Raw genomic sequence first — 241,138 nt, forward strand, 5'->3', positions numbered from 1 at the left:
TTGCTTAACTCAGACACTCGGAAAGTAAATGATCCTGAAATGACTCGGCTCCTTTCGCTTCTCTTCGGTGGGAACCTGTGATTCTGGGGGTGGAGTCACTGAATGAACTCATTTAGTGTTACAGCCGCTGTAGGAGTTCAAGGTTAAGGAGTCAAGAGTCACTGATTCCATATGAACATGAAACACTTTGTTTTGACCCTGGAGTTTAACTACTAATAACATACAACCCAGAGTTACATACACAGACTGTGACTCTGTTAGAGTAAAATTAACTCTGCTTTTGCATAAAGTCTGCTAACACCAAAACATTTAACACTTTTGAATTTGCTGCGTACCAAACCTCATTAGGCGGATATTCGTAATAACTGGCTACGGCCATTTCCTGATAATCAGGTGGAACTCTGATTTGTTCATTTAAATTGAAATAGTCAATTTTAATAATAACCCTTGTTAATAATTATTCATGGTAAAAACCAATGTGTTTTTCGACTAAGCACAGTAAAAGACTTGTGACCGGAGTTTTATTCTGTCTCTGCTTAATTACGGATGCATTTTTAGTCAAGTAGCTAGACTAATTTCTTTTCTATATTATTCAACATCAGCAACCACTGCCTTTAATGACAGTCTGCTAAAGGTGATAATTCATCAGGCATTAACATAAAGCAGTAGGTTTGTGCCATGTTGAGTTCTGTTTCAACATTTAGCACCACATCTCTGGTGTGCTAAATGTTGAAATTTCATCATTTACAGAAGAACTGTTTGAAACAATCAGCTTTTATTCAAACCACACACTCAACAATTAATACACCATTATAACTCGACCAACAACAACAAAAAAGTCCCTGCAGCCAATCTGGAACTAAATAGCAATAAATGTGAGCCAATGCCTCGGCAAGTATGTGCAAGGACAAATAAACCGTGTGACATAAATTTCCTACAGACGTTTTGGCATTCAATGCCCTCTTTTATGGCTTGAAAGTGAGAGGCCAGTTGCTATCAGACTATTGGGCTTTATTACAGTGGATATAATAGAGCTGGCTGGAGTTTTATATGTCTCTGTCTCGCTGAGCGCCATCACAGCACTCCATTCTCCAGCACTGTGACTGTTGCAGCAGGTTTTTGTGATAGCCTATTGTGCAGACTCTCCAAAACCCTTCACCTTAGCTGCCTCTTCTCTGTGTTTGCTGATGTCTAGAGATATCCCCACAGCTACACACACATGTCCACACACACACACACATAAACACATATAAACACACAACTCTTGTCTGTGTCTGAATAAAAAGCTATATCTATCCAAGCCAGGCCAAGGCTATCTCTTGCCACTTTTTTGGCCTTTGGTAAATGATTTGTGAAAACAGCAGCTTACACAGAGATAAGGCATATTCAAAGACTGCCATGATTACATTTCAGATCAACTAAAGGAATCATAAAGGCTTTAAAACACACTTACTAAATCTAACTTCAACATTCTCACAAGATACTCTTTAGCGACTTGAAATCCAACTTGCTTCTTAAATTTTCTTTTGCAAGAGGAATTCTATCTTGTGGTCTAATCAGGTGCAGCCAAATTCTCTTTTAGAGAGAAAAAGCTTTCTGATATCAAACCCTGTAAACAAACTTGAATGTTCAGTTTTTGTTTTATCATGATTTTTTTAAGAATGTTTTTTTTTTAATAGTTGCCAGACAGGAATTGGGGAGAGATAAGGAGGAAGATGTGCAGCAAAAGTCTCAAGCTAGGAATCAGACCCAGGATGGATGTCACTCTGCCGCCATGCCACGCCTATGCCTGAGTCAAAAAAGAGATTATTAGTTTTCTTCTTTATTTTAAGTAAATGAAATGTTTTGAGTAAGACTGACTTAACATTGTCATCTTAAGCACAGTTAATGAATTCAATTAAAAATAAATGAGGTGGTTAGACATAAATTGAGTTGGTTAAACTTAATACATTAAGCTGGATAAACTTAACTGAATAACTTGTTACTTGTTGAAGCAATTTGATTAAGTTGATTCAACTAATTTCTTTTTACAGTGTACTGTACCGGCTTTACTTGGAACAGATCAAACTTTTCATTTATTCCACAAACATTCAAGTCCCTGCATTTGTGAAAAGTATGTGGTGTAAATGAGGGAGTGCCTCGTTGATCTGTGTGTACTTCAGATTTAATCTTAAATCTTGTGCTGCAGCTTTGGGTGACTTCAGCAGTGTCTGATATCTGCCTGTATTAGTTTTCTACAACAAATCAATTTCCCCAAGGCGACAAATAAAGTATTTATCTATGTTTTTCCAACATTCTCTATTATTTTCTCATCAGGCACTATTGGGCCTCCAGCGCCTCTGGATCTTCCTGGCCCCATCATGTGGCTGCATGGCCGTGGCTCTGAGCTCAGCTCCTAATCACCTCTTCAGCAGAACAATATTTAAGACCTGAGAAGATCCATCTTTAACACCATTTGGTCACCATACTTGGTCAATTATTATGTTCTTAATTGAAAGTTTAATCTCTGCACTCTGCACTTTGAATATTTTCACTTTCAAATTCAGAGGGATTTGGGAAGCTAATTAACTTTACCGTAAAACAAACAAACAAGAATCCTTTTTTTTTCTTCAAGTATTTTAGAAATTAAAGTGTCATTGTTACGATATGCACATGATTTAAAAAAGATGGACTACTGTGCTTTCATTCTGTGTACCAAAAGCTTTTAATAATTCTCATAGTGTGGCCCGGTTTCATCAGTAGTAACCAGGTCAAACGCCACCGCCATCTTGCGATGCAATCAAGTTAAATCTGGACTGAAACCCTCACAACTTCCTCTGCTTTCTCATACTCAGCCTCAGCTGTTTTAACTTGAGCGATTTATTTGCAGTTTTGGAGGAAGAAGCCAGAAGGAGTGATGAAGCAACAGTTGGCATCAAGAGCTGATTGCAGGCAACTACTCTCATGAAGTCATTCCAAAATTATTTAACTAGGACCCCAAGTCGATGCATTGGTTTGGAAAGGATCAAGACATTACTCTTACTTATATCACTAAGTTTTCTACAGACAGCAAGATGGTATTTTTAAGTTTGTGTGTTTTCTGTGCAATAGAGTCATTGTTACACATTCTTTTTCCTTCACTGTTCCCCTCGTATTGTGCTTTTACATGAAACGAAGAAACAAAAAAAAAATATGCCGAGACAGTTGATGCACCAAGATGGCCTGATGACCGCAGCAGCTGGAGGTGAAATGATAGCCCACTGTCAGCCTGTAGTGGAGTGCGCTTTGAGTACCTGTTTACACCTCGCAGTCGAGCCATCATGGGACTAGTCAACATGAACGTGCACACAAAAAAAATCCAAGGCTCAATAAGCACAGACAATCATTCCCTCCCCATGGCTCTCGCTGCCACACAAACACTCTTGCAGTCTGAGTTCAGTCAATGTGGGCATGCCTTCGCCTTAATGCTGATGACACCGTTTCCATTCCTGTGGATGTAGGGCTCTGTGGCAGTGGCGATATGGATTCTTATAGCTGACACACTCAATCAACCAGCAACTTGCTTCCAGCCACATAGCTTTGTTTATGTGGAAAACCATATCAAACTGAATTACTGCAGAAAGGTAGCTAAATCAAATATGTGGTGTTGCAAAGAAAAAAAAACACATCAAGTTTTCCATTTTAGAGACATTTGCCCTTGACTCATTTTCTAAAAGCATTAATACAGACCGCTTTATGATGCAGTAGCCATGCCAGAGACATCCAGATCCCTGCTCCTCTGAGGTGAAAGAGATGGAAGTAGATATACTAACCATTAAGAGATCTCATTTTAGTCTGAAACACAATAAAAATATTAATTGAATAGCAATATTAATTGTTGTCAGCTAGGAAAGCTACATGTAGCTCATAGCTGCATTTAGCTTTGTGGAATAGGCTTTAATAAAACTGGAACATTTTAGAAAGTTTTAAGGCTGTTTTAAATCACCAATGAAAAGAAGAAAAAATACCAATAAAAGAGACCAACTAAACCTATTGTTCAGTTCAGTTGCTTCATTGACTCCTGAGGGGGAAATTTGTATTGCACCCAGGCTTTGCAAACATACAAAATGACATAAAAGTACATTGATAATGTTAAAAACAGACAGAGCACACAAGGATCAATTCATAAATAATCATTCTAGTTCATTTAGTTCCTGTGTCTTCTCATCTGCCCCTGATTGTTCCCAGCTGTGTTCCCTGTCAGATCCGAGTCGTGTGTCATTGCTATCAGTTGTCGTGTCGTAGTCTTGTTCAGATCCAGGGCTGCCGTTGTCTGAGTTCCTTGCCCTTTTGCTCACCTGTGCTGCCTGGACATCTGTACACTTCATTTTCTTCATTAAAACCAACATTTTTCACTTCAGCCTGGGTTCCACTCCATCCAGCCTCTCTATTAAAATCTACAACTTATGACAAAAACAGAATTAACTCTCAGATTTAAGGATCTGATTCTTGTGGGTGCAAAGGAGTTCTTCTTCTTGTCTTTCTATTTCTAGATAGGTTGTATGGTGTTTTTTTCTACTCTACTGTTTGCATCCCGCTATTCATTTTAGTTGCTCTTATTTTGTACTAAACACTTTTTGCCATGACAACTTAACTCGCCTACTTTCTCTCCCACTCATGCCAATTAAGTGCTAAGTCTGTAATAAAAATATTAGGACCAAATATGTGATTAATGTGATTAGTTGGAATGTATTTCTTAGAACATCTATGTTTGTAAAGTGTTAAAAGGTTAAAGTTTTAAAATTTAAAACAAGTTCAATGAAATTTCAACAGTTAATTTCTCTAGATGTTAGTGTGAATGCATGCCAAATGACAGTCTTTGGAAAGCAGGTGATGTCCAGCTCTTTAAAGCTCAACCAGATAATGAGCTGATCGCATGAGGAGCAAACAATCAGGCTGCAGGAGATCAACAAAAAGAAGGAAACAGTCTTCAAGGAGTCTGAGATGAACCAGTTTTTAAGCTCAGTGGTGTGGTTGAGTGTACAGATTTATTAAACACTTGTGATAGCAATCAAACAGTATCTTGCTCTATTGTCCACTTTCATCAGATTGAGTGGGCACGGCGAGGTGACGGAGGTCTGAGGGGAGACGAGTGGTTCAGCAGCAACAGCTCCCTAATCAGGCGCCTGGCTCCCGTAATTACCTGCTACCGTCCACCAGCCCTGACCGTCCTCTGGCGGCAGACACCCCGCTTCATTTTAATACACACAGCGTGCAATTGGCAGAGCAAATAGAACCTGCTGTTTGTTTCCTGCTCCACTGCTGTCTTCATCCAGACATACATGCTTGCCTTTATTGCCCCACTTTCACACTGCAACACACTTCCTCTCTACTTTGGTCAAGTAGAAAATTCTCTGTGACTGATGGGAAAGTACAATCATACAGCAAGCAGGAAACAGCAGATGGGTCTTTAAAAAGTTGAGCTCAGCAAATCAATAGGTGATTAATTTAATTATGAATGTCTTTTATACATATGGTGTCACAGAGTGAGAGATTTGTCAATTGCTTTTCTAGGTTCTACATTTCTATATTGTTAGGAGCTTTGCTAGATCACAGCAAATGCTTTGCAACACACCAGTGACCTTTTTTTTATTTACTGGTAACCACTGATGGTTTTTGTATGAAAACCATCTTCAATGGTCAGTTATCATTTCAATTCTGTTGTCTTGGTGATACAATCTGGTTGTAATTTGCAAAGGGAATTCATATAAAATCAATCAGACAAAAAATTAAAGGCACATTCAGCCATGCACCCAGCACAGTCTAATTTATCCTAGTTCTATGCAATTCAAATGAGTTTTTGTATTTTAATTGCTTTACTGGTTCTGAGCCTCAATTGGTTTCTCCAAATGGTTGAAGCTCACTCATGATTTTGAGTAATTATCAAGCTTTTATGTATTATTTTGGATTTTTTTTTTTACTTTTTCAACTGTTTCTGTGAGAACTTCCTTGATTTTTCTTAGACAAATCATACAGTGAAAAACACTTTTTTTCAGAGTTCCACCAGTATTGGAGCCTCATGTGGAATATGATTATATTTACATATTCAAGCAACTCTATACTTCAACAAAACAACATCAGACACGCGGTAAACTCTGTTGGGACTGTAGTGAGGTGGAGCTACTGCTGTTCAGAGGGAACCTTCAGGTGTGATACGGGGCAGAACCTGTGCGGTCGACTGAAGGGGACATCACATTATTCAGGAGTGAAAAAATATTGCTGAATCGATATGTAGGATGCTTTTTACCAAATAAAGTTTGTTCAACTATTAGTTCAATGATGCGTACACTTGTCCCACCAAGTTATGCAGCTTTAATGTTTCACATTGTTTGACCAGATTGGTTTGTTGTCAGTTAGATTGTACAGTATGAATGTCCAATGGGTTTATTCTTGGTGTTTTACAAACCCAGCATTTGAACAGAGTGTGCAGACATTTGAGATCTATTGTACTTTAGGCTTTCATTCTACTGGATGACAGTATAACACCCAGTTCATGTACTATCTGTAGGCTACTGACATCATTACAGTTTTTTAGGTTGGCCCTTTCATATGAATTCAGTTAAAACTGGCATTTTTTGATGTGTTTTACCAACATTGCTTATTTTGTAGAGGGAAATATTTTGAGCATGTTGGATGAAATACAAAGCTCCTTAAAACAAAAAATAAAGGAGTATTCATATAAATGGTTCTTGAAAACTTGGCATCATGTTTTCATTAAGATGTTATGGATATCCACCCATCCATTATTTACACACTTATCCCTCGTGGGATCGCGAGGGTTACTGGTGCCTATCTCCATCCTGGACATGTCGCTAGTCCATCGCAAGGCAACAACGTAGCATGCACACACCGAGGGAGAATTTACAGAGATCAGTTAACCTGACAGTCATGTTTTTGGACTGTGGCAGGAAGCTGGAGTAGCCAGAGAACCCACAGGGAGAACGTGCAAACTCCATGCAGAAAGACCCTGGGCCGGGAATCAAACACAGAAGCTAACGGTCCTATCAATTGCACTACTGTGCAGCTCTAGTTAAACAAATGTTAAGCATAATTAGCAATGATTAACAGAATTCTTATTATTTAAATTTTACCAGAAATCAGTTGTTAACATTCATTTGATGAGCCAGTAAAAAAAGAAAATAAATACCTAACTGAAAGAGTCAGAGCCATTTGAACTCAAATGTTTCTAGTCACTTTTATTTTTGTTGGAACTGAGGAAGCTGATATTTTTGCATTATTTTTCAAGTGCACAATACTGTTTTCACATCATGGGTTTTCATTCAGCACTAAAGCCAGTATTTGGTGACTACCACTCAGCAGAAGAGTTCACACAGTGATCTTTGGCTTTGGGTTCTAAAGGACTGATCCATTCTAACTCTGTCTCTTCTTTTTCACTCATCACAGCAAATGTACCATTACAGAAAGAAAGGAAGCCATTGAGCTCCAACAACAGCTGCAAAAATGACTTCTCATTCCTCAAAAGATCTTTGCAGTACTCCCTAAAATTACACAAGGTCTGACAATTTGCCAGGTTCGTAATTCATCTTTACTGAAAATCAGAGATGAACAATTTTCATCTCTTAAATCTCTCCCTGAAAGAATAGCCTATTTCTTTCCAGGGAGGAAGAGGAACATTCAGGCAATTGAAATGCTCCTTCTTCAAGGTGCAAATGTAGACAGTATCGATGTGAAAACTTTACAAGCAGCAGAATCACATTTTTAAAGGGTAATGAGTTAAAATCAGATTATATGGGTAAGGGCAAGTTTCTCTTTCAGTGCAAACTACAAATATAGGATAATTGTATTTAATTTCTGCAACATTACAAAATGCAAAAGTATTGGCATTTTTATGTGTTCTGCTTAAATGGTATATGATGTATATTTGGGTAGTGGTTTAAAAATGTCAGCGGATTGGAACGGTCAGTATTTGCTGGGAGTTCTGAAGGTAAGCAATACTGACCTCCAGCTTCTCACTGTAGCCAAATGTCACTTTTAATGTCCAAGTAGTTCGTTTTGTATCGTTTTGTCTTTTTCTCTTTTTTTTTAATCTATGCTGTTTGTGTAAACAAAAGTGATAACTGCGTTAACGAGACTTATGTTGACGCGGAGTGTTTACTGTGAATTCTGAAGACAAAGCCGCTGCACTATTGACTGATCCAAATAAACGGTCTGAACCACGATCTCAGTATCTCAGTACTACCTTTTTTTTTCTTTTCTTTGTTGGATAAGTTGATGTTGATGTTCTAGAATTACGTTAACATTCTAACTTGTGCATCGTGACCCTGCTCTGTGAATTGAGGAGGGAAAATATTGCTACTGCACGTCTCACAGTGAGCAGGCATCCCTCGCCCCATTCACACATCACCAGCTATAGATAAATGGTCACTTAGAGCAAAACATGCAGATAATATTGAACTTCATAAAATATATTATTAGGAAATAATGTTAACTTAGAATATACTTTAGCATATGGAGTTGAATTATATTTGTTACCTACACAAATAAAGCTGTAGCTAGCTGCTGAAAGCACAGAAGAACACCATGTGGTGATTCATATCAGAAGGGACAATGTGAATTGCAGAATATTCCAGAATGAATCACAAAGGCTGGTTTTTATCTGCCTTTATGGTTCCTGCTCCCCTGCTCTTGGAATTGCTCTCTACAGCAACACTCCGCTCGTTTCCATCCCCAGATGTAACATGTAAGGTAATCAGTATTGAGAAAGCAATTTTCCTCATAGATTTAAGTCCATTAATGGAGACTTTAACCAATGTTGTATTTTAGTTTATGGTCAAAAACTGGAGGCAAGTTGTAGCTTGCATGAGTAAGTTTCATAATGTCACCATCTGACTCCATGGTGACATGTGTGAAACGTCAGTTGTGTATGTCACTCCAGATGTCTTTGTTCATCACCTGATCACAGGTTTATTCTGTTGGGCTTACTATGTATTGCTTAATATGCAAATTATGTCATCTGAACATAGTTATTTACAAAATGATAATTATGCTAAATACTAAAACTTCATTGCTATGATAGTTAGGTGATGCACCGTCCACTTACTCTGATTTTACCTTGGCTACCCAGGATAAACTGCAAAGCAGTGAAAAAAAATAGGTTCAAAGATTTACATTTTATCTTTTAAATCTCAAAGAATTCTTTTCCTATGACACCAAATATTACTGATGTATTGTTGATATGATTGATGATATCAAACCACTCTTACACATGATTTATCTTCTTTGCTTGCAGAAATGTTTATCTAAGCATATGTACATTCACTTATTTAGAATATCATGAATACAATTTTTATTAATATTGAAAATGTACTTTACCTACCAGGAAAATTCTTTGGATAAAACAATCTATAAAAACATATTTCTGATTTTAAAAAAAACTTTATTTTGTTCCTAAAATTGAGTTCTTTGTGGTATTTTCATTTTAGATCACTTGCAAGAAAAAATATAACTAGTTGTCAATATCAGGTTGGCTCCCAGTTTTCTTCAGAAAACATGTGGCAGTAGTGCTCCATCTTTAAGATTGAACATGGCTGCAGTTTCACTTAGGTTCAGGTTTTATCACATAGTCATTACTCAGGAAATAAAAATCCTCCTTTGACAGGAAATGTTTATAAGCCAAATTAATACAGGTTTGGCTTATTCACAAAAGCAAAATTATCTCTAAAATTACAAGACAGATACACGTTCTGTGAGGACTTGGGAGAACACACTGTCATCTGGTCCAACATAAAGAAACTTGTTACTGCTAAATCAATATTTCCTATTGTCAACAAAACTGACGCTGTAAGGGGAATACTAACACAACTGCTTGTTTTAACAAATAATCCACAAACTATGAATTGCCTATTCCAGCCGTCTAAACACTGAAATGCATGATGTGGAATAAGAAAAGGTGAATGAAGCAGGGATGTAGAAAATATGCATATTTTCTTTCTTTCCATTTTTGACAGATTTGTTTCTTAATATTTACAGTCTTAGTTAAATGGAACAAAACAAACAAAATATGATTGAGCAGAGGCTAATAGTTCAACCAGCCAGCTGTGTTGCTTCCAAATGTGGATGTTGACTTGTTATAAAAGTACAAACTGCCTGCAGTGCAATCACATCTCCATCTAGTGGCACTTTCTAAGAACTTCATCTCAAACACAGTGTGACAAAAGAAACTGTCTCAGTTAAATTGGTTTGGCTTCTCATTTACTGACATGTAGGCAGAGCTCAGATCAGACTTTAAGTTATAGAACACATCTTCCTCTAAAACAAATATATGGTTTCCTTCAAGTTCCATTTAACTTTTAAGAACGCATGGTGGCACTTAGCTTTAATTCTACAAGACCAACACATTGTCAATACAACATTAAAAACAGTAGCACACTATTGGTGCAAACCAATAAAAAAAAAGAAAACATTTTCATTTCTGTTTGGAAAAAAACGACATACATGATGAAAGATGATGCAAAGCAGTTGTTCTAAAAAGCTTAGTTTTATCTATGTGTATATATGTGATGTACTTATACAAAATGTGAAGTCATGTAATGAAAAAGATTTTATGTCTTATTTATGTTCACAATTGTTATTGTATTAATTCATAGTAAAATAAATATTTGCTGTCAAGGTTAATGCCCACCCATAAGAAAATCAGACAAATCAAACATGTAAATAAAATCTAGGTTTTTATTGTCAAAAAACATTTTTGAAACGTTTTGAAGGAAAGTGACAATAATGCACCACTTTAATATTTAGCATTCCATTCTGGTAGAATGCAAATGAAAAATATCATTTATGACTGACTCATAAAAACAAATGCCTCAATCAGAATCAGAAGAGCACTGAGATAATCTAAATCACAGCGTTCATAAGGTAAAAATAAATTCTATAAATGTAGATACTTTTATCCCAAAGTATTTAAAATTGCAGTTGCCTCAAATCAGGAATTTTTACAGACTGCAGAAGAAGAATAATTAAAGAATAGAGACAAAAATAAAAGAGGAAATTATTAAAAACACCAATCAGCAGAATTTTTTTTAATTAAAGTAAGTTTGCATGATAGGAGTACTCCAGTTCCCTTTGTTTCCAGTCTGACCTGTGAAATCCGCTGGAGGGTCCAGTCAGCTGAGCATTTTATTCAGACACATGCTTGCTGTCTGGGAGCCTCCACATGGTGATAGGCAGATCCTGCCTATAGCCCCTTATAGCTCTCACCCCCACCGGCTCCCTCTCAGCTGTGTCCCAGTCTGGGGTTGCTGTCGCTGCCGCCGCCGCTGCAGTGAGAAGGAATTTACATTTTAATAGGCAGAGCTGTTCACTGTCTCTGAATCAGGCAAACAGCAGGACACGCACCCAGCTACACAAGTTCCAATGAGCCTTCCTGACTATTTCTGAGCCTTGGAAAATTATATTTTTAGCCATTGGACTTTATCTTTCCTATATTGCAATAGGTACAAAAATATTTCTACATACAAATTGCATACAAAATAAAACTTGTTTGAAATCAAATGTGACAACGATGCCATCTTAGATCAGGAGAACGAATGCTCTCTTTGACCTGCGAGGCTCAAAGCGGATAGAAAGGCCAAATGACAGAGAGAGGGCGGCTGCGGCGGGACAAAGGCCCAGAAGCTGGCCTTTGTGACCACAGAGCATGACTGTTCCATCACAGCTATCATTAGGCACCAAACAAAGGCATACGAAGAGCAGAGAAAAGAGGCAGAGGGGAAGGATGGGTCTGAGTCAGTTTTGTTCTCTGACAGGGTTGCTTGAGAAAATGTCGGTCCTGAAGGACACAGAGGTTGACCTGAGTGGAGCTCAGATACTGAAGGGGTTAAGGGCCAGTGTTTCACACATTCAGATATTTCTATCTACAGCACAAAGTAATTCCATCACATTTACCTGTGACAGTAAAGATTGGTAAAATACTTAAACAATGAACTAATTATTGAAACGGTAAAAAACATTCAGTCTATCTGGTCTTCTGCTTATCCATGGTCGGTGTCTACAGGAGATTAAGGTGGAAACTCTGATGTCCCTCAGGTCTGGGACAATGTTTGGCTTGTTCTGGAAGATCCCAAGGCACTGCAAGGCAAGAGATGGGCTCCTGATAACGCTCAGGAAAGAAGTGGCATCCTGATTAGTTTCTAGAATTTCCTCACTTTCAATGTGGAGGATCAATGGCTTTACTGCTAGCTTCCCCCAGAAGAGGAGCTGGAGTTCCTCTCTCCATGTCTAGAGGGTCCAGCATGGTCAGACAGAGGTCAGTCAGCGTGTGGAAGGTCAGCTGCTGCTGGAGTTGTGTTGATGGCAGAGAAACTAACCAACCTTACAGGGAAACATCTCATTTCTGGAGTAGTACCTGGTCCAAAAACCAAGACAGGTAAATGAAAGAAGACCTGTAATGAAAGTCAAGCTAAAAAGAAAGAATTAGACTGAGCCTGAAATAAAACGAGGGTAAAAATCATAGCTGTGCTTCATAGGTGGAGAGAGATAAGAGTTCTCAAAGGATTCAAAACCGATCCCGTTAGCCACATCTCTGTTTGATTTGCTTTATTTTTAATAAAATAAATAAATAAATGATATGGTTACAGTATCAGCGGTGAGGGCGGAAATCTAATATTTTTTTGTGGCTTTATGAAGCACTGTAAGAAAATTGTAGCAGATAATGAATCGTTTTAGCATTACTCGCTAACTCAAAAAACGAAATATTACAAAAATGTTTACAACATTTGCGCGTGAGCAAATGTAAGCATAAAAATCAGCAGGGCTCAGGATAACAAGTACATTTTTGTATCAAACATTTACTTCTATTACATTTACTTCTATTGCTACTTGTTGCCTTCCCAGTAAAAACCGGAAATGACAGACCGTGACGTCTTCTGCGCTCTTCCTCAGCGTCACACTAGCTGGGGAGTTAAATAGTTATATCTAATCAAAACGTTTGCCACAAAGAGTAGAAATGAAGCAAACATCCTCTTCCTCACACTTTCCTGTCTTTACTATTTAGTATAATTTGTTAAAACAAATGAAAAAAGAAATGCATTTGGGATGACTTCCGGTTTGGGACGCCAACAAGATGGCACCTTAAGTTAACTGCTCCCGATCAACACTCAATGGAAACCCCACAAAAAAATGTAAGTGCAAAACATTAACAGGAATGTAATGAAAGGTCGGAGAAGAGCAAGAAGACAGAATAATATCAAAGAGTTTACGGAAACATCATGGAACGATGACAGGTCTGAGACCGAGAGCAGCAAGCGAGACCATGCAGAGGAGGAACCGGCACCTCGAAGGATATTCTGGAGGAAATCAAATTGTTCAGGACTGAATTTTAAATGGACTTTGCTTCATTCATATAAAGAGGGAAATGAAAGAAAAAATAATCGGTTGTAAAAAAAAAAAAAACAAGGTTAAATATTAATAAGTAACATTTCACTAACAATGCATGGATTGTTATGCTGTTTTTTTTTTAATGTCTTCCTTTTAGGAGAGGGCTCCATTTTCCCATTGCCAACCATTACCAGTAGTCATTGATTTTTTTTTTCCATCACATTTTTGTTATTCTGCAAGGTGAGACATTTGAGCTCCAGGCATGCAATCAAGTCTGGGACCCCTCCTTAATCTAATTAATAACCATTGAGCATGCTAACAACAATCAACACTAATTAAAATTTGTGCTTGTTGACAAGGGGTACAGAAGAGGGGGGTTGTGTGTGAGAGATTGGAGGGCATTAATCAGAGCCTCTGTTCATCATAAGTTAACAAAGTGCTCCAAGCCATTCTTTAAATTCAGATGCTCCCATGACTGTGACACAGGCTCCTGGCAGGAGGCATGATGGGTCTCAACTCCACAGAGTTTAGATGCTCTATGGCAGCGGTCCCCAACCGCCGGGCCGCGGACTGGTACCAGTTCCTGGACCAATTGGTACCGGGCCACGCAAGAAATAATGAAATATTTCTGTTTTATGTATTAAAAGTCTAGAAGATCTTTTATTTTGAAAATCCTTCATCTGGATTCTCTCGGTTAGAAAAAAATGGTGGAAACATGTTTTTGGCTTCAATGACGGTATAAGTAAGTTCAGTTTGGAAATGAAAAAAAATCGGGGTTTTTTCACTTTTGCTGTGCTACCTTTAACTTCTCCTCAAGCCAGTGCAAAAAAACAGAGAGAGGACGGCTGGGCAGAGCTGGTGCTAATGGAGATGAATCTCACTGGGGGATGTTGGATATTCCACCCATACCTGTCAAGTCTCTGGTTTTGGCTTGGAAAATACAGTTTTTCAGCCCCATTTCCTGCCGTGCTACTATATTATTATTTTCCTTAAATATCCCATATTATGCCCCCCAGCCCTCCCTCACGCGCTGACCTTTTGCTACCCGGACGGACGACGACATCTCTCGTATTTTCAAATGCAAAACTTGACAGGTATGATTCTACCAGATGTATCACACACATCATGTCTATCATTATTGGTGGATTAGACCTACTGCGCACCTGGTTCTGTACATGTCGATCACCTGGGGGAACCAATCAGATGACAAGGGGGTCCAGTGCCCCTCCAACCCCCAGCCTCCCGTTGCTTCTATCCACCTCACCCGTCTGCCTCTGTTCGTCACAGTTTTTCGGCCCCTCACCCGCCTCCAGCCCTTTCCCATGCAGGGTATCACTTCATTCCTCCTGTCTTCCTCTTTTATTTCATAACTCATCCATCTTCTGCTATTGCCTCTACTCTTTCTCCTTTTCAATTCACTGTCCTCTACATTCCATCTGGTGGATCATAATAAGAATCAGGTCCCTGAGGTCTTATTCCCACATCTCTTTCTCCCCAGGTCTACATCAACAAGTGTCCCACATCATCATCGCCTCATGTGGTTCTTCTCCAGATGTCTCCCTTCAATGAACCCTTGAACTCACCTCATTCTGGTAAAGCTCTGTCCGGTGAAATCCACTTTAAGCGGGTTCTGATGGTCTTAACTTCCTATTTTAAATTCACAGTATGTGTTTCCATGTGTTTGGAGTTTTGCTCTTTGTAACAGCATCTTTTTTCTGGTATTTTAATAAACCTATACAAACCTATAAGATCCAAACCTGAGGCCACATTCAATTAATATGTGCAACAAGCACCATCGTATGTTCCCATTGAGCTGTGTAGAACTGATGACCCACAAACATGACATTTTTCTGTTCAGATAATTAGCTACAGTATTTGTATCATTTCTACCTGATTAATGGCCTTTATAGTGCTAATGTCTCTGGCATGATGCTGTTTTACACTCTTTGCTCAGCAAGCAGCATTTTCTCATTAGACTAAAGTGAACAGCAAAAGTGCTCATTTATGTAATTGATATGATTGAACATATTTTATATGAGGTGTTTCATCTGCTGGGGGTTAGCTCTGTCTTAGCAATTGTTTCATATTGTTCCCTCACACAGTGGGTAACACGCAGGATAATTAAAACACCTTCAAAACCAAATGAGAAGCTAGAGGAGAATTTCAACAATTATGATCTGCAAACTGTCAGCTGTACAGCAGCACCAGAACACTGGAAATCACTTTTTCTACAGCAGAGAAGAACTTTGTTCTGTGACCTGAATATGGCAGCTAAACTTGGTGGTTTTTACTTCTTAAATCTTTCTGACATAAATCAAATCAATTCATCTCAGTCAAACCAGATGCTTGATAGACAAAACAAGACACACACACAATAACCCAAATATGCCCCCCCCCCCATAACTCCTCACTAGAGGTGAGGAGTTACTGTGTATTGCTTAATTTACACATTGAGCAATACACAGTAAGACATCTATCTCTCCGTCCATCTAAAGGATCCAGTACTGCATCTGAGTAAAAGATTATTCCTGACTTTGTTAAGATGTGCTTATTTTGTTCCAATAGAACAACATGCACATCGTTTCTCCAGCATCTAAATCAATCTGCATGGCTTTGCGGGTCCAACAGCTGCCTAATTGATGCCTTAATCCACTCTGTAAGTACTGCAGCACTTTGGAGCGCGCCCAAAGCAAACGCAGCACAACGGTGACCAAAGAGCTGCTTCTCAAACAGAACAGAGAGAATCTGACAGAACATCTATGAACTATAGATCAAGTCAGACCTGTATTCACTTCTGTGCTGCTGACCTCTGGCATAAAACAACAGCTTTCTCAGCATTGACCCTGTGAGTCATGTTACTGTGGCACACACACTATTCCACATTTAAAGATTTTTCAGTGTTTTTCTAAGTAGTAAGAGAACAGACTTAATTTATTATCATTCCACTTTTGTTTTCTTTTGTTTTTTTGAGGCGGGGTGTTGGGGGGGGGGTTGATTACTACACTGGGTTACAAAAAATAATTTTTATTTTATTTTATTTTAAACATTTCACATGTATTTTTTTTTCCAAGTGTGAACCAGAAGAGAGTCTCTGCTTAGTTTTTCTGTCAGTTCACTTCCTTTGATCTTTCTCTCCTTTTTCACAGAAGTAAGTCTGTTGGAGGGGAACATGTGGGAACATATGGGAACATATGGGAACATGTGGGAACACGTGGGAACACTGTGTCCCCGATTTAAATGATTGGAAATGTTTGCGTTTTTCACCTTCTCACTTACCTGAACTGTGTTTCACAACATAATTTGACTGTCACAATCTAATTGGAAACTATAAATGATAAAATTAAATGAAAAAAAGAGCTTTTCCTCAGAAAATATTTGTGGATTAAGTTATTGAACAATGTCTTTATTGCTGGAGAAGAACAGAACGGATCTAAATGTTTAGTAGGAATATGAGTTGCAATAACACTTCATTTCACTTTTGGATCAATAAAGTATTTCTGAATTTGAATTGATCTGAATTGAATCTCCTATTAGGTTCTTTATGCGCATCGGTCCAAGTACATGTTGCTGCTGTGCTTTTTTTTCTTGTGATAAGGGTTTGATTTGATTCTCCTAGACTGGATAAGTTAGACTAAAGAAAAGCTGCCTGATGCTGTTTCTATAGATACGATACCTGCTCTGAAACTTTCATTTAAAAATACAGAATCTGACAGAAATAACCGATGAACTCATCTTGTAGTCTGGAGCTGCGTGTTTTGCTTGCACTGCATCAGTCCTGGATGAATCTGCCATGTCTGTCCACAAGTGAATTGAAATCTGTGTTTACTGAACCAAAACAATGTCAACAGAGACAAAAAAGACGTCCAAATGAGTTCTACTATTCAAAGGAACTAAGTTACAGTGCATTATTATCATGGTAAGTTATCAAATGACGTAATCTCTTTAAGATGGCTGACAGTAAGGATAAAAAAAGAGATCATTTTGTCTTTAATTTAAATTCATTCTAAACATCCACCTGTTGAGAGCAGCATTTGAACCATAATGATACACTGACCAACATGTTTGATGTAGATTGAAAATGTAGTATTTGTTACGGGTATTTGAGTTCGACACCAGGTCAAACTCACAAAACTCTTAAAAGGTCCCCAACAGATCAAGCTTATAGTCAGATCGATATCCAGATTATCCAGAACCGTTTCTGTAGTTTTGCTGAAGTTGAATTGAATTCCAGTTGTTTTCACTGGGCAGCTGCTGCCAGTATCTTCATCTTCACTTTCAGTAGATTCTGTAGAGTTAGCACTGCTGTCTTGAACCAGTTTCTGATTGACCAGTTCTTCCTGTGTATGTTTGAATTTTCTCCACCCTCTCCCCACATGCAGGTTGTTGGTCATTCTGAATTACCCTCTTATGTGAGTGTGTGCATGTCCTGTGTTAATATGTTAATCCTGTCGATATGTCCAAGGTGTACCACACTTTCCACCTAATGCCATCTGAGGATGGCACCGGCCCCTTGTGACCTGTAATAGAGGTGTGGGAAATGGATGGAAGAGTGAAGGGTTTGAAAAAAATAATAATTATAGCACTGCATCAGCCAGCAAGCTCTCATGGAAAAAACACAGAATAACGCTTCTGAGCTGCTGAAGGTTATACAAAATAAAACACATACACACACAACCCACAAAATGTGTTTCAGTAAGCAAAAATACCAATGTTTCTGCACCTTGTGACGCTGGAGAAGATTGACATGAAACATAAAATGCAGGCCTCATCATGTGAACTGGCAGACTGCGGGAGAAGCATCACCAAGGAGGACAGAGGGGACAGAAACATGGTGGAAGGCAGACAGAGATACGGATCGACTGCAGCACTGTGTTTCCTGCCAACACTACTGAGCAGAGAAATGTCCTACTGGGTAATTACATGAGCATCTTTAACACACACCGGCACACACTCACAACACTGACCTGGCTTTTGTGCCTCCCTGTGTTAATAAGTGTTCATAATGAACACAATCCATAGGTCCGCTGGGTTCAGGTCCTCTACAACCTTGCTGTGAGCTACAGCAGCCAGACAGCAGCATGAGGAGACACCATGCTGCAGTGCTGTTACGCTACTGCCCTCATGTGGACATCATGGGCATTAATACACTCTCACAAATCCTATTTCAATAAACTGCTGAGTAAACAATAATATAAACATGGTGAGCTCCAGAAAAGTCCAACGACATTCAGTAATTCAATTTAACAGCAACATTTCACAATAAATGTCGTCTTAAGGCACTTTCAAACATTTCCATTCAGTCACCAACATTCTAATTGATCCCAGTTATCAAACAGTACATTAAACTCACTACATCACTCAAATCTATCAGAAACCCAGCAGATTGAATCAAGTAATTGATAAATATAAAATGCATTTTATGCACTGTGTATATTTGTGATGGAACGTTCAGGTAAAGTGGAGTTCAGTTGACATGTGAAGGCTGTGAAGCTCACTGACTCTGATGGGCCTTCAAGTTGAATTTGTCTCCGATATCTGTTGTTATTGTGGCACTTAGCAAATGGAAATATTTTTGGTAATTCTAACTCTCCTAAAACAGGAGTAGTTTGGTCTGATTTGACTTTTTTTATTAAGTGTAGGTAAACTTCTGGTTTCGGCTGTATTTCTAAAATTATTTTTAGCTTATTTATTAGCCATCTTGTGTTGTTAGAGTCTCTATGCTTCACATGTATCAGAGTCATATTCAAGATTTTGCTTCACACAGAGTGTTTAGGTAGAAAGACAAAATATGTGAGAGTTCAGTTTATTTCTTTTTAATTATACTAAACATGTGAAACAAATCAAAGATTGGGTTGCAGGAGTTGAATTGAACATCTGACCCAAAGTGTTGCTCAAAGTTCTAGAAGATGCATCTCCAGACACACCAGGGCCTCATGTATAAAGAAAAAAATGTGCACTGCCATATTTTACACACAAGTCAACATGTATAAAAATGAACGTGGTCTGAAATGATCACCAAATCTCACCTGAATACACAGAAACCTGACTCATTGAATACAAAAAGCATCAAACCCGATGCTTATGAATTTAATCTTTTATTGTTTAAAATTAAACAGTGAAACTGAACCACATACATCCTCATACAATTAGGTAACACATACACACACAAAATTAATAAATATAATAAAGCTAAAATGTTGTGAAAATTACAGTTGGACGTAAACAGGACATTTTCTTGGTTTTCGTCCCATCGGTCAACCTGCAGTTGAGCCATTCCAGCTTTGTGAATAGAAAGCATCTCCTTTCTGTAAAGGTGCAATTTATATGAGCAGAACTGACTGATAAATGTAGTAGCATGTTGGCCTGGTCCAACACATGATTCCTCTATTAGGAATAAGCTTCCACATTCCCCACTCAACACAAATAGTCTGTGGGTCAGACCATTTTTTTTATCCATTTCAGGGTGGCAAAGTCTATCGATATTTTTTGAACAGATGCATGTCTCTATTTTGGTATAATAGCTCTTCCAAAATGGTAACTGAGTCATAGTTATCAGCTCATGAAATAAACAACCCTTTGGACAAAATGCTGTTTTTTGAGACTGGTGTATGTCTGGTTTAGAGTCATGGTATGGGAATTTGTCAAAAGGTCTACAATATAATGTTTGGCATCATCTTAAAGGGAACACTCTTGGCTTTTATTTAGACCAGGTTTTGAGTCTCTCTGACTAACACAGAGGTCACCAGAGCTCGTTAAACCAAAAATAATACACATTGTTCTACACTTTTTGACCAAACTAAATACATTTCTTTTATCCCAGTGGTTTCCAGGGACATTAGTGACACAAGAGTTAACAGCTAAAATACTCAACAGACTCTAAGGAGTCAGAATGTAAGATATGCTTATACTGTCTGTCTATGGGAGGCAATTATGAGCTGTAATTTGAAGTTACAGACTTGGGCTATAACCATAAGTGGTTCCTTGGTGTGTGGGGGGGGGGGGTTATGGGGGAGGGGTTCATGGAATGAGAAATTTTGGCCTCTGGCCCATGAACTGAAAGCCCTCTCTAAATCTGTCTTTAAATGCCATCTGAACAACTATTTCCACATGAATTAATCAACACATTCCATCATTTTATGCTCCAAATGTTTTGTTTTGTTTTCTATTTGTTTTGTTACATTGGTTTTATTTTTAGTGAGGTGACCTTGTGTGCCCTGGAAATAGATTTTTTTTTATATATATGTAGTAATTATTATTAGATGCTACTAGAAGCAGGAATCGTTACCATGGTTATTTGAACGCGGTGTCAGTCTTATACTAATTTACACATGTACAGTTAGGGCCAGAAATATTTGGACAGTGACACAGGTTTTGTTATTTTAGCTGTTGACAAAAATATGTTCAGAAATACAATTTATATATAATATGGGCTGAAAGTGCACACTCCCAGCTGCAATATGAGAGTTTCCACATCCAAATCGGAGAAAGGGTTTAGGAATCATAGCTCTGTAATGCAGAGCCTCCTCTTTTTCAAGGGACCAAAAGTAATTGGACAATGGACTCTAAAGGCTGCAAGTAACTCAAAAGGCCTTTCCCTCATTAACCTGTAATCAAGTAAGTAGTTAAAAGGTCTGGGGTTGTTTCCAGGTGTGTGGTTTTGCATTTGGAAGCTGTTGCTGTGACCAGACAACATGCGGTCAAAGGAGCTCTCAATTGAGGTGAAGCAGAACATCCTGAGGCTGAAAAAAAAGGAAAAAATCCATCAGAGAGATAGCAGACATGCTTGGAGTAGCAAAATCAACAGTCGGGTACATTCTGAGGAAAAAGAATTGACTGGTGAGCTTGGGAACTCAAAAAGGCCTGGGCGTCCACGGAAGACAACGGTGGTGGATGATCGTCGCATACTTTCTTTGGTGAAGAAGGACCCGTTCACAACATCAACTGAGGTCCAGAACACTCTCAGAGAAGTAGGTGTATCTGTCTCTAAGTCAACAGTAAAGAGAAGACTCCATGAAAGCAAATACAAAGGGTTCACATGTAGATGCAAACCATTCATCAATTCCAAAAATAGACAGGCCAGAGTTAAATTTGCCCAAAAACACCTCAAGAAGCCAGCCCAGTTCTGGAAAAGTATTCTATGGACAGATGAGACAAAGATCAACCTGTACCAGAATGATGGGAAGAAAAAAGTTTGGAGAAGAAAGGGAACGGCACATGATCCACGGCACACCACATCCTCTGTAAAACATGGTGGAGGCAACGTGATGGCATGGGCATGCATGGCTATCAATGGCACTGAGTCACTTGTGTTTATTGATGACATAACAGCAGACAAGAGTAGCCGGATGAATTCTGAAGTGTACCGGGATATACTGTCAGCCCAGATTCAGCCAAATGCTGCAAAGTTGATCGGACGGCGCTTCACAGTACAGATGGATAATGACCCCAAGCATACAGCCAAAGCTACCCAGGAGTTCATGAGAGCAAAAAGGTGGAATATTCTGCAATGGCCAAGTCAATCACCAGATCTTAACCCAATTGAGCATGCATTTCACTTGCTCAAATCCAGACTTCAGACGGAAAGACCCACTAACAAGCAAGACCTGAAGGCTGCGGCTGTAAAGGCCTGGCAAAGCATTAAGAAGGAGGAAACCCAGCGTTTGGTGATGTCCATGGGTTCCAGACTTAAGGCAGTGATTGCCTCCAAAGGATTCGCAACAAAATATTGAGAAAAAACTTCTTTGTTTCGATTATGTTTATATGTCCAATTACTTTTGAGCTCCTAAAATGTGGAGTGTTTGTAAACAAATGTGTACAATTCCTACATTTTCTATCAGATATTTTTGTTCAACCCTTTAAATTAAACGTTACAATCTGCACTTGAATTTTGTTGTAGCGGTTTCATTTCAAATCCAATGCGGTGGCATGCAGAGCCCAACTCACAAATATTGTGTTACTGTCCAAATATTTCTGGCCCTAACTGTATTTATGACAGGCGGTCCAATCAGGATCAGCAGCTGCGCTTTATTTCACACAAATTGGGATTTGTTTGCAGCTGTATGCGTAAGAACCGCACTTTTCAAAATTTCTTTCTACAACAACTTTGAGCAGGAAAGCTGTGCATTCTTGAATACAGGAGGGCCTTGATGCTGCAGGGGGATTCCTATCATCAAATCCAGAAAAGGTAAAACGGTGAGGTTGAAGAACCACATCTCCCACAGTGCATTCAAAAAATATTGTTTATCTACAGAAGTCATCATAGGTTCTCTTATTTGCTCACTGATAAACTGCAGACTTCATACATGACATCAGGCAACAACATTCAAGGGATCCTCGGCTTCATTAAAGCAAAGGAAAGAAGTGCATGACAATTCAGACACAAGTTGGACTTTATAAGAGTTGTGAACGGCTCTACGGCAGTCTCTGGTGCTTCAAGCCATGCCTGTTAACCTCTCACTTACTTCCCAAAGCTTCTTTGCCAGGCCATCATCTCTCCCGTTAGCTCCAACTTGTTGCAGCGCACAGTTGGAGAAGTATCTGCCACTGAGTGGCTCAATGCCTTCCTGGAGGGCGCAGTGCAGGGTGGTCTGACATCCTCCGCTGGGGTCCAGGAGGAACAGCTTGGCTAAGGGCATCATGAGGAGCTGCAGCCACTGGCTCAGACTACGGCACAGTTCTGTGTAGATTACTCCTGCAGTTATCCAAAAAACACAGAAAGCTTCACTGTAAACAGCCTTATGGAACATTTAAAGAACTAATGACACCATAAAACTCAAGCAAACCTTTACAGAAGCAGCAATAGATGCAACTACTGACCTGGGTGAAGGGTGTAACAGGTAACATCAGTGCCTTCCAGCCGGTTGGCCAACTCCCTGGTGAAGAGCACATTGCAGAGTTTGCTGTTACAGTAGGCCTGAAGGCTGGACCAGGCAGACTGGGGGGGCACCGCGTCTGTCTGTGGAGCCAGCAGCTGGAAGTCAATGCTCCCCAAGCGGTGCAGGAGAGCAGACACAGTGATGACTCGACTGGGGCCGCAGCGCCTGAGCCGCTCCAGCAGGAGGTTGGTCAGCAGGAAGTGACCCAGGTGGTTGACCCCAAAGGCCAGGTCGAAGCCCTCCTCAGAGTAACCAGGACCCAGAACACCTGAAACACGGAACCAATCACCAGTTATTTTTAGCTTCTTTTATTTCTGTTTTCATGCAACACACAGTATAAAAGTACTAACTGGGAAGCAACTGGTTGGTCAAACCTCACCTGCATTGTTGATGAGGATGTCCAGTCTAGGTTCAGTCTTAAGAAAGGTTTCAGCAAAACTGCGAACTGACTTTAAACTTGCCAGATCAAGCTGCATGAACACCACTTGGGGGTTCCCACTCTCCTGAAGCAAAAAGCATTGGTGAGTACAGCTGCAGCAGGAGTAAAATAAAACGGTATTCACATATTCATGATGTGCTTTCATTAAATTAATAAATGTAATTCCATTACTGAAAAATTAACTATATACAAGGTGAGTCTCTCTAACCTGAGGATGTGAACCTGAACTGGGTTGATTCTGTGCCTTCAAATAATTGAACAATGCTGCTGTAGAAGATTCATAACTTATAACTCATAATTCTGAAACAGGAACAGGTCTGAAACAACAGCCTGTGTGCTGCACTCAAGAGAGAGATTCATTTGATGCATCAAAGAGTGATGTCATCACTGCTGATGTCATTGTTACATTCCAATAGTGCATTCACATCAAACACGTTTTGAGCATCAGGAGAGTCTGCTTTGTATTAAAAGTCTATGTGGAGTGTTGGATGCGCTAGATGTGTCAAAGCGCGCTGCAACAGCCCTCGACGTGCCTCGACATCGACTTTGAATGCAAACTAGACGAACCTTGTCGCTCAAAACGCATTTGGTGTGAACACACCATTATATGTCCAGTGTCACATGAGGTTAGGGTGAGGATCCAAAGTGGCATCCAAAGTTTTCCATTCAATTTTATGCTGTCATGCCGGAACTTACTGCTAAGTGGCAGGGAAAGCAAACATTGCCTCTTCAATATTATTACCCTGAATGGGCCATTTGGGATCATACAGTGCCATTTGGGTGCACTTGCTATTCATGCAAATTCCACTGGATGGAGCTCCTGTATTACAATGTGAACCATGGTAAATCTTCATTTTAAGACCAGAGCATGCCATGAGAGCTCATTGTGTGCCATGGGGGTATCAAGTGGGTATTATAGGTATTTACTAAGTGTTTCAGTAGTGGTAGTCCATTGTAAGTGTGTGTGGGGGTCCAGTCTGGGTCCATGGTCCTGGCTGGTCCTGGAGAACCAGGGGTTGTTCCAGGCAAGGTCCATGCGGGCTTTGGGTGCCTGATTCCCGGGTACAGTACTTTGATGGGTTTCCCCTGGTTCCGGAGCTCCAGGACCAGAGTCTGTTCAAGTCAGAGTCCTGGGTCCTGTTTGGTCCTTGAGCTTCAAGGGGGTGGTCAGTCAACCTCCATGCAGGTTTTGGGTGCACTAAACCTGGGTAAAAAAGCAGGCTGGTTGCCTGGAGGCCCAGTGTAGTGTGTCAGTCTAAGTCCATCTAGGCTTATTCACAGATGATCCTACTTGGCATTTCATTGTTCTGCCGTTCCTGCATTCTTGAACTCCAAGCTGAACCCATAGCCATTGTACGACTAGAGCCACCATGGTTAATTAAGGGTCTCCATGCTGAACCCTTGTTTTCCGACATAGTTGGGTATGGCAGGAACCAGGGGTGCAGCAGGCATATATTCAGTGGCAGAAAATAATACTTTGACCACGCGAGCCATTCCCTGCCATTCGAGAGTACCAGTAAATCCTCCCTGGTGTCAGGGGTGCATTGGAGGAGGTTCTGTCTGGTGCTGTCTATCCACTAGGCTACTGGATCCCTGCTTAAAGCAGCTGCCCTCTGGGAGCATCTGGTTGATGCTCCCATGGCTGAGCCATGGAGACCCCTGGTTGATTGTTGGTCTCTCTTACCTCAGACCTCCCTGGTTGATTAAAGGTCTGTCTTTCCTTGGTCTCCTCTGTTTGTCGGGAGTCTTCTGTTTGCAGGGGGGCCTCTGGTTGGATGGAGACTCTAGGATGGTTGTTTTCCAAAGCAAGTTTCAACTTCACCTTCAAGTCTGCAACCTGACCCTGCAGAGATTTCACTGTTTCCTCCTGTGCTTTGAATTTGGAAGCTTCCTCAGAGTGACTTTTGAGCTGCTCCTCATATTTAAGTCTCACTCTGTATTCTTCAACCATTACTTCTACCAGACCTTTGTTGCGGGAGGCATATTTTTCAGCCTCCCTCTTGAAGTACTCCAGCTGTTGAAGAATGTTCTTGTCGGCTGTAACTTTGGAAGAGCAAGAAATCTTTGACACATCTTTAATCTCTGGCACGTTTCTTCCATGTTGACGTTTGACTTGCATGTGACGTTCTTCTTCTAACATTTTTTTGCAGTTTCTGAATCTCCTGCTGCTGTGATTTGACTTTAGCCTGATATGCAATCCTTTGGTCTCTTTCCTCATGGAGATCAAAAATCTTACTCTCCAGTCCTTTTTTAAGATCGTCTACCTGCTTTGTGAGATCAATGATGTGTTGGTTAGCTCTTCTCTTCCACGACTTCCACTGAGGGGGTCATCTTGAAGCCAGCAGAGGGATTTGTTTCCTGCTTGACTTCCAGTGATGTTGGACTCTCAAAGTTGCTGGAAGGACTTGATTCCCCCTGGATCTCTGCCGATTCATCTTCCGACTCAATGGGACTGTGCAGTGGTTTTTATCCTCAAAAGGGAAAACCACTGCATCGTAGTCGACTTGGATGTTGAGGTTCATCAGCTGGAAAAGCTTCATGTTCACAAGCAATCTGTTGTTGCTTCATGTCTATATTCTGGTAAATTCCTGCTTCTCTGAAAGGCGTGTAATATCTGGAATCGATATTCTGCTTGTTTTGAACGTGCTCTGAAGAGTGATCTGTCACGATAGAACTGTGGAACAGGTCTGAGAAAACTGCCTGTGAGTTACATTCAAGAGAGAGATTCCTTTGTGGTATCATAGAGTGATGTCATCACTGCTGATGTCATTGATGCCATTGGAACTGAACATTCTATACACCTTGTTCCTGGGAGGCTTCCAGGGAAAACGATTATGGGTTTTACTTCCGGCGCCCACCAGAAAGTATTTCATTGTAATTTGTTAGGTTTTTGGTTAATCTATATTTATGGTAGAAGTTACATCTCTCTTTTCGCTTATTGAACAATATTGAGTAAAACTTGTTTATGGACACGCCATCTGTAATCAGAGAGATGCTTAGTACAGATATGATTAATTTTGTAACTGACAGGGTCCCAATTTTTTTTACCATGATACGGTATGGTTGGGGTGGAGCTTCTGGCATCAATAGCCCATAAATTGGGGTACAAGAAGCGTTACTGGCTGCAACAACGAGCAAGTCACGTTTTCTGTTGAAGTAGTGAGACGCAATGTTAAGCGTCAGGTTCAATACCACCTGTCCAGTGAGAGTCTAGTTGGTGGTGGAAATGCTCGCCTGAATACTCCGGATCATAAAACAGAGTACCGACCCCACCAACCTATGCTGTGTGCCACTCAGTGGAAATGAACTATTACATTCTGTGAAGTAAAAGCCCTGGCATGAAACAAATCCAGTTTTGGATAGCTGATCTCTGAATGGTCGGGTCTCTGTGTGTTGAACTGATTGGGTCTTACTGAGCGGATATCAAACGCTGCAGCCTCAGCCTTCTCCTTGTTGCGACAGGCCAGAATCACGCGAGCTCCTCTCTTTGCCAGTTCCAGAGCGGTACTTTTCCCAATGCCAGTGTTGCTTCCTAGACAGCAAAACCAATTCACAATTCAACATCTGATACAGCAGTCTTTCATCAGACTGCTAACCATCCATAACATACTCACATTTATTGCACAATTTAAATGAAAAAGTCCTGAAATTGATCCATTAATATTACAACCTTGATTCAGTATGGGGAGTAGTAATACTCCTGTAGCTACTATGAACTGTTATCTCACGAAAATATTCTCTTTTTGTGAGATTCTTTGACAAGAATTGATGATTAAAAAGTGTTTTATTATCAACAGATCCTTTCTAAAACTAATTCCATTAGCAGGGATTTACCAGTTATTTTGGTTTGTTCATGGTTCAAATATGTCAGAGTGGAGTCCAAACAGAGATCAGAACTACAATAGCTGCTAGTCAACCCACCTCTCCATCATTTCCTGCCTCTCAGGTCTGATTATTTCATGCCCAACTTTTTCAAGTTTTACTAACCTGCTGCAGGGTGTTTGGTAAATCCAACTCACAGATTCTTCTTAAACTGCCTAGTGGATGTTTTCTACCCACACTGAGTATTTTGCGGTCTATTTCTCCTTGTCTAAATCTATACATAAATATTTACAGACACAGGGCTGCTTACAGGTATGAACGTGAAGGGAGGAAATGGTTTCAACACTTCCAATGGAGAAACTGACCTCATGTCACCAAAATGAAATAAACGAGGAGCAGGAAGGTTAGCTAGAATCTCGGGACATAAGGATTTTACCAGAAGTCGTTACACTTTCATAGAAAAATACACTTTATATTAAAATGACAGAGCTGTATGTCATACCAGACCTTCAGCAGCAGGCTGTTTTTCAAAGTGAATCAAGCAAGACAAAAAAAATATCTACAGAGCATTTAATGAAAAACTTTTTATTTGCCTTATTTTTTTTAATATTATTATTTCATAATATATTTTATGCTCATGCTCCCTCAAAGTCTCATAAATAAGAAAGTGTTTTATCACTGATAAATGTTGCTCTATGGGACAATGTCATTCATATATCTTTAAACTCCCCCTATTGCCAAACTATTTTACTTTTTGTCAAGCAGACTCACAGCTCAGGTTCAAATGTAAAACTGAATTGCTTTGATTTGATCATTAATGCCCCAGGTTTGACCCTACATGAGATGGCCTATTTCCATCTGATTCTGCTCCTAAATATGCAACAAAAACTGAGTTCTTGCACATAATTATATCGCTACTTCCTGTTGTATAATGTGTTGCACTCTAATCCCATTACTGGACCAGCGTTTTAAAATGACAGATTGATAAATCACATAAAATGCAAGTGACCTCCAGTAGGAATGAAATCACAGCATGACCTACAGTGGACCATGTGTAGAATGGAAGTGACTTTAAATGTTCAATTTAAATGACTTTAAGTCGATTGTCAAAACGGAAGAGAAAAAGACCAAAACGGAAGAGGAGTTTCTTCTCCTGAAGCCGACAGAACCGGAGATGGACTGAAGTTTCTTGTTTTGTTCTTTTTCAGGAGTTTTTTGTTTGTTTGTTGCCTGTGGTTTAAACAAACAATGGAGTTCGTTTACCTGTTACAACAACAGTCTTCCCCTTCAGCCGAGCGGGACTCAAACATCTCGTTCCTTTGAACAGACCGTAGAAAAGCAGAAGATAGAGCCAAACAGCCGCGGCTACCAGGTACAAATACATTCTGCTGCCTGAGTCTGAGCTGGCCTCGGTCTTCTTCTCCACACATTTGACTCAGGTCTTATGGCTGTTGGGCAAATTACTGCCATCTTGTGGCCAACTAGTGTACCACTTTGCCAAGCGCTCCATGCAGTCCAGGAGTTTTTTGGTTCTCCTGAAGAGTTTAGAGCTTCCAACTATGAGACCGGCGGTGTTTTGTTCCAATCCCTGCAACAAAGAGATGCAGCTCTTTTTATTCATGAAAATGTTCATTTTAGCGACTAAATGGTCATATGTTATAGAATTGTATTCAGAAAATCTGAATACCATAATAAACTTTTATTTATTATGATTTTAATGAGCAAGTTTTACAGATAAATAAAACTCACAATTAAGTGTCTCAGATAATTAGAATAAAAAAACAATAAAAAAATTGTATTTTAAAGTGAAATGTCAGGCTTCTGAAAAATATACTATACTTTAGTCTGTACTACTGGTAGAGCTCAGTTTTACTTTAATTATTGTATCAGTGGGGATGGAGCCAATCAGCCTGTGGTTCTGGTAAGGAGTAATGGAATCCCAGGTTTTCCATACTGACTCCACTGTCAGTCCATAAATGGATTTTATCATCCTGAGCAGCAGGATGTTTCATGCAAAAGGAACCTCAACCAAACAGTGCATAGATAATTAGCATGTGTTTCATAAACCTGATATTCCCATTTAAAATAAGTAATGTTTTTCTGATCATATATAACATTCGAATTTTATGAGACACTGAACTTGGGGGGTTTCGATAGCTGCAGAACATGACCATCAAAATGACAACAAATAAAGACTTAAAATATTCACTCTTTGTGTACGTTTCACTTTCTGAAATGAGTGACAAAAGGTCAAATTGTTTGAAATGTTCTTTGAAAATGTTTTTCTTTTTCTAGTTTAGATTTTCTGAACTTGATATAATGTCATTCCAGTCCTGAAGTTGGTACTGACAAATATTTCACCTCAGACCCGGACTGGTTCCTGTGAGTAAAACCTCACTAGAAAGCTATGGTCATTTAAATGAAGCTGTTTAACAAGCCCCAGTGTTATTAGTCTATAATGTAATTAAACAAATGATGACCAAATAGGCATTTGCACTTGGTGAACAAAGGTTTCACTGACTGATGCTGGAATGACTAAACATTTAAAACACTGGGAGGGACCATAGTGAGGGGGGAGAGTTTATTCTAGATTTGCTTTTAAACCTGTCTTTACAAAACAATAGATACTTTGTGAAACGTCCCACTGCCACCATGAAACATTGCACAATACTGGTTTTTATTGTTTTTAAGTGGCGTTTATGGCCGTTAATGCAGCATCGTCTGTTTTGAGGGCTTGCAAACACATTCCTACTGGGAATAGCAGCTTAGTCAGAACCAAACCTTCAGGTTCCACTGGTCTGTTAGTGGAAGACAAGGTGTGTGAGCCAACCTCAGTTCTATCTGATCTCGTCATTCCTGACAGAGTTTCACATAAAAACAAAGTACAGTTCTGTTCATTTGCCCATAATGCTATCATTTCCAGTATGTGTGAGCCACCTGAACCTTACGCTGGCACATCCCAGTGTGTTGTCCTCCCATCAAATGTGGATCCACTGTCTGAGGAATGAGGAGCTTCAGTTAGGGTTAAATGGTTCCACACAGATTCACTGTTAAAAGCAGGTTGAAGAGTTAAGTAATCTCTATTATTGATAAAAACAGAATCTTAAACAATCAGGGACTTTTTATGTCATTTGAAATGTCTGCTAAGGCGTTTGTCTCTTATGTCATCCAGGTGAGAAGCTGACAGTTGGGTCCTGGCACCCCACCCATCCTGTTACCCCACCAAACCTGTGAAACCAGAAACCACTCCAGAGACATCTCCCCACTGGTTATTTTCCATCAATGTTTTTCTTTTTCCTTCTTTAAAGACATTTTGAACTCATGAGTAAGAAAATCTTCATTAGTCATTAATAAAACAGATGCAATGCATGTGAACACAAACAGGTTAGACTTATGGGTATGAGTAATCTGTACACATTACACATCTAACCGAGTTACAGAAGAAGAAAGTTTAATCAATCAGTTCACATCCGAAACACATCTGAGCTCTAGAGAAAACTGTTGCATTCAGGCGGTTCAGAAAGACTCTCCAGATTTCCATTACTATACATTTGGTCATGCATTATAATACTTGCCAACATTTCAGCTTTCATCCACTTGATCAGTTTTAGCCCCAGTTTTCAGTCAGTTAAATCAAACGAGGCCGTCAAGTCACACCTAACACCAGCTAGCAGAAAACACAAGTCCTTGTCGTGGTTTAAACTGAAACTTCTCCTTCTGCCTCAGACAAGACCACACAATCTCTCACTGATCTCCCACAGCTTCTTTGCAGCAGCATCATCCCTGGCTTTAGCAAACAGATCTCTAACGGTGCAGTTGGAGAAGTAGCGTCCACTGAGGGGCTCGATGCCCTCCTGCAGGGCACAGTGGAGGGTGGTCTGGCATCCCTGAACGGTGTTCTTGAAGAAGAAGGCGGTGATGGGTTTGAGGACGATTTGTAGGAATAAGCCAGTGTTCCTACCAAGCTCTGAGCTGATGGCTCCTGTAACACAAAGTAGATAAGGTGAAACGATAACTGATGCTTGTCATGCCTGGTTGGTCACCTGTTACACAAATACAGCAGATGAGTGTGTCCCTCCCTGAAATCTTTGTTGTTCTAACATTTGTAATCTTAATTCAATGAGCATTGAACCTTGCAAACCCATAAAAGTGTATGTGTCAGAAAATTCTTCATCTGTTTCACTCCTCAACCTGACTGTTTAACTGAATGCAAGCAACATTTGTTCTGCTTCCAGAAAATAAGATGTCTGTGAATACTATAGCATGATTAACTGAGCCTGTCTTTATATCCATGAACATTCATTTTAGTAACTTAGACAAAAACTCTTTGATGCATGAAGGAGTTTGGGTCAGTAACTTGAAAGTGACCAAAACAGATCAAAGTTAGCTCTAGTATTCTTAACAGTTTCACTTTAAAACTCTGTGGTCTTTGTTACAGCAGTGGCTCCACTCAGTTTGGCGATGCCGCTGCACTCTTCCCTACAGGTTACTCCTTGATTCATCTGAACGACATCCACTGGACTTCACTCTGTCCAAACATGAATCGCGCTCCGTTACTGACCTGGGTGGAGAGTGTAGCAGGTGACCTGAGTTCCTCGCAGCCTCTTGGCTAGCTCATGGTTGAAGAGAACGTTGCACAGTTTGCTGTCGCAGTAGATCTGGAAAAGTCGTATGAAGGACGTCCCCAAGCCCAGAGCTTTGTGACTGTTCAGGCAGTCGAAATCTATTTTTCCAAAGTTGTGCGCCATGGACGACACATTGATTATCCTGCTGGGGCCACATTCCTTCAGCCGGTCCAACAACAAGTTGGTCAGCAAGAAGTGACCCAGATGGTTGACACCGAACATCAATCCAAATCCATCTTCTGTTTGACCCTGCAGGCAAATACCTGGGGCCAAATACAATGAGAGCATTCATCAGTAAAGACGTGGAGTTGAAAAGAGGTTACCTCATCTGACCTTTCTCCGGGCTGTCAACATATCTGCTATTTTAGGTTTTTATCATTTTGACAATTGAGAACAAAACAAGCAAACATAGCAGATGGGAAGCGAATGATCTTGATATTATGGATGATAATGTGCATGGTATGTAGTTGAGCAATCCTACCTGCGTTATTGATCAGAATGTCCAGTCTCGGTTCAGACTTCAGAAATGACTCTGCAAAACTGCGAATAGACTTGAGACTTCCCAGATCCAGCTGCATAAAAACCACCTGGCTACTTCCACTCTCCTGCACCAGGTGAGAACCAGAGAGCCGTCAGTCTGCCTGCTCCAGACTGACAGCTAGTCTGCGACAGGCTGATTTTCCACAAAATCGCTCCATTTATCACAAATAAAAACATCTCTATTTATTTGTCAGTACCATAAGATCCTGCCACTGTTCCTGGACAAGAAAGAAACAGATGACTATGAACTCCTCACCCGCCTGATCTCTTCCAGAGCAGCGTCTGCTCTCTGCTTAGAGCGGCAGGCCAGGATCACTCTGGCTCCTCTCCTCGCCAGGTCTATGGCCGTGGTCTTCCCTATGCCAGTGTTGCTTCCTAAAGATGAGAAACAGCGTGTCAGGCAAAGGCAGGGCAGGAGAGAAGAGCAGTAGAAAAGAAAAAGTTGAATTACCAGTGACAATCACAGTTTTCCCATGAAGCTTTGCTTTGCTCGTGCATCTCTCGCCCTTCACCACAATGTGACGGTAAATGTAAGCAACTCCTATAACCAGACCGACAACCAGGAGCACGACAGACATGGTTCCTGCCTCTGAGCCTCAAGGCACTCTCAGCTATTTCCCCTTTTGACATCCTGTGTCATTCCAGCCAGGCAGCACCCTGATCTGAGTGGGCGGGACTCCAACCCTCGTCATCATCATCGTCATCATACTGCACCACCCACAGAAAGAAAAGATCCTGAAAGTTCTCTGAAGATCCAGGTGATGATCCATGATGACTCAAAATATAGTAATGGGATAACAAGCGTGACTTGTCATCTTATTATTATTATTTTTTAAACATGGTGCCAAAGGAGGTTTATAGTTGGCCAAAGGAAGTTAAGCAGCTTCTTCAAAGATTTTTAATCAATTCTCTGGCCTGAAGTGGACAGTCCCCACTAACATCCCTGCACCTTTATTTCTTTATGTACCTGCATCTATGCAACTGAGCAGCAGCTGCACGCTGCATTAACAGCCAGGCGATGCTTTTTAAAATTCCTTTGTAAAATTTAAATGGCAAGTCTGCTCAGTGACCTAGTTGCCTGGACATCACATGACTTACTGTGCGCCACATGCGCTGCTGCTTTGTGCTGAGTCAGGAATGTCGGTGAAATGACGCAATCATGCAAAGAATCTGAGAAGGAGACACAAAGTTTTGACATGGATTGTCATCACTGGGACAGCGAGACAACTTTCATTAAAATATAGGAAGAAAGTAGAGAGTAGGTTAGCTATAACTTTAATCACTTTATCATGAACTCTTGCTGCAGTTTGGGTTAATTAGCACAAAGATCAGGAGGTCAGTAAGACCACTACACTACATAAACAGACCTCTGTCGTTAGCTGTGCACATACATACTGATGACTACTCATGTCCCACTTTGGCTCCTCACCTCCAACCGTTTGACCTGCGACTTCTCAAACTCCATCTTGGTCTCCAGTTCTCGGATCTTGGCCTCCTGACGATTGGCCAGAGATTTCTGGCCCTGAGTTGCAAAATATACACCATCCTAGTTTACCACATGTCTGGAAGTTTACAGAAATCAAAATAATGAAATAAATGAGCTCATTGTTTCTTTATAAAGATAATTTTCAGGTTTTAGACAGAGGTAAGGAGTAATCTGTTCATCCTTCTGGCCTCTTGGCTTTTAAAGTCACTGTGTGAAGTTTTAGGAAAGAGAGCACTGTTGACTCATTCATGAAGGATTCTAGTCCATTCTTCTTTGCTGAGATGCTACTGCATTGATCATTAAAACTTCAGTGCATAACTTTAATAAAAAGTTTTTTTTAATATGTTTGTTGAAACTGTCACTATGTCATGACAGCATGTTATGAGACAATATGTGGAAAAAGTTCAGTTTGCGCTCTTCTCTCAGTGCTAACTTGAAGCAACCAGTCAGACTCAGGAGGCGGGTCTTAGCGCCTTCAATCACCCACGCTGCTCAATCCACACCTGCCTTTTGTCCAAACCAACAACAACTGAAGTACTTGAGAGTAATTCAGAATTATTGTGGGCAATAACTTTGGATTATTGTCCACAATAATTCATCTGATGATAAAAAAAAAAAGATCAGGAGGTCAGTAAGACCACTACACTACATAAACAGACCTCTGTCGTTAGCTGTGCACATACATATTGATGACTACTCATGTCCCACTTTGGCTCCTCACCTCCAACCGTTTGACCTGCGACTTCTCAAACTCCATCTTGGTCTCCAGTTCTTGGATCTTGGCCTCCTGACGATTGGCCAGAGATTTCTCCACCATGGACTGCTCCTGGAACTCCAGCTGGCTCTGGAGGACCTGCATCTGATTCAGAGCAGACCCAGGTCAGTGCTGTTAGACCAGAGAGTATTATTAACTTAAACTAGAAAATTCAGCGTTCTAAAAATTAGTATCAATGCTAAGCTTAGCAAAAAAAAATGTGAGTAACATGGACTTGAACCATGTTAGTAATTTTATGCTAATTTGACAAATATATTTATTTTAGCGTGAATACTGTCAGCAGCATGTGGACCACCACTAGCATGCTGTGTATAATTGACTTTATTTAACATAAAAGGGCCCAAACCTGAGATAATGAAACTTTTTATTATCTCACAATCAGAAATTCTGTGTATCTTATTGGTCAAAAGCAACAAGAAACAAACACATAACTCATGTTCAAAAGAAATACGACTAATAATCTCCCGGCCAAAAACGGGAGACTTGACAAGGCGTTTTATGCCCTATGATGTCACTGACATGATGTCACTGAATGACGGCGTCACAAAGGCTTTGACAGGTTTTGAGTCGCTGTCTCCTTCAGTGACTCCTCACAAGCAAACACAAGTTCAAAGAGTTCTCACACTGGAATCGTGTCGTGCAGACTTGTAGCGAGAAGATGAACATAAAATGAATATTTTTTAAATGTTCCGATGTTCCTGACCCGATGGAGAAGGTACTAGAAGGGAAAAAGCTGAAGTTGTTGGCAGCAAACCTGGAGCTCAGGCTGCTGATCGACTGAGGGGCTTTGAAAGCTTTGGAGCAGCTCGGCTAAGAGGAAACTGCCCTCATCCACAAGATGGTCGACAGGATGGCAGAAGGTCTCACAATGCCAAAGAAATTTGCGACAACGTCAAAGAAGCGGAGCAGCATGTGCAGCAAAGTTCTCGTCAAGCAGAAGAAGACACACAGCAGCTCGCAGCTAAAGAACCTGCTGAAAACAAAGGATGAACACGTCAGCACCAAGATGATCGAGCTGCTGCAGGAACAAATGAAGAAGGCCTTTAAAGGCTTTGAGAACAGTCTGCAGGAAAAAGCTGTGTACGGCAGAAGTTACGGGATATGTCACGTCGTTTCTTGTGGTGGTTGTTACAGGCTTGATAATAATGCTGTAGCAGTTCGGTTTGAGAGCTGAACTGTTACAGCATTAGTTCAAACCAACTGATAACTCAGTGGTTCAGCTGTTGGGAACAGATTTGCTGAAGAGGCTCTAAAACTGGTGGCTGCTGATTAACTGCAAGTCCGTCTTTAACTGCTCCGATGTGACAGAGAAAAGCTCACACAGTTGCTCAGAACTGGACAATCAGTTGAAAACAAAGGATGGATGTCTCAGAGCCAAGATGTACAGAGGAAAATGTGATTGTGCTTTTCTTTGTTACTTCCACTTCTTGTCGTGATTTGCATGTTTAGATTGTTTTGGGTTTGTTGTTTTTCCTCTGGACTGTCGACCAGAAACGGCATCGTAAGCAGAGACCAACCTGTGGCTTCTAACTGATGACTTTTATTGAAGGGCAATTACTATCCATCCATCCATCCATTTTCTGATCACCTTCTCCCTAACGGGGTCAGGAGGTGCCGGTGCCTATCTCCAGCTGCGTTCCGGGCGAGAGGCGGGGTACACTCTGGACAGGTCGCCAGCCTGTCGCAGGGGCAATTATTGAACCCTGGATTTTATGGAGACAAGAGGACGGTTTTAAAGTGACTCCCTTGTAATAAACTACATTGACTGCTTCTCTGTTTGGGTTTTGGAGTTGTTTGCTCCCCTTGGATCCAAGACAGATTGTGGGGTCATATGAGTCACAGTTTGAGTTCTCAAACTAAACTGTTACAGCATTGGTTCAACTAACTGATAACTCAGTAGTTCAACTGTTGGGGACAGATTAGTTGAAAAGGTGTTAAAACTGGAGGGTGCTGATTTACTGTAAGTTTGTTTTTAACTGCTCCGATGTTGCAGAGTCTAGATGTTAAAGTAGAACTGAAACAACTTGAGAAACTGATTGATTTCTCAAATCAATCAGTCCTGATGGACGTGATCTGCAGCTCCCTGGAGCAGTTTGCAGCCAAGTGTGAAGCGGCCAGGGTGAGGATCAGTGCCTCCAAGTCCGAGGCCTTAGTGATGAGCCAGAAAAGTCATGAAGAGTGCCTTCTCCAAGTCCAGGGGTGTATTGTGCCTTCTCCAGGTCCAGGTCAAGGGGCGTATCGTGCCTTCTCCAGGTCCAGGGGCGTATCGTGCCTTCTCCAGGTTCAGGTCAAGGGGCGTATCGTGCCTTCTCCAGGTCCAGGTCAAGGGGCGTATCGTGCCTTCTCCAGGTCCAGGTCAAGGGGCGTATCGTGCCTTCTCCAGGTCCAGGTCCAGGGGCGTATCGTGCCTTCTCCAGGTCCAGGTCAAGGGGCGTATCGTGCCTTCTCCAGGTCCAGGTCCAGGGGCGTATCGTGCCTTCTCCAGGTCCAGGTCAAGGGGCGTATCGTGCCTTCTCCAGGTCCAGGTCAAGGGGCGTATCGTGCCTTCTCCAGGTCAAGGGGCGTATCGTGCCTTCTCCAGGTCCAGGTCAAGGGGCGTATCGTGCCTTCTCCAGGTCCAGGTCAAGGGGCGTATCGTGCCTTCTCCAGGTCAAGGGGCGTATCGTGCCTTCTCCAGGTCAAGGGGCGTATCGTGCCTTCTCCAGGTCAAGGGGCGTATCGTGCCTTCTCCAGGTCCAGGGGCGTATTGTGCCTTCTCCAGGTCCAGGTCCAGGGGCGTATTGTGCCTTCTCCAGGTCCAGGTCAAGGGGCGTATTGTGCCTTCTCCAGGTCCAGGTCAAGGGGCGTGTCGTGCCTTCTCCAGGTCCAGGTCAAGGGGCGTGTCGTGCCTTCTCCAGGTCCAGGTCAAGGGGCGTGTCGTGCCTTCTCCAGGTCCAGGTCAAGGGGCGTGTCGTGCCTTCTCCAGGTCCAGGGTTGTGTCTTGCCTTCTCCAGGTCCAGGTCCAGGTCAAGGGGCGTGTCGTGCTTTCTCCGGGTCCAGGGGTGTATTGTGCCTTCTCCAGGTCCAGGGTTGTGTCTTGCCTTCTCCAGGTCCAGGTCCTGCCCCAAGTGGAGGAGTTCAAGTGTCTTGGGATCTTGTTCACGAATGAGGGAGAAGGGAGCCGGACATCGACAGGCGGATTAGCGCAGCGTCTGCCGTGAAGTGGACGCTGTACCGGTCCGTCGTGGTGAAGAGAGAGCTGAGCCAAAAAAGTGAAGCTCTGCGGGGAATCCCTGGGCTGTTGGAATGTTTGACACATCGAGCGCATCCAACACTCCACATAGACTTTGAATATAAACCAGAATCGCCTGACGCTCAAAATGTGTTTGATGTGAATGCATCATTAGAATGTTCAGCTTCAATGGTAACAATGACATCAGCAGTGATGACATCACTCTTTGATGCATCAAATGTAGCACACAGACTGTTTTTTCAAACCTCTTCCTGTTTCAGACTTAGAAGTTATAAGTTATGAATTGTTAAAATGATTTGAAGACACAGAATCAACCCAGTTCAGATTCACATTCTCAGGTTAGAGAGACTCGCCTGGTAAGCAAACTTTTTGGTACTGAAATTTATGAATTTAATCAAAGTATGTCATGAATATGTGTGCATTTACGCCATCTTAAGTCCAGAGCACACTAGATTTTTTGTTGCTTTTGCCACCACTATATGATATGCATGTAAGATATAACAAGCAGCGCTATTCAGAGATGCAATGAGTTTATATCAGTTGTTCCACCATGTTTGTATTCTTACATTTTGCCATCATTGTAGTTCTAAAGAGCAGCTCAGAGGGAGACAAAATTCTGTCTGTTTTGAGTCAGTTAGTCTGTTTTGTGTCAGTTAGTCTTTTGTTTTGACTTGAATTTGGCTCATTTGTTGTTAATTATGTCGCCACAGTTACTCAAAATACCAACAAAAGCAATATCTCCCCTCACGGGATTGAGCTGCAGGTTTTGATATATATAGCCTATTGTTAGGGGGCACGCAGCGGTACGGGCCACATTAACGGTAGTAGGAAGCAGCAGTTAACTTGAGGTGATGAACAAATGCCATACATTTCTATGGCAGGCCCCAACTATGTGATAATTCTTCACAAAAAATATTACTGAGTAGTGAAACTGTTTTCAACTGCAGGCAAGCATTGAGCAAATAACAGACTCATTGCATAAATTAGAATATGACTGAAAATTTCCTTTGACAGCAGTTCCATCACTGCGTGTATGACATGATATAGATTATGTATGATTTAACATATTTATATTTTGTAGTATGTTTAATACTCTTCCTCTTCGTTCACAAAGTTACTCCCTTGCATGGCAGTGAAGAAGTCACAGTTTCATAACTTCAGGATGATAACACTGTTCCACTAACAGATACAAAACAAATACCAACACAATATAAACCAATGAAACGATCCGTCGTTGCAAAAATATTATAGAACACTGCCACCCGTCGTGCATTTATGTGAACTACAACGAAGATGACACGACGAGAAAAGGCAGACCGGAAGAACTGAACAGGAGTAACCAGAGAGGATGATGGGAACTCAGAGGAGTCTGTTCTTCATCCGCAGTTCAGCAAACCCAGGATCCTGACTAGACCCAAAATGTTTGACCCAAATACTCTGAGCTTTAAGACCTGGTGGTCCACAAAGCCTCGTTATAGAGTAGAGAACACAGAGCAGTTACATCAGTTATTGTTGTCGTCACACCACAGGAAGAGAGCGGCACGCAGCTTCTTCTGAATCAGCTGTGAACGTCCGAATAAAGTCTGTTTGTGTTTGAGGGGAAAAACCGCCATCAGTGACCGCCAAGTTCAGGAGACTCAGGGCCAACCGCCGCCAACATGGAGCGGTTTGGTCAGCTCTTCCAGTTTACCTGAGGATGTTTTTAACCATAAAATAACTTAACATTTACTGCATTACTGCAACTAGGATAGAATTGGACATTTTGACTTTGTTTACAATTAGAGTGTTGAAGTCTGAGGTGTTCAGCAGATATTTCCGTTTCCTTTGACGGTTTCTGTCTGCATGAGATTTGACATTGAAAAGCTTGTACGGTGTGACGTAATGTGATGCTGTAAACAGCTAACAGCGAGTTAGCTTTAGCGGTAGCGACTGAAGGTGCGTCTACCTTAGTTTTAGCCTACATCCCCTATACCCATTTAGCGGTTTTAATTTTTAGTTTTTTTGCAGCCTCGTTGCTGCTGACATTTCTCAAATGAACAACCAATCTCCAGGAAAATTTAAACTAACTGTAAAACAATAAGCTGTCACACTCAAACAAAGTTTGTTATTAAAAAATCTTTCTGTATTTACAGGTTTTAACAGACAAGCAGGTAGCCTACAGACAAAGAGTGCCTATATACAGAGCAACACATGATGTTAAAATGAGTGCTAACACATTATGGTATAGACAGATGGACTACAGCAGAGGTACACGATTAGAACAAGTTTTATCACAAACTGCAGGTACTCTACACAGTATCACAAATTGCATGAACTGTACAGTTAAAAACCAAAAAATGGTAAATCTACATGAAATCCAAAGTTCCTCCAGCTGAGAAACACTGAATTATTTACATTTACAGTATGTTTACATATAGTGTGTAAGCCTGTATGATTACATACATTTATAGCTACCTGTGGTGCAAAAGCAGCAAAAAAAATTACAATGCATGGAATTCAATACTAGGAGAAAAAAAAAAAAGTCACTGCTAAATGGTTCTGACCGACACAGTAAGGTTACATCATACATAACTAATATATACTATGGAAAAGAAATGAGCTCAAGTAAATAATCTTTGCTCAAAGTCCTAACGGTCTGAAGTGAAAACAAGGCTACTGTCAGTCGTTCTCAAACAGAAGAGATTGTCATTAATACTTCAAGTTCATGCAAATATAAACAATTTGAAATGGAAAAAAATAAAGTATTCCCTGTTGACCATCCTGCTGGGTAGCTTTCTCCTTATAATGACACAGAAGGTGCAAATAAAAGTAGGCGGTGGGCGTTGGGGGAGGTTATGGGACAGAGTTGTAGCGCAGCACGGGCACTTGGTGGGGGGGGGCCAGCTCTGTGTCCGCCTCGTCCTGGCTGGAGGGGCTGCTCGCCATTGCGGTACTGGGTGGGGGCCGTGGGGGCGTGGAGGTGGAGGCAGGAGCAGAGCTCTGGTTGCTGCTGGTGCAGCCAGCAGGGGGCGCCGCGGGCGGCTCCTCATCGGCAAACTCGGTGATGCTGAAGACGAACTGCAGGCAGCCCAGCTTGATGTAGCTGCCGTGGTGGAGCAGGGCGGTGCCCTCCCAGCCGGCGCCGCTGCCGCCGATCAGGCTGGAGCCGCTAACCTTGCAGCTGCACGCCGCCACCGCCGCGCCGCCCTGCGACTGGCTGCTCATCACGCCGCCCGCCGGCATCAAACCCACGACCCTGTCCTCCTCCCTCTTCTTACTGCGACCTGCACACATCACATGACACACAGCAGGTCTGACAGGCTGCAGGAAGGCGTCATCATGGTGACCAGCAAAGCAGAAACACTACGCATGTTCTACACAGTATCTACGTTAAAAACCTGTCAACAAGGGTCTTCTTCTGTTGTTCTGCTGGAAAAAAATAAATAAAAGCAGCGGAGCACAAAATCTGAACCGTTGCAGTTTCACTTCTTTTACCACATGGAGGTTTTAGAAGCATTTTTATTCCAACCAAAGAAAGTAAAAGATGGAATATTGACTTGTCATTGGAGAAGATCTTTTCCAAACTGCAAAAAACCTCTAATAAAATGTAATACACACCCATTTTACCTTCCATCAATTGTCTGTCCTACTTTTCCTTAGTTATCCAGTTTCTACTCCACGCCATTATTTTTTATTTGAAGTCGTTTTGAGGCATGCTGAAAAAACTTCTCTCCTTGTCGTTTCGAAATGTTGAATGAACATTAATGTTGTTTCCACATATCATCTCCGATGTCGTTGGACTTTGTGTTGCACCAAGTCAGCTTTTTGGGATTCCTCTCCTTTCTAATTGGCTACCTGTCACATTCAACAGGCTGCCTTCTCGCTCCCAGTCGAGGAAAACCTCACATGCTGCAGTGATAGACTGTTTTAGATCGGAGCAGCCACGACGTTCTACCCGATCAGTTGTAACACACTACAGGATGTGTTATCGTAAGCGACAATCTTAATTGGTCGTGTAAATAAATAATGTTTCACTGACGTGGTGCTCCAACTTTACTGCGACTTTATGAAACCAAGCTGACTCTTAGACAGATCAGATCTGGATATGAAGCCCGTTGCTATGGTGACAGACAGTTGTCAGGTCTGACAGCAGTAAGGCAGCAGAGTTCCAACGATCCAGTTAGATGGAGATGATTGCAGCTGAACGGAAACACTCCTCCTCCAGAGGTTTGCCAGTGACAACATCTGAACTTCCCAGGCAGTACTTGGTGTTAAAACAGTCAGCATGTTAGCACCCTTTGCACTTCCAGATCTGGTGGTTTGGTGGTTTGGGTTCCTCTGCCATCATCATGTCTGTGTTTTTATCTGTTGTCATGCGATAGAAATCAGCTTTCACTTTGACATGAAAAGGCTTTTTAGATTTTTTTTTTTCCAAAAATGTCCATTTTATTGATCATGACTGACATGTTAAAAGCAATGAAGGTGTAAAGCCTGTTTTAATGTGTTATTGTCTAGTGTGTGGAGCTGTGCCGAGCTTACGGATGAGTCCCTGGACCCGGGCCACCAGGCTGCTGGGCGCCGCTGGCAACGCCTTCTCAGAGAAGTCACAGGAGTACAGGACGTTGTCCACTGTGGTGCCGTGTTCACTGTAGTTCAGGAGCTCATAGTGTTTGGTGTTCTGTAGAACACACAAACATACACAGATACACACACGCATATAAGAGGGAGCAGATTGATGAAGGAGCTGCAGGACAGGAAGCAGCACATGGAGCTGCGTGCGGCAGCCGTACCTCGTCGTAGAAGATGCAGGCGTGTTTCCCCGATATGTAGCTACAGTGACCGTAGTTGGTAAGGCACACGTCCATGTCAGCACCTGGTGGGAAACAGTGCAGTCACATCGCTGTGCAGTACAGCCTGCAGTTCACGCTTCCAGTCCTTTCAGAGGCATTTCACTCATTTCAAATTTACCATCAGCTCTACTTTCTACATGAAGAAGCCAAACCAGCAGCAGCTGAAGCAGCAGACGGGTTGGAAGCAGCATGCAGCTCTTACCAGATCCGATGTAGAGCGTCCTGTAGCACATGCTGACCGTCTGTCCTCGTCCTGCCAGGGGACAGAAAACAGCCCGAGCCTGCACCTTCTGACCTGCAGAGACAGCAGCGGAGCTTTAACCTTCCACCTCCGCTCAGTAAAACGGAAAGAAGCGGACACCTGGTCGCTCTTACTGTCATGGTGCGGTGGAGGGAGGTCTGAGGAAACACCCGGGGCGAGGAGCGGCGGACTGCCGAGGGCTTTGGGAGGGAAGAGTTGCTGGATCCTTTGGTAAGCCAGGAACCGGATTGTTTCTTCATCCAGCTTGTCCAGCTCAATGCCTGCACACACAAAGCCAATCAGAGCCCTGCCTCCATCGCCATAGCAACCACCATGAGCTACAGTCACCTGAGTAACTTACCTCCAACGTCCCTGGCGCTGTTTCTGCAAGAGGACAGGGTGTTGATGGAGGACAGGGCACTGGGCAGGAGGCAGTCCATCAGGCCAGGACCAGCCTTTACATCTGGAGGACAGAACACAGCAGCTGATTGGTCAGACTGGGCAGCTTTATCTGCTCACTTTCCCTCCATGATACCTCCCTACTGCTGTCTGGTAATAGCCTTCTCAGCTGACTAACCAGCTCATGTCAGCCACCTAATGCCAGCTAGCTAACCAGATAATATCAGCTAGCTAGACAGCTAAAGTCAGACAGCTAGCTGTCTTCTGATGCTGTGGCAGACGGCGCGGTCAGTCCATCAGGTGTGTCTTCACAACCAGCTGCAGTTAGAGACAGTTACTATATCAGCACAAAGAACCAACTAATATTAACTCCAGACCAACTCAAACCGATCCCAGCCATCAACTGGGAACCCGACCGAATTGGTTCTGTGTCAACACATCCCACTAACGGTCGGTGTTCAAGACTCTGTGGATGAGACCGGATCTACAAATAGGTCATCTTGAATGACAGGCTGAGGACAATGTCTTAGTTTAATTTGATTTCAAAGATCTTACAAAGAAGCAGCAAGAAGTTCCACACACATGCAGAACAACACACACAAGTAGCAATGAGATCAAGCGATGGGTTTAAAACAGTTAAACCCAGCACCAGCTGATCAGCTGATCAACTGCTGATGACACTATCAGTGATGGGAGGAGAAAAATGGTCAGCTGTCTACAAAAACTACTGATCTGATGTCAAAACTTCCTTCCATATTCTTTGGTGCCATGGCAATAAATTATGAGCCTCTTATGAACTAAAGTCTGCAAAGTTCTTCAATAACTGAGTAGATCACCTTGGAGAATATGAGTCATAGACAAAATTTTCACATTGAAAATAATGTTGTGTGTAAAGGCTCCCACATAATGAGGCGCACAGTGTGTGTCCAGTGAGATTCCACAAACGGAGCCTGAACGGTTGAGACTTCATAGTGGAGAATACCGACTGCCTGCATCTCTGATGACAAATTCATTCATTTCCTTCAATCGTCATGGATACCAGCAGGTTCAATGAGCCACCTGGGTGCCTAGCTGTGGTTTTTCTCCGATATGAAGCAGTGAAGTACGCCTGAGTATGTGGGGGCCTTTGGTCTGTGGCCAGCTGGGGACCGGGTCTACCTGGAGTCGCTGAGTCGGGCCCCTGCTTGCTGGAGGTCTGCTTGTAGCTGCTTTTAGGCAGTGCGTCTGGGAGGGGGATGGGAGGCTTCTCATCACTACTCAAACACAACTCTTGGAGCTCCATCTGGCTCCGGTGGTTCTGCTGGCTGCTCTGGGGCCAAACTGGGGGCCAGTTGTTCTGAGCACAGGCTTCAGTTGTGCTCTCTGGATCCTTTTTAACCGTTTCTGTTCCTATGTGGTTCATGAGCCCTGAAGGGACGGCCGAGTCCGCCGATGACGTGTGAGTCTTTAATCTGTGCTGCGGGTCCGGCGGCCTGCAGGGGTCCGAGGCACTGTTACAGTCTAGGGGTCCATTGGCTTTGGGAGGGTGGAGCTCTGCCAGGGGTCCGTTGGGTTTCCTACATTTGGGGCAGGGCGCCATGCTGCACTTACACCCTCCCAGCTCTGCTGAGGCGTCCCTGGCTATATGGGCTTCCTGGGGGGGCTCAGGCGCACCGCAGGGCTTGGAGCGCGGCTCAGGGGACATTCTTCCTTCAGTCGCCTGACTTTTTGTCTCCTCTGATGCAACACATGTTCTCTTCCTCTCGCACTCTGGTGGGAGGTCGGTGGGAGTGGCCGAGCGGACCTTTTGGCTGATGGACAGGTGTCTCATGATGCTGCACTGCAGAGCAATGATGTCCTGCAGCCACTGTGGGAAGCAGCACAAACAGTTGAAATGTTTTCAGCGAACCAAACAGTGACTGATTTCCTTCTGTGTCGACTTATTCATCAACATTATCTTCCATTAGTCGTCACTATTCAATAAGCAGTTTTATTTTATTTTCTTAAATAAAAATAAAAATGTCAAAACAACTGTTTTGGCATAAATGTTCCACATTTAAGACTTTGAATAAATTGAAGTTAAACTGAGACTAAATCTTATGACAAAATACTAACAGAGTGTGTGACGGCTGTGGAAATGTCCCAGTAAAGATCCCACTCTCAGTCCTCCAGGAACTGACTGATTCCTGGAGGACTGAGTGGACAGTGAAAGATGGCGGCCATGGTACCCACCTCCTCCTGCTCCAGCTCTGTGGTCAGGTGCTTTGCAGGCTGGTGATGGGGGAGTCCACTACAAACCAACTCCACCTGATGCACCCCAGCAGGAAGCAGCATAGGGGGGGATTCTGGTACTGAGACTTGATTGCATCTGGCACCTGGGCAACAACAACGACTGTCAGAGGACCGCCTGTCTCCTGCCCTCAACAGGGTCTGCCTGTGTCCCTCGTCTTAAAGCAGGTCACTTTACTGATTATCAATACAGTTTTAGTCATGAAACATTTAAAAAAATAAACACTCTTAACCAAAGTGACGTGCACGAAAAGAAGTAAAACAGACATAAAAATAAAACAATAATTAAGACAAAGCACCTCAAGCTTAGTCCAAAAGCAAAGAAAGAAGATAAGATTTAAGGAAAGAGTTTATAACATTGAATCAACCTGTTTGGTTTATAAAGGCTACTCATTCCAAAGTTTAGGTGCAGCAGCTGAAAACACCCCATGACCTTTCACCCTCCTGCTCGACTTTAGCAAGAACTGCTCTGCTGATCTGAGAGAGCATCATGGGACGTGCAAGGGCAAAGTCAGACAGTAACAAGACCGTGAAGACATTAATAAAGCAAATAAAAGAAGTTTAAAGTTAATCTGAAAACGGACTAGGAGCCAATGCAGTAATTTTATCACAGGAGTGATGCTTTCTCATTTTCTCGTACCAGTTGAAAAGGGAAGCAGCAGCATTCTGGAGCAACTCAAGTTCAGGTACAAACAAAAAATGTATCTCAAAAATCTGAGAAGTAATAAACGCGTCAAAGTGAGAGAAATGGCTTAATATATAAAAGCTGGACTCGATTACTGAACTGATCTGTGTGGTGAATTTAAAATCATTCTTGAGTCTAACAGCCATACTGGCAGCAGTCTGAGTGACTGGGTCCATTAAAGAACCCAGATCTGGTTGGACTTCAGAACAGTCACTGGGTTTAAATAATACCTCGGTTTTTTACTTATTAGAAAGTAAACAGCTCAAAATCATCCATGCTCCGACTTCTGCAATGCACTCCTGTATTGGTCAACTTGTCTTAATGAAACTGATCTGACCATCATCAGCATAAAAGTGAAAGTTCAGATGATGTTTTTGAAGAACAGATTTTAAAGGAAGTAAAAAAAGAAGGAGTCCAAGTATGGAGCTTTGAGGAACTCCATATGGAAAAGGACTCAGCAGCTCCAAGTTGTACACAAAAGCTTTTCTCTATTATATATCTGAACCATAACAGAGCAGAGCCCTGGATGTCTATACTCTTTCACATAATGTAGTTTTCAAACTAATCGTTTTCATGGTAACAGAAACATAAATTGTACACCAAGGTAAAATCCAACATGTGGCTCATAAAGACTTCCTCTCTGCAGTGAGCGTACCTTAATGGTTTTCTTGTTCTGCTGGTGGGAAGTCCGGCGGTTGGGAGCATTCTGCCGATGGACTCTCCGGAGGAAGTTCAACCGGACGGCATGCTGGGAGATCCTGTCCTGGAACTGATCAAAGAGCTGGCAGCGACTGGACAGGCTGAGGCTCCTCTGGTTGAGCTGGATTAAAACACCACATGAGATGAGGTGAAGCTGGCCGCCAACCGGCTGACTCAAACGGTCAACTCTGAACACTCTCTCCTACCACGAGATGCTCAACGTGGTTGGGACACATCCACTTGCCAGCAGGCAGAGCTGTCAGTGGGGGGTCCAGGCAGTCCATGTGGAAAAGAAGTGGACAGTAATCACACTGGATCAGCGGGGCCAACCTGCAACTCCTGTGGAGAGAGAACCCGGGTCCATCAGGACACAGCATGTGCCAGGACGGACACCAGCCTGATCAGGCAGTGAACACTGGTGCCTCACCTGTTGCATGAAAAGCAGACTTTGACGGGCAGAGGGACCAAGCCATTGGGGTCCAGTTCGTGCTGAGGCCTCCTGAATGGTTTACCCAGCAGCTCCTCTTTTCTCCTTCGTTTACTGCTACCTGAACAACCACAAGACACAAAACAGCTGAGAAGGCTGGTGAGCTGACATAGTTAGACCACAGAGCTGCTGTCAGCTCGGCTCTTTGTTCATTAAAACAAAGTAAAGGTTGTGTCTGGAACGAAGAAATCTCCATGGAGAAAAGCACAAACAGTTCGATCTGCAAGACAAATCTGTCACAAAGCAGAACCAAAATGGCGTAAAACTCAACTTCACGTTCATCACGACATCTATAAAGAAAGACTATGTAACTATCACTCAACAATAAAACATGCAAGGGAGGCTTTCTTTGCAGATGTCATAAACAAAAACATCAACAATGCTCAAACTTTATATGCAACAGTTGACATCACAAACCCTCCTGTGACGTTACCACCTGAAATCCAATCTAATGCTGCCTGAAACAAGTTTTCCAGCTTCTTTTCAGAGAAAATTCAAAAAATCAGAGAATCTAAATCTAAAGCCAGAACCATTGCGGTACTCAAACAAAACAAATACAGGAAAAATGACCCATTTTCAACTACTTAATTATAAAACCCTAGAAGAAATTATAAGTCAATTAAGTTCAAGCTCCTGCTGTCTGGATGTCCTTCACACACATTTCTTTAAGAAAGTCCTGTCTGTTATTGCTACTGATCTGATCCAAATAGTAACTCATCGCTTACATCAGGTGTTTTCCCCCAGGCTTTGAAAACAACAGTCATCAAGCCTCTGCTAAAAAGAACAGTCTGGACAAATCATTACTGCAGAATTACAGGCCGACCTCTGACCTCCCATTCATCAGCAAAATTATTGAAAAAACTGTGTGTAAACAATTAAATAGTTTCCTCATGTAGGCCTGTCACGATAACAGATTTTGCTGGGCGATAAATTGTCTCAAAAATTAATGCGATAAATGGTAATATTGTTTGAAGACCTTTTTTCATTGTTTTAATGAAAATTACGTAATAATACATGCAATTTCCTGCCAAAGATAGAAACACTTTACTTTCAAAAGACACTTAATACTGGGACTGATACACAAAATAAATAAAACAACCAAAAACAGGAATAAAATAGATTCTTAGTCTCCATTAACAATAAATGTACTTGAATAAAAACTAAACAACATAAAGCCAAAGTGGAAATAAATACTGCATTCATCCAAAAGAGTGCAGATTATGAAGTCTGTATATTATATTGCCCTTCAGTAATCATTAGATTTAAATAGAGAAGAATCCGACTGCCTGATGCAATAGTTCAAACTACAGGATTTTTTTACCCTGAACGACAATCTTAGAACGTTCTTCATTCTGAGATTGTCCCTTGTGTGTTACGGTAGATCGTTGCGGCCGCTCCGATCTAAATCAAGTATTTGCCCAGACTGGGAGAGTGACAGCCTGTTGAATGTGACCGGCAGCCAATCAGAAAGCGCGGATTCTCCTCCTGCTTTCTGAGGGGAAACACGGAGGGAATCCCGAACAGCTGACACGATGCAACCCGAAGTCCAGCAGACATCGGAAACAACATGAATGTTTATTCAACAATTCGTGCAAAAAAAAAAAAAAAATATATATATATATATATATATATATATATATATATATATATATATATATAACTAGGGGAGGAGTTGGAGCGAAATTTTTACCAGAAAACCCGGTAACTTTTCAGCTGTTCTTCGTTAAGGTGACATAAAATGGTTCTAATGATTTTCATTCAGTCAGACTGACACTAGCTACATGCATTGCTGGTAGATTGTAGTAAGGAATTGATTAATGCCTGGTTTCAAAATTAGTGAACTGGATTTATTATTTTGTGTCCATTGTTGGACACAACACGGTTTCGATCGAACCGTTATAGCGAGGATTTCTGTCGGCTAATGTGTCTTTCAGGTTTTGATAATGGGTCGACAATTGGCGACATAAGATCGTGCAGCGCGCGCTGGGCATTACGCTAAGGAAATAAGGAAGGGAAGGTATCAACAGTAAGAGAAAAAGGCAGGAAGGAACGATATAGACAATAATTGAAATGACGTCGATAGTTTTAATTTATCGTGCGATTAATTGATTTATCGTTTATCGCGACAGGCCTATCCTCATGATGACCAACTGCTTTGACTCTTTCCAGTCTGGTTTTCGTGCTCACCAGAGCACGGAGACTGGCCTAGTCAAAGTATTCAATGATATCCATATAAATACGGACTGTGGAAGAACCACAGTGCTGGTTCTGTTGGACCTCAGTGCAGCTTTTGACACTGTCGACCAGGACATATTACTGAATCGACTGGAGAGTTGGGTTGGACTCTCTGGTTCTGTGCTCGACTGGTTTGAATCTTACTTAAAGAACAGGGATTTCTTTGTTTCAATTGGAAACTTCTCATCAAAGAGGTCAAAGGTCACATGTAGGGTACCCCAAGGTTCAATCCTAGGACCCCTCTTATTTAATATTTATATTCTCCCACTAGTTCAGGTTATAAAAGGAAATAATATTAGCTACCATAACTATGCAGATGACACTCAGCTCTACATTACGATGTCACCAGGTGACTCTGAACCATCCAATCACTGAATAAATGTTGAGAACAGATAAATGTGTGGATGTGCCAAAACTTTCTCCAGCTGAACAAAAATAAAACTGAAGTCATTATTTTTGGACCTAAAGAGGAACGATCTAAAGTCAATGCACAGCTTCAGTTATTACAACTAAAAACTAGCGATCAGGCCTGAAACCTGGGAGTAGTGATGGACTCTGACTTGAACCTTGCAAGCCACATAAAGACAGTTACAAAGTCGGCCTTCTATCACCTGAAGAACATCTCCAGGATTAGAGCACTAATGTCTCAGCCAGATCTAGAGAAACTCATTCATGCGTTTATCTTTAGTTGCATTGATTATTATAACAGCGTCTTCACAGGCCTGTCCAACAAATCAATCAAACAGCTGCAGCTGATCCAGAAGCTGCTGCTCGTGTTCTCACTAAAACCAGGAAGACAGAGACATAACAGCAGTTTTAAAGTCCCTCCACTGGCTCCATGTAGCTCAAAGAATAGACTTTAAAATACTGTTGTTAGTTTACAAATCACTGAATGGTTTAGCACCACAATACATCAAAGATCTGCTGTTGTTGTATCAACCTTCCAGACTCTCAGGTCTTCTGGTTCTGGTCTGCTCTGCATCCCCAGAACCAGAACCAAGAGAGGAGAAGCAGCTTTCAGCATCTATGCACCAAAAATTTGGAACAAACTTCCAGAAAACTGTAAAACAGCAGAAACCCTGACTTCCTTTAAATCTCAACTAAAAACACACCTGTTTAGAACTTTATTTTGAAATATAATATGTAACAATGTATTGTTTATTCTATGTTGCATGACTTTGTGTTTATGATGTAAAGCACTTTGAAATGCCTTGCTGCTGAAATGTGCTATACAAATAAAATTTGATTTGATGGAAATTCAGGGGCCACAAACATTCAGCAAACAATCCAAGATAAGCCTACAACCAGCTCCCTGACTCTGGACCTCATCAGATACAAGACTGTGATGGACCAAGATTGGGACAAAACCAGGTCAGGACCAGACCAAGGCCATACGAGGATAAGACCGGGACTAGTGCCAGGCCGATGCCAAAATAATACTGATGAGGCCATAACTGGCGCCCGGCCTGGACCAGACTAGTGCCAGACGGGGCCAGACCGATAACAGACCAAGAAAGTAACAGAGCAGTACTGCATCCCTCTCAGTCCCTCTCAGTGACAGACTGACCTGGCAGCGCAGTGGTGCAGGTCAGCTCACTGGGCAGCTGGAACTGTGTGGGGTTCCTCTCCATGGCTGCTGCAATGAGCAGCTGGAAGGGCCTCTTGAGAAGACGAGGTGCCGGCACTGACTGCGCCGCGCCGTCGGGTTCGACCGCCTGCACATCGTCCTCGGGGTCGGCCGCCTCCTCCTCTCCATCGTTCTGCTCCTCTGATGGGGTCGGGGTGGAGGACGTGTTGGATGTCGGGGTCCCAGGACGGCTGCTGGGCCTGCTGCTGGTCCTACGGTCCAGGAGGCGGACTTGAGCCACACGCAGACCAGGCCCCGCAGCGCCGGCCCCTGGTGGAAGGCCATCGAGCCTCAGCGGGCCGGGGCCCACCTCCAGTTCGCCCGTAGGAGAAGTGGAACGCTTGGTTGACGACCGGTCTGGGAAGCCATTAGTCTGCTCAGACTTCTGCTCACGTTTCTGGCAGCAACAAGAAGAAACCAGGAGAGAGTTAAAGGTCCAGTCAGGAGAAAACTGACTGGACAGCTGCTTTCAGGTTGGAGACATTATGCATTTTCATGAACCAGTTCAGTTAGACAACCCTAACCGCACATAGGTTTCTGTGTTACTGACAGATATTCATACGTGAAGCATGTCATATGAACAAGGTATCAAGCCACTCGTTGTACATTGTACAAATTAGTGCTGCAGAAAATTAAGAACATTTAATGATACAGTTGCAGATACTTGCTAATAATATGTGATTATGATTGATCCCAGGGATGTAACTGCAAACTTATGGACAGTTTTATTAACTTTATTTCATGTTTTATTAAGATGATTCAATGATTTAATCATTGAATCATCTTGTATTGTGCATCTGCAATACAAGGTCTCCAAGGTGTGCAAAAGACACTAGAAACGATAGTCAGTTATCACAATTAACCCAACATCTTACCACTCACCTTTTTTCTCATGTTACAGCGATGACACATCCAGTCTCCAGGAGGAAGCATTTCTTCACTAAGCGGTGGGTTGCTATGGTAAAAAAAGGAAAAATAAAAACAAAGGTCAGCTCTTCAGTGCTTCCAAATGAAATGTAAGGATTTAATTACTGTCATTTAAAGAGGTTTATTTATATGTTTCTGATTTTTAGTAAGCTAATTATTTCATTGTATAGCTTAGCTTTTTTAACAATATAAGCAATACTTAAGGTTTTGGGCATAACATTGTTTTCAGTTGGTGTTTAATTGGTGTGTGTTCAGTTGTTTTGTAATTGTGTTTATATTTCTATGTCTATTGTAAAATAAATTCTCAGTCTAAATGAAGAAAATACCTCTAAATCTCTTCCAAGGCCTTATATAACTATAAAGGTAGTAGCTTCTCTGTCTCCACCTAATGGACAAAAAACTGAATTACAATACAAACCGCACAGTGAAGTACCCAGCAATGCCGCTTCCAGGCGCAAACTGCAGGTACTTTAGTCATCTGTAGGTTACACACCGCCATCCATATCACAGATCAATAAACGGAATCCTGAGATGCTCTGACATCGAGACTCAGCTCGAAACACGCAAGCAGAGAGACACCCTGAGCGGAAAACCGGCTGACACGGAGACACAAGCAGTGGACGGATAAGAACAAGCCGTCCTTGAATCTGAGAATGTGTTCGTTTGTATTCGTCCATTTACTGCCTCTCTAACCTTCATGTCGAACTTTAACGCCGATTACTAAGATGGCGCTTGACCAGAAAAAAGCAGGGAGGTCGCCATATTGTAAACACAGGAATGGTGAACACCATTTTTAGCAACATTGCCTACACTGCTAGCAGCGAGGGAGACAATTCCACCCCCTGTCGGACGGGAGAAGAACCTGCAGTGTTCTGCTGTCATCACTGAATGCCTATTAAACAGTTATATTCAACAAGTTGTGCTTGTTGTGAGACACGCAGCCCTGCATGAGACACGCAGTCCTGAACAAGAGGAAAAGATAGCAGTAAGCTACAAGAAAGAAGATACATGAGTAGAAACTCTGGACCTGTTCTATTCATCAGCTCTATGCCAGAAACAAAGCCTTGACCAAAAAAAAAAACTGTCAATGTGGTCACAGAGAAAAAATTGCGTAGTTTATTTTAAACCCCTATCAAAAACCAGAGGTGAGGCTAACATCACCTTCCGGTCCGGCTGACCTCCGTTGGGCCAGAACTCACTGCTGTGGCTTCTTCCCTCGCTTGGCTCTTACCAGCACTGTAAGTGGAACGCAGCCGGACAGTGGTCGCAGCACAGCAGGTCTCCCCCCTCCCGGCAGCTGTCGCAGGTGTCGTGGTTGGTGGCCCTGCCGCTCCTCCGAACGTCTCTTACAAGCTTCCGACTCCTCTTCTCCACATCCTCGGACTTCGGAGGCGCCAACAGAGTTTGGATTTGCTGCAAAAAAACAAAACAAAAAAACAGGACAAGTTGTTGTTAATGAAAGCCGCGGCTGCTGCGCACACAACGGGGGGAAGGCATGCAGCTGAGCGCCCTCAGACACGGTTCATGAAGCGCCACAACCACACAACTTCTGGCCTCCATTCCCAAACCAGAGCGCTGACTTTACTGGGAGATCATGACGCTTGACAACAGAATTGCCGAGTTTCAATTGTTAGGAAAAAAAGAGCAGAGTTACAGAGGGGAAACCCGAGCGTATGCATTGAAGTAACTCTACTGAGGCCTTCTAGCTTAGCAACCTCACCTCCATCAAGCCTCCAGAGGTATCCAGATCGTACACAATCGTCGGGGTCTCCATTTTGTCCCACATTCATCCAGAGGCAGATCTCGCAAGCGAAATCTGTGGTACCGGTACCAGTGTGGTACCAGACGCTTAACGTAAATCCTCAATAAAAAGTTTGAATCCAACTGCTTTGGTGGCCAAGCGATCGCTAGCTAGCCAACGGAGCTAACTACTAACACAAGACGGCAGCCAGTCAAGGTTGAGAAGCTAGCGGGCTTGCTAGCTTCTGTTGTTGCCTTTAACAAAAACTACGAAAATGGAAAATAATTGTGCTATAAACGCGTCGGCTCCGTAGCGGCGGCGACAATATAAACACATAGAGAATACATCCAATATTTTATCGCCAGTCGACTCTTGCTCATGGCGACAAAATCCATCTGCGGCCTAGCTGGCAAGCCAAGATTCTTGTTTCTGCTTCTGCCAAAAAACAGTCCAGTAAAGCTGCAAACCCATCCAGTCCCATTGTCAAAAGAAGACAGAACTAGAAATATGTGGACGTGCTAAGGCTGTGATCCAAAGAGCGAATATGGGTGTGCTTTCAAAGCGGAATCCTCCGTTCGTGGATGTGGAGATGCAAATTTTAGTGAATGTTATTGTTGTGAAAAGGCTGTGCATCTACACTGGCTGCTAGCAACATCCTCTTCCAGTTGGCGCAACCGCGAACTGCCGGCCGCGCATGCGCCATAAAAGGCTACAGCTAGTTTTCAAGGATACGTATCGCGTGCAGTTGCAGGCGGTGGCTCTGCGTTCACGAGACTTCTCGTGTTTTCAGTACTTTCCTTTTGAGAAGACGTAATTTGTTGGCGCTGTTCTGTTAAAGTTGTTGTTTTTAGATAAGTTAAGTGGCGGTATTAGTATTTAAACATCGTTTTTTTAAGTCACCTCGTACTTCAGGCATCCACCGTGAACCGGATTCTAGGAGTTACAGATCTTGGGTTTCTGTGTGTAAAGGTATCACTTTGTATAGTTTTAAACTGGATCATTACTTTTTTTATTCATTTAGAACAGAAATGTAATCATTTCCACAGCTGTACAAGACAAATAATCCATTTAATTTGTATTTAAGCATAGAAAATATTACAAGCGCCCACTAAAATGGTATTATTTTTCAAGTAAACATACTTAATGCTAAGAATGTTGCTACATTTTACTGATTTGATGTTGATAGGTGGCAACACACTTAGACATGCATCTAATAAAATTATGAAACATCATTGTTTCTGTTTCAGCCTTTATTTCACGTCATTTTTTATGATAATGAAACCCCCCAAAAACATAATGTCAGATAAATAAAAATAATGTTGCTAACATAAATGTCAGGCTTCTGTTATGTACATTTTTGTGTACTTGGTTCTTGGTTGGGGCTCTTTTGGCTTGTTGATGACATGGCATCCCGATCCATCGCTGTCTGTGGAAACTTCATCCTGGTAATCAAGAGATGTGGATTCTGAGAAACTCTGGGATCTTGATTTTCAAATTAAGTGCAAGCTTTAGTTTCATTTTAAAAAAGAACTTTGCATCATTATGAAACAGTCTAGTTCTTTTTCTTCTTAACACAAATACACTTCTGAGATTATCTCTAGTTCAGGAGCAGCTGGCAAAAATGTCAAATTACTTGAGAAAACCAGTCACATTATAACATTAGGAGACAACATAGAAGAATGTACAAGTCAGAACATGTTTTAAGTGCTGCAAATTCTAGCATACCAAAAATAAAGGTAAAAGTTAAGAAAAAGTAGTCAAGAAAAAAACATTACAGATATATAACAGTCAAGAAAAAGAAACAGCCAAGGGGCTTCAGTTCATAACAGTTCATTCAGTTGTTTTAATAGCTATTTTTTCCTCAGTCTTTGATAATCCGGATAGAAAACTTCCCTTCATTGTAAAATGCAGCATAGCTTGGATTCCTTTCAAATACCTGGAACAATGAATATGATCTTTAGCTGGTACCAGCAAAGAATTTATGAGAAAGTCCGAATTGTTCAGCATGTTTTTTCCATTGAGGCCAAGTATGACGTCTTCTCATAAAAGCATAAATTGTGTTTCTACGTTGTTGTGGATAAATTCAGAGATTCTGCCGAGACGCATTAACAAAAGGACAACACCAAAACAAGTGGAGAACATTTTGAGGCTATGAATCACAAAACACACAATTTACATTCAATTCTTTCTTGAACATAGAATGAATATATACCTTAGTAGGATAGATTTTATGAAATATTTTACATGAGAGTTCTTTATCCTTCCTGATCACTGAACCACTGAATCAAACAGGTTGATCAGCAGCTGTGCAGCTTCAGGTCTGGCTGCAGCTGCGTGGCGCCATCTAGTGGAAAACTTTAAGAACTGAGAAGAGAGAAACCCACAGACTCCTGACTAAATGCTTGTATGAGATAAAAAATATCTACACGTTAAGTTAATAATTGTTTTGCTCTTGATGTAAAATTTGAAGTTGAAGAATTAAGTGAATAGTGACCTCCGGTTTATTGGCGCATCTGCCATGTGTAAAGGCAGTGGTTGAAAAGTTTGTTTTTTCTCCTTTTTGGCCCTGACCACTATCTGGCTTTCCAGTGTCTACATATAAACACTTACATTTTATGCAACATGGGGTTATGTTGAGTATTGCTGTTGGTGAAAAGATTTATTAACAACCCGTTTGTATAATAAACATCAAAGATATTAAATGATGTAGACAGGACAGAAATATTCCAGTGTCCAGTGATCTCTGAGGTTATTTTTGGGATCTACAAGAGATACTACAAACAAGTGACCATTGACTGAAGCTGCCTGTCTGGTGTGATATGAGTCTAACAACTGCCCTTTGATCAGCTGTGAGGTTAGATGATGAAGGCCAGATGGAACCGGAGCGTTCAGTGAATCAACCATTTCATATGCATTCAAATCTTCTAGGGAGATGTTGGCGTGTAGCTGTTTGCTTCTACATTTAATGCTTTTCTGTCTCCCCTTGCAAAGATTTTCAGCTTGGTTTGAATTTGCAGCAGGAGAGGTTTTTTTTCCAGGTTTTTCAGCAGCAGTGAAAAGAAAACTATCAAGCAAACTGAAATACTGGAATGCTGAAAGAATACAAACAAAGAATCTGATATTTCCCAAACTAGCTTTTGGGGTGAGAAGAAAAAGACAAGCACTGAACAGGAGCAGTTACTGGCATGTTCCTGTCAGGTGGCTGATGGGTTGGTCACAGAAAGCCATTCATTATACAAGAAGGACTACAAATGAAGCAGCGTGGTGAGCAGTGGATATGAGAGGCAGAGACCTCAGCTAAGGCTAACGGGGCAAAGGCAGGGGAGAGACAATACACAATATTATATCTGAACAATTCCTTCAAACATGATCTATTAAAAATCAAAGCTTCAGGCATGCTGTTAGGTTCCTGAGGAAAAAAGGGGAACGTGAGGAAGACAATTATGTCAGGTAAAAAAAAAAAAAAAAGCATGCAATGCAACAACCAAAGCAAATTAGTAATCAATTAAAAAACAAGGAAAACATGTTCATAAATAATGCAAAAAAAAAAAAAAAAAAACGAACACAAAAAGTAAAATAAATAAATAAAAATAAAAACACACTACAGATGTTGGAACAAGCTGCTCTGCTCCCCTTCACAGCAGGTCAGAGGGTCACGCTAGGTCAGAGGGTCACACTCTGCCCAACCAACCAGCTGCCTTGGCAGAAACTGATACGGAGGAGAAGCAGCTAAATTGTCACCAACCGACGACAAGACCAGACATCAGAGCGTCCATGTGCGCTGCAGCTGTAAACTCAGCGTGCAGATGGTCATGCAGAGGGTCAGCAGGCCAGAAACTGTAAACTGCAATGACCTCCAGCTGCAGCTGGTAACTCCAGCAGATCTCCAATGAGCAGATCAAGAACTCCAGTCTGCTGACATATCCCTGACCCTACTGGGTTCTCCAGGATCTTGGGTCCGCCTCCACTGATTGTGGGCGGAGGAATAAGGGGCTGAGCTATAAAAGACTGAGAGTTGAATATGACTACAGTGTCCATGAAGAGTCCGGCAGCATGTCCACGATGCAGCACTATGACTGTGTGGTGATCGGGGCGGGAGTCCAGGGCTCCTTCACAGCCTACCAGCTGGCTAAACAAAACAAGAAGACTCTGCTGCTGGAGCAGGTGAGGTGTGTCACAGACACACACACACACACACACACGAACACCCCCCCCCTTCCACCCAGACCCCAAACATACACACACACGCACACACACACACACACATACACACACCCCACACACACACACACACACACATACAGCCTGTTTGTAATTGTGACCATGTGCAGTGTATGTGAGCCTTTTCTGCAAAAGTACTTTTTCTGCTCATAAACTGCAGAAAACCTCCTGAAAGGTAATAAATAAGCAGAAAGATTAAAAAAGCAAACCCTGATCTGGTTTAAATACCATGACTGTTCGCTCAAAACAGCTGAATAAGATGAAGTTACCTTGAAACTACTCATTGGTCAAGACAGTTGTTGAAATGTACAAATTGTAGACAATAGATCCTCTCTGCTATCTGTAGAGAGGACCTAGCAGAGAAGCTAAGGAAGCACAATGTTCAGAAACAAACTTACATCAACATAAAAATGGAATGTAAAATAAAAAAATAATAAGCTCGATTACTGTTAGAACAAAACGATGAAGTATTTGCAGTAGAAGAAAAATAAATTCAGGTAACTTTGACAAGGAGGAGAGGAGATTCACGTATGGAAAGAGGAGGAGTGAGGAGATGAACTTGATAAACCCAGAGCAGTGATTAGCTGGGTGTTAAAGGGACATTATGACCAGGAGAGAAGAAAACTTCCATTTACACTATGTAACATCTAAAGGCTGACTGAAGTTCAAAAACAATATTGTTTCAAGATAAACTTTGAAAATCTGAGGTCACACCGGTGAGAGTCGTCATTTAAGGAAAAGAAATATAAAAGTGAAGGGTGGGGTCTAAACAATTAGTGATATTAAAATGAACTGCAATTGATTAATTAGACAGAAGCAAGGCTGTGGCTCCACTGGGCCCTCTGACCGGCACCAGCAGGGAAGGTGGGTGAAGCGTCTTGATCAAGGACACAACAACGTTGGACGGAGCGAGGATCGAACCAGGAACCCACCGATTGCAGGACAAAGTTTTAACTTTCCTTTAAGAATGGCAACAACGTGTCTGAACTGGAAGCATGATGAACTGTACATACAGTGTCCTTTGTCAAGCTGCGTAGATCAGGCTGTTCTGATTCACATTCTTTAGTCTTTCTGCATGATTTTATCCAGGCCTGCAGCCAAGACTGTAAGCAAGTGACCCATAAAGGAGGCGTTCTGTCTGCTGTTGCATAAGTGCAACAGGTGCACTTTGGTCTGCAGACAGTGGGGCGAGTGAAGGCCGGATCAAACTGGGCTTCTTAATCATCTACTACGGTTACAACAGAGGTTGTGTTGTCACGTCGACAAACGAGGTCAAAAAAAATCTTTTCATAGTCTATTAATAATAAATATCAAAAACAAGAATGATGGAATATTGAACAGTATTTAATTTTAATTTATTTTTGCTAATACTCGGCCTGAACAAGCTGAACTGATAATGAATAATGTAAATGATTTCACAGCAGTGTTACTGCTGTCTGATTGGCCCAGAGCAGCTGAGGCTACAATGCAGTAGCTTGTAGCTTGTAGCTTGTAGCCACAGTCATTCAAGTGTCTGAATGAAGGATTCAAATAGACTTGATGTGAAGAAGTTTGATCATAAACATGAAAAAAACCTGCATTCTGGTTTCAACCAGCCTACTGTTCTCTTGATGCCCGCATGTCCAAACTGTCCTAAGAAGACATTGTGACGGATGTGTTCAAATCAGCTCTGAGGTCCAACAGGTCCAGTACCGACACCAGACCAGCAACCGAGCCAACGATGTTTAGCAGCGTTATGATGAGCTCTGACAGCTGACTGAAACTTTTAAACAGGTCATTACTGTATAGATGTTCTTGATTAGTAACTCCTTTCAGTAGGACAGGAAGATTAAATTTGTTAAGTTGTCTTGATCAAGAAAATGTTTCAAAGGTAAAACCTTTAACTATGAAGTTCAGCTACAGCTTCCTGAAAACCATTTACTGAGGACAGATGAATTATTTCTGAAATAATGATCAATGGAAACATTATTTGATTGGGTCCAACATGGAAGCTGAAGGTTTTGATTCAGCTGATAAAATATAAAATTCTGTATTCAGTATTTGTGATTTTTTTATTTTTTTTGGTCCACTGTGATAATACATTTTGTCAAAATGAACCAAACACTGTATAATCATAAAGTTGAGGTTGTGCTGAAAATAATGATACCAAACAAGGCAGGGTAAATAGTTTTTAAGTTTTAATAGTTTTTAAAATAAAAGGGTAAATTCAAAGTTAGTCAAAAACGGCCATTTAGATCCCAAACCTCAGAGGGTTAAACAGACAAGCCTCAAAGAAAATCACAATCTTATTATTATTGTTTTTTTACACTAAGCAAATCATTTTCTGTACTTGAGTCGATCACAGCTGCAGTTTTTCTGTACAGGAGGACCTGATTATTTGACTTCATGTTTTCTGTTTCCTTCATCTGAACCGTTTTCCTCCAGTTCATTCTGCCTCACACCCGAGGCAGCTCCCACGGCCAGACGCGCATCATACGCAGAGCCTATGAGCAGGACATTTACACCCAGATGATGGAGGAGGGCTATGAGATGTGGGCCCAGCTGGAGAAGGAGGCCGGAGTGACGCTGTACAGGTCAGCCAACAGCTGAGATGAAGAGTGGAAAAGTGTTGGAACGCAACGTGAAGGCTTGGCCAGATTGAGATCCAAGAAACTGTAAATATTACATTTAAAGTGATGGAATATTGTGGGAAAAGTTCAATATCTTTCGTCAGTCATTTCTAAAAGTATGTACATAGTGGTTACACACAAGGGCAAATTAGAGAAACTAACTAACCAAACAGTGGTGTTTTTGCACAGGAAGATCCAGCAAAATGACAAATAATGTTTGACTTTTTCCACAAAATATATATTTTTTTCAAACGTATCTATATACTGCACCTGTATTAATACACATTATGCACTTTTGGATGTGATGCTTATAATATTAGTAGTGACCTTACATTTTTACATTACCTTATTCTCTACCAGTACAAGAATAAAGTGTGTTTAGACTCGGTGAGCCCAGCAGTCCGTTCACCCTGCCGCCTTCCTCTCTCCTCACAGACAAACTGGACTGCTAGTCATGGGACCAGAAACCAGTGGAGATTACCCGCTGGTCAAGAGAACCTTGTTGAAGAACAAGGTTCCCACGGTGATTCTGAGCCGTGATAACTTCCACCAGCACATCCCCAACGTGGTTCTGTCTGAGGGCCACGGGGCCCTGGTGGATGAAACCGGCGGCGTTCTGTTTGCAGACCGGGCCCTGAAGGCGGTTCAGGTACGGCTCAGCTTCACTGCAACGCAGGCATCTCACTTATATCCATTTAACTTTGTTTAAAGGTATAGCTACATGTTGGAAACATTCACTTCATGTAGCATAAACTGTAACCATATGTGTTTATGCTGTAAGATATCCAGACATGATATTAAAGCTGTTTGTGTCAACCTGACTTACTTTGTTTAAAAAAAACAAAAGAACAAAGCCGTCTGCACAATAACTACTTAATGACATGATGTTTAGAAATAATGTCCTGATATAAACAGTTTTTATGTGTTTCTTTGATTTGAAACATTCTTGGAACACGTTTGGTCTGTTTCTCCAGGGTCAGTTTCAGAAGTTGGGTGGAGTCATACGAGATAATGAGAAGGTTATGGAAATCAAGCCTGGTCCGGTTGTCAAGGTGACGACCTCAGGAGGAGCCTATCAAGCGAGAAATGTTGTGATCACTGCTGGACCCTGGACCAATAAGCTCCTGGCTCACACTGGTATCCAGTTACCACTGGAGGTATTCATACATGGTGTCATGTGACAGTGTTGAGATGACGGCATGTAGAGTATGACACGTCACAGGATCAACTTGATTATATTAGTTGATCAAGTAGTTCAACAAAATGCAATATAATTAAATATCAATATCATAAAGTTAGAATACAGGGTCTGAGCTGAATGTTGATTTTGTTGTTGCTTATTTCTGGCTACATATTTCCTGCCTTAATTGTACAATGAGCATCACTTTAGACAAAACTTAGTCTTTAAACTCCAACAAAGTGACAATTTATCAAAGGGACAATTTATCATCCAGCAAACTGGTTAGTAACCCCGTATCTGAAGCATGCATGTTAGACTGAGTTATGTTGTTGTGTCTTTGCACAACAGGCTGCTAAGATTAATGTGTGCTACTGGAAAGAAAAGACTCCTGGGAGTTACAGTGTGAAGCAGCGTTTTCCATGCTTTGTGGTCACTGGGAGTTTGGAGGCTAAAGAAGACATCTATGGCCTCCCGTCGAATGAGTATCCAGACTTGATGAAGGTGAGTGAGCGTGTAATAAACATGTAGCTTTTCCTCAACGGTTGAAAGTGAGGCAGCACAAAATATCATCATCGCAATATCAGTGTGTGCAACATTCAGACTGCAAAGGACTGCTTTAGTGCCAAATAAAACTGTCCAAAACAGCCAAATAATTGTTGGCTGGTGTATTCCTACTGTGTGTGCAGATTTGCTACCACATGGGCAGCAAGACTGACCCGGATTACAGAGACCTGCAGACGGACACGTCTGACATCGAGATCCTGAAGCGATACGTTTCCAGATGCATACCCGGCCTGGTTCCTGAGCCTGCTGTGGTGGAGAGCTGCATGTATACAGTAAGGGTGGAGGAGGGGGCTCTCTGTGGCTGCAGAAACCCCCAGAAGCATTTCTGCCTTGACGTGTCATGTTCTGGGTGTGTTTGGGTTGTTATTTATACTCAGGCGTAAGATCTCTGCAGGTCAGGCTGAACTTTTAAAATCTGTTCTCCTTCTTGCTCCATTGGGATGAAATTCAGGTCATTTTGTTCTCGGTTTCATGTCATCCACGCCTTCTTGTGGCGAACTAAAGGCATTGTTAGTTCACCAGGCCTTTGGTTTAAGGGAGTGTTGTTTGTTCTTCCAGAGGCAGAATTTTGATTTCTTTTTTTTTTTTAAAGGGCTTTAAAAATGGCTGCAGAGGTTTAATAAAGTAGGCAGAAAAAGTGAAACTGCAGAAAAAAAACAACATGAAATGTGCATAATTCAGATTGCCTTTATGTATCATAAAACATTTTATATCTGACTCGTTCTATTTTGCTTGTTGTGTTTGTGTAGCTGACTCCTGATCGCCACTTTGTGTTGGATCACCATCCAAACTACAGCAACATCGTCATTGGAGCAGGATTCTCAGGTATGTCTCCAAAAACATCAAAGCCAACTCAGGAGTCATATATTGAAATCCAGGATGCCATGACAGTTACTGCAACCTCTCCTACTGTTGAGAACCTGACCTAAGGTCTGAGCCAGGATGAACCTTTTCTTTTTAACGTTTCTATCCTGCTGTGTTGGCCACAGGACTGCTGCTCCTCATGCTGTTGTGCAGGTTCATACTGCAAATATTTTTGGGGGCATTTTTTTAGTCAGCAGACTTATACATTTCTTTTGAATTACAGAAAAATAGTCTCTCTCAATTTCTTTTTATTTAGGCCTTTTCAGAAAATGTTTATTGTATGAAATGTGAGAAGCTCTATGTGATTCATGCTGAGAATCTCCCAAAACATTGAGCATGTGGAGGCTCAGCCGTCTCCTGTCAGCCTCGGCCTTTAGCTGTTGTCTTGGTCGTGACATGGATTTTATTTATTTATGTTTTACTTCTATGATTCCTCTCCTTTAGGTCATGGCTTCAAGTTCGGCCCAGTCATTGGAAAGCTCCTGTGTGAGCTCAGCCTGGGAGAAGAGCCTTCCTTTGACCTTTCACCTTTCAAAATCAGCCGTTTCTAGTCAAAGATGAGATCAGCTTTGTAGGATCAGGACTGGATTCATGAATCCTTCCTCCAACTCTTTCATTCTTTCAGATCATTGCTATAATCTGCAAAGTTTACATGATGTCATCAGTTTTACATGTGTTTAACAACGAGCCGTTTACATGACATAAAATTCTGGTTTACTTTGCTTAGTGATCTCACCATCTAGATAAAGTTTAAATCTTAGTGACTACCTGAAGGGGATCTTATTACAAAGCAAAAACACCTTGAGAGTCATAATTTTACAAATGAAGTTGTTTTTATCTTCACTTTAAACTTTCTGACATTCAGACCTTGCCATTTTTAGTCTGACTTTATATATGGCAATAAAATTGTATCTGAATGAAACTTCTTCCAAGAGTAACTGTAGATGTAAATGCTCAGTTATTGTATCTGTGCATCAATAGAAACATTTTCTTATTTTACTGTTTTTATATGACCTACCAGCCGTTCTCAGAGCTTCCTCTCGGTAATGAGCTGCTGGAACTTTCCTCAACTCCCAGAAGACTTTCTGTCTGAGTTTCCATTCATTATTTTTATGTGTGAAAACATCAATGAGGAAAACTCCTTAGTAAGCAGACAGCAGTAACTCGCTGAGTCAGGAAAAGCCAACGTCAAAGGAGCTTCAAGTCAATAACTAGAATTTATTTACAATATTGCAAAGATAAAATTAACAAGTGGTCAGTTTTTCAGTGAAGAAAAGAAACGAGTTTTACAAAGCTAAAATGAATCATACATGTTTTGTATATAAATACAGTGAATAAGGGGTTAGCCAAAAAAAAAAAAAGAAGAAGAAGAGGTGCATGTAAGTAAAAATACGTCGACTTTTGTGTCGATATCAGATATATTTAAAAAAGCATCCAAAAATCACACATTGTCAAATTCCACCCAAAGCTCTCAGACAGACACATGCAGTCAGTCGCCTTTGACTGGACCCAAAATGACTCACTCAAACTCATCACCACACGTCAAGTAACTGAACACATGTTCTGGTTTCAGAACAGATTTTCCTGTTGCTCAAATTAAAATGAGCCAAATGTGACACAGTAAACAACTCCACCAAACGGCTTACATGTGATTTTGGTTCCACAGGCTGTGGGTTAGTTAGGAACGATGGAGACGTGTGGATCGTCGACGCCAGAACCAATAAAAGATCCGAACATGCTGCCTGGAGTGGGAGCAGCGGGTCAGAGGGAGAGCGACCGGGCCGCTCTGCCTCCGCCTCCCACCACCAGCTGGGACCAACTGGGACCAGCTGGGACCAGCTAGGACCAGCTAGGACCAGCTAGGACCAGCTAGGACCAGCTAGGACCAGCTAGGACCAGCTAGGACCAGCTGGGACCAGCTAGGACCAGCTAGGACCAGCTAGGACCAGCTAGGACCAGCTAGGACCAGCTAGGACCAGCTAGGACCAGCTGGGATACTCCGGCTCTGTACACCAAATATTTTCCAGTGTCTGATTAATCCTTTCAAAAATGTACATGCCGTTTCCTTATTACACATTTACACCATTTCAATATACAACGCTGACTCAGCCATGTTCCTGACATCAATAAGTTTTTTTTTTTTTCTTAAATTAAGTGGTTTATAGGCAGTTTTAAATACATCACTATGAAAGCAGTAAAGCAGATGCGGTAATGTGTCATTCAAACTCTCACACACACACACACCCACGCACACACGCACGCACGCACGCACAAACACACACGCACAAGCACACGCACTCACACAGCAGAAATGTGAAGTTCAAACGATGTCAGAATCAGGAAGTACCACCTGGAACTGGTCATGTGATGAAGTAGTGGTAACCAGGATGTTCTGTGTTTGTGCAGATCAGTGCTTCCAGGAATGAGGCTGTCTGTGTTTTAAGAACCTTTTCTGGTTCCTAGTTGGGAATGATGCACTAAACTCAAAGGGCCGTTCAGCTCATTCAAACATACTGGAACCTAAAACTTGTTCTTACTGGGATTTTTTAATGTTGATCTAATTCCTAAATTAGTTCACTTTACTGAGTAAATGATAAATGTGTGTGTTCATGTGAAGAAGCACCAGAGGAGAACCAGACATGGTGAGCCCTGTTGCTGCTGCAGATAATAGAGTTTCATGGTGGCCCATCCAGACTAAACCTCATCAATACTTTGTTTAAAAAAAGGCTAAACAAAAAAACTCAACATTTTGCTTTCACACCTGGGTTGTATTATTGTCCATTAGCAACAAAACAAAAGAAACAAACAAAAAAAAAGACCAAAACAAAAATAGGCCCCTGGAAAAATAAAACATTTTCTTAAAAAAGGCATTTTCAGCATGCTAATGCATGCGTGTCGACTAATTCTGGGGAAACAATAATATAAAAAAATAAAATGGTGCAATATTAGCTGGATTCCATGAAGAAGGAAACTACATCAAAGTTAAAACAGTGAGTAAATAGCAAAAGCAACAACAAAGCCGCTGTGTTTTAATCTGGTATTTACTTTGGAAATTCAAGTTAACTTCAAACTGTTAAAGTTTTCAGGAGGAAAACAAAAGATCCTTGAAGCATCAGAGTGATGAAGTCTTCTCTCTTTGGGAGGAGTACAGGGTAGGGAGCACACTGCAGGAAAATAAAGAGCAGACTTTATGAGGCTACAATAAACATGATAATGAGGGTCATGGATTTACAGTGCAGCAGCTCAGGAAGCTTCTGCTTCTTAAAACGGCACTTGTTCAAACAAAGAAGGAATGGATGCTGGAGCTTTTCTTAGGTCGAAGCATTCATTGTTAAATGTTTACAGAGTATACACATGTGCTGCTAGCTAATGCTTTTTGGCAATACATGGAAACCTGTAGGATTTTGGTGTTGAAGGTGTGAACTGTGGATGAAGAGCTTGTGTGTGGCAGAGCCTGCAGGTCAAGCAGCCACCAGCTTTCACTGCTGCATCCGCTCCTCTGACTCCACATGTCTGGTGGAGCAGACCACTGCATTACTGATTGTCCAACACTGTAGGCAATTCTGCATGCAAAGCAAAGTGTTACATCAGACTGACTGCACTATGACACCTCCTCCTCATCATCATCATCTTCGTCATCTTTCAAATGACTGCTGAATCTGTATCTGGAGCGGGACGAGCTGGTTGTCCCCGGACCGCCCTCTTTCACTTCTTCCTCTTCCTCATCAGACCTGTCATAGTTGGAGCGTCTTCGGATGGGGGAGCTGCAGCAGCACACAGAGGAGACAGTCTGTTAACAAACACGCCGACAGGGAAAAGATCGCAAACAACCAGAGTGCTTCATTTTCACAAAAGTGAAAAGAAAACAGAAGCGCAGTCTGTGCAGTTAGCGTGATACTCTACCAGTTTTTTAAATAAAGTTTAGTTTGACCAAACGTGATCTCAGACTTTGTTCTGTCTTGTTCCACTGTGATCCATTCTGTACTCCACACTCTGTTCCTGTGTCTGCTGCCGGTCTCCAGCAGTCAGTGGGCGAGAAGCAGGGTCTGCTCCAGACTGTAGACACACACACAGGCCAGTCGTGTGTTTGGACTGTAGGGGGGAAGCCAGAGCACCCAGAGAGAACCCACACATGAACAAGGAGAACATGCATACTCCATGCAGGAAGACCAAAGGCTGGGATTTGAACCCAGGACCTTCTACCAACCGCTGCGTAGTGCAGCCCACCATCAACATCACTGTCTGTCATTTTGATGGATTTATTGTTTATTTATTTTTATTTTGTTTCGGCAGTGAGGCTGGATCAGCTCAGCTCTATTGTAACTTTCTTCATTTGAGATTCCAGTTCTAGCTAGAAACACCACAGAGACTGACCCGGCTTGAGAACCACTGGGTTAGAGAATATCTGGTGTTTTTGCTGCTACTTCAGCTTGTCAGCAGAAGAGGCAGAATAATCACTGCCTGCTGTCTGCATCCCTTTAGTCCTGGTTCAGTGGTGAAGAGAAACATCTCAGAGTATCAAGGAATTCCCTCATAAAAGGCTGTATGAGATTCTTCTGGCATCAGAAATGAAATATAGAAACTTGAAATAAAGGGAAGTATTTTATAGAAGTTGTCGGGAACAGCTGTTAAACATGAAGTGATCAACTGAAAACCCTCAGCTCTGTGTACCAGAGATAATGTACAGAGAAAACTGGTAGAGAGAGATAAACACAAAGCGCTTTGAAGAAACTGATTTAAAATGTTCAACATGCAGTGAGCTGGGCGGAATATGAAACAGCTTCTGGTGCTTCTCGTTTTTTAGGACAGATATGGAACTACTCAACAACAGCACAAAGCTTTCCACCCGGGGTTAACTGAAACAAACCGGCCGTCTCATCCAGGCTGAGTGAACAGCTGATAATGTTAGTCATTGTGATTGGTTAGGTCACACCATGCTTCACAGCATCCTTCAGGCCAGCAACCTACTGTCTGCCTCAGTCACTCTCTGTCCGGTACAAGTACTTCATCATCAGACGGTTCACCTTCTTCTTCCTTTGTTTCTCATTCTTCTTACTGCTCGGCTGCTTCTTGTTCAGTGGCAGAGTCTCCTCCTCATCTGGACTGGGAACCGATCTACCCACGGCTGTTTTCACTCTACTGCAACTCCAGTAGGAAATGGTAGACGCATCAGAAGTTGATGTAAAGTTTGACTCCGAATCTGATTCAGGAGATACTGACGATGATGGACGTTTCTCTTTTTTCTTGGACTTTTTTTGGGACTTTTTGACCCGTCTTTTAGAGTCGCTCCCTTCAACAGGATCATCTCCAGAACTGTCGGACTCAGAGCTGTGACTTCTCTTTTTCTTGCCCTTTCTTTTGCTCTTGCTGACATGGTGGCGGCTGCCGGTATGGGAGGATGATCTCCTGCAATCCACAGCAGATTCAGAACATCTAACACCTCTGGTGGGACACATCCTCTCTCTGTTCTCCATCTTTTGGCTCTCATATTCATTACTCTTGGTTCTTTCATCTTCAGAGTCTTCCAAGCTCCTGCGCTTGAATTTTATCGGTTTATAACTCAGCACTTCATTGATGGCTTTCTCCAAGTCAGGGTCAAGATAGTTCTGACGGCTGACCGGCCGAATGTCCAGGGTATCAAATGGCAGATCAGCAGAAGTGGGCCTGTCTCTGGGTGGAGGCACTGATAAACTGCGACCAATGGAAGACAGAGGACCGAACATGGACTGCTCAGTTAAGACCACACTTCTACTGTCATCTAGGTCAATGCCACCGTCACCGAGGTGACTGCTACCAACTAGGAATACCTGGGAATCAAGTTGGCCAACAATTCCAGGACTTTGACTTCTTGATCTCCTATTGGGAGGACACCTGCTGCTGCTGGCCCCGTCTGTACCAGAGATGCTTTGGCGGTGTGTGTATAGGCCTGTCAGCCCCAAGCTGCTGCCAGGATGAACCTTATTCCTCAGGTTTATCTCAGGATGGGTGGAGGATGATCCGTTAGCCTCTGAGCCAGCCTGAGAGATGGCTGACTGGCTATCCAGTGAAAGAGGAGGTTTCCTGGAAGAGGCTAAATAAGGGCCAACATGACATTTCTGGTTTAACAGCTCAGTTTTGCATCTGCTTTGGACGTCGCCTGACTCTGCTTTCTTCTTAGTAGACCAGAGGAAGGAGGGACTTTTGTCTACGATGAAATCCAGGTCAGGTTTCATTCTATAACTCAGAGAGGCCACAACAGGCACCGGCCTGATTGTCTGTAGTTCTCTCTGCCCTTTATGTTTCTCCTTAGCCTCTTTCCACTCTTTTCCTCCCTTTAAGTCGGTTTTTACAGCACATCTAGAACAACAGAGAATGACAGGCTTCTGTGTGAAAAAAGTGAACGAAGGAGAACACAGGAAAGCTCACGACAAAGATGAAATACAAAGTTGAATCAAGCAAATTTTGAAGAAAATGGACTAAATATAAAAGTAATATGAGATCATATTCAAGGAAAGTGTATAAGAAATGCTGGAAAATAAACAGGGAGGAAATGAAGGAGACAGAGACCTTTCAGTGTTATAGGACACTAGGAGGACATGTGAAGGTCGTAAACTATGACCCCAGGATTTCTAATGGACAGAATCAGTGAGATAACTCCTGTGGAATGTTCTGATCATTTCCATCAGGCAGAAGCTGAGGGAACCTATGGCTGTGACTGGATGGTTTTATATTCGCATCAAATGGATTACAGAGAAATTCAACCTTTACGTTCTCAAGTTTAGCTTCAACCAATCACTGAGTGAACTTGGCACTAAGTGTGCAAAGCCCACTTTATGTTTGGCTCATTTCTGCTTCACTTCCAGGCTTCAACAGGAAGTCAAGCAGGACTCAGCATGCTGCACTGCCATGTATAGGGTGGGACTTTTGCTACAACTGGTTGTTTTCCACAATAATTACAACAAATAAATGTGAAATATCGTAATGTAAATCACATAAATTCATGTTACGTCCCTCCACACTGACACTCAATAAGTTTTTGGATTCTTCTTGGCTCTGCTGCTAGCTGGAAAATGTCCCTCTTTCTCATTATAGGAATAATGCTACTGCATTGCAGGTGTCACCACGCTTTATCAAAAGTTAAGTAGTTATATTTTAAATAATTCAAATCAAACCTTAAATCACAATGATTCAACCATGGAAATGTCATTTCAGGGGAAATGTTGCCTCATTTAAGTTTTAAAGATACAAGTATAAATTGTAAAATATACAAATGTATTATTTTTCTGTTCTACAAGCAAACAAGAAGTGAATATAAGCAAAAAATACCTATGGTTAGCAATAGGTTAGCTATCAGTTTATGTTGCTTCCACTGTATAACACAAGCATCTTCTGCAGAGATAACTGACACATTTTCACTGACCTGTCCTCATCTGACAGGTTCTTGATAGTGCTATCATTTTTGGACAACCAGGACTTCACTCCATCCACACGGTCCTCCACTTCAGAGTCTGTGTCTGAGTGTCCCTGACTGCTCACCAGTTAGGGAAAGGAAGAGAAGTTAGAGGCAGAAGAGGAGAGAGTTAGAGGCAGCCATGGAAATGGTAGTTAAATACAGACACGTCTTCTGACATTCAGAAAGGAAGAACAATGTTAGGGTTCAATGGGAGCGAGCCCAGGAAGACGTCTTCTGTCATTACGGTAGAGGAAGAACAGGTTAAGGGTTTTAGTGCAGAGGCAGACGAGGACCTTAGCATTACATCTGGACAAAAGACGGACAGACAGAAAACATCTAGACGCAGACAGACGGAGCTGCATGGAGCTACATGGCAGGCTGTGGATTAGGAGATTCAGGAACTCTTTGTATCACTTAGTCGTACTTACGAAGGTTCATGATGCCAAAAATGATTTCTCTGTGAGTTACTCAGAAAAGCATGAAGAATTTAGCAATTTTTTAAAAATAAAATGTAAATAAAAACAGATGCATTATTTTCTTTCTAAAAGGATCATTCTTTTATAAGGACCCATCTCAGTTCCTGTCAAGAGAATTGTTGGTTAAAGAAATTATTTTTTTTTTTTAATCTAAATCTACAGGATAGCTAAATTATTTCAGGCCTTATCTTTATAAAAGCAATAGCAAAAACACTAAAGAAGACATCACATATTTGTGTCCAAAAGCCTCATTATATAAACTGAGAAAGGTCAATCAGAAAAGGTCAAGAAGCTTCATACTGCAATTTTCAATTCAATAATCCCTGTGGTTGTTTGAGAAGATTCATTTAGATATGTAGGTAGTTGTAAATTGTCGTAAAGAATAAAATACAACAAAAATATGCAAAAATTCTAGTTCTGGTCTTCAACATTAAATCTACTCTGCTTTGGGAGAACTAAGCTATAGCGCCAATTCACAACAAATGTCATCTCAAAATATTAAATTTCCATTCAATATTTTGAAATTTGAATGAAAATATTAATTTCCATTCTATTGCATCCTATTGTTCTTAGTTATCAGACAGTACAGTAAGCTCAGTAAATTACTGAAAGCAATTTAAAAAGTTTTTATCTGAGGAAACCCAGCAGATTGCATTGAATCATTGAGTTGCAGCATTCACTCTTCCGGGGCCAGCAGGGGGCGATCATCGCTTGCATTGTGTTGTTAACTTTTCAACAATCAATCACACTATCAGTGTTATACATCATTTTTCTACAATAACAAATGTAACCAATACAAACTTTAAACAGAAAAGGCCCTATATATGCTTTGTAAAGCAAAGACATTAAGCAGGGAAACCCACAGGTGAAGATTTCACTGTTGCCTGAACCTTTGGGAACACCCATCAGTTCATTTTGATTGTGTTTTCTTAATATGTAATTAATGACACAAAGTCTGATTAATGTCTTCTGCTCCCAGATCTCATTAGTTGAGATCTGGGATGAAATCTGTGGGAGCAGAACAGGCACTAACTGCTGTCTGTTCAGGCAGACCACAACCTGCAGTCTAATTGTTTTTTTTCTCACTAAAACATGAGAAACCCAAATAGGTGATATGTCTTTTCTATAGTACAATCTGAATGGTCCACAAAATGATATGCAGTCATTCAGATAACAATGTGGCAAAATGCCCACATGTAACCAGCGATGACTGATTACACATCAGCCACAACCAGGTGAGGTCCATGGCTGAAAGGAGAGCTGCTCACACTGAGGAAACTCTTCCAACAACAGAAAGCGTCCTTCAGTCAGGCAGAAATGAGACGTATTTAGCTAAAAGCAGAGCAAACAGACAACAGGTGATTTATGGTGTCTGGGGCACCTTGATGTGCTGCACATTGGCTGAAGCATCAGTGAAAAAACAAAATCAAGTCAGATGTTTATTGCTGCTAAAAGGAGAAATTGTTTCATAGTGCGGTTAATAGTAGTGATGGTGATTCAGCTGGATGTGAAGGCATGCAATGAAAAAGCACAGGTGGGTTGAATGTGTTGATGATGCATTTATGACACAGTAAACGTCACTGTTTACTCCATGAGAAAAACTGATGTTTTATGAACTAAATTATGGAGAAAATAAAAGCTAAGGTTTGATCCGTCATGTGATATATGCATCATTACTTCCAGCAAAGAAAGAAGCAACACAAGACCATGATCCTCACATTCGGTTCCTTCTTTTCTGGTACTTTGCCACCATATCCTGCAAACTGGTCACAGTGATGATGATGGTTATGATGCAAGGAAGAAAAGACATGGAAAGAAAAAACATGAAAGACAACAGAAGGACATAAAATTATGAGAAGCAAATTGCAGAAATGAGAGTAAATAAAAAATTTGGGTGAGTGTCTGATGCTGGGATGACAGCTGCACTGCCTTTGGCTTCACTTTCTACAACAGGACATCAGCTGAAGGCTCAGCCCAACCCCGCAGCCTATCAGGTCAAACTGACTGATCGTCTATTAATATTTTTTGACGTTAATGGACGAGTGACAGAGCAAACACACAGAGAGAAGCTGTAGCTTCCTGCTCTGAGCTCTGACCATCCTGCAGATAAACAACTAAAGGGATATTACAGATAGATCTATTAACACGAATGAAGATTCGCTCACCTTGTGCCTAAGAGGAAGTATTATTTTTCTATTATTAAGGGCAAAATAATTAATTGAATAAATAATGATGAATTTACTACTGAAATAATTATCAACCAATTTAGTGATCGATCGCTGCAGTAGATCACTTTCATAAAAATATAATTTTTACATATTTAAAAACTATTAAAATATTTATAAAAAATATATAAGTAATGAGCAAGAATCCGTTCATGTTAACCTGGCTAAACTGATACAGAGTTGGCACAACACAGTTCATAGGTTCTGTACCTGTTTATAAGGTCTTCGTTGTCATCACTCTCCATCTCGTCCTCAATGGCCGCCTGCAGGTCACCTATCCTTTTGAAGGCCAGCTTAAGGTCTGCCTGCAGGCTCTGGTTTGACGCCTCTAGGCTCTCAATGTCCATCTCCTGTTAACAAGGGAGACGGACACATGGTGATGTTAGCTGGTGGGTGCTAAGTAGCGCTCCAAACTAGAGTCCAGTCTGTAAGACAGGAGTAACGCTGATGACTGAAAGCTCTTCCTCCTTACCAGCTCGTGTTTCTTGTGGCTTGCCTCTGCTTCTTTTTTGGCCAGCTCCCCCATTTCCTCTTTAATGTCTCGGATCTGTCTCTGCAGCCGCTTATTTTGCTCCTTCTCACGATTCTCGCTGCTGATGCGCTGGTCTCGCTCTTCTGTCACCTTCTCCACATTCTCCTTCAGACGAGCTACAAGATTCTGTACAGCAAGACAAAAAGTTGCAAAATATACACCATCCTAGTTTACCACATGTCTGGAAGTTTACAGAAATCAAAATAATGAAATAAATGAGCTCATTGTTCCTTTATAAAGATAATTTTCAGGTTTTAGACAGAGGTAAGGAGTAATCTGTTCATCCTTCTGGCCTCTTGGCTTTTAAAGTCACTGTGTGAAGTTTTAGGAAAGAGAGCACTGTTGACTCATTCATGAAGGATTCTAGTCCATTCTTCTTTGGCGAGGTGCTACTGCATTGATCATTAAAAACTTCAGTGCATAACTTTAATAAAAAGTTTTTTTTAATATGTTTGTTGAAACTGTCACTATGTCATGACAGCATGTTATGAGACAATATGTGGAAAAAAGTTCAGTTTGCGCTCTTCTCTCAGTGCTAACTTGAAGCAACCAGTCAGACTCAGGAGGCGGGTCTTAGCGCCTTCAATCACCCACGCTGCTCAATCCACACCTGCCTTTTGTCCAAACCAACAACAACTGAAGTACTTGAGAGTAATTCAGAATTATTGTGGGCAATAAACTTTGGATTATTGTCCACAATAATTCATCTGATGATAAAAAAAAAAAGATCAGGAGGTCAGTAAGACCACTACACTACATAAACAGACCTCTGTCGTTAGCTGTGCACATACATATTGATGACTACTCATGTCCCACTTTGGCTCCTCACCTCCAACCGTTTGACCTGCGACTTCTCAAACTCCATCTTGGTCTCCAGTTCTCGGATCTTGGCTCTCCTGACGATTGGCCAGAGATTTCTCCACCATGGACTGCTCCTGGAACTCCAGCTGGCTCTGGAGGACCTGCATCTGATTCAGAGCAGACCCAGGTCAGTGCTGTTAGACCAGAGAGTATTATTAACTTAAACTAGAAAATTCCTGAAGAAATTTAACCGGGTCCTGCCAAAGTGTGACTGTCGGTTTGGACAGTCACACATTCTAAAAATTAGCATCAATGCTAAGCTTAGCAAAAAAAATGAGTAACATGGACTTGAACCATGTTAGTAATTTTATGCTAATTTGACAAATATGTTTATTTTAGCGTGAATACTGCAGCATGTGGACCACCACTAGCATGGTGTGTATAATTGACTTACTCCATTCATATACTAAACATGGCTAACAAGTAAGAGAAATAGATAATACCTTATTTATGATAAAAGGGCCCAAACCTGAGATAATGAAACTTTTTATCATCTCACAATCAGAAATTCTGTGTATCTTATTGGTCAAAAGCAACAACAAACAAACACATAACTCATGTTCAAAGAAATACTACTAATAATCTCCCGGCCAAAAAACGGGAGACTTGACAAGGCGTTTTATGCCCTATGATGTCACTGACATGATGTCACTGACATGATGTCACTGAATGACGGCGTCACAAAGGCTTTGATAGGTTTTGAGTCGCTGTCTCCTTCAGTGACTCCTCACAAGCAAACACAAGTTCAAAGAGTTCTCACACTGGAATCGTGTCGTGCAGACTTGTAGCGAGAAGATGAACATAAAATGAATATTTTTTAATTGTTCCGATGTTCCTGACCCGATGGAGAAGGTACTGGAAGGGAAAAAGCTGAAGCTGTTGGCAGCAAACCTGGAGCTCAGGCTGCTGATCGACTGAGGGGCTTTGAAAGCTTTGGAGCAGCTCGGCTAAGAGGAAACTGCCCTCATCCACAAGATGATCGACAGGATGGCAGAAGGTCTCACAATGCCAAAGAAATTTGCGACAACGTCAAAGAACGGAGCAGCATGTGCAGCAAAGTTCTCGTCAAGCAGAAGAAGACACACAGCAGCTCGCAGCTAAAGAACCTGCTGAAAACAAAGGATGAACACGTCAGCACCAAGATGATCGAGCTGCTGCAGGAACAAATGAAGAAGGCCTTTAAAGGCTTTGAGAACAGTCTGCTGGAAAAAGCTGTGTACGGCAGAAGTTACGGGATATGTCACGTTGTTTCTTGTGGTGGTTGTTACAGGCTTGATAATAATGCTACAGCAGTTCGGTTTGAGAGCTGAACTGTTACAGCATTAGTTCAAACCAACTGATAACTCAGTGGTTCAGCTGTTGGGAACAGATTTGCTAAAGAGGCTCTAAAACTGGTGGCTGCTGATTAACTGCAAGTCCGTCTTTAACTGCTCCGATGTGACAGAGAAAAGCTCACACAGTTGCTCAGAACTGGACAATCAGTTGAAAACAAAGGATGGATGTCTCAGAGCCAAGATGTACAGAGGAAAATGTGATTGTGCTTTTCTTTGTTACTTCCACTTCTTGTCGTGATTTGCATGTTTAGATTGTTTTGGGTTTGTTGTTTTTCCTCTGGACTGTCGACCACGGAAACGGCATCGTAAGCAGAGACCAACCTGTGGCTTCTAACTGATGACTTTTATTGAAGGACAATTATTGAACCCTGAATTTTATGGAGACAAGAGGACGGTTTTAAAGTGACTCCCTTGTTAAACTACATTGACTGCTTCTCTGTTTGGGTTTTGGAGTTGTTTGCTCCCCTTGGATCCAAGACAGATTGTGGGGTCATATGAGTCACAGTTTGAGTTCTCAAACTAAACTGTTACAGCATTGGTTCAACTAACTGATAACTCAGTAGTTCAACTGTTGGGGACAGATTAGTTGAAAAGGTGTTAAAACTGGAGGATGCTGATTTACTGTAAGTCTGTCTTTAACTGCTCCGATGTTGCAGAGTCTAAACGTTAAAGTAGAACTCAAACAACTTGAGAAACTGATTAATCCTGATGGACGTGATCTGCAGCTCCCTGGAGAGCTCCCTGCAGCTCTCCCATTTCCCTGGAGCAGTTTGAAGCCAGGTGTGAAGCGGCCAGGGTGAGGATCCGTCTGAGGCTCCAAGTCTGAGGCCTAGGAGTGTATCGTGCCTTCTCAGGTCCAGGGCCGTGTCGTGCCTTCTCATGTCCAGGGGCGTATCGTGCCTTCTCAGGTCCATGGCCGTGTCGTGCTCCTCAGGTCCAGGGGCGTATCGTGCCTTCTCAGGTCCAGGGCCGTGTCGTGCCTCCTCAGGTCCAGGGGCGTATCGTGCCTTCTCAGGTCCAGGGCCGTGTCGTGCCTTCTCAGGTCCAGGGGCGTATCGTGCCTTCTCAGGTCCAGGGCCGTGTCGTGCCTTCTCAGGTCCAGGGGCGTATCGTGCCTTCTCCAGGTCCAGGGGCGTATCGTGCCTTCTCAGGTCCAGGGCCGTGTCGTGCCTTCTCAGGTCCAGGGGCGTATCGTGCCTTCTCCAGGTACAGGGGCATATCGTGCCTTCTCCAGGTCCAGGGGCGTATCGTGCCTTCTCCAGGTCCAGGGGCGTAACGTGCCTTCTCCAGGTCCAGAGGCGTATCATGCCTTCTCCAGGTCCAGGGGCGTATCGTGCCTTCTCCAGGTCCAGGGGCGTGTCGTGCCTTCTCCAGGTCCAAGGCCTTAGTCATGAGCCGGAAAAGGTAAGAGTGCCTTCTCCAGCTCCAGGGACATGTCCTGCCCCAAGTGGAGGAGTTCAAGTGTCTCGGGATCTTGTTCATGAATGAGGGGAGAAGGGAGCAGGACATCGACAGGCGGATTAGCGCAGCGTCTGCCGTGAAGTGGACGCTGTACCGGTCCATCGTGGTGAAGAGAGAGCTGAGCCAAAAAAGTTAAGCTCTGCGGGGCATTGAAGATGCCTCCTGGTCGCCTCCCTGGTGAAGTGTTTCAGGCACGTCCCACCTGGAGGACGCCCTGGAGAAGACCAAGGGAGGGACTATGTCTCCAGGCTGGCCTGGGAACGCCTTGGGATTCCCCCGGAAGAGTTGAAACAAGTGGCTGGGGAGAGGGAAGTCTGGGCCTCCCTTCTTAAGCTGCAACCCCCGCGACCCGACCCCGGATAAATGGTAGAAAATGGATGGATGGACGAATGGATAATAATAATAATACAAAGATAATAAATTAAGGAATTGATTCATTAATTCCCTGGGCTGTTGGAATGTTTGACACATCGAGCGCATCCAACACTCCACATAGACTTTGAATATAAACCAGAATCGCCTGACGCTCAAAACGTGTTTGATGTTAATGCATCATTAGAATGTTCATTGCTGATGTCAATGTTAACAATGACATCAGCAGTGATGACATCACTCTTTGATGCATAAAATGTAGCACACAGACTGTTTTTTCAAACCTCTTCCTGTTTCAGACTTAGAAGTTATAAGTTATGAATTGTTAAAATGATTTGAAGACACAGAATCAACCCAGTTCAGATTCACATTCTCAGGTTAGAGAGACTCGCCTGGTAAGCAAACTTTTTGGTACTGAAATTTATGAATTTAATCAAAGTATGTTATGAATATGTGTGCATTTACGCCATCTTAAGTCCAGAGCACACTAGATTTTTTGTTGCTTTTGCCACCACTATATGATATGCATGTAAGATATAACAAGCAGCGCTATTCAGAGATGCAATGAGTTTCTATCAGTTGTTCCACCATGTTTGTATTTTGACATTTTGCCATCACTGTGGTTCTAAAGAGCAGCTCAGAGGGAGACAAAATTCTGTCTGTTTTGAGTGAAACTGACACTGTTTTGTGTCAGTTAGTCTTTTGTTTTGACTTGAATTTGGCTCATTTGTTGTTAATTATGTTGCCACAGTTACTCAAAATGCCAACAAAAGTAATATCTCCCCTCACGGGATTGAGCTGCAGGTTTTGATATATATAGCCTATTGTTAGGGGGCACGCAGCGGTACCTGCCATACATTTCTATAGCAGGCCCCAATCAGAACTTCAGGCTATAACCTGATTCAGTGCATCTCTCCTCTTACAGTTAACATATAGTGTATATTGTCCCTATTCTAACTAAAATAAATTGTATAATTAACACCGTAATGAACAGGAATAAGAACAAATAGCTAATATATTCATGCATTAGTAATTTTCAGTATGTGATTGATGAGCACACCTTGGAATCTGGATAACATTTGTACTATGAGGTGTTATTGTTTTCTCGGTATATAGACTACCCTAACCACCATCATCAAAGTAACATTGGTTTCCCTCAATGTCACTCTGTGGATGGCTTTGGCTGCTCAACAATAATACTAAGTTGGGTGAATCACAGCAAACGTAAGTCATCATACAGTAACTGTATATACAGTTCAGATGCAGCTTATGGAAATCCTCAGTGAAGAGGTTTCAGACAGATGCTTACCCATCCCAAAACTAACCTTTTCCTGAACCTCCTGTTTCTCCTTGAGGGCCTCCTCCAGCTGAGACTGCAAGTCATTCATTTGAGCCAAGTTCTGAGCCAACTGAAACACAACGCAGAGGACAGATCACAACAGTCAGCAAATGAAGTGAATTGATATTTAAATATTTGATGCTTTTTGTTTCAATAAAACTGAACAATCCTTATCAGATCACTGTTAATTACAAAGTATAATCAAATTACACTCTGTTGCCGTTTAGATACAATTTAAATACCGTTTAAATACAAATCAGACATTTTAAACTGTAGTTGGCACTGAAATCTGCTTCAACATGAAGGGTATCAAACAAGCAGACCTGGTTAAACATTTAGAGGAGCCAATTAAAAGTTTCTTTTTTTCATTAGCACTGGAAAAAGACACTATAACTCGATATTTTTTTTTATCTTTAGGTTCTTTCTGCCTAGAAGTCATTATCCGACTACTTCTCCTGACAAGGAGCACCTGGGACACAGCAGCCTTGTGTTTCTTCATCAGCTCGTTGAGGTCCTCCTGATCCTCCTCCATCCTGGACTGCAGGTCATTCTTCTCTCTCTGAAGACGGCTCTGCTGTTCTTCCAGCTGATAAGACAAAAGCAGCAAACTGACCAAACTGACCAGCATGAGTTAAAACAGCATCTTTTTTCCACAGATCAAAAAATGGGAAAAATACTCTTGTGCTTCCAGAATTTTGATCATATGTACATAAAAAATAAATATAATGTGATATTTTAGCTCTTTGACCAAACTGAATGAGATGTTAATGTCACATAACAAGACATTAACACGTGTTGTAAACATGTGATAAAAACGTCACATGTTTACAACTGAAAAGCAGATACTGTTTGAGATCTCTGAGGAATTTTTAAAATAATTCCAGTCTGAGTAATAACACGTTTGAGTGTTTGAGATGTCTTAGTATTTACAGGAGGTTTCCACAAGCTGAAGCTTGTGACCACATTGTGTGACCACATGTGTGACCATCATGTGGTCACACAATGACCACATGATGACCACTCTGCTAGATTGTCCTACCCTCCAGTGTTTATGATCTTCTGCGCTTGGTGTGACACTAATGTGTTGGCTCTGTCTGGCACAGTTTTATCAGGGTCTGATTTTGTAACAAACCTGTCAATGATTTTCACCTTAACAGTGTTCGGTCATTTTTATTTCATAACACATGGAACGTTTTATAGCTTAAGCTCAGTTCACACGATACAATTTTAGAAATGTTGGCCGATTCTCAAAACGTGAGAGACCACATGCTAGCTGATTTAAAATTGTAGGTTTGACAGGTTCGATCGTAAAGTGTGAGTTTTCACTTAAGGACATTCCAAGTCCAGATATGAAATCCCTTAAAATTCTGCACACCTTCATTTAGAGTAAACAAACATGGAGAACGATGTGGAAGCGGTAACTTTAGTTTGTGAACTTATTTTAACCCAAAAAAGACAAAGCTTAGGATCAAGAACTGGAGATATCGCGAGCAAGAACTGTATTTGTTGCATCTCAATATGGAAGTTTTTTTTTCTTCCTCATAACAAATACTGTTTTTAATTATAATTTTTTTTTCGGTTTTCTCGTTTAATTAACCGTTTCCATGAACTTATAATTTTTTGCTGTGTTGATGTTGTAGAATATATGTATATACTGCATCTTGTTTCAGAAAACTCAATGACTGAAACATCAGAGTAGCTTAAATTAGAAGAAAGCAATTCCTTCATATTCGTTTTTCGAAAAATCAGATGACAGTTATCCTTTTTTCCCCCAACTAACAGCGAAAGGTTAACATATTACATATTATTATTACATATTACAAATCCAGATGGATTTCAATTAAAGGATGGATTTCAATTAATATTTATTTTTTGAAAGCATTTTGTACATTTTGAAAACGGATGTTTTTATTTTTTCAACATTTTTTTATACATATTATCTCGAGTGAAATCACGTTTTACTTTACTGAGACTTCAGGAGCAATTTTCTGGCATTGCTCCTGAAGTCGCGCAATATTTTTGCAGTGCTCATCAGTTTTCTGTACCTATATCCTTTTCTCTATTTGCTCCTGTATTTAGACAACAAAGAGAATAACCCAGCGTACCAATTTCTGTATTTTTCCTCTGTTGTGTTACTACTGAATGAAATCAAATGCTCCACTTCAACCAAAGGTTAGAATGCGCTTCTGAACCAGATGTACTCTGTGGAATAATTTTATAATTTTTCAGACGTTTTTTTTTTTTTTTTTTAAACCAATTAAATTGCATGCTGCTCCAAACAAGGATAAAGCTTTACTTATGGTTTTATGAGATCTAATTATCTATAAAGCACATTTCATTCATCCTAGCACTAACGATGTAGCAGAAGAGTTACTGGGTACATCGACTGCGTCACAATTTCACTACAGCTTCTTTCTTTGTCATTTCTGTTGTGGTACTCTTTAGACAAAATTTAAATTAAACATTCGCGTTCTTTCCACATTTTGACCAAACAATCTTCCAGGTCAGATGTCCAGCGGACTCTGAGTGCACTGGGCTTTAGCTTCTGAATTTTGTGCACCTGCTTTGTTTGTATATAAAATGGCTGTTTATTTGGTTATTTGTAAAGTGCATGGAGACAGCTGTTCTGAGTTGGCACCACATCAATAACTGGAACAAACTGAATTGGTAGAGTTCCCCTTGGCAACTCTACCAAGAGAAGGGCAGAGGGAGAATTGCTATGAAGAGGGATTCCATCCTGGTCCTCATCTTCAATGAATGAAATGAAAGAATGAAGAAAAGAAACTTGGAATGGAAATGTCAACATAAACTCTGGGTTCAAAAAACAAATCCAATATAAAAGGAAGAGTGTAGAAAAGAAGCTTCTTCTTTAGAAGAATGAAAGCTGTAGTGATGAGAAACATTGCAGAGAATTGTACCAACCATCTGCTTGGCTTTAGAGATCTCCTCCATCTGAACATGCAGGTCTTCTATCTCCACCTCCATGGATTTTCGAGCTTTGACTGCAGCAGCACAGGTGAACTCGGACTCCTCCAGCTGTAAAGAAGACAAATCTCAGTGTCTGATATTAAATCCAACTTCAAAATTCTCATTGAACTGAGTTTTAGCTTTTTTCAGCAGATGTTTATCCAAAGCTTCACTTATACAGACCATGTGCTTTGTCCAGATAATTTCTTTTTAAAAGGAGGTGCTGGCTGAAGATGTATCTTAAAGTTTGTGATCAATATCGTTTCTGATAACGAGCAGTCCTGGTAATTTCTATTTTTAAATTTTTTTTAAAGGTGGGTGTCAGAACCTGGTTTTTCAGCTGAGCAATCTCTCTCTTGCTGGGTGCGTTGTTCTTTATGTGGTCCAACATGATCTGGGCATCAGCCAGCAGGGCTTTGGTCCTCTTCAGGTCCTTCTTCAGGCGTTTCTCAGTGTCTATGTCACAGTTTGTCACCTGGGCAAAAAGGAACGATCAGTTTGCGCTTTCTTGTTACTTTTCTTACTTTTTATATGTAGCGACTCCCAACCATTCATCGTCTTTCCATAAGAATAAATTTAGGCAAGTACAAGTTAGAGTAATTCACAACCATGCTTGAATTTATGATGCGACATCATAGTGAAGGTGCATCTAGAAAGACATTTTCTGTAGAAAGTGAAACCTAAAAGAACCTGGACAAACTGTCTTCACCTGAGCATCACTGGGGTGAACACAATCACGTGCAGGTGATTGTCTTCAGTGTTTGAACTGTTTGTTTAAAGGTGATCAGACACTCATCACCATCTGGTGTCCTTACCTTGCTCTGTGCTGACAGAAGCTTCGCCTCCAGCTCTCTCTTCTCCTTCAGCACCTTCTGCTTTTCATCATACTCTTCTTCAAGCTGGACCTCTATTTGCTTCAACTACACAAACACATATAAACACACTAATGAAATACACTTAAAAATTAGATACATTCTTGTGTCTATATGCATGACATGACATCATGGGGTGATTTCTGTCTCTCAAAATTCTCTTGAAGGCCCTGCAAGCCTCTCATGTTTAGATGTCTGACAGGATAAATGGTAACATGCTCTCTTGAAGTACATCTTATGTTTCTAGTTTGAAAGGTTGATGTGAAGTTGGTAGGGACCTGGTTGTGTTCATCACAGCGCTCATGATTAATGAAAAGTGCTCTCTAGTGAGATCAGCCCAACTGACTCCTTGTGATATAACTTTATTATAAAATTATAGTGACTTTCCTGAATATTTTATTGTTAGCGCTGTTATGTGGATATGCTGCATTTAGATTAGTATTACCCCAATGGTCTTTGGAAACAGAGGTCAAACGAAGCCAGAAAGGAACCTCTAATTCTTACTTCGCAGCCTTTGTAAAATTCCTGTTATGTGGTTTTCAGTTTGAAAATGAGCCCTCTGGGTCAGGTAGTATAAAAATGGCTCAACTGATTCTCTCTTCAACAGTGCCCCTACTGTCAGGCATGAGGTGGTGCAGTTAAGGTGAAACATTAATCCTCCTGACCTTCTTACTGCATGACTGCCTGATCTCTTCCACCTCATCATCCTTGCTTTCGATCTCCTTAAAATGTGTTTGACGCAAACGTTCCATCTCCATCTCCAGTCGCAGCTTGGCCTGAAACATAGATCAATCATCATACATACACACACACACACATCAAGGACAGCCTGACCACTCCTAGAGGAAGGACCCTGGCACATGTACTCCCAGACTCCTATCATTGCATCCCAATACAAAGATTAAAAAACCCAGTTTTTTATAAGAGTCAAAAAGTTGCCATATGTCATCAGATAAGGTTACTTCTGAATAATGACTGAGATAGCGACTGTTACATATGCTGTCTGATATCAACTTGTCAACATCTGTACCTGCTCCAGCATCTGGATGGTGCCAGCTTGCTCATCCAGCTCCTCCTCCTGGTCCTTGATCTTGGCTTCCATGTCGCGAAGCTGCTTCTTCAGCTAAATAACAGGGATGGTCATAGCTGATTGCAGGGGAACTACTTGAACAAAGACTGAGCAATTTGACTTAGTCTGTTTCCAAAAACCTTAGCAAGAGATGCTTCATCCTTTGATTCCTGGGAGTTAAGATCCTGCAGCTCTGCTTCCACCTGATCCAGCTTCAAATTCACTGTACGCAATTCAAGGTCCTTGTCCTACAAAACACACGAAGCAGTCAGACCACACCGCACATTGAGTGAAAGAGAAAGAGGAAGTGAACTGTTAATGTAACACGGGAAGCTTAAGCAAAGCGAGGAAGTCAGACCATTTACAAAAAACACATGTAATTGTAAGCCTGCCTGTTGTAGAAGTAACAATATACGGTTGCAAGCTTCTGCAGGCGCTTATTACCAACTCAACTAAATGGAAAAGCTTGCTCCCTGCTAGTGCTACATTTACCGGTACTAAAGCTTCCTGTGACTGATATTTTACATACTGATACTGAAATGGTGATTGATATGATGAACAACCCTGGTGAAATAGTTCAGTTAAAGAAAAACTTTGATAGTAAAGTCAAAGTTTTCTGCTGAAGTCTGGACAGATTAGGATTGATATTAGCACCATTTCTGTCACAAAAAGTTATTTAGTGGTGAAAGAAAAAAGACCAGGGAAAACCTGATCAAATATTGTGTTAACATAAAGCTTTGGTGTTTGGCAAAAGTTCATCCTAAATATATAAACAATAGTTTGACATCCCTCTGAAAGCACAGGGACACACACCTCCAGCTGCTGTCTGAGGCTGAAGGCCTCCCCACTCTGCATGTCCTTCTCCCGGGCCAGCTTCTCCCTCAGGCTCCTCTCCCTCTGCACTTCGTCCTGAGCTGCACTCAGCTCACCATCAAACCTATAGACAAGCAACCTCTTGGTGACGAGAACAGACCACAGACACTACAGCTGACAGCAGCAAGTTTAAACTTAGAGGGGCTAAAACACATTGTACATATTATCTCTGTGGAAAGCTTAGTGACACAAGTCAACAAGAAAGCCAGAGTTCTACCATTAGGAACAGAAAGATGCTACTAATCATGTGGAGCAGCCTTCCTGGCTCACTGGCTAGCAATCTGCTAATGCATGTCTATGAACGATGGAGTGTCAAAGTTGGTGTGTGAGGACGGACTTCCTCTGCTTCTTCTCCAGGTCGTGGTTGCGGCTCTGCTGGCCCTCCAGGTGAAGCTTGGTGTCCTGCAGCTCAGCTACCAGCCGCTGATTCTTTTTCTTTAACTGCTGAATGTTTCGCTGAGACTCTTCGTTATCAGCCTGCAGGTCACTGATCTGCAAAACACACAAGATTGGTGTTTTTATTACACCAATGTCATCATTTTGTATTGATTTCCACTGATTTTAGTAACTGTATTTACGCTTAATCCTAAACAGCTGAAAGACTTGCAGACTCTGACCTGGTTGGTCCTGATATTCTGCCTCGGCTCTTGCTATGAGGTAGTAACTTAGGAACTTAGGAAACCAGAAAAGATTTACTAAACAATGAAAATAAGAACAATGTAATCAACTCTAAAAAAAAAAAAAAAAAAAAAAAGCTAATCTTCTGGCTGTCAGCCTTCATTCTGTAATGATGTCACCACAGAGAAACATACACATGAGAAGAAAGCACCAAAACAAAGAGGAAAACATGAAGGAAAGAGATATTCAACCAAAGCCCATTCCCACTTCCTGGTTTTTATACCTGAATGTAAGGCAAGTTTAACAGACAGTCTGATAAGTCATAGTCCCACTAACAGCAATATAGAGCATAAGATCTTCCATATTTAGACTCTACTGTCAGCCCATCAGTAACTTGGTGTGTATTGGAGCAGTCGTGTCTACTCACCCTTCTCTCCAGCTGACGCTTGTTCTGTTGTTCAACCTCCAGCTTGTCATCAAACTCCTGCTGCAGTCTTTTCTTGGTGAACTCGATCTCCCTGATGGCTCGCTCATACTTTAACCTCCACTCTCCTCCTGCTTCAGAAACAAAATCAGAGGCCGCTTCATATGCTACACCATGTTCTGTGTCAAACACAATATTTGTTTGCTTACTCAGAGACTAAAATGTAAAGTCTATTGTGGAAGTTAAACTAATATTAATTTTATTTGTTTAAAGCTGCAGTGTGTCATTTTTACAGAAAATATTTTTTTACATATTACTTGAATTTAGCAGCGAGTACATGAGGTGATTAACAGCATTAAGACCCTCCTTTGGTTAGCAGCAGTACGTTTCTTCAGATGGTAAGAAACGTACTGACCATCTGAAGTTTGGTAAGTATGAGACAGATTACCTGTCTCACAACATACTGTCATGACATGGTGACAGAGCTCAGCTGCTGGTCCGCCCTGTCACCACCCATACAGACATGTAAATTAGCATAAGGTCACAAAGTGGAAGTTTATTCCAAATGGAAGAATCATGTGATGGACCAGGGCAACATGCCACTACATTTCTTGTGTCTGACCTGAGTCGTCGTCATCCATTTCTCCGTTGAGTTCAGAAGCTCTGATGAGCCGAGCCTCCATCACCTCCATCTCCATGGACTCCGTCTGTTTCTTCATGCTGTCAAACTTAGCCTTATTGAAGCGAGTGGATGAGTTGTTACCATGACAACACAAATGTCCATGAGTGAAGCAGCGGATGGTTGTACCTGCAGGTCCTTCATGTCCTTCTCCAAGCGGAGCCTCTCGGAGGTCTCTGCCTCCAGCAGCTGGGAGGCCGACTCGGCCGTGTTCCGCTCATCAGTAAGCTCTGTGGACAGCTCTGTCATCTGAGGACACAGACCAAGGCTCACACATATGCTCCGACATGGTGGTTTGCTACTATGCAGTGTATACCAGAAGTTTATATACACCCAATAAAAAAGCAGCTAAGTAACTGAAAGCCTTTAGTTGTGTGTTTACCCTGCTCTCTAGTCGGTCACTGTTCAGCCTCAGCTCGTTCCTCTCCTTCTCCATCTTCTCCAGCTTCTGTTTCAGCTGCTGAATCTCCTCCTGGAAGAAACACACACACACACACACACACACACACACACACACACACACACACACACACAGTTTCAGGGGAGAACTAACAAATGTTCTGGATGGGTGTTAGCACCTAACCTGTTACGCTGACCTGTGTTTCAGCATTATATGTAGACGTACTGCTGATTTACAGAAAAACGATCAAAATGTTTGGATACTTGCAGTAAAACAGTCACAATAACACATTTTAAAGAAAACAGGAGGAGCTATTCCTTTTGTAGCATTTTGATGTACCAATTGATTCAGTTTTTACTGCAGTTCTCGGGACGGTACAGCAGGTATGAGTGAATAACCCAAACCAAAGAAACTCACATCCTTTCCACGAATCTGCTCCTCGGTGAGCTGCACCTCTATCAGAGGTCTAACAGTGGTGAAGAGCTTCCACCATGGCCAGCCCTTCACACCACGGTTCTTCTTGATGTTCTTCTGGATGCACCGGATGGCAAGATCCTGGATCTGATCAGCAGAACCAAACACCACAGTTATCAGTTTTACTGTCACACAAGAGGTGAAATACGATTTCAGGAAGAAAATATTCATTCAATCATAACAGAGTGGCATAAAAAAAGTGCTTGCCAATGTTTTCTTCTCAATGCAATGAGTTCCTGTAATGCTGCAGTGATGCTGATGTGTATAGGGCCTGAGCAATCTTGTGGGTTTGGCAATTTATTACATTTTATTTTAGTTTTTACTGACCAACTAAAGTTGCATAGAAACAATTTTACTTTTTTTGCTGAACTGCACAAGTGATGTGTTGTAGCAATTGTACATTAGGATTGTCCAGTCTGTTTGGATGAATCAATAATGGTTTGCAGCTGAATGGAGGAGAATCAGCTGCTCTCCGATTGGATGGCAGGTTCATTGGAAAAACAAAAAGTACACCCTGTCTTTTATTTGTAGGATAATATGATAGGACTGATCAGGCCACTTACATGTCAATGCCATCAAACATCCATGAACAGGCAGAACATTGAGAATATTCTGAGTCTGATATAAGCGAGCACACAGCCGTCCTACCTTTCTCTTTTTGAATGCCTGTCTGGCCAGGTACCCCCTGCATGCAGCCTGGAACAGAGAGATGTTCCTCCTGGTCTGGACATCACGCTGCTCCTCAAGCATGGACAAAGTCCCAGCTCGGAAAAACACCTGGAGGACAGCAGCAGAGAGTTTTTCAGCTCCATTTCAAGTTGACAGGATGAGCCTGAGCCTCACTCACTCACCTTGCTTAGCCCCAGGTGATAGCTGCTCTTCTCCAGCTCCAGGGACTCCAGCAGCTCCTGCACCGCCTAAACACCAGCAGGACAATCAAGCAGTCAGATGGAGAAATAGAACCTGAGATTTGCAGTGTTTTGGCACTGGAATACTACAGGCTGATTTCCACATCACAGGACGTTGAAGGACTCCACAGAGCTGGATAGCACAGATATCCAGACTCACACCATCAGGGCCTGCAGCCTTGTGAGAGCAGAGTCTGACCAGCTGACTTCTAACATCTTCAGCAGTAATGTTTATTGTAGAGGTGGCCAGCTGAGTGGTGGGGTAAGGTCACCGAAAAGAGGAGCAGGGAAGGAGGTGTGAAGGTGACTCTGACTTTCTGCTCTCAATACTCAATGGAGACCCTGGCATCAGGAGCGTCTGTGTGCAGCGATGTCTCCATAAAACACATTAAGCTATCCTCCCAGTACTCTGATACTTGGCCGGCGCGGTTAACACATCCATTTTGTTGACCAGCGATCTAACGTTGCCCAAGTTAACAGAGGGGAGAAACCGCTTATAACCTCCTCTTCTCCATAAATCTCTGTTGTTTCTTCCTTATTTCTCTCCTCCACTGTTTGTTTCCTCCTCTGGAACCTCAATGTTTCCTTCTACATTTGGGGGTTTCTGTGGGTCTGGTCACCGTGCCTCCTGGCTTCAGCTCAATCAGCTGATCCCTGGTGCAAATCAGGGCAAATTGTGGCCGGCAGAATAAAAACAGTATTACCACAGCAAAGAAAAAGATCCAAACTCTCTTCACTAATACTGTTGAAAAAGAGCTTCTTGTAACTTTCAACAGGAAATTATATATGTAATAAAAAACATAATGGTAGGGGAAATGCTGCTAAGCTGTTCTGCCTCATGTATAATGTCAGAAAGCTCAGTGCCTGCATATCATCACTTAATTACATAATGAGTAACGTGGCGGGGTAACCCATGACTACAGATGAGTAAACTGCAGGCACAGGAGATCAGAAAGTAGACGGCAATGACAGCAGATTTTACCTGGACAAGCTGCAGCAAGCAGTTTCAGCAGAAACATTTCAGGAAGGAAACATGATGAACTGCCAGTCAAAGGGGAAGCAGAGGACAAACTGAACTAACTCATTATTCTCTGTTCACCCCTCAGCAGTCACTAATAAGCTTTTCACAACAGAACTGCATAGAAACAGACTCACTCTCTTCTCATCTGGGACTATGTCGTTGCGGCCATGTTTTTTGGTCAGATGTGGCGCTAGAACATCGAAGCGTCTGCGGAACTCTGAGAACACCATGTGGTCTGGGTAACCTGGCAACAGGGAGAGAGCAAACTGTGATTCTCATGGAAAACTCTGAATTCAGCTTAACTGGAAGTTCTGGTTAATGAAATAATTTTGGTAGCATGATGCAACAGTTGCTAGCCATGCTGCCGTCCGTGTCGTCTTCTCCCAGTTCTTGCTCAACATTTCATGAAGTGAGCTGAGTTTGGACCCGATCTCAAGCTGCTGAAGCAGTTTATGTGCAACTCAGGTCCCTGATTTGGCTGCAATCAGACAACGCCTCCCTTTGACTACCCCTCCACACCACAGCAACTCACAGGGCAGCTCATCATTACTGCTGCTGCAGGAGCTGTGCCTCTGGTGAGGACAGGACCCACAGTCTGGTGCTCTTTTGGATACCTTTAATTACCATGGAAACAGCCAGAGACAGGTCTGGATGTGAGCCAAATCAGTCTGCTGATGGCAACTCCTCCCAGACTAGGAAACACCACAATTTCTTAAAGTGACAGTCACCTCCAAAAGAGAAGAACCCAAGTACAGAAAGACGCACACAATGGGATTAATATCTTAAAGAGAGGATCATGCATCAGGAGTTATCTACAGAACAGTAGTTCTGTTAGTCATGATTTCATTACCAGACAAAAGAAACCAAACATGGCATTGGTTTTATTAACTGTCAGTTTTAGACCTGGAGATGATGGCATCTGATCAAGATCCAAATAAAGATCAGGACAGTTTGAAATCCATCATTCTCCAGTTAAACGATCTTCTACCAGGGTTGGATCAATAACTTCATAATACTCGCTGTAATTTAAACGACCAAATAAACCAAGTTGCTCCTCTGTTTGCTCTAGTCTCAACTGTGTGGTAGTTTCCATCATGAAGGTGTCAGAATGCCTCACCTTGCCTGTAGATGCGCAGGGCATCTAGCAGCTTGGAGCCCCTGAGCTGAGCTCTCAGGAGGCCCACATCTAAAGTCATCAGCCCCGAATCAGAGCTCTCTCCATGGGGAGCACGGGGGTCGCTGCCCGCCACTGACTCTGCTTTGGGCAGCAGACAATGAACGAAGTGGACCTTGGAACGGCGCACCATGTCAATCAAGGCATCCTGAAGACACAAAGATGGATCTGTTGGTTTAGTTTGCAAACAAGATAATGCACTAAGCCCATCTTGCAATCTATATATATATGGCGATGGTTCAGTATTGAACTGAATGCTGTTGACATTCAACAGTGGAGTGTGTTTTCCTTTGCTGTGACCTACTAGAGCTTCTTCTCCATTAGTCAGGTGCAGCTTCACTATGTTGAGAGTGACTAACATGTTCCTTACAACACAGAAGCAATTGGAAAGTCTGCACACAGCTTGTGGGTTAAGTCAACCCCGCTGACAGATTCAGATTCAAACAGATTTTATTCAGCCAAGACTATAATTTCTTCTAAGAAATGAGGCAGGAATCTCTTTTTAAATGATAAAAGACATTTAAAAGGAGGTTTGAGAAAATAATTAATCTGTTTTTATTTACACTTTCATAAGAAAAACATGTTTATTATTATTTACATCCTTCTCAACAATGACAGAGAAAAGGAATGTTGAGTGTCAGGTGAATATGTGAATATATAGAAACGTGAAAATATAAATAAGTTGAAGTGAAATGAATTGAATTTGGGTCTGAAGAAGTCTGGGATTTACTATTTCTGCATTCCCTGTTTGTTTAAGTAATTTATGATTTCAGCTTGTTGGTTGCTTCCATGTGAGCAAAACACATGTGGATGTAAAGAATTTCTGCCTAATAACCGCTCTGTGTCTTGTGCCATTTCATTAACTCACCACTTGGAGTTTGACCTGGATGCAGTGACTCTTCTTCTTGACAGCAGCGACTCCTGTGGTGAAAGTTTTCCTCATGCTGGTGGCGCGGCGCAGAGCTAGCTGAGAGCTGCCCTCCAGGCCAGCGATGGAGCCCGACAGCACTGTGGCCCCGCTGGACCGGCCCAGGAACAGACCACTGATGTTCTTCCTTGGTCACAAAAACACGGCTGTCATTTGCAATCATGTGCATCGCTAGGAGGTTGAAGCGCTGACTTTCTACTTGATCTGTTCTGCTGATATTTACCTGTTTCAGCTTATGAGGATATTGTAAGGTAAGTGTAGGTTAAAATGCTCCTAAAGTTGTTCTAGATGATGAACACGTGTAATTTAACATTAGACTCCCCTTGGAGCTACAGGCTCATAACCGGGAGGTGTGAGATACTCTAGGCATCTCAGGATGGCTGATTAATCAGGCAGAAAACCAGATGGAACCTTTAGTCATTGTTTTCCAGTCAGCACTTTTACAAGCTACCATTACTTACATTAGATCATTAATGGAGTGTAAAATACAATTTTCACTGCTTTTACTCATGAATGGAAAGTGAAATCCATCCATCTAGGGAAGAGCTCAGCAGCATTATTGTAATTCTGGTAACCAACTCTCTCTACTCAGCACATATTTCTTGATAAACCAGACATTGTGGGAGTGTTTGCTGAGGAAGGCCGTACTTCTGAGAGTCTTGGAGCAGAGTGGCAGCACTCTGGGCTGCAGGATTGTTCTTAGCATGGCCCAGCCAGCCCTGAACGTTGTACTCCACCCAGTCCGTTCCATGGCTGTGGCCCAGAAGGAAAAGGTGAGACTTCTCCCCTCGCAGTAACAGACTGGCTTCTGCAGTAAAAATGACACTGGTCAGTTTTTATAATCTGTGGAATCCTAGATTAGGAGGCAGAAGATGACCTTTGTTTTCTCCCAGACCAGAACTAAAGTAGCTAAAGAGTCTCTCCAGCATGAGCTCCTCTGATCCTCCAGGTTTAACCCCCTCCTCCTCCATCAGCCACAAAAGGCCTCGAGCCTCTTCCATTCGGGCCAGAGAACGAACCTGCAGGGAGCACAGAGGGAAACTCAACTATGACTTCTTTCGTCTCAGCTCATAGAATCCTGAGGACAGAGCAAAGAGAGGAATGGATGTTTTCCTCTCACCAACGTTGTGTGAAGAAAGAGGACATTGTGACTGTCCGGTCCAGCTAATGACTGTTCCGAACAAAGTCCAGATCTAAGCAGACTTCTACAATCTGAAACAAGTTTGCTGATGCTCTTTTGCAGACTTTTATACATAACAGCTTTAGTTACAACTAGGACATTAACTGTTTGTATCCTCTCCACAGTACATAAAAACACAGCTGAATTAGTCCTATCAAATATTTTTATTTAGATCTGCATCAAGTTATAGGAAGCGTACAGCAAGAAGACTATTGGACTGAATCAGAGTCAACTGGGGCTCTTTACAGCGCTGAACACAAATGCCCCTAAAGCATCTTTTTTATTATTATTCTGTTCTGAAAATTGTTTAACTCTAACTTTCCATCTGCTGGTGATTATTAGAGATCAGCTGATCAGGACTGAAAGTGCTCACAATTACTAAAACAGAATAAAGCAGGTAGGATCAAACCACCATGAAGGAATTAGGTGTTTCATAGCCCTGCCTTTGATCTGGGCTGCTGGAAGAACAAACCAGAACTGGGTCGAGCCCGAGCCCTCTAAAGAACTGTGTGGTAGAAAAAGCTCTACCCCCAAATTCCCAGAATGCCTCCATATAACACCATCATACACTCGTGAGATGTACTTACCAGAGCTTGTGGAGGGGCTTGATCAATAGCAGCTATAGACAGGGAGGAACTGGACTCTACGTCATCTAAAACAAGCTCTATGTTTTCCTAGAAGCAGGGAGGATAACAGCTGAGGTTAGTGAGCTACATCACATTCACACAGGAATCATCGAGTGACGCTACGCAGCTCGGGCAGTAAGAGACAGAGAAAGAGAACTGAACCAACTGTGCACTCACCGAAAAAATGTTCAGCATTAAGTCAATAGTTTACTTAGACATGGTGCAGATGTGCAGTATTTGGGTTTAAATCCAGAAACCCAAGTACTGCACACAAAATAATGCAGATGTATAGAAGGCCTTGGAATGTAGATATTTCCACAAAATATTAATTATCGGAAAATGATTACATGCCATCTTATGTACATGTAGGGTACAGCAAATATCATGCTCATAATAACCAACTGTTGCTTTGGTGGTCATATTAAGTAATAACCCCAGCACACAAGCAGAACAAATCAGCGTTGGCCCTGGGCAGGGCTAAAGACCGGGCCCTTCATACCCAAATAATAAAGCTCATGTTAATATAATTTTGCAACATAGACATGCCCACAACAGCAGGGCTAACAAGCTTTGGCACCACAGAGAGCAACTATGTCATTCTGTATTCTGTTTTCCATCAAACAGACATGAAGTACAACAAACCAAGAGAACTACAGAAACATGAGGTTAGGTGCTCCCTAATAATGAAACAACACAAATTCAAAGCTGTTCAGCACCATGGATAGCAATTGGATCATTTTGACACTTAATTTAAACTCAGAACCTGGAGCAGCTAGCAACTGCAGAAGCTAGGTTTATTGTTGACGTGTTGAGCCGAGCTTGCAGCAGCGCGCAGTATAAGGGCACGCAGTGGCAAGTGCCAACCCTGCCGCACGAGCAGCATGTTGCAGCCACCTCCGGATCTTTGCAACACTGTCACTTACGCAAACTGGATGATTTGTAAGGTGCTCTTGCAGGCAGCTCCACGGTAAGCCTAAACTATAAACAGCCTAAAACCATGAAGTCATGGTTATAGGGTTATATAAATACTGTGCTCCTCAGGAGAGGCCCTGCCTTCTCCAGCTTTCATCAGAAGGGCTTGGATCCCTGAAGTCCTTTACTGCCTAAAGAGGAGGGTCTGCCCTCCCAGACCCTCCTCAAAACTTCGCCCCTGCCCCAGCAAGTTAGGCAAACTGATGAATCAATGAATCAACCACACACACCAGGTGTCAACCTGCACCATGTTGGAAAAACCACCAGCTGCATCATCAACCGCCTGACTTTACAAAGCCACAATGCGATCTTTGGCGACCTCTGGTTTGGTCCTACTGTCAGATACCTGAAATGTCTACTGGGACCCTCTGATGGAAACCTTCATTAACTGTTCTGACTGTCAGATGCTACAGAAACCGCTAGTGTGACACCATCACATCACTGGTAATGCACAGGTGTGCCGACTGCTGATTAATCCTGTCGTTTCCATAGCAATCTCTGGTCTGGATGTGGGACAAGTTTTGCCCAAATGAAATAATTTCTTCAGAGGTATAGACATAGTGCTGAAGTTCTTTTATCAGTATGTGCATGTTTTTGATTGTGTGTATAATGCCATGCTCGCTGTACAGGTGCACCTCCTTATATCTTTCCAATTCCTGGACAAAAGTCCGTTCATGAAACAGAGTCTGCAGCCTCTCCTGGGTGTAGTTATGGCAGAGCTCCTCAAATGTAGCTCCTCTTTGCTGCTGAGCTAGGCGAGGGTTCTGGAAACCCGGCGTGTCCACGATCAGAATGGAGCAGAGGGAGTGCTGGCTGGACTTCAGAGCCCTTAGAACAAAGATTTGATGATGATGAGGGAATATCAAGAGAGAACAACAGAACATTTCTTGACAAAAATAGGGTCGAAAGACAGGGCAGGGGAACAGAGGGGCAAACATGGAAATAACTCAATTATTGTTCAGAAGTCATTGTTTAACAGGTCACAAATACGCTTCAAGTCTAAACACCAAAGAATTAAGTCACATTCCAGGTCTCGATACAAGTTAAAGTTTTTAAGGTTTTTTGACAAGTTTATGTCATGAAGTCAGAGCTATAAACCATTTCAAAGTTTAAATTACAAATTTAAAAATTTCGGAAAATCTCTGCTGATGCTTTTAAATATTAACCAGAAACAAAGACAGCCAGAAAATAAAGAATGCAAAGAGCAAACTGATCCATCAGACAAAGATTGAATCCATGTTTACCATCTACAAGAGTACAAATCTGTTTTTATAATTTTGACAAATCAAACTAAGCCCAACAGAGCCCATTGGATCCGCCCCCCTCTGCTCACTATCCTGACCGCATCCTGACAGAGTTTTTTTCTTAAGTCACACATAAGACAGATAGAGTTGATGCTGCTTTTTACTGTAAATATTAACTGGGGGGGCCCTGTCAGAAAATTTTGAATACATTGAACAAACTGATCGAACACTAACATGAAAAAATGACCAGATTTTTAAAGAAAGTAAAAAGTAAGACAGGTAGACCATTTACTGTAGAACATGATTGCTTTACTTTCACCAAATCAAGAATGCAAGAGACCCTAACCAAGCAGTCCTCACAACCTTGGTCCTCATACATTTGGAGGACTGATGAGGATTTATGGTCCTCTTTGCTGCCATACACAAATTAATAATAATTTATTTAAAATCCATTTATATCTCCAATTAAAATCTCAAGGACCAATTCACAAATTAAAGCAATTAAATCATCGTCTTGAGCAGACTCAAGACAGTAAGAGAAAACATCAGAGTATGCGTTGATGTCAACACACAGTTATCACAAAACTCAACCCCAAAAAGAAACCTTAGTAATAAATAAAAACAAAAACTATGAAAAAACTAGGTTTGTAGAAAAGATTGTGTCAATCAGAGGCTTTTGGCCAGTAGCTGCAGGGACAATGAAAATATTTCACCTGTTTATGAGAGAGATGACCACTGTGAAGACCTCTGAGTACAGTCCTGATGCCATGGACTCCAAACATTCCAGAGCTGTGAATTTAGAGCCTATGAGACAAAGGGGGCAGGGGTCACGACAGCTTAGAGCCAGAACCAGAACCGAACTACCAGCAGTGTCACTCGGCTGAATCAGGGTCGACTGTTTTATCATTTGGCTCATTAATAATAAACATATAGCAAAAAGAAATCTCAGTGCTTCCTAAATATAAACACAGATGTAGAACTATAGTTCTATACAGAGGGAATTTTTGATCATCACTGAATGTTATCGAGACTTAAATGTACCATGCTGAATATATAATGCTCTCCATAAAATTGTAGATAACGCAAGTTATTATGTGTGTGAATTATATAGTTTATTCTCTAGCCAAGGAATGGAAGCAGACACATTCATGGAAGTGTTTTTTGCTCCTCTCTAATTTTATTTATAAGCTTTATTTATGGTAGACAGACGAAGTGCAAACTAGGAGAGCACCGATTTATCGGAGCCGATTTTCTGAATTTTGGGAGATTGGTAATTGGCCGATACTTACATGTGAAGATGATATTATTCCCAGATCTTACTTGCCTCACCAAAGATCTAAAAATCAATCACTGTCCTCTTTTGCTCTGCCATCAGAGAGGTTTGACTGATACACAACAGGTCATGTCTGCGAGTTTGCAGTTAACAATAGTCACCTCACTGTTGCCAACTCAGTGACTTTCTAAAAATTTAAATCTCAATTTCAGACAAAAAAACAATAGTATTGGCCAAACTCGGAATTGGCAGGTCAGGCTTTTTAAAGATTGGCTATAAGTGATCGGCCAGAAAATTGCAATTGGTCCAACACTAGTGTAAACCATTTCAAGAATTAAACACCTATCTGACAAGAAGTCAGCATCCAAGACAGCTCCAGGCTTTAAAGCTGGTGGTTTACCTAAGTTGTCGCCTGTACCAGCATCATCCGGGCCCCCTCTGAACAGCGGCTGCATTCCCCGGGTCTGGTTCTTAAAGATCAGAGAGGACAGCTCATCCAGGGTGCAGCCCAGTAGATAGGCTGCCTTTTGAGCCCATTCATGGTGGGCAAACTGCCTGCGTCCTGCTGAAAAAACACAAGTATTTCTAAAGCCTTAAAATCAGTAACAATAAAGACGAATATGGTGAACATAAAATGTAACAGCAAAGATAATGAAAAGGAAACATAAGACTGGTCTAATAGACTTCCTGCTACTGTTAGACTTCTGTTGAATTGGTAACTTTGCCCTGCCAGCAGATGCCAACAAACACAAAATCAGGAATGTGTTAACCTCAAGAGGACAGGATTACTCTAGAGACTTCTGGAACATGAAGAGATGAAATCATGGATAGATCTTTAAAAATTCAACCATAAGCTGAGCTTCTATGACTATAACCTAGACTGGTTGTTGTTCTTCTGTCCTATCCTGTTCTGTTGCAGGTTGCCTTCTAAAGGATGACCCACTATAAATGGGCCATCATCTCCACTCACATCTACAAACAGATGAACACATGGATCCTCGGCAGCAGAGTTTGCCAGGGATTTTAGCTATGTCCAATGCCTTCATCCAGATTTCTCCAGTATCCTAATAGAAATTTACCAAAGACTGTTGGTGACTACCACAGGATGGAACATCCAGAAAATGTACATATTTCTGCTAGTGTTGGGGTGAGGAATACTGCTAAAACCTGACTGGTTTAATCTGGTGGAGGCTACAGCAGGATGATGAACCTTATCCTCCTCCTCTGAGGCAGATCCATGAAGTACAAAGTTTAAAAGTTAATAGTTTAAAAGTTAATACAGGAAGCAACAAGGTGTCCATTTTATCCCACTTCTTTAGAGACAGGCTAAATAAAGAGCTGCAATAAACAGTCACTAGAGGGGTGGAAAAGTCATGATCTGCTGCTGCCCAGAAGGGCTGACATGACAGAAACACACAAAACACTAGATAGAAGGAAAAGCAGAGGAGGAGGATGGTGATGATAATGCAAACAAATGAAGGTTTGGACAAAATGAGGAGGGAATCAGGGCAGAAAAAGCAAACATACAGACTCTAAAACCAACTGTTGTAAGAGGAAAATACTCATTCCATTACCTTCGTCTTCATCTGCATTTGATAGGACGCAGCATGCAAACATGCAAGTAAAGAGAAGAAGTTAGACAAAACAGTTTATGGATGCAATTATTCATGAGAACCAACCAACAAAAACTACCAGGAGCCATGAACAACCCTGAAAAGCCACTGAAACACTGCAAGCGTTAGTTGATCACACATGTTCCCTGTGGTAGCAGAGATGAAAGCAATAGAACATCCTACTAATGAAAATGTGGCGTATTTAAAGATGGAGAGGTGGACGTTCCTACCTTTAGTGGCTCCTGCGGCCCCTAAGTGATAAATGGCTCCCAGAATAAGCCAGAGAGCCCTCTGTTCCTCCACAGAAATGCCCAGCACCTTCATAGCCGCCTGCAGCTTGGTGAACTGCTGCACGGCCCTCTGCTTGTCTTCAGTCTGAAAACCACATCGGATCAAATGTCCCAGATTGCTTAGTGGGATGGCACATGTGCTGGGGGAGCCAGCAATGAAAAAGGTAAGCAGCCATTTACCTTGGAATGTGAGTGAATCCCAAAAGCACTGCTTTCATTCAGCTGGTTAAGGTGCAACTCGGTTCTAAGAGGAAGGTCAGACACACAGTGAGCTCCTATTGGCCTTAGACATGAAACTTCATGTTCACTCTCCCTGTTAAACAACAGTGAACCACTGGGTGTCGCTACTGAGCTATCAGAAAGGAAGTAATGGAAGCCAGCGCTCCATCTTCATGACAGTTGGAGTTTTTCCAGGACTGGATTATTTACAAGTGGAAAACATTTAAGACAGCTGCCAGTGCTTCCAGGAGTGGAACAGCAGCCACATTTACCTCAAGTCTACCACAGGTGTCCCCCAAGGATCAGTAAACCCATCAATCTTTACATCAAAAATGTCTTATTGGCTGAATTTAAACACCATCTACTTGATCATCTCTTCATTTTTGCCACCTCTTCATTTCTTGTTAACTTTAACTTCTGACATGACTTCTGTAACTTTACAGAAAGTTGCAAACCCATCATTTAAATCCATAAAGTGAAGATCACAGCGTTTTACAGGTTTGTATCCAAGTCCACAAAATCCTACACCCCAGGATTTTCAGTAAGGCTGAGATAAACGTGATCCTAAGCAGAGGAACTGCTTAGGATCACTTACAAACAGTTTTGTTTGTAAGTCAAAACAAACAAAACTGATCAAAGAACAGGCTAACAGTAAGTCAGCATCATCACCTCAGAGTGCTGTCAGCTCCAGCCATCACATAGTAAAACACATTGAAGGTAGACTCTGCTTCAGGTCTTCTGCTCACCCTCAGTTTGTCCAGCAGCATGGTCTAAATAAGAGGAGACAACTTTAGTATTAAATTAAATATTGTGATCAGGGGGCATTAAAACCATCTGACAGCTTTGTTACCTGGATGGAGGCAGAAGCCACCTGTCCAGCCTGATCAAAGTCCAGGGACACAACATGAGAGAAGCGGCTGGCGTTCATGTTCATGGTTGTGGAGCAGTTGCCAAAGGCCTCTAGTATTGTGTAGACCGCCTGCCACTTCTCAGCTGTTTCAATTGGAGATGGAGAGGATTAATTCCCATCCCTCATTCCATGGCAGTCATTTAAAGAGAAGCTTCAGTTCTGCTCTAACAATGTAAACACTTTGTCTACCTGCTGAACTAAAGAAGGTACTTTGAATGTTACAGCATCACTTTGAAATAATTGATAACTAGTTTCTGTTAGGCCAGGAACTTCCTTCAGTCTCTGGTTGGAGAGGTCGAACCTCCACTCAGAAAATCTGGGCTCTACTGTGGACTATCACTCTAATCCCAGCTGGGGGTCATTCTCTATGGAGTTACAATCATTAGATACAGTTAATCCCCAGATCATTCACACCCCTGGTAGGTTTAGGTTAAAAGAGACAGTGACACAATAGAACCAAGACATCATTAGCAAGATGACCTACTGTGCTTTCATTCTGTACATTGCTTTTTTATAATAAATATTTTACGCAGAGTACTGTACATTGTATGGCATTGCATAGTTCACAATTTTGTCTGTAGTAATTGGATCCAATGGGGGCGTCATCTTATGGTAAATCAAAGCTTAAAGATTTGAACGATTTATCTGCAGTTTTGGAGGAAGAAGCCAGGTGGAGTGATGCAGAGGACAGAGCTGATTCTAATGAAGGGCTGGAATTACATTTATTAAGCTATATAGATCAGAAAGCAACAATGACTCAAGTGTTTCTGGGAGGAAGAGTCAAATGGTTAAGGGTTGGAGCTAGACATCTGTCACCTCCAAATCACTGAACGGCAATGAGCAGATCTATGAACATAGAACTTATTCATCTTTATTCTGGTTTAATTCAAATAATTCAACAATTTAAAGTAACTAATTCAAGTTCTGCATGTGTTGCAAAATATAAATGTTCTGACCATGGTGTTTAGTAACCAGTCTTCCTATTCCTTCTATTTCCACATCTGGAGTTTGATTTTTCTATTTTTGATAACTGTATAATATTTATGTTATATTTTTGTACAGTACAGAGGGATTATGAGTCGATGTTGCGCTGCGTTAGCACACATTGTACTGCGCATATTGCCAGAAGAAAAAAAGCAAGAGTATGTTCTTGTAACTGTTTAAACTATTTAAAATTAGGTCAATAAAATTATTTACAACCTGCAGTCAGCACAGGTCTCCTCTCTTCGCCTGTTCGCTGCTGCAGATGTTGGAGGTTTTATTTTTATTACAGCGCACTTTTGATTTCTGTAATTAATTTAATCTGTGATACAGCGACTGATACTTCCAGTCAGTGAGCAACCACAGTCGGATCAGATTTGATGAAAGCATCTCCTCATTTCTAAGTTTGGTTAATGTCTATTATTTCTTCTTGAGGATGGGTTACCAGAGAAGATCTTGCCCGTGCTTCCAGCTATAGAGACCAGGTACTGGACCAGATGCTGGCAGTTGGTGGTTTTACCGCTGCCAGACTTCCCCAGAAGCACAATGGACTGATCCTGCTGGGTAGTGAGCAGGTTGCGGTAGGCTGACTGGGCCACAGCATAGATGTGAGGGGCAGTGTCCTCCCTCCGACAGCCTTTGAACATGTGCATGACCTGTTGGCATGAAGGGCAGGAATAACCAGAAAAAACATTTAAAGTAAACTGAAGCCAATGCTAATACAGATAAACATGTCACATTGTAAACTGTCCTGTTCTGTTGCTTTGTTACCAGTTGTAGCACCTGTAGTCTCCACTCACCTTCTCAGAATACATAGACGGTGTACTGAGAGGGTTGATAACGACCATGTTGGGTCCAGCAAAGGAGTGGATGAGGTTTCCTCCATAGCGCTGCCTCAGGCAGTGCATCATGCTGGACTCATTTAGGTAAACGAGCGAAGCCAGGTCCTCTGAGCGATCATATGTTGGTGGATTGGCCTGCACACGCATACAAATACCATGACAAAACTCACAGTCATAGTACTAAAACTATGACTGTCTTCAGCACAGTCAAAGACTACAGTTTCTGGGAAAATGGGTTTTAAAAAGTAAACTATATACAGATGTAATCTGAGACTCTGTAACTTTGTTTAGGCCACTCAGGCACAGCAGGCTTCATCTGAGCAGGGAGAGTCCTGGTAGCTCAGCAAGAGTCAGACAAGACAAGAGTCTGAGGTTCAGTGTGACCAGAACACAATATATGGGTTCAGTTGACAGTCAAATATTATATGAATCATCACATGACAATCTGAAAAATGAATAACCAAGAGGAATTCTGAGCAAAGTCAAAATAATGGACTCCCTGTTCCTCCTGAAAAAGAAGGCTTCTTGTTAGGTTCTGATGGAGGTTTTACCACTGCCAGACTTCCACAGAAGAACAATGGACTGATTCTGCTGGGCAGTGAACAGGATCACTGACCCGAGTATCCGAGTACAGTCTCATGGAGATAAACCTGCTCATCACAAACTGATTGTAGTTGTTTTTTTAAGATAACAATTTTCCTAGGATACTTATTAAAAATTAGAAGCTATATTTTTTTAAAAGGTCAGGTAACATTTGCTACTAGTTTATTCTCAACTGAACTTTGAATTGTAAGTTTGAAAAGAAGCTGTTTAAGTCAGATTCTGATTGGTGACCATCAGTGCTCAGCTGTATCCATGTGGTACTCACCTTTTCTATGTCGTCCTCATCCACATCCAGTATAGTTCCATCATTCTCCAGCTTGATCTTCACCTTTCCCTCAGGGAGTGAGCCACACTCTGTCTTCAGCACAGTGGCTGCGAGAATAACGTGCAGGAAACATGCAGTCATATTCAAAATGAAAAAACTGGTCAAAACTTTATTTATTCCAGTAATTAACAATGATACTGTATAAATGAAATCCACAAGGAATAACACTTTCACACCTGCGTTATTTTTCTTAAAAGGAGTATTTTCTGCCTCATGTTGATGAAAGCATGACTTTAATATTAGAGTATTACATCTGGCCTACAAAAAACGATTTTATTATAGAAATGTGGGCTTAATGCAAATTATGCTTAATGCCTGTTAAAAGGTTGTTATTTTCAGTAAGTATTTAGAATCTGACGAACGAGACACATCTAAAAGGATTTTTTGGGGGCGATAATTTTAAACTTCAGGTAAAAAAATTAGGCCAATCAAAGAACCTGGAACAAGACAGGAGAGGTTGTTTGCTGGCAGAATGATTAACTTGTTACTTGTGTTAATAGAAGTTACAAACCCTTACTCACCAAGAGAGAAGCCCTCTTTGTGAACAAGCCAGACCTTCTCTGATCCGTACCAGGCCTGCTCTGCTGTAATCTGCTCCTCTGTCTTCACCTGAAAACACAACGATGTCAGGTTTAACACAGAAGGGACAAAAACTGCTCATCATCACACTGGAGTGGTCTCAAGTCACTAGCAATATCCACTTTAATCCCAGTGCATGCTGGGAGGTTACAGAAAAAACCTGGAGGGAACGTTAGCTAGTGAGTGAGACTTCAGGCCAAACACACACCAGCTGTAGGGCTATGTGAGGGAGGGTGGCTGCGTTGGAACCCCAGTTCACAAACTTTACATCACCTTAACCAGTGAGCATAAGCAAGAAGAACACCTGTGAAATAACACACCAGGCCACAAAATAAGAAAAACCACTCAAAAATAAGTTAATGAAAAATGACGTATTTATGAATGTGAATCCACAAACTTTACATCGTGACTAGTGATGTTCCATCAAATAGGTTGGACCTTGTTGAAAACATGCATTTTGCAGGCAAAGGGAGGGACAGAGCAGAGGACGTACATGCCATAGTGGAGAACAATTCTCTTTAAACCTGTTCCCAGCTCGTTTCCCATGTTTCCCTGCTTCAACACTCCTGATTTAAATCAGTGGCTGACAAAAGGGAGGATTTGCTGAGGACATCCTTCACTATTAAAATCTGGTGTGTTCAAGTAGAGAAACGTCTAAAACATGCATTACAGTGGGTTCACAGCACTGAGATTCATGTGATGAGCTGGAGCTTTTATGACAGGCATGGTCCAGGCCACACTGGAGGTTTCTTAACTGCGACATGAGACGTCTGGAAAGGAGAAAACAGATCCTCTTCCCCTGATTCCTGAAGGTGTTGGCAGCATTAAGAAGTCAAAGCACAGTTATATATGGGCAACATGCTACACACACACGCACACACGCACATTATAGACCCCTTGCATGTTATTGTTTCCACCCAGAAATATTGCGCATGCGCACACTATTGGAGGGCTAAAAAACTATTCTTTTGCAAGGCATCCATAGCTGCACTGCTGTGTTATTATTCCATTAACTGAATGAAACCTGGAGATGTAGGTATTAATTCAGAACAATGCGCCACAGCAATGAAAGAAATTATGCAGAAAAGGCTTTGAAGAATAAAGCCTTTTCATTGAATTGTAAGCAAAGAATGAACACAATTCATTCTTGTGTTTTCTCACTCCACAAACAAGTTGCCATAGCAATTGACAACAACGTCATTCTATGCGTCAGAATTCAACACCAAAAAACACAAACATTTCACACACAAAGAACAGAATATTCAGTCCCTTTTAGTATTCTGTTTATAGGCTTGATGTTTATTTTGTGATTATTAATAAGTGATATCCATGATGGCAGATTATTGATGATAGCTCAGCTACCATCACTGTGTTAGATACTATTAGCTAATCCTATTAGCAATAGTAGAGTACCTAATTTAAATCCCTGCTCTATTGATGATCTGTCAGAGTTGTTCTTTGGAGTTCTCAAACTTCATAAAGAAAGAGCTTAATGAGGACACAACCTCTAATGAACTGTTTACACCTGCTTGTGGAACACCTCTTGGACTAGACCTGTACAACATTACACAATCTTTCAATGGCAAATACTGTGATAACATCAGATGTGATACGTTCATATTTCTTCACTCCCTTGGGATTTTGGGTAACATCATTAGTGTTGTGTGTGAGCATTTCCTGCTCTCAGACTCTGTCCAACTGGGTGAATATTACATTAGCATGAAAGATATGTGTTCATAAAACTAGGAATACACTGACCAACAATCATTCAAGTTGTTTCAGAACGTAGTTGGACAATAAAGCTCATGTTTTCTACAGCATGATTCACAATGTGCTGTAAGGAAGCAAAAAAGGAAGAAGCTACCAAAGCAACTTAGAATTACATTAAAGTTGATATGGTTTAGAAATTAAAAGCCAACCCAAGTTCAGGAATGAAGACAGAACCAGTTATAGTTCTTATCTGCACTACTACAGCTTATACCTGGCCTTATTGTAAATGGAAGTAAAGCCAACCTGCTGGCTCTCTGTTTTATACCACATGTAAACACCAAATCAGTTGTTGAAAAAGTTATTGAAAGCCTCCTCACCATTACACTAATGTACTCACAAACACTTTAACAAAAATGGTAGTGCACAGTTAGTCAAACGGTAAACCTAACCAGTCCATGCAACTGATTGAAAGATTTCATGCACAAAATGTGCATGCAATGTTTGTCCTTCTGTCAGCTGGAAAATATTCAGAGCTTGTCAACAAACAACAACTACATTGCACCACAAGTATATACATATAATACAAAACTAGAGTTCAGATTCAATGCGCTTCCTCTACAAAATAAGATTAATATTAAATAGAAGGCTTTGTGAACACAGCTCTCGTCAAACATTGAAGCTATAAATCCTTCCTTTAACCTTTAATTATGCACATTCAAAACTAGTCTCAAACAAAAACACATCAGATGAGGAGTTAATTCAGAAGAAACAAGGTCACAAATGCATCACTTCTGATCTGCGAATGTAAATCATAAAGACATTAAGCGCATCATCAGTCTCTACTTCTACTGACTGGACCATGCATTTCTAACACCAGGGTCTCATACATACGTAGGTCAGACATGTTGATTGGGACCACTGGAACTCTTCTTGACTTTCTGCAGCTTGGTGAGAGGGATTTGCTGTAAGAGCAGAATGCAGTGGAGGCAAGCCTGAGGATTTAAAGGCAGGTGGGCTACAAGGAGTCGCCAAAGAGGTGGCAGATGTGACACCAGTATGGGAAGTCAGGGGAGCTGACTTGGGAGGTGCCACAAATCCCCCAACTGAAAGGAGAGAAGAATGTCTGGAAGTAACTTTGGAAGTAGTCTGAGGTAAGCCAATAGGAGCTGATGAAGTCTTCTTTAAACATGTGAAATAATCTGTATCCTTTAACACCTGGGTGGTTGTACCCTCTGTACACTCCTGATTTGTTTTCATTAGCTCACTTTTCTTCTTCTCTTCATGTGATTTCCCTTTCTCTACTTTTTCTACTTGTTCCTTGCTGGTTTGTGAGCAAAGCCCTTTTCTTTTGTCACTGACCATAAAATGTGTCCGTGCTCGTGGAATATCCGCTTTATTTTCTGTTTTGATAATGTCATGTTTAAAGGAGAATGCTGGCACTGTCTTTGTCAGTGGAACTGTTCTTGGCCCTTGAACTGTTTTGACTGCTTCTGGTCTAAATTTGGTTTCCTCTTTAGTTTTGGGTAAATTTTGGGTTAGTATCTTTGCCTCATCATCCTGTATGGACACAACATTTTTAGTAACAAGAGGAACCACATTTCCTTCCGTTTTCTGTGCTGTCCTCTGTTCATCTGTAAGGTCCATCTGGCTGGTACTGGTGTCCAAATGATCAACATTACCATTGTTCAGACCATTCAGAATGCGTTTGCCATTGTTTCCGTTGTTTCCATGCCCAGAGCTAGCTGCCTCTGTCACCTGGACTTGTGAAGGCTTAGATCTGTTTAATTTAAATGTCGTCTTCAGTGGTGGTTCCGAGCTTTTGAAGCGCTCAGCGACTTTAACAGGCACTGTGACGATTGGTGGGGAAGAACCTCGTGCAGGAGAAGCAGATTCATCCCAGGAAGCTGTTGAAGGGCTTTTTGTCCTGAATATCGATCTGCCAGGATCTAGACCAGGGACTGATTGAGCCTGGCTTGCCAGCCTGTCAACTTCCAACTAATTATGAAGAAGAAATACAGAAGGCAAAAGTGTAAATGTTGGGAAGGAACTCCTTTAAGCCAACAGACAAATTATCACTTGGTTATAGATAGGGCTGCAATTGATAAAGTGGATAAAAATTGACTACTAAAAGTCTCGGCAACAAATGCCATTATCCATTTCTTGGACGATTTATGTGTCACTCGGCATGTCTAGGGGTTGTTTCTTCACTAGCAGAGCTTTGCCAATGCCAACTGATTGAGATAAAGTTAAAAAAAACAACAACGGTGTTTTAAAAAAAAATTAAGTAAATTGTAGAAGCTTAAATTCTCGCTGGCCTGATGGTGCTGCTTACTTTTACTATTTAACTTAAACAGTTTAAATGTCCTTCATGAATAAATTTACCACAATGGTGGCTATAATAAGCTTCAATATTTCATTTATCATCAAAGTCTAAGTGACTGTATGTCACTGTATGTGAATGTACGTGTTGCAGGAGGGGAGTAAACAAACATGACCAAAAAAAAGTTTATGATACAAGAGGTCTAACTTAATGATCTGCTCAGACTGATCTGAGTGACTAACATCAAAAGCTCCAATAAAAACTTTAATTGACATGAGACTAAATGAACTTAGACAAAAGTTAGGAAAATTATATTTTCCATGTGAAACTTTTAAAAAGCACTATGCAGTATTTACTTACACTTTTGCCTCCCATCTTGTTCTCTTCTTTGATCTAGAAAGTGTTGATGTAAAGAATGAAACCAGATCAAACCTTCTTCTTATAAGAAAGTCGTGGTGATAAACTGGGCCAAGCTCAAAACATGCGAAGATGCCACCACACCCATTTATTTTCTGTCTTCACATACAGTGTTCTACCTTAAATTTACAACACATACAAGTGATGCAGTCAGAACACTATTAGTGACTTAATTCAACATAGTGCAAGATCACAGCAGATTAGGTCAGAAAAGCAAAAACTTTTTGAAATAGTTGAGAGCTATGAAAAAAGATGTTAACTATCTAGGTAAAACGTTGTTTAGCATGCAGTTAAAGTGTGTGTTTCATGACATTTCTATGTAAGACTTTCCTTTTGCTCCCAGAAGGAGAAGCGAGATGAAAATGCCATGTTGTTCTGCTGTCATTAATTGGGACTGACAAGATGGAACAGGAGAAGAAGGAGGATCTAGAACAGGATGCATGGAAAGAATATATAGAGTTAAATTACATGTCAGAAAAGTCAAAACCTGATTTTTACCATGATCTCCAGATCCCTTTTCTATGTTTAACACTGTACATCCGTAAGTTGATAAATATAAACAAAGACAAAGGTATGAGTCATTACGGCTGCATAATTATACAAATTAAATTTTTCCAACCTCGGAAGATCTCGATTTTTCAGCCATGAGTATCGATACGTTAATCCATAGGAGTCCATGTACCGTCTTTTTAACATTTGGGTTCAAGTGACTGCTGTTACTTGATGGCAATTTATAGTCCACGACTGATAGAGCAATTAAGTAAAGGTCACATTTAACATAATATATTAGAACAAATATTGTAAAAAATCATTTCAAATATTTCAAAATTAACACCAAAAAATCTGTTATGTTGATTGCAGAGAACCATAAAAACAATCCTGGATGGACTGATTAGTGTGAAAAGATGTCCAATATTATGTTATTTTAAGTAACAGTCATTGAATCCTGAAGAACCTATTTATTAATTGTTTTTTTTTATCAATACGTTCTGGGCCATCAGGCCCTTTAAGAACATTCCGATTTTTGATCTGGATCCAGATGGAAATGAGTTTGATGTCCCTGATTTACGGGATGAAACAAGAGAATCATGAACTATTTTGAATGTAAACAAGAATGGATATTTGGTGGTGGAATGATGTCAAACCACCAGCAAAGGAAGATTCTGTGAAGTCACTGGCGATTCAGACTGTGATGTCATCAACTGCAGAATTGTATGTAACACAATTCTGAATGTTTTTCATTGCTTGCAAGATCATGGACCAGTTCAGACGCCCGCAAACCTCTTTCAAATCAACCATTCAGGTAGTTTACCAACCAACGATTTTAGTGATTGTATTTAAAGAAAAATGTCTCAACATGCGCAAAGATACCAAAGTGGGATGACGGGACCCGATGCAAGAAGAGGAGATCAGCAAAACCCCGAGGCAGGCTTTCCTCATGTAGATTCCTTACATGAGAAAGCCTCATGTAAGGCCTTACATGAGGAATCTAAAGACTGAGCTTCCTCCTGGAAATGAAAACCGCCAGGAGGTTTGAAGACAACCAAAGACTGGCCCACCTGGAGGCAGAGCTGGAAGAGGTGAAATTCTGGTTAAAAAAGCAGAAAGATCTCAAAGAAGGGTTTTTCAACCAGGCCAAAAAGGCAAAGATGGAATCTGAGAGACTAGAGAGGTTCTTCACAACTCAGTCTTTGCTCTCCTTATGCATTGCTATAGGCAGGCCCCAATTACTGGTAATGTTGCAAATACTGAATAGTACAACTTTCCAAATATCTTTGATTACACAATAACAAAGTAATATTTGTTTATAATTTTCAACAATGACATGAATGAATCACTATTCTTTCATTTTCCTTTTCAATATTTAATATTTATTTATTTATCACCACTTTTCATTGAATTTGCTCTATAGTCTGTTTATTTACTAACACTTTTTTTAAAGAGTCATACATTGATTTATTTTCTCCTCTGATATTTCCCTTTTCCAATTCCTTCCCTCCAGTTTGAAAGTGATACTTGTGTAACATTTATTATCATTGGGTAATTATTACAATGTAAACAGAAGGGGCCAGGGGGCCGAGGGAAGTTATATCAGCTTCAAGAATCGGCCCCAAAAAAACTCAGCAGCACAGAGATCGTTTAGATCTGTCCTCTCCAGTCCACATTTCAAAATATTTTAAACTCAGTTAGCAGGTGAAGTTCTGTAGTCTGTGACAATATAATCAGGAATGTGCTTAACAAGTATGTCTTGTTTTGGAGGGTCATAAGTATACAGCCTCCCCTTTCTGATAAGGATGCTCAGCTGTGCAGCAGGGAGGAAGTTGATTATATGGTATATAGTATTGTTTTGGATCCAAGAACTTTAGTGGTTTGGAGAATAATTTAGACATTCGTATAAAATACTTAGGGCCAAATGTGAGTCCTGACATAATAACTTGGACCAACTATGGTTGATGCCACACCAATCACCTCTCTCTGGTTGGTGTTGATTATGGATGAATTGATCTTGCAATGTTCTGAAGCCCTGCACCTCAACCCAATATTCGCCTGAGGCTTCAAGTAGGACGTGATGAAGCAAAGTAAGTTAGCTAAAGGCTGCCACATATTATACTGAACTGTTAAAGGAGTTTTCTCTCACTCTGAGCTGAAATGATAAATTACATTGGGAAACCATTTTCTAAATCCATATATAACATCTTTGCTCTGAATTCTAAATTGTAAAAAATTTCATGTTTAAAGCATAAGTTACAACTTAAATGACAAAGTTCAAGAAGTGAATAAAAGACAGTGTTGAACTTCTGAATAAATTGAACAAGAAGTGCTTTTATTTAGATATTTTTAGTCTGAAATTGAAAGTCAGTTTACAGCAAGAGAACATCAGGTGTAAGTTATGATCCAAACTTATTAAGTAATAAACAATCTCATCCTTTCACAGTAAAACATCTGGAGAAATTATTTTTTAATTAAAAGCTGAAAGTTCATCCCATTAAGGGTTTCTTTCATCAACAAGGTTTTGATTAAGAGTTTTCTGCTTGCTCCTTTATGAGGCTTATTTTCTGAAAATCCATCCATTCATTTTCTAACACGCCTTTATCCTTGTCGGGTCTGAAGGAGCGCTGCTGCCCATCTCCAGTGGTCAATCAGTGAGAGGCGAGGTGTTTTCTCAAAATATCATATGAATTTAGGTTTATATTTGGCTGAAGCAAACTTGAAGAGTTTGCAAAGAGAGAAAATTGACTGTCAATATTTTTGTGTCAAGTTGTTTTCTCCAGGAGTGGTTCTACTAGCTACAGAATCACATGGTGTGTTCGTCTTATGTTGAATAGGACATTACTCAACAAAGCCTGTGATTACCTTACCTTTTAACTGCCTGGTTGGAACCAAATTATCACCTGAAGTGTGATTAATGGAATGAGGACTGATTAGTTTTCCCCACTGGTTGGTCTTCTATCTAAACACCTAGCTCTGATAAAGGCTCTAAATAGTTTCCATTTGAAATGATCTAATGCAGGACTCTGGGACAGCACGGACACAGTGGACTCTGAGCATGAATGAAATGCAAACTCATTTAAATGAAACACTGCTGTATGAAAGTACAACAGATAGCAGAGAGACATAAATTAAACGACAAATAAAAGCACTACTTCAGCAACATTTAGGACTCGTACTCCATTTTCCTTTATTAATCAACTATTTTTCCAACTTCATTGGTCTGCTATTTTCTTAACAAAACATACAAAACGTACAACAAAAAGATCATTTCATAAAGCCTTAAGCTTTCACTGGCTCTGTCAAGCTACGAGTAATGTTAGTAATGTCTGGTTTTGGCCCAATAACAACCACATTACTTTGATATTTTCTTGGAAAAAATACCAACAGAAAAAAGAAAAAACAAAATACCAACCACCATTCTGAAAAATGGTTTTGGCACAAATAATAAACAGAAGTAAGAAACACCAACCTTCACATTAACCAGCTCACTTACTCAATGCATTGAACAAAAAGAACTCGGTTACTTTACGAAAGCGTTTAGTGTGCTGGATCATTGGAGAAACCAGAAAAGTTTCAACATGTGAAAGTGGCCATGGGTGAATTTCCAGAAGATAATAGCCCTTTCCAACCTCTGGCTCACAAATACCCAGTGACACCACCAAGGAAGCAATCAGGAATTAGTCATTTCAAGTAAAATTCCCTCAGCTGGCTCCTTGGAAAATACAATTTTAAAAACTCATAGCTCCAGTATTGTTAGACTAATAAAGACAAAGTTGAATGTTCTACCTGTAGGTGAAGCAATTGTGTCAGACAGTTCTCAATAGAGGGGTCACACAGAGCAGAAACTAACATAAATGGAAAAGAACCAAGTGATAGGCAAGAGGCAGACCAGAGAAAGAGCCAAGGCGAAGGCTTCTGATAGGTCAGCTATTTAAGTCAATGGTCAGACAAGGGATGTGAAGACAGCTGTTATTATATGGAGACTGAGTGGGATAAATATAGAAGCCCCACTGCTCTCCAGACCAAAGACCACCACAGTCCAACAACACCCACACATGCCCCTCTGTGTGTGTGTCCATTAGACTGCAGTAAGTACTATGTACAGCGGACAACATCAACAACATAAGCTGGCTGACGGGGTTTAAAGGTTTCTAAAGGAGAACCTAAGGTACAGATGTCAGGGTGGTGGAATCTCCATATCTACCACATTCCAAGAAGAAACAACACCTTAAAGCTGCAGTATGTACATTTTATAAAAAAGTTTCTTTGTTGTTGTTGTTGTTTTACATAAAATTGTTACTATGTTGTGGCAGTATAATATGAGACAGTTACTCTGAAAAAAACAAACAAACTCAAGCTGCTCCTGCTACTATTGCAGAGCCAAGAGGAAGGTATGAATGCTGTCAATCAATCACATGTATGCGCTGTTCAATCTGCTAATGAAACAATTTACTAAAAACTTAAAACTTTTTATCTGCCAGCATGGGTGGACATGCCTGAGCATTTATGACAGTATCTACTGTAAGGAGAAGCTGTAGCAAAGAAGACAGGAAGGGGGAGGGTATGAGCAGCATGTACATAAGAATGACTGGCAGCGGTAAGACCCTCATCCTGGATTTGATTAATTGTTTCTGATTTAATGGTGCATTTCTGCAGTTAGCATTGGGAGCACTGGGAGAAGGCAGAGGATCTCAATTTTTTTAATCTGTCTCATACTATATCGTTATTATATTGTGATAGTTTTAACAAATATGTAAAAACATATCTCATATAAAACCATTACATATTGCAGATTTAAGGCAGCATTCTCCATTCATGAACACTTCTGCCACAAGATGGCAGCAGAAGGACATCCAATGAGGCTTCTATGGCTTTAAGTATTTGCAATCACCTTAAGTTTTGATCAGCTTCATAGTCATTGCCATGATAATTAAGGGAAATCACAACCCAACAGAGAGAGTGACTAATTAATGCAGCTGGGCCCAAAAACTCCAGCCACTCAGAACTGCAACACGAAGCAGAGTACAGGAAGGGTGGAGTTCAAAGGAGAAGAGCAAAGCAGCCTTTACCTCAGGCAGTTCAACGCTAATCCTACTAGAAGTGGGTTCATGTCCGAAAATATGCACATATTTTTACTGAGAAAGTTGTAACAGAAAGTACATGATGAAAATCCGCTTTTGTGGATTCTCACATTCTGAATCTAGACATCACAACTAGTCTGGATTCATTGATGGTTTTTATTTCTTTTTGGTAGTTTGGTGACTCGACTGTAAGTTCTGCACAATAATTCCAATGCACCTGGATAGAGCGTGTGTATAATCATCAAGGAGATTCTAGATATTAAACTATTTCTACTCCTAAGAAAAAAGACCCAACACGGAGCAGCAGATGGTGAATGGACAATTTACAGGAGGCTAAATGAAGAGCTTTTCAGTGATTTCAACGTGACAAAAAATAGTTTTTTACATATCTGTTCAAACTTGACAGTATGATATAACACAGATAATCTGTGAAAAGATTGAGCTCTTCCACCTCCTCCCTGAGGTGTTATTGTCATCTGAATTAATGCACCAATCCTGGTCAAAACTACCAATCACAGCCAGGAGGTGTGCCTTAGAGCAGTCAATCAACCTTGTGTATGTGTCCTAAAGGCTTACTAGTAGTAATCTGCCTTACTAAAACATGAGAAGCTACAAATGCCTCGTCCCACCGTTTATCAGTTACTCTTTACTGACTTTCCTTCTGAGGCAGTTGTGACTCAAAGAGATCCCAAGTTTCCAAACTTCGAATCAGCAAATACTGATCATAAGAAACTTCACCCCAATTTGCGAACTGATTTGCACATGGCTGCATGAATGTGTTAGTTGGTTGGGTCAATATGCACTGTATGTAACAGCACTTTGAGTAGTCAATATTAACTGACCCATTTACAGTTTGGGAGATGAATTAGTGGACAACTAGCCATGCACAAATGTGGACAAATAGCCACAAACATCCATTTAAAAGATTAGTGACTACCATTTGTTCTCGCTCCAACAGGAGAAGGCTCCCTAATCACTGTATTATATGGGATGACAGAGAAGAAGCACATACAGCTTTGCCTGGCTGTTCTCAGATTTGAAATATCTGAGTTACAGTCCATCAGAACCACAACTTTCAGGATCTCCATTGCTGAGTGTTAATAGAATAGAATAGAATTCAACTTTATTGTCATTGCACTGTCACATGTACAAAGCAACGAAACATGAGGAGAGAGTTGACCACAGTCGCTGCGCGCTCATGTCCTGCCCACAATAGTGAGGAACAGAGCATATAATGGAGAAGCTCACCCTAACCCTGTGGTAAAACTGAACAGCACATTAACTAGTTAGAGTGTGACCTGACAGTGGAAAAGCGCCTTAAGAGGATAGGAAGGCAGCAAAAACCATTTAAGAAGGAATTAGGATTAAAAGCCTATTGAGGTTGGGTTAACCCTCTTGTATCATAAATTAGAAGTATCAGATGCCAAAGATCCTCTTAATGTAACAGCATAAGCTTCACACTACTTAGAATGGTCAGTCTCAGAGACTGTTTCTCCCAAATGCAGCTAATCAAAGAGACCTGACAACAGGGACCAACTAGATTGGGAGTTTTGACAGTGTGCATGGCTGTGTATCAACTTATCACCGAGGAAAGATATCAGCAATGTCTAAGAGTATTTCTGTCCCAAAGGTATATTAGGGAACATATTAGGGAATTTACATATTCTCTAAGAATGGTTTTTATGACTGGACCTTACACCAAATTCACGAGCAATGTCTCAAATCCTGTGTGGCATTGCTACATTAGGTGGGATGCTAAACTTCAAGTCAATGGGATGAACTGACTTAATCCCATTGACTTCAAGTCAAACTATGGATATCCATAGTTCATACATAGTTTTCGTACAAACAACCAAATCTAATATGACAATAAAAAAATCCTTGAATTATTCCCAAGCCCAGCTCAGCCACCTAGACCCAAAATCCAAAGTAGCAATTTAACATGTAATCCTTTCGTGACTTTTGACTGAATAGTTATAACGAGGCTAACTTTGGTTCTGATTCAGTTTTAGTCAATATAAAACTCCCTTTTATTGATAAAAAGCCTAAAAAGTCCAGTGAATCTTGAAGATAGACATTAGTTCTGGAGACAAATGTATACTGCATAGAAAACAAAATTATTCTTTTAGTAAACCACATTCCCACACATTAAGCTGTTTCCCCTCCTCCATTTCCTGCATCCACAGAACTTCATTACACTTCCCTCAGAAGAAAATGTTAGATGGACGGGGTCAGGAAGTGGCCTATTTGTTCCAGAGCAGATTCCACAAATACCAGAAAGCAATGCAAAAGGAGGGGACTGCTCTCCAGCAGCTTCCTTTAAACCTGTTAAGTCAAGTAAACAAGACTTTTGATATCTCTTCTAGTTTTATTCCTGCTGCAAGTTTCACATAATTAAGAAGCAAAAGACCCTCCTATGCAAGACCCTGATCAGGCTCATCTTGTGTGTAACAGAGGGAGTGACAGCAATTTAAACTCCAAGCAGCAAAGAAAGACACTCATTTTCATTCATGACAAATGTAACTTGTGGAATTTGACTTTAACTTAAAAACTGCTTCAATACAAATTTTGATCAATAGCTAAATAAAAGATGTAGGGACCCACACACCCTGTATGTACATGAACATCAGGATAGGCTGATGGTGTGTGACAGTGGTACTATGGTACAATGCAGGACTATGGCATGTTTAACAGTCAAAAGGGAAGAGAAATGTGCTTTAAATGCATTATTATAGGAGTAATATAATAAAACATACTTCTGCTGAAAATAAAGCAGAATTAATGATTGCTTCTCCTCCATTATTCTCTCATTTTACCATATGCAACATAGTACTCCATAAACTGTTGATCATTCATTTTCAGTTTCAAGCAACCTCTCTTCCTCAGGAAGTTTGAAACCTGGCTAACTGAACTTGTAAGTAGCCTACATGTGGAAAGACTGAGACACGAGTTTTCTAGGCTATGGAATCCAGTGTTGGAACATGTAAAAGAGCAACCATGCTCCCTTTACTCAACCACCTAACTTAAGTGTCTTCCAGATAAGATGGGCTGCAAAGAACACTGTTGTGAACTCGGCTCCGGTTTTTATTCTACGTATTCATTAGTTATTTTACTATCATTTTATCATTTATTTGCTTGTATAATATTGGAATTTTTTTTGTTTGAGTTTGTCAAACTGTTGCCTCAGTCTCAGGTGCTTATTGTTTTTGAGTCTTTTGGTGTAAATTCACTTGAAAATCTTCATAAATCAAGTGCTCAAAAAATAAAAAGTTTGTTTTGTTTTACAAGTCCACAATACTGGGAGAATTACTGTCAAGCCTTAAGAGCTCAATAAAGGAATTATTTTCAGCTCAAAGTAGCTTAAAACAAAATGTCTAATGTTATATTACAAAAAGCACAGATTTGTGGTAATATGCTGCCTACTTTGTAATCTACACCTCAATTCCGACACCTAAACACTTAAACTCATAGGAACTGATTCAGTTCAACTTAAATCCATGAGAAAAAGACAAAACAAACTGTTTCAATCAACTTAATGTCTTTAATAAACCCTGTGGCCAGGAAAAAGCTTTAGTGTAGCCCAGCTTGAGCTAATAATAAGCCTCTGATTGTCTTATTGTTCAGTCAGGTTTTAATGCTTTGTTAGGAATATCCTGTGCAAACACGTCGCTGCTGAGAAGAATAGCAGGATCCTGTTTGTGGGCCAAATTCATGTCTGTGTGGACAGACACCATCCTGCTGGACGTTTACAGTGATCAGGCAAAAGGCTGGTGTGTTGAAATTCATTTCATTACAGAAAAATAATACTTTGATGTCACTGCAAAAGTTTTCACCAAGGAGCTGTCAGGTCAATATTAGATTTTTCTTTTCTTCCACATGGAAAAAAATGTTTTCTTATATAGGGTGTTTTTATGCACCTTTTCAAGACTGAATCATTACCGTTAGCTTCTCTTTATTTAAAATCTGTATTCTAATGCCATTTGTTATAAAAAGGAATTTATTGTTTTTTACATATGCAGGGCAAAAAACTATGTAAAACCTGCTTTATCCAAATGTTTTGTGTTCCAGGACTCTGAGATTGTATCCTGTTTGAATCAGTCTCATTATCCTGGAGTGATTTTGTCTCAAGTTTAGTAGTAACTTATAATTCCTCACACACTCAACAGAAACAGAATTTCTGGTAATAAAAAAATCTGAACATTTTATCACGTTGTTAAATAAAGAACGTAAAGAAATGGTAATGGCACAGCTCTCATTTGATCACAACAAACAACAAAGTAGTTCTCAGTATGCTGTGTGGAAATCATTAGAGCTGAGCCTCATATGACACAAAGCGAGTCTTGTCCTCAGACAGAGTGGAATATTTCCATAGAACAAACACAGGGAACAAATACATGCTCAGTGTATCAATGCACCAAGAGCACAATATGGATTGCACAGTAATCCTGGACAGAACAGGGGGCTAAAGTGCTTTAGCATATGCTGATTCAGTCAGTAAAATTTCAAATAATCTGCTTGAAATCATGACAAAAAATAAACACCATTCTCCTGGAAAATATTTATCTACTCAAAGCATGTAAGTTAATCTGCATTAAGGGTTTTTTGTTCTCAGCGTGACATCCATGATTGGATCAAGTCCGTCCCATTTGAACAGACAGGATGATCATAGGAAAAATACCCATACAGGTGAGAAGACAATCATGGCTCCTAAAATATACAACTTTAAGAGTTAACTCAGGTAATCTGCTCATGGACCAACTGGTAAAGCTGCAATACATAACTTTTTTTTATTTTCAAGTTTTTTTAGATATTTGTTAATACTGTCACTACGTTGTGACAGTATGAGACACAAATTACTCTACTTAGACGTGTAGATGACTGAGGATGAAATGAGGTGGAAAGAAAAAGTAGTTAAAGACAACATATATGTGTGATGGAAGGAAATGTAGAAGCACTGGTTGGCAGAAAAACAAGCTTTTCATAAAATATACTTAATACAGGAGAAAAAGTGAACACAATAGGGAAAACAGTCAGTTTTGACAAGCTAGTTAAAGAGTACTCACAGTTATCAAACGTCTTGGAGAGATTAAAGGTTACAACCACAAGGTTACAGTCGATTAAAAACTCCAGCCTGTAGCACAGGGTTTAAGGAGGCTGGCTCATCCCATGTTAGAAATGAGGAGCTAGCTAAGACACTTGAACCAAGTATAATAGAAGAAGTAAATGCAAGATCAGGATTTTCACATCCAAGAAAGATGCAAACAAAGTGAGGCCATGGGGAGACCTGTGAATACAGCAGTGATCAGAGAAAGACACCTAGTACCAACAGTATGGCATCTTACTGGCAGTGCAGGGAGCAGAATTGTTTGCTAAAAGATGCACAGAAGGGCTTTAGGAAGAGCAATTTATCCACAGAATTAAGATCCCAGATGACATTCATCACACAAAGAGGGTGCTGCCACTTCAAAAAGTCTTTCAGAGATTTGAAAACAGAGGTTTAACCCTTAAAGACAAGCGCATCTTTGGAATGCAACAGATTGAGACACTCATACATGTAATCACAGACATAAGAATTAAACCAGACCAGAGAAAGGACAAAACCATCTACAAAGGGCCCAGACCTGAAATTTGCACAAAACTATGCAAACTTATCAGAACCATTGATAGCCTTGCTTGTACGTTCCTTGTTTGTGGACGAGTGAAACAGAATTATCGTTTCAAGTAACTAAACAAGCATTGGTGAGTGAGCCATGCCTGGCCTACTTTAAACTGGATGCATCAACTGTTGTCATTAGTGATGCTGGTCCAGCAGGATTAGGAGCAGTTTTGCTACAGGCCCAATCAGATAAACAGAAGAAACCAGCTGCTTATGCAAGCCGTTCATTGGCATAACATCAATATTGTCAGAACATAAGGCTTCAGGATGAGTATGGGCTGTGGAACATTTTAGGATCATTTTGTGGGAGGGCAAGCTTACTCTGCAAACTGACCAGAAACTCCTCAAATACAGAAGGTTACACTGTCACCACCATGAATACAGAGACTTGGTTTGAGACTTCAACCTTATGATTAGAAGATACAGCACATAGTTGTAAAGTCCAATGTAGCAGACTCACTTTCACAACTTTCTTTACCAGAGACGGAGAACAGTGAGTAAATGGAAATTAGTGGACAGAGTGCTGGCAGTGACAATGCATGAAGTACAAGTCATGAACCTTGAGGACATGTCCTCAACATAAAGAAACAACTAAAGACATTTGGGGGTGACAGGAAATTCCATCAGAGTATCACTGTATTATCCAAAAAGCAATGGAAAAATTGAGGTTTCACAGATACTTCAGAACATCCAAGAAATGGCAGGAGGAACTTCAAAAAATACTGATGGCTTACCTTTCACAGTGTCAGGAGCCATGCTCATGTTTGAACGAGATATCTGCACAAAGTGTCCGAACATGGAGAAGAAATATGGACTTCCAAATGGCAAGAATAAAACAAGACCATCACATTAAATACAAAACCAAAATGAAGGAGCATGCTGACCAGACCAATCGAGCAAAAGATCATAACTTTAGGGCTGGTGATGAAGTTTGCATTGCTAGTATGGAGAATGGAAAGCTGAGCACCACATTCAAAGATATTTGCTATGTGATATTGAGAAACACTGCCAATAATGCCTTTGAACTGGTCAGCACCAGCACTGGTCAGAAGATGGATCAAAGTGATCACAAATGTCAAATATCTTCACCACACCCCTGTGGTAACTGACTTTGATGCTTTGGAGAATCTACTGGAACACATTTGCTGAAACCACTTCATCGTCTGAGACCCAACCAGAACCTAACCCAACTGTCTTTGAGGTCATCACTGCCAGGAAAGGCTGTGTCATCAGAAACCCCATCAGACACAGAGAGATTTGAAAATAAATAAACTAAGACAGAAAAGACAAATTACTCTTAGGTAGATGTGTAAAATAGATTTTGATTTTTGTTTAATTTGAAAAAACAAAATACCACATAGGTTTGTGTGCATTTGTATCCTAAAAAACAATACTAAACTTCAGATATTTCTCTAATGAGATATTACTAATGAGATATTAACATACATGGAAAAAAACTTACATTGTAGCAGAAAGATTTTCAGTATTCTTGATGCCACATGAACTGTGAGAGAACACAAAATCTCACGAGAAAAAAAAAATAGGGGGCTGTTTTCTAGGGTGCACCGTTCTGTTCAGCACACATACACTTATACAAACAGCCCAGAAAGCTAGCAAGTCACACTTTTAACATTAATTAACCATTCATTCATATATAGAACTACATAATAAAGCTCAAAGTGTGTAAGCACCACAACAAAACAGGATTTTTTTTGCATCAACACATTTTCTTTGAACAAAGCCATTTTTACATGACTAAAGAACATAACTTCCAAACATAAAGAATGAAGAAGGGCTAATGTTTAGGGTTGTCATTATAGAGGTGCACCGATTGCAATTTTCTGGCCAATTGCCAATGATAAATTTTTAGAAAGCCTGTAATGCCAATTCAGATTTTGGCTAATAGTGATTTTTTTTTTTTTTGTCTGAAATTTTGCTAAATATAGAAAGAATGTTGCCTAGTTGGCGTGAGTGACTATTAAATAAATGCAAACATGCAGACGGTCTGTCAAACTTCTCTCTTAGCAGAGCAGAAGAGTTCAGAGGTTGATTTTTAGACCTTTTCCGAGGTAGATAATATCAGTGGACAAGATCGATTTCACATATACGCATCAGCTGATCTGCTAAAGTTAAGAAAATTGGAGCCTATTTTTCAGCTGGTTAATTTATCGGTGCACCACTAAAGAATGCTCTAATGGGTCTGCAGCTCTTAAGACCCAATGTTGTGGCTCTCAAAGCTGTGGTCAACACACAATTTTAAAACATGTAAAGATCGGCAATGAAAGCTAATCTTAGTTTTTTGCATTAATAGTTTGAGGAATACTTTTATGTTAAATCTTTTTTTCTCCACAATGAATAACCCAAATGTTTGTTTTTTAAAAGCAAGTAACTAACATGCTTAAATAGTACCTGTATTTTTAAACAGGAATATTAATTATATTAATAATTTAACACCATCTTGCTATTCATTGAAAGCTAAATCTATTCCTTCCCTTAGCAGGAGTTCTGGGCAGGAGAATAGAACTACAGTGCATAGAATGGACCTAAAAGGTGATGCATGATGTCTCAACATGGTCGAATGCTTCATAATATAATATCATATTGTAACCACTTGTAACCAGTCAAGTTTCTCTCTAGATGAAGTAGAAGAAAGCTGCTTACGTGTCGGGCCTCTCTGCGAAGCCCCTCGATGTTCCTCAGCCAGCAGCGGCTCAACTCGCTCAGCTCCAGGATGGGTTGGACCTTCAGCCTCACTGTGTCTCCGGACTGACGGATCATCTCAACTATCTCGTCACGGCTCTTGCTCTCCACATTCCGTCCATTTATCTCCACCAGCCTGTCGCCAGGCACAAGTCCGAGCGCCAAGTCCTTAGTACCAGCACCAGGCTCGGCGAAGTGGACCACTCGTCTGTAGACCCCTCCATCAGGGCTGCGATCTAGCATAGTGGTTCGGCGCAAAGAGAACCCAAAGTCACCAGTGTTGCGCCTCTGAAGCTCCAGCTCCCGCGTTTCAGGGGCACTTGGTGCAACCACAGTAGGTAGCGGCAAGGGTGCAGGAAAAATCTTATCAACCAGTTCAGGGATGAAAACTTTTTTAGTGTCTGCCGCCTCTGGTTGAACTCTATGGCTGTGCTTGCGAAGCATGTTGAACACTTTGCTCTCGACCTGCGGTGATGGAGCAGCAGAGTTCTGTCCAGAAGGAGTGGAGCCCTCTGACGGGCTCTCCTCCTTGCTCCTCTGGGAGAAGGAGAAACGTTTCATCATCTGCCCCATCTGTGAGGAGTTCTGCTTGGCAAGAGAACCGAAGTGAGCCACACGGTCCCGAACAGAGCTGCGATGTCCATCCTGACCTCCTCCCTCTCCTTTCAAGTCATCAGTGGAGCTGGCCACACTGATCTGATCATCCAAGACCATGCTGCTTCGGTTGCTGAACTCATCCGACTCAATGTCGGTGAGGGACAGCTCATTGGTGCTGGCCACTTTGATAGGAATGGGATTGGAGATCTCCACTTTGTTCTTGGATTCCCGCTTAGCCTCCCTCTTAAGATTGAAAAAACCCCGCCTCATGCTCATCTCCTCCAGGCTGCGCAGCTCTGCCGCAGACATTCTCTCCTTCTTCTCTTTCTTCTCTTTCCTGCCCCCTTCCTTCTCCTTGTCTTTCTTTATCAAATTAAACATGGTAACTGTCCAAATCTCCCTACACAGGATTAGTCATGAGTCAGAAGTCTTGTTTCCTAAAGAAAAAAAAAATCCCCTGGAAGACAGGAGAAAACTGTTAGAAACTACTATAAAACAACACTGACAACAAATGAATTCATTCACTCATTAAATATTGAGCATCCTTTATTGTGTTTAAATATGTGTAGAAATGTGTAATGGTACTAAAAATAAAACCACAATTCTCTACACAGCTGGGATTTAATGTCACATTTTGGCAAGTTTCAATCAAGAGAAACAAAAATGTAGAAATATGCTTTTTACTTGAATCAAAATGTTCACATTTTCTTTTCTTTTCTTTTTTTTGCTCTTGTGGGCTTTATTTGAAAGTACTAAGACAGGAAAGCAGGTAAAAAGAGAGAGGAAAGGTGTGCAGTAAAGGTCACCAGGTTGGACCTGTGACAGCGGTGTCGAGGACTAAGACCTTCTCATGTGGGTTGTGTTTAACCCCTGTGCCACCGCAGCACCCTGAAATGTTCACATTTTCTGAAAACAGTTTGATTTCACAGCCTTTCACAAAGTATTATAGAACTAAAAGTTCTGGTTTTGTTATGTAATCAATTTCTTTTACACATGAAACAGATTGGTGCAGTTACTTAGGATTGTTTAAGTAAATTTTGGATGACATTGATAAGAAATATTTAAATCATTTTGGAGATGTTTCGATTACACAACTGAGTGTCAAATGGACTTGAATGCACTGTGGAGACGCAGCTGGTAGGAAACAGTCAGAAGGATTTTTTTTGTGTTTGTTTTTATGCTACATGCAACTTTTTTTGCACTTTATCTTATTTTACATGATAGACATGAGATGCTTAAATTTTGCTTGATGTCCTTCCAGGTGAGTATTTAAATTCAATGTGTGTTGATCTCCATAATGACCTGCCGTTGCAAAATCCTCAAGTCATATGTAGTCTGTAGAATTTTGTCATTATTCTCTATGTCAACTGAAGACACCTTGGCACCTTGTTCAGCATGGAAATAGAAAAATAGAAAAAAGTAGAAAGTAAAACTCCCACAGTCCTTATATCTGAAGTAATCCAATTATAAGGGTTGACAATGGGAGACTAACTATAAAAGTTAGTTAGGGTAGACTATAAAAACTGAGAATACTAAATAGCTTTAACAGGCAAAAACTTTCTAAAGAGAATGAGAAAGAACAGGAAAAGCTGTTCCTCTTTCAGCCGACAAGGCAATAACACCACAAGCTCTTGAACCAATGTGTTGCCATAAAGCTTAGGTTGGCTCCACCTTTCTCACTGCGGCATCACCTCAGCTGAATGAGAATCATTTACGTTCCCAAACAACACAAGTTAATGATGGTGATCGAGTCTTTCCTGCTTTGCTTTGGTGGAGCTTTTCAAGGTTGTGTGGCAAATAGCAGGATTCTGCACTTTGATTCCAGCCATAAAGGTTTTGCATGAGCACAGGTTATATAAAAGGCTGTTTGTTCGGAACAGTTGCCTGGTGACTCAAATCGTTCCAGAATAGCACCGCTCACCATATTGGCGTGTCGGAGAAGCTCTGCTATCTTAGTTCTGAAATGTTCTTTTCATAGACAGTTGTTCATTATTTTTGGTCGAGGCTTTAGGACTGTTGTCATGATGTGCAACTTTGGCAACAGTATCTTTTACAACTGGGCGCAGCTGATTACCATCTGAAAATCTCAGATAATACTTGAACTGAAACTTCAAATCCTAGAGGAGTGGAAATGTAGACTTCCCGGATGCAGACCCAAGAGCAGAGAGAGGACATTCACATCATCTCCTTCATTCATTGTGATGAACAAGGATCAGATTCAACATTTCTGCACCCATATGGCCAGACAGCAAACTCAAGAGGTGGATCAGCAGTGTCATCCAGGACATGTTACAGAGAAATATGGACTCTGTTGTCTGGATATTGAGATCACCATTCACTACAACTCTTTGAAGTCACTTGGATGGTAGGAGTTACAATAACATTTAATTTCGCTTTGGAGTAAGTTAAATGTTTTTGAACTGATAATAAATTGTAACATTGTATCCTTAATGGAAAGATTACTTTATGTAGTATTTTAAATGTTAAGGGAAAACAATGGCTGTGTACACTGAGATCATTCTTATTTAAAACTTAATAGTGAAATGAAAATGACTAACCACATGATAAAAACTCAAAACATGTTGGGTAAACTGATGACAACTTTTCTACAGAAAGTTGTGGTCAGCCAATTGAATAATTTCATTAACTTGTAATCAACACTGTTTAATATTTAGCTCTGTGTAAAAGACCAATAAGAAACAGGCATCAGGAACTGTTTGAGAGGCAACAGTTTCAGTCAATTACACTGGCTTACAAGAAATATTTTTTATAAGTTGTCAAAAAAAAATTAATTGAATTAGGACTATTTTACACCATTGAATCAAAAAATGACATTCATTTTTCTCAATCAGGTCAGGTTTTTATTCTAATTTGATTTAGAGAAATCAAATCTTCTGACTAAATTGATTAAATTTTTTGTGACATTATCAGTTCATTTCCGTTTACATTTCTCATCCAAAAAAAGATATAGGAGGAAAAAAAGTTTTCTACCAGAGTGTATTAATTAAATGTTACAAACTTGGATTTCTGTAAATTGAATAATAAACACTGATACATGTGAATTGAACATTACACCTCCGTCTCTTTCCTGTCCCGGTGGAATCTCTCCTCCTCATCACTCTCAGATTGTCAGGAAACTGATCCAGATAGGAGAAAACAAGTCATGCATTTTGATGCTCATGTTGCTCCATAGTGCAGAAAGTTGACCTGACTCAACAAAACCAAAGTGATTTTTGGATTTAGCACATCAAAGTGACCTGAAAACTGTTGAAAACCAAAAGACACCTTTTTGGCTGTTGACCAGTGTTACTGAAGTTGAGTCTTTTTTTTTTTTATCTCTCAGGTGTTAAAGGAAGCACAGAAGTGGGTAGGAAGCTCCTGGAAACAGTCATTTTCTACAGCTATAGATATATTAAGTCACTGTGTGATAACACAAAGAGGTTTTCAGTCTCAGCTGTGGTTCCCAACATTTTCTCTTTGCTTGTTGTTCCCCATGTTCGAATGCTGTACCCAGTCGAACTCAGGTTGCTGCATCTGCTTGTCTGTCTAATTGTAGAGTGAGTTTGACTCTGCTGAGATGACTGTTTTCATTAAAGCACATCAGTGTGTAATAGCAGTGTATATCCTTGGGAGACCCAGTTACGAGTAACCTGAAGTTCTCTTGAACAGGAGAGCTTGATGGAAAATCTTCATCCAGCTTTTAGAAAATAATTCAGACAATAGAAGCTTCTAGCTCTACCTCCATAGTTGTTATAGCATTTGTTTGCATTTTGTCTTGTTAACACTCAAGGATTATCAGAATAAAAAGCAAAACAAGTATTTCTAATTTTATTTTTAGCTGCTCATTAACATCATCAACTGTTTGAACAGATACGCAGCAGCTGATTTTACTGAACCAGAGAATAGGATTCTCCTCAAGCCCAAAAGTCTTGAGCCACGCCAAGTTGATCTTTAACTTGTTCAGATGTTCTCATTGTGATTTTCCAGATTTTCCACTTAGTAAGACACTTTTAGGTTTGATGGATCGACCTCAGAGTTCTCCGCTTAATGATGAAGGAAGTTCTCATGTCGCAGACCCATAAAAACAATGGTGAACAAGCTAAGGAGACTGGAGAAATGCTATATTGATCTGGTACAACCAATTCCAATGAGTGACAAAAAGCATTTCTCGCTCAATGATGTTCCTGACCAGGCCTTTTCCAGTCAGTCATCTCAGGGAGAAGTGTTGACACTGACAGAGAGCAGCTGGAACATTACCGCCATGTTTCAACGTCGGGCCGACTGGGGGATGTTTCAAACACCCTCCTATGTGACTAAACATGTTCAGAAGCTGAGGATAAAACCTGAACTAGAGGGGACAAAAGCATGACAGGGCTAAAATAGGTGGAGCTACATTAGCAAGCTAAGCTGCTGTTTGATTTGCTTGTCTCGGTTTTCTAACAACAAATAGGACTGTTATTCCACTCGGTACGAGAAACACTACTGGCGCAAATCCACGCAGGGGTTAGGCTTTATTTTACTTTACTTTACGCAGTCCAGCTAGCTAACTAGCATAATTGGCTCAGGTCACAGCATTAGTTGTTTGCCCTCATTTTTCACAAGGCGACACTGGAACAAAACACCGGGATAGTGTGAAAATGTTTCATTCTAGAGCGGCCTCAGCACGGCTTCTTTCACACTATCTGGGTCCCCTCACTTCTAGCACATAAACAGCAATAGCAAGAAATACTCACTGTTCTCCAAACAGGGCTGGTGCCTTGCCTATGGGCGCAGCTCGGTTCGTTTGGAACATAAACCACAGAATGTAAGAACTGCCAGCTCCCTGTCCGCCTCTCATACAAGCGAGACAGAATGGAGGAGGGCAACCTGCGCCATCTGTTGGGCCTTCAGTAGAATTACACAGAGCACATCTGCGTGTCACAGACTGGAATGTAGAGTTCTTCTTCCCCTATTAGGCCCAGACGAAAGACTCAGTTTTTTCCCTTCAGGCACTTTACTAAGCAGCGTTTAGATGTTTTGGTTTTGAGAGTCACAACCCAAAATTTTAGGATTTTAATCCTAAAACATTTAAAGTATCCCATCAAAAGTCAGCTTTAGAAACAGAATCATCAGTTTTTTTATTCAAGAGTCATAAACAGAACCGTGTTCCTTCATAAATCATTTTAGTGGATTTGCTTTTCCCACTGATATTTAATAATCTAAAATACATCTCCTACTGTTTCGACCTGTCAACATTAGTTTTAACTCCCTTCATCTTTTTATCACTATTTAACCCTTTATATACAAATCTCAGTATTGACAGGGAATCTTTTCAGCTTTCAACCCCAGCTGCTTGTTAATTCTACAACCTTCCTCTGTGTTCTAATAAAATGTCTTCCCCTCCATTTTCTACCACATTTTATTGCCATTTCATCTTTAATTTTAGTGACACTTGTATTGTTTCTTCTCGCTGCTCCCTTTGTTAATTTATCTGCCAGCTTGTTTCCATCCATCAATCCATTGTCTGCATCTTTACAGGGTCGTGGGGGGGCTTGTCTCCACTTACACCAAAACATGCAGCAATTTTCTGTTTCTCTTTTCTCCTTTTTTCTGGAAATGGCCTGAATTATATCCAACACAAACTCTTGGTTTGTATTTCAATGCAGATAATGTATACTGAATAACGCACTGAATCGTCATCGGTTCAGCCTAAAGTAATTAGAATTCCAAAAATAGAAAAAAACATGAAGGAAACCATTTAAAAAAAAAGATTGCCAACAGTTAACATTAATTTCTAAATCATCATTTACTATTTTATCACTTACTATTAATAAATGTTCAACAATAAATGCTATGCCCTCTCTATAATCTTACCACATTGATGCCCCATGCAGCTCTTCACTGTTCACTTGCTGTGATACAAGTACCTGCTTTTTCTTTTTAATAAATGAATAAAAAAAATTGATCCTGCAGGAAAACAGCAGCATAGATCAAAGTTACAGTGCCAATATTTAAGTTAAAGTGACAATTCTAAAAATATTGCATTCAGAATTTGGATCAATAATACTAAAAAAGTCAGATTAGGGGAGTTGCATAACTCCCTTAATTACGTAACGAGGTATGTAACCTAGAGCGGGAGCCCCTATCACAGACTTTGACTCAGCTGTTTTGAATTCAACTCTCATCCTCAGTTCATTTGCTGCATGTTGAATGGAAAATTCCTCTGTTACAGTATTTACAATAATTGGACTAAAATGAGGAGAACAGTATGGCTATGCAGAAAGAAAACAGACATAACATGTCTGCTGTAATGAACAGTTATATGAATTTTATCTGAAATCTATATGAAACTATAACACCTATCCATAGGAGAGTTCTTCTCTGCTGACGGATTGAACCAAACCTACAATCCAGATTTCTCCTACAGCCCCCTCTCCTTCTTAACCTCCTAGCTAATCTCTAGCTAAGAATTTGACAAGGCTGCCTGCATGGTTCAACAAAGGTTCTTTTTTCAAAGTTTCTATAATTTAGTTTTCTAAGTATGATGTGATGGGGTTGCACAGTGGTGCAGCTGGTAGCACTGTTGCAAGAAGGTCCTGGGTTCGATTCTCTGTCTTTCTGTCTGCACGGAGTTTGTTTGTTCTCCTTGTGCATGCGTGGGATCTCTCCGGGTACTCCGGCTTCCTTCCACAGTCCAAAAACATGATTGTCAGATTAATTGGTCTCTCTAAATTCTCCCTCGGTGTCAGTGTGTGTATGGTTGTTTTTCCTGTCTGTCTCTGTGTTGCCCTGCAACAGACAGACTGGCGACCTGTCCAGGGTCTACCCCACCAAGATAGGCACCAGACCCCTCCCGATCCCACCACGGACAAGAGTATACACAATACAGAAAATGGATGAATGGAATATGATGTGACAGAGGACACATCATATTCTAACACAGACTCACCTGGCTGTGGGTTGATCTCTGATGCTTTGAACCCTGCTAATGAATATCTTAGCCCTGCTCATTGTAATCCCCCGTTTTCCTCTCTGTAGCCTCTATGAGTGAGTATATGAGTATTAAAAAAAAAGAGAGTGAGAGCATGTGAGAAGGACAACATGTTTATTCTTGTGAATGTAATGTTGGAATGTGGTTTGTCTGGGTGTTCATGAATAACTCATTGAGGAATGTTTGTGTTGTTGACTCACTCAGTTTGAATTGAGGGTGTTCTTACCACCCTGAATAGACAGGCTGATTCTGTTAAAAAGTCCAACTTGACTCACTGCATTCAAGAATCATCAGACTTTTACAATTTCTGTTGTAAAATATATATATATATATATATATATATATATATATATATATATATATATATATATATATATGTGTGTGTGTGTGTGTGTGTGTGTGTGTGTGGGTGGGTGGGTGTGTGTGTGTGTGGGTGTGTGTGTGTGTGTGTGTGTGTGTGTGTGTGTGGGGTGTGGGTGTGGGTGTGTGTGTGTATGTATGTATGTATGTATGTATGTATGTATGTATGTATGTATTTTTGTTAGAATCTGGACTTATTTATGCTTTTGCTGTCTCTTTCTGTGCTTTAGCTATTTATGTAACAACCTAAAACCCTTTGTGGCCCACACCATGAAATAACTGGCTGAAAATTCATGCGCTCATGTCTCACATATGATACGTCAGGCATTATAAAGAAAACTGAATTTTCTCTTGTTTTGATGTTTCTCCCACATGTGCAACACTTTTTTCACAAGTGTTGCACATGTTAATGCTTTATACATTCTTATTTTGCAGCTGTCGTCTATCTTATTGTCGCTACAATTTGTAACCAAATCAAACGGTGAAATAAAGTTATAGAAAAAAGGGGAGGTGCTATTAGTGCCACTATAGCAACCGCGGTGACGTAAAAATCCTCCCTCCCTGCACATTCATAGCCAGCCCGTCAAATAAATAAAGTGCCATTTCCAGTTTAGTCATTCTAGAATGAAACAGCAGCTACGTTCTTTAATCGTTGGACATAATTAATCTTGTTGTGAGTGAAGACGTCCACGTCTTATTTTCTGTCAAAATAAATTTCTTCGTCAGCTTTAAAGGGGACTGTTTTTTTTTAGCTGAGGACTATATTCATCCGCCCAACGCGCTCCTTTGGCGGAAGGATTCAGTTTACTTGTGACCGTGGAGAAAGGCGTTGTTCATCATTTGTACCAGTTTTATTTTTATATTTTTTCTTTATAAAGTTTGTTTTAGTGTTTCTTGTTCAGCTTTTTTCCCTTCGGTCGGTGCCCTTATTTAGATGGCCAGCTTCCCAGATTGTGTAAATGAAAATGATCTAGGTAAGTAGTTTTTGGCTCTATTTAACTCAGGACAGTGTTGAGCAGAAGCGCTTATGAAAACGCGGAACTGTTCCAGGGTTAGTTTATTTTTTGATTAATATATTCTGTGAAAGGCTTAATGAACATGTCGACGTATGATAAAATGTTTAGTGAAGTTGTAGCTTCTTAAATAATGTTCGCATTGCTCATTGCTCTTGTTGTGCGGGTGGACAGTGTCAGTTTGGACTGGAATGTGACATAAATATCTCGTGAGTTTTTGGGGTTTTCAAACCTCTGCCAACCCCCAAATGTTATGTTTACATCGGTGTGTAAAGGCCTGCCGAGTTTGTGTATCGAGCCACTGCCACAGTGATTCATGGCCTTGGCCTGTCCTCACAATGCTCGTCGAACATGACGGTTGGAAAATGTCCGGGTTTCAGTGTTTTACGCAATGTGCTCTGACGGAAATCACTCAGACATACTGTAATCTCTTTGCAAAACACTTAATAAATTTGAGATTACATATGTGTGGTTTGTGACGTCAGCCGTTTCTGTGTATTTGTCTACACCTCCTTAATGTGAAGGAAACAAAACATTGAAAGCATTGCGAAAGGGACGTTCTGTTTATTTATTTTTTATTGGATCTTAAATGAGGATCGCGTTGGCTCCACACCGCTCACACCCAGCCGCGGCCTCCATGTTGCATTTAGTGCTGAACACGTAGCCGTGCAAACACTGCGCTCACACAGCAGACTGGCCCAGCACAGGGATCAGATACTCTGTTCTGATAGGGAATCCCTCACAATGTTAACATTTGTCCACCACTAAGAGTAGGCTTTTACCCGAAATGGGTCATGTGTATATTTAGCCAATCAAAGCGTTTTCTTTTTGTTTTGTTTTGTTTTTGTTTTTTGTCTTTTTATAATGTCACGCCAGTAAAAGTTGAAAGTAGGTTTTAGTGAGTCTATACACAGATATGTGAACTGTGCTGGTCATAGCTTGCTGAACAGAATGTAGAGGTGACTGTCAGCCTCTTTTCCACAGTTTAGTTTTTGCTATTGATTTCAGTTCACTGGAAATCTTCCCCTGGTTGTTGACTATCTATTCTATTTATGTCCTCAGTGTTCACCTGATTGGCAGGTACGAGGGGTGTGGCAGCCTGCTTTTCTTGTGTGTACCCTGTCCATTTTAGCTGTTACTTTCAGGCTGTTTGTTTATAGACTGGCACGCCTGTCAACATATTCAATAATGAAACCCGTTTTCTTTTTTCCAGACAAGGCTAAGTTCATTGGTGAACTCCTGGTCCCTGTTGCTCCCTTTGACCAGAAGTCTGGGCGTGAGGCCTGGACTGTAGCCTTTGCACCAAATGGTTCCTACTTTGCTTGGTCTCAGGGGCATCGCATTGTCAGGCTCATCCCTTGGAATAAATGCTTGAAGAGCTTGTAAGTATTGGAGTTGATCCAAATATCTGGCAAGCTGTTGTTGTTGTCGCTGCTTTAACCTGGCTGATAGAAATAGTTTAATTTTCTGCACAACGTTTTCTACAGTCCTGCTGACATGAGAAATTCATGTAAAGAAGCAATAAAAACAGTAGCTCTCAAGCACCTAAACTAAGTACACAACCTTGATGTGAACTTGTTCAAAGCAGACACAGCACAGAAGTTTATATTAGATTCAAATGGCTTTCTGCTCAGCAGGTAACAATTGCTGCTGGACTTCTTTACCCAACACCCCTGAGCTTCACTAGACTAATATATAAGAGCTTGTTGTTGCTTTTTGAACAACAAGCTCACTTTTCAAGTATAAGTGATGTATGAATAGGTCAATATTGATCCCACAACTGAACCTTGTTACTGGTGAGCACACACTGAAGAAGCACTTCACAGTAACCCTGCTCAGACTCAAAATCGAAAAGCATTTGGTCTTAAAATGGTTGTCTTTATGTATATTCTGTCTTCTAACAATTTCTATTGTTTTAAATTTGGTTTAGTTCACAGAGTGCTGGTGAAGAAGGTACCAACCCAACGAGCCCGCGCCATTTGTCCCGTCAAAACAGTGATGGAGGTGTTACTATCCCACTGGCTGATGAACCCCGTGAACACACAATAGACTGCGGGGACATAGTGTGGGGCCTGGCCTTTGGCTCCTCCGTGCCAGAAAAACAGAGCCGCTGTGTCAACATCGAGTGGCACCGGTTCAAGTTTGGTCAGGATCAGTTGCTGCTGGCAACTGGTCTCAACAATGGCCGCATCAAGATCTGGGACGTGTACTCTGGTGAGTGCAGACTGGGGTTACTATGTTTTTTTTTGTCTTCAGCAAGTAATTATCAGAATAAACCACCTTGGCGAAAACAAAATGTAAGATCTGACCTCCATGGTCTCTGTCTTCTGGTGTTTGCCTAAATGGACCTAGTATATGAAATTCACTTTTTGCATGTTTTTGTTCTTCCATTTGCATTCCTAATGCTCCTAGAAAAAGCCCAAGCACTTCAAAACACCACACAGCCATTTCACAAAAATGTTTTTCCAAAACCTCCTGATTATTGGTGGGCACCACCCTGTAGCTCAGCAATCCCAGCAGAGTTGGATGAGCTGGTTTTACCACTGCATGGGCTGAACAATGGCTAAAAGAAAAGACCAGAGTTCTGTTGTTGACTCACCATACAGAAACCACTGCTGTGTTTGAGCAGGAGGCTCCACTTCTGCTTCTGGGTTTAACTTTGGGTCAGAGATGGATGATGTTACCACTGGGCATGAGTTTGCAGCCATTTTCACATGAATCGGTGTACACATTGTGTTGGTTTCATGTTTGGATCGAAACACAGCTGACAGACTCAGTTCAGTCTCTGGTTCTTTTGAATCCATATATGAATTCGAACTGCACCAAAGTTGACTGTAATGGAACTGAGACGTAGGTTTGTAAGCCAGAGTTTGGTTACACATTCAGACCTTTTCAAACTACCGAGACAAACAAACTAGAGTTCGATCAAAGCAGACTAAAAAGGGCTGGTGTGAATGCATCCTAAAACTGCTCATTCTGAAAGGAGCTTAAGATAAACACACCTGACCAGTGAAATCTCTGAATGATTTTGCACAAAAATATGGAATGATGTAATGATTAGTAGCCCCACAGACACATCCTAGATTGTTCAAGGAAGCATAATAGTACCCTTTAGCATTGTTTGTCCAAAACACCAGCAACAATAATGACTTTGCAAAATAAACAAATAATAAAAAGAACATCTTCATCTAACAGAATTATTTTCCTCAAAATATTAGTGTACAAAAAGTTGGAATATATTTTTAAGTAGCTTTAGAGGATGAGTATCTTTCTCTTCCTGTAGCTGATGCTGCTTGTTTCCTCTCATGCAGATCTGATCTTTTGAAGCATATTTCTGTATGAACACGTCCTGCAGCGGTCGGCTCTAACTCTCTGGCTTCTTGTGTTCTGCTGTTTGCAGGAAAGCTGTTGCTGAATCTGATGGATCACACTGACGTCGTGAGAGACTTGACCTTTGCTCCTGACGGCAGCCTCATGCTGGTGTCTGCATCCAGAGATAAGACCCTGCGTGTGTGGGACCTTAAAGACGATGGTGAGTGATGAACTGCCTGTTGGAGCACAGACTGCAGTGGCGTTTGTAAAACCAAACTCTGGCCTGCCAGATTTTCTGACATCATCATTTGGCTGCCTGAAAACTAAACTGTCTGTCTGTAAACAAGCTGAATTGACTGTTTCCTGTCTGAGTGAGCTGGCTGCTCTGTGCCAAATTGAACCTTTTGCTGTCATGTCTGCCAGGTAACATGGTGAAGGTCCTGCGCGGACATCCCAACTGGGTGCACTGCAGCTCCTTCTCTCCCGATTCGTCCATCCTGTGCTCGGTTGGCGCGGGCAAAGCGGTATGTATTCATCTTTCTGTGGAGGTTTTAGCATGAATCTTTGTGCAGCTGCTTGTGATTATCTTCAATCAGCATTGTAATTGGTAAAGTTTCCGGCTTTCTTGCCCCTTCATTTACACCCAAGATAAATCTGCTCAGTGTCATTGGTTATCTAGCTTCTTGTAATCTAACAGAGCTTGTACTTATTTATGAACCAACAGATCAGACAGATTGCTAGGATCAGGGTTTTTTAAAATGACAACATTGAGGAAATTTAAAAAAAAAAAAAAAAAAAAAAAAACTTCTGATGTTAAAAAAAGAAAATTAAATATATTTGCTAATAAAAAGCCTGCATTACATTAACAATAATCTGTAATGACATGTTGAAGTTAGCTCTGTTTGTGGCTGTGCAGTCAGCAGTGTAGCCACCATGACTGAACTTGTTTCCAGTGTTAGAGCAGATGAGGCTGGTAGCAGTTCTGTTAGGCTCTGTGTCCCTACAGTGTGTGTCTTGCTCTTCCTGTCACAGGTGGTGGCAGAGCTCAGTGTGTGATTGGTTTTGAAAGGAGCGCCGCGCTGACATTTGAGCAGCCGGTGTAAACCAAGGACGCACAGTTCACAAAGGCCTGGCCAGGGCCACCTGGCACCTGACCCCAAGGTCAATCTGTACGTAGGTGCTGCTCTGTGTCTGTCTACCTCCTCTATTTATTTTTTGGACATTTCACTTTAAAAATGTCAATTTCATTCAGCTGGTGGTAAAGTAGGCCTGTATTCCTGCTGCTCGACCCCTCTGCCCCTTATCTTTGACTAGCTCCATATTCCATCTGCTCACAATAGTTCCTCTTATTTCTATCTGTCAGTTAAAATGTTTGTTTTGTAGCGCATGCTACCATGTTCTGCTGCCGCTGGCAAAGTAATGGAGCGTATCCAAGTTTCCGCCCAGCTGCCACGCCTCTCGGGAAACATTAGCCAACACCTTCCTGCACCTCTTACTGCAGCTGCTGTCCTGATTCGGCGAGTTTCAGTCTCACTGCATTTCCACAGCACTTCCACTGCAGAAGACTAAGACCAGTTCTGGCTTTACAGAAAACACAGCAGATCTGTTGCCATTAGCAGCACCAGATGAACAACAAAAAGAACCATTTTGAATATTTGCAGTTAAATGCAGTTTTTACTGATTCAGCATAAAACAAGAAAAGAGGAACAAGAGAGAGAGGAGCCATTTCCAAAGTGTCTCATGCATTCAGTTTCAGGCCATTTTAATAGAAATCAGTCAGCATTTGCATCATTTATTCAGCCTAGTTTACCAATAAGCTACAACCATACAAAGACCTAACAGAGTACAGGACCTAATCACTGCTCGATTCTGTTGGATGTGTGTGGAAGTGAATGTAATGTGTACTTTGCCAGAGGTATCAGACCTTTGGCCATAAAATATGCTCTTCTCTTGCAGTATCTCTCTCTTCGTAGGCTCCTGTTGGAGGTTCGAGCCTTTTGTAAGCTCTGAGCTAAAACTCTGAAAGGAGAAACCAGTGGAGTCATTTTGTTCCCTTAAGTCACTGTTTGTTTTTCTTTTTTCCACTTGTGTTTTTTTTTCCCCAAAGTATTTTTAAAGTTTATTAACTAAAGTAATACCCTACTGCCATTTCTATATTAACTAGAATTTTTAGTATATTGTGTAATTACTACTGAAAGTTTTTCTGTGTATTACAGTGGCACTGAGCATACTTCATTTATTCCTGCTGTAATCCATGTTCCTTGATTTAATTGCTAGTTGTTGAGAAGTGACTCATGAGAAATGTACCGTGTTGCCTCCAGTGACTCTCCAGCTCATTTTCTAAGTTACAACAACTCCCCGCTTTAACTCGCAGGTGTTCATATGGAACATGGATAAGTTCACGTTGATCCGGAAGCTGGAGGGGCATCATAACGATGTGGTATCCTGTGAGTTTTCACCTGATGGCGCGCTGCTGGCCACAGCCTCTTATGACACCCGGGTCATTGTGTGGGACCACCACAAGGCCACCATCCTCCTGGAGCTGGGGTAGGAACACACACTGCTGGCTGCATGTTTGTGGTTTATATCTGAATGCTGCTACCTGATGTGTCATTTCTTTCCCCTGTCTGTCTGTTTAGTTTATTACTTTTAGAAATAGTACTCATTACTTTAGACCAACATTTTGAACAGAAAACTGCTTAGTTCATTACTTTTATGAACAGTTGAGTAGTTATTACCTTAGATCAACATTTAGTTTTATACATTTAATTTCAGAACAAGACCTGAAGAAACTCCTGTTAGTTTACTAATCCAGAACAAACTTAAGATCTACTTAACAACCCAGAAAAGGACTCAAACATGGAGAAGAACCAACATTTAGCTTTATATTGTACAAATCTAGAACCCACCCCAGAACAGGAACCATCATTCAGTTTTATATCTCAGTAATCTTGCAAAACATGAAGAACCAACATGTAGTAGTATCAGAACCAGAGAGACCTCTAATTTATAAAATATGGACTACTTATTCTTATTAAACATGAAGAACCAATATGTAGTTTTATACTTTTACCTTTTTGTCTTTCTTTTGGTTTGTTTTGTTGTTTCCTTCTAATTCATGTAAAGCACTTTGAGCTGCCTGGTTGTGCTTTATAAATAAAATGACCCACCTTACATTCAGACCGCTGGAGACGGCTTGGGTACATTGGACAGTAGAGAGGAGCAGTTAGCATGTTGTCGTTATGAACCATTACACTCATGGACAGACTCATTTATGTGCATGCAAATCTCAGCAGTTAAGTCCCACTGTCTTCCTCCACAGCCATCTCTTCCCTCCTCCATCACCCATTTTTGCTGGAGGGGCAAATGACCGCTGGATTCGCTCTGTGAGTTTCTGCCCCGATGGCCGCCACATCGCCAGCATTGCTGATGACAGGTAAGGACAGAATGAAGAGAAAAATCACTGAAAGGAGACTAGAACACACGGACTGGATCAGTCACATGGCTGAGCTGTTGCCTCTAACTATGTTGAGGTCAAAACGGGGAGCACAGGGAGGAACGGTGGCGAGTGCAGATGAGTCATTCACTTGATATTGAAAGAACTCCAGAGAGCAGCTGTAGGAATAAAAATGATGGCAAAAATGTTAGTTGATGCTTCTCAGGATGTAGAATGTTCTGCATCATTTTTAGCTACTTTTAGATGTTTAATATATTTATTATGCTTTTCACATTATATAAAAATAAAATCACAATTCCAACAAGGAAGAAGACAAAAGAAACCCACCCAACAAACAACCAACATCCCTGTAAATACTGTAAGACCATGCAAAAACCAACGTCAAGGTTTATGTAATCACAGCTCAATGGTCTGCTATTCCTGGACCTTTGTTGAGGCCTTATTTAAAAAAAAAAATCATAAAATGTTTCCAGTTTTTATTACATCTATTTTCAAAGCCTCTAATCACATACCCAATTATTTATTTTCTAGCTATTTTTAGTGGAGAACATCCTGCCTGATAGGTTGTTTCTAATGCTCAAAGTTTTCCTTCTCCATGCGGTTTGAGTTATTTGATCTGCAGTGTTTTATCCAAAGTGTCTCAGTGCAGCTCTGACAGCAGGCTCTTTGTTCTCTGCCCAGGTTTGTTCGTTTCTGGAGTATTGAGGAAAGGGCTCCTCAGGCAATAGCCCCCTTATCCAATGGCCTCTGCTGTGCCTTTTCTGCTGAAGGAAGTGTCCTTGCTGCTGGGTAAGACCAGAACACTGACTCTCTGCTGTCAACGCTTCTGCATTTTTTTTCCTTTTGTTTCCGGGCTCAACTGTCTTAATTTGTTTTCAGGACTCGTGATGGAAGCGTCCACTTCTGGGAGGCTCCCCGCAGCATTTCCAGTCTGCAGCACATGTGCAGAATGGCCCTCCGGAGGGTGCTGACCACCCAGCAGGTGGAGGCTTTAGCCATCCCTACTCCACTCCAGGACTATCTGACCTACAAAGTGATCTGAGGCCCCTCTTCAGCTCAGCACACTGACAAACCAATGAATACCTTATTTAAAAAAAGAAAAAGAAAAAAAAAGAGGAAAACACAACACTTCTAGATCCTCTGATCACTGAGGACACCCAGTGATGCAGTTTAACAGAGATTGCTGCGTTCAGGTTTGCTGATAACTCTGAGCCACGTCTGAGTTTATCCTTCCGCATTCTATGTTGTACATATTTATTAGAAGCTGATCGTACTGACGCGGTGCTCCGCCGTCAGGTAGGGATGCTTCTGCTCGCCCTCTCTCTTCAGTGTCCGTCTGCTGCTCGGAAACGTGGAGGTTCGGTTCCACCAGCTGCAGTGGCTCCTGTTCTGCACTAACTTGAAATGGCTGATGCACTTAAAGAAGAGGCCTTGCAGTGGTGCTTGCCTTGAAAGTTTGTCATCTGTAATTTTCTGTCTGCAGTGTGGAGCTATCAGCTCCTGTCCACACCACCACACAGACCCTGGAAAACAAATGCCACACTTCTCATCTACTTGCACACTGAAAAGTTTAAAAACTTTTTCAAAAATAAGTTTGGGTGTTTTTTCCTCTGGCAGTATTTCCATCGCAGCTTCTGGATTCTAAACACTACAGCTTTGGTAATCCGATCGTCACTTTGCTTCTGCTCTTCAAGCCATGTTGGTTCTAATCCCAGACCGAGCCACTTCACAGGTCAGAACGTTCTGACTCAATCAGCTTCAACCCAACAAACATGTGCTGGTTTGAACTGACTGGTGCTTCACAGTATCGGCTGTTTGAACCTAGGATTGATTGTTGATGACGGGTGCAGATGCTGATCTTTCTAAAATCATCAGTATTCATGTTAATAAAAGTTTTGTACATCAACATATCAGTTGTTTCTTGCCTGGGTGGAGCGATGCTGCCACCCTGCAGGTTACATTTCCACTTCATCTGATAATCCAGTTTGTTCCCATTAAACTAGAATGTCCACTCTTGAATCCGGAGGTTTCTTTCATCATGTTCCTCCTAAATTGTGCTTCTTCTGGTTTGGGTTTTGTACATTTGTAAATTCTTTTACTTTGGTTGTTTTGTTACGTGAAAATGTCGGCCACATGTCTTACTGTTCAGCCTTTACTGTATGCATCAGGTGGTCAATGGCAGTCCTGCTACAATCACGTGTCTGTACTACTAAAGCAATACCTGCCTCCCCCAGGATCCAACAGGATCCAGATCCACCACAAAAACTGCTGGGAAATCAAGCAAAATTCTTAAGCGGGGTTTGGGAAATTAGCACCTCTGGAAAAAAATAAGCTTGTTCATAAGATGTGAAAAAGGAAAAGTGAAGTGAAGGTTTCCTCAGAGTATTCCTGGTGTTTTAGTAGTATTTAGTGATGATCAGACTCATCCTGACTTTGTAAATGCCAAAGGTTTTCTTTTTGCTTTGTTTTTTCTTTCTAAAATGGCTCGGCAGTTCTAATAGTTTGTAGTAATATGGCCTATTCAAAGCAGACATGTTTTATATATTTGTTAATGGGTAAACTCAGTTCTGCCTCCCAGAGATGTATTCTGATGTTTTCAAATATCTGTGAATGTATGGAGTTCCTACAACCTTCTTGCTTAAATAAAGACTTTTTATAAAAATGGTTGAAATGACTCGTCTGAAACATTTTTACAAACATTTGTAACCATTCTTGCACAACCAAACACTGGAATATCTTTGAGTTTAACTTCTGGTTTTGTTTTGTTCTTCTAATCAGGACTGGAAAAGCTTTAGTTATAATGGTGAATTCAATGTCAAGATGTGTGTAGGAAAACTGACTCCGTTTGAACGCGAACATTAAACCTTCAGGAAACTGGAAAATCCAAACCAATGGGTTCTGAGGGTTTCTCAGATTAAATTTTTTTTATTGACCAAAAGTTATTGTAATAATCATTCTCTGTACAACAAGGTACAAAGTTCTGAGAATAATCAATGTCTGAAGCTAGTTACATAATAACTTTCCCCTCAAACAGAAACCTCTCTGCTCTTACACACCTGGTTTAAATCAGTTCTGACCAGAATGTTTCTCCTCAAAATTCACACATTTTCTCTTGTGTTACATTAGAAACCAAGATTTTAAAGTGGCTTATTTTTTGTGATTATGATTAAGTTTTTAAACTATTAACAGTGCTCTATTTTTTGAAATTCTAATGCCAGTTATCACAAGTGTAGATATGCATGGTGATAGACTGTTGGAAGTGGGACAGCTGCAACAGGTTCCTGCTAAAACATGTCACAAGATCCAATGCTGACCGATGCTGACCGTTGATGTGGTGCTGTCACATTGACCTCTTCTGTTTGTGTGTGTGTTTTTTTTTATCAGATCTGGAAAAGGCATTGCAGTTATTGGTTCATTTGAACGTTACAGGCAGTTTTCACGCTGTCTGTCCTCCGAAAGAAGGAAATAAATGAACCAATGTAAGCATTCAGCTTCCAAAGGCATGTACAAAACCACTCCTTACAACTGTAATCATGTTGTAACAGAACTAAACATATTTATATTTACAGATTTGTTCTCTGAATGCAACACTGTTCACAGTTAATTAATCATTTTAAAATGACATTCATCTTGAATTAAAAAACATTGCAAAAAGTACTTAGCATAGCGTAAACGGCAGAGGAGAAATCACTAAGAAATAGCTGATATTCCAGGTTCGACACATTCGCATTAAAAGTCCAACAAAACACCGAAAGACCAAAGGCAGATCAGAACTGCAATGTTATATCTACAAAATCTCCATTTGAACAGTCAGCTATGTACACTGTACAAACATCTTTCCCAGAAACATAAAACACAAGCATTTTTTTTTCAACCTGATGGATCCTCTGTGTCGTTAGCCATTATGGAGCCACACGATGGACTCAGTCTTTGCTGTCTGCAGTGTGGAGCTATCAGATTTAGTGGATATCACATAAACCTGTTCAACCTTTACGCCATGCTTAGCTCTGTTACTCCCCTCAAAATGTTCTATATTCTGATGGACTACAAACGGAAAAGTTATTAGGACATTGTCCTTGCTACATTTCACAAGGGATACAAAATCACCTGTTATGTGCAATGGGGAAACATGATGTTGGCAGTGGAATGTTGGAGTGCATTGCAGTTTCAGGGCCAAAGTGACTTGACTTGAGGTATGAGTTTTATTCTCCGATAAAGAAAACGAGAAGAGCAAATACATTCCATAAGAAAATTATTGGATATAACATAGTGATCACTGGGAAGTGAGGTTCAATATACATTTGGTATCCATCCTGAATGAAGCTTTATTCCAACCCGTATCTTTACCCCATCATCACTCTTACTGTACACAAAAATATGTTGATTCCTACATCTTTGTCCATTATGCTTTTTCTTGTAAATGTTTTTTAGTGCATTTGTACAATGAAGCCTCTCTAAACTTTCTTATTCCTCTTCTGTCATCACGTACAAGTAAATTCCCAGATGATTGTAAAACTTCTCAACAGAAGCAATCTGGGCCAACATTAGCTTTCATGTCTGATTCTGGCAGCTAAGTTGACCTCTCACTGCTTGCTGCAGAGTTGATACTGAGAGTGTCAGCTCACGCCCTGAATCAGGAGTTTTCCTCAGCAGTTTATGATGCATCATGCGTTGGTTTGGCTGATTTCTGGAACAAGAAGCAGAAGATCAGTCAGGCTGATGCAGGAGGAGTCTGATCAAACTGAAGACAATGTCTGGGATGTAAAGAGACACCAGCTGAGGAGAAGAGGTATCTGCTGACCTGCTTCGCTGCTCTGCAGAGTAGCAACAAGCTAAATGCTTTTAGTAAAAAAAAAGTCTTCATGTAGTATTTTGGGAGATCAACCAGTCAGAAAACATGTCAAATTTGCAGCGTGCTGAGGATCTCAGAGCAAATTGGGTTAAATTTATCATGGAAAAGTGCTAACCATGTTAAATACTCAGATGTTCTAGTTTAACAGGATGCCCACTCTGCAGTCACTTTGTCTTCTCTCTAATGAAAACATTAATCTTTCTTCTTTTCTGTGGAACAGTTGCCAGCAGACCTTTTTTTTTTCTTCACAGTGACCTGCAACATAACAATTTGCCTCCACTGTTGATACAAAAAAAAAAAGTCAATGTGCAACGACTTGTTGTCATGAGACTTTCCTAAGTCTCATGACAACAAGTCGTTTTCCTCCTGAAATCACATTTTGCTGCTGTGCTTTCCAACAAGCTGCAGAGAAAACAAACCCCAATCAGGTCAGTAGTTTTAGTGGCATGTTTAAGATCGCCTCATCACAAACAAACAAAAAAAGTCACTTTTCTAGAAAGAGATAAAAACAAAGATACAGGCATAGACAGATGTTTCAAAATCAAACACAAACATCTCTGTTCCCCAACACTGTTTCCATTTCTGAGTCCGACTGGACAGAAGGACAGTAATTGTGCCATGTGTTTTAAAAGTCATTCATGTTCTGTGTTACTGAAGCATGACTTCCTGTAAGACCTTTTATCTCAGTAGCACTGCACTGTTCTTTTGGGGCTTCTTTACAAACTGTTAGTCACATAATCACACTTCAGTCTGCTGTTGTGAGTCAGTGATAATGGTCACCCCTCGGCGAACCTCGCTCAGGCCGTCACAGGTGCTGCCGTGTTCGGGGTCCAGCACACGGGTTGTGGACAAATGACACGTTGATTCTTTACCAACTGATAGGTGCATATTTAATGAGACAGCAACGTCCCCGTTTACTGGAGAAGCCTGATCCACTGGTGTAGTGGTGTCCCTGTGGTGTACATTCCCAGTGGGTAGCTGGTGAGAGGGCAGATACTGGCTGGGGTGGAAGTGAGGCCTGCAGTCCAGATGTCTTATGTTGCTTGTGTTCTGGATGGTCTCGTTGGAAACGGGCACATTGGACAGTAGTGGTGTGCAGGGTTCAGGGCAGTCCTCCCCGCCCGGCAGCGGAGGTGGGAGCTGCTCTTGGCTCAGGAACTCTTCCTCGTGTGGAAGTGGGTAGTCACTATCAACATCATAACCTCCCAGGTAGTAATCAGACTCCAGCTCATGAGGTGGGCCTCCCACAGAAGAGTCCAAGCCAACTGTGTCGCTGTCCGACGGTGACCTGAAGGTCTGCACTTCCTCAGTGTCGGACAACCTCGTGCTGGGCATCCAGTCAGATGTGTCCCAGTGGTAAGCTGGTCAGGAAGAGGAGATGTGATTAGCAGCTATAGCGGCAGATTCAGCAAACTCATCTTTACACAGAACAGATATTCAGTAACATGCTCATAGGAAACATCAGGACTGCTGCAGCAAATCACATAAAGCATGCTGATGGCCTATGTGACAGGAACAGCCTCTGAAGAAAAGATGTCGAGTTTTCACGTGATAAATGAAAAACGGAACAAATGTTTTCGCAGCTTGGCATGCAGAACGACACCCACAGAAGCCATGCTTTGTCCAAACAGCTCAGGGAAAAGAAATAGATAAATGAATCAAAGAATGCAAAACCTTGTTGGTGTTTGTTAGAATCATTTTTCTGCCATGAACCAGACATACAAGTTTACAACAAAAAAAACGACAAAAGAACTTTAAATTTAAGCTTTGAATTAACAATAAACCCATGACTTGGTATGTTGCACCATTTACAACATAGAGTTGAGAGAGAGGTAAACTGCAGTCCTTTTCCTGTCTGAAAACACACTTACTGGTCTTCTTCAATTGTATAGCAAAGTGACTGAGTGGTTCCATATTACCAAATACTGAGAGAAAGAGAAAGAAAGGTACATTTTGAGGCCTACAAATGTGAAACACAACAATGTCCGTTCATGTTTTTATCTCGGAACTACAACACTGGTCAGAACCGAGAGATTATGTGACTTCTCAGTTACAATGAACATTTTACCACAGATCAGCTTTCTTTTCTTTTTGCTACCTTTCCCTCCCAGTCTAAATGGCTGTAAGGACTCGCACTCTGTGCTGTCCACATTTATGTGGATCAGGAGCCGACCCGGGACTCATCTGAAAGCACTACAGGGACAAAACTGCATGGTGGTTTGACGGTAGCAAACTTCTTATGTGGTGATCAACCAGGCTTTTCAACCCTCCTGCTCATCACTGGGTACAAACTCATTTGGTGACACATATATCATCCTCAATGTCTTTGTTCACTTCAGGACTTAAGGACACGGTTCTCTCTCACATCATTATCTTACGTTGTGTACTTTCAGCTAAGATCAGCCTTGAAAAAAAACACGGAGTTCCCTGAGACTGTCCTCTTCTTCCTCATCCCACACGAGAATGGATTTAGCCAATAGTCGATAGACCGTCTGTCTGTCATATACATGAAACAAGTGAACCTAAAGCCTCTGACAGTCCAATCTATTTGGAACAGGGAACTTGGACAGTTGGTTCCACAGTAGTTTGGGCTAATTTATGAACCCTTTTATAAGGGTTCATACCAAAACAATTATGAAATACTTTTATACTCCTGATATATGTATGACGTCCTTCTGGATGGGAAACAATCGTTTGGACATACCTCTGTGAAACTGAACCAAGCTCTACTGGCTGCTGTAGAAACAATTCAGTGGATGAGACAGCAGCCAATCAGGACATTGTATGCAAATGTGCTACTTGCTTTTTGTGTTGCATTGTTTTCTTTTCAGGCTGCACAGTGGTGCCGTTGGTAGCACTGTTGCCTTGCAGCAAGGTGGTTCTGGGTTCAAGTCCCATCTTGGGGTCTTTCTGCATGAAGTTTACATGTTCTCCCTGTGCATGCGTGGGTTCTCTCCAGGTACTCCAGCTTCTTCCAAAAACATGACTGGTCTCTCTAAATTCTCCTGAGGTGTGAGTGCATGTTGTTTGTCCTCTCTGTCTCTGTGTTGCCCTGCCATGGACTGGTGACCCGTTGAGAGTTGGAGACACCAGAACCCCTCAGAACCCTTTAGGGATAATGGGTGGATGGATGTTTTCTTTTCCTTAGCAGTTTACTGTAGCTGTTAGAGCTGGACAAAAAAAATCTATAACAATGTCACAGTAGACAGATGATCAACATTAATAAATCATATATTTAATAGAATGTTCAATATTCAATATACAGAATATTCACTAAATTTCAATCCAGAACCGCACAGCATTCTGGGAGATATACCTAGTTGATGCCAGGAGGGTGGCATAGAATCATTCCCTCATTCTTTGGTCACCTAGCAACAACGTGTTCAGTAGCTTGTGTAGCCTTTTCATAACTGTTTAAAAATAAATGATGACATTGTGTGAAAAATGTGGATAAAACAAGAAAGACTAACAAAAGTTAAAAAAATAAATAAAAATCAACCTCCTGAAATGATGAAACGGTGTGCCTTTAACTTTAAAAGGCAGATGTGTGAAAACATCAATATATATCAGATCCACACTGATCCACATCAACAAAGTTTGACAACATTTTCATTTTATGAAAATATGGCATCAGGTAAATTCACAATAAAGACACACGGCAAAGGTCATCATGTCGGGAATCGAACCTGCGACGGCTGAGTCAAGGACTGAATGAATGGATTATGGGTAATATCTCGCATGTTCTGCATCCTTATGGGAAATTAAAAGATATCAGGAAGAGAACTGTGGACTCCCACAAGTCTGAAACAGACTTGGGTCCAAAGTCCAGATGCCTCAATGTGCCAAGGTTCAAACAAATCATGTGCAACTATAAGCACCTTGGGAATCAAATTCAAAAATACTTTATTGATCCCAAAGGGAAATTAAATTAAATGTCAAAATGTCAGGTATCATACCATTAAGGAAGAAAACTGAGGCACTGGTTCTGTCTCAATGTTCTGGTGAGAAATGTGCAGTTCATCTCAGAACTAAAGAGAAAGATGTTATGCTGAAGTTGTTTAGTGTCATTAACCACAACAAAATGTGTCCTGCACCAATGAAGAACAGAGGAATAACTCCAAAAGTAACAATAAAAAACACTGAATACAGATTGCAAATGCAGCCAGGAAGTAAGGTTTGAATTTGAGGACACGCCCTGTGGTCTGACAAAACAAAAATAATGACCAAAGGTTTTTTATTATCAGTAATCAGCCACATTAAGTGATTATCCAGGTCGCCCGTTGACTGCTGGAGAGAGGCACCAGCAGCTCCAGTGACCCTGCAGGGATATGAGCGTTAGATGATGGGTGGATGGATGGACATGTCTATTCATCTGTTTTCAGACACACTTCTTGAATATTTGATATCTGAATGTTAGAAATCCAGGCCACTCGGAGTCCCTCCACCTCAGACTGCAGAGACTTAACAACCAGTTCTGTCCTCTTGACCTCAGCACGGCTCAATGAGGTCAAACAGGCACCGTAAGATTCGGCCGTCAGTCTTTATTACCTTTATATTTTCTTTTTTTATTATCCAAGAGTGAAATAAAGCAAAGTTGTACTGACTGAATTGTGCCACTTGTTTATTAAAACTCTTTCTTTTTTCTGTATTTTGTTACATGTGACATGGAACTGTATTTAGAACAATGATGACTATAATATACTGCAGTTTCTCTAATTTACTTATGGCTGCAGGGGTTGATGAGGGGCATCACACACGGTTTAGCCTGAAGCAGTTAGTTATTGTTATTGTCTCCTTCATGTTCCATACAACTTCAAAGAAGAAGAGATTTAAAGCAAAAACACTGATAAATAAAATAAGATTGTTTCCATGTGCTGAATAAAAAATAAAAATTATGACATGGCTGAAAAAGTGAATGGATTCATCAGACAACTGGAGAAGCAACTGGTCCCAGTCTGACCAGTGCACAGAGGAACACCATGAAGCATCCAGAGCCTGCGACAGCGATGCAAAGTACAGAAGGCTGCAGGACGTAGACAAAATAATTCCACTTCCAGTGAAAAAGAGGAAAATAAATAAGTTACTAAAACAAAGTGATAGCTCTATTTGAAAATGACAATAAATGTTTCAAATGTTTTAGAATAATATCGTTATTATCATTTTTAGTCTAATTTCTTTAGTTAAATCAAATATGCTCCAAACAGAGGGGTCTCTAGCAGAGGATAAAAGATTGAGTAAAACTGGACAGACACTGACGTAAGAGTAGCTACAGCCACCATGAGTCTGATCAAAGTCCAGATCATCAGTATTATACTTCAAAAACTAATCTCTTCAGCCTCAGAGCTCAAACCAGTAATTACTGCTAACAGTCTAATATCGCTCAGATTTTTGGGTGTACTGTAGAACGGAAACCATTTGTACTTGGTAATTATTATTTTGTCTACTCACTGCTGTACACCACCAGACAGAGAGACAAGGACAAAGACAGACTCAACCAACAAGTCACCTCTATTGTAGGTTTCACCATGGTCCATAACTGACACTGTCAGATGGAAGAAGAAGAAAACACAGCATCTTTTAGCTTTAGATCATGACCACATAAATATTAATTCATCAGGATCCTGTTTGTTTGACCTCTTGTAATATTAAGTCTAATGTAACTTAAAGGCACAGCTGCATATAAAACATCCTCAAAATGTGTTACTTCATGGTAGAAGAAGAATCTCCAATAGAAACAGTTTTAGGAATTGAATTTGAGAGAATGTACTGCAAGTGGAAAACATCTGGAGCTCAGATGTTTAGCACAGACATGTTGTGGAAGCTGATCACCAAGGCAACCATTAGATGGTACTTTTGTGTCCTCAGTTGTTTGGGACTGATGCTGCTGGTCATTCAGAGAAAAACAACAGTCTGTTTAAATTGAATACATCTAGCTCATTTAAATATTGGATTTTTCTGCTCTTTTCCAGTGTGACAGTATGCTGCTATAATAATAATAATAATAATAATAATAATAATAATAATAATAATAATAATAATAATAATTAGGCCAGACATCACATCCCTGGTGAACTGCAACTTTTACATGTGTCTCTGCTTCAATAATAACCAAATCCACTGAACTGATCAGGTCACTGGTAGAACCTGAAACGCCTGACACATCTATACGCTGCAGGACACTGGCCGCCTTGGACCGGACGCAACGGAGCGAGTTAGAGGAGTTTGGCTCTGGTTGACTAACTGCTAACAGCAGACATCTGAAGGATCCAAGGACTGGAACAGCAAGTGAAGAGACACAAGAAAGATAAGACATGGTACCTTCACTTTCAATTGTGTCAACTGCATCGTTGACGAGTCGAATGACAGTCACAATGGAGGCTTGAAGAGGGAAACAAGGAGCAGATACATTTTTAAAATAGTCGACATTCATAAAGAAACAAAGCTCAGCATATTGTTAATGAGGGCCGATCCACACTCTGACCACAGTTATGTTTCCTTCTATCTTCTTCTAGAGGAAATGTACAATTTTACATCATCAACACAGATACCTGGTGCAAGCGGGTGCAGCAGATGATGTACAGTGTGTTTTAAGATGTATTCTACCTGCAGTCAACTGTACAGAATGGGACAAATCATCAACAGATGATTGCTTAAAGTTATTTGGGTTTGATCAGGGTTCTGAATCACTCATATCAAGTAAGAGGCAATTGGCCCAATGGAGGAATTAATAAGGCGGGAAATAAAGTTCTTCCAAATAATTCATCCAAAACACTGAATTAATTGGAGAAATAAATAGATTTGGATTGGTAATAAAGGATACAATCATAGTAAACATAAAGTAATGCCCTTTAAACTCCAGTATTCCTCATATTTTGCATGGCTTCACAATTCTTCGAAACCAAAGATTTTTCATCTTTGGCTCCATCTTTTAAATGTGACATTCTAGAATCTGTGATGTCTGTGATTGACCAGCCAGGTTAGGTTGAAATCATTTCACAACCTGAAAAAGGCAAGATGTTTTAGAAATGCCAGATTTGATTTTCTTTACAGCAGGGAAGTACACATGATGCCACCTGGCTGTGGAAGTGGTGAAGAGCTGAGAGCCATGATGCGACAGCAGATTTTAGCACAGTGTCCTGAGACACACAGCTGAATGATATAAAATACTGAAAGCAAATCACATTAATGAAGATGAGCCATAAGAGCAGCACACAAACTGAACCTGCCTGTCACGACGGCTTGTCTGCCACTTTTCTAAATCTAATCAACCAGTTTATTTTCCAGACAAAACCACTTGACTGGTAAAATTTAATATCTAAACTTCACCAGGAGAAACACTGGAGTTTATTTTTCTAACAGGCAGACATTAAAACCACTTCATCCTCAACTAATGGAAACTTTATCTCCTTAGTGCTGCCATGTTTGCACTAAATGATTATTGCATGTGTGTAACACTGAAGAGTTTATCTACTTGCTGTAAATGACAGTAACTGTTGGAAACATTCTGCATGTTAAGCTTATCTAGCCAGACTATAAACATGTTGCAGTGGATGTAAGCTATGTTTTATTTCATTGTGAGATTTTTTTTTAAACTTATTTTTCATTTAGAAAATCAACTGAAACAGCCCTTCTACTCAGAAAATATTTGTGAAAACCTGGAATACTGTTGAGTTCAGTGAATTGATGAGGAATCCAATAACACTGAGCACCACAGATCCAAACGACCTGCAGAATCCAGACGTCCTACGTAAAACTTCAGAACCACTATGATGTGTGTTTAAATAATGGCCAGATTAATTAATGTAATCTGTGTTTAAAATCATGTCCTGTAGAGGTTAATCCTGTCTGAGTTTGGATTCATTTTCATGACTTGGACTTCTCGGTAAACAGCAGAAGCTGGAATCTAACCTCAATGAAAGCTGATGCAAATGTTGGCTCTGATGTGGGCAATTCTCAAATATAGGGTCGAGTTGCTTTAGCCAAATAAAGAACAAGCAAATGAAGCTTTGAAAAAAACAAGAAAAAAAAACAAGCCACACATGACTGTAATGAAAAATACAGCTTTGTGGAAGTGAAGGGTGAGTCTTACCGTTATCCTCACAGGAATCAGACTGGAATGAACTCAGGGACTGGGCCTCTGAGTTGCTGCCAGAGAAACACGTGTCGCCCTCTGCTATGTTGACCACTTTATCTGCAGGAATAGATCAAAATGTGAAAACCATTAACCTTAAAACTCCATTGAAGAAACTGCAGGTTGTGGGAAGCTGATAATAACAAATAGCAGCTTGCGTATATACAAACTGAATATGAAAGGTTCAAATCTAGTTAGGTAAAATATAAAACAAGCAGCACTTTACAAAGTTCTTCCAGTAGAAATGATATTTTTCCAGTATAAATGTTTAAAATGTTGGTCACATTGTTACTTCCCCAGTGCTGCCGTTACATCGTACCAAAATGTTGTGTCAAGGAAGGAGTCTAAAACGTTTTGACATCAGAAAAGCTCTCAGCCTGAGACTGTACTTAGTAATTCATCACTATGTCTGAGGACGTGGTGATGACCTGACACACAGTGATGAATGGAAATCTTCCCCTTTTTGCCTAAAACATCTCTTGGAAAGACAAAAAAGACTTCAGCCATTATTTTCGGAAGGTGACGATATTCACTCTGCTGCACACGGTACTTTACTTCCTGGCTCACCATCGTCGCTGGCCAGCGGGCTCTTGCGTATGGAGTCACATTCCGAACGGCAAGGTGAGACGGGGGGCAGGTTGGGGGCCACGCTGCACACCACCACCCCTCTCCTTATGGTTCCAGGGAGAATTCTTGGTGACTCTGGGTGAAAGGTGCTCATCTCTGTGTGATCCAGGGTGTGTTTCTCTGACAGCTTCTCCAGCTTCGAGAGTGGGTCTCCTTGGAAACAAGGTGTGTATGCCATGGGTCTCACCGGCACCTGTGGGGGTCCAATCATGCCAACCCCTCCCATCAAGGTGGGCTGTATACCTGACTCTGAATACAGGTTCTGGTGGTCTCCAGGGCTGCAGTGTAAAGTCTTTAATGGAACACAGTTGGCCTTGTTGAGAAGTGCTGCAGTGGCTGGGTCCTGGACCAGAGACAGATTGTTCCTTGAGTAGTTCTTGTTAAAAACCTTCTTGCGGAAAGCAATAAAGAGGACGATGAAGACGATAATGACGAAAAGCACTCCGGTAATGCCGATCAGCTCCTCCTTGCCAACCACAGCATGACCGGCCTGCATGTCTGGGACGACAACGGGTCGCAGAGTGCAGCGCTGACCCACAAAGCCAGGTGTGCAGTTGCAGTAGAAGGAGCCGGGAGTGTTGATGCAGGTGCCTCCGTTCTCACACTCACCCTCAGGGTTGTTCCGGTCACATTCATTCACGTCTTCCTCACACCTGCAAGATGAGTGAAATGAGAAAACATCTATTAGAGTAAACTGAATGTCTTAGTACTACAATACATTAAGGATTGATTGATTTATTGATTGATCGATTGATTGATTGATACAAAGAGTAGTTTTGATATTTTGACTTAGTGACAAAGAAGATATCCAAGTCATCCTGCTCCAATGTGAAACAGCAATAAATCAGAAATGAACTAACTATTTGATAACTTTCAGAATCAAGAAATCACTTAAGTAGAACTTTTCTGACTTCCTGATCTGAAGAAAAACAAAGAGCACAGAAACTCAATCCCAAACAGATCAGAGAGGGTTACAAAGTGTTTGTTGTGACGATTCATTGAGCAGTGCGGTGTAAATGCTCTTCGTGTTACAGTTTGGGTGTTTGGGTTGGAACTCACATGAGGCCCCTGAAGCCTCTCCTGCAGCTGCAGAGGAACGCGTTTCCGATGGGTTTACACACACCGCTGTTCTGACACGGGTTGGGAACACACACCGTTACCTCCATTTCACAGTTACCTCCAGTGTACTGGGGATTACAACTACATGTAAACCCTGAAAGACACAATGGGGAGAAGAAGAAAGAGTGGTGATGCATTGCGTTAAGTCCACCAGAGGCATGTGTGTGCTGCAACTCACTTAGATTTATGTTATGTCTCAGATTATACAGGCATTCACAAAAGAAGAAAAATACAGAAAAAATAGGTAGATCAAAAATAGTAAAAACGTGTAAACCACCAAAACCTGCAACTTGACATACAGTAGATAACACTGACATTAAAAATGAATCTCACATCACCATAGAACATCATTAAAATAATTTCTATGAGTATAAATATTAGAAATAAACATCCATATTTATTTACATCATATACTATATATTATTTATTTGTCAGCCACAAAGAGAGGAAGTCACTGTAATAACTGAGTAATAACTGGACAACACCACCAGAACAGTGACACTAAAGGACCGATTAAACAACAAAGAATATTTAGGGAGCAAGATAAGGAGTTATCAAGCATTATGCAGGAGCAGCTCAAAGTCACAATTAGTGACAGCAAGGAGATGTAGGAAGAAGCTGGAGAGTGAACTACAAGGAGCAGTTTAGATGTGTGATCATATTTACTTATTCTTTCTAGAGCAAAGAATAAGTAAATATGAGAGAGTGACAAAGACCAACAAGAGATACAGTCTGCTATGATCACAAACCTCACTCTTTGCCTTTTGTCAAAGAGTACACAAAATACTCTAAAGTATAAATGAACTAACTATTTGATAACTTTCAGAATCAAGAAATCACTTAAGTAGAAATACTTAAGAAATACTCTAAAGTATAAAGTGTATGTTTCCTTTTTAGGTAGTAAGTTGATCATTTTAATTCACCGTACTCAACGACTCATTTTTTTAAAATCAGAGTTGGGTAGTAACTAGTTACATTTACTCAATTACATTCACTTGACTAACTTTTTGAAAAATGCACTCTGAGGTGTATTTTTACTACGCTGTACTTTTTATTTTACTTGAGTAATTTTATTATGAAGTACCCCTTCTCTTACTTGTGTAAAATGTCTTAATTCTCTACTCACTGAATAAAAAACAAACATGTTTTAAACAAAAATTCACCAGACACAAACATTTTAGATTTTTATTACAAGAAACTGATTTGGACAAATCTTCTCTTCCCTGATTTTTTCTTTTTTGTCCTTAAAATATGAATAATTCCACTTATTATATTTGATATTTTGGTCCTTCTGATGATGTCATTATGGAATATTAAATGATTGATAATTTGATCAGCTACTCAACACTTGAGTAGACATTTTACCAATTTGTTTTCTCTTACTTGAGGAAAAACATGTTGAAGTCGTGCTATTTTTACTGGAGTATCATTTTTGGTTACTCTACCCGTCTCTGGCGTTTATTATGCTTCTGATTTGATTAGTTGAGTAATCAGTGCACACAGTGCTGAATTAGCTCTGCTGTGTCTTGTATTTACTGTTACTCACCACCAGAGGGCAGACTGGTACAGGTAGCGCCGTTGCGACAGGGTTGATGATGGCAGGCATCAGGGTAGAGAATGCAGCCGAGCTTCAGCTCCGTCAGTTCCACTACCTCTGCGTATTGCGAGCGTTTGTTCTGCAGAGGCAGCTCTTTGTTGTTCAGCATGACCGAGTCGAGACATCCTTGGAATCCCTCGAACACTCTGGGCTCTTTTTGGGAGACCACAAGGTTACGTGAGTTTGGGGGCTGCACCTGGAAATTAGAAGGTTAGAATTTAAAACGTGAACTGAAAAAAACGGAAATCTGCATTTATGATATTTATCTCTATCTTCATTGGAAAACAAAGAAGAAACATGGTGCAATTTGTTAACATAAACACAACTTCTGTAGAATGACATTATACTAATCTACTTCGACAGCAACTTTCTTTACTCCATTAAAGTGATCAAATAGTAGATTACTCCCTGGTACTTACTAAGCTTTCATTAGGAAGAAAGAGGCAGTACTTAGTACTCTATTCATCTATTATCAATAGATAATAGATGAATAGAGTATGACAATACTAACAGTATTATCATACTGTTAGTATTGAATAATGTTGCATTAATTAATCTGCTTCACATGACTGTCAGACAGACTAACCCTTACTTCAGTCTACAAGTATCTTAGAAAGTTCTGCAAAAGTAGTAATATGCAATTTTTATGACATTTAGAGAAATGTGATGTGTTTTAAAAATCTTTCTTCTTCTTCAGCACACCTTGCTCCAAAATGAACTCATTTTCAGAGCGCTGCAGAGCCTGACTGCATGAACCCTGACCCTGAAGGACTGCAGTATAAGTCCACTGAGCGATGCAGCTATGAAGAATACTAAAGAATACTGTGAGGAATACTAAATACTGACATTATTTTTCTATCTGTCTGAGCTAGGTCTAAGGTTCTTGTAAGTGCAAATCCTATGAACATATACATGAAATATCTAACATAGAAACATCTGTGCTACAGGAGCATCCTCAGTGGCAGATAAATAAAAGGCAGGATATTTGGCAACACTTTATTTGAAGAGGTGTGCATAAGACTGGCATGACAGTGTCATAAATGTGATATAACACCTGAAAAGAATATGAAAGTCTTTGAGAATGTTTGCAACTGTTGTCATGAGTCGTCATTCAGTAAATAATGACACTTTTAATGCAAAGTTGGTTTAAAAGTTACAGTAAAGGTCAATTAAGGTGTCATTATTTGCCAAATAATCCACAGGTGACACTTTTAATAGACTTTTAATACAACTTTTAAGACAACTGTGCATTAAAAGAGTCATTGCTTGCCAAATGACAAAGTGTTACCAGATATTTTCCTTGTTTTATGAAGACATTCCACCTCTCTCTCCAACACAATGTTTCTTTCAAATTGGAGGCTTTCTGGATGAGCCTCCAAAAATGAGTCGTTATAGTGCAACGGTGTGTTTGAGGTCACATGCATCACAACCTCCACCATCATGTCACCAATGTGTGAACTGTCACTTCTTTAAAGGTTAAACGGTGTTGGAAGCACCCTAATAGAAAAACAAGGCTGCTTGTGGTGCAGCAAAGGGAGCTTTTAAGGAAGCATCTTGAAGGCAGCATGCTAATCCTTCATTCTCAACAATTCTCCATGGTCACTGATCCTTCCATTTAATATTTACTGGACTGAGTTACAAGAAATCTTTAGTACTCCCAGCTTCATAGGCTAGCATACTGAGGTGTTTTGGTTCCACCTCCATCTTAAGAAATGCATTATAATCCCTGTTTTCTAATATTTCAAAAGACGTTATTTCAATTTCAGTGCATATGACTTGGATCTTGTCCAAGTGATTTTCTCTTTGCACGTTAAAATTAGGTCATAAATGAACATTAAAACAGTCCAACATCAAACATATGTTATTGAGACCAATTTTTTTTGTCTACATTCAAAAATAATTAATTTTTCTCCCAACCGTATCACATGCCAATTTCAGTGAATAACAAGTGATGAATAATAGCAACAGAATGTACCAAAAATAAAGGTAAAACAAGGAAGGGAGCCTGGACCAACCATTCCACTGTGAAACTCTAACAGAGGTACTGACCAGAGCTCCAAAGTAGAACGTCCGATCTGGAGGTAATGTTTGTATCAAAGAAGGGGGATGCCGTTGCTCAATGTAGCTGTCGTCCAGTGCCAGGCTACTGAAGTTGCGATTCAGTTCCAGTGCCACAGTGTGCCAGTTGCCGTCATTGATGCGACGTCCAGCAGGTCCCAGCATGTCAGGACCATCAGCGCCTCGGCTTGGGAGAGGCTCACAGGACAACTGGAACCACAGCTTCCCTTCCTCCAGCTGTGGAAAACACACACACACGCACACACACACACACACACACACACACACACACACACACACACACACACACACACACACACACACACACACACACACACACACACACACACACACCCACGCACACACACACACACACACACACACACACACACACACACACACGCACACACACACACACGCACACACGCAGACAATAACAACTAAATATGATTTAGTTATAGTCAGTAAATGTATATGTCCATCCTGTGGCTCTCACGCTGTGTTTCTGTTTCTATCAGCTTAAAAAAAAAGATTCTTTTTCTGACCACAGAATATTTTTCTAAAATGTTTTTGGCAAAATGGGAGATTGGACTTTGTGTTCTTTTAAATCAAAAATAGCTTTATTAACTTCAGTGTGTGTGTTTGCGTGTGTGTGTGGATACCTTGAGAATAATGCACCGCTCATTGTGCATATACATGATGATTCCTCGGCTCTGCAGCGTCCTGATCCTCAGGGTGAGCTTCAGCTCCGTCTGCAGCTGGTTGGTCAGTCTGTATTTGATGTAGCTGTTGCCTGAGAAGCTCAGAGACGAATGACCTGCAAGCAACACAATGGTGACCATCATTCTGCGGGTCCAAATGAGTTTATTTTGTTTAAAAGTAATCACTTGACATCAGGCACGTGCAGCGGGTAGGAGGGGCTTAAGCCCCTGCCCCTTTTATCCTTGATGCCCATATTTGAGATTTTTTTTTTCCCAAAAACTTTTTTTTCAATATTTTATCTGTATGTCAGAAGGCCTGCTTGTGCCCCTCAGCAATAACATAATCGGAGAATTGATCTGACCGTTTCCCTGGCAACGATCAGAAATAAGACATTCCCCCAGAACTACAGTGAGGTCATTGTGGCTATGACCTCAATGTGTCATCTGTGTTGTAGATCTGTGTCTATGTCATGATCTATGTCATAGATCAAAGAACATATGAGGTTCTAAATGCTTCCATCTCAAATCATCAGGTCATATACAAGCAGCTCTTTGACCTGCAGCACTGTGTTTTGCAAGGATTTTTAGCATGGAACAGGTTTTAGTCACCATGTTTTTCCCCTGACTTTTGGCGCTGGATATTTGATTACCACAGGAGTGAGGAAAGTTTTCAACAAACTACTTCCTGGTATCAACTTTGAAAAAAGTTCAGAATGACAAACGTCATTCTGAAGATGCATTTTGACTGACAGCATGTTTACATCTGTCACACTCCCCCTGATTTTTAGTGTGGCAGAGATCTTAGTCAGCGAAAACGGCATTAGGAGACAGTACCCCTGAAGAGACTGCTGTCCTAGGTAATGATTTTTCCAATCTTCTCAAAGAACAAACATGGACACAGGGATATGGATATGGATGAATATGTTAATGAACAGTATGGGGGGGGGTATTGGGAGGAATCAAGGTGGTAGCAACTTAAGAAGGCAGGTCCAGACTTCCTTGGAGAGCCAAGCCACTTGTTCCATGACCTCTGGGAGAATCCCTAGGCCAGCCGAGAGACATAGTCACTGCAGCATGTCCGGGGTCTTCCCCGGGATCTCCTCCCGGTGGGACATCCCCAGAGCATCTCACCAGGGAGACATCCAGGAGGCATCCTAACCAGATGTCCAAGCCACTTCAACTGGCTCCTCTCAACGTGAAGGAGCAGCGGCTCTACTCTGAGTCCCTCCCAGATGACCGAGCTTCTCACCCTATTTGTAAGGGAGATTCCAGACACCTCACAGAGAAAACATTGGGACGTGGAATGTCACCTCTCTGGTACGGAAAGAGCTGGAGATGTGAGGTTGAAAGGTTTCGGCTAGAAATAGTCGGTCTCATCTCGACCCTTGGCTCCAGTTCTGGAACCAGTCTCCTTGAGAGGGGCTGGACATACTTCCACTCTGGAGTTGCCCATGGTGAAAGGCATCAGGCCAAAGTGGGCATACTTGTTGGCCCCCCATCTCGGTACAGGTGCAATGGGGTTTTACAATGAGAGGGTAGCCTTCCTCTGCCAACAGGTGAGGTAACGAGTCCTGACTGTTATTTGTGCTTACGGGCCAAACAACAGTTCAGCTTACCCACCGTTCTTGGAGTCCTTGGAGGGGTTCCTGGAGAGTGCCCCTGTTGGGTACTCCCTTGTTCTGCTGGGGGACTTCAATATTCACACGCCCCTTGAGTGAGACCTCAAAGGGCATGGTTGGGAAGAATGGATCCCCCTGATCTGAACTCGAGTGGTGTTCTGTTGTTTGACTTCTGTGCTTGTCACGGATTGTCCAAGACGAACACCTTGTTCAGGCATAAGGGTGTTCATATGTGCACTTGGAACCAGGACACCCTAGGCCACAGATTGATGATCGACTTTGTCATCGTTTCATTGGATCTGCAGTGGATCTACTGGAGGGCCGTATGTCTTGGACACTCGGGTGAAGAGAGGGGCGGAGCTGTCCACTAACCACCACCTGGTAGTGAGTGGGGGAGGATGCCGGTTAGACCTGGCAGGTCCAAAAGTGTTGTGAGGGTCTGGTGGGAACGTCTGACGGAGTCTCCTGTGAAACGGAGCTTTAACTCCCAACTCCGGCAGAACTTTGAACACGTTCCGGGGGAGCTAGGGAACATTGAGTCTGAGTGGACCATGTTCTGTGCCTCCATTGTCGAGTTGGCTTATCGGCACTGTGGCTGCAAGGTTGTCGGTGTCTGTCACAGCGGCAACCCTTCGCTGAGGGATGCTGTCAGGCTGAAGAAGGAGTCCTATTGGGTCTTTTTGGCCTGTGAGACTCCAGAAGCGGCTGAGGGGTTATGGCAGTCGAAGCGGCATGCGGCTCAGGTGGTTGCAAAACTCAGGTGTGGGAGGAGTTTGGAGAAGTAGATTTCTGTATGGCTTCGAGGCAATTCTGGTCCACCATCCAGGCTCTCATGATTCTAATAATTATAATAGTTATTGCTAATAATGATAATAATAATAATAAATAATTATTATCAATATAATAAATGATAATTGGTATTATTTATATTGATAATTATTATTACTATTGCTATTGATAGTAGTAAACATATCATAAAGTTATTATAATTTAATATTGTTATTATTGTTATTGTTTTTTAATCATAATAATAGTAGTATCAATGTCGCCTCACAAAAAAACTAAATATCCAGTCCATTACAGTTTTATGTTTTTATGGCTTGATGTTTATTTTGCGATTATTAATAAGTGATCACTGCGCTGTGGTAGATTAGCTACCACTACTCTACTGATGATCTGTCAGAGTTGGTGTTTAAGTCTTCTAACTGAACTGAAACACAGAATGGACCTGTCCTCCACCCCCGGTCCTCCGCCCGGTCCTCCGCCCCCGGTCCTCCGACAACCACTCTGTTATTAGCTGTGTCTGCATTCAGGGTCTGCATCCTGCAGAGGACGGATTTGTAGGCCGTTTACGTCACAGCGTGGCGACAAGACCTGTCCGAGTTCAAAGACTCCTTCAAATGAGTCTTTCCATATCCCATAATTTATTGCAGGTCCCAACCAGAGCGTCAATGGCGGTGAAGAGCGACAAATTATTTTGCTATTTTACACTTTAAATGACACAACATGATTTGGTACAACGTTTTTAGGCGAGAATGTAAGTGTGTAAGTCTAAAATATTTGCTCGGTTCATCAATACATCCCCTAACTGCAATGTTGCTCTGACAATTTCGAACATGTCTGGTCCCTTTGTGCCCTTCTTTAACTTTGAGCCCCTGCCTTTCCAAAGGTCTCTGCATGGCCCTGCCTGACATCATAACTTCATACCTGCACACTCTCCCAGTTTCCCTCGCGGACACTGGCATGCATATCGCCCTCTGGTGGCCTCCACTGAAACACACTGCATGTCTGGTGGACACAGCTGTTCCTCACACTGCTCTAACAGAACTGCACAACTGGAATCTGCACACAAAAACAGAGGAAGGTGCTTTTATTACATCTCTAGACTGACAGCAAGAGATAACTCACTTGAGCATTAAAAAGAGTAACGCACACCAACTAAAAAGTTTTGAAAACATTGCAGTTTATTGCTAATTATTTTTTTCTGAATATTTCTGAGTGCAAGAGAGAACAAAACTGAGTGAAATTTCATTCATAATGTAATGGCTGAAAATTTTCACCTGATGCACACACCAGAAACACTTGCTAACATTATGTGGACAAAGTGAAGTGAGGAAATCTGATGTCTCACCGTGGCATGTGCAGCGTGAGGTCCGGTGGAAGCGAGGTGAAACAAAGCTGACTCGAGGAGTGCTGTACGTGGCCAAGTCGTGTGAATCCAGAGTGATGCTCTGTTCACACTGCGCTCCGCGACACTCCAACCCAGAGCAGTTCTTATCCAGGATGGCTGACACTCTGAGCACATCCTCCAGTTTTCGCCGGGACGTGCTGAGTTTCTGGGTGAGGTACGCTGCCTTGTAGTAACCCCCTCCTGCTGTTGCCACGGACACGAGCAGGTCTAGCTGCTGCGTGCCTCCGACGGGCTGCAGGCTGAGCAGGTGCAGCGTGTCGTGCTGTTGGGACATGGCCGCCTGCTGCATCACCTTCAACAGGCTCTTCAGGTACGATGCTACAAAATCTTGTGGCGCGACGCTTTCGAAGCGCACGGTCACAGCGTCGCGCAGCATCTCCAGTGTCACTTGCTCCACGTGGACGCGCACAGGGACCGGCACGTTAAAGCGGCCATCGCTAACGCTGGCATTGAGAAAGTATTCGCCGGCATCCAACCCACTGAGAGCAATGATCTTCCCGTCATGGGGGCTGATCTTGAACAGGCTGCGCTGGGAGGGGGCGGCGTGTCCGAAGGTCAGCGCATCGTAAGGGTCGGCATCAGTGGCATGGAGCTGCCCAATTACACCGCCGGGAAACTCGTCCTCCATAGTGATGATATGAATCTCCAGTGGGAAGGCCACCGGCCGATGAAGGCTCTCTTCAATCACTCGAACAGTGAGATTTGAGGAGGAGGATAAAGTCGGCCTCCCAGAGTCTGACACCTGGAGGAGAAGCAGGAATGCAAGACAGCAAAGAGGAATGAATTCTAGATAGATAGAACATGACAATGAAGGAGTCTTTGTAGATATAAAGTGTTTTAAATGTTGCTAGAGTTGATTTTAGAAGAAAAACATTTGTCTCTTCTTTATTACACAGTACCAGGAAATAATAAGTGACAAAATAAAACGCTTCCTTGTTTCTTTCAGGATGACATGCTTGGGCCTGGTGGCCTACCCACAATGCAAAATGATGGCTGCTGATGTCCTGATGTCATATATAGTCATTACACATATGTAATGACTATATATGACATCAAAATTTAATTGCTAAAGATGACTTTTGACCTAAAGTTGTGCTTTTGGGACACTCTATTTTATTATTCTGCCCTTCACATTGCATCTCCATCACAGTTCTTATAAATCAGTAAATCTGATTGTGAGCACTGGTTACTGTGCTGCAGTTTCTTCTTAATATTATCCTTCCACTGAAAATATTGTAATTTGTCCTTTTTGTCACTCTCTTTGATGACACTAATCTTTGTTCAATTCCTGATGTGACCCAGAAGCAGTATTGTGTCTCTACCTGGATCTGAAGAACGTAATCCTTGGCAATGTCCCTTCTGAGGACCTGATTTGCCACCAGTGTGCCATCTGTCTCAAGCTCAAACTCCCTGCCATCGTTTCCAGACAGGATGCTGAAGGAAAACGGCGGGCCGTTATGAGGGGCGTCCAGATCAATGACGGACAGCTGCAGGATTCTGGTGCCAATGGGCTTGTTTTCCTGCAGCAGAGGTTCAGAGCAGAGGAAGATTGGAAATGAAGACACAGGAGAGAGAAAGAAAAGACATTTAAAACTGAAATAGCTAAGGCAATACTGAATAAAGCTAACACATGCAGACGTTCATATCTTTATCCACATTCAGACTTTGTATTGTCTTCTACTCAGTAATGCTTAACCCAAACACTTTCACCCTAACCATCACCAGTATATGTTGAACCCTAACACTAGAACACACACAGAGACAAGGAATCATGAAGAATATGTTAACATTTATTAACATTGGCTCTCTGACTGTAGCTGTGTGGTCGGTGGCTGCAAGGATACAGACGGTTCTCCTCCTTGCTGTGTTAAGATGGAGGAGGGCTCGAAGCTCTAAGCACAACTCCAACATTTAACCTCTTTTCTTTCTAGATGTTTATCACACTCACTACAGAAGATGGAGCGCGCTGTGAGCATCGTGTGTACTCTGTCCCATGATGGAGGTTACACTGCTGCCACAAGGTGGCGCTGCTGATAGCGTTAGTTTTCCAGAAAAAGAAGAACCTTCCCATTTCAATTAGTGTATTTTGGCAGTACAGTATATAAGGTTAATATTTTTAGAATCCAGTAACATTAATGTTTAATGCATATCTTTAATATAGTGGTGTAGGGCTGCTGAGCCAACTCAAAAATTCTGTATATATTTCTAATGAGTTTGGCTCTGATATCCAAGCTTTTATTCACTCTTGAATACAGCATTATAATTCTAGTACTCAGTCATCCCAGCTGTTCTTCAGCCTGGAACAAATCATCTCATTTGTGAATCCAATGTGATGAGAAAGTCTCACAGTCAAAAGTCCTGATTCGTCTGCAGCTGGTGATTCATGCATCACATTTTTCTATTTGTTTGCATAATGTGTTACTACTACTTGTGCAGTTTGAAATGTGTATAGTTGAGAAACTAAAAACACACGTCGTCTCCTTCCAAAAAAAATATTTATGGCCTAAGTCAGGGTTTTTTTTTTGACAAAAGTGATTTTGACCAAAAATGACCACCTAATTTTTGCCAAAATATAATTTAGGTAAAAAAAAATAAATAAATAGAAAAAAAACTTTTGGCAAAAAATGGCTTGGGCTATTGTTTTAGGAAGGTAATATGTGGAAGTTGAAGTTTATAACACAATGTTTTTCTGCATTGTGTTATAAATATTTGTGAATCATATTGCACACTTACAAATCTTGTGGTGTGCTAATGGATCTTATTGTAGGCTTTCTGAATCTTTTTGAGACTACTTTAACTCCATATATTTTTTGCATTCTGCCTTTACATTCACACCATTACATACGTGTAGACGTGTCAATAATTCATCATGTATCTTTGGTGTGTATAAGAATTGTTAGCAGTGTATTGGTCTGCCATCAAGTCTACCTGTATGACAGCAGTGAGGTTTGCTGGGAAGAAGGCGGGTGGGTTGTCGTTGATGTCAGAGATCTCTATGCTGACCACAGTGGTGGATGACATCGGTGGGGTTCCAGTATCGAGCGCTCTGACAGCCAGTGAGTAGCCGGGGACCTAAAAGCCCAGAGAGCACGGAAGATTGTAACAGGCTGACATGTGTCACTCTGACAAGGGCCAGAGTTAGTTCAAATGAGGAAATCTCTCCTGAACTGATCTGAGTCCTTACTGTCTCACGGTCCAGCTGCTTGTTGACCTTTATGACCCCACTTGTTGGGTCAATGAAGAACTCGTTGTCCTGGTCTCCACTAAAGATGGAGTAGAGGACGGCTCCATTCAGACCGCTGTCAGCGTCTTCTGCTACCAGCTGCAAGCAAAAAATACACCAACACGTCATAACTAAATAATACAGTGTGTCTCAGAGTTCAGGCTTGTCCTTCTGTCACTGACGTATTTAAGAAGAAAAAAAATAGTCTACTGCTGATGTATTTTTACTTAAATATAATAAAATAAAAAGTCGGGTCTGGGCAGTAGAACGGGTGCTCTATGTATAAAGTAGGGGCTGAAGAGCTTCATTTTTTTTAAGGTCGACTACAACATGATAAAATTCGAGTTGATGTTGAATAATCGTCAATCGGCTATATTCACGGGAAATATTGATTTAAAACCCCCGCTTTTACTAAGTATTTTATGCAGAATTAAAAGAACAAGAAACAAATTAAAGTAAAGAGTCGAGTAGTTGCTGCAATCCCTGGTATAAAGGCTATCGATGTCGACACAACTGTCCAGGTTTGAGTCCCAACATGAAGACTTTTACTGCGTTTCTCCCTGGTCACTATAAATAAATGTAACTTCCACAAGAAAAACATATAAAAAAATGAAAATCCTAAAGAGAAAAATGTATGCAAGTGTGAGAACTCTGTGTTTGTCGACTACATGACTCGCTGACTCTGCAATAATTTTTTGCACATCACTTTCACTGGTTGCAGTGATGAGATTGATCATATGTCACTGATCAATATCTGAAGCCCAAACTGTAACTTTCCATCCGTTATATTAGTCAAAAGAGTTCATCACTGTTACTTTGGCAACCATTTATATCACACCCTCAGTTCTACTTTTCAATCCGTGTTAACACTGTGATTCTCTGATTGCTTTCATGAGGTTTAGACAAACAATTTTCATTTGATCTTAAGACAACAGTGACAAAGAAAATTGAGACTGGTGAGAAATGATCTTTTCATTTGAAGCTACATCAGGGTAACATTTAGAACCAACTACTGGTTCTGCAAAATGTCTGTTAGCAGAACCCTGGAAACATGAGCAGGAACCACCGAACACAACCATCAACGTACCTGTACTACAAAATGACCAATTGTGGAATCTTCTGGCACCACAGCAGAGTATAGGGCTTGGCTGAACACTGGAGCGTTGTCGTTTACATCTGTTAGGTTGATGTTCAATGTAGTGATGGCGCTCAAAGGAGGAGTGCCACCATCACGAGCCTCTACGGTTAGAAAGTAGTCCTTGCAGGTATCATAGTCTAAGGGGAGGGCGACTAAAATGGCACCTGTGGAACAATAAGAGGACAACAAGAAGAATACAAACATTCAGAGCAGTGGCTGAGATGACATCACCTGCTTTCTTCTACAAATCAGATGATTGTTTGCATGTTTACTGGTTGGAGTGTAGCATGAGGAGGGACTTTCCCAGGGAACCATTCTTACAACTGCCTGCATATCTATATTTCAAGCTTCAAAAGTTATATAGTGATTAGTCATGACTAATGACTAATCACATTAGCATTAGTGTGAGTGTTTCAATCACAGCACCATTTAAAAGGTCATTTGGTTTGATATCACCTATCAAAGAACAGTCTTTAGATATTTTAAGACTTTATTGTTGAAACATTATACAAATTTGATTGCAGATATAAAATGTTCTAAATTTGCAATTTCAACTTTTCCTCAACCACTTTACTGGATAGTTCTTAGGAGATACAATTCTAATTTTTTTAGGACTTTATCTTACTTTATGGGAACCAGAGAGAATTAGAGAGAAATTGTTACTTTGGCTTATATATTTTATTTTCAAAAACAAAACATTTCCAAACTTATGTAAATGTACACAATAAAACTTGCAGAAAAACCAAATTCCAATTGCATAATTGGGTCTGTACAGTGGTGCAGTTGGTAGCACTGTTGCTTAGTAGGAAGAAGGTGGTGGGTTCGATTCCCAGCCCGGCTTCCTCCCACAGTCTAGAAACACGACTGTCAGGTTATTTGGTCTCTCTAAATTCTCCTTAGGTGTGTGTGACAGTTTTCCCTATTTGTCTCTGTTGCCCTGCGATGGACTGGTGACCTGTCCAGCGTAGACATAGGCACCAGCACCCTTTGTAACAAAAGAAAATGTGTGTGATAATGGATAGTTATTTCTCCTCTGTGCACTGATTGTCAAGTTACAATTTGTAGAATTCAACTTCTCTCTCTGCTTCCTTCTTGTCTGTTTACTGTTATAAAGGCCAATGCTGAAAAAAATTCAAAAAAAAAAATTATACATATATATAATTCGAACAGACAACTCCCTCACTCACCAGTCAGGGGATGAATGTAGAACCTCCTGTGTTCGTTGCCTGATCTGATGCTGTAGGAGATCTCAGCATTTGTCCCGATGTCTTTGCTAGCGGCGTACACTCTCAGAACCTCAGTGCCGACTCTCACATCCTCTGGAACGGTTGCAAGCAGATCGCGGCGCTCAAAAACAGGCGGGTTGTCGTTGATGTCCAGAACAGTGATCGTGATGTTGACCAGCGAGAAGAGAGGCTGCGGCGAACCCTGATCAGACGCGCGCACGGTTATCTGATGAGTCGGCTGGACTTCCCGGTCCAGAATGTGCTCCAGGACTACTATGCCAGTGAACTCATCGATGGAGAAAAAACCTCCAGCAGAGTCAGCCAAGGAGTAGAACACCATGCGACCCGGACCTGCTTTTTAGAAACAAACAACCATTACCTACGTATTTGAAGCATCTGAGCCTTATTGCTTTTGAAGCAAATTGTTTATGCAGTGAGTATTTAGACATTTTCATCTTTTTCTTTTATCGCATAAAAGCTTAGTGTCATTTCTTCATAGTAGCGATCAAACATGGCTGCCTCAGAGGAGAGAACAGGTTACTCCTCTTTGTACATCTCTAGTACGCCTTTCTGTTACTTTTCCCTCATAACTGACAAATAAAAATGCATTTTTAAACAACATGCACAAATTTAAAAAAAAATAACATCATATGGGATTAAAATCTTAGCCTGTAAAAGAAGCTCTAAGCTCTTGAAATGACCAACTAAATTTTTCAGGATGTCCACAGTTCCTGTGACATCCTGTGCACAACAAACTTAAGAGTGAGATAAATATGCCAGAGCTTGAATCATTGCATTTTCTGTTTTTGCATTACCATGTAAAATGTTGTGTCCATGCTCTGTTGAAGTCTCAACTGTTTAGCATCTCTTTGACTTCCCTGGTTATCTATGTTGCAGAAACAGATCAGCCACACTGCTGGGGATGCAGTACTATGGTAACAAATAATATTACCCAATGTGTCATAAGCCAAAGCAGTAACATGGGGCAAGTCTGTCAATTTCAGCTGTCTGTAGTGAAGCTGACTAAGAGTGTTCACATTAGAAAACTTGCCACTTGCACTAGCTTGGCTGCGTCAGCGAGGTAGTGTTAGAGGGGAGGGTCTTCATTGGCTCCAGCAGCTACAAAAGGTGATGAAAACGTATATTTCCCTCTATAGCAATGAGTTGATCTGTGGAGCAATAAATACTGCCACTCATTCTGTAAACATTGTTGCCTTATCCCTGGGAATCTTCTCTTCTCTATGTAATGCAACGCTTCATCTCAACTCCCAGTACGTTTGCATAACCTGCTGTAATCAGACAACCGTTAAATATGATGGTGACTGCATTTTGTGCTGTTGTTACAAATGTTGACTTTATGTTTATCTAAACCACTTTATTATTGCTCTGTCTGGAAAGTTGTTTGTTGTGAGGTGACCTTAGAGGCTTATTTTCAACATATAAATATGCATCTAATCACCAATATTAACCTTAGCAATAAAAAGCTGAACCTGCATCATTAGTAAAACAGGAAGTTTTACTAATGATGTGAATATTTGGTCATGCTGTATGATTAGTAATAACGACAGTCTGTCTGTCATCACCTTCATCTGAGTCTATGGCGTGGATGCGAGTGAGCAGAGCCTTCACTGGAGTGTCTTCATACACACTGACATAATACTGTGACAGTGTGAAAAGCGGCGGGTTGTCATTCACATCTGTCACCACCAGATGCACTTCAGCACGACACCACCGCCCTCCACCATCAGTCGCCTGGGCAGTTAATCTGTAGGTAGGATTGGTCTCACGATCAAGAGTCGCTGATGACTTGATTTCACCTGGACATGGGAGAAACAAAGAAAGGCAAGTTTGGAGACCAGGGACCCAACAGGGACACGACAGTGTGTCAAACAAACGTACATTTCCAGCAGCTTTAGTGAAAACACAAACTACAGCAAAATTTCAACAATTTCAACACTGGAAGATAAACGAGTGTTGGAGCAAAACCCCACACACAACGACTGGAGCATGCTGTTATTTTCAGTGGGTTGGATTGTTGTAACAGTATCTTTACTGGCCTCTGCACAATCAAGAAGCTGCAGTTCATCCAGACTCCTGCTGCTAGTTTCAGACCAACATCAGAAACACAGATGTTACATTACACAGCACTGGATCCCTATTTGTAAAAGGATATAGTTTGAAACTTCACAGTTTGTCTAAAAAACACTAAATGTTCTTGAGCTGAAACCTACAGGATTTCTGAGTTGCCTCTAAAATATGAAACCGAGTTCCCATACATACCAGTGTCTGGATCCATGATGAAGTCCTGGGATCCAGGACCATGCAGGGAGTACTTGAGCCGAGCGTTGTTGCCTGCATCAGCATCTGTAGCTCCAACCCTCAGCAAAACACTGCTGAGTGGGAGGTCCTCTGGGATGCTGGCTGTATAAACCACCTGCATAAAAACACACAATCATAAAAGAATAAAATAAGCTAACGACTTTTGCGTATCGATATTTTTCCAAATACCATGCGGAATTTGAAGCTGTCTTCCTACCTGGTCACAAATGGGGTTGTTGTCATTGGTGTCCATCACTGTCACCTCCACAATTGTGTGGGAAACAAAGAGTCCATCACTAGCGGTGACATTGATGATGTAGAGGTTGCGTTCCTCTCGGTCCAGTGGTCCTTTCACATACATCTTCCATTCACCCTGAACCAGGCCAAGTGCAAATACACCTCGATAATTCCCACCTGGGAAACACAAAGTCACAATCCCAATCCCAATCAATCCCCATCAATAGTGAAAAAATTCATCAAATAAGGGTAGCTAATTTGTAAAGAAGTTATGCTTTACAGGCTGTGAAGCATAATATCTGACTCAGCACAGCACCAATTTACAGCACTGATGTTGTGCAGGCAAAATATGTCTGCATGGGGCAGATTAATGCAGCCAGAAAAAACACCATGACCGAGCTGAAAGATTGTAACAGCCACCAGAAACCAGAAAACCATCATGGAACCATCATGAAGATAAAACAAATTAAATAAGCATTATGTGCACAAGAGGTTTCGACCACCCCAAACCCACAGAACTTTCACAAAACCACAATAATGGATTATGCCAGGATATGTATATATTTTTATACACCTAATAAGACATATATTACACCTCTGTTTCCAGAGGTGTAATATATACACTGAGAGTGTCTGTAATCAGAATTGTGACAATGATAATAACAATAGTATAATAATAATAATAATAATAATAATAATAGTAATGGAGGAACTGGGATCCGGTCTAAAAAGGAATTCAAATGATTGCTACTGTAGGACATCAGGAAACTACAGCATTCCCATGTAATCACACAGTTATAAAAAAAAAAAACATAGGTACACCCCAAAATGCCTACATATGCATCAGAAACATCAAAATTTGACTGTGAAGTGAGGACACTTACATGATGGAATAACAGTATGGAATCATAGAGTGTTTGTGTTTTGTTTATGCCGCTTCACTACTCACCAGTTATGACATAGCTGACATGCCGGTTAACAGCTGAGCTGTCGTTGTCCTTTGTGTTCAGAACAGCCACCACCTCGCCTGGAGGGCCACTCTCCTGGACTGAGCTGAAGTAATGGTTCTCCATGAATATGGGGGGGTTGTCATTGATGTCTGTCACTGCCACTGTCACTGTGCTGGTACTGGAAAAAGACAGTGTCTCTCCCAGGTCTGATGCTACCACTGTGAATATGTAGGACGGATTGGTCTCATGGTCCAGCTCTTTGCATAAGACAATCCAGCCAGTATTACTGTCGATGCTAAATGTCCGCACCAACGCATCAGAGTTTTCCTCTGCCTGGATTAATGTCCCAAGCCTGTATGTCACTTGGCCATTAGCTCCTGAGTCTGGGTCATGAGCTTTGACCTGTATGACTCTGGTTCCAATTGTCATTCCTTCCATAACAGTCGTCACATAAGAGTTGGTCTCAAAAGCTGGTTTATTGTCATTTAGATCTAAAACTTTGACCTCGACATCAACAGACGTCACAGCATCCAACTTACTCTGGTGTCCAGTGGCAGTTATTTTAAAGCTGAATCCTTTCATGACCTCATGATCCAAGGGCTTATCAAGTTTAATCACTCCTGTATTTTTCTCTACTAAAAATACTCCATCTAGATTATTTTCACTACTTTCTCCATTAAGAATGGTAAAGCTAACTGAATGTGGGTTATATCCATGAGGACTCTTGAGGTGAACCCTTCCAATGACGGAACCTACTGGTGTGTTCTCCAGTACGCTAAATGAGTAATGGTGCTGCATGAAGTCAGGGAAGAACGCCTCCGGAGACAGAACATGAATGTAGACAGGGACCAAAGAGTGCCGGACTGGATTTCCTCCATCTACAGCCTTCACAAAAAATGATAATACTGAGTTTCTCAAGTGGCTGAAGCTGCCTTTGGTAACCAGCCAACCACTGTCTGTATCTATGTCCAAAATGTCTGCTACAGGGATCCGTGCCTCACTGTATAGTGAAAATGTTACTTTGGCATTAGTGCCATAGTCAGGATCAAGAGCCTGAATCTGGGTGATGAAGAACCCTTTGGCTACATCAAATTTTAGCGTAGCTCTGTACTCTGTAGCACTAAAGCGGGGTGCGTTATCATTTTCATCTAAGATGGTAAGATGGATTGTGCAATAGGAAACACGACCCCCTGAATCCTGAGCTGCCACTGTGAGAACAATGTCCCTGTTGGAAGGATCTTCACGGTCAAGTTCTTCTATTGTGCTTATCTGACCATTAGCATCAATGCTAAACAGGTCGTTTCCCACATCGTTAACAAATGAAAACGTTATGTGGCCATAAACTCCCGGGTCTGCATCCGTTGCCTTCACCTAGAATTTAAAGAATGACTTTAGAAAACAGAATATTTAAAAGGGATACATATTATGAGAACATAGACGAGAAAATAAACTGTATAGACAGTCATGCATATATACAGATTACAAGCTTAGTGAATCTCAAAAGCACCTACCTGAATTACATTGGTTCCCACAGGAGAATTTTCTCTTAACTCTGCCTCATACATCTTCTGTTCAAACACTGGATCATGCAGGTTGGCCCCAAACACTTTAATGTGAACCTGAGCTGTGCTGGTAAAAACTCCGTCAGACACTGAAACATTGAGGTTGTAAGTAGGCTCCATTCTTTGCTTAAGGTGGTTGGACAACATGATGATTCCTGTTTTTCTTTCCATCACAAAATCCATTCTTTCATTTCCTGACAAAATACTGTACACCAACTTGTCAAAATCTGAACTATCAGCATCTGAAGCCTGAACACAGGTTATAAAGTGTCCCTTTGGTGCTAACTCACTCACATATGCCTCATAGAGAAGCTGGTTGAAAACTGGAGGATTGTCATTCATGTCTTTTAGAAGAACAGTCACTGACACTTCAGTGCTTAGTGATGGAAAACCATTATCAGTGGCCCTGACAATGAAGTCATACTCTGGGACTAGTTCATGGTCCAGGATTCTTGCTGTAAGAATTAATCCACTGCTACTATCAATGTGAAAATAGTCTGTGCTGTTATGCTCTTTTGAGAATATCTGATAGCCAACAACATTGTTCTTCTCAGAGTCCATGTCTGTGGCAATAACTTGAAGGGCTGGAGTTCCGATCATGACAGTTTCAGACAGAACGATCCTGTAGGACATCTCTTTAAAGACAGGTGGGTTGTCATTTATATCTTGGACCAGAACATCTACATCCACGTCTGCATGGGAGCCAGTCAGGTAGTTTGTAGCTCTGATGGTCAGGCGATAATATGGCGTTTCTTCATAGTCCAATGAATTAATTACACTTATAACTCCAGTGTCAAATCCAATACCAAACTGAAAAGACGCATCTCCATCGACAATAGTATAGATTATGTTTTGTCCATCAGGACTGGTTGCATTGATGCTGAGAATGGGTGTGTGAACATCCACATCTTCATTCACAGAAACAGAGTAGAAGGATTTGTCAAAGACAGGCATGGCTTTGTTGACAACAGTGATGGGAAAAGTAATGGTAGATGACAGGGGCGCGTCACCACAGTCTTTGGCATGTATCTCTATTTGGTATTCCACATTGGACAAATCTGACTCAAAAGTCCTTTTGAGGCTAATGATGCCTGTCTGTTGGTCAATCATAAAGTGGCCATGATCATCCTTGAGAAAGTATGTCACCTCTCCATTAGTACCTTTGTCAACATCCACTGCAGAGACTCTGAAAATGGATAAACCTGACTCGGCTTCTACTTGAACAGCTGCATAATATGGAAGTCCAACAAACACCGGGGCGTTATCATTTATGTCTTCTATATGAACTTTAACGAGAACTCTGACCACGTGCTGATGATCGTGCTCCCGTCTTGCTTCCACAATCAGTTCATAGAAGTCCTGTTCTTCTCGGTCAAAGGGTATCCCTGTGGTCTGGATAACACCAGATGTTGGACGAATGGTAAACCTTGTGCCAGCATTCAGGAGAGTGTGCAGCAATGGCTCATTGAGGCGGTTTCCCACAGCACTGACCACAGCCACTACAGAGATATTTGACACATTCTCTTTAATAGACGAGACGTAAACCTTCTGGGAAAAACTTAGACCCGAGTCCAGAGCCTCTTTGACAACTATTGTCACCAAAGCAGTGGTGGAAAATTTTCCATCTGAAACTCTGACATTCAGGCGAAAAAGCTCTTTGGAGAAGTTGCTGTTTTTGACGACAATAATCCCGCTAGAGGATTTGATGGAGAAATTCTCCAACACTCCTTCAGCCAAAGAATATGTAAGATCTGTAGGAATATCAGTATCGGGGTCTATAGCGGATACCTGCAGGACCTCAACTCCAATGTAGGTGGGAAGTAGAAGAACCGTTTCATAAGTACTCTGTTTGAAGAGAGGAGGTGAATCATTTGAGTCCATCACTTGTATGGTCACCTCAGTTGGACTATCTGCTATAAGTTCTGGCTTACCATTGTCCCTTACATTGACATGAAAGTGGAAAGCTGAAAATGTCTCATGATCAAGATTAGCAATGGTTCTAATGGAGCCAGTTACTGAGTCCACAGTGAAGAACATCTTTGCAGTCTCCTCAACAATCTGATAGACCAACAGAGCATTTTGGTTGGAGTCGGCATCAGAAGCTTTGATCACTAGAGGGAGGTTTTCTGAATTCAAGACCACACTGTTGACTGGTGCCAGCTCACAAATGCTGCCGTGATAGTGATGCTGTTGGAACACAGGTGGATTGTCATTCTCATCCAGTATCTGAATCAACAAGCTAGCATTGGATGCCATCCCAGCCATGTTGGTAGCTTGGACTACAAGACTATATGAAGCTATATTTTCATAGTCAAGAGGTTTTTGAGTTGTAATGACTCCACTATATTGATTAATCTGAAAAACTTGTTCTATGTTTCCTTGCTTGATATCAAAAGTGAGGGTCGACTGGCTGACAGCACTGATTGTGGTGACAGAGGTTCCAATAATGGCATTCTCTCTGATCTCAGTCTGATATTCAGGTTGAAGGAATCTTGGACCAGAATTGTCGGAGAGAGTGATGGTAATCCGCACTATTGTGGTAGCAGACAGGGCAGGGGTGCCACTGTCAGTGACTCTGACACTAAGAACATAGTTTCCGATGCTTGATAAGTCCAAATGACGTGCAACACGAAGTATACCAAGAACTGGCTCAATGTTGAATGCATTCCCAGTGTTTCCTGTGGAGAAAAAAACCCCAAATATTATGTTTGCAATGTTTTGAAAATTTACATTTATATGATTTTCAGGAACTACAGTAGCTTACCTGCTTCGATGGAGTAATGCAATTCAGCATTCTTGCCTTTGTCTTTGTCCAGAGCGGTGACCTGAACTACAGCTGACCCCACTGCAGCTGATTCATAAACTAAGCCTTCGTAGAGTGCACTGGTGAAAAAGGGTGCATGATCATTTGTATCTTCCACCTCTATCAGGACACGAGCAAGATTTTTTCTGTATGGGAACTCTTGGTCCTTGACCTGGAGAGTCAAAAGTAAAAGAGAATAAATACCTAGAAGAAATATGTGGTGATTGTTAGCAATCTGTATATTATAGCAACCACAACAGCTTTCATCAGTTAACTTTTGACTTTGGTTTTGATGCCAGTGTTCACAAAACGTCAATGTGTTTTTCTGTAATTGTATGTAAAGGACCAACATGGCGTGGTACATAATTTTCAAATGGACAGAAATAAAATTATAGTGTAGGTTTGTACTCAGCACCCTTTACTCTGATACACCTAAATAAATGTAAGAGCCACCAGGTGCAATTAGAAAGCTGCCTTCTCAGTGAACCAGTTTGTGCTGGAAGAGGCGACCATGTCACAGTAAGACCCTGTGCTCTCTGAGTCAAGCTCTGTCCACAACGTTTGCCTGAGTCCGACAAACTATATGAACCTGAGAGTGAAATTAACAACCATGAGGGAGGTTGCACAGAGTGAAAAATATGATGCTGGCATTATGTATTCAGCTGAGCAGAGCTGTGGGGCTGTCTTGTGAAAATAGCAGAACGATTTCAGGAGCTCCAGTGGAAGAAGCACAAGCAGCAATCTGAGAATTATCATGTGGAACAAACTTACAAATGCATGTGGAACAAACTTACATGTCCAGCTTACAAACAAATGCATGTGGAACAAACTTACATGTCCAGCGTGCAGAATGTGACATAATGCAGCAAAGTCAACCATTTTGAAGTTAAAAAAAGAGCATGTTCACAACAAAGAAAAAGAAACAAGATCAGCAGTCAGTGAACCTAACAGTTATGATTTTGGATTGTTGAAAGAAGCTGGAGGACCCACAGAAAGCCGAAGTCAGGATTTGAACAAAAGACCTTCCTGCTGCAAAGCAACAGGGCTTTTAACTACTGAACTGGGCAGAAATTTCAACACATATACATCTAAATTTATTAAATTTAGTCCTAAAAAATTGCTGTACATTCAATTCCTCTCTATACATTGAAAAGAATCTAATATGTTATGCTTAATTCATTATTTTCAGGCTTCCTGGGTGTTTTGACAGACAGAAATCTTAGATGGTGAAAAGTAATGATGGGAATTTTGGCTCTTGTGGCTCAACTGCCAAAGCTATCTCTTGCAGTTCCCCAAAGAAATGTTAATTTATTATAATCAAATTTTAGCTTAACTTGGAAAATATAAATGTTTTGAATGCTAATAAATTCTTTTGCATTTAGTGTTTTTATGAGAAGTTTTGAACTTGTCAAATTTCAGGTATTTTTCTGTAACAGCAGGGATCTTAAATTTTGTGTAATATTTATCCAAACTTAATTTTTAATTAACACAAAAACAAATGAGCAAAACACTGCTAAGCAATCTATTGAACAGAACCAAAACAAAAACAGATTTTTCTGACAACACAGACAACTTCCAAAAAATACTTTTTGTAACCCAGTGTTTTAAATGACATTTTTTTTTCTAACCACACTGTTTTCTTTAGGATTTGCTGTGATTCAGTTGTTTTAATGGTCGAAGTAATAATAAAGAAACTAAAGGAATAATATTTTAATGAAACAGCCCTCAATGTTTTTAGCAATACAGTCAGTTAATAAAATATTTAAGCTGTAAAATAGTCCTTAAATGGCAAGACCTTAATGAAAAGAGCCAGGATCAGAGGATGGGCTTATTCTTCAGCAAAGTATACGTACAATGACAGTCAAAATGTGCTGGGCACAGGCCTCGTGGTCCAGCCTCTGAGCAGTGGAGACTGTTCCCAGCGTGGGGTGGATGTGGAACAGACGCATGCTTCTAGAGTCTATGGAGCTGTGGAGAGAATAGGTGAGCTGGTGATGCTCGTCACGGTCTGATGCCAGTATCTGGACCACTTCAGTGTTGGGTGGTGTATCCTCCGAGATAATGACCTCGTAGACTTGTTGTGAGAAGACAGGATCGTTATCATTACTGTCTAGAACAGTAATGTAAACCTGGAACATGGAGATATTGGTAAGAGGAAAAGAAATGAGACAATGGAATCACAAACACTACTCAATCTACCTTTCTCAATGATAAAAAATAGTCAATACCCTGATAGTAGAGCAAATAGTAAAGTTAGGTACATGGCAGAGTATTTTAATAGAGAAAAGTACTTTTTAATAGAAATCACCAAACAAGGATTTCCCTCTCTGTGTCCTGAATGCCAGTCTGTGTTTGGTTTTCATCATGCTACTTTAAAGATCCACCAGCAGCACATTAAACAACTAATGTGCTTTAAGGTTTAATGAGCACAAAGTGAGTACTTGAAAGATGGAGGATGAAAGTTTAATTGAGCATCTCACTAAAACACAGCAGAGACGTTTCATGAAGGACCTGGAAAATAGATTCAATAAATACTAAACGTTTCAATTAGACAAACAGAAGGTCATAGCCAGAGGTCACCTGTACATATGTAGTGCTGGTGCCATCTGTGGCCAGCACCGTCAGGTTGTAGAAGGAACGCCGCTCAGCATCCAGAGGCTTTGCGATGATGATGGTGGCTGCTGTCCTCTCCACGTCGAACACACTGTCGCTGTTCCCGCCTGCCCCCGAACAAGAGTTGGAAGAAGAAGGTACGCAGTGAGTCATACAAAGTTTTCCTGAAAATAAATATTTCATAATTAAATGAACATATGTAGTTCAGCAAAATTCACCACAGCATCAAGCATAAAATGTGTCAGGCCGAAATCTGGTTGATCCATAAAGCAGCAGTTTTTCTTATATCGTTGGAGAAATATTTACCAATGATAAAAGAGAAGTTAATGAGATAATAGTCAAGCTTCTGATTTTGAAGATGTCAGTAAATCATTGTCTGACATATTTTCTCTCATTATTGTGGCATTTAACAAACAGACATCATTTGATGATTCTAACTGACCTGAAACAAGAGAAGTTTTGTCTGGTTTAACTTCAGACTGTTTAAGAAAACTGTCAGGAATATTTTCAACATAGAGAAAATCAGCTTTGAGTCATTTTATGAGATGACCTCAGAAACATGAAAAAAGAGAGTGCCAACCAATCAACACCAGTGGTGAGGTGAAAACAGCCGGTGCCTTCCTTCAGCAACAGCCTTGATGACGGGCAAAACAATTATACAAACTAGACAAATACTATTCCAAGATTTACCATGGGCTCTGATGAATTCAGCGTTACTTTTCCAAACATTCCCACCATTATATCAGGTATTTAAGAAATCTAAAGTATAGTCATTAACCATGAGTTGCCTTGTACAGAGAAGACTCTTTAACAGGATCAAACTTTTATCTGCTAAAGAAAACCAGAGCAGATTTAGTCCTTTTGATAATTCACTTTAAGTCGTTACATTTATATTTATGTCCTGTAAGTAATCAATCATCATACATGTATAATTGTTCCATTATTGAGTCTTTGTGGCTATTTTATAAATCACTCTCCAGTTGTATAGTATTGTAAATCTGAGAATAATTATAATTTTCTGATGTACTCCTCTCTTTTTGAATGAAGCTTTGGCATGGAGCTTGATATTACCCTTCAGAGAGAAAGACCTTTAAAGACTTCAGACTGATTATTTCTTTAATGACTCTTACAGATGAATACATAGTGATGCTTCCCATGCATTATAAATTGTTTTAGCAATTAGATATTTAGCCAACTATCTTCTTCTTCACACCCTGCCAACTTATGGTGGTGGAGTGGATTGAGTGTCCCAGTGATCCTACCAGTTGTCAGGGGGTTTCTGCCCCCGTTTGTTGTCCAGGTTCTAGGTGAGGCATCAGACAAAGTGCGACCTAAAAGGTGTTTGATTATGTCCCTTGAGGAGTTTTGTGGGGTTCTTCTGGCTCCTTGATATGCACCGTTGGTTTCTTGTCTGACTGGTGTCAAAGCTTGGCCCGCAGTACCAGAAGCAAGTCAGACATGTTTCCCAGAAGAGTTGATTTCCACCAAGGTTGCCCTTTGTTACCAATTTTGTTAATAACCTTTATGTGCAGAATTTCCAGTCGCAGCCAAGCTGTTAAGAGGATCTGTTCATGGCCAGGATAAAAATCAGCACCTCCAAATTCAGGACCATAATCTGGAGCTGTTAAAGACTACAGGGCCTCTCAGGGTCAGGGTCAAGGGTCTGCCCCAAGAGGAGTTCAAGGGTCTCAGAGGTTGTGTTCACCAATGACAGTGTGTCGTGGTAAAGACAGAGCAGAGCCAAATGGCAAAGGCCTTGATTCACTGGTCAGTCTACGTTCCTACCCTCAGTTACGGTTAAGAGCTCTGGGTTGTGACCATAAGAGATTGTAGATACAAGAGGCTGAAATCAGCTACTTTTGCAGGGAATCTTGACTTTCCAGGTGCCTCTGGCATCTGGTTAAGATGCCACCTGGACACTCTCCTGATGAGGTGTTCAGGAAACATTCCACCAGAAGGTCACGCAGAGGAAAACCCAGGGGACACTGGAGAGACTGTAATTCTCAGCTGGTCTGGAAACGCAGTGGGATTCCTCTGGAGCAGCTGGTCCATGTGGCTGGGGACGAGGAAGTCTGGGCTTCTTTGCTTAGCCTCTTGAACCCCAAACTGGACCCTGGATTAAGTGCAAGATAATGCATGGATTTTTCTCTCCACTCCTAATTCAGATTTCATTTCATATTGAATTTTCTTTAAACCAACGCATTATGTTGAGGTATACATACGGTTGAACTAAGAAGCTGACGTAGGTAATGACCTACTGTAGTATCCATTTTTAGGAACATCCTCATTTTGACAAACTGTGCCATTAGTTTGATAATCAAATCTGCAGGTAATGTACCATTTGAGTGTGCTTGTGAAAATATATCTGAATACTATTACATCTATATATCACAGACACTTGCATTCTATGAAAAATCTTTTGTTGCTGCTCATGAAGGATCAGCAACTGGAGGTTGAATGAGGTAATAGAGACTTGTAGCCATGGAAGCAGATAAAGAGAGTAATGGAAAACTTCTGATGAAAACAAAACAAATTAAACCACTCAGCCAGAGCTTTGTTGTTGATTTTGTACCAAAAAAAAAGCAGTGGGGTGAAATAAAAAGATTGTGGGTATGACCAAGTAAAAATGTTTTTGAAAAGGCAACAAAATGGAGGGATTTCTTCTGATAGCAGTGTGCCAGAATGAAAAGTGTAAATAAAATACCTTCTGAGGAACAGTTCTTGAAACAAGCGCTCTGCAAGATATAGAACATCTCCCGAAAAGGCCTGGCACCTTCCAGGCATGAAGTATCAAAGGCAGAAAAGAAAGAGAAAGCATAAGACAGGAAGAAAATAAATGTTTGAAGAAAACAGAAAAAAGAGGACAGAGACAGCATTAGTTATTTCATAGCAAATATGCTTAACACCCACTGATGTAGAGCTGTGGATTCTTCAGTTGTGAACCAGTACTATTAACAGCTAAACAGATTCACAGCATGGTGCCATCACCACATGCATGAGCTGGTACAATGCTCCTGGGCTTAGGGACGGAGCGGTCCCTGTGGCCCATTTCAAATTTAAGATGTGTTCATGTTTTTGAATTTGGCTGTTGCTTTTGTCTGAAGTGACAAACCAATGGAGATAAAACAATTCAAGTAACATCAAAGCTAATAATCTACCGAGTAGGAAAACCACTGAGGTGAGAGTATAGAAACAAAGTGCAGTGGAAAGTTCAGAAAGAGATTCAGTAGCAAAGGAGAGGAAACTAGAGGGTCAGTGCCGGGTCAGGAGATGCTTACTGAGGAACTGGGTCTTCAGAAGTTTCTTGGAGACATGCTGGGATCTCCCTATTCTGTTAGCACTGATTAGGTCATTCCACTGTTGATGAGCAATAAATGAAGAGTCTGGATAGTTTGAAGCATGTAGGCACTGCTGTCCAACAATCCCTTGATGACGAGTGGCAGAGAAGTGGCATAAAGCTTTGCGATCTAATTGGGAGCAGTACAAACTTTGTTTGTATTGCTTTGTCCTTTGAAAAATAATGCAACTTTTAAACAGCACTGCAAGTAGGATTTCTACCAGGATGTCTTGCTAGTCCAACAAGGGTTATTGAAATTCTGGAGGGAAATCAATGTTTAGTATATGATCATTTATGAAAATAAATTTAATTAGTAATGACATTTTCTTACTCTTTACTTTAGGTTTGCTGAAACAGAAGACACACTTGAAATCTTGTCACTGTGATAATCAGTAAATCGTTCAATCAATTTTTAAAAATGATTTGTGACTTCTTTGTGTCTATATTGTCTCTGTACACAAATAACTCTTTATAACTTCCTGTTATAAAGTGTTAACAATGAACAAAACTAAAGCATTTAAAGATTTGTTATTTTAAAAAAAAGGTAAAATAGAAGCACATAATTTATGTTTGATGTTCAGTCTTCCAAAGGTTGACAAATTTACTTTAGCCAGAAAATTTTGTCTAGCACTTGGAAAAAAAGTGTCATTTTTATAAGCCAGACTGGCAGATATGGTTATGTCTGTTCACCTCCATGGGAACTTTACCTGTGATATCAAACCAAACTGGAACTGGGTTCTGTTGCAGAGACACCACACCCACAATCTCAGCCACCTTGTCATTCTCTGTGATGGTAAAATTATAGAACGGCTCATCAAAGAGCAATGGGGGAGTTGAAGGAGGTGGTCTTCGAATCCACTCAATATGCAGACGAGCCGTTGAAGACTTCTGGGGACGGCCATTGTCTGATGCTTTAATCTGGAAAAGCACAAAATGGCTGCAATTAGGGACTGTTAAAACTAATAGTTACTAAAAAGTTTAGAATCAGCTTTTAGTGATTATACTAGTTTAATGAACACATTTTTCTGTATCACAATGTGTACAATGACTAATTTATTCATTTACTCAAAAATCAGGCAGCTTCTATAACGGCTGATTTTTTGGAACATAAAATCCACTAATTCCCAGAGTAACAAAACTTTGCAAAACTAAGCTTTACCGCTTAGTTATGTTTTAAATTGTCTTTCCAGTCATATTTAAGAGCCACTTTTATATCAATTCACTTAAATTACAGAAAGTCAAGGCAGCATGTCTGAAAGTAGAATACTCATTTGTCTACTGCCAAAAATAAGTAGGAATAAAACATAGGACCCGTCCAAGCAACCGAGTTAGAATAACTGAATGAAACAAGAGGTAAAAATGAACTCATACAGTCAAGATGTCGTAGCTTCCTGCAGCGAAGGCCTTGCGAGATGACACCACAGCTGTTTTGGGGTCTATGAAAAATTTTCCATCCTCATTGCCATCCACAAGGCTGTATGAGAGGTCACTGTTGGGCCCGTCGTCCTGGTCATAGGCAAACACCCGGTAGATGGGCTCAGCCTTCTTTCTTCGTTCTCTTTCTGGAAGTCTGACTTGGTAGACCTTATCGTGAAAAGTTGGTCGGTTGTCATTTTCATCCAGGACTGAAACCATAACCCACAGTGTGCTGCTCTTGGGACTTGGACTGCTGTCTGAAATCAGCACCTGGAGGAGCAGAAAGTTACTCAAATTCATCATCCACACAGCAGAGCCACTAAAAACTAGAGTCCATAGAGACGCAAGAGAAACAGTATTTTACTGTTTTCATCACAGGTTTTATAGGTCTCGCTGATGATAGCATGTTAGTCTCTCAAATTTTTAACTCGGTAACATTAGAAACAGACAGCTGGGCTGCACAGACCATCCTACTCTTCATTTCCTGATTTCAAAATAAAGGTTGATCCGGTGGTAAAACTGGCCTAACAAATATATAGGTCTTAGTATTTTATCAATCTGCTGTATATGAGGAACATATAGAGAACCAGAGTTCTGGTATTACTTAACTGAAATAAGAAATGTCCGAATGGAATATCAAAATGATTAATCCTACGTCTCAGTGATCACCTCTGGCTTCAAGAACAAAACATAAGGTGCTGGATGGAATTTTGATACGAATGAGGAAAGATGTCCTCACCTCTAGAGCGTGCTCCTGTTGTTGTTCACGATCCAGTTTTCGAGAGGTTGTAGTGATCAGTCCTGAGGAAGAAAACAGAAGCAATTATTAAATTCAAGGATCCTTCATAGTGTTTAAGGTTGATTGCTGTGCAGTCAGAACTATCAGACGTTTTTATTAGTTGCTTTGATCAAGAAAGTGAATAAATCCCAGAAGTAAATTTTTTCCACATTTATAAATCAATTCAGTCCAATTCCAAGTGCAAGTTGTTTAAGAGGAGAAGCTGAATGAGCGTGGCTGGGATGTTTGGCTAGCTGCAGGTCACTCGGCCTGACCGGGCCATCAGATGAAACGTTCGGATGCTAGGCACTTAGAGGCTGATGTATTCTCCTCCACCAGCTTCAACAGAGCCCTGGTTGACCTGCCTGGGACAGGATGGTCAGGCTCAGGAGGTTTGAACCCTTTGAACAGAGCGCTGCTTCACAGTGGAGAGGTAAGCTCGATGGCGACAACTAAGGGAACAAACTGTGTGCAGGATCCGTGGAGTCCTTCATGATTGATTTTCAAGATTTAGTAAGTGTAACGTCTGGTACAGAGAACCCAACCAGGCACGTTTTAATAGATTTATTAAAAACCTGGCTGAGTCACACACTGGTCATACAAATGTCTGGGAATAATTCTTGGATGATGAATCAGCTGCTCAACGTCTCACTGTATGAACTACAGAGTCTTCACAGAAAAGTTTCAGAAAGATTTCTACGCACAATTCGTCCGATGATAAATCTTCTCTGATGGGTGGAGACATGGTAAGAGGGACAAATAGTGAGGTGATGAGGCATGAGGCTTTTCTGTGGTCTGTGTACAGAAAGCAGAGCTAAATGTAGAATCCAGCAGCAGAACGAAGCAAGGTCATAACTGGAAGATTATAAAATGGTAGGAATTAATTTTGAACATCTACACACAGACCTGGAGTGTCTGTGTCTGGAAGGAGCTTAAATAGACCAGAACACAGGCACTATGAACAACCTGATAACTACTTGATGTAAGCACAGAAATGTATTCATTCATGTCTTTAAAACCAAACATTTAATCTGAGGAAAAAACCAGGCTGAAAAAACCCAAAGATGTGTTTCAACTGTCGGAAAACTTTACAGTATCCCAGGCAGGTTTCCTTTGTGCTTGTTGCAGCCAAGCTGATTCACTTGTACAGATGACTGCATATGAATGAATGACTGAGGCTGACTGCTGAGTCGACAAACAATAACTAATATTCACTCTAACTGATTTACAAGCTTTGGAGAACTGATATATCTTGGCAAAGGATCAATTTTAATTCTTCTTTCACATGACTTTGGCCTAAAACCCAATTCCATGGCAACACCCTTCCTTAGTAACCAACTAGACAAGACCAACAAGCATCCTCTTGTGCTGCCAGACAAGTAGAGACTTTGTCTTTGCATCAATTATGTTTAATCCACCAATGAGACACTTTAACAAATGGTAAATAGATTAAACCTGGATGCCACTTTTCAAGTCATACCTACCACTCAAAGCCCTTTTCAGCTCCAGCCAGCCACTCTCACAGACTCAACTTACAAGACCGAGAAACAGAAATTGACTCACCACTCCGAGAGTTGATAGTGAAGAAGTTTTGTGGGTTTCCACTGACAATCCGATAGCTTAGCCAATCAGCAGTAGAAGGCGGGGAGACATCAGGATCCTGAGCATGGATTTGAATTACAGAAACATCTCTGGGAGAATTCTCTGGTACGGAGCAGCGAAGCAAAGGTTCGGAGGTCAGTGGGGCGTTGTCATTGACATCGTCCACTTCAATGAACACCTCAGTTGTGCTGAACTGGGGGACAACGCCACGGTCACTGGCATAAACCGTCAGCCAGTAAGAGTCCTTGGTTTCCCGATCCAATGTGTCTGTGGTGTAGATCACTCCTGAGGTAGAGGACACAGTAAACAGTTTGTGCAATCAAAAAAAATCCACCCAACTTCAAATATTAAATAAGCACTCCATGCAACATATCCAATTAACTTCCAAAACAGATATAACATGACTCTTTGGAGAACATTCCATTTAGTATCTCGACACAATATCATACGGAAATAAAGACTTGAGCCGGAACTTTGAAGGTCGTAGCGCTGAATGGTCTTGAAAATGGATAATAATGCTAAGCATAGTGCCATTGTTATCTTAAGCACACTGGCTCTGTGCTTAAGATCAACAAACTAAATGTTTGTAAATGTGTCACAAAGGGCTGTTTCACAAAACCAGGAGAGTGGATTAAGAAAAATCAAGTTTCTTCCCGACTTACTCTTGTTACAAATAGCATACCTCAAACATGCCTTCCTCAAGAAAAATGTGTTTAAACAGTTTGCATTTATTTTACTGAAAAGACAGTACATCGGGTCAGATTGCACAGTGTGATCTAAATATCATGGTTGTTACAAGATTATCTTTCAAACCTCATGCTGAAAGGATAAAAAAACATCTAAGTTTAACCATGCAAACTTTAGGAATGCCAGATACTGTGTCTAATTTAACTGAAAAAAATGCTGCTTTTTTCTCTGCTAACAAACTGGATAATTAAACTGGATAATTCATTGACCATAAAAGAAAACTCACCCGTTTCCTCATCGATGGCAAATCTTCCAAGCCCACTCCCATCCCGAATGGAATAGTGGATCTCTCCATCTCTACCAACGTCATCATCTTGAGCGCTAACTTGGAGTAAGGTAGTTCCGATTGGGGCATTCTCTTCAATTCTTCCAGTCAAGGCAAAGTGTGAAAAGTAAGGAGCATAGAGGTTTTCATTCACATCGATTACTTCCAACTCCACAAAGGTGACGGACAGAAGAGACACAGGTTTTCCCTTGTCTTTGGCTTTCACTGTGAGGTTGTAGAACTGCTGCACCTCATAGTCCAGTTCCTTCGTCAGTCGAATGGCTCCACTGTTGCGATCTAATTCAAACCATCCATTGTGGTCGTTGACCAGAGAGTACCTCACCTGGCCTCCCAACCCCACATCTGGGTCCTGGGTTTCAATCCAGGCTATAACAGTTCCTACAGGAAGGTCCTCAAGAGCTCTGGCTTTGTAAACACTGGGGATGAATAGTGGAGGACAGTCATTCACGTCCTCTAAAATAACTTTCAAAATGGTGACTGAAAACTTGTGTCTCCCTTTGGATGCACTGTCTCGAGCTTTAATCTTTAAGTTATAGGTTGGAACCAACTCTCGGTCCAGTTGGCCAGTGACATAAACTATCCCGTTAGTGGAGTTAATGCCAAACTGTGTGGTGCTTGTCAAGAGAGAGTAAACTATCTCACCATTGAGTCCCAGGTCTTTGTCAGTGGCCTCGACCTGGATAATAATTGTGCCTATTGCAGTGTTTTCAGGAATTACTATTCTATATCCTTCTTGTAAAAACTGAGGGGCATTATCGTTTGCATCCACAATGTGAACAGTAAGCAAACGCCAAGTTGCTTTCTGTGGGAGACCAAGGTCAAAAATGGTCAGGTTGAGGATATAGTGATCTCTTTTTTCTCTGTCCATAGGTAGAAAAACACTTATTAGACCAGTCTGCAAGCCAATGTTAAAACAACTGTCAGTGTTTCCATCTGAGATAGAGAACAGAATCTGACCATTGAAACCTGTATCACCATCATATGCATTCACCTGGAAAACACTGGAGCCAACCTTTAAGTCTTCCTGCACAGCGATATCTGTGGGAAAAGCTTTGTCAAACTGGGGTGTTTGTCGATTTACAGAAAACAGGTCAATAAAACCTTCCTCAGTTTTAGTTTTGGTGCTAGCTTTGGACTTTTTAAGTAACTTTTCAGCTAACCTTTGTGCTACATTGGTTTCTTTACATGTAAAATGCTTGTAAAGAGATTTTCCATGTACAACTGAAATGTTGACAAACATGGGATCTGAAAAGTTTTCACCGTCTGTGGAAGTTATTTTCAAACTGAAGACGCTATGTTTAGGGCTCAGTGTTGAAAGGGAATTACGCAGTGCAAGAACTCCTGAATCAGGGTTGAGGTCAAAGAGCCCCAGCTCATTTCCTGAAATGATCTTGTATTTTACTAACTCTAACTCATCTATGTCAATTGCAGACATTGTGGTAATTACTTCATTTACTGGGAAATCTACAGAAATCACACCCTTGCATGCCACCTTCTCAAACAATGGCTTATTGTCGTTTACATTCTGTAAGTGGATTGTAACATTGACTTCACTCTCTCGCCTGTAGGGTGAACCCCAGTCAGAGGCTCTAACAACGAACACAAATACCTCTGGTGAGGCTTCAAAATCTAGATCTGTGTTACTGCTTATGACGCCAGAAAATTGGTTGATTTTGAAGGGTAATTGCTGAAGGCAGTGAATACTGTATGTAATGTATCCATTTTCACCTTTATCTTCATCGACTGCAGAAACTGTTAATACGTTGGTCCCAGCTGGTACACTTTCGTTTACAAAAACCTCATAGAAGGACTGGGAAAATTCAGGCGTGTTATCATTGGCATCTTCAATGGTGACCTGTACTTTAGCTCTGAGATTACTGTCTACCTCCAACACCTCAAGACTAAAGATATCCTTGGATACGTGGGTCAACCAGCGAGAAGTAGAAATCACGCCTGTTAAGGTATTAATTTTAAAAAAAGTTGAATCTGCAGAGGGCGTCAGAATATATTCTGCATCATCAGGTTCCGGTTTGATCTTAAAAAAACCCACAATTGTGCCTGGTGGTGAAACTTCATTGAGACCAACAACATAAAACTCTTGCTCAAAATTAGCTTCTGTTGTCTGCTGGTTTGAAAACATTAAGTGGAGAAGCTGTGGAGCAGAGAACTGGGGAGGACTTCCTCTGTCTTTAGCCTGCAGGGTTAAGTTACAGCCATATGGGAAAGTTTCCCAGTTTATTATTTCAGTGGATTTAATTGCAAATTCCTCTTCTTCGCGTCTTTCCATATAAAACTGTCCTGAGGGGTCACCATCCACAATAACAACAGAATCAATTTCCCCGTTTAAGCCTTCATCAAAGTCTTCAACACTAACAAGAGCATACAGACTGTTCTCCAGCCTGGAGGAGGTGTGGGTGACTACAGTCAGAACTGGAGCATGCTCATTCACACGCTCTAAGTGGACAAAAAGTTTGGCTGTGCTGCTAACTCCGTTATTTCCATATAGCTTCATCCCACGGTCCACCGCCATAATTTCTAAGTCGTACCGGTCCTGCTCATCAACATTGAGCTTTCCACTGAGATAAACCACTCCGCTGGTTGGGTGCACTGCAAACAGTTCCATTTTGTCCTTGAAAAAAAAGTAAAATTCTCCATTGGAGCCAATATCTGCATCTGTGGCAGTAACTTGCGCTATGCTAGTCCTGAGAGGAGTGCTCTCTGCTATGGTCACAGAGTATGTGGTGGGTGAAAACAGGGGCCGGAGGTCATTCATATCCAACACTTGAATGCTGACTTTAGTCCAGGCCTCAAGAAGAGACTCTCCCTTGACATAGGCTTTCACTGTCAATACATAATTATCTTGAATCTCCCGGTTCAAGATGGCTGCATTGCCCCCTTTGGTCCTTATGCGCAAAAAGCAGAAGTCCCCCAGCACGTAGTCTTCTGCCTTGAAAAGCCCTTCGTCGTCTCCTGAGGTAATTCTGTAGCGAATTTCCCAGGACCTTTTGGTAAGGTGAATGCCCATTTTAATTTTACTGTTGGCATAGGTGCGTGCTGCTGAGTTTTCATAAACTGTTGCATGGTAGACAGAATGGGTGAAGCTGAAACTGGGCACATCCTGAGTTTCATGGGAGTTCTGGTTGTAGCCGGCCGATGGCTTGGATATCAGTAATAAGAGTTGGAGAGTCAGGCTCAGGAGAGGAACTTGCATGCCTGCCCATTGACCCATATTCAAATCTATCCCATCATACTGCCATCCTGAAAGAGAAAAAAAAAGAAACAATGACAAGAGTTAGACACGGAAAGTTGGAACCAACTAGTAGGGCTAATCGTATATATATATATATATATATATATATATATATATATATATATATATATATATATATATATATATATATATATGTAGAAATGATCTAAATTTAGCCTATGATAGAGATCTGTAGTCTGCCAGCTAAACATGGTGACCCATCCAGGGTTGATCAGTCCCCAGCTTCTGTCCAGATGGCTATAGCTAACACTGGCTCCACAGTACTCCTCTTAGAGGTCACAGTCATCTTGAGGCCCTCTCTGCTGCTTGAGTGGTACTCTCCTTCTGCGTTCCCCCTTGACTCTAACACTACTCTCTCTACTCAAGGCTCTGACCAAAGACTGAGCCACCAAACCTCTGCAACCAACCTCAACTGGGAAGCACCTCGCTCTCCAACCTGCCCACTTAACGGTCACTGACTGCATACCTGGAGACCTTTTCCTTAAAGGCTTCTTCCAAGCTATCTCCCCACAGGATTTTCAGCTCCAGCAGCATGGCTGCTTAGTTATCCCAGACACTACGGGTAGATAATGTTCAATTGTGTGTAAGCAGTATGCCTCATTTATTTATATTCACATGTATAAATGTGCATTATGAGTAAATCTAACACAGTGTTGCTAATAACTCAATGTTTGAGCTTCAGGTCTTAATTTGTTGATGAAGTGAGTGAAGACTGTGAGGGAGGATTAATTTTATTTAGACAGGGATTAGAGTAATTTATTAGATTTACTCAGACTGGTGTAGTTATATGTTTCCTGGCATGTCGGTCTGTATGTATATAGAAAGACATACTGTGTGGGTTTGTGTGTGTGTCTAGTTGCTCTTTGGGCTATATACTTGCTTGTCTTGACCCAATACTGCAAATAAAACAAAATTTTTACAAATTGTGCTAGAACACATACACTGTACTTTCTTTCTCATCCCAGACATAAACAGTAAAAATGTCCAATTTCTTAATGGGAAAGACATCAGACACATATTAAGTTTGGTGTGTGTTTGTTCACGATTACAATGGATGAGCTCATGTTGACGGTTCACAGGATCAGTAGGCAGTTGAAGGGGGGAGGGGTGTAGCTGTGTGGCCCTGGAACTGCAACTGACAAACTCTATTCATGTTCACCACAGCAGCCAAATTCCTCCCCACAGCAGACTCACACCGCAAAATTCCCACTGGACCAAACTGAGAGTGAAAGGCTGATTTGATCAACTGTTGTATCTCTACAAGGCCCTTTTTTCAAGTCTGAACACGTTAATATCACAAATTTATCTAATATTCAATAAGTACAAGAAGTTAAATCTGTCACATTTTTAGGATGGTAATTTATCCATGGAACAAACTATATATATTCCCCAAATTATTTCAGGCTCAGAGCTGAAGTTTACCTCAAACAAGAATTAGGTTTCTTAAAATTCAAAGAAGGCAACCTAAAAGATTTGGAACAAAATATGAACAATAATGAGAGTATTTCAGTGCTGCAGCACATGGCTGAGGAAACTGTCCTGAATCGTCTCCTCTCTCTGAGAACTCTTCAGCTAACCTGGTTAAAACATTCAGAAAAAAACAGAACACAGAGATGCTGCTGGACAAGTAGATAATAAAGTCTTTAGGAAAGGACAGTGCGGGCCTGTTAAATCACTTGTCCTGCAGATCAGTGACACAGAACCGGAAGGGAAGAGGAGAGAAAAGAACACTGAACTTTTCTCAGGTTACCTAAAAGTTCGGAAACAGATTGAACATCAACAATACAGCTGCTGACTTTCTAACACCTTCTGGTCTAACGTGCTTCTCTGATGACATTCATTGTAAAGAGCAGCTATGAACAACCTGAGTTGTTTCTGTCAGGAAATTAATCTGGCAGCTGTAAAGAAAAATGTTATTAATTTATAAATACAACTTTCTGGTATTTGTTTGTGTTTAGCCATAAGGAATTTGAAAGCACAAGTGAGAGCAAGGAAATCCTTTCTTGCACAAAGCTACCTTTGTGATTGCATGATGTAAGAAGATACTCTCGTTCTCTCGCTCTTTCTTTTTCGCTCTCAGACATACAGACACACACACACACGCCCACGCACACACACACACATGCACACACACACACACACACACACACACAGGCAAAACAGAATCAAGCAGAACTGCATAAAAAGGCGATGGCCAACCTAGTTTACAGTAGAGTTCAGATTTTATAGGTGTCTGTGGCGTGATCCAATACTCACACATTAAAGTAGCACAATGTTAAATGACATTTATAGAATTTAACTGTCACATGTACAGTGAAACAAATAAAGTCTCTGTTTACTATGTTTCCCTTGTCCATTTGACATCTATTTGGAGAAAGTAAACAATTTATGGTAAATCAAGTCCTTCAATTTGTACAAAGTTGAAATACTTAATGTGTCTTTTTTGTGTGATAAATTAAAGATTTGTAAGGAGCTAAACAATGAGCAACTTTTCTGATTTGTGTGGAGGGATTGGGGTTAAATGCAGTAGTGGAGTTAAATGTTAATGAGGGCAGTGAGATGTGAACAAACTGCTTCCAGTCTGATGCATCCATTCAGCGTGTTTCAGTTGAACTGTGGGGGTCAAACACTCAGATCTCAATATTAATACATGACGATGAGCCAGTAGATCATCACTGTTTGTTTTGTGTGTGTGTGTCTACGGGTGTCTGCGTGTGTGTGTGTGAGTGTGTGCATATGCATATTAAATCTACATCAGAGTTAAGCTCCAATTTTTACATTTTTGTTTTCTGCTCTTTTAGAATGCAGTGTCCTCCCCAAATTAGTTGGATTTTATGGGTTTTTTAAAATGTTTTTCCATGAATGTTTCTTTGCTAAATTACTGAAATTATTGAATATGACTGTAATTAAGCTTCTTCAAATGACATGTTGTAATCATCCAATTTATAACATCAGTATTAATCAGTATTGATCGTCAGAATAAATGTTTTTTATCATAGATTTCTCTCAGTGGCACAGTTGGTAGCAATGTTGTCTTACAGCAAGAAGGTCCTGGGTTCGAATCCCAGCCTGCATGGATGGAGTTTGCATGTTCTCCCTGTGCATGGTGGGTTGGTTCCCTCCGGGTTCTCAAGAGCACTTACAGACCACCGCTTCAGCAACCTCCACTGGTATCAAGAGGGATTCTCTGAAAGGCTCCTTCTCTCTACTAAAATGAGGTAAACACTATGTCCAGCTGTATAATTGCATCTGTTTGCAGCCATTTGCAAATATAAATGTTGAGTTGTGAGCGAGGTCAGCAGCAGTTTGTTTGGATTTAAAGTGACAAGAGCCCCTTAAACAGCTCGTTCTGAAAAGAGCTCAAAATAGGACAAACTTACAGACTAAAATCTCATTAGCTAAGAATGATTTAGTAAAAAAAAAAAAAAGTAATGAACATGTATAACTCACAGACCTATCATAACCTGTTCATGGAAGCATAATAAAGCCCCTGTTTTTTTCTTTGCCTCTTCTTCCACTTGGATCAACATTTATAAAATCTTCTTTCATTGCTACGCGTCAAACCTATTCTGTCAAGGCAACACTTTGAATCAGTACTTCATGCCTTCCATTTTATAACTGAAACAGTGTAGTTCCCTCAAAGGGTGCAGCATGTCGGACAAAAGTCAGACTGCCAATGTGTGGTCACATGGTTTTTGGATGAGTGTTTTCATGCAGACCTCTCACAGTCCAGAGGACACGGAGCCGAGCCGCCCGTCCAGCTGCAGGACATGTCATGACGTCCTGCTCTGTGAGGTTTACAGCAGCAACGTAAACACAGAAATCATGGCCGAGAGGAACCACTATTACGAGTTCAGAAGTTTGGAGGAAATGAAAGTAATAATTGTCTGGTTGGAAAATTTCTTTTGTTTTCATATTATCAAAAAACAAACAAACAAAAAAAAAACAGAACGGAACGGAAGGCATCGGTAAGACGTTCTCGGACCGGAAATAAGCAGAAGGAGTTTCACATTTCAGTACAAACTTCCTCACTGCCTCGAATAACTGCTCTTCAAAATCTGCTCTCTGACTGAAGAACCTCTGTCCTGACGATCTGTACCAGCCAGCAACTCTTTCTGCCTTGCAGAGTCAGAGGAGCGGCTCATGAAAGTTGAGTGGAACTGTTTGCCACATAAATAAACACACCCAGGAAATTAAGGACAGGAGGCCAAAAGTTTGCCAGGCGAGATGTCACACAGCTGTCACAATCGTTCCGTTTCCATTGACCAGAGAAATTCTCTAACTGGAATTACATAAATAAACTTGCTTAATGGAAATGCCAATTAAAAAAACAAAACAAAACAAAAAAAACTAACATTTTTGCAATAGGATTTGGTGGTTTTTCAGCCATATCAAAATGACTGTATTCAGCAAAACTACAACGGCGTTACTACTGACGGAAAAGATACCAGTTGGCCTCACATGGTATTATTTCCAAATCATAATGGTTTGGTATTATTTTCTGTTAACATGGAAACACAAAAATGTTTGTGTTAATATTTGTTAACACAAACTCACAGCGGGCCGCTGGTGGACGGCCCCAGCATCACCACCACCGGGCTTAGCAGGGTTTTTGGGGGACACCCCGACTGATGTTCAGCATTTTGTTTCAACTTATAAATACAGTTGATGGTGATGATGACATCACTACAGTGACTAAAATAGAAAAAAATAACTCTACCGTAACGCCTCGGTAACAGTGATGCTTTGGACAATAGGATGGAAAGCACTGAGGAGCTGGAAAACAAAATCATAATGGCTTAAAAAAAAATACCTAAATCTTAGACCTGTTCTGTCTATTTCCAATCTTTAGTGCAATTATCGGGAAAAATTATGTAGCAGCGGTACTATAAAACTAATAAAGATAAAACTATTTTACAAATGATTACTGTAATTTAAGTTAAACTGAAAAACCCTTTTGCTCCATATTCTGATCCCCATCTGGAAATTCAACAAGTCGCCTCCACCTTACATTTCTTTACACAGCGATGCTGCTCTGTGATTGGCTAATAAGCTTTTTGTGACAGCAAGAAATTGAACAAGTATATTTTGTAAAGTAACTGGTGAGTATAATTTAGATCTTCTCTTGTCCTTCACTTGCAATGGGCTGAAGCCCCTCATCACGTTTCTCCAGCCCTGAGGTCTCATTTCACTGGGATCTTTGTGTCTCTGCTGTAAGCATGGCTACTCACTGCAGCTTGTTAAAAAGGATAAGTAAGACAGCAGACCTGAGTGGAGAGCCTGCAAAAGAGTGGAGTAATTTATATTGTAAAAGGAGGAAGAAAGAACATCATCAGTCAGCATCCAGAACACCATGTGAGCCACTCCCACAAGCTGCTCACTTGCCCACAGAATTCTGCACCGTAATCCATAGCTTATTACAATTCTACAATATCATACTCATCAGCTATTCTGTCTGTTCAGAGAAGTGTGTGGAGAAACAGCTAAACTCTCACCGACAGGCAATCAACAACAACAACAAAAAAAAGGACTACCCTCAAAATAAAATCACAAAGACAGCCAATAGTGCTCCGGGCATCTGGGCTTACACAAGCAGCATTCAGCAGGACTGAAGCTTTTGCAGAGAACAATGGCAACTGCCCCCTCATACCCCCTTCCCCCCGTCTCCCCCTTCCACTATAATGGACCATTCCAGCACAAACAGGCAAGGAAAGAGCCTTGAATCCATAGAAACCTCCACCTCCCCCCGTCTCTCCCACACTCTTTCTCTTAAACACATCGAGAGCGAGAAGGAGGGAGGAGCCTCCAGGGTGATGGCATTTGGCACAAAGATGTAAAGAATGCCCTGGAGAAGGGGGGGACGTGGTGGTGGTGGGGGGGGGGGTAGAAGGATGTTCTCATAAACCTCTCTTCCACTGTATGGATGTCACTGTGCACTGTAAAGGAGCGCGCCCCTCTGTAGCGGCTCCTCTGCACGTTCTCATGCATGTAATGTGCAGCCATGCAGTCACAACTCACAGTTCAACCTCATCAAGGTCAAACCACAGAGCAAGGCAATCCGTCAGACAAAAGGATATTACAAATCAAAGTGTTGCAGTGCAAATTTAGGAGAGGAGTGAGTTCCTTTGCTGCAGTCAAGATTTTCACAAATCCATCAATATTTTATCGAAAGAAGACTTTTTTCTTTGCTTCAAATTGTAATGAAGATGGCCACACACCCACACTCTCATGCTTCAGTAATAATGATGAACAAACAGAAGTTAAAGATAATGTAACATGCACTCTGAGACAACTATTTTGATCCTGTAGCTCTGTAGGACGCACAGCCAAGTTTATTATATCATATTAATGTTTCAAAATGGCTTAATTTTCCCATCAATTCATTCCTGAAGGTCTGCTGCCTGTAATAAGGTGCCTGGAGCCTGGCAGAGACGTGTTTTTCCTGCCTGTATGTAGAGCAGAGCAATACTCCAGACCACTTGTTGCTGCGCCCCGTTTATGAGTCAGCTGGTTGACTCAGAAAAGGTCAGAACAACAGTAAAATTCAGGACTTTTGCTTCTACTTATTATTAGAAAAATGTGGTTTGGATATTTAGGGGCTGCAGCCCACAGGGTTTTTTTTAAAGACAAGTGTTTGCAAGAAGCTGTAAGAAACCAGATCTGGAAAACTCAGCCCATGAAGCTCAGGCAACCAAAACAGTATCTGTGGCGCTTATTGAAAACTCAACAGACACCAAATGGAAGAGCTGCTAAAGATATTGAATGAATCTCCACGTTTGTCCCTCTGCATCCAGCAGAGATGAGCAGTGCAGTGATTAAGCTCATCATGCAGGGCCGGTCCAATGATGTCTGAGGCCTTGAGCAGAATTTGACTGAGGGGCCCCTTTTGCTGCTAAGAACATCAGCACCACTAACAGCATTTTAATGCAGATTTGGTGAAATCTGGGAGGCAGAGGATGGTTTAATAGGCCAATTTTAAGACCAGTCAGTTATCATTGTAATTTACTGAGATGTATTTTTGAACAAACAGAGCTCAAACTCTATATTTATTTGTAGATAAATGTAAATATATATTGATATTTGTTTGATTTAACGTAGAAGAACATGCTGCTAAATTAAATAAAATTTCACAGCATGTTCTCAATAAACAAATGTTACATTTATATATCTGTGTTAAAATATTATGTTGTTTTTAAGTTTTAGTATTTCACTGAAAATGTATTCCCATAACATATAAATGACACAGTCATATTTTTACATTTCCTGTCTATTCAACGTCTTTTGATAGAAAAACAGGGTGAACGCCCATCCACCACCAGGCTCTGCAGGTCTTCTTGGGTAAACCCTGTGAGCAGCTTTCAGTTTTAACTGACATTAACTAACTTCAACCAACCCATAAAGAAATGTTTCCCTGTCATTTCTGTTTGTTTCAATGCATTTCAGACATTTTTGCTATGTGGAGCATTTTATGCCATTTTTTCCGTTTAATGCAAATATTCTGCTGAGCCTTGGTATTGTTTGAATAATTAGCAGTTATTTTATATAAATCTATGCAGATGCTTCAGCTATGATTCCAGTTCTACTTTAGAATGCGTCTGCTTAGAGTCACTGCTAATGGCAGAAGTGGCTTTTTAAGGTTTGGTTCACTCATTCATTTGAGGGTGAAATGTTCATGCTTTCAAGTTAAAACTGAGAAGAACCCTTTAGCTTCCATTTCAGGGCTTTGGAAATACTTGTCGGTAGAGAGGAGCAGAGCGTCCAGGCTGTGACAGAGGAGTCAAACAAAACAACAAAGAGAAGATGAAAGGAGGAAGACAGAACATTCCCTGGAAAATCAGCTCTTCATCTGATGTTTTTGTCTGATCACTCCAGTAGACAGCAAACACCTCTTCAAGAACTTCTGAATTTTTAATCAGAAATGACAACACAGCCTAGTTAAAGTACCACATCTGAATGTAACTGTTCTGAACCGGTCTTTCCCAGGCAAATTAGAGGTAAGCAGTGGTTAGTTGAACAAGTCAATGTCAGATGTATTTCACTGTAATTTTAAGAAGCTTATACATTTTCAGGATTTGTTGATGCTGCAGAACCATCAGTGTTGTGTCTGCTGTGATGCATGTGTGCAAGTCAACAGGGGTGAAAGAAACACTCATATGAATGCTGAGTTTATGTAAAGTCCATTCAGAGCATCATTCTAACTTTTGCTTTGTTCTGTTTTCCAACTGCAGAGAGGATCTTGAAGTGAACAACTGATTAGCAACATGAGTCTCAAGCTCAACTGGTGACTTGGAAGACAGCTTCTCCCCATCAGCAGGTCCAGTCATAACAGTTCAGGCTGTTAGCATGGTCACCAATGACCACCATTGGTGCATTTAGCAGCGAGAACATGAGGTTAATTGATCAGGATCCAGGAGATCCGATCAGAATCCTTCAAAACAACCATGTCTTCCTGTTAGGAATTAAACACGGAGCTACTGTACAGACGAACAGAGAACAGCTGACTGCCCACATGCTATTATTAAGAAGCATGTTAACAAGAAAAACCAGCAGTCAGTCTCCCAGTGTGTCCATTGCGTTACATATATTTTACTTATTTTTAAGTTGACTGTCAACATTTTTTTTTCTTTTTGCCGCCTGCCTCCACCTCCTATTCACCATTTCATGGTAGGTTTTTTTGCACTGAGTATCATATCAGCATCTGTTACAGTGTTGCTGTCACTGTCTGCAGCTTCCAGGAACGTCTGTTTACGTTTTGTCTTAAAGCTGAAGAAGAAGTCTAATGTGAACACATCCTGCTGACAAACTAAGACTTCTGGAGTTATTACAAGTAAAGTGACTTTAGTCAACCTGTACTCTTTATCGTTCAAGTGTTTATCAGTTCATTGACTTTACAACACTATAAATTGACTCCTTGTTGATATCAGATGTCAACATGGATGGATGAAGACCTGGACTTTTCCAAGAATCTTGAACATTCTGCAGCTCTTAGGTGTGAAAGCCCAATCTGCTGATGAATGGAGTTGTTTTTAGGTTCCCTGTGTATTCTGCTACAACAGAGACATTACCTGTGTGTAGACATCTATCATGTTATAAACCCTTAATTTGGTTTCAAAAGTGTGATCCATGTGACATTGGAATGGGTGTTGGCTGACAATGTTTCGCTGTTTCCTTCTCAACTCTTCTGTACTGAAAAATCTCTAAATGTCGGCTGCAGGTTAGAACAGACAAAACAAACTGGAAGTCCAGTTGTTGCATTTCTGTTGTGCTGCAATTACAACTGCAATACCAATTTGAATGGCAGGAGCAGCTCATACAATGGAAGACTTCTAATGTTGGCGTCTGTAGATTTGGTTGCAAGCTCAACGACAGAAGATGCTCTGCATCAGACCTCCGACCCACATCATGCAAGCAGCAGCATCTAGGCAGAAAACAGTGGATCAGGTATGATTTCAGTTCGGTAGAATACTGGAGGGCTCATTTTCACCATAATGACCAGCAGCGCTGGCTTGTGAAGTCCACACAGATGTACATTTCCTGTAGTTGGTCTGGAGTGAAGCCGGACTGTATTCACACCAGAAGCAGACAGAGTCAGAATTCGTTTGGAAGCGGACCGAGGTCACCTCAGAATGTGGATCATGGTCAGGTGGTTCGGTCCGTACCAGGAGTCACACCCTAAAACTAGCTTGCATTAAAGATGACTGGATGGAATTATTTTATTTTAAGAAAATCTACAACATGAAAAGATGATTTTTTTTCAAAACTGCTTTTTCTGCAATCCAAAATCTGCAGAAAAGTCCAATATGGCACACTTCTACTGAGACTCAATACAGGCATGACATGCAGCAATACAGAACATCTAAATGGACCTCAACTTCATTTCATTGGGCTTTTATAGTTATTTTTTCACACTCCGGTGGAACAAAAGATTTTAGCTAATGACCATAAATTCCACAGTCATCTTTCAATAGCTGACAGGACTGATGACGGCACCAATGAGCCTGTGCAGAACAGTCTGAAGAAAAGGAGGTGCGAGAAGACAAGCAGGCTGCGATAAAGCAGAGGCAAAGGTGTTGGGTAAAGATGTGAGGAAGCACAGGCCTACAGTAAGTGAAAGGACAGCTGTATGCTGTGCGCCTGGCTGCCTGCCAGCCTGCTGAAAGGTGAGAGCAGACAGCTCCCCTTTGCTCTCACAAACACACACAAGTAGTGGGATTATATATCATATATTTTCAGAGCTTTGTTTTATTTTATTTTATTTTTTTTGTCTTTCTTGGAGTAGATGAACAGAATCAGGTTTTACAATGGCTTCCTTCACTGTCTGCACCTCCTAATGGCTTTTGCAGATTGATCTCTCAATGGAGGCACAACGTGGTCAACCCTGATCAAATCACTTCCAGCCTCAAACATGTATTATCCCTCACCACTCATCTCCATGCAAATTTATATTTGTGTTTTCACTGAAGCCTGTGTGGACTGATGTCTGTCTTCTTCCTCTTCACACAGATCTGATCTGCTGTGACTGAACAGGAACATGCAACACTGAGCAATGAGTCTTCATTGGCATGTTATACTAAATAAAGGCTTTGTTGTGATTCTGGCACTAAATCGGATGGATTTGATAAGATCTTGCTGTTTCTTCCCAGCTCTGACTGAAGTGTCTCCACTAGGCCGAAGTGATGAAGATGAGGGTGAAGCAGGGGGAATGCTGGCTTTGGGGGCTTTTCACCATTTCATCTCTCAAAGCCGATAATAAAAGAGCTTTATCTCCATCTACTGCGATATCGATGGTAATCATCAGTAATGCACAGCAGCGTAAAGACGTTTCGTGCACTGGACAGCCTACCTGTTTGTCTCCTGGAGCCTGATGTGAGCCGTTCAGAGGAAGCAGAACATCCGCGTCGATTCGGTCCGAGCGGCTCCAGACGGACTCTGGTTTATTCCCTTGCAGCTGAATCTGGAGCCCCGTTTCCCGCTGCCGTTCAGCTGCGGTCTGCAGCTATGTGTCCCACACAGCTATGTGTCCCACACAGCTGCAGCAGAGAACAAGCCTGTAGTATAAACTGGACGATGCTTCATGGCTCGCATCTGACTCGGAATCGTCGACAATAGGCTTGTTCACGTTACCGCGCTGCATGGATGGAGGCACACCTCTTATTCTGCGGTCGGGCTTGGACCTGCTCCCCGGATCTCTTCACCCGACCACGCCGCCCAAAAAAGCACAATGAAGTTGCCCCCAGAACTGGGCGCCTTCCACCCCACCGACAGTGTGACTGTGAGACGTCTGCAGGAACCCGTCTCCGTTTCTCTGCTCCTGCTGCTGCTGCTGCTGCTCACTATAGGGCCGGTCTTGTCGTCCGCATATAGAAGCGCACAGCGCATCCTGGCGGAGCGTTCTTTCTCTGTGTTCAGATTGCTGTGCGGTTTGGTGCTGTCATCCTGGCGCTCAGGTGCCCACTGTGCTTTCAGGAAACCATTTGAAACGCGCTGTCGGCCTGCACGAGCTCCACCGAGATGGCTGAAGAGTCATGGCAGTGTCCTTCAAATGTCCATGTCTGCTGGACTGTTCATCCTCAACCAAACTGTCACACAAGTCTCTAATGTATAGAATGACCAACTTTTGGACCAAGTCATTGTTTTGCAAGTTACAAGTACGTTTAAAGTAATTCTACCCAATCCTCAAACAATTCATTATGACCAAATATGTAGTTTAATCAGAGAGTAATTGATAGTTCATCTATAAATCTTAAATATTAAGAGGTTTATCTGCTTGCCAGAGCGCCAGGCAAGAGAAAACAAAATCACTTCTGATGTCAGATTGTTTTATTAATAACAAATATTAAAACGATCTCAACATTCACAAATGCCCAGGAAGATTCACACTTACACAGAACAAGTTGGACCTTGTATTTTTGATGCAAACATATATATGGGAGACTTTTACTGCCATAAGCCACGAGCATGTATTTTCAGTTTGCCAGCAGGGTTTCATCTTTTTCTTAAAACTTGTAAAACTTGTGCTTAATGTGTATTTTTTTCAACAAAATTATCACATGATAAACACTGAAAGTATGGCAATGTTCATCAAGGAAGCTTTGTCTGTCACAAAAAAAATAGATGAGGCCAAATAAAACCCAAAAGGTCTTTCACCACAAGAGGGCATAAAGGAGCCACTAACAATCAACTGGATTTGCATTTCAAACGTTGCATTAATCCCAGGAGAGTCAAACTCACTGGGCTTGTAATGTCAGTCAAAGGGTCCATGAGGACCCGGGTGTCATTATGATAATTAAGAGGTTAATAACTATAACAATACAGTTATAGTTATAGTTCTGTAGCGATAAATTTACTGCTTATGTTTATAGTTTTACCAACATTGCAAACTGACTTACAAAACTTGCAAAATTAGCTCTTAATACCACCTAAACATACATGTTTATGTGTACAGTTTGTTTATTTTCATTTATTTTTATTTTCATTTATTTTATTTATTTTTTTCAGATTTGACGGTGGATTATTGAATGCCTGCAGCTTCTGGTTTTTTGCTCATTACATAACACAGAACCTGCACACTGATTCAGTCTTAGCGCTGATTTTGAAGAGTTTTTATTAATAAGGTCATGATGTGGAAGGCTTTGCTTTTCTGTGTTTGTCCTCTCACAACTTAATTGAGTACACTGTACTGTTTGATAGTGAGGATCAGTTGGAATGTATGAATGACTGAATTGAAATGAGTGATTTTTCTGTTATTTACCTTAAAGAGACATTTGTCTTAGATACAATAACCAGGAAGTTAGACCAAAGCATTGCAGTTCTGCTTTCTATAGGCCTTAAGAGCCTGATTTACATGTGAAAAGGAAGGATTTTAAAGCATGTTATATCCACTTTACAAAATCTTTATGGGTCATTTGTTAACTGCAGTGTTTTTATTGGTAAAATTGCTTTATACTCAGCTGAGTCAGTTGGAATATTGGGGAGTATTTTTCATTTTATTTTTAAATACGACTTGCACATTTTATTTCATGATTGAAGAAAAGATGATCCAACCATGCATTTAGTTCAGCTTTACCCAGTTGTCACTACAGCCCCAAAACAATCAGGAAGTACAAGAGACTTCAAACAGAAACGTTAAATATCAATAAGTCTGGCTTGAAAACATCAGCCATTTAATTTTTAACCAAATACCAGTTTAATCCATAGTGATTATGGTTACCTAACATTGCACTTGCCTACCACAATGCTAGTTCAGAAGTTTGAGATCTGTACGTTTAAACTCAAGTTACTTTGGTCGATGTACATTGATTAAAACCGTGATCAATTAAATACTGATTAGGTGTTATTCTTTTCCCATGTGCATTAAGTTTCTCCAAAGCTCTCGTTCACCCCATGGAGAAAATACACAAGAAGGAAGGGGATGGGGTAAGAGAGCAGAGGGGTGAAGGGTTTCCCAGTAGTAGGTCTCACTCTTCAGACTAATAAGAGAGAATGAAGGCAAAGTAACAGTAAAATGCTGACAACACGTCACTTCCTAACAATGTCACCCGTGCAGATCCAGAGTGGTTAGAGGGAAAAGTGAAAAAAGTTCCAGTTTTAACCCCTGGCAGGGTGTAAATCATGTTTGATCAATAAAAACACAGCGGAATTTGATAAGATGGAAAAAAAAATAAGAGTATGTTTTGCAATAGTAAAAAGCTGGTTTTGCCTGATTGATTTGCTCCATGTTGTCTCACAGACTTTGAAACACAAAGTTTGTGAGACATCCTATTAAATACCTAATAGGATGCAGTTTCTGAGTTCCAGCACTGAAATGATTTTTCTGAGCAATTCCAGCAAGTGATCTTAGTTTGTTTGTTAGTTTTTGTCTTTTCTGTTTAGTAATTTTTTTTTTTCCATCATAACGGACTTTTCCTGTTTGATATGTAAACGATTTCCTCCAATGTTTTCCCAGTATCTTGCTCCCTTAAATGCTGTTTTTGTCAGCCAGTCAGTATACTGCTATATTGCTTCCTTCTTTGTCATATCCTTATGTTTTACTTTCTCTGAGGATGTTCTGAATTTTGCTTTTTGGCCTTATTTTTTAAATTGCTATTAAAGTTTCTTCACAGTTTTAGCTCTGCCTGTTTCTTTCCTGCATTTTGCACCATTCAATGCATCAGCATGTTGGACTGGCTCTGTTACCTGCCTTTATTATTATTATTTTAAGTTTTAATTTCTCCTCGTCTGGCAGAGAAATTACTTCTGTTTTGGGGATGATCATTCTCTCTAGCTTTGAATGCTGTGCAACTGGAAGGATTTCTATTGATTTCCATGTGAGCTTTGGTCATATGCTATGATATGTAATCATAGCAACATCGTGGTGTACAAGTGGGAGCAGCTGAATAACGTTACACAAGCTGAAATAATAGCTCAAGTGAAACTACAAATCTCAGGTGAGTTTAAAAGGAGATATCAAGTTTATGGATGCAGAAGCAAACAGGAAAGAGGGAAGGAGGAAATTCAAACCATAAAAAGTGATATCTCTGGCCAACAAGTTTAAGACAATCCTTTATTAGTCCCACAAGTTTGAAATTTAAGTTGTCATGACAAAAAGTGGACAGAACAGGAGTAACAGAAGTGTGGCTTGGTGCAACCCAAGTGCAGACGGAGGCGTTGGTCCTCCATGCATCCATCATGGGTTCACATCCCGGCCTGATGACCGGAGATCCACATCTTCCCCATTTTCCATAATCCACCTTCCTGTTTGCTTATTGCAAAATAAAGGCCACTAGAGTTAAAACAAGAGAAACAGAGATGAAAAACAACAAAATTACAGTGTGCGCTCTCTCTCTCTGTCTCTCTCTCTCTCTCCCACAGACATGTAGAGAAAGAAAGGATCTTCTGAACCATTTCCACTTTGTGGATGGATCTGTCTGCTGTTGAAGGAGCTGCTCAGTGCTGCCAGAGCTCCCTGCGTGAGGCCAGTGATGATGTCCAACAGGCAAAACAACTCAGACTCCATTCTCCTTCCACACAACACCTCTCATCGTAGGACAGAGCTGGCCATCCAGATCAGCCTTTCCAGTCTCTGTCTGTCCCCAGCAGACCACACCAGACTGATGTGTGGTAATGTGCTTTACTACGACTCGGCTGCAGGATCACATCCCAGACTCCAGCGCCTTTCTGCCAGGCTCCCTCACCATACAAGCAAACAGATGTTTAAAGAGCAGCAGGAAAAGAAAAGCAGGTGCATTAGCAGTGCTCGTCAACAACAGATGGTGTCATCCATGTTACTGTGAAGTATCGTCTTGGCAGTGACTTTCCGTCCATATTACTGAGCAAAAGAGTCCACCAGTGTTATTTTGGCAACTGCCTATGTAATCTACATAACTGTGTGTGTTTTCCACTCTGTAACTATTCTGCTGCTCCTTTGTGTGATATGTACATTAACTAAATCCAGCTTGTGCAAAACGACTTGAGGCTTACTGATCAGAATCATTCCAGATTTCTTTAGAGTTAAACAAAATGATTTGTAGGTTTGGAGAGGAGACTGGCAGTAGCATTCTCTGTGAGAGTAAATACGACCTCCATGCCACAGAACACACAACTTGTCAAAACAGAACATTGTTTTCATATAATTACCTCATTAATTATTAATTTGCATCTTACGAAAAATAAGTAGAACTTCTCTTGTTCAATTTCAATGAACTAAAATATACCACAAAACAAAAAAAAGCCTGGAAAGTGAAGGAAAAAAAGAATAAATGCAACTCAGGCATCTCTCTTCCTGCATTTTTATTTTATTTTTTATTTTCTGGTTCTTACCTCCCTCCTGGCACAGCGAACATCCACCCATCGATATCCTGACCTGCAGCGACATTTTATTTTCCTTCTGGATTAATAAAGTTTTTTTTTTTTTATCTCAATTGAATTGTGCATTTTTTGTGTTCTGGAATATTGTTTATCTATATACGACATAGTTGTTGCAAGTAAATCTTAAAACTATCACATCTAACTCTTCTTGTCAGTCACTGTATACAGTCATTTACACACTTCTCTGTTTCTGCAGCCAGACTGTGATTCTAAAACAGAGCAGAAAATCAATGTCACCATTCACAAATTCTCCTTCTGTTCACTGATTGGCCCAGTTGAAACTCTAACAGAGGAATCCAAGACAATGGGAGAAAGCCCAGACTGAGCTGTGACGTGAGAATTGAATCGAGTGAAATATTGTAGCAAGGCTGCTTGAAGTCCATTCTTAGTATCTATAAAGGTGGATGAAGATGAATCCTTTCTTCATCTTGTGGACCTGCTTTTTATTGTCGACATTAAATGCAGAACAAATCAACTTAAACACAGTATAATTTCATAGTGACAATAAAGATACCAGTTACAAGATATGGTTCTTGTTCTTTACAAAGCAACATTTAAGATTTCTTAAAAACATCATCTTAGTTACTTCATTATGACAGCAAGAAATCGTCAGTTCAGTTAGTCTGACTGTATGTGGATGTTTGTGTTTGTGCCTCAACTTCACGAGGAAAATAAACACATGCGTCAGTTGGTCACAAACTACACGCGTTATCACCCAAAGTTTAAGACTTGCTAACTTCACAAGAAATCAAATAGTAGCAAACTAATACTGAAGTATTCACTTTTATAAGATCCCATTAATGGAGGACAAACCAACAAAGTTTGTTGTAATTTGATCAACAGAAAAGACCACAAAGATTTCAAAGTTGTCCATAAATAATTCAAGTAGATCTTCAACACAGCGAAGCTTAACTTTGGTTTGTTGAAGAGACAAACAATGTTCTGAGTGAAACTGTTCTGATGTTCAAGGGTCAAAGATCAGTGTTGACATTTTGACAGTCATCTGCTGCTTGGTATCAAGAAGGAAGGCCTCAATGATTTCTTGGTTAATATGTAACTTATCTGACTTTTACACAGTTGTGTAGTAATGTTGTCAGTTTTTATAATTAAAGTCTTCAGCACAATGGAGTGATTTTAAATTCTGGTCTCATATCTAAGGGATTACAAGACGAGACAAGAAGAAGACAAGAAACAAAATCTCCTGCCAGATAGCCCCCCAAAAATCCTCTTACAATCCCATTATTCCTGTTCAGTTCTAATAATCTCAACATCTGTGTTCACGTTTTCCTTAATACTCCAGATAACATCAAAAATCAATGAAGCAGTACATGGATGCATGTACACACAAACGGTTAAAAAATTCCAGTTTGTCACAACAATAGTTATCGGCCTGAATGAACTGTGACAAGGTGTTGGTCACCCCACCCCAAGCAAACACCCCCTCTCAAATCCCTCTATCTGCTATCTTCCGGGAACACTAATAGGCTCCTTGCAGAGTAATGTGACCAATTGAGTCCTCCTGGCCCTGGAGCTCGACGCTGCACCTCACAGTGGAGTAAAGAGCAGCAGCTCAGTCAGAGACAACCTCAGAGGAGAGAAATTTACCCCCACCCCACTTTTTCTGTTGGACTCCTTTTGGGATTTTGAACCCCCATTTTTCCAAGGAATCTCTGAATGAGCCGCAGTCCTGTGTCTGCTTAACAGAGCCAGTCTAAGGGGAACAGGTTAAAGGGCTCCAGGTTGGCCCTGAGTGCAGCTCTAGGTGAGTACAAGCCGCAGCATGATGCTGTCTGGAGGAGAGGTTCTGATACCTGGATAAAAAGGGCCAACGATTGGTGATCAAATCAGACATGAGGACTGGTTGCAGCTGAAGAGGTTGTTTTTAGGAACAACACAGGGAACGTTTGTGTGTGTTTTGTCATTGTTATAAAAGGCTGTAAAGAAAAATGTTGACAGTTTTGTTTTTGTTTAGTTTTTTTTTTTTTTTTTAGCTAAAATCATTTCTTGGAATCAGAGTTGGTAATTGACCGACAGACCGAAAATAAGTCCAAATATTCGTCTTTAAATGAGTTTAGATTATTACACGTCTGATGTTGCAATTCAGACATGCTGTGAAGTGATAAAGTTAAAAAAGTAGAAAACGGTGGTAGCTGATCAGACATTACATAAAGCTCTGCACGAGCCCAAGGTAATGAGCACCATGTCTCTGATGTACTGCTTCACGCAATCAGAAATAACTTCAACTGCAAAAACATGAGAATGATACAATCACATGAAACACTGAAGATGTTTCTGCTGGCAGACATTTTTTTCATATATAAAAGCTATAGATTAGTTAGTTTTGCAATATCAAAGTGATGTTCTTTTGTTGTCATGGTGCAATCGTTTAAAAAAACATGCAGGAGCCTTCAGGAAGCCATAGTGAATCAGTTTACGTCTTAATAATCATGAATGTGTGATCACATTTGTCTGTAAAAACTGAAGTTTTGTTTTGTAGGATACACAGTCTAATCGCAAATCTGCAGATCTCTGTTCTCTTAAGGTCAGAGTTCATGGTTGAACAATAAGAAAGGCAATCAGAGCAGAACTGCTGCTCATCAAAAAGAACTCAAGGGCCCATCTCACCTTTATCAAAAAGTTCCTAATGATATTCATGACATTTAGAAAAATATTCTGTTGATGGATTAGATTACAGTGGGATTTGTTGGGTCCAGTTGTGGGCACTGCAACATCTGCCCCAAAATAATCAGCATTTCCTTAAAACAACATCATCGTTTCAGTCCAGGAAACACTGCAGAGATCCTCCACATGATGATCTGCTCTGTTGATGGAACCTTGAATTCTGCTGTTTACCAGAAAAGCTTGTCAGGAGAATATTCTGCCATCCTAAAGTGAAACATATGTAGATTGTCCATCCATACAATGAGGAGGATGAGAGTTGATTCATGTTCTTGATTTTGTAAAGAATTCTTCTTTGTGCCACCACAAAGTTTAATTTGACCTTAATAATCATTCATTCTTGAAAGCCTATTAAATGTGTCTGAATTGAAAGCAGTTCTGCAAAGTACAGAGCTAAAACATTCACTGCCATCAAACATGTTTGGACTGGAGGCATCATCAGTTATTAGGTTGGGCCAGGCTGGTTTTCTTAGCTTTAGACATTTAATAAATCACGCCATCATTTGAAAAGTGTGTTCGCACATATTTGAAAACATAACTAATGATCTGAAACATGTAAGTCTGATCAACAAGCTCTTTCACTAATCAGTCTAATGGTAGTCTAGAATCATTTCCTGACATCCCGTATGTCAAAACTGAGACCTACGCTAATACTATGCTAATATACATGTCCCCTCATAGCTGTCCCCTCATAAGAACCAGCTATGAGGGGACATGTCTCAGTTTCAGTGGACTTGAAACTGAGACATGTGACAATCTTGCTGAGAATTATCCAACTATTGTTTTTGTTCTGGGAAGAGTAAATTTTCCAACCAAATCAACTCCAACCTAAATGCTGAAGCATGACAACACAAGTTTTGGCTGTGAAGAGTAGAGAAAGCACAAAGCCTGACATTGAAGAGAGTGGCTTTATTCATGGAATGGAAAGATTTGTTATTTGTGGAGAGTCATACAGCCATGCAGGGAAAGCTCCCTGCAAGACACATTCCTACTCTGCATGTCACTGTGTTGCTCAGACTGATTCCCAGCTGAGAGCCGCTCTAATCTCCTGGCAACAATATTGACATAGAAATAGAAACTCTGCAGAATGCAGAAGTCTAGCTGTCAGACTGTCAGGACTGCCGGCACATACATCCTCTACAGCTGCTTAAATTAAACATGACTGTTCTGTACGTTCAACCTAATTTTGAGAATCTGTTTTGGTCCATTACATGAAAACAAGGATCGTAAAATCAGCTGATTTCAACATGTCTACAACCGATTCCATGGCTAGATCTGTCAAAAAGAAGCTTAAGAACAAAACATCTCGCATTTGAATATTTAATAAAAATGTAAAAATGTCTGTGTTTAGAAGTTTTGTTATTTTTTGCACTTTCAGTTCGCACCGTATCCACAAATTATGATTGCAATCATATTTATTAATAACTGACAGCAGTCTCCCTGGAACAGAGGCTGAACGTCAGAGCAGCTTCAGAGTGTTACTGCTGATCAGTCACACCAGTTCCTCTGAAAGAACATGAATATCAGTTTAAAAATGGTCTTACTAACATTATTTATTTTATTTTTTTCAGGGTCAATTTCATTTGCCCTGTTTGAGATCTGCCTGCAACCATGACAACCAAAACCAACAGTAGCGTTCTGGCTGGCAAAGCGTCCTCCTGCCCCCTGTTGTCTTCTCCCCCTCGTCAACGTCTAGTCACCAAAGATGGACACTGTACACTTAATGCCCCTGCCTGCCCCTCAGACTCGTGGCGCAGGAACTGGGGCAGAGTCTGGCTGCTGGCGCTGCAGGATTTGTGGGGACTATTGGTGAGTCTGCGCTGGAGATGGGTACTCCTCGCCTTCTGTGCATCCTTCATTGCCCACTGGCTGTTGTTTGCCTGCTTGTGGTACTTGCTGGCCCATCTCAATGGAGACCTTGCTGTGAAAAATCATGATGACCCCCCACAGGATCACGTGGTTTGCGTGAAACATATTACAAGTTTCACTGCTGCCTTCTCCTTCTCTCTTGAGACCCAGCTGACCATTGGCTATGGCACCATGTTCCCCAGTGGAGACTGTCCCAGTGCTATAGCACTGCTGGCTGTGCAGATGCTGCTGGGGCTTATGCTGGAGGCCTTCATCACAGGTACAATTCTGACCAGAGCATGAAAGAACACTCGATGCTAGACGCAGTTAACACATCTGCAGTGAGGCTGTGCTCAGGGATTATGCATAACGTGAAACTGACAAAGAACTACAGAATTCTAAAGAACAAATTCAACACAATGTGATGAATGTAAGAAAATCACCTTAAATTTGATCTTTAAAGATTCAAAAACGTCATGTGAATTAATTATCTGTGCTTTAATGACAGTAGAGCATATATTTTCTCTATTTTCATAAATGCCATCTGATCCTTGCAGTGTTTAAATTCTGACACAACAGACAATGTTTCATTTCACAAAATATTACAATAAGTCAGAAAGCAAGTATTGGATATAATTCTTCATTTGAAGAGTATATTTTTAGTCAGACATGTTTTTAATTGTTTTTTAAGCGTTTGATTGGCTTTGTTGACAGTCGGAGCGAGACATCGTGCTTCTGTAATTGGTTACATGGTCCTTAATGAGTCACTTGACTAACTCACAATTCTTAATATACTTTTACTCTATGGAGTGAAATAACACCTGCAGAGTTATTTTAAAAGGACACTGTTAGTTTTTGAGTGATTTTCTAATTAATATCCAATAGTGTACAACCTCTGTGTACAACCTCTATAGCACTGTTAATGTTAATGTTAAATTTAACGCTGCATATAGCGTTAAATTTAACGCTATATGCAGCATTAATCTCTGATAATTCAGTGTCAAAAAAAATAATAATTAGATACTGTTTTATTATAAACCTATTCAACATTTACATTTATTGAAATCAATAAAAACATAACATGTTTAGATTATTATCAGACATGCAGTTAAGACTGAATATGAAACTTTTAAGGTAAAGTATTTGTGAATCGTGATGAATTTATGTGAAAATCTTTAACCACTTCAGTTTTTTTTTTACAAAAAAACAAAAATTTACATCATTTATACCATTTGTTATAAGGGACTCCCAAGTATGAAAATAATGAAAGGAAAAGAAGAGAAACAGTTAGATCACAACATTTCTGCTGAAAGTTAAATGTTTCAAGTTTTCCCTGCATTTATATGTGTTGCATATAAATGCATTTATATCAATTTATATGCATCTATATGCATTGTTGGTCAATGACCAACAGTCTGGACCCAGGCAAAAGAATACATGGCAATAAAATAAATAAAAATAGTTTTGAAACAGAATCCATTTCAAACATGACAAGAAACAGAAAAAGCAGAGAAAAGGAACAGATGATAGTTTTTGCAAAAAATATGCAGCATAAACTTTTCAGCCTGGGATGCAGAAACCTTCAGGCTCGGCAGGAAGGAGCAATCAGGATGAGCAGGAGAACGGCTGAAGTAAGATTACCAGAACAGAAACAACACAGGATATGAGGATAACAATTAAAAAAAACTATAAGAATGTTAACACTCGGTGCCACAGAGATGTCCAATTGACTTTGACACCTCTTTGAATTTCACATCTGTCGTGTAATGCAAATTTTTGACAAAAAATAAGTTCTGTCTGCAGAACAACATTACTTTGATATGCTGCTTTCAATAGAAAATTTGAAAAAAAAAATTAAGTTGAGGAAACTTACTGTGATTGTTAGGCAATGTGAAAATGAAAATTGTGCTGAGAAAATTCTGCTCATTCTGGCAGGAGGTGAAAGCGGCGGAGCGCTTTGGAATCAACCTGAAGAGACATTTTACTCTCACTGTTGTTGAATTGACTCTGCTAGGGTTCACATGCTCTGATGTTCTGATTTGACACTTGAGATTTTACTGTGTTCGTTTCCTGCTGCTCTTTAAATGTCCATCTGCTCGTTTCGTCAGGAGAACAGAAACAACACAGACAGAGAGATGTTGAAGTTGGGTGCATGCATATTTTTACTAATATTTTTATGGTGCCAACTTAAATGTATTAAAATTAATTAAAAATCTACATGAATAAATTATCAAAATAATTTGATTATTTATTCAATATTATCAATGTAAAGAACAATATCAAGATTTTGTCAAGTCAAAAGATTCATTGCTATAATAAAATAGCTGACCTCCATTTAACACCATCTAGACACAATAACTTTGAAAAAATCCCTTATTCATCAGAGAGTTATCATATATTCTCTGACAGGCATACATGTGGAATTCTATTATTATATTTCTATATCTCTAGCTTAAATAAACAACTATCCCCCACAGCAAAGACAGGATTGCTGAGCTGAATGACAACATTAAATTATGTTAATATTGGTTCGGCGTTAATTGCTCAATATTTGGAAGCACGGCCAACACGGACTGAATGACTTTGTTCACTTTCTCAACTGCTATTGCGAAACTACAACTATACACAGGCTATAATTCTAAAAGAGTGCAGGGTTACATTTATTCATAGAAATGAAGGTCAATGGGAGAAAAAAGAAAGAGAAATCCCAAAGGGAGCAGTGGAGGGAGATGAGAATTGAGTGAAATTGAAAAGTCCAGCACAATTCATAATCCATAAATCAGAATCTGCCCAGGTCACGTGGTTAGCTCCTCATCCAATCCTACACTATGAGCCTTTGGTTAACAGAAATAGGTTTTTCATATTGTTGTCATGTGTTTTAGGATGTTATTAGATATTAATTTTTTCTCTCAATAACTTGCCATTTCAAACTGTAATGCCCTCATAGTTCATGTCCTCAAGGTATGAACCACCTGTTCACCTGTTCTGATCTATTTGACTGCACTGAAAAACATGGTTGGGATGATGAAGGACTATCTTCAAACTAGACCGTGCATTTGGGATGTTTGAGACGTTTTAGAGTTCATAACATAATATAGTTGACCAAATCTTACCAAGTGCAAGCTCAAACAACTCTGAAGTGAGGCTTGTCACTATGTTACTCCAACAAAATAAAAAACTGTTTAATTATTGGTTTTGTTTTGGCTTTGCCTCTCTTACTTATTGTGACAAAGGAATGAAGATATAGAGGAGTTTCTGGGCTGCTTTGCAACTTGTTTGGTTTCCTAATCAGATTGAAGCAACAGTTTTTTAAGAGACAATATTGTGTGGCCGAGTGCCAGATCTCCCAACTGCACAGTCACGTTTTATTTAATTTAAAGGCAAATAATTTGGTAAACATTGCAGAACTTTGCCTGGTTTTGCAGTTGAGGTGAAAGATTTAATGTAACATTTTGACACTATCCTGACGTATCATTTTCAGGTGCATTTGTAGCCAAGATTGCTCGCCCTCAGAAGAGAGCAGGAGCCATCGAGTTCAGTCCACAGGCAGTAGTGGGCCAGCACCAGGGCCAGACGTGCCTCATGATACGAGTCACTAATCTTATTCAGCGACCTCTACTGGACGTGAAGGTGAGTGCAGTGCTCTATGAGGAACAGGAAGGCCAGGCTCTGTACCAGACCTCGCTGGACTTCCACTTGGACCATTTAGGCCAACAGTCATGCCCCTTCTTTATTTTTCCGCTTACTTTTTACCACCGACTGGACCGCCAGAGCCCTCTCTACCCTTTTCTTTGCGAAGGCACATCCAAACACTTTGAGCTGGTCATTTTCCTAACAGCAGTGCAAGAGGGAACTGGTGACTCCTGCCAGAAGAAAACGTCTTACTTACGACAAGAAATTCAGTTTGACCGGCGATTTCTGCCTGCCTTGGGGCTGGATGCTCGGGGCAGGTACTTGGTGAGCAAAGAGCACTTTGACACCGCCCACTCCAAGGAGCCTTTGAACAAAGATTGTGTGGTTCAAATCAATGGTGATGACACTGACAGGATGGAGTAAACATGATAAACAGGAGCTCCAACTTGGACAGCAGGAGGGGTCCTTTGCACATGGATATTTTGGTCAGGAGTTTCCAGCTAACTTTATTTTTTGACATGTAAAATACTGTCAGGAATAGGTGATCCTGTTTGTTTCCATCAGTAGTTCCACCTGTGCATTTCAGTCTGAAGTCTGTGCAGCCTCTGCCTTTGCTCCTTACCTGATTTACTTGGGTCAGTTTGTCCAAACTGTGTTAAGATGCAAGTAAAGAAGGTGCAGCAGAAGAATAAAATACTGTCTGAAGCTGCGGATAAATAAAATGCCTTAATTTAGATTGGACATGTTGCATATTACATGATTCACATTTTCATCATCTGATCTGACTTGAATAAGATACAGCCTTTAACAAAATCATTGAACTGCTTTTGGATATGTTCACCAGTGTTAATGACAACTGTTACCAGTTCAAACATATTCCAAATGAGACATTTTAAATATTTTAAAGATAAATAGAATATTTGTGATAATAAATCTTTGTAGCTTTCACAGAGTTCTTGGAGGAAAACATAATCCCTCTTCCAGATGCATTAAGAGAAGTGAGATACGTTTCCAACATAGCATGCAAAACAAGAATTCATAGTGAAGAGGAAGCAGGACAACAGGAATTGTTTTTCTAGTAATTAAAAAGAAGCCAGTATGGACACTGCAGCTACATGTGATGGCTGACATGACACCCAGGCAGAGGGCACTGCAGGATCTGAGTCAAGTTGGTGTGAAGTTGGTTCCCTCTCTCATCCCTCAAATTAAACAATATTAGTGCACAATACCTGAGCTGGTTTGTGCAGCACAGGTTTCTTGTTTGTGCCGCCAGGACCAGTTTTAGGCATGGATGCATGAGGAGGAAGGCAGACATACATTATGCTCCATGGTATTTATTAACATTGTTGACTTGTGTTTTCTTCATGGGATTGAGGTAAACTGTGTCCAAACCAACAACAACAAAAATCATATAAATTTATAAGACCTTGATGATTAAAGACGCTCTTCGTCCAAGAATGAACAACCAACAGCATAACATTTATCTACTTGGATGGTCACTATGCAGTTAAACATTTTACTCTACTATATTTAATTACAAACACACACACATATATTAACATCTTGGATGGGGTAGCCTGTCAACTATTGAACAATTTTCCTATTTTATTTTATTTAAAGACCAGAGGTCATCATAGATCAACCAGCCAGTCCACATTCACAAAATCAAAAGTAGCATGTTGTCAATCAACTGAGCTACGTTTGTCTTGGTTAGTGCAGCTAAAATATTTTAGTGCAGATAACTGACACCAAATGTACTTGATTTTGTAAATATGGAGGAGGCTGGTTGACCTGCGATGACCTCTGAAAACATTTGGTAATATCTTTAACATGACAGTGGCTCAAACAAAACATTTTGCTGCACCAGTGTTGCAGCAAACTTTTGACACCAATTTTGTTTAATTTGAAGAAGTTGGGGGGCAACGTCACCCACGTAGCAAGATGCAAAACTGTGCGAAGATGTAAAGATATTTATTCATTTCTGCAATTCTTCAGGTCAAATCATCTGACAGGTCAAAGTCAGAAAACTGAGAAAGAATGCTTTTTTTTCTAAGCAACCATCCATTATTATTATTATTAGTTTCTTTCCTGTTTTTTGAACAGCTGCAGATTAAAAATAACTTTGAAGACATTTAGAATCATAACAGATAAACATATTTTGAGCTGTATATTTAATGCATTTCTTGTATCCTCAGATTTCAGTAGACTATAAAGTATTTTAATGTATAATGTGTGTCCACAAAAATTCTATCTAAAACTAAGCTAAGTATATGGGTCTCTGCAGATGTTTTCTCAATTAGCATTAAGTGCAGTTAAATCATATCTGGAAAAACAAACAAAACATTTGTTGGGCTGACGTGATTTCTAAGCAAGTACCAGTATTTGCAGGTTTGGATCTGTAGGAATTTCAGGTCATTGTTCGACTAGTTACTACATAATTACTGCATAAATACCCAGAGTATGTTTCTGATCATTTTGCCAGGTTTTGATGTTATTGAACATTAGTGTGAACTATTAAACCTCAAAATCAGGCAAGGTGTTCACTTCAAATGTCACAAACACAAGCCAGCTTTCAGTATGACATCACCACATCCATGTCTAAAGTGAGGTTTCTAACATATGAGTGGCCTCCTTAATTACTAATAGACAAACAGTTATTGATTTATTTGTATATTATTGATTTTAGCAGGTTATTGTCTAAAATTATACAAAGAAAAATATTTTGTATTACACTGAATTTTTCAAATGTTTTTGGAGATTTAGCCTTGAAAATAAGCATTGTATGTTAAAGTTGTAGTATGTAACTTATATATATATATATATATATATATATATATATATATATATATATATATATATATATATATATATATATATATATATATATATATATATATATATATATATATATATATATATATATATATTTGTTGAAACTGCATATTGAACAGTATGGTATGAATGTGACAATTAATCTGTCAAAAAAGCTTCTCTGCTTTCTCCCAGAGCTAACTAGAATCAACCAATCAGAGCCTGGAGGTGGGTTTTAGTGCTGTCAATCACTCTGCATGCAGCGCTGCTTACCATTCCCTCCCTCTCTGCTAAGCTGCAGTTTCTTCCTTATAGCAGTGCCTGCTGTGAATGCTCATACTGGTTGACATAGCCACTGATGACAGCAGATAAAAAACATTTCTGTAACGCAAAGTTGTTTCTCCACTATTAGCACATTGTGCAGCATACACAAGTTGATTGACAGCGCTAAGACTCCTCCTGGATCTGATTTGTTGTTTTTTATCAGAAGAGGTTCATTAAGTCAGGTGGTAGTCAATACCGCTCAGGGGGAGCTGCAGGATCGAGATCTGATGTCATTTATCTCATATTATACTTTCATAACATGACAGTTTTAGCAAATATGCAAATACATATTTTATGAGTTACATATTGCAATTTTACAGTAATTTCCTTTATAATACATGTTGTATTTACATTACTTGATTATAATCAGATCATTTTTTTCTATATTGTTTTCAGAGATTATTTAGACGCGTGTAAACGTCATTGAACCTCATGACTTCATACACTGACTATAATGGGAAATAAACTTTTTTAAACAAACACAGAAATGACAAATGCTTATTCCTTTGGGCTCTGTGTCTTCATTCTGTGTTGACTCAACATATTAGTGAATCATTTCACTTCAGTGCTGCTGTCTGCTGGCGTTTGACTAGTTCATTACACACGTTATAAGTTTTAAGTGAAGCTTTTCAGGCTTCACTTATGAATAAGTTCATTCAGTTTATGTAACGGACAACACAACAGATACTAACAGATATTAAATAAAAGAAGGATTCAAATCCAGACATCACCAGAATTCACTGGTGCTCAGTGAATTCTGACGAGGATCAGAATTCACTGGCAAGTCGGCCCCAAAGTCAACAGAGACCCCCAGGAGACAAAGAGGAGACCAAGAGGAGTTTTATTTCAGGTTGATTTTTTTTTTTTTTTTTGAAGATTTCATGTTTTATTTCAGTTTCTCTCCCTTTTTCCCTCTCTGTGTGTGTGTCCCATTAAATCAGGAGTCAAACTGTGCTGTGTTGGAGACCTCTGGTGGAGCCAGCAGCTCATTGTCCAAGGAGGCCAGTGCTCAGATTAGCACTGGGCAAACGTGTCACGTTGTGCACTAAGTGGCCAGACATGTTTGATGTGAAAAATGTCTTTCCATTGCAGTTTTTCAAAATAAACAAATTTCAATACGGCTAAAAAACCACTCCATCCTGGAGCAAAACATTTTTTTAAATCAAGAAACGTGTTTGCTTTTCTTAATTGCTCCATTAAACTAATTTACTTTATTCACTCTAATTTGTGAAATCTTATGGTGAATGGAAACACTCATAGTGTTTGTTTGGTCTGCCTCTATAACTATGAGTTCTGTTTGGAGACGTAATGAAACTCAAATTGTGTTTTACAGTGAACCACTGGACAGGATGCTTCTTTAGGTCGGACTGTGATGTTAGTGAAGTGGAGATGGTTGAATAAATGGCTCATGAAGCATCAGTGTGCATTAAAAGTCATAACAGTCTCATTAAATATTTTTATTATTCTATAAGCATATGTTTGTCTTAAAAATAAATTCTTATCAGGGAGGCTAAACTGCTAACAGTGCAAGAAAACATTCTTTTTGTGGGGAACACAATATTACAATTACAAAGTGTTTGAAACATGCATCAGCTTTCTGCTTATTGCATTTAGACAAATATGATGATTTAGTTGAAATGTACCATGAAGATATTCCTGTCTTGATAAGAACTGTAAACACAGTACTGTATGGAAAGGATTTGGATTGTATCCTGTAAATCTGTGTTTTCAGATTCAAAGGTTACACAAGTTGATTCACATCAAGCCTTTATGTGTGTGTGTGTTCACATGTGTAGAAAAACTGATTTCAGTGAGTTCTCGTTATGTTGATGCTCTGTTCCAGTTTATGAACAGACCATCAACATCATCCCCAAATATAAGTCAAACCAAACTTTAAATATTCCAGGTTTTATGTATATGTGGTTTTAGACCATCAGGGCTGTTGGTACATGAACTCCTCTGCTGCATAACAGAACGACTGGTTCTCTATGATGGATCATAGAAATGCAAATCTTCAATAATGATTTAAAGTTTCCTTTATTAAAGTTAAAATGTTTCATTCCACACAGAGTAGAACATATTCTTTACAATTGCCTAAAAATATATCTCACTTACCACTTTATTATTTGGCATCATATAACTCTGATAAATCAAACAAAGAAGATTTTAACCTTAAAAAAAAACAAACAAGAAGAAAACAGTCAATTTAACACAATGAATACAGGAAAAATTACATCAAACATTGTATCAGTTTGGAATTGTTACACGTTGCTATGAACACACTACAGTTAATACTACAACCTTGTAGCTCTTGTCTGTGGAAATGAAATGGAATTTATTTTCAGCAGATTGTGACGTAATGGCAACAAATACACAGGTAATAACAGCTGTATTCCACTTCAGGAAGGTCATGCTTTCTGCTGGCTCAATGTCACTAAGCACAAGACGAAATAGAGTTCAGCAATAATCTATAATCTGATATCAGATAAACTGAAGCACCGACTGGGACTAAATGTCAAAGATCCCTTCCTATTGGCTGAAAACAAATCATGCAGAAATCTGGCTTGGTGCACCAATGAGCCGGACTTCCAACCAGATCTAGACTGGGGAGTTTTCTCCAACCCCAACAATTACTTTTGGCTCCAGCAAGCCTTTCTAAATTGTGCAACAAATGCTGAATGTGCTTTTAAAAATGAAAGCTGTGATCACTAGTCCACTGTTGACAGACTGCTTCTTTAATCTTTAATCTTTTTTGTCATCGAAACGACTCCAAATATTGCATGTGCCTATAACCACAGCCTCCTTCAAACATGCCCAAAAAATAGAAATCCGTGTTTTCAAATTGTAAGAATCCACAGGTTGATTCACATCAAGCTGAAAGCTAACAGACCCTGTAATTCTGGATCTGTGTAGCACAGCAAGGGACACAGCGTGACCCACCTCAGTAGAACTAAAATAAAGTCTGAAAATGCAGTCTACTGTTCACATTGCTTTCGGTGCACAAAACGCATTAGATGTGTGTTGAGGGAACCCACAATGTGGGATACAGACCACAAGTCTTATTGTTCAACACAGAGCCTGAATGATAAACTTTGTGCTTGGACTTTGTCAAGCAAACTCTGTGATAAAGGAGGTCAAAGTTTCAAACACCTTCTGTGGAATAACACATCACTTTTAGTAAAAAGAGTATATTGTCATCAACACCTGTGATGCTCTCAGACAGGTGAAATTAATTCTGATGAATACAAAGAAAATTCTTCATGATGAAATACAACGGTAGGGAGATGGGAGATTTTATATATTGCCAAATCATTGCCAAACGCATTTTGTTAATTCTCTCAGAGAAATACTGGAAGCCAACAAACGCAGGAGCAGTTTGTTCAAAACCATACACTCACAATATGATCTTAGGGTCTCATTAACTTACTTTTGACACTCTTATTTTTATTTGTAGGAAATATTAAAGTAGGGAAAGTCACACTAAAATTATGACTGTGTTTAGGGTAAACAACATCAGGTGGCACAAACCCTGAAAAAACTGGAATGTTAAACATATTTCACAAGCAGCACACAGTGTAGAAAGAATGAATAAAAATAATTCAGAGTTCCCTCAGGGTGAAATCTTCTCAACAAATTCACAGAATGCAGATTTAGCCATTCGGGTTTACAGAAACTTAAAAGATAACAGGAATCATCGTACGCGTCCGGAGCTATGGTTCTGCATGTTAGAGTTTTGTTAAGTAGCTGCAGAAACTATGGAAAAGTGGTCTGTGATTTCACAGGAAATTTAGTTACAAATACATTAGCGTGAAATACATTTGTTCAACTTTCCTTTCGGTTTTTAAACCTTATTGTTCCGAGTTATGTTGCTTCTTACAGTGTGAGTGGAGTGGTAAGCTCGGTTTCATGGATTTGCTTGAGGTGACGCTGCAGCGGTCATGAGAAAGCAGACTGCAGCTGCTTGAAGGCAGCTTGCCGCTCCTTCTTCTCCACCTCCTGCTTCTTGCGTTCTTCTTTTTCTTCTCGAATCTCAGCTTCAAACTTGCTGCTCTGGGACAGAGCCTGAACCTGACAACACACAAGGACAAAACACCATCAGGCACAGACCTGTCTACATCAGGCACCATAGCAGGCAGTGCAGGTCAATTGATCAGCAAATTAAATAGACGCCTGTCAATTTAGTCAGCTGAATTCACCACAGTTGGACTCTGTTCAAGCTGTGGAAACATCTCTAGGATGATCAGAGGAAACAGCTTAATATTATGTGAATTACTTTCGTTAATGTGATTTATTGGTTAATAAATTTACAAAAATCTCAAGAGCTTATTTTCCACGTTGACATAATAAGTAGAATTTTGAGGAAAGAGATCAATTTAATACAATTTGGAAAAATTCTAGAACATAACGTGGAAAAAGTGAAGTGCTGGGAATATTTACAGCATGCACTATAATATCTCTGCTAAAAAAGAGCTTATCACTACAGGTCAAAGGATAATTATTGTTTCAGAGGAGCATGACCATAGACTTTTTCATGGAAATCAGCCAATTATCATTGGCGGCTGATCGATTGGCGGCTGATCGGTTGGCACACCACTAAAGGAAACAGTTCCCAGTCTCACAGATCTGCTTTCTCAGTACAATAATTCAATCTAACACTGAGCCTTTTCTCACTCGTTTACACACACAGCCAACCACATATATTGTCAAGAAAACCTGAGATCATCCCACTTCCCCATGCTGGAGATTTTACTTTAATAGTAACAATAAATAAAGTTACCTTTAAAATTTGTCACACAAGTGACATCTAGACCCAACAGTAGACCAAGACTTCAATAAGATAAATCTGCTTTTGTGTTTTGTTTTTGTCTCCTGCAAACTTAGCTTTAATTCTACTTACTTTTTCTGTCTAATCAGAAGAAATCATAGTCAAGAGATATGAGACAGGAAAAGCAGGTTTCCTGGAAAAAGAGGAAGTAAGTTTCCAGCTTGCAGATGTATAAAAATAGCTGAGACTATTCCTTGTTTCAAAGCATGAACGTTTTAAAGGATGAAATCTAAACATTTTGAGTACATAAATAAGATTTAAAGTAAAATACTTATATTAATATTGGTTTACTTATAACAATACTTGCACTTACACTTGTGGGAACACTTACAAGTAAAACAAGTAACTAACTTTGGTATCAAAATTATAATAATAGATTATTCTTGGTTTCCTTTCAGAACATCTGTAATAACTCACATTATGGTTATAATAAGAGTAATAAGTTGGGGTTATCATAATATTATAAATGAATGCTAAATCAAAGAAACTAATGTGATTTTGACATTGAACTTGAAATGGTGTAAAATGTGGAACTGCAATTAAAGATCACTGATGATGTGATGGAGGTAGATAGTAGGTGAAAGGTCAGGGCTAAAATGGGAACTAATGGAAGAGCAGAGATGACCAATGCCTTATTTGGAGACAGATGGTTGAACAACTTAAACATTTCAAGGAAAAGCCAAGGGAGGAATGTTGAGCAACCCTGAGACATTACCACAGACATGAGGACATAATGTCTCTAAGACAGTGATGGATACGAGATCATCTGTCCAAGCAGTCAGCCAATGAAACAAGCACAGCAACAGTGTTAGCCAATGCAAATGCACCAAAAGGGTGGATAAACTCTATAAAAGGTGAGAGCAAAAGAGAAATCTTTGGTTGGATCCTCCAGACCGAGATGGACAAAGAACTCTGCAGCTGAAGAAGAGCCGGGGCCACAGAGCCGAAGACTGTCTTGCACATCGGGACCAATCCGTCAGCCCCGCAACATGTGGCTTCAAATCACACTTCTCTCATCAGCTGGGTTCAGACCCCAAAGGCAAAGATGAAGATCAAGGCAAAGATAAAGACTCAAGTCCTGTGTGACCTCATCATCCATGCAGAGATTAAAGCTCATCAGTCCAACAGAGATCCCTGCCTTCATCAATCAACCTCCTCCTGCTGCAACACCTGCCATCGATCCAGTTCTGGGGTTTGAAACACCAAACTTCGTCCCTCTCTCTCAAAAGGTTCCCTTTTTAGTTCTTAGTATCAGCATACGGGAAAGATAGGCTAGATGATTGATTTTACTTATTTGATTATTTCTGCTACTTAATTACGCTGTTCTGACCCTTGCAAAATTGCTTTACTAATAAAATATTCAGCATAAAGAAAATCTAAAAGATGTTGTGGACATTCAATTAATGAGTCACCTTCTTTGATGGTAGTAAAATAGCTGTGATGTTTGATTCTGGGGAAGAAAACTAGGTAAAGTTTTATAGGTTACTTTAACCCAAATTTAAAACTTTAGCCCAAGTCACTAAAACCAACCTGGTTCAGTAACAAATGCACATTGTAATAAAGAGAAGGAGCGACCGTTAACAGATGTGCTCTGTGGAACCAGTTGGCTGTATGCTGCTCAGTCTGGCTAATTCACAGGGGGAAGAAGGGTGGGGGGACATCTGGATGTGGGCTGTCAGTAACCAGGCGAATCCTGTCTCAATGCAGCTTAAACAAAGTTTACTTCAGTTCTGGACAGAGTAAATCCCAGCAGGTTTAGGAAACTCAATTCACCCGTTAGATGGAGAGCTGGTAGCACATCTCCCCTCTCAGAAGAGGAAGTAGTGACTGAGAAAGTAGAGTGAAGGGGGGGGTGGGAGGGGGTGTCACCGCAACAACAATATACACACACAAAGTCTGAAACATGTTTATATATAGTTCTTGTTTCACCTAGCAACTATGTTGCTAAGTAAAAGAGGATGTCAAATTAAGCTGTAGACAGCTTCATAGTAAGAACATTTATAGACCTATTAATTCTTATCAAATGTGTGGATTGCATATCAATGTCTGAGAAAATAGTTCTTGACCCTCTGATGCATAAGTGGGTCCTTTTGGACCTGGTGAGGTCACCTTTTTGCAATATCTTTGTAATGAACAGCCGAAATGGGCTGCTTGACCGAAATGGGTTTTCCCCATAGGGTGTCTGGGCTCTTCTTACAGATAGGGTGAGAAGCTCAGATATCCAGGAGGGATTCAGAGTAGAGGCTCTGCTCCTTCATGTCGAGAGGAGCCAGTTGAGGAGGCTCAGCACCTGGTCAGGATGCCTCCTGGACGCCTAACTGGTGAGATTTTCCGGGCACGATCCACTGGGGAAGATCCACGAGACCCCGGAGGGACTATGTTTCTCAGGAGGCCTGGGAATGCCTTGGGATTCCCCTGGAGGAGCTGGAACAAGTAGCTGGGGAGAGAGAAGCCTGGGCCTCCCTTCTGAAGCTGATACCCCAGGACTCAGCCGTAGATAAGCAGAAGATGGATGGATGGATAGATAGATAGATGCACACTCATACATCCACTCACATGCTTAATACACAAATACAGACAGTAATGTTAGCTAGCTTGGTTAGCTAGCTAGTTTCAAGAAACGTGCTCTTTCGCACCCCCCCATGTCCAAACACACACAAAAAAAATGGATGTTGACATTGTCCGTCATTAACATTTCATCACTGCTGCTGTAAAATTGCTGTTGTTGTCATTTTGTTTTAAAAATGTTCTATAAACTGTCACAAATGTTCTACAAATTTTTCTAAAAACATTTTAAAAAGTGACCCCCCCCCAAAAAAAAACATGAAATAATTCTTGTGTGAAATAAAACACAGTAGAAAGTATTATACAAAACTTTATTTTGAATCAAAATGACAACAGTAGCATAAAAACACATTCATTTTAACCCGGGTCAAAAGACCCAGACATGGGAGACTATTAGCATACCTTGGCCTCAAAGAAGTCTTTGGCCCCCATGACCCCTTCAGTGGAGACGTTGATCTCAGACAGCCTGGCCAGAGCCATCAAGCCGCTCTCCTCCTGCAGCTCTCCAGCTGCAGCTCTACGGAAGATCAGCAAGAACTGCAAACAGGGAAACAACCGAACTCGTTCAGTAGCTCGTCTGTGTTTGTGTAGACATGATGCAGGTACTGTGCCTGGACCACAATGCTTCAGGTTCAGGCCAGCATGAATGGATGACGCCCATGAAAACATAGCAGCCAAAGTCACAGAGGGCTGAACAAGGAGGAAGTCTTTTTTTCCCTCATACTGGCCCACAGCAATCTCCACCAGTGGAACTACTAAGTAATCCAGTCACCACTTCTCTTTTTTTCAGGATGTTGTACTGCCTCTGTTCACACATTTAGCCTACTATAGTTTTGACATTTATACAATTTAGCACAGCTGCAAAAATTCAATGACTATTTCAATATTCAGTACACAAGGACAGGCCACGCTCGTTTTACCATCACCTCCTGCTCACCTCTCTGAAGCTCAATTTGCCATCAATATCTTCATCCACTTCCCTGATCATGTTCTTCAGGCCCAAATGAGTCTGCGGAGCTCCCAACTTCTCCATCAGTATCTTCAGCTCCATCAGGTCGATGAAGCCATCTTTTCCCGTGTCAAACCTGAAAACAGCAAGAAGGCAGCCGAGGTCAGGGGAAGGTTAAACCCACAGCGAAAGCAGCTCGAGTCAAAGCATTTCCACTGAAGTCTTGAAGCTAAAGTCCGAATGTCTCGGCCGGCCTGAGCAGCAACAGGGACTCAGGAAGATCCAGCCTCACGACAAACAGATACTATGGCTTGAAATGAGCTTCTGCTCATACAGTGGAAACCAGAAGTTTACATACACCAAGTACAAAGACTTTTTTCCACTGTCTGAAGTTCAGATCTGTTTTAGATAAGTTACAATTACTAAATGATTATTATTATTGTTAAATTACTTAAGAAATTATTGTCAAATGCCACAATAAGGAGAAAAATAATGTTATTTATTAATGTCTTCAAAATCAGATCTTAATTTGAAGGACTGCAGAATTATTCCTCTTTAAACAATAACAGGAAGTTCAGATGATGTCATGAAGACCAAAGTCATACACACGTTTGTATTTCTACCCATATTAGGACTTTTTCATTTTAATTGCTGCATTTATGTCTAACAGACATTTCCTCTAGTCCTAACCCTATCAGTAACCACAACCTAATTCACACCGTGCCTCTAAAGCTTACACTAAGCAAAAGGGTCCATCGCATTAGGACGGTGCTTTGGTTCAAGAATTTCTGTTAACCTTCTTTTTCTGACAGGTTTTGTTCAAATGGAAATTCTAGTTGTGGCCGACAATAGCAATGCTTGCACCTGCAAAAGGCACACTTTGGCAAACCCCTTTTAGATTTCTACTTCTTTCTACATATTGTTCAAAACAGAAGAAATAGAAATGTCACAAGTACACTTTTTTTAAATCAACTAATTTTTTACGTTTTAACAACTTGAAGTTTCAGAACTGGATTTCTTCACCGAAATGTGAGACCTAAACTTTTCACTGATGAGCCACATATGTTTCAGAGAACATTCTCTGAAAAGCAACTGCATGTCTCTACAGGTTCTCACACGCTCTCTATGGCTCTAGACAACAGACGGCCTCCTAGGAACTGGTTCAACAGCAACATACTGTCAATAAGCTTTTTTTAGTTAGAAAAGCAACTGTATCCTGACAATAAAAGCATGATATTCTGAATATATACAGTTATACGATGACCCAATCTCCCTACATAAAATCAATTGTACAGCTGACAGAGCTCTCTGTGCACACAGCAGTGTGTACTCCCCGTCCAACTCCACGATCACGGTCTTTGACCAGAAACACAAAGGACAGAAACACAAACTGAAAAGCTTCCTGATGAAACATACAGAGTGGCAGAAATGATTAATAAGAACTACAACATTGAAAAGGAACTCTGAAAACAGAAATAGAACAGCTCTTCCGCTAAGCTAAGCAAATCAATCACTAAAACTACAATCTAATCAGTGAGTCATATCAGAAAAGAAGGAAGTAAGCTCTCAATAGGTGACATTTGCAAACTGCTGCTTTCTGTACCAGGAAGGTCAGGAGAAAAGAGATATGCATTCTTTTAAAAGGGGAAGAAGGTATCATGTATTTACCAAGCACAAAATACCATTATCTAGCAATCAAGCAACTATGTTACCTTCAGTTGTTAATATCAAAAATAATAAATTTGACTTTGCATCATATGCATCATCTGACACCTTGAAATTGGGCTCCCTCTCTCTCTCATACCTTTTCAACAATGCTTCTCTAGCTGTTCATCACAGCAGCTATTAGGAGAGCTGTAGTTTTGTGATCATCTCAGCAGTTCTCTCCAGGTGTTTGCTGATTGCTGCCGCTAGTCAGAGGAGCTGAGTGGCTGAGGAAGGCTGCTGTGTGAAACATCATTAATTACACTAACAACAACAACAACACACACTTACTGAGTCCACAACAACAGCAAATATATTCATATTGTTTCAAATAAAACATATTTGGGATCAATAATTTTCCCAAACAAGTAAACAAACCAACCAATCAAACCAGATCGAGTAGCAACAACATAAAGACCATAATACAGATCAATACATCACAACCTTCAAGAAATGCGCTTGTCCAGATTGGATGTTGAGTTCAGGATAGTAAGGAATCGCATGTTTTTATGTTATATGATCCATACGAGAATTCATACTTTCCAACTAAACATGGATGTTTGTGGACCCTATCTATCTGTCTATCGGGGAGCTGGAGCTGGAGCTGGAGCGGGCCTGCAGTGCGTCACTCTGAACAAGATGAATCACGATCAATCTGTACGTACTGCACTCTCATTAGGTTCCAAGCCACTCAACTCCCAGAAACAACCATTCAAAAATGGAAAAGCACGCAACATTGAATTCCTACCGTTTAAACATGGCCTCCATGTCCTTAATTTGCTTGCGGGAGAACTCTTTAAACTCAGTGTAAGGGTTAAAAACACGAGTGGTCCGAGTAGGAGCATTTCCGTCGTTGATGTCAAGCCTGCGATTCAGTTTCGTCGCCAGCTCGGACGGCGTATCTCCACAGCCAGGATCGGATTCCTGGGATTGGACCGGAACCGCACTCTGTTCGGTCTCGGGGTTCTGCTCGGCCTCTTCCGCAGCAGCCAGTCGCGACTGCAACTTCTTAGCAAGCTCTTCAGATGCCATGCTGAAGGTCTAACGTCTCTCACAGAAACAAGTCAATTAAAATGGAGTCACTCAGTTGAGCCAGTTTTCTGGACTGTACGGGCTGCTTCCTGCAGGACTTCACAATAAGAGTCTTGTGATGTCCAGTAATCTATTTTTTGTTCAATCCTCCTGTCATGTTGCGGGTCAAATTGACCCGTTTGAAACTTTAACATTTTTTTTTAAATATTTGGAAGTATTTTTTTGCATGAACCTTTTTCTATTTGTCTTAAAAGGTGCATATAAATTGAAAATTTATTCGTTTCACACATTTGCACCCACCCCTACTGTTTGGGTGAATTTGACCCAACAGTCAAGTTGAAGGGTAAAGAAATGTCAAAAATACAAATAAAAAAAAGTCCAATTCCATATGTTTTCTTGCAGCTCTGAACCATATTTCACCATAAATACTCTCTTTATAACTCAGGTTCAATTATAAAAATCACCCTTTGAAAAAAAATCTAAATGTAGTATAAAAAAATGACAAAAGATACATTTCAAGGAAATTATTGTTTTTTGGTGTCTAGTTTTTTTTTCAGTGGATATGAAAAAATGTTAATTCCATTTTTTATGTCCAAATGAGTAAATGTCGTCATTGAGATTTATGATAAATATGAAAAAAAAACCATCATTGCACAAATATTGATTGAAATGTTTAGTATTGGAATTAATAATCAGATACAAAAATCTTTTGGAAGAATTTTTTGGGTTTCTATTTTTTGGGTTACTATTGCGTGATTAAACACTCCCTGGGTCAAAATGACCCACAAACGTTATTGCTGAACATAACAGGAGGGTAAAATATCACTCATAAACTTTCCATTTTGCAACTCCAAGGAGCCTACCAGAACCTATTTTACATGTCATAAGCATGTGTTCATTCCACAAAGGACTACAGCCACAAAACCCAGAAAGTACTGGAGCTGTGACTCCAGAGTGACTCCGCTGTTGAGAGGTTAGGCTGAAATAAAAATGCTATTCTATCAGCTGGAAATTAAAACCAAGCCTCAGCCCAGTGTTAAAAGCCCAGTCCCATGCAACTTTCCAAATGTCTCAATCCTGATCAAACTAAAAGGACTGATTTTCTGTTAACATGCAGCAGGTTGGGTCACTCGTGGCATTGTGCCACAGTTGTACTTTTCCTTTGTAACATTTTGGTGAAAAAGGTGTGAAGTGGAATTGAAGTCATGAATCATTGGTGTGAAAGACAAAGTCAAGTCCAAAGTTTTTCATAATTTCATTAAGTGAGCTGCGACCGACCAACCAACCGACCCACAGACAGACCTGTGGAAGTGACTGCAGCTCTGGGAAAACAGGAAGACTGAAAAAACAGTCAACTGAAAATCAACTGTTTAGTACAGTACCTGTGCAGAATGAAGTCTGCAGAGGTAAACAGCTGAAAGGGAACAGGACTTTCACTGAAGCGATTCTAAAAACCACTAAACTGGTGGAAGAACTATAAACCTAAACATTCAGCAATGATCTGAAATGGAAATAATAAACTTTAGGAATTAAACTTAAATTACCCAAAACAATCAAGTCATTCTCAAGTCATGTATCAGGGCTATAATGTGTGAGCAAACACATTATATATATATATATCTAAAAATATATATATATATCAAAGTCATTCAGTTGAATAATTTCTCATTTGACTGCCTTTTACAAATTACTCTCTTACATATAGTGACTTTAATAAAATAAACGTTCCTTTCCTTCTCCTGAGTTATATTTTCATTGTACGATATAAACTTTATTTTGACTGTAATCTATGTGCCACTTTCATTGTTAATAAAGTTTTGCAGAAAAAAAAGCCCACTATAAAAGCTCTTCCTGTTTTCCCAGAGCTGCAGTCGCTTCCACAGGTCTGTCTGTGGGTCGGTCGGTCGGTCGCAGCTCACAGCGGGGACTGACTGGACGCCTTCATCGCACCGAGTCAGGCGGCAGGTAAAGTCTCGACAAGGAGTTTGAATGTGTGAACGCAGACCAGCTTCCTGCTCTGTAGGAACTTCCTATTAACGAGGCTCAGCTGTTTGTCTTCATGGTTGTGCCACCGACTTGAGCGCGAGCGCGCATGTAGTTACTGTGTGGTTGTTTTGTGCACCGAACTCATATCTGCACGTCAGATTTTGGTATACGTACCTTTATATATATATATATATATATATATATATATATATATATATATATATATATATATATATATATATATGTATATATATATATATATATATATATATAATAATCAATATAATATATATATATATATATAATATATATATATATATATATATATATATATATATATATATATATATATATATATTAAAAAGCCCAACAACAAAAAAAAACATTCTGATCACATATCCCTCAAAAGAGACAATACAATGTTATGTTTTGTTTTACACCTAATATTCCTGTTTTGCTTTTTGTGCAGAACCATCTCTGACCGAAGGTAATAATAACACCGAAAATGATGAGCTTTCTACTCAGGTGAGTGAAACAGAGTGATGTACTTTTAGCTGGCACAGATTTGTACAAATGAAACCAGATTGTGACCTACAGGAAATTAAGAGGCTCACCGTTTAACATTAAATCAGAACAAACTTCTCTTGTTTTAGGTCAGTTAGAATAATCACATTTTTTATTTATATTTTTTTGCCAATGATGATTGAAAACATATATGAGAGATGTACTTATTAATGTCTTCAAAATCAGAAGATTTGGTACATACTGATTACTATTTCATTAAATAATTAAGGAAAACTTTTGATAAGTTGGCACATTTGAGTTGACTGAAACCAAACCTGAAGAATAAGGAATAACCCACAATCTCAGGAAGAGAAATGTGGAGCTGCAGAAGTCCTGTGAATCCTTGGGAACATTTTCCAGATGTTTGCAAGCTCAACATTTGTCATAATGCTATACAAATATAGGCTTGATGGGAATTTTGGTATGTTTGTGTTCCATTTCATTTCTTGATTTTTACAGATCTGACTCTAAAGTATGACTTGTAAAACTGAACTGAGCTTTACAAAAAAAAAGTGGTTAACCAAAATTAAGAGCCATATATATTTTAGTATTATTGATATTTTAACAGTTCAATGTTAAAATTGATTCTGGCACAACCGGACCTTTAAGACCATTCAGATTTTTATATGGTCCAATTTAAAATGAGTTGTAACAAGCCAAAACTTGTAACCTGATTGAATATGACTGTAAATTTGTGGACAGTTTATTAGAATAAACTTCAAATGAACACTCTGCATCTCCTCTAACTCTATTACATCAGCGCACCAACCTTCTTTTATATAGTAGATTACTATTCTATTTTCCTGCACCCTTTTCTTAGACAGCAGTGTGTACTTTGCTGTGGACCGTCACCATGGTGTACAGACTTGAGCTGGTACATGAGCACAAAGTACTGAAACTGCTATTCACAGCACCACTGAATAACATAGAGGATATTGGGCCGTCCAACTCATTTTAAATTGAACCATATAAAAATCTGAATGGTCTTAAAGGTCCGGTTGTGCCAGAATCAATTTTAACATTGAATTGTTAAAATATCAATAAAAGTGGTTTATTTCAGCATTCCATGAGTGTGTAACATCTTTCTATACTGATCGGTCCAGCCAGGATTTTTTGATTGTGTTTGTGTTTTTTTGCAATCAAAATTACAGATTTTGTGGTGCTAATTTAGAAATATTTGTAGCAACGTATGACGTTAAATGTGCTACTTTTTGTTTGAAACAGTAATTTTTATCAATCACTGTATCAATCACGGACTACAACTTAACATCAAGTATGGCTGAGCCTTACTGAGGATTTAAAGATTTTAAAGCCAGCAAGAAAAATTTGTAGTAAGGTCAGAAAAAAAATACATTTTGTGGAGGGACTTGTTTTTCACAAGTTCCTTATTTTGTATCTGGAGGCCAATCTATAAATCGAGAATCTATAAATCAAGGCCCAGGTGACAGATTTGGCCCCAGGCCTTGAGTTTTACACATGTCATAAAGAGTATTATTATATGTTATGTGTTATCTTGCTGCACTTTAAAAACCTGTGTTTTCAAGCATGTCTGTAGTTTTTTATTTATTTTAATTTAATGAGATGGTTTTGGCTTCACAAAATCTCATTTTAAAAGTCAACATTGGCTTTAATCTCTTGGTTTTTACTGAAAAGGTCCTGTGTCTATAAAGAAAACTAGTCACCCTTGACCCAAAATCTGAAGTTCAACTTGACCTTTAATTAAAAACAAGAACAATTTGCTCGGGTTTAACCTAAATTAACAGGTGATACATGTTGTGTATTCCAGACAGCGAATTCAACTTCCTGCAGCATGGAGGTGGAAGAAGAGAAGAGAGGCGTCTTGTTGTCACTGCATGACTTTCAGCACTGTCTCTTCTCATCAAGGTACTCGACTCTGTTTCAGTCTGAAGACTCTTAGACAAAGATAACAGCAAACTGCTGCCTTTGTTCCATTGCAGTATGTAAAGACAAAGACATCGTATCAGATTCAGAGTAGAATCTGATACGATGATTGAAGAATTCAACAACCCCTCTTGGATAACATTTAAAAACATTTTTTACACAGATCTATTTTTTCCCCCTCTCATAGATCCTGTCGAGATCCACAAGAGGAAACTTTTTCTGTGGTTCAACCACCTTCCCAAAGAGGAGAAACAGTTTGGAGGTCTCTTCAGCCCAGAGACCATGCATGTAGATCCACTTATTGTAGAAAGAAGGGACGAGGAAAGGGCAGGACTGCTCCAGTCACCATACAAAACCCAGACTTCCTCGAGCCATTCACTGACTGTGGAACAGCTATTTGACCCAACCGATGCCTGGAGTGAAGGTCGTGGACTCAATGTGCTGCTGTATGGTACTGTGGGAACTGGGAAATCTACAATAGTTCGAAAGCTGGTGCTGGACTGGTGTGCTGGAAAAACAATGACTCGCTTCAAGTTGCTGCTTCCTTTCACATGTGAAGACCTCAGTCAGCTGACAAAGTGAGTGAACTCTTTGCTGTCTACAGTCTTACCTGTCACATGGACAGTGAAACTAAAACGTGACTGTGCACACCTAGGTAGTGCAAACAGTTGCTCATTCAGGAGATGGTAATGCTAAGTTCTTAGAAAGAAGACAATTAAAGTTATGTTATTTCTTGAGGCAGGTCACATGTAATCCAAAAGGTTTCTGCAGTTCTAAATATGGTTGGAAGGAACAGACTTAAAAGTTCTAGTCACCACAAATCCACTTGGACTTTCTGGTTCCACTGGGTCCAACATAAACTGTGAGTCACTAGAAGTCTGCAGCATTGAGCACAACAGGTTCTGACAAACCCAAGAAGAAGCAAAGGACAAACATGAGAAAAGAATGTTTCACTTGTGCTTACCCAGCTGCAGGTACTTTAGTGCATGTGACAATACATTTTAATTGAATTTCCTGCCAACTGAATAAATTCTGATATTACTCATAAATATTGAAGCCTAGTAATGTGTATAAAGTGTTGGATTAGCAATAAATCTTTGAAACCGATACATTACAGGGTTTCCCCAAGTGTAATATAAAGCAGGGTAGGCATTGCTTGTTTTTGTTTTTATAAACAATAAAAATAATTTTGAAAATTACTTTTTAAACATAATCCCACTGCAAGTGTCTCTGCTGCGCTGATCATCTCAGAATGGTTCCTGAAAGATGCATCGAACAGGACAGGAAGCCTGGAGGATCTTGATTTGGCTTTTGTAAACTCTATAGTTGTGGGTTTAATTTTTGTCTGTAATATATTCCTAGTAATATTTTTTTTACATTTAATGTTTTTGTATTAACATTTTTAAATACAAAAACACAATGAACCACAATGGCTGGTGGACAGCCTCAGCCTCACCAGGCTTAGCAAGTTTCCTGGGGGAAACCCTACTTTAGCTGGGCCTGTGTTTTGCTTTTGTTTTTAACTTTCAATCAAACCTTGCTGTTTAATAATGCTGTATCATTATCATCTCTTAAACAGGGCGGTTTCTTTAAGAGATCTGGTTGCCAGGAAGTATCTTCATTTGAAAAACCACCCTTTACTCAGTGGGGATAGAGACCAAGCTAAGGATGTGCTTTTCCTCTTTAATGGGATGGAAAAGATGCAACTGGACTTCCGAATCGGGTCCTCTGAGCTCTGCAGCGATCCCAATGAGCCTCTTCCACCAAGTGTACTCATTGTGAACCTGCTGAGGAAATATCTTCTTCCTGAGGTAAACTGTTGCCCATGAATAATGTCTTCTAGCCTTTTGTTTCCAGTTTCCCTTTTTTTCTTATTTAGGTTTATGTGCAAAACTCAGCCATAAGTCACCTTAAAGCAAAACAGTTAAAGACTAGGAGTACCACACAGATTTTGACGTGTGTGATGTTAAATGTACATTGAAACTAGATGGCATATATAGTTTTAAAAAATTTAATAAGTATCTAACAGTCCCCTTATAGACTGTCAGAATCACCAAAACCATTTTATTAGAGTAATAAATTATTCCTCTTCTTTTTTTAATGAAAAGAAAGAAGATTCCACAATGTCCTGTCGTTAAGGCATTTGCCACATTTGAGAAAAAAAACTTCTACTTATAAGAAATATCAGAATCAATTGAACATTTCATAAAGTTTCCACTATCTGAAGCTCACAGACTCCACAAACTTTGAAATCTCGTCAAAAAGCTTATCTGACCAGCATACGTGTGTTTTGTTTATGTAGTTGACAATATTATTTAATGTAAGAGAAAAAGACATGGTGCTCAAACCAAATTATAAATACAGTAGATTAAGGGTTAGCAGATATTGTAAAAATATTCCTTGTCAAGGAATGCATGAAGTGTAGTATAATTTTGAAATGTCCAGTTGTTGTTGTTTTTTGTTGGTGCAATAAACTTCTTTGCTCTGTCTCATAGGCCAGTATCTTAATGGCCACCAGACTGTCTGCTGTGGACCACATCCCTCAGAAGTACGTGAGTCGTTACACACAGATTTGTGGTTTCAATGACCCAGAAAGCCAGCGTGCGTACTTCACCAGCCGCCTGCTGCAGAGTGAAGAAGCAGCACACAACAAGGAAGCCCAGACACTGATAGAGCTCCTTTACCTCAATCTGCAGAGTGAAAGCCAGTTGGCTGCCGCTTGCCTTCTTCCGTCTTACTGCTGGCTCACGTGCGCAACCTTACACTTGCTTCATTTTACCACTCCTCAGGCCCCAATTCGCACTCTGACTGGTATCTATACTAGCTTTTTTCGGCTTAACTTTGGGGGTGAGGTGCTGGGCACAAGAACTGGGACAAGTCCATCTTCTCAGGAGTATCAAAGTTCTTTAATGAGGTATGTTGTCCTTACAGTCGGAAAACTTGCGTTTGATGGTGTGATGAACAAGCGCACATCTTTCTCAGACAAAGAACTGGAACAGTGGATTGGTGGAAAGACCAAGACGGACGAGGAGCTACATCAGCTGGCCGTGTTCCAGACTGATGTGCTAGACTTCTTTCTGGCTCCTTGTGTAAAGAGAGGAAACCATTCTTCAAAAGAACTCAGTGAAGGCGATGAGAAGCTGTACGTGTTTGCTGTCCCAGCCATGCAAGAGTACCTCGCAGCTCTCTATGTAGTTTTAGGGGAAAACAAATCTGCTTTGCAGAAGCTAACCAGCCAGGTGTCTGTAGCCATTGGTCAGGCAAGTGAGGACGTCAGTGCCCTCGTGAACATTCTGTCCAAGTTTATTCCACTCAGGCTCTTTGCTATATTCAACCTGCTTAAGCTTTTTCCAAAGCTTTATGAGAAAGTAAGCAGCTTCAACAAAGGCAAAATTGCCAGAACTATGGCAGCGGAAATGTTCCGCTCAGAAGACAGCCATAACAAAGATGTTCTGGATCAAGTGGAGCAAAGCCTGTTGGGAGTCCATGGCCCACAGCCACAACAGTTTGATGACAGGCAATCTTTTGAGCTTTACCCCATCTTCATGGGAGGACTGTTACAATATAGTAATCGGGTACTTCTTCAGCAACTAGACTGCAACATCCAAAGCACCACTGTTGTTCAGATAACACGTGCCCTCAGGAAGTACCTTGTAAGAGGTAAATACACACTCTGTCCAGTTTCTCATTGGTACATGTGAAGCCGATCTTATCGTTCAATCTTACCAACCTCAGCAAAAGTCTAAAAATCAACCACTGTTCTCTTCTGCTCTCCCCTGAAGGCAGTTTGACTGACAGACCGGTACACCAGGTCATGTCTGCATGTTTGCAGTTAATCGTCACCCCCTGTTACCAACAGAGTGACTTTCTTGTTGTATTTAGCAAATTTCAGAAAAAAAAAATTCAGACATTGGGGCCAAAGTTAGAATCCGTAGGTCATGCTTTTTAAAGATCGGTGATCGGCCAGAAAACTGCAGTTGGTGCAGCCTGATTTGAAACTTACTACAAATCCTTAATCATCCAAACAGATTGTTAATCCTACAGGCCAATAAGTATTTTTGAGTTCTGACTATAAATTATACACAACCATTTCAGCACAGAGTATGAATGGTATAATGCCCTTATTAATTGATGAAGAACGGAGTGGCTTTTTTAAAAGATTTCCACTTGAAATAAGTAATAAGTTTTGGAAAAAATGCTTTACAACTGCAAATTACAGTTTACAACTGCCTTTAGTAAATAATTTAGCAAACAAGCTTTTTCTTTATTCCAGAACTAAGTAAGCCCCAGCCACCAGAGGAGCTGATGGATCTACTAGTTCTTCTGTATGAGTTTCAGAATCCCAGGCTGACTGTAGAGGTGCTGTCCTCAATCAACAGCATTTGTCTAACCAACATTCGGATGACTTCACTCAAATGCTTCATACTGAGTTGTGTCCTTTCATGTGCGTCTTCAAGGTAAAGTTCATTTTTTCACCCATCTGAAAAGGTTGTTTAAGCCAATAAAATCTCTTTTTCCTCTCTAGAAAAACTGCTGAAAAAACAACTAAGATCTGAGTTATATGTTACAAATACAAATGAAGATGTATACATTGTTTGTGAAAACTTGCAAACTAAATTTGTAAATAAATTTCAAATTGAGCTTTAGACTCTGTAAAAGTGTGCTGCTGTTTTGTTTGTTTTTCACAGTTATCGCCTAAAGAAGCTGGACCTGTCCTCCTGCCTCCTGACTCATAACATGGTGCAGATGTTGGAGCCGGCTTTCAGGCATGCACAGAGACTCAAGTAAGTCCAGATATCGACGGAGGTCTATCTTTGGCACAATCTTGAACAATATGTGTTTGGCATAAAAAAAAAATAGAAGCAGTTAATTTATATTAGAATGGTATGAAAGTTGAAATGACCATCTGTAACAGAGCAGAGAGGTTTGCTGTTTTTTGCTTACTGAAATGGGTGGAAGTGGAGCTGTGGGTCCATCTTCATCTGGGAGTGAGAAAACCTCCTTAATATAACAATAACAGCTTCTCCAATTCAAATTGAACCAGTAAATGAGTGTTTGAAAATCTGAATGTTCAATCTATTTTCTAACAAGAATTGACTCTGTAGCAGAGCCATAATTAGTAATTTTGTGCTGTGTGTTATTAACAGTTATTAGCTGTTCACATCATTCTTGTTGTTGATTTCAGTCTGCAGTTCAACAACTTGGGTCCCGATTCCTGCATCCTTCTGAAAGATCTGCTTCTGGACCCTAAGACCTGCATTAGTTCCCTACAGTAAGACACTTATGTCAGGGTTCAGCCGTGGGTTTGTGTTCGGCCAGGAGTTATTCAAATCCTAAAGCTGATCGAAAACCTTTTAGAAATTCTCAATTCAAATTTTCTCATGAAAATGAGATGGAGCATAATTCTAAGTGAGGAAACAGCAGACAGGCTTATTTTTTCCTGGAAGACTCTTCACTTCTTGTCTGAAAGGCTTTTTTAGCTCTGAATTTGGCAGGAAATTATAGGTTCTTGGGTCATTTATTTATCTTTGTTCATTTCTCTTTTGTTCTCTGCCAATTTAGTACTGGTGGGGCCAGTTCTAAATAAAAATTTTCAATTGAATTTAATTGAGAAAAAGTACATAAAGAAAAATAAATGATCAGCCAGTACTATTGAACATTTTAAGGTTGGTTTTTCTTTTGAAAATGTCCAAAATCTTTTGAGATATTGTCTGCAAAGAAAGGGTAAGCCAAAATAAATATACATTATATTAAGTATATTAATTGGCATTTTCATCTAATTAATTCTAATAGTGGTAGTGTTTCTGATTTCATGAGCTTGTCTCAGCATGTGTTGTTGTCCTCCAGGCTCTGTGATAACCCGCTGCAGGACTCTGGAGTCTGCATCCTGCTGGAGGCGCTGCCCCAGAACCAGTCTCTGACCTACCTGTCCCTGATGCACACTGGGCTGGGCAACAGCGGGGCTCTGGAGCTGGCTGAGAGGCTGCCGCAGCACCCAGGGCTCCAGGAGCTCAACGTGGCTTATAATGGTATCAGCGACGAGGCAGCTGTGGCTCTGGTTGACGCCTGCAGGGAGCATCCCACCATCCACACCTTACAGTATGTGTCTCCTCACTGCACTCATCATCTTTAGAAGTAGTTCTGGTTGGATTTCATTTCCTTCTTTTTCTCTACTGCTTCATTGAAAGACAGTGAACATTTACACAAAACAAAAAAAAAACCTCAATGTTTTGCAGTAACAAATTGAGTGTGAGACATGTATGAGCTTGAGAAAGAAAAACAAACACAACAGGAAGTAAATAAATGCTTTCAGAAGGTTTCAAAATCAATTTAGAGGGGTTTGGTATGTTAGCAAAGCTGTGGTATGAGGAGTTACTCATTGATTCTCAAATGGTGCTGATTAGTAAAATGCAAACAGGTCAGTTTAAGGGTAATAATGTCAAGCAATGGACAGAAACACAGAACTGCTTCTAAACTGTTTTCTAAGCTTTTTGAGGATTCAGGGTGGATGCATTGTCTCGTAATCAGAAAGTGTGTCCTATTCAGGGGAGCAAATGTTTATGCTACTCTGTCCAGAAAAACAGAGAAAGCATCAAGGTATTCACAGCAATTTACAGATACTTCCATATGAAGCCCATCTTATCCCACGAGCTTTTCTTCCTCACCAAAGGTCTAAAACTCAAACATTGTTTTCTTCTGCTCTACGATGAGAAGTTTGACTGTGAACAGAAGTCATGTTGTTGTGGGGACCACCATCTGACGCTGTTTTGGATAACATGTCTAATCAGTAGGTTGAGTCTCTGCTGTGGATGGGAGCATTCAGAGACATGAGGTGACAGGTTATACAAACAAATCTATATTTGTAAGTATGACTGTTTTTGAAATTGATTCAAATTTAGTAAAATCCTATGAGATGGGAGACTTCAGTTATTTGTATTTAAGTCGGGATCCAGACGGAGATGATTTCTGATGTTATTCCTGGTGCAGACAGCAACATGGCGGCTACCAGAACTGTCTGCTGAGACAATGGTGTGACCAACCATTAACATCAATAGAAAATGAAGCTTTCTCAGCCCAATGACTGGCTTAAACATTTGGTTTTCCATGAGCCAATGAAGGATTAAACCGATATGATCACAATGATCAATGTTCATAGAAAAGTTTTGAACTTCTGGTCACCTGAGGTCTGTCACCAGCTGTGTTTTTTTGCCAAATTAGCCAAAAGTTGCATTTATTTTTCTATTTTCCATTTATGCAATATCATAAAGTTAAGATTTAAATGCAGTACTATAAGTTAAATATAAGTTGAATACGGCATTGTAAGAAAATGTGTGAAAATGTCAATTTAATATTTTTAAAACGCATTATAATCACAATTACTTTTAGTAGAAATTGCCAGATAATCAACATCTGACCTTGTGACCTCATGCAATTCAGCTGAAAAACATCTGGATCTCCTGACCCCCACACCCAACATTCATAAATGTATTTTTGTGTCTTATAGGAATGTCAGTCTATGAATATGTCTGTGTCTCTGTGCAGCTTGTATCTTAATCCAATCACTGACGAGGGGAAGCAGTCGCTGTATGGCCGGGGTGTAACCGGGAACCAAGGCAACAACCAACAAGTCAAAGTCCTGGCGTCTGTCACTGAAGACTCGGACGTCTCAGGTGGTTGGCACCCCATACTCAGAGTGATACAGGAGAATGCTTCATCCTGGGACCGCACACAGGTCAAGCAGCAGCTGAAGGTACGCAGCCCCACCGGAAAACTGCAGGAAGGTCAGAGCAGAGCAGCGTCCAGCTCCTCATCCCAGGACACTGACACATAGAAAAACATTTTGCTACGTAGTCGTTCATCTTATTATTATTATTATTATGAGACTGCACTCTGCCTTCACACATATTTTAGCTTAATGTGACTGTTTTTATTCAAAAACCCAACCATTGCCATAAATAAATGTAACGCATTTGTTTAAAAAGTTGGGTTATTGTTTAGGTTCAAAGCTGCAAAACAGCAGAATGGCACAAACGGGGGTCATGACCTCAGGATATGATCAGGGCCTGGTAGAAGCGTTCAGCAGGTGAGGGTTCTGTCCACAATGAAGTCACAGTTTTAGATAAAACACAAGGATTGTAGCTGTTAGGATAATCAATCATCTAAAATCAGGGCAGCAATCAAAGGGAACTCTTTAAATAACTTGGATGGGACGAGGCCAACATGCAAGGTGGAGGTTCATTTTGATCACTGAGAAAACTCAACTGACTGAAAACAGTCCACACATGTAGCTGTAGCTGCAATCTCATAGTTTGCCACCATGTGTGGGTAAACGACCGAGTTGAGAATGAGCATCAAGATGTTTCTCCACAGAGCGATGGTGTTTCCTACACCCACCTAGTATCAGTGTTACTATTTGCTCACTATTTGTTCTCACTCTGAAATGCCTTTCCTCTCTTTCCTCTATAAAGGTTTTCCTCCAGGACCTGGAGTGGGGACGTGGGAAGCAAACAAGCTTCTGGAGGAGGCTTCACTTTCGCAAAGTGCAGAAAAAAGTCCAGGCAACTTTACAACGTTTAGAGAAGGACTCTTCTTCCAAGACCAAGTAAACCTCAAGAGGGTTCAGAAGAGCAGTTATTTGCACAACATTAGCATCTGTATTTTTTTAGTTTAAAAGGACAGTATTATGTATTCACCATGCACATAATGCCATTTTATATCAATGAAAGTACTGTTACCTTCAGTTGTGTTACAGGACTGTTTGAGAGTTCCTACTCTTTCTAACACTGTGCTTTCAGCACGTCGTCGCAGCATTTCTCCATTTGGCCTTTAACAACGTTTCACCAGGACTGAACTATGAAGTAACATGTATGAGCTGCTCTGCAGATGTGCGGCTCCACCAGGTGTCTGCAGCTAACTGCTGCTGCTGCTAGTCGGGAGGAGCTGGGGGTGGAGGGGGGCTGCTCTGTGAGGTTCACCTCAGAGCCTTCACTCCTAAACGTTTGATTTAAAGGATTTCTCAAACATGCATGAAAGAATCAAACCACTCTATGTATGTTTCTGATGAGGGAATAACATTATAACATGACATAAAGCTCAATAAAATCCATATTACATCATACTGCCCTTTTAACACTTATAACCAGCGGATGATCCAGTTTCACAGTATACACAGGATTTATTTAACAGCTGGAAGACAGGAACTGTTCATAATTGAGTTGTAAATGACAAGAATAGTTTTATGTAAATTAAATTTGATTGACTAGATTTTTTTGTACATTTTATGAAAATTTTTAAATGGAAAAAAACAGTGAAATTGAAAAAGTTAATTCCTTGGTTGTTTGGTTTTGAGGGTAAAGATCAGAATTAAACAGTAAAACATCAGGCTGGATGTGAGAAACGATTCTGTGATTTCTAAACTATGGATGCTTTAGCAGGGGTGCCAAACTCCAGTCCTCTAGGGCCACTGTGCTGTAGAGTGGCACAGTGGCCACTCTGTGCCACTCTACAGCACAGTGGTACTGGAATGATATGGCTTAATTACCTCTTTATTGTGTAGATAAGTTCTCCAGAGCCTTACTAATGACCTAATTATTCTATTCAGGTGTGGTGCAGCAGAGGCTCATCTACAGGTTGCAGGGCAGTGGCCCTCCAGGTCTGGAGTTTGACACCTGTGGTTTCATGGGTCGAATACTGAACTGAAATTCACTGCATCTCTTGATTTCTGGGATCCAGTTGGAATGTGTGTGTGATAGACTTTTATCTGTCTGTGTGCTCAGATTGAATTGTCTTTATTTTTGAAGTGTCTTGACACATTTATTGTTCATTTGTCGCATCAATAAACTGGTCTAACCAACTCAAGTTTATTTATATTGCACATTTCATCTATAAGGCAGTTCAGACAGCATCCAGCCGTCCATTATGCATTCTGTTAAATGTTATTATGAACTACAAACATTCAGATTAATGTTTAATAAAAGGTGTCTAAGCTGGAGGGCTTTCAGGCTGAATTTAAAGGAACTCTGCAAAAGCAGCTGCTTTGTTTAGAAGTTGTTCCAGATTTGTGCTGCATAGAAGCTGAATGCTGCTTCTCCATGTTTGGTCCTGGTTCTGGTGACGCATGAAATGCAGAGATCCACAGCTCAGGTGGGGAAATCTGTCCACAG

General features: G+C 40.7%; 11 protein-coding genes and 2 long non-coding RNA genes across 18 annotated transcripts; 6 read left to right on the top strand and 7 right to left on the bottom strand.

Annotated features, from left to right (window-relative positions):
- Positions 1-22,574: 22,574 nt before the first annotated feature.
- On the bottom strand, positions 22,575-30,634 carry LOC129369812 (dehydrogenase/reductase SDR family member 13-like). 2 transcript variants are annotated; one of them, XM_055045452.1, is made up of 6 exons: positions 30,438-30,634; positions 28,753-29,077; positions 27,081-27,199; positions 23,608-23,731; positions 23,170-23,496; positions 22,575-23,044 (listed from the first exon to the last, which is right to left on the bottom strand). In XM_055045452.1, exons 2-6 carry the CDS (start codon positions 28,871-28,873, stop codon positions 22,785-22,787), a joined length of 951 nt encoding a protein of 316 aa, XP_054901427.1. In that variant the 5' UTR covers positions 28,874-29,077; positions 30,438-30,634; the 3' UTR covers positions 22,575-22,784. The 2 variants fall into 2 exon arrangements, with proteins under 2 accessions (XP_054901427.1, XP_054901426.1); XM_055045451.1 differs by lacking the exons at positions 28,753-29,077; positions 30,438-30,634 and having other exon boundaries at positions 25,352-27,171.
- Positions 30,635-30,918: 284 nt separating this feature from the next.
- Positions 30,919-33,260, bottom strand: LOC129369815 (dehydrogenase/reductase SDR family member 13-like). Its single transcript, XM_055045457.1, has 5 exons — positions 33,106-33,260; positions 32,911-33,029; positions 32,596-32,719; positions 32,051-32,377; positions 30,919-31,471 (listed from the first exon to the last, which is right to left on the bottom strand). Exons 1-5 carry the CDS (start codon positions 33,230-33,232, stop codon positions 31,212-31,214), a joined length of 957 nt encoding a protein of 318 aa, XP_054901432.1. The 5' UTR covers positions 33,233-33,260; the 3' UTR covers positions 30,919-31,211.
- Positions 33,261-40,167: 6,907 nt separating this feature from the next.
- LOC129369810 (PHD finger protein 12-like) lies at positions 40,168-54,955 on the bottom strand. Its single transcript, XM_055045450.1, is given in 16 exon segments — positions 40,168-41,410; positions 42,666-42,804; positions 42,917-42,999; positions 43,179-43,271; positions 43,352-43,498; positions 43,579-43,680; positions 44,775-45,462; positions 45,828-45,931; positions 45,934-45,970; positions 47,225-47,389; positions 47,475-47,607; positions 47,696-47,816; positions 51,558-52,014; positions 52,500-52,572; positions 53,776-53,957; positions 54,265-54,955. Coding segments are annotated over 16 exon segments (3,021 nt in total). The 5' UTR covers positions 54,331-54,955; the 3' UTR covers positions 40,168-40,979.
- Positions 54,956-58,328: 3,373 nt separating this feature from the next.
- Positions 58,329-65,090, top strand: pipox (pipecolic acid oxidase). 2 transcript variants are annotated; one of them, XM_055045453.1, is made up of 8 exons: positions 58,329-58,449; positions 60,931-61,079; positions 61,551-61,764; positions 62,090-62,272; positions 62,644-62,796; positions 62,982-63,131; positions 63,609-63,684; positions 64,168-65,090. In XM_055045453.1, exons 1-8 carry the CDS (start codon positions 58,339-58,341, stop codon positions 64,272-64,274), a joined length of 1,143 nt encoding a protein of 380 aa, XP_054901428.1. In that variant the 5' UTR covers positions 58,329-58,338; the 3' UTR covers positions 64,275-65,090. The 2 variants fall into 2 exon arrangements, with proteins under 2 accessions (XP_054901428.1, XP_054901429.1); XM_055045454.1 differs by having other exon boundaries at positions 58,341-58,454.
- Positions 65,091-68,691: 3,601 nt separating this feature from the next.
- myo18ab (myosin XVIIIA b) lies at positions 68,692-127,632 on the bottom strand. Its single transcript, XM_055045458.1, is given in 43 exon segments — positions 68,692-70,059; positions 71,123-71,230; positions 73,350-73,394; positions 74,067-74,206; positions 74,329-74,514; positions 75,218-75,280; positions 75,282-75,356; positions 79,742-79,825; positions 80,225-80,341; positions 82,678-82,791; positions 83,051-83,197; positions 83,538-83,642; positions 84,260-84,370; positions 84,625-84,717; positions 84,804-84,911; positions 85,477-85,600; positions 85,874-86,028; positions 86,582-86,709; positions 87,201-87,312; positions 87,387-87,506; positions 87,640-87,729; positions 88,075-88,218; positions 88,780-88,908; positions 88,983-89,048; positions 90,195-90,304; positions 91,178-91,382; positions 92,103-92,289; positions 92,811-92,970; positions 93,040-93,181; positions 93,930-94,016; positions 95,576-95,768; positions 96,898-96,988; positions 97,858-98,022; positions 99,301-99,445; positions 99,541-99,604; positions 100,249-100,349; positions 100,430-100,572; positions 101,916-102,126; positions 102,271-102,447; positions 103,181-103,287; positions 103,762-103,849; positions 122,157-123,249; positions 127,526-127,632. Coding segments are annotated over 42 exon segments (7,317 nt in total). The 5' UTR covers positions 123,174-123,249; positions 127,526-127,632; the 3' UTR covers positions 68,692-68,699.
- LOC129369817 (uncharacterized) lies at positions 78,598-80,261 on the top strand. Its single transcript, XR_008606985.1, has 3 exons — positions 78,598-78,811; positions 79,533-79,870; positions 80,173-80,261. It is a non-coding gene; the product is annotated as an uncharacterized LOC129369817 (long non-coding RNA).
- On the bottom strand, positions 106,151-108,233 carry LOC129369814 (uncharacterized). Its single transcript, XM_055045456.1, has 2 exons — positions 108,210-108,233; positions 106,151-107,524 (listed from the first exon to the last, which is right to left on the bottom strand). The coding sequence occupies exons 1-2, from the start codon at positions 108,222-108,224 to the stop codon at positions 106,397-106,399; spliced, it is 1,143 nt and encodes a 380-aa protein (XP_054901431.1). The 5' UTR covers positions 108,225-108,233; the 3' UTR covers positions 106,151-106,396.
- On the top strand, positions 118,283-122,249 carry LOC129369818 (uncharacterized). The gene is made up of 3 exons (XR_008606986.1): positions 118,283-118,525; positions 121,996-122,045; positions 122,133-122,249. It is a non-coding gene; the product is annotated as an uncharacterized LOC129369818 (long non-coding RNA).
- Positions 127,633-130,707: 3,075 nt separating the features above from the next.
- Positions 130,708-140,568, top strand: wsb1 (WD repeat and SOCS box containing 1). Its single transcript, XM_055045740.1, has 9 exons — positions 130,708-131,096; positions 132,349-132,517; positions 133,066-133,349; positions 134,536-134,667; positions 134,871-134,971; positions 136,822-136,994; positions 137,770-137,883; positions 138,586-138,693; positions 138,784-140,568. The coding sequence occupies exons 1-9, from the start codon at positions 131,057-131,059 to the stop codon at positions 138,944-138,946; spliced, it is 1,284 nt and encodes a 427-aa protein (XP_054901715.1). The 5' UTR covers positions 130,708-131,056; the 3' UTR covers positions 138,947-140,568.
- Positions 140,569-140,793: 225 nt separating this feature from the next.
- On the bottom strand, positions 140,794-199,605 carry fat3a (FAT atypical cadherin 3a). 4 transcript variants are annotated; one of them, XM_055045741.1, is made up of 31 exons: positions 199,151-199,605; positions 184,977-188,294; positions 183,965-184,288; positions 182,363-182,424; positions 181,579-181,893; positions 180,915-181,125; positions 179,575-179,643; positions 176,838-176,977; positions 176,111-176,386; positions 174,219-174,429; positions 171,404-174,132; positions 169,892-171,263; positions 168,923-169,119; positions 168,667-168,820; positions 167,970-168,203; positions 166,348-166,737; positions 165,110-165,324; positions 163,984-164,121; positions 163,728-163,871; positions 162,122-162,319; positions 160,740-161,541; positions 160,316-160,450; positions 156,951-157,105; positions 156,280-156,525; positions 154,180-154,426; positions 152,574-152,727; positions 151,455-152,167; positions 150,846-150,947; positions 149,075-149,134; positions 148,263-148,298; positions 140,794-144,117 (listed from the first exon to the last, which is right to left on the bottom strand). In XM_055045741.1, the coding sequence occupies exons 2-31, from the start codon at positions 188,263-188,265 to the stop codon at positions 143,495-143,497; spliced, it is 13,941 nt and encodes a 4,646-aa protein (XP_054901716.1). In that variant the 5' UTR covers positions 188,266-188,294; positions 199,151-199,605; the 3' UTR covers positions 140,794-143,494. The 4 variants fall into 4 exon arrangements, with proteins under 4 accessions (XP_054901716.1, XP_054901718.1, XP_054901717.1 ...); XM_055045743.1 differs by lacking the exon at positions 179,575-179,643; XM_055045742.1 differs by lacking the exon at positions 179,575-179,643 and having other exon boundaries at positions 166,348-166,740.
- An 8,838-nt stretch (positions 199,606-208,443) lies between these two features.
- Positions 208,444-213,190, top strand: kcnj13 (potassium inwardly rectifying channel subfamily J member 13). The gene is made up of 2 exons (XM_055045747.1): positions 208,444-208,960; positions 212,162-213,190. Exons 1-2 carry the CDS (start codon positions 208,444-208,446, stop codon positions 212,734-212,736), a joined length of 1,092 nt encoding a protein of 363 aa, XP_054901722.1. The 3' UTR covers positions 212,737-213,190.
- A 4,279-nt stretch (positions 213,191-217,469) lies between these two features.
- Positions 217,470-226,588, bottom strand: efhd1 (EF-hand domain family, member D1). Its single transcript, XM_055045619.1, has 4 exons — positions 226,240-226,588; positions 223,776-223,923; positions 223,241-223,375; positions 217,470-219,516 (listed from the first exon to the last, which is right to left on the bottom strand). The coding sequence occupies exons 1-4, from the start codon at positions 226,521-226,523 to the stop codon at positions 219,385-219,387; spliced, it is 699 nt and encodes a 232-aa protein (XP_054901594.1). The 5' UTR covers positions 226,524-226,588; the 3' UTR covers positions 217,470-219,384.
- Positions 226,589-228,400: 1,812 nt separating this feature from the next.
- nlrx1 (NLR family member X1) lies at positions 228,401-240,828 on the top strand. The gene is made up of 12 exons (XM_055045698.1): positions 228,401-228,488; positions 228,979-229,034; positions 230,860-230,957; positions 231,163-231,553; positions 232,555-232,786; positions 233,471-234,635; positions 235,249-235,432; positions 235,664-235,759; positions 236,161-236,247; positions 236,823-237,074; positions 238,518-238,725; positions 239,444-240,828. The coding sequence occupies exons 2-12, from the start codon at positions 229,015-229,017 to the stop codon at positions 239,579-239,581; spliced, it is 2,871 nt and encodes a 956-aa protein (XP_054901673.1). The 5' UTR covers positions 228,401-228,488; positions 228,979-229,014; the 3' UTR covers positions 239,582-240,828.
- The last annotated feature ends 310 nt before the right edge of the window (positions 240,829-241,138 follow it).

This window comes from Poeciliopsis prolifica, unplaced genomic scaffold, assembly GCF_027474105.1.
Source record: "Poeciliopsis prolifica strain line A6 unplaced genomic scaffold, Auburn_PproV2 SCAFFOLD022, whole genome shotgun sequence".
NCBI classification, from domain to species: Eukaryota; Metazoa; Chordata; class Actinopteri; order Cyprinodontiformes; family Poeciliidae; genus Poeciliopsis; species Poeciliopsis prolifica.

What these genes read in the sequence shown, in the direction of transcription:
- kcnj13 (XM_055045747.1), top strand. Translation starts at nt 208,444, where the DNA reads ATGACAACCAAAACCAACAGTAGCGTTCTGGCTGGCAAAGCGTCCTCC. An exon ending in GCTGGAGGCCTTCATCACAG is followed by an intron (nt 208,961 to 212,161) that starts GTACAATTCTGA and finishes TATCATTTTCAG; the next exon opens with GTGCATTTGTAGCCAAGATT.
- LOC129369812 (XM_055045451.1), bottom strand. Translation starts at nt 25,885, where the DNA reads ATGAGGAAAGAGACCAAAGGATTGCATATCAGGCTAAAGTCAAATCAC. An exon ending in ATCAACCAGGGAGGTCTGAG is followed by an intron (nt 23,732 to 25,351) that starts GTAAGAGAGACC and finishes TTTTTGCTTCAG; the next exon opens with GAGAGTGGGAACCCCCAAGT. An exon ending in CATCCTCATCAACAATGCAG is followed by an intron (nt 23,497 to 23,607) that starts GTGAGGTTTGAC and finishes TCCGTGTTTCAG; the next exon opens with GTGTTCTGGGTCCTGGTTAC.
- LOC129369815 (XM_055045457.1), bottom strand. Translation starts at nt 33,232, where the DNA reads ATGTCTGTCGTGCTCCTGGTTGTCGGTCTGGTTATAGGAGTTGCTTAC. An exon ending in GAAAACTGTGATTGTCACTG is followed by an intron (nt 33,030 to 33,105) that starts GTAATTCAACTT and finishes TCTCATCTTTAG; the next exon opens with GAAGCAACACTGGCATAGGG. An exon ending in CATTCTGATCAATAACGCAG is followed by an intron (nt 32,378 to 32,595) that starts GTAGGATTGCTC and finishes ATTTGGCCCCAG; the next exon opens with GTATTTGCCTGCAGGGTCAA.
- efhd1 (XM_055045619.1), bottom strand. Translation starts at nt 226,523, where the DNA reads ATGGCATCTGAAGAGCTTGCTAAGAAGTTGCAGTCGCGACTGGCTGCT. An exon ending in GCAAATTGAGCTTCAGAGAG is followed by an intron (nt 223,376 to 223,775) that starts GTGAGCAGGAGG and finishes CCCTGTTTGCAG; the next exon opens with TTCTTGCTGATCTTCCGTAG. An exon ending in AAGACTTCTTTGAGGCCAAG is followed by an intron (nt 219,517 to 223,240) that starts GTATGCTAATAG and finishes GTGTGTTGTCAG; the next exon opens with GTTCAGGCTCTGTCCCAGAG.
- pipox (XM_055045453.1), top strand. Translation starts at nt 58,339, where the DNA reads ATGTCCACGATGCAGCACTATGACTGTGTGGTGATCGGGGCGGGAGTC. An exon ending in GCCGGAGTGACGCTGTACAG is followed by an intron (nt 61,080 to 61,550) that starts GTCAGCCAACAG and finishes CTCTCCTCACAG; the next exon opens with ACAAACTGGACTGCTAGTCA. An exon ending in GGGCCCTGAAGGCGGTTCAG is followed by an intron (nt 61,765 to 62,089) that starts GTACGGCTCAGC and finishes CTGTTTCTCCAG; the next exon opens with GGTCAGTTTCAGAAGTTGGG.
- nlrx1 (XM_055045698.1), top strand. Translation starts at nt 229,015, where the DNA reads ATGATGAGCTTTCTACTCAG. An exon ending in GACCTCAGTCAGCTGACAAA is followed by an intron (nt 231,554 to 232,554) that starts GTGAGTGAACTC and finishes TCTCTTAAACAG; the next exon opens with GGCGGTTTCTTTAAGAGATC. An exon ending in ACCTGCATTAGTTCCCTACA is followed by an intron (nt 236,248 to 236,822) that starts GTAAGACACTTA and finishes GTTGTCCTCCAG; the next exon opens with GCTCTGTGATAACCCGCTGC.
- fat3a (XM_055045741.1), bottom strand. Translation starts at nt 188,265, where the DNA reads ATGGGTCAATGGGCAGGCATGCAAGTTCCTCTCCTGAGCCTGACTCTC. An exon ending in GAAACTGGGAGAGTGTGCAG is followed by an intron (nt 157,106 to 160,315) that starts GTATGAAGTTAT and finishes TGTTGCTTGCAG; the next exon opens with GTCATTCGTCTCTGAGCTTC. An exon ending in TACCAGTCTGCCCTCTGGTG is followed by an intron (nt 152,728 to 154,179) that starts GTGAGTAACAGT and finishes TGTGTCTTTCAG; the next exon opens with GGTTTACATGTAGTTGTAAT.
- wsb1 (XM_055045740.1), top strand. Translation starts at nt 131,057, where the DNA reads ATGGCCAGCTTCCCAGATTGTGTAAATGAAAATGATCTAG. An exon ending in GTGGGACCTTAAAGACGATG is followed by an intron (nt 134,668 to 134,870) that starts GTGAGTGATGAA and finishes CATGTCTGCCAG; the next exon opens with GTAACATGGTGAAGGTCCTG. An exon ending in ACCATCCTCCTGGAGCTGGG is followed by an intron (nt 136,995 to 137,769) that starts GTAGGAACACAC and finishes CTTCCTCCACAG; the next exon opens with CCATCTCTTCCCTCCTCCAT.